The sequence below is a fragment of the Corvus cornix genome, chromosome 8, assembly GCF_000738735.6.
Source record: "Corvus cornix cornix isolate S_Up_H32 chromosome 8, ASM73873v5, whole genome shotgun sequence".
In the NCBI taxonomy this organism is placed as follows: domain Eukaryota; kingdom Metazoa; phylum Chordata; class Aves; order Passeriformes; family Corvidae; genus Corvus; species Corvus cornix.
Window position 1 is genome coordinate 17,538,733 of NC_046338.1, and position 240,325 is coordinate 17,779,057.

Below are 240,325 nucleotides of genomic sequence, written 5' to 3' on the forward strand. Positions count from 1 at the left end.
AGCAGACCCTGTAGGAAAGCAATGCTCTCTACCTGGGTTTGCCATCTGGAGCTCGTAGCGCGCTGTTGTGGCAAAGCACAGGCTGACAGGACTGCTCGAGAGTGACATCCAGTGGGAAATGCACGGGGCAGCCGCTCCTACTGCAGTCGCGGCACTTTGAAAGGCCGACAGTCCAAGCTGTCTCTTTGGATTCAACACGATTATTTTTCGCTGGCAAACACTCAGTAGCCAATTCCATTAATGTAAATTGTCCTTACAAGCATCTTGTGCTGGCAGAAAAGACTTCCCTCTAGTCCTTGTAATGATTATGCTGCTTATCTCAGTGTTGATAAAAACCACAATACTGTGGTCTCCACCCAGCTAATGAAAACATCTCATTGTTTTCATTCAGAACTAGACCCGACTCTGTAGGTCGCAGATGTTTCTCCAGATTTCATGTGGTCCAACTTGACTCCTTTTGCAACCCCGCTTGATTTGGGTTTATCCTAGGTTATTCCCTTCTCTTTGCTTCTCTCAAGAAAGTCTTCCATCCTTCCTCCTGTTTACACTATTTACAGAACAAGCCATCCTTCCCCAACCTTACAAATCCACAACTTACACTTTTCAATTCCTCTGAAACTCAAGCAGTTCCCTTCCCTGGCTTTTTGAGAGGATGCTGTGAAGAGCAATATTACTTGTCTGTTCTCTGTATTGAGATGCTCAGGTGTACTGGCACGTCTGCCCTTTGGACCAGAGAGGGACATAAACAGCCCTGAAGCACAGACATAGTTCCAGCTCAAGATCTTTCATCTTATACTACCCATGCCATTTACCAGTCAGAACCCTGAGTACATTGTAATTCTGATTTCCCACAAAGGTACAGCTGTAGTCTTGTCTGGCTGGGTAGGTAATGTACCGTATGATCCCGAAACATTGATCCTCTTGCTCTGTTCTAAAACCTTGAAATGAGTCACCTCTAAAGTTTATTATCAAGTTCAACTCAGCAAACACTTTCCTAGGGTCAGGCTGTGCTCCAGCTTGTGTACTGACGGGAATGAAAGGGCTCTTCATGCAGATCTCTGCATGCTTGTGTGGAAAGTGGAACAAATTAACTTTGTGGTATTATACTCTTTCCTTGAATGATTCATATGTTTGGTAAATCACAGGAGGAATGGTGGTTTGCAGCAGTAATCTAAAACTATAGAGGCAGTAAGATGTACACACTCCATTTTTCTAGACCCCTGGCTAAGCTACTCAATAATCATTATCCTGAAATAAAAACAGAGCTTCTCAATGCATTGGAGATATCCAGAAGAATTTGGTTAATTAATTTTGTTATTAATTTGTTAAATTCAAGTGAGAAGGCTGAGAAGTAGGCATCTCAAAAATCATCAAATTACTAGGAAAAAAAATATTGCTTATTTTATCTTTTGTGCATTTTCATCATTATATGTATAAAAGAGCATTTAAAGAGTCCAGCTGTAAATGTATGATGAGGTGGGGTTTTCTAGATGTGCAAACAGAAAAACTAACATGGAGCATCATAAAGAAACTAACTCAAGTCATCAGAAGGATTGGATTCTTTAGATACATAGGACAGACGTCAGCCAGTGGATCCAGTGGAGCAGTGACAGTACTAGCAGGCTGATCAGAAACTGGCAGGTTGTCAGCCAGGCCCAAGTCTGTCAGAGCACGCTCAGGTCAACACTGAGGACATTTGCTGACAGCAGAGGAAAGGTGATACACTGCTTGTGAAAGAGAGTGGTAGCAGACCCAGATCTTCTTTATCATTCCCCACGGTCTTAATCTTTTATGTACCTTCAGGACTTGTGCTATGCAGGCTTGTTTATGCCCATACAGCTTTCACAATCTGCCCTCTTCTTCCTTGGTCAGTTTTATGCCTCCCTATACTAGTTCTAGCCTCCCTTAGCTCTCAAGTTCCTACTTTTTTCAATCTTCTCCTTTTTTCAGCCATTTCCTCCTGTCTTTCAGTCTCATTCACATCCAGCCCCACCCTTCCCTCGAATCCTGCATGCTGTCCCTTGCATGCCAGTCCTCCCTCCACCTCCTCTCTCTGGCTGCCATTCCCCTACTGTCCTAGACTTACATTTTCCTTCTGTTTCTAATGTCTTTGCTGAGCCAGTCCTGGCTTTCAGTCTGTTACTGTAGCTCAACAGAGGCATAATGGCCTACTGTTTACAGCATTAGGTTAAATGCTTTCATTATACTCACCTTTTTGAATCCCTAATCCTCAGAGAGCTGCTAGGTTCTACTTTCCTTATCAGCCAAGGTATTCTTAATCAGCTCCAGGAATCTGTTTAGCAGCAATATCCATTTCTCCTTTTTCTTTACATTCATCTCAGGACAAGTCTTTGTCCATTGTGCCTGCTCTCCATCAGGACAATCACTGATGTGAAGGCAAAACAGTGGAAGTATGTGGCAGGTCACAAGCACATATCAGGGTTGCCCAGACTGTCTCTGTCAGGTCTGCAGTACACCATGCAGGCACAGTCTATAGATTCTTTAGCTATGAAGCTTGTCAAGTTGACTGAGCATACACTGTGATTTATCAAAGTGGTTTGGGTAAATATGGATGAAGTTTCTCAAATATGAGAAAAAGCAGAAAGCATTTCTTTCTCCTTGTCCATTAAAAATCTCTGATCCAAATAATGTGTAAGAATTTCTTTACTACTATCCAAGAAGGGATACCATATTGTCTGCTTCTTTAATTTCATTCTTAAAAGTGGCTAAATAATTTGTGCTGATGTTTTCCAAAACTCTTCAGCGCCTGCCATAAGAAATTTCAGGCTCAATGGTTCAAGTGAGATGAGGTCATAAACACCAGGTCTTAGAATGCAAACCTGACTAGCAGCTTGAACATAATAGGAGGCATTATGTTCAGTTTCTGGGTGTTACAGTTCAGGATATTCCAAGAAGCATAGCTACATACAGAGAACAGAGCCTGCCTGCTAAGCTATTGTATGTAAGCAAGACCATTTGAGAGTGATGGAAATTATGCTCAGCTGCACCTTCTCTAATTAGGCAGAAAATGTTTGCTTTTGAGTTGAGTTTCTCAGTTGCTGTGTCCTGTTATTAAAGTAATTGGTGTCTGTTCCTTGTCCTACCCAGAAGGGGATACAGATAGGGATAGTCATCTCACTTAACCAGTCTAGCAGGGAGCTGTCATGTTTTCATTTAGCATCTTCCTCTCCCAATCCACATTCCTACTCCAGTTTTAACCAGGTAGGTTTCTTGGTAAGAAAGTTGAGCCCTAAGTGCAGACAGCACCAGGATTCATTCTCAGTGAATAAACACTACACTCATAAGAAATAAGAACTTTTTGATTAAAGCTTGGAGTCAGGAAGCTTGGAGAGCCGTGGAGTCAGGAAGCTTAATTTCTTATTTGATTTTTTCTGTATATTCTGTGTGACTTCATGAAAAACAAAGAGTCGAAAAATGCCCATGAAGTTACACTGCTGCTCATCTCTCTTGCTGATGCTGATAAACATGTCTGAAGATGGTTAACATGAAAAACATCCTTTAAAAACTACTAGTCTTGGAAGCGTAAGTGTTAATCTCCCTTGTTGTGGTTCCCCCACTGCAACACACCAAGCAGGTTGAATGGTTAATGTCTTAAAACACAAATAAATCACTGTGAGTTCCTGGGTACTCCAAGATTGTAAATATTTTCTTTTCCTTTACAAGAAACATTACGTACTTGAAAGATCAGCGAAGATTTATAAGTGAATGTGGAGCCTCATCATACTAATCTCCCATGGAAGTGGCTGTAGCTGGATACAAGATTGAAATGAAGATATTTGTATTATAAAGTTGGCATCTTGTGCATGTAGACCAGGGGACTGAAACCAAAGGCTCCAATATGGGCTTCTCACCAGAGAGAGAGCACAAGCCAGTGGACACCTCTCTGGCCAAGTCATTAGTGCTCACATAAAAGGAAAAGTTCTCTAATAATACTCTTTTTCCAGAATTCATTTTCATCTCATTTCTATTTCAACACTACAAAATGTCACTTCTAAAATTCCCTGCTCCTCACCGAATGGTCGAATGACTCAGCTGCAGAACCAGGCTCTATCCTCTCAAAGCGGTAGGACAGAAAATTCAAACTCGATCTTTTGGGCAATTTTGGGCAGGATTGGACAAATAACAAGCGAGAGTTTTTGGTATTGCACTTTGGATGTGGATGTTTAAATCCTTTGGTCCGATCTCAGCCTTGCTTCCTGGTATTTTCTTCAGCTGTAGCATGTGGATCCTCGTTTGTGAATACTGGCTCACCATGGTCTGAGGCTCTGTGCATTCATCCCAAGTGCTGAGCTGGAGCTCGAAACTGGGAACCGAGCCCCACCTACTGACACATGATAAAAGTACTCAGCTGCTACTAAGTAGAATAAATGTTTTATTTGATCATGTTTGAAATTCAGGGGAAAAAAGTACTACAGTTAAAATATTTCATTTAAATTTCTTTTAAAAAAATCCTATTCTAATCTTGAGTTATTTTCTAGTATTTCTAAGATAATTTCTGCTAGGCTTGCTGAAGAAATGAAATAATTATGATTGATACTGCTCAGTACAAGCAGGCCTCTACTGCTGATTTCAGTGTTTTTACATGAACTTTGGTTACTTGGATTCTGGATTTTATTAAAAAACATTTGTTCCACTTGCTGTTTTCCTCTGTTCACAGTAAGAATGTAACACAAATCTTAAGGAGGATCATTCAAAAAGTGCCAGATCAACAGCAAAATATTAGCATGTGGTGACAGCAAGTCATCAGATTCTAATATAGGCCTTCATCACTGGTATTGTTGTTCAAGATGATTTTTCTTAATCAGATAATGATTCTGTCTCAGAAAACTCTTTGTGTCTAGGTTAAAGGTTATTAATAATTTTGGTTATTTTTCTTAATATAATAAAAGAATTGAACTTCTCTTATAAAAAAAAGGTTATGTTTCATGTGAAATTTCACATTTGTATTTCAAGGCAAAATGGCTTTTTCCACATATTTTTAAAGCGCAATAGCACAAAGTGAAGGAAAAGCTATTTTCTCTGTTAAGGTTTTATAAGCAAAAAACTACCCTTTCAGTTTTAGAATTTTATTCTAATTTTCACCCAGATTATGAAAACTCCCAAAGAATTGATGGATAATGAGCATTAAAAGACAGAATGCTGATAAAGACAAGAACTATGAGCTGGGTGGGAACTAAACAGTTTAATAAATCCTTTGTAAGACATAGAGTTTTTAGAAATCTTTCTTGCTGTGTTTCTTCAGAACCTCTTCTTGGGAAGGTGTGTATGTGTGTGTGTGTGTGTGTGTGTGTGAATTTAAATCAGAATTGTACCAAGTTCTGTCAAAACAGTAAGAATGTTAATTTTGGAGATATTGTATAACTTAAACTTTTGGAAAAATGTAGTTATTTCCAGTCAGCTTAGAAGGACTCTGAAATGCTCTGGGGCAGAGATGAATTCCTTTTTTTAAAAATCTGTTTCTGATATTACCTATTTACCTACGTTTGTCACCAAGGCTTTATGCTGCACTTTCTCCAGAGAACTGGAATATGTTGGGTTTGTTTTGCTTTTCTTCTCTAGACAAGGCTAGCCTAGTGCTGTGTCTCCTATACAGGATGGACCGATTCTTAAACAGTTTTGCAAAACACCTTTCATTTAATTAAATTTTATTGCAGTTGCAGATGTTGTGTTACTTCTTAAAGACGACATTTATTTGTTCCACTGACTGTCAGGAAGAGAACAAAACCATTCTTTTAATATTCTTTCAATTTGTAATTTTCTCTAAATTATTGAGCTGAATTTAGTGAACATAAAATTAAAAAGGCAACAGGGACAGCACAGAGAAAACATGTTATTAAAAGTGGCTGATAATTCCTGCATTCCTTGGTCATCTGAGTTACAAGGATTGACCTAATTTAGTGTTATTCCTGTTATTGCAGGCTATTCCTGCATGCAAAATTCCTATGAACCTAGACGAGAGGTATGTATCGCCTAAAACAGCACGTCAGCGTGATGTAACTGTACAAACAACAACCAAAGAGAAGCTGAAAAGGACCTATGACTGACTGTGTATTGATAATGCAGCCAGAACAGCCAAACGGCTATCAGCATCAAAGGGCTTTACAGGTAGGAACAGCCCCCATTTTGTGCTGGCAGTAACAAACCTTCAGTTACTCCCAGATATAAGCTCATGAAGGGTGAAACATAAACCTGCCACCCTGGCCGGGGGCCCTGTATAAACCTGAGGCTGTGGAGGAGCTGCCGGCGGCCCCGAGAGCGCGGGGCGAGGGCCGGCCCCGAGCGCTGCGGGCCCCGAGCGCCTCTCCCGGGAGCCGGGCTGCGGGAGTGAAGCGCCCCGGGGCAGCACTGCCGCTCCCTGCCGCCGGCGCAGCTGCCCCGGCGCTCCGGGGCACGGCCCGGCCGCCGCGGCGGGCGGAGCTGCTGGCGGTGCCACCGCCCGGCCGGGGCGCTCCGCCCGGCCCGGCCCCGCGGCCCTGGAGCCGAGCCCCGGCAGCGTCGCCCCGCCGAGTCGGCTGCGCCCCGGTCCCGCCCGCCGCCCCCGCGGAGCACGGCCCGGCCCGGCCCGGCCCGGCGAGCGCGGCCATGGAGCGGAACGGGGGCCGGCGGCAGGTGAGCTCCGGGCCGGAGCGTGCCCGGGACACCGGCGGGGGCGGGCAGAGAGAGCGGGGCGTGCGGGGGAGCAGCGCACCTCGCTGCGGCAGAGAGCTGCCAGGTGTTCGGCATTGAGAGTGCCAAGTTACGCGCTTACTGAAATCTCCGCAGTTTGGAACTTGATTTAATTTCACAGGAAGTTTATTCTGTTGTTTTCTGTTTAGGACTCTGGAGATAGTATTTCTGAACTACAGGAATGGAGACCAGTCGCTTACAGAAAGTGCACAGACACTCTCTGGCTGCTCTTCTTCTGTCTTTTCTGGGCTGGCTTGGTAAGCACGCTTGTTTGGTTGGTTTTTTCCTGGAAGGAAAAATCAGATCCAGTGTTAGTGGGATTGCCCAGGGACGTGTGTATGTCTGTCGCACTTCTGAGTTCTGCCCGCGTGCTTCAGATACCATGTATACAAAGGGCTGGGTTATTTAGAATTCGCTTTTTTGTAAATCAGTCCTGGCTCGGACTGGGCTCTTTATTCTACTTACTCATTGTGGCTTTAATATCTTGCAACGTGTGTCCATCTGATGCTACATTAAGTCACTATCTGCCCCGTGCTTACAACAGTGTGCAAGCTTTTGGGAACAGGCTTTGTCTTTCTGAAGTGTGGATAGGGTTTTTTATGATATGTCTGTGTCTACTCAGGATTCCCATAAATACACTTTTTAATTCCATGCATAGTAACTTTTTAAATGGAAGCTAATGCAGAATATTACCTACAGATTTTGAATACTGCATGAATGTATGGTGAACTTTTGTTTTTTACCTGCTGTCTAATGTTTAGTGCTTTGATCAGTGGAGGGAATGCCACAAATGAAACCTGTCAAATGGTAAGGATTTAGGATTTTTGTTTGGTTTCTCTCACTGTTTTTATTGCTCAGTTTCTGTGAAATAGCTTTTTGCATACATGTATCAGTTTTCTTGTGTTTGATCTTATTTTTAAAACATTCAAGAAAATGTAGTAACTCTAATTTGTTCACATAGTGAAAAAAATTGAAATCACATTAATAGCTCTGTGGAAATGGGTATCACAGCCATATATAGATATACCCCTGCAGCTATTACTCTGTTACTTAACAATATTTATGGCTTGTATCCAGGATTCTGCGCTTAAAACAAAAAGAACCACCTACACAGTGGACCTGTAATACCCACCTTTAGAAAGAATGCCAGAATTTTTCTGAAAGCCTGTTTCATTTGAGTTATAGTTCCAGCTCATTTCTTGCCTTCTGAGACCATTTTAATTATTAACAAATACTTGTTCTGTAAACAAACTGGATCTGGAAATATTTTGTTATTGTAGCAAATCACATCCACAAGTAGTATGTCAGCTTGAATTGAGGAGTCTTTACAAAGATGTCCATATTGAGACAGCATTAACATGCCATCATAATTTTTAAAAATTACTGAACTGGTTAAGACTGCAAAATAAGAGTCTATTATAAGCAAAAATGAGGACTAAAGAAGCACGTATGTACACATTTGTGTATTGAGACGTGTTTTTGCCCAGATCCAATCTTTAGTCACAAGCATTAAAAGTAGAAAAACAAATAAAGGCTCTAAAGCTTAAGTAAGAAAGCAGTTGTGCTGGATCTGACATGTGCAATCTGTCTCGAGCACAGCCAATATTCAGCCATATCCATTCAAAGTAGTAGTGGTTAATGTGGGACTGAGAAATTTTGCTGCTGCCAGCAGCTGGCACATAGCCACAGAACCTAGTGATTGTCCTTGGTGGATGTGAAATGGGACTTGCACCTCATGGGAAAGAGGAGAAGATTGGGTCACTGAGTTCTTCAATAGCTGGAGTGCTGTGGAGACAAGCCTTTGGGTAAAGTAGTACTCAGGACTTCACCAGTTTCAGAGAAGAATTGCTGCTTCTTGGCACTTGCAAAGGTACTTTCCAAGGGTTATTTTGGCTCTCACGAGGTACAGGAGGGTTTAAGCTGCATTCCTTGACAAGGTGTTTTATTTTGACTAAGGATTGCTGCTACTTGGCCAGCAGAGGTAGTTAGCAGCCTCTGTGGTTTACAGGAAGATGATCTACTGGAACTTTGATCTGACAGCAGAACAACTAAAAGGTCAGGGCAGTGTCACCTAAGTGTGCGGTGTAGCTTTCTCCAGGTTTTTCACATGTGTTAAGGAGTGCTCCTTCCGAAATTTCAGGTAATCTTCATATTAATTATACTTGGTGTTTAAAAATACCTCTGATTAAATTCACTAGCAGCTTCAAAGACCCATTATGGCAGCAGATCTATTGCCCAGGTGAGTCTTGAAGGTCACCCTGTAAAATGAGATGCAGTGAGTACATGAAAAATCACCATTTGAGTGATCTTGCCTAGTGACACACATGAACTTCGCTAGGGACAGTGTTCAGCATCTTACTAATGCTTTTATTTTAATCAGGACCTCTATCTTTCTTCTCCTGTGTTATTCTGCTTATTTTTTATACTTTCAACAATAGATGAAGGAAAGCTCTAAGGAAGCAATAGGGCTAAACTTATCCATATGACTTGCTCTGGCCTTGTGCAGGGGGGTAAATTTTAGATTTAACTGTTTGCAACTGCAAGACAAAAATGTATGACTTAAAAGGAATATTTATTAAATGGGAAGAAAAAGCTATCGTAGCAGGCTTTCACATTAAAAAAATATTTTAACAGATGTTTATAAGTGGCTATGCTGTGGTGGCTGGTGCTGCAGAAAGACTTGTGCTTGGATATGACAGCTTTGGGAACATATGTGGTCGGAAGAACACTCCTGTAGAAGGAGCAAATCTTTCTGGATTGGACATGACTAATAAAAAGTAAGTACATCAGATAATGTCTAAATAAATCAAATGTTTGAGAAGTTAGTAAAATGCATATCTTCTAGTTGTCAGTCATATACATCTGTGTATCTATACATCATTGTATTGAAAGGCAGCAAAGGTGGGAGTAGTGCAAAAGAGGAGTGAAATTAAAAAGTTAAAACAGAATTTGAAAATGTGCTGCATTGTTACGCTTTATGCAACTGCCTTCTTAAAGAGGGTCTTAAATGGGACTTCAACCAAACAGGCAGTCATTCTATATGGCAAATCTTTGTACTTAAGGAAGTTGCAGGCTGCAGTTCCCAGTCATTCTACTGACTCCTTCTGAAAAAGTTTCATTTGCTTTGTAGCACTTTAAAAAGATGGAAAGAAGGTTCAGAATTAAAACTTACAGCAAACCAAGAAAGCTTGTTTTTGAGAAGAGGATCTTTTTTTCTTTCTAGGTATGTGTTCTTTCTGAATTCATGCAGCCTGGAAATACAAAGCCTCAGAATCAGTTCACTTTCCTTGTGCGTGTCAAGTTGTCCACAAGAGCAGCTCAACTCTTTGGAAGATCTCCAGAGTTTTGCAAGGAATAATGGTGTGCCACAGGGAATATGAGTATCTTAGTGTATCTGTAGAACAGTTGAGCAGCTTCCACTTTGTTTTTTATGTTTCTTACACTAGGGAGTCATACCTTACCATTAATTTCCTGAACAGTTCATGGTAACGGAAAATAAAATGTCTTGTTTCTGCTTTATTTCAAAGCCATAGTTTCTAGCTCTCTTATGCTAATTAGAAAGTTGTTGATCAATTCCTCCACAGTGCTGAGGTTATGTAGCAGAAAACTGACTTCTGAGAATGAACTAGTGAAGTTTGGCAGGGGTGCCAGTAAGTGACCAGAGTTCATATGCTGTTTGAGAAACTTGTCCAATTGGTTCCTTTAAATTTAATTAAAATTATGGTGGAATTACTAATTCCAGGAAGACACAAGTGTTTTTATCCCTCTAGACATCAGATCCCAATGTTTGGTATTCCATTTTGTTGTAGTTTTGCTATTCCATTTTTGTTGCACCTAAGTACCACACAGCCTCTCACTTCCCAGCAAAACCAGGACACACCTAGAAATTTTATTTGATTCTGGTGTTCAAGATGAAAATGCTATCAGAAGTAGCTGTTGTGTGAAAGAGACTCCAGTTTATTCATGTCCAACATGTAAATAAAATAATCTGTAGCCTAAGCCTTATTTCATGGAGTTTGTAGAAACTTCAGACCATATGAATGTTAAAGGCCATTTTTGTTAGAGGTCAGTATCCCATTCTTTTTTTGTTTTGATGTTTTGCTTGGCAGGGATTGCTATTTAAATTGACAATATTTGTTTCCATTTAATTTCGAGGTAGTTTGACATCATTTGGTATGTACAGAAAGGTGTAAAAACCTGTGGTATTATACAAGTATTTTCAGTGTAACTAAACATAATTGTATCAAATTCCAGCTGCAGCTGCTTACATGTTTATGTCAAAACAGAGAGAAGTCTTGCATTTTGAATGGCTTGGGTGTATCCAGACTTTCTTTCCCAGAAGCGCTGTATAATGGAGCAGAGTATTATTAGCAGAGTACCTGGTAATATTTCACCAACATCCCAGCGCAAGTTAGGTTTCTGCATACATATATATTCTCTTCTAACTCATGATGGCCTAGCTCTATTGTGGCTTCCCCCGTTTTACATTTTTCTCTTATCCTTATGAGCAAGGATTAATGGCCAAGCACGGCACTGTGGAACAAACAGTGTGCCTGCCTGGAAGATAAGTGTAGTTAAATCGAGAAGGCAAAGGGTTCTGCAGAGCTTGCCTTCGATTTACTCAACTACCTAATTTGTTACTTGCATTCTCACTGGAATATCAGGGATGACAATGGCCTGCTAAGGGATCAAACCAGAAGTGCAAACAAAACTTAGTTCTTAATGTGTTTTTCTCTCAAATTTTTACTAATCTTCAGTTACTTTTTTCTTTTTTTACCTTTTAGGTTCTTTTCTTTGCATTTACAACCTGAATGTTTCCAATTACACACTAAATCCAAAGGCAGCTCAGCTCTGTCCCACACTGCCAGTTCCACCAAGGTAAGAATTACTGGGTATTTTGTAATATCCCTGAGTCTGAACAGCTTCTTATGGATTGTTACTTCCTCACATTTTGTGTTTGGCTTGATAGTTCACAGTCAGGATGGTTTTGTTTTGTTTATTTATTTTTGTCCGCGTATCCTTAAGAGTTCTTTTTTGTGACTGTGAACATGCCAGTGTCCTGTCCCACAGAATAAACAAGGACTGCATTCCCTTCATTCTTCTACCCTTTAGAGAGTTTTCCCTCTCCAAATTAGGAAAAAAGCACTCCATATGAGGAACAACTTCCCTCCTGCACAGACTTTTGCTCTCTCCCTCAATGCCAAGGATGTTATCTGGGGCTTTGCTTCTTACCCTGAGCCCAGAAATTTCCATCAGAATAACTTTATAGCCAGCTGGCTTGAAGCACGGATCTGTGGATATTGCTGTCTTTATAATCTGGCATTTGTGAGTCAAAATTCTTAAACCCATAATTTTAAGTTCCACTATGTCATGAAAATTCAGCAGAGAATTGGAATCTCTCTGCAGAGCTAAGTCATCTGGTCTGAACAGGAGAAAATGGAAGAGCAAGGTGAACAGAAGAGAGTAGGAGACACATAAAAACGTTACATACAGTGGATCAAGGGACAGCATGTAAATTGATGAAAAACTATGGCATGTTTCACTTATTTCCTCAACTTTCTAGGCTTTTTTTCTGGTTCTCAAGGAACTTAGCAAAGTTATTCATCTTGCACAGTAATATTTCACAGTAGAAGCAAAGCTAGTTAGAGGAATTTTTAACTGTTGATGACAAAACCTCTCCTTTTCAGGTAAGAATATGCCTTTGACTGTTGTAGTGCAGCACTGCCAAAGTGGGACAATAAATAAATGCAAGAAGCTTGGCTGGGAGTGCCAAATAATTTTGTATAAATATTTGGTGCCATTAATTGTACCTTGCACACATTGTTTTGGTGTGGCTTTTAGAATGCTTAAATATCATAAAAACAATGCAAACTGTTTGTGATCTAGAATTATCTACAACAGCATAGGTTACAGCTATGTTAGCATGAACTTCTTTTTTACATAAACACATGGGAGCAAAGCAGATAGAGCCTGACTAGAATGGGAATAGGAGCTGTGTGCTGATGGTGATAGTAGTTAATGAGAGAGTTGTTAAATTTTTTCCCCAGGCTGATCTTGAATGGATCTGTTCTGGTATAGTGAAACAGGCATGGCACCATTAGGAGTTTATTTTGCAGTTGATAGATAAAACTACCCTTTATAACAGAATGCTCTCTGTGGAGAATGGCAGGATGGATCTCTGTGGATTTTAAACTGTTTGTCCAGTAATTAATATTTTTTACTGCTTTTGTTTTTAACCTTTCAGTAAATCCTTTCCATTATTTAATCGATGTGTTCCACAAAATCCTGAATGCTATTCCAAGTATGCATCTGTCTTAATAAGTATGGTTAATGAAATGGATGTGTTTCACCGAATTCTGAGTGGAATATTGGCAGGAAGAGATACTGTGATAGGACTGAGTGTCCTTGCACTAGGTAAGGTTATAAGTAAAAAGTGAATAATGATATTCAATTAAAAGGTTAAAATGTTTCTTATAAGTCTATATGTTTATTTCAAAAGTGGATTTTTTTTCATATTCTCGGGGCATATTTTAATATTTTCTTTATTTTTAAGAAAGAGTGGTCAGGTTTTATGAGGAGGCATTTAATAGACTGGTGAAATGCAGACCTCTGAATTATCAGATTCTGTGTTTCATTACATGGTTCTATACCTCATTTTAGGGGACTGTAAGAAATTGTTGATAAAAAAAGGACATCAGCATGAGCACTTGAACTTAAATCTTGTATAAAGTGTTATTTTAAAAGCTAGTAATTCCTGTGGTGAAATATATCAGCTATAAGTTCCTTGTTATTTAAGTTACAGGTAACTGGGTGCTTTACATGTTAAGAAGGTTGCCAACTTTACTAAATGCTGTTGATTTTGAGACTACTGTTTAAAAATAAAAGCCAAAATTTTACAAGAGCCTTAAATTTATATTTAAAATCAAAAGGTTGTAACACTCAAACTTACTACATGTATTTTTCAGCCTTCTCTTTGATACTGGTTTTAGCCTTCAGATTCATTCAGACCCTCCTCATCCATACTCTGATTGCACTGGTTGTTTTTGGTTTGTTGTGTAAGTATATTTACTGTTTCACTGAATTGAAGGATTAGCAGCTGAACAAACAGTTATCCTTTTTTTCATGGCCATCCTCAGTAACCTTCAGCTTACCATAGTCATTTCCAAACTGAGGCCTGCTTGCCTTTTGGTGCCAAGGTCTGGCTGTGCTGTTCAGCTGCTGAGTGTTAGGATGAGCATGATGTTTATTGTTTTTATAGATGCCTAGAAAAAACATTTCTTTTGGCAGATGAATGCAGTTATGAAAATGCTACTGTTTCAAAGAATGTTTAGTGAACTCTTATACTGCCTGCTTTAGAAAGGGACAACCATAGGAATGTGTCTGGCTAAAGCTTGTCATTCCGTTAAATTTAGCTTTGTATCTCCACAATAAAATTACGTGCCTGAGCCTTAGAATAACTGCAAGAAATCCAAACATTCTGCTGTGGTTTTACCTCAGTCTGACTATTGGAACTTTCTCTGTGATCACTGATTCAGTGCCTCACTTTGCTAATTGGCAGTATTCCTGAGCCACGTGTGGGTTAGCGGGGAGGGCGGGAGACTGGGGAGGGAGGCCAGGCAGGCATCAGCCTGCCAGCAACAGCATGTACTGCCCACCCTCATGCTGCTCTGGTCTGCTCAGTCATCTCAGGTGTTCTCTGGTGGCTCCATTATGACTATAGGAATGATCCCAGCACTGAACTGGAAACAGAAAAGGAAAACGTAAAGTTCCTACTTGGATATGCCATCTTCTCAACAATAGTTACTGTAAGTAATGTTTTGCCCTAAGCAATGGCAGAGGCTGTAACTTGAACACTTGAACTACAGTGGTTCTGCAACAGTAAAAATAATTCCTAATTCTATTCACATTGGAAAATGAGAATAAAATCTGAGATCTTCTTACATGCATTTAAATATAATCATAAAATCATAGAATGGTTTGGGTTGGAAGGGACCCTAAAGATTCCGAAAAATCTAGTTCCAACTAGATTTTTAGGCCCCCATCAAAATGACAAAAATAACTTTGTAACTTCATTGTGAAACTTGTTTGTCAGCCCTGCCACACTTCAAACCTGTGCAAACAGTGTTAATGTTGTTGGTGTAAAAATGCAAGAATTTTTTTCCATCCCCATTTTGTTCTGCATCAGCTCACTGGACAATCATGTTGAACAAACACAGGGGTTTTGGCTGAGTGTGGACAGGAGATCTGTGGATTCATCCCGCCCTGTCAGTAGGAGAAAGGGGTGGCAGCTCTTTTAGACAATAAAAGGGGCAGTGAAACACAGGCAGCATTGTCTAGACCTCAAGTTCTGCGGTCAAATTCTGGTTTTCTCTCACTGATCTTGTTTTACAACAGAAAATCTGAGTGCCGCTTGCAACTTCTTAAGTGATTTTTTCACTCTGATGTTGCAATGTTAAAGGAGCCACTGCTCAATTTGAGGGTACAGTCAATTTGTGCTTCATGAGACATTTGTCAAAGTGATTGTCCTGTTTTCTTAGAGATGAGTAAGATCTATATGGAATTTGCCAGATATGAACAGTCTGACAGTTTACAGTGACAAATATTAATGTGTCACAGATAATTTTTTTATATCCTCCATAAGTCATGACCTTTTTACATCTGCTGATGCTAAAGAGGTAAGAAAAAGTTTCTTTGAATGCATGTGTGTTCCAGTACAACTGACTGTTGTTTGCAGAACTGTGGGAACATCCACTGCTGCAGGTTATGCTTCTCTTCAGAGCTGGTAGCCTCTTTCTAGAGCAGGCAAAAAAACTAGTGAAGCAACTGCCACTGGTTGTATTTATTGTTCTATATATTCCAACCTCCCTTTTAACTGCTGTTCATAGTTCCTTGTCACGTACAAAGAACTGGGGTTATTGTGGGGTTTTTGACTCAGGGTTTTGTTATTGGAGGGTTGGTTTCTTACTTTGGGAAGACAATAATTTATTTAGATAAGTTTTCATTTTATGTCTGCTTTGCTTCCATACATACATAGCTCTCAAACTAGTTTTGTTGTGGACTACAGGAAAGGACTGGTTCTCCTACCATTGTGAAAGTGAACAGTGGCAAGCTGACCTGAGTAGAAAGAAAGTTTAAAAGTTCATGACATGCAGGGTATGTGAAAGCAATGTGTAGTGTTTAATGTACATTTACGTTTGCTGTAAAGCAAAACAAACTGTTGCATTAGAAGAATTAAAGTTTTACAAAACCTATTTTGTTTAAAAATTCAGCAGCAATTATTGCAGAAAACGAGATATTAATCCACAGGCTCTTTGGGAACATAGGGAGTGTCTCAGGTGGATTTTCCAATGTGTAGTAAGATTATCTAAATTGCTTTGCTGTCATGTCTTTGTGAAGTCTGTATCCTCTGATCCCACATTTGACCACTCTGATAATTTTCTTGAGGTAAAACCCCCAATAATTTGTCTTTTTATTTCCTGTAACAGGTTGTTCTGCTCTCCCTTATCTTTGTACTAAGAAAGAGGCTTCAGTTTGCAGTACAGCTCTTTCGAATTGTTGATAAAATCATTGGCAGAATTCCTTTCCTCCTGTTCCAACCACTCTGGACCTTTCTGATTCTCACTGTGTTCTGGGTATTTTGGGTTGCTGTATTACTTAGCTTAGGAACTGCAGGTAAGTAAATGATTTTCATGTTTTTGACTGAATCCTATCCATTTCCTAAGTTCTCTTCTTACATGTGGGACCTCTTGGTGTTGGTGTATAAAATGTGGGCTAGCATTGTTACGTGGCAGAGTTACTTGTTCCCTTTATTTTATTTCCCACTTGTTGGAGTCTTCTACATTTCCCTTTTGCTTCCATATGTGGACTTGAGTTTGTTCTTTCTCATTTATTTGTTAATAGATTGTGGTGGGTACAGTATATGTTTGGTGACCTTAAATGAAGAAAGCAACAGGAAGGAGGAGACAGCTTTTAGTGCAATTGTTACAAAATGAGAATGTTTGTCTCCTCTAACTAAACAATATTAAATTGTCACAAAGGCAGAACATTGCTTCAGAGCAGTAGTTCAGTGGCAATTGCTATCACTTGGACCAGTGCAACAGTGTTTGGATTAATCCAGTGGTTCATGCAGTTGTAGAGGAGGTGCTCTGTGTAAAGTCAAGCACTATGAAAGATTTGGCAGAACAGATTTTTAGTATGGAAATGGTATTACTGAGGGATATAACTGTAAGATCTGTCACAGATTGAACCAGGGTAATTTGGATGCTGTCCCTTGGCCCAGCACCATGCCATCCAAGAGAGAGAGGTTGTCCTTCCCTGGAACATCACCCAAAGAAGTGAAGCTAAATGCTATGTAGCTCTGGGGATAACTCTTCATGTAGACATCAGCCTCTGTCCATGAAAAGTATTATGATTTGGGGGCTGGTATTTTTTTCACTTTCAATTTCTAGGGCCACTGTTAGGAGCTAATTGTTATCCTTTGGGTTGAAACGGATGTAGAATTGATGTGGACGGAGACCCTTGTTTATGGGTTTTCTCTTTTCTGAAACTTGGCAGTGATTTCTATGTGGAAAACCAAATGCAGTCTTATTCTTCAAGTGCTTGTGTGTTACCATTTTATTTTGGGTTTCCACCATCGCTTGAGACAGTGGCTGCAGTAACTCCTTAGTACAGACTTACAGTTTGCTGCTAGGCCAGGAAAGCCTCCAGCCTTTCCATAGCTGAGCCCATTTGGCAAAGCTGGCTGTATTCCCTACCTCCATGGATCAGGTACCTCACCCCTCTTAGTTCACAACTGCTTCCATCTCAGTTAATTCTGGCTCTTTACAAGACCAAATTCACTTCTAACAGAAGAAGCTGAGTCCATGCTGGCATTGCGAATCACACCCATTGCTTAGGCTAGATTGGGATCTGTTTCCCTCCAGCTTTCATTGGCCAGTCATCCAGATTTGCAAGTCTGTTTCTGCTGCTTTTTTCTGAATAGCTCATGTCTGTCAGGAGTGGCTCCTTGAAGCCGCTGATAACCTGCTTCTCCTGCAAAAGCGTCAGACCTAGCGTGGCCAAATGACTCGCCTGCTGTCTCTTTGTGAATGGTTCCTCAATAAATAGTCAAGCTGATGCCCTTTGCTTTAGATGTCATGGATATTCCTTCTCCACACTCCTTTGAGTTAGATTTTCCCAATACAGAAGCAGCATTGTTTGCTGGACACAGCTCTATACTGATGTTGTTAGCTTTTCTGCAAAATCTTTATACCATCTATGTATGGATCAGACAGATAGCAGTAATTCTGAAACTGGCCTTGTGGGATACCTTATCACTGCTTCAGACCAGGCTTTATAGAAAGGAGCATCTTCTGAGCTATCAACCAACTGTTCATTTCATGCACCTGCTTGGATCAGATACAATTTAAGATAAACATTTACTGTAGTAAATTTAGTAACAGGACAATAAAATTAATTATAACACACAGATTTTCTAAATGTATAATTAACAAGAACTATGAGAGGAAATATTACATCCTTGATGTTAAATCCAGCTGACTTAATATGTACACATAAGGATGTAAAGCTTGCCCTTGTTATATCTAAGTTTAGAAAATGCCAGCTGAGTCTGTTATATTCAAGAGCTTTTGGAAATGCAGCGGTCATTAGAAGAGTTGAAATATTTTATCTCACGTGACAGAAGAAGCTTGATTTTAAGGGCAGGATGGGAAATTATTTGGGTATTTAATGGATGCTTTTACAGACTTTGCAGGAAAATAGTGACTTGCACATTATATCCAAAAGCAAATTCCACATATATTCACAGGGGAGTAAAATCCAGTGAAAACTGCTTTTGAGAGGCTTTTTATGCTTTTTCCATGTTGTGCCATTCTCCTTCATCGGTTATATTCTGTTTCCTGCTAGGCATTTTCATTCAACTTTTTTTCTTTTTCCTCTGCCTTCTTGGAGAGTAGGATTCAGTTTATGACCTGCTGCTACATTCATAGTGCAGCACACAACTCCTGACTCAAAGGTATTTTAGGTTTTGTCTTCTCCCTAGCTGATGTTTCCAGCAAGTGATGCAAACAATATAGTACAGAGGGCAGCATAAGCTTGCTGCACAGCAGAGTGATGATAAAGTTTCAGTTTTAAAAGAATTGACTTTTCTCAGATTTTGCATAAGAAGGGAAGGTTATTTCCAATAAATTGCTTATATGAGCAACCTAGTAAAACATAGGTGCGGATGGAGGTATTGTGGCAGGATATTTTTAGTGTAGATGTCAGTCCTTATAAGATCTTCCTGTTAGAAGCATGTTCGTGTTTAGAAGAGCATGTGCGTTTGATAAATAACCCACATCACTTCTCGGTTAACACTGCAGTCTGAATGCAGATGGAAGATGCCGCTCTGTATCCGCTTGTGCCGCTGGGTGAGTTCGGCTCTGTGTCTGTCCCGGCTGTGTCGGTGGCGGCAGTTTCTGCCGCGCTGTCGGACCCTCGCTGTCCCTCGCTGTCCCTCGCTGCCCCTCGCTGCCCTCGCTGCCGGACCCTCGCTGCCCCTCGCGCCCCTCGCTGCCCCTCGCTGCCCCTCGCTGCCCCTCGCTGTCCCTCGCTGCCGACCCTCGCTGTCCCTCGCTGTCCCTCGCTGCCCTCGCTGCCCCTCGCTGTCCCTCGCTGCCGGACCCTCGCTGCCCCTCGCTGTCCCTCGCTGCCCTCGCTGCCCTCGCTGTCCCTCGCTGCCGGACCCTCGCTGCCCTCGCGGTCCCTCGCTGCCCCTCGCTGCCCCTCGCGCCCTCGCTGCCGGACCCTCGCTGTCCCTCGCTGCCGGACCCTCGCTGTCCCTCGCTGTCCCTCGCTGCCCCTCGCTGCCCCCGCGCCCGGCCCGGACCCCCGCAGCAGCGCCGCCAGGGGCGCCGCAGCCCGCGGGGAGTGCCTCACGGCAGCCCGGCCGCTCATGGCCGCGGGGTGGGCAACTCCTCCCGGAGAAACACGGGAACAAAGGCTGCCGCAGCCCCTCGGCGTTCCGCGGAAGGAGTAATGGATTGTTTGATTCAGCCCTCAGGCTGAGGAGAGCTGTACGGGTGTCAGGGGGTCCGCGTTAGCTGGATAGCTGTTTGGATTTCCAGTCCCTTACTCTATGTCAGATTTGTTCTGTGATTCAAAACTTGGATGATGAACAGTAAACGAGATTTGGTAATGAGAATATTCCGTTAGGTTGTACTTCAAATTTTCGACCCAAATATGAGTCCTCTGAAATGCTGGCTATTAAAGCAGCTCACCATAAGATAAGTTGGGGGTTGTTCTGCTGTTCTAGGATGACTCGTACTTACACATCCTGTAACGATAAATGCATACAGAACTGTATGGTTAATAATGCACTTTGTATTATTTAGTTTCCTACAATTGTCCTGTAAGTGGAAGATATTTCTTTTTATTTTGAGGTTTGGGGGCTTTTTGCACCACTTGAGAGTACTTCTCTGAAGACCTCCAAAGATACACTTTTTCTTACAGAGCAATTTCTTTTCTTCACGGACAAATAGTTGACTATCTAGGATTCAGCTTGTAAAATACAGGTGGTGATTTTCTTGGGTTTGAAATTTTGATGTTTTTGTCTCGCAAATATATTTTCTGGGGCTGTGTAGGCTGTATTTTAAAAGCAAGTATACCAAGAAAGCTGAAAAAATGAAATGTTTGCAAAGACACTAGTCTTTTGTCTAATACAGAGAGATGGTTTAAATGAAATTGGCTTGCTGCTGTGCTGCACCTGCTCTTAACATTTTCCTTGAATCTGCACTAGTTATATAATATTTATGGTGTCTCTGCATCTTAACGGTTCTGGAGCACTTGATCCTCTCTTCAGCTGTGGTGCACCTGATCATTATGCAACCATGCAGGCACCTTATTTACATCTCCTCCAAAAGTCAGTGTTAACTGTGAGAAAAAAATCTAACTTCTTGGGAACTACAGAAACCTATAGCCTGCACTTGAAAGGTACTTACGCACATGACTAATTTGAAACACATGGATAATCCTATTAAAATCAGTGGGACTACTTAGGCATTTTAAGGTAGGCACCTGCCTAAGTACCTTGGTAATTCAGAATCTGTAACAGCAGCAGAGACTGAGTGAATTCCAGACCTAGAAAACTAGGAGAAATGCCAAGACTTCATGAGACTTTAGGTAGCACAAGCAGTGGCACCAGTAAGAACCATTAGCTGGCTAAGAACGGAATTCAGCTGTTCTTTGGAAAAGCTGATATATCTTAGGGTTATTGAGTTTTATTGTTTCCTAATTTGTGAGTATTTCACAGCAGAACTGATGTGGCCATGTGGCACAACAGAGCATGTCTTTCAACCTTCCAACACACAGGAGCTGTGAGGTCCACATGGTGTAAATACTGTGCGTGTAGGATGAGAAGGTGGTGTGATTTTTTTGTGCAATGAAGTTGTATCCTACAGGCAAGTGTGCAGCAGAACTGCCACGTGAAGCTGTGCAGCAGCAAAATGAGCAATAAAAATATCTTTCCTGCAGGGGCCTTGACATTCCAATTACAATCAGGTAGTTTAGCTGTAAATACCTTTACATGAAAAAGCACTAAATAAGATAACACAATCAATTCTGTTGCAGGAAGCACTAAGATTCAGTGTATGATTCCAGAACCTTTCCTCACTTAGCAGTGGGAGGCGCACAACACATTTTCATGTTAACAGGAACTGATAAACAGGCTCTCAGTATTCTCGTCAGTGGCTCTTTGTTTGTGATAAGGAAATTGCTGGACTAGACTTCCCAGGAATTTTTGTCTCTTACAACAGCCTGTTGCTGTAGGCATCAGCAAAACCTCGCAGCAGCAGCTGCCGAGTAAGGACATCTGACCTAAGTCTGGAAGTCCCAGAATGTAGCTGAAGGTACTGCGTGCACCCACTGCTGACTGGTGCCTCACTGCTCTGCTGTGCTGGCTGCCAGAGCAGCCCTGAGCTGTGAGTCCCGTAGGGAAACTCTCCTGGGTTCTGCTGCAAACACTTGTGCCTGTTCGCATTGTTAACATCACTTCTTTTGAAGTACTGGCAGCAGATCAACATTTGTCCTGATCAAAGGCTTCCAGATTTGGTAATTCAGCTGTACGGACTTCAGTTCTTTACTGACTTGTTAATGTTATCACTAAGAGTGTATGGTACACTGGAAAGATTCATGATTGTGTAGTTGGAGAAAAATATTCTGCTGACAGATTAAACTGTGTTTCAGGACTTTGTTGTATGAACAGATACATCACGGCACAGTGATGGGGAAAATGGCATATACTTTTCTCAACAGGTTATCTAGAATAGCTTTAAAGTTTATCTGGGCTACTGATATAGAAAAATAGCATTGCATGTAGTTCTGTTGACAAAATCATGCATGTCTGGTAGGCCCAGAAGATGGGGAATCAGACACAGATGTTTATACTGGTAAACAGATTTTTGTGAAGTAACAAAAAAGTTTACCATCCCTGACCAGTAAAGTGATCAAAGGTGAGTTTGCAGGTGGCTCTGCCTGATTTCTGTGGAGCTGAGCACAGCACTGTGTACATGTACAAGTATAAGGTTGTCCAGGAAAGACAAAGCCATTACTGTTGTTACTGCAGGTGGTTATTTCATTAGGCTGGTAAAAAGCAAACAGAATTAGCTTGCCATATGTACATTTATCAGTCTTCATGCCAACACTACAGAAACAAATCCTGAAAAAGCCTATTTTGGAAAAAGAAATGTTCAGGTGGATTGTATGGTGGAAAATGTGCTTAATTCTGCTACCAAATGGCATAATGGCTTTGCATGCAAATGGAGAGGTAGGACACCTTGTATCTTATTGACAAATTGTTTGCTTAAGTTCTGTCAGTAAGGGCTGTAGGCTATGGATAATGAGCGTGTTTGGCACTGCAGAAAAAGGCAGTCTAGAGTTTCTGGAAGAAATATGGAAAACGAAAGATCTCTTGAATTCAGAATTATATAGTGCCTCACTTGTTTTAATGACCTAAGTAAATGATTATATCCTAAAAACTTCCCTTAAAAAAACCCACTACTTTTGCAAACTTAAAACCAGGGAGGCACAGGATGGGGAGGAATGACGGAGAATTTGCAAGAAGAGATCTGAGTAGTAGATTTTTTAAACTATCAAATATTTTGCACTTCACAGACTTAAAATACATTTGAGTATATAGGAAGCACAATAGTATTTCTGTGAATGACCAACTCTACAGCACTGGAGAGAGCTTACCTGTTCCGCCAATATTGTTAACCTCTAGGAAAAGAAAATATCTAGAACATATGTCTGAATTTATGCATCCATGTAGCACTTTTTGATCCTTCAAAGCACATTAAAATAATGTTGCAGTGTTACTATGGCGTAGATGAATATTTTTCTTAATTTACAGACAAATAGACCTTGGTTCTGAAAACTTAAGAAAAGCTTATCTAAACCTGATGGTATTGCCGAAACAAATCTTTACTGTTTCTACTTTTAGTGATTCTTGAATAAGAACTCTGTGGCTATAGAAAACAGGCCAGAAAGGAGCCATTTCCTAGATAGCTTTGTATGAGTGGCAGTTTTGAACTTGAAGGTGGTGTGTTGTCCTGGAGGAGAACACACGCTCATAGAATCATTTAGGTTGGAAAAAACCTTTAGCATCATCAAGTCCAGCTGTAAATCTAACACTGCCAAGTCCACCAAATGAATACATGTAGTATTAAAGCTTAAGTTTTATTGCTGTTCTAGCAGGAGTAGCCAGTTCTGTCTCACTTTGTTACTTCTTTCATGGAGTTGGAATAAGAAACTACTCACCTCCAGAGATTGTTTTGTTTGGTGAACATGTTTCTCTTTAAGGTTAATAGACTTAAGGCTTGGTAAAAAAAAAAAAAAAAAAGCATCTTAGAAACCTAGAGACCTTTTACTAGGATCAAATGGTCCTAATGCCATTATCCCTTGACTAGCCTTCAGAGTCAAGTGCCATAAATAGGATGGCACAAAGAAAGGTCTGATTGTTGAGGAATCTGAGTTGCCCCCACCTTTTGTGAAAAGCCATTTATGAATATGGAATAAATTCTTTGTGAGTAACAGAAGTGGAAGGAATGTTTTTAGCTTGAATAACTTAATTTGTCCATGTTCCTGGATACAGTACTAACATTGGAGCATATACTACCATACAGATGTCTACTTTTTTTTCCCCCCAGAGAACCTACATTTATGTGCCTGTATTTTGCACAAAGATTTCAAAGTATAGAGAACAGAAAACTAATGACTATGGTTCTGATTTGTAATTGCAATTAAAATATTTGTTTTGTTTTGTTGCAACAGTATGTTATGTATCCTTAATACTTTTCTGCAGTCTTTCTCTTCTGCTTCTTACAAAAAAAAAAAATCCCAAACCCTAAAGCATTTTATAACTGTGAATTTGTTTCAAATTTAAATAATGAAAATTAAGATTTCATTTACTTCTGAACTATTTGTCACTTAAGTCTTGAGTAATGTCTTCTCAGAAATCTTTACTAATATATAGCTTTCCTCTTTATTGGTAGCTGTGTCTCAATCCCAATTTAAACACAATCTTTTGCTTTTTGTGAGATTTTATTTTTCAAAATTCAATTTGAATTACAAAATGTTGTCTCTCTAACTTTGTTAGAATGGACAGAATTAAATAGCATTGGAATTTTTTTTTTGTAACTTTACTGTAGAGAAGTTAAGAGAATGTGCACAGAAGCACTTCTATGTACTTCTGTGTCCCTGTCCCCCCTTCCCCTTTCCCCCCTTGTCTGGCATGTTATAATAATACAATGGTGTAATCCCAACTTCAGGTACTGCAGAGTCCACTTCAGGAGGACAAGTAGAATACAGAGCTCTGTCTGGAATTTGCTACATGGCATGGTATCATTTCGTTGGCCTTATCTGGACTAGTGAATTCATTCTTGCCTGTCAGCAAATGGTGATTGCTGGGGCAGTGGTTACTTGTTATTTCAACAGGTGAGTGCAGAATTGCTGCTTGATAGTTTTGGGGATTTTCCAGCATTTATTTTCAATCTTTTTCTATGAAAAATAGTCTCAATTAGACTGCAATTATGTCAATATCTCGAATCCCATTTACTATAAAATTATGTTGCTTGTTGCAAGATCTTGAGTAAGATTTTACAATGTGTGTGATATTAATGTGACTCACCTCTACTGCTGGAGATGCTGGGCCAAACTGAGCTTTGATACAAGCTGTTAGAGCTCTGTTGACCCTGGGGGAATTACCATTCAGAAGGCATAGGCTGCATTTGACCCTTTTCCGGGAGACTGCATTAGCTCCAAATGAGAAGCAATATATTGTTCCTTGGTAATTTCATGTATTCATGAGCAGTTTGACCTCTTTGTAAGTGTTCATCCCTGCTCTGGGTTTCCATGTGTTCTGCCTGCATAACTGCCTGGTCTAAAACTTTTTTTTTTTTCATTCTGTGCAGATATTTTCAGTTAACTATAAACGCTTTAACACTGTTAAGTATTTAGACATGTGCAAACAAACTTCCTTGAATTTTATATGCCCAGAAATGTAAATGTGGAGGAAATGAGGAAAAGTGAAATGAAATTAAATTTGGCTTATGCACTCATTGCAGGAGAAGATTTAAATCTCACAATATGTTGTTGAGTTTTTTGCTGATGAAGAGAGCATTTTCCCGATAATATTTTTCCTCATAACTATTTTATGAGCTCTCTTGTCCTCAGTGCTCTATTCTTCTATGCCCAGTGATGACATTTTCTGATCTGTGAAAAACTCTGGCATTTTAAGGCATTTCTTCCTTTTGTATTAGAGGAATATCGTGATAATTTCAATTTGTTGAAAAATTAACCCTTGAGGAAGGTTATGTGAGATTGAGGTGAGGCGCCTGGCCAGAGAGAGCCTGGAGCCCTTGGAGCACTGGTGGCAGCTGCCCAGGGCCATATGGCTTGCGCAGCTGGGAAGGATGTCTTTGGGTTCTCCAAAACTTAGGAAGCAGGTTTCCATTGATGGTCTCCAGAATGTATCCTTGGGTGTTTCAGTCACTGATCCAGAGGCTACTGCTGGAAGGTCTCCAAATGATGTGTTCCCCACTGCCCAGCAGAGACACCAGCACAGGCTCTGCTTCCGGGACTGGCTCCATAAGGGTTTCCTGCAGCACCCGAGTGACCTGTGCTGCTCCAGCCAAAGCAGCAAGGCTGGAAGATCAAGGAACAGCCAGTGCCCACCCCTGGTTTAAGCAATATTTTATCATTCCATCCAAAAAGCCAGGGCAGGACAGTGTTTAACATGTGTATCAGGAGCTTGTCCCTAGCAGGATTCTCTACACAAACAACAGCTGTGCCACTGAACTGGTGCTTAGGTAAGAGCAAATAAAACCTAAAACTTTGCTTTTTTAAAGGTTGAAATCTTTTTGAAAGAGTGGCATAGCCTCACCTTTTTATTTTACATGTCATAATAGGACCTGAAAAGGGAGGAACTCTTACTTCTGATGTCATCTCTTTTTTTCCTGCTGAAGGTCTGGAACTCACATGGCTGTGCTGCTGTGGACAGTGAGCTGCCCTTCTCTGCTAAGCACATTGATTTAGCAGCTGAATGCTGAGGCACTAAAGGTTCGCTTTAACTGGTTTGAGAAAGCACAGGAAAGTAAAGTACTTCTGCTGAGTTCCTGGGCTCTGTGCTGCAGTGCATTTTGGTGCAATACACCAGATAAATCCCCAGGGCAAAGGCACTCTCCATATCTTGTTCATGTAAAGCAGGGAAGCACCTGTAGAAACTGCTGTGATGACATTTACTGCTCTGTTGGGGGCTTCCGCCTTCCAGCTATTTTTTACTGCTGCAGGAACTGTCTGCCAAGTACAGAAGGTTCCTGCTCCCAATTGTATTGGTATCATTTTGTGCAACTACCGTCAAGCTCTCCCCTTGCTTGCCAGATGACCTGTACTGTGTTGAGAGACTTGTGTTTGCAAGAGGAAATGCAACTTTTCTGTGGTGGTAATCCCTTGTCCTGGCCTTTAGGCTGTCAGCACAGATCCACAGAGATGCAGAGCAGTGTGGGAATGGGGAGAGGGTGCTTAGCTGCAGGAGCAGTCACACCAGCAAGGGCAAGGGTTATCTCAAGCTGTTCCAGCAATTCTGAGCTTGTCTGCTCTGTGTTTTTAATGTATTCCCTGAGGCAGCATCATAAGGCATGTCACAAGAGTTTGTTTATGGGATCTTACAGACAGGCTTTTTTCTTGGTCTGTAAGTGCTCCGAGGAAATAGCACAGCCTTTCCATGTGGAAATCTCCTTCCACAGCACACTCAGCAATGCGCTGCATGGCAAACAACCACAGCTGAGTTGCAAATGGGGTGGCCAGGGGGTCATTTTACCTGGATTAGCATTACAGGTTACATATATTTGGCCTGTAATACCATGACTGAAAATGGATTTTGCCTTCTTTTATTTTAGATGAAACATGAATACACAAAAGTTTTTTATTAATTTAATAAAAATAAATACAATTTTTTTGCTTAACAATTACATTTTACAACTTATGAAAAGGGCTCAGTCTTTTAAAAAACCTTCTTTGTTACAATTGCTGTTTACAACTGCTGAGGTTTATTCTCACTTTGATATTCTTAGGTGTTATGTATTTACCTTTGCAGGGAGATGAGCCTTTCCCTCTCTCTGGCAGTAAAGGAAGGTGATACGGTAACTTGATCCATGCCACAGGCATCACTATCCTGTCCATGTCTGAGCTTCTTTAGTAGCTCCAGTGCACGTATGTCAGTGCATGGATTTGAAATTAAGGATTGGGGTTATCTACCTGACTAAGGTGTTCAGTACCACAACTTCCGAGAGAAGTGAAGTGCATATCTCTCCCAGTAAGTAAAAAATGAAGGTTTATGGATGTGCACCAAGGTCACAGAGAGATGAACTAGAACCCACTTTTAAAGGCTTCCTGTTCAAATATATCTGCAATATTTATGGACATCCTTTGCCCTACTTACATACTTGACCTAAAAGAGCTACCAGCATATATGTAGTCAGACCCGTCCCATGTGGCTTTGAGATCAGGTCAAAGGGAGGTTGGAAGTATAGTCTGTGTGGTCTCTGTTAGTCTCATAATGTCTGTTTTATTAAAAATCTTGTAATTTATTGTTTTTTTTAAAATTGAGATTCATATTTACTTGAGGAATAGAAGATTCATTCCTTAACAGTTCTAAAGTATTTTATACTTAAGTTATTTTTAGACAGTCTTTGAAGTTGGTGAGGCATGAATGAAGAAAACCGTAAGCATAGCTCTTAAGAGGAGAGGATTTTAAAGAAATGAAGAAATACCCTTTCCCCCCATTCAAACGTCTATGTCTGTTGGGTGTGTCAAGATTACATTTTTTTCTTCTCACAAGAAATGGTTTTAAAATAAAAGCCAAGATGCATGTGTGACCATTTGAATCAAGGAACTTAGTGTTAAAAAAGATATTGAGTGTCACAGAGCTCACAAGTAAATGAAGGCAATTGACAGTACTGAAGAAATAAAATTATTAAAAGATAATGTGGTATTCAATGGAGATCCACAGGATTTTGGAATAGTAGTGTTGTATGTAAATCAAACAATCTCATGATAACATAAAATAGAAATACCAAAGAGGAAAAGCAAGTTGTGGCTCTACTCAATCTTATAATCAATCAGGCAGATGCCCAGTTTTCCCTGATACCTTGTGCACATGCAGTGGAGTTCACTTGCACAGAATCCACTGCATAATGATTGTATGCTTGTGCTAAAGTCACGTCAGGACTGTAGCCATATAATGTACAAAGGTGGGTGAAACTTCAGCCTTGAGAGTGATGGGAATAGGTGGACGATTGAGTCAATCTTGAGCTTGTTTACAGTCACAACCATCACCTGTTGCTGTGTTTAGCCTCTTTCCTATGTTTCCTACTCTGAACAATAATTACAAGGAAAATCTGTTCTTTTTGTAATCTTTTTGGAGACAAAGCAGAATCCCTGTCAGACCCTGTTCTTCAAAATTCCTTTGCTAGGAAAAGAAGGTGTGGAATAACCTCCAAATGTGTAAAAATTTATCTAAACTAAGCTTCAAATTTTGACATTCCTGCTCATTATTTAGTCATGTAAAAAATACCAAACCCTTCTTCATTTTTCTTTTCAGTAACAAGTATATTATTAACACAGGAATAAACTTTATCCTTTCTGTGTTTCTTATCACTAGTTAACCTTTAACTTGCAGAAACTTAACAATTTATATTCTGAGATCAAACTGACACTCATATGTAAGGTAGTGTATGGGGGAGAAAGAAACAATGGCTCAATCTGAATAGAATAATTCATCCACATTGTGATGCATGTGTTTCTAACACAGAAACCTGATGGCTTTAAAAAAACCCCCAAATTGCCTTATTCTGTATAAAATTCCACTATCCCCAGAGCTGTTCCACTGGTTTTAAAACAAAAATAATAAATGTAGCAACTGCTTTGCTGGAATTTCCTATTTCAAATAATGTGGTATATTCACATATTTAAATACAACTTCACCACTGCAAAAATTTTGTGTTTTGAATGAACTGCAGTGATACTTTCAGGATTCTTGCAGAACTGTAATCCCTCTCTGAAATATAGTGTGTACGATTTAAATCCTTTCTGAAGTGAGGCTTTAATAAAAATATATTTTTAGAGCTTCTTAGCCCAAACCAGTCACTCTCTTATTGGTGCCTTTTAATTTTTTTATTTCTTGTGAAAACTACTGATTTTTCAAGATAACAGAGGTTTTGAAGAAATCACTTCTGAAAACAGGGCTTCTTGTTTGTGATATTAGGTCTGATCTTTACTTAGCTACTTAGTCAAATGGCTGCTGGTTCTGTGCCTAACTAAATTTTTCAGGGTTGGGCCAGTTGCTTAAGAGTTACTTTATAGAAGGTCTAATTATGACTATTGATCAGTATGGAGTTTTTCAATCCTATAAAACATTTTTAAAGGTACTCAGAGTGTTAATTTAGTTGATTTTTTTTTTTTACAGCATTTGACAAGGGATGAGGGAGTGTCTTTAAGCTGATTTCCTGAGGTTTATATAAATTCTTGAGAGCTGTGTCATGCTACTGTCTGTAAATGACTGACATTAAACTGACCTTTATAAAGGAAGCAAAAAAATAAGACTTGTATTTAGGCCATATTTTTGTTTTTGCTCTTTGGCTTTTTGATTTTGACAGAGACATTATTTCTCTGAAACATTACACGTTAGTGTGTGCTAGAACTACAAGTTTTTTAGTTCAGGTTGTAATTCTAAACATATAGTATGATATTCCTTTTTTGCTGTATTCCATGATAAAAGAAAGCCTGTTCTGTGGGGGAAAAAAAAAAAAAAGCATTAATCATTTTAACAAAATTTAAAACCAAATTTGGCCAAATTGCAACTATAAAAGTAGATAGTAACTCTCAGTTTTACATGTGAAAACTTGCAATTTTATTTTCTAGTTTTAATTTTACCACTAAAGAAGAAATAGTGGATTAATTCCCTCAGACTAAAATCTTGAAGAACCAAGAGTGAAATAAAAGATTGCAGAGAATAAGAGAAGTGACAGAAACTGGAGAGATGTGTTCAAGGAGTATTCTCAGATATTGTTCACGTCTCCTATTTTCCATTTTAGTTTTTTCCTAGGTATTTTTCCATTCCAGAAAACAGTAATTTCTTAAGAATTAAACTAATCCAGAAGTTATAAATTTGGCTGCTTTTCTTGGGACTAAGGGACACTGAGATGAAGTCAGTAGAAAAACTGGAGTAGTTCAAGTAGGAAAGGAGATAAAAACTTAATTCTTAAAATTTCCAAATACTAAAAAGACACAATGTTTATCTTCTTAAATAAGTTTCTAAACCATTTTTAAATTGTTTGTTTTTCTTTCTAGAAATAAAAATAACCCATCGCCTCACCCAGTCTTGTCTTCCATATCAGTTCTTTTTTGCTACCACCTAGGAACTGCTGTAAAAGGCTCATTTCTAATCACAATACTGAGAATACCAAGGATTGTTCTCTTGTACCTTTACAATATCCTAAACCAAAAGGTAGGTATATACTTCTGTAACCCTATAAAAATAGTGATTTAAAGATGAGATCATGGGGCAAAAAAAGTGAAAAATATATTTCTTGCTTAAAATTAGATGATATTACATGGATTTTATGTTTCATCATGTTTTCTTCATTAGGAAAGCTTTTTTTCCCCTCTCAACTCAGACATCAATACTTCCTTTTTTATTCTCAACTCAGATATTTTTAAAAGCAGACAATACCAATATTAAACCCACCTTTTATTTAGTGTTTATAGATAAAGGTTTTTATGAAGGATAAAGATAAAAATTGGCAGACTGCTCTATTAAAAAATTTTGGATCATAAATATTTAAGAAGCAAAAGTAAGAATACTATTGTTAGATTTAAGATCTGTTACAGAAAATACTTCATCTGCCTTGTAATATGATTTTATAGAAAGGATATATGACATAAGAACTATTCCTGAGAGTTGTGTAGTATCCAAAACACATCTTTTAAGATACATTAAACAAAGAGCTGGGCTGTTTTGAATGGTTTTTTGCCTCCTTTTTACCTTTCATGCATCTCCACATCAATTCTCTTCTGCCGGAAATACACCACTGTAGGTAATTCTGGCACTTTTGCAAGGAGGGAGGTCTGGTATGAATGCATAGGCCTGACTTTAGGAGAAGATTTAAGAAAAGGTTTTAAATGTAGGCCTTTTCCTCTAGGGGTTTACCTTGGCCTTGAAGCATGTTATGTATAGTTATGACAGGATATTTACAGTGATCATACCTATGAGGCATGTGTTTGGTATAGGTTATGAATGCTTAAATAAAAACCTCTTGTAATAAAACACTTGAAATTTGTTGTCTGGGTTTATGTTGCTTTCATTTGAAAGTTTTGGTTATAAAACTTGGTGTGTTGTGTTAACTAAGAACATTCTATAACGACAGTTGATGGGACAACTTAGAATATTTTCTGCCTTTAGAGAAAGCAGGATAAGTGGACTTGCTCATTACATGGTTTTGTAATCTGAGTAACTGTAGATTTAATTAGCAAATAAAGATTATTTGTGTCTGCAGCACTGGGCCACAGGCTCCTTTTTGGTCCAGTTCCCAAGCATTCAATGATATGACCCATAGCTGTAACTGCTGCTAAAGAGGCTAGAAAGTGCTCTGGGCAGCTTGTGTCCTCAGTCCTTGGAAGGATCCTCCCAAGAGTAACCTTGCTCCTTTGCATGGCAGAAAGGACAGGCTATGGCCCCCCTTTCATTGAGGGCCAGAGTCGTGGTACTAAAGGATGAGAAGTGACGCTGCATTCTTGTAGGGCTCAGCCAGACTTCCCCACCCTTGCAAAAAATGTTGCTGTCCTCTATGAACAGAGAAAAAGTCAGGGGTCTGCAAGTTTGCAGGTAAATTTAAAGACATTTTCTACACAGAAGTCTCCAAGCAGAACCAGAGAGGAGATTGTACTGGAGATCCCTTGCTCTAGGCTTTTAACAAACAGTACTTACTGAGATAATACCGTTTTACTAAAATCATTTCTCCAGCAATACATAGCAAGAGTAAAGTATTCTCTGTCAGGAGTTTGCATGTATAGTCACCATTTTGAAGGAGTTATTCCTGGAATATTTTCATGAACCTTTCTGAAAAAAGTTCAGAGGCTTGTGGTTTCTGCTTGAAAAATGGTAGTTGTTTGGACCTGAGTTTTCAATAGTGACTGGAAGATCTCTGCTTTCCAAAACAAGATAAAAACATTCTGATCTCTGGAAAAATAAGATTAAAAAAACCAAGTATCCTTGAACTGAATTTCCTTTTGTTGAGAAAAACAGCCACTTAAATTTGGAAGGCTACTGTGGATACCAAGATGTCTTTTTCTTGTTTTGAATCATCTCTTTGATGAACTGTTCTGAGCTCATTATGTGATGGGGGTGTGGGGGCATGGAACAAACATTAAGGTTTACTGCTCAGTTTTTACTATGAAATTAATAGCTCAATGGTCTATGAATAACCTGTTCTAATATAAGATTTTTCTTCCTGTCCTGAAAAATGAATGTATGCTCTGAGTTAAAACCCATGTATGTTCATATAAGCCCTTCTACCCATTCTTTTGTTCGTGTTCATTAGGGTACCAGTCATTTCAGAACTGTGGAAGGGTTTTGATAAAGTTAAAAATCTGTCCCTGTACTCCCTGGTCACTGTGAAGTGCTATAAGGATTACTGGCTTGCCTGCCTGTTTTGCTCCCCAGGCAGCTGTTAGCTCACAAAGCTGCTCACAGCAGTTATTTTCTTTTCCCAGAGAAGAATCTTCCATCCACAGGAAGAAAAAAAAAAAAAAATGCACAGCTCTTCAATCATTACTATTGAAAGGCCTGAATTAAAAACAATTCCTAAAATCCTAATTGAAATATCTGCTGTCTAAGTGAAAATTTTATCAGAAGAGTCAGTCCCCTGTAAAGCAAGTTTGTTTCTAGAATGGTGGTTCTGTTTGAGGCTAATTATGTATCCAGTGACCAATAATTTTATTTTATTGCAGAAGAATGCAAAGTGCCTGTTCAGCTGCTGTTTCTGCTGTGTTTGCTGCCAGGAAAGTTGCTTAAGATACTTCAACCAGGTATGCTCTGTCATCTCTGTCCCTCAGCCTAGTCTGGATACTGCATGTGGGTGCCTGCCCCTTAGCATGGCTAAAATGCCACAGGGAGAGCATGCAGGCCAAAGTTTCCTGCTGGCCACCTGAATTAAACAAACAAAAGAACCTCCAAGTGCAGGTGAAACTTGTTGCGAAGAAACAGGGAATTGGCAAATGTGCAAGGTGCTAGATTTTAGAAAACTTGTTAATACAGCTTGAGATAGCCCTTTCAGAGGTCTACTTGCTCTTTCTGTAGGTTAGACTTAACATTTTGCTGAGTTGTGCCAGACAGAGTCCTGAAACACGGAGAGTTCAGGTAGGAGGAAGCAATGAAGAATTAGAAAACATACCTGGAGATGTGACATTAAACTAATTACAGTGTTTTCCACCTGAAAGTCCTGAATGAAGAAACTTGAATTCCTGGCTGATTGCCATTATCAGCAGATCTGGGAATATGAGCCATGATGTTAGCAGTCTTGTTGTAAAGGTGTTTTTATTGGAAATGGATGATTTCTGACATACAGCAGTTTTACAGATACTTGACACCTCTTTTTTCCTTCCCGATTCTTTTCTCTAAGTGTGTTCCAGATTTATATATATAATTGTAAATAGTTAATTTTTGTCTTTGTCATTGCCTTGTTTTTATCTCTGAGGACTGTGATATTCTTAATGTAAAAGGGAGTCATATTTTCGAATTGATTCCTCTCTCTCTGACTTCTGAGTTCTTTGTTCTCATTGCTGAAGGTAGTAGTGAAGTAAACAAGACAGTTCTGATAAAGGGTCTGACTTCTTCTCCTAAGAAGATACATAAATTAGGTTTAATCTTGGACAGTTATGAAGAGAAATTTTTAATTTATTGCACCCTAGATTAAAACTTGTGGAGTGAAATCTCTGAATTTTCCAGGCCTACATATTCTAGGTAGGTCTTATGGTCAGTGACTTGGTGAGGAATATCAATGTTCATTTTGACTCCAGGCTTTTCATTTGTAGTCACCCTTTCCCCTTGGCTTGGCTTCCTGCCTTTCAAAGAGATGTCCAGCATCCTAGTGTTTACTTTCTCCAGCTGTTGTGTGCTATGTGTTTTTTAAAAGAATTAATTACTGTAATGTTCTTCCTTTTGTTTCAGAGGGCTGTATTGTAGCTCTTGTTCCCTTAAAAGATTTCCTGTTTCCTAATCTATTGTTGGCAAATTTCTGTTTTTCTATGAGTTGTGGTTTTTAATCTAATGATCATAATACAGTGTTTGCTTTTGTTTTGTTTTTTGAACATCTTTTTAGCAAGGTGATGGTAGTCCATATGTTCCAAATCCAGGGCAATTTGGGCAACAGTTAGAGAAGAAAAAAAGCAAGAATAGGCCACAAGATTTTAATAGAACTTTTATCTGTATGAAAATGTAACATTGGTCTTGGGTTATTGCATCTCATAGAGTAATTAATGGATCTAATTATTTATTTACTTTTTTCCCCCTATAACTAATCTGTTCAAGCCTATTTCTTAAAAAAAATATATTTTGACTGCAATTGAAAATCTTAGTCTTTGATTCTGTAAAATCTGTGGCCAAATGTTAAATAGAAAAAAAAAAGAAGGAAAAAAGTCCACAGCTTTAAGCAGCTTTGACATATTGCTTGATTGACAGAAGTAGTGAAGTCTTAAGAGCTCCTACTGAGATTGATGAAACCTGCTGGGAGCAACCTAGAAATTTCCCATAGATGTTGAACATGGACTTGAGAGTAGGACTTGGGAGGGAATCGTTAAAAAATTGCTTGTACCTGTGTTTCTAACATTTTCAAAGTATTCTTTAAGTTTAGATTTTGATTTTTTTTGTACCTAAAATGTGGAACAGTTGTTGTAAAATTTGGTCCAAAGATCGTTGTGTACATTATCATTCCTTACTATTTACAATTTCTTTGCTTTTTATTTTAGTATTACTTTCACTATAGTGAAAAGCATATAATTACCTGAAACTCTAAAAAAACAAGATCCAATCACTTCTGCACTATTTTCTTCAACTTGTTGTTATGCTGCTTAGGTAATTTAAATTCTTTCTGTTCCTTCATTCACAAGTTTAATCAGGATTAAACAGAGTACTTTGTTTTCCCTCTGAGAACTTGCAGATGAGAAACAGGTGCTGGAGGAAGTAACCCTGGTGATAGAATGCAAGCTTCTTTCTTCCCATACAGAATCAACCAAGTGCTCTATTATGTTATCAAAGAGTACTTTTTGGGCTGGAGTACCATCCTGCATGTGGGATTTAATACTGACTTTAATAGTTGCATGCATCCCTGAAGTGACTCATTCTCTGCAAGCTCAGAGCTCTCCTGGAAGTTAACTGGAACAGGCCAAGGAGTTACCCTGTCATCTTCCCATCATGACACAGTGCTGTGCTAGATACTGGCAATTGTCGTATTTGCAGGGATAGTTTTGGAGGAGGGGTAATGTAAGCCCAGTGTTCTGTGCAGATTGCAATACAGACAATTGCATTCAGCCTTTCTAAATTTCTGTTGGATTTGCAACTGGATCCTGTGCTAAACTGTGGCGTAGTGTTGTTATGTGCTGTTAAACAGTTCACTCTTTAAGCTGTTCCACTTCAGTCATGGGCAAAGTGATTCATGTGTGTGTATAATCCATTAGTAACAATTGTGAAGCACTCTGGGTTCTGTGGCTGAAAAGTGCTTTCTGAATATAAAGTCATTATCCTTACTTGACAGTTCTGTTTGCCAACACTTGTCAGAATTACCACAGATTTTTCATCTGGCTCTGATGGTTTCAGTATGTTCCAGATAAACATATCCAATCATCTCAAGGAAAATCTAGGAGATTGAAAGTTTTCTTCTGTAAAAAATGTATACTGTTTTTTCATGTGGTTAGGGAATTACAAGGTCTGTGTCTCTCCTGCTTTCGTGGCAGTCTTAACTTTAGGTACATCAAAGTGTTCACATGTTCTTCCTTTACAGCCTTGTTGCAGTGACGTTTTTAAAAAACAATACAACTGGATAGTTTTGCTTTTCTGTGTCCACTTTGGGTCCATCTGCAGCCAGTTGGCAAAGCGACCTCTCCAAAGTGCAGTGCCTGGATTTCTAAAGGGGTTGCTGAGCAGGGTGTGGCTTCTCTGTGTTAATCAGCATGTTCGCTGCAGTGTAGCCTTCTGGGCTGTCAGTGAATGTCAGTGAATTCAGCAGTGTGTGAGCCTCATTTCCTACGACAGAGACCCTTCCCTGAGACTGAAAGCCGGCAACTGTCTAGTGTAATAAACCAGAAGCAAGTCTGTCCAATGGCTGTATATCCATGGCAGTCATTGTCTCTTAGGCTTCCATCCAAAGTTTATCAGGAGGTTTCAGGGGATTGTTCAAAATTCTCCACAGTGCCTCGTGGAGAATTCACCTAGATAAATCCAAAATTCATGCATACTACTGTAAAGCAAGTTCTTCTCTGCATGCCAAACACATTGTGCCTCACCCCATCAAGTAGTTCTTTTTCCTGCCAAAAGCAATACTACATTTTAACTTTACTGGCAAAATTGCTGCTAGATACAGAGCTAATTTTTCAATCCTCTTGAAAATACAAGGATAAAATGTTAATCTTCAGTGAAATCGTATTTTAAATATGCTTACTTTCCTTCTACAGACTTTATGTATGTAATAATAGCAAATAAAATTCCTCAGGTCTTTACTTGTTCTGTAGGATGAACCGTGTAGGGAACAGAGTTGAACAAAGCTGACTAATTCTTACTTTGATATCTTTCTCTTCCTCCCTATCCCATTAAGAAGAAACAAAAGGGGAAAGAGAGAGAGAAAATAAAAGGCATTCAAGCAAGTGACTGGTAATTCAGTGCTTTTAAGCAGAGAAATTTATGAACAGCTCTCTGGAAATCTTCAGTTTGATTTATTTCAGAAATCCCAAGCAAGAACATTTTCTCACTAAGTGCAGAAGCCACTGAAAGCAACCCCAGTAATGATGTCATTATGATGCAATGGGCACATAAAGCAGGATCCTTTTGATCCAACCCTGTCATTGAAATGGAGCCCATGTGTAACACTGTGATGCAGCAGGAAGGGACACCCAACTACCCTCTGAGGAGAAAGTTGTTTTGGTCCTACCCACTGGATGACAGCCATGGAGGGAGTAGATGACACAGAGAATAGGAAGCAAGGAAAGTTGGAAATTTTCTCCAGTAAGTCCAGACTGCAAATATAAGGTAGAATGGAAATAAATGAAAGTTGTGCTTTTTGGACTGCTTGGGAAGATTCAGGAGGTTGTTGAATGCTCCTTACAGATGGTAATTAGCCTAGGAACAAAAAATAACCATTTCTGTGTTAGCTGTGTGCTTATTGATTAGAAGTGGAGGAGGAGAATATTCTCCATTTGTTTGTTAGCCACAGCACAATAGCCTTTATTTAACAAGGCTGCAGGAAGCACAGAGTCAGTCCCAGAAGGTACAAGATTAAATACTTGCACTGGAAAGAGGGGGATAAATGCCATTGTACAAGTTGCTGGTTACGTGCTCAGTCTTATCTCACTGGGGGGACTGGAAAATCGTGTGACAAATGAAGGGTAAGAGCTAAGCCCGTTAGTCATCTATGAGACAGCAGGGAGGGATAAAAGCCAGACAAGATCAGCAGAAAAATCAGTAGATGTAAATTTTTCATGAATAAATGTTGTCTGGAAGTTGGAAGAAGGTTCCTAAGGACCAGAGGGACAACTGTCTGGAATAGCTCCAAATGTAAAGCCTCGGAGAGGGGAAGTCCTAAGTGATGTAAAGGGGGAGTTTTCCATTTAAGAGAAGTTTTGTATAATGTGCTAATCTGAAATAGCCAGGGACTGGAGTGGCTGAAAGTCCCTTCCAGTCTTGTATGTCCTCATCCCTTCAGTGGGGCCTCACAAGGCCTGCCTTGCTTTCATTTCCCACCACTGAGAGTCATGATACAACTTTCTCACCAGACCACTAACTGCTGCGCAGCAGCCACAGTCACTGCCTCTTGTTACCATCGGATTTCGTTTTCTGAGGGGCTTCCACTGGCAGCAGTGACACTTGCAGGCGAAGACACTTCACAGTCCAGCCTGAGCTGCACCACACTGCACTGGGGGTAGCTAACCACGACAGCCCCTAAGAGATTTGGCAGCAACAAGATCAGATCAGGCTGAAAATACCAGCAGAGCAGAAAAAGCTGAACTGGGATGAGAGACCAGCATGTCTCCTTCTTCTTTTTTAAGAAGATTCTGTTGCTATGGCAATTCTCTCTTCCCTAAGCTCATTTTATGAAAGCAAGCCTTAGAATGGAGGACTGAATTCAGCTGTTACACAAAGTAGCAATTATTCTCAACAATTGGGGAACTTACAGCCTGGATCTGAGCCATAGTGCCTTTCTCATGAAACTACCAGGTCACTTTTTCCAAGACCTTTGACATTCTGTGTTGTGAGGCACAGAAGGATATATTCTTTAAATAGGTTTTTTTGCATACTGTGGTATTTGGAAATATGTAAACATTCCCATTCCCTATTTATTCATCCTGACACTGAGAAATCAGTGTCTAGTTCCCAGGCCCCAAGCCAGAAGAGGCTTGTGTACTTCAGAGAGGTGGCAATACGAGATCAACTTGCTGGTGCAAGGATAAAGGCTGTTCCTGACCCACTGTCTCCCATGCTTTCTGACCAACCCTATCTATCAATGCAATCATTACTTGCTTGTCACCAGAGCAGAGACTACCATTGTAAAAGATCAATTCATTAAGCAAAGATAAAACTGTAAGAGCTATAACATGTACATAAGGATCAGACTGAGTCCCTTTCTAGGTCTAGTATCCCATCTTCAGCAGTGACAGTGAGTAAATGCTAAGGTTGAATGAGGATATTTCCCTGTCTCTGTGCTGTTTCTGAATCTGATTTCAGCCAAGGGACTTCTAGGGCTGAGTGTGTTTTCTGTGTGTTTAATAACTCTCACCTGATTCCTTTTCCCTGAAATTCCCTGTCTCCGTTGAATTCATGCAAACTTTTAGCAGCTAAAACATCCCTTGTCCAGCAGTTCACAGTTTACAGATTTATAGTGAGAAGAAATACCATCTGTTTTCAAATTTGGCTCCTACTACTTCATACTGTTCTGACCCTGTCTGGACGTTGTTCTGGAAGGAACATGAGCCATCTAACCCTATACAGCCTCTCTGCATTTCTCATGAGTCGGTAGCCCTCTTGCTGCATCCTCCTTCAGTCATCTCTTTTCCAGACAGAAGAGCCTGGTGTTCCCCAGACAGAAGACATTCCATACCTTTTGGATCATTCCTGCTGCCCTTCTCTCAAATATGTTCAAGTCCACTAAAGCTTTTGTGCATGGAAAAAGAATGTATTCTGTAGAAAAACATATTTAAATAACCTGTGTCTAAATGTTAGCAGGTTCTTAACTGACCATGGTCTACCACCTTAGCCTTCACAACTATCTTTAATTTGAAAGGCTTTGGATTATTGCACATATCCTGCAATTTCCAACTTAACGGGATATCTAACCTTTTTAGTCCAAAGTCCAAATGATTTGCAAATATAGGTAACAGCTTGTGTGTGTTAGGTGTTCCTTGATGAGTAAGGATGAGAAATCACTTGAGCTCATTTCAGTGCAATGCTGAGTTTCATGGAAACATGTTACCTTAAATGTTTGATGTGTTTTGTCAGTGACAACATGTAGATTTCTATGTGGCTGGATGGGATCAGGGCATGGGGTCTGTATGAGAAACTTGAGACTTGTTAGGCAAGTGTATGGAAAAAGATTCTAGGCTGAACAAGAGACCCTCCAAATATTTCATGTATTTTTTGCAAATATGTATTTTTTGCTAAAAATACAGACATGTATTTTTTGCTAAAAGGTAGAGATCACTTGGCTAAGTCTTCCAATTCTGCTCGTAATATTCCTGCTTTACATACGTCTGACTAGTTTTGTAGCCTTCAGCAGTTCATTAATTTCTGTCTCTCTCTTGTTCCTTCTATAACATTAGATTATTACCTGGCTGCCTTTGTTTCTTGAGTATTAGGTAATGCTTACATGATTTAAGTTATAACTGCTATAAATGCCATTTTTTATCAGCTGGTTTGTAACACAACAAATCCTTGTGCAGGTAGTGTGTACTGTCTCCAGCGTTATTTTCAGTCTTTCCAAGATAACTGTTCTAGTTAATAAATATTAGAAATTCTTTTCATTGTGCATTCTTTGAATACCAAAGTGGCTACTTCAAGAATGCAAACAAATGGGTATTTATTTTAAGTTTGGAAACAATGTTTGTACAAGCGCATGTGCATTTCCAACATTCTTTTTAATTTTTAAAACACTTTTTTTTCAATTTATAATGAATACCAAATCTCTGTTTAATTTATTGGCAAAATTTATACTGACCTCACCAGGTCAGGATCTACTCTGTGAATTTAGTTCTTAAGGGACAAAAACAAACTTAGAAAACACTTTTCCACTTTGTGTCTCTGTTCCCTCTCTGTTTAATGGGAATGATGAAACAGACTTAACTCACAGCACGTTATAAAGAGAAGTCTGTCCATGTCTGAAATACTCAGTGACTGCTACAGATGGAAGAGGGAGCAAGATGTGAGGCCATCTACCCTTTGCCTGTGTCCTCGGCCAGCAGGGCTGGCACTGGCAGCTCCACTGCTGCTGCATCCTGGGGTGTTCCGGTGTAACGGCATCCTGCTGGGGAGGGAACAGCATCGGAATAAATGAAAGTTAGCACTGAAAGCATTTTTTCCTGTTTAGAAATGAAGTGAACTTGCTTGTTTAAACATATTTTTATGCAGATACTCTTTGAGTTTCTGTAGAGTTCATTGGAGTCTCTGATTTTTCATAGAGTAGGCAATAAATCCATGGTCTTTATTTATACTCTTTCCATCTATGGATGTATTTGCTAATATGTAAGTACAATATTTACAGAAACTGGTTTTTTTTCTTTACTATCAGAGGAAAAATAACTCTTTCATATAAACAATATCCACAATAAAGAGACAAAAAGTCTTTGATTGCATTTAATCAATCTTTTTTCTTGCTTTCTTGCTTTCTTGCTTTGCTGCACTGCAGTACACTATACAAGTTGCTCAGGGGTAAACTGGACTCTCCAGAAATAAATTTTCTTCGCTTCAGATATCTGAAATTATTTTATATTTTGAATTTTAAGTAAGAAAAAACAGATTTTTGAACAGGAAGTGCCTTCAGTAGGCCAGTATAATTCACTTTCAGCAAACCCCTTATGGGCTGGTTTTTTTCACTTCCAGGTGAAGCAGAAAGAAATGTAAGCACCACGTACATGTCTGGGTTTATAAATTCCTTCAGAACAGTAATCCCTTGCACACTGTGGTTCTTACTGACCATACCAGATGTGACTAAAGTTTTTGTGGCATAATCTGCCTTCTAGTATTTTGAGTAAAGGGAAACTGCTCATAAGAATTGCTGGCAAAGCCCAGAAATGTTTCAGGTGTTGTAAGTGCTGCTTTTCTTAGCTGCTATTTTGGACATAGTTTCAAAACCTTGTTGAGTTCCATAAATGGGACATATATGTCAGTTTATGCATAAGTTCAAAAATAATCAAATCCATGAAGGTAAATATTCTATCCTCCCCACCTGTCCAGGCAAGTTTCCACAAAGGGGTATAATATATATCTATATAATGTAATGTATATATATAATGTAAAATTCTCAATACATTATCTGTTTTTCGGAGTGGGGTGGGGCATGTGACCTTACAGTCACTGGTTTAGTCCAGGATCCTTCATGAAAAGGTTTATTTTATGGCTATGACCACAAGCTTGAATTTCACTAGTATCTAAAGTGTTTGAAAGAGTCATGTGTAAACTTTTTTTAATCATCAACTTTTAATGACCCACTAAATACATAACTTCATTGTTCCACTTACATAGTTTGCCAGCAGTGTTGGAGATAGATACCCAGTAAGTTTGGAGAGTGTGACTCCAGGTGTTTTCTGGTAATTGTGTCAAATTCATTCACAAAAATTGGGGTAGAGAACTTCGGTGTTTCAAAATAAATTGGATAAATGTGGCTTCAGAAATTTATTTAGTCATTACTGTAACATTTGCCAATGGTAAAAATTATGTAGAAAAAGTCTTTGAATTTAGAAGTATAGTTATTATAATAATTTGAAATAAAATTGCCATACTGTGCAAAATAGCTCTTTATATTCATAAAGTCAGTATTTCCAAATAGAGTTTAAGGCTTTGCATTTTGCTGAAGTAAAATCTAGATTATGAGTCTTTCCACTCTCACTGCATTATTATTTTATGTCATTTCAGCATGCATACACAACTACAGCCATAAATGGGACAAATTTTTGTACATCAGCAAAGGATGCTGTCTGTATTTTGGCAAGGAACTCTGCTAAACTTGCATCCATTAGTTGTTTAGGAGATTTTCTCCTGTTTTTAGGAAAGGTAAGAGTAAATAAGATAACTGTTCTATAAAAATGAAGTGAAAAATCAGGTTTGATTGTCTTTCATTTACCTAAAGTAAATAAAGTTTATCTTTGTTAACAACACTTTGTTCAGTGTTGTTAATGCTACAAAATAAGTTTGGGAGAGAAGAATATTTAAGGCATTTAACTTTGCAGTGTTATTTAGTTGTATTATAGCAGCATCCTTGGTGCCACTCTGGCAGTTCCAATTGCAACAAGTCTTTGGTAAATACATGGCAAATGGTTTCCTCTGCTCTATGGAATTTACACATGGAATTGAACACAAAGTGTCACAACTGTGTGATGCTGGAAACTGCCTAGCTATCTCCCAGATGAGATGAGCTCTTTAAATACTGGCTGTGATGTATTTGCCTCAGGGTTTGGGCGGATTGTTTTTTTTATGAGAAACATTTCTATATGATTAATGAGGCTGCGCTGGTCTCTTGCTGCCCTTTACAGGTGTTTGTTGTATGCTTTACTTTTTTTGGAGGATTGATGGCATTTAACTACCACCGGGAGTTGCAAGCTTGGGTAGTTCCTTTGTTGCTGGTTGGATTTTTTGCCTACGTGATGTCCCATAGCTTTTTGTCTGTGTTTGAAGTCACAGCAGATGCCATGTTCCTTTGCTTTGCTATTGATATGGAAACAAATGACGGAACTGCAGAGAAGCCATACTTTGTGGATCAGGAGCTGCTGGTAAACCCCACTGATTACAGCAAAGATATTTGAGACATTCTAAGCTCTTAAGAACTTTTTCTTTCCCCAACCCCAACCCCTGAACCCACAACCCATGCTATTTCCTTTCCAACACCTTAGAACAGGATGGACTCAGGAATACAAGTACATGAATTTATAAACAGAAGTAAATGGCTCCCTCTGACTCCCGTGTGCTAGCTACAACCTGTTGCCTTCTTTTAGGTCATATTCTGTAAGTAATGGCTGACTAGGCCTAATTAGATATATTGTTGGTAATTTAAAAATATAAATAAATAGATGAGCCAGGTGCAGAAATTGATCCATGGAGGTGCCCTAAGATTAATGATTATATTTCTTGTGACTCACTGTACAGTGATGAGAAAAAATAAACAACAAGTAGCAGCTCAGGGATCTATTCCACATCCTACATCCTACTACAGATGCTGTAGTTCTGAACAAACTTCATGCATATCTGAGTTGCTCTGCTTCATACCTTTACAGATTCTTTTGCCAAAACACTGTCTTCTATCTCTTGATTAAACTCTTCTGCCTCTGGACAGGTTGTTCTGTGTCTTTACCCTTGTAATTACTGTATTATATTACCTTCAGTACTTAGCTAATAGTGATGTAGTGCTGTAACTAAAGCATTTGAATATATATGTGCCATCCCTTTCTAAACAAGAGAATATCTGAAGATGCAGATATTAGTTTCCTTTTGTGCTAGTTTTGACAATTCTGTCTGTTTCTTCACAAACCATGCAACAGAGAAAAGCCTAGTGATCCATGAAGACAAATACCCAGCAGCCAGAGTAGCTTATATGACACAAATGTTCTGGATGGATTTCTTCAGGACAATGTCAGAAGAACTGGTTTTGGGTTCTGGTTTTTATTTATTTTTTTAATGCTGCTGTTAGAGCTTCTGTAATATTCATAGAATTTTGTTGAGAACAACAACAAACAATAAAACAATGAAAAGGCAGCCTAAAGATAGGCTTAACCCTTTGTACAAAAGAAAGCAGATACATATTCTTTGGCTTTGGTTCAGAATAGTACTTAAGCACATTGCCTGGATAGGAATATGAAACCGAATGGAAAGCTCTGAAGCCTTGACCTCTGTTCTTCCCTCTCTGTTTTGCCAAATGCTAAAATACTTCTTAAGCCAATTTTCCTTCATGAAGCAGAGGCTTTCCTTCTCCACTTCCAAACTTTGTGGTAGTTTCTCTTTAACTCTGGTCTTAATTCTATGTAATTAGCCATGCCCTAGAGCTGTGGGTGAAGAGAGGATTTCCCACAGGGACAAGGAGTCTTCCAAGCAGGACAGGTTCTGTACCCTTGTATGGAAAAACCATGGGCAGCACATCCAAACTCCTCCTCATTGTAAGATCAAGAGTAAGTTTGCTCACACAGACAAGAATTTGGAGTTTCCCAACACATGAAGGCATTTGACTCGTCTGTGTTACAATAAGGTTACAAACATCCCTGGGGGTGGAAGGGAGGCTTTGTGGCCCTCAGGACAATATGCAGCAGTGGGCAGAGAGACATGGGAGGGATTTCATACAGCTGGAGTCCTCATTCCTGCAGTAGGAGATATAACAGAAATTCTTGATTCATCCCTCTCAGTTGCATTCATCACTTCTGTTGCCTCTGCAGTCCCTCCCGGTATCACTCAGTGTCATCCAGCCAGGAACCAGCACAGTTTCTTAGCCCTGGGCTAATTATCTTCCTCTACCAGGTATTTTTATTTGCATAATTGTTTCCTTTCACAAACGATCTTACCCTAGTTTTTGCTTGTAGACCTTTGTGAGTCAGAGTAACAAGTTAACAGAAGGGCAAAACCACAGAAGCACAACACCATTCCAGGATAATGAAGATGGGACAGAGCTCCAACCTATGGTGAGACAGAAGCATGGGATATGTATTTATCTGCCAGCTAATGTGTTTGCCTTTATGTTCCAAGAAGAAGGGATGGAGGTTATCAAGTATCTCCTGACATCTCACAGCTACCAGTATGCTGTACCCAGTATCCTATTTTTTTCTTCTATTGCTTTCCCTCCTCAGGAAACCCTCTGCTATTGCAAAATGGATAGGTCAAATATTTCTTCTTTCTTCACATTCCACATTTTGCCCAGCAGAGGAAGAGAAAGTTTGGCCTGTGGCAAGGGGGTGGAGGATAAATGCTATTCAGATAGTCTTTCACATGCCTGCTGTAGCAGTCAGAAGAGTGGTAGGCTGCTTAATTTCATGCCAGACCTGCTGAAGTTCCAGACCTCTAAGATCAGAGTTTAGAAGCCTTTCCTCTTCCCCCAGCCTCTCCTCTCCTCTCCCTCTCCTCTCCCTCTCCTCTCCCTCTCCTCTCCCTCCCTTCGCCTCCCCTCCCCTTTCTTATCAGTATATACATTTATTTACTCTGTTTTATGATGGGGTAACAAACCTGAGGTGCCAGAAGGGAGTGTTTCCCCACACCCAGGCTTGAGAAAGTCCTCAGGGTCAATACTCACTCACTGACATCTGAAAAAATACTGCAAATTGCCCAACCTGAGAAGCTGTCCCAGCAAGTTCAGAATAAGGACTGATTTTCCCCAAGCATTGTGGGGGCCAAGCTAGGCCTGCTAGAGGAAGATTCTGCAGGAACAGCTCCTCTGGCACCCACACTTGCTGGACACTACTCCACGTCCTCTGCTGTCTCAGCTACTTACACAAGTGTAACAGATGTCAGTGATTTTTCTTGATCTGCTTTCAAAAGGTACCAGGCTCTAGCAAGCTCTCACCCAATCCTGTGGGCATTCTGCTACAGGCAGAGCACTCCTCCAGTTTATTACTACAGTGAGGGATAGTTATACGAAATTTTTTCATTTTTGGGTCTGTTATTGCATTCTTCAGTAATTTTTTGCCAAGAACAGAAACCAGAAGCTGGGTGGGTATTATTCCCTGCAAGATTGTGAATTTGAGATACAAAAGAACCTTGATTGTTTTCCCAGTTTACTCTTATGACATTTAAATGCAGAAACAGAATGAGTGCTACACATTATTTGACTCTGTTTTTCTCTCTTTGTAGACTTGAATGTGGTGTACACCAGGAAGTGTGGAAGTAGAGCAGCAGTAGCAAAAATGGTCATAGAAGTAAAGGTTACCAATACCCCAAGACAAAGTATTAGTTCTCTAAATCTGTTGTATCTTCTGCACTGGTAAAATGACACACAATCTGTTTGTATGAGTAAAATATTTTGTGTGTCATCACATCTGATTTTTATTACTACACTTGTTATGATGGTCTGAAAGTTGTTAATAAACTCACTCTGTAATTTCTATGTTGTCAGACTAAAACTAGTAAGTCAAAAAGGTTATGGAGCTGTTCTTTTGGTGTGTCTGCTAACATGATTTTTTCAGGCTTCTCTGGGTATGCTGTGTCAGTCATCCCTAGATCAGTAAATACAGAAACATTTTTAGAGGAGGTACTCTGAGATGACTGTGTCCTGATTTATTCTGCATATCTGAACAGCCAATTAAGGAACAGACTGAGCTCACTGATGGAAATTACCCTTGATAGAAATTCTCTGTAGTCAAGATAATTAGCGGTTATGAGGTAGCTGTCTTTCTTTTAATTATACTCTTTTGGGAGTAGTTTTTACAAGTTCGTATCATAAACTGTCCAGGTCCTCTCCAAAAGGCAGATGAGGAACAGTCCTTCCTTCCTTCCCTCTGCAATTAAAAAGATGAAGCAGAAGAATTTGTATCTGGATTTAGAGCTTGACAAAGTAGCAGATGACAGAGATAGAAGAACAGGACAGACATGAGATAAAAGGATGTTATAAATAATACTATATAGAAATGTTACCTGTAACATGGGTGTGAAATACACCATGGAGGAATGTAGCGACTGTCAGGGCTCTAGGCAGAAGAGGAACATAAGTGCAGACACTTTTAAAAAAACTAACTTGGTAACAGTCTGCCAGCATTTTCTTGTGAGCAGTTTTAAAGCTTGTTTAAACTTTGTACCTGGATCCTGATTGTAATACGCTTTGGGGACTCCACCTTGTTCTGCGTATGGAGTAGTTTTAGATTTTACTTGGTGGCACATTTTATTCTCTTTGTTCAAACGCTCCTTTAAATTTTGTTTAAAATTTAAAAACAGGAGAGGTTTGAGGTGGGAAAATGATGCCAACCAGGGATTTCAGTAAATTATCTATACAGGAAGTGAGACATCACTGAGGGTAAGTGACTCAGAACTGTCTTAATGAATATATTGATAAACCCTTGATTAGTCACAGCTTGGAAATGACGTACAGAAAAGCTCATTGATGGCCTGAATAAGAAATCTGTTTCATTTAAATACTGTTTCTGGTCTCCTGCTGTTGAAAGGAGACTAGTAATCTGCTACGGAATGCTAAGAAATACTTGCTTTTTATCCATCATTTAATTAACTTCAGTCTACTTTAATATGAGCCACTTCAAGAAGTTGTGGAATATAGGATAAACGATGAAAAAGGGAAAGAAACAGATTAATTACTTTCTGCCTGGCAGGTGAAGCTGATAATGTACTGGCTGTGACTCACCGCCTCTCCTTAGCTAAATCTGTACCCTTGGATACTGTTGGTGCTCGGCTTGTGGATGCTTTGGGAACTTCTGAAAAGTCCTGAATAAGCAATAGCTCTCTAACCCTGAGGAAGTGTGCAGATACAGTACTTACAAAGGGGCAAAACTTTTCCTCTGCCATGGGTTTGCCAAGATTGCTTCAGAGCAGAAGTGTCTTCACAATGTAAACACAGTATTTACCAATTTACAAAGCATAAGAGGTTTGCTTTGAAGTTAAAAACCCCCCAGTTCTTATTACACATTCGGGGTTTTTTTTCCTGTTTGTATTTGATACTCACACTGCATGTTTTGGCCTTTGACTCGGGAACTTTGGTGGAAAAAAGGGAAGGAAATTTTTATCTAATCCCTAGATGACCTTCAGAGGTTCCTTCCAATCTCAACAACTCTATGGTTCTGCTCATTGCAATTATGATGCAGTGTCATTTGCCTTCACTGCAGCTCCAGAGTGGAGAAAGGACTCTTACAGACACTTCCTACAAATTCTGGGTTAACTTTCAAAGAAGGGAGGTACTGAAAAATGCTGGTTAAGCTGTATTTGAGTGTATTCTGTTTAAGGAATACTCTATTGTCACTAGTCCAGAAATTACATTATAAAATAAGTTTTGAGAACTGTGTGTATTTTTATAGAAGACTTCCAAACACATAGCTTTTCATTAAATTTGTACAGAAAGCATAGCATTATAGCTTTCAGTTACAACTCAAGACCTCCCAGTCTTACATACATTGCACTAGCAATTGTGTCAACAACCTCCAGCTGCAGTATTCCTGTGTGGCAGGAGTTCCTCACCTGACTCAGAGGGATAAGGCACGCCTACAGAAGCTGATGCTACTTAATGCTTGTTTCTCAGCGCTACCTTTTCCTGCAGAGTACTGTAGTCAGGCAGCTGCAAAGGAGGCTGTATGTAGGCACAGCTCTTGGGAATATGGTTCCTGCGGTTCTGAGGGTGGGCTAAGCCACTTCCAATAATTTGAGGTCTGCCCTGCAATGCAGCCCAGTAAGTGTGGACTTGTTTTTCCTGCAGCTATGGAAGATTAGATTCAGCAGAATGAAAGGTACTTTTATAACTATATTCCTTAAAAATAGGAGATAGGGACTACTGGTGTCTGTTTACCAGAAAATGGCTAATTATTGCAGCCTATGGTTTTAAGCAAGGCAGCTTGATTTTGGTCTTGCTTGGTGTCTACTTCAAACTCTCAATTCAGTTATGATTCCACTGGATACCTCTGTGGATGAAAGAAAACATGCATACTGACAACAGTTTGTGTGTTGTTTCTTCTGTTCAAGTACATAATAAGGGTGAGCAAGTAGTTTAAAGCCTAAGTTTTGGATTCAGAAGGAGTAGGAAGGAGGGCATGGTCAGGCTTCAGAAAAGAGATTGCTTTCACCCAAACTATAAAAACAACAAAGCTTTTGCTATTGATTTTAGAACTGCTTTTCAGCATTCAATACAACAGTTCTAAATAGTTAAATACTATTATTTTGAAGGGGGAGAAATAGTGTCACTCAGGAAAAGCAGGTCTTAACAGATGTGTTGCTAATAATTCTCTTGCCTCAGCTGCAGGGCTTGGACCAGTGACCTCTACAGAGCCTTTCTAATTTAAATTCTGTGAAATAAATAAGCTTAAGACTTACACAACAAATAGGTCAGCTGAAAGTCAGATCACCACATCACATTCAAAGATGATAGAAACTAATGTAGCACACACAAACAATTTCCAGTCTGGAAGGGAAGATCCTTCATAAACCCAGAACGTGCAAATATAAAACATTTCACATATGAATGTAGTATGTTTAAACTGCAGTGAACACTTTTAAGACAACCTTGAATTATTTTACAGAAGTCAGAAACTGCAACATTGCCCCCCCATTGATACATGCTCTTTTTTCTCTCCTTTTAAAAACAGTGCAGGTAAATTAGTATAGCCTCTCTGCACTCCATGGTGAGGAAGAAAGCATCCTCCATTTAGGAATAAAGCTCTACTATCAGTAACTGGGATTGCAGACCGGCAGGCACAAAGATTGGGTGTCTCTCTACATAATCTAAAGCAAGGGTGTTTTGAGTTCTCCGAGTGATGGTATAAAGGCAACAGGCTGAAGCAGAGGCAGCAATAAACATGTGTGATCCTTTTTTGCCTTGAGAAAACAGCAGGGATTTAGTGAACAGCTAAGGATCTCCGGTCATAACCTCAGAGTCATGAAGAAGGAAAGTGAACCTGGCTGTGAAGGACGTACATTCCTCCCCTCTTAAGTCAGTCACTCATTCCTGAGAGGTTTTTACAAAATTGTTAGATTAAATCCCATGGAAAAGAATGAACCTGAACTGCAACAGACCAGAGTTCTACATTACCCTTAACACAGGCAAAGGTGATGCTTATTTGGGAATAATTCTTGTGACATCTAATCTTTAAGACAGATAGCATAACAAATGAGACAAGATTGTCTACATACCTTTAAGAAAAAAATATTTATTTATAAAAATACAATGGGATCAGTTTGAGAAGTGTGGCAATAAATACAGTTCAAGGAAGAAAAAAAGCATTTCTACATGGATATATTATGGCACAATAAAAGGTAAATGCACCTTCAATCATGGAACTTCTGTTGGCTCAAGACTTTGTACAAGCTCCCTTTTTAGTAAGACAACTATTTCTAAGTTTGGTCAGTGTTGATAATGGAATGAATACACAATCACAAATGCAGGACTTACCATTAGCAAACAATACCTTAAGAAACATAACAATGATATTAAATCACTAATGAGATATCTTAAATTTAATTGGCAAAGACCACATGTAACTTTAAGCATGAGATTCTTTTATCTCCTCTGGAGAAAAGCTGTAAATATGTAAAATGAAGGCTTAACTTGGTATGTAAAGACCTACTTAAGTAGAGGTTGTGAGAATGCATAGCTCCTTATTAAACAACCTGGCTGTACGAGAGCACTTCCCCTTTCACAGTATTCCTTTTACTTCATATGCAGTTATTGTTTATGCTGTAGACTACAACTGTTACAGCACTAAAGGCAACTAGACAGGGAAAGGGCAGAGAAAGGAAAAAGGAATGTATGTAAGGCAGTATTTCTTTAGGTACATTAAGCATAGTGTAGGGAAGACAAGTAACAATTCCACAAGGCTAGTTTCGTTCTTACTGAATAAAATAATGGACTAATACTGAACTTTTGATGCAAAGCTAGTAATCAATGCCCTGGTCACTGTACTGACCATGGTAATCTCTTTGATAGTCATCTTGGTACTCTCCGTGATAGTCATCTGGGTATTCTGCCTGATAATCACTATCGCTGATTTCTGACCCATTAGTTCCTGTTCCTTGGCTGCCATTATGAATGACAGGTTCTGTGGGTGCAGCACAGTACTTGGGGTCATACACTTGCCGTCCAAGCCCGTACACACTCATTCCCTTCTGTGAAGCTACTTTGTTGGTACCCATTTGTAACGAAATAGTTGAGTTATCCACAGGTTGTAATATGTGCTTCTGATCGTAGATGTCTCTCCTGGTACCTGGTGCCAGCATACCAGCCTAATAAAACAGGATTGTAGAGGTTCAGTAAGAAGGTCAAGAGCTGTGATTACTGGATTTATGATTTCAACTAGTATGCCTCACTGAAAGTGCTGAAAATTAGGAATTAAAGTATAACAAAGCACAGCAGCATGTGTTCACTAGTAGGTAAGTCACAGATTAAAGTCCTTGCAAAAAGGTCCAATTTATGTTCCTCTTTGGAAAGAATATACGAGTACTCTGACTAAGATGGTGCCAGTAAGCAATTTCTTTTTTGCCTTTGTCTAGTTAATACTTAAAATGAAGTTACTGTTTTCTTCTGGCATAACACTGCCAGCAGGAAATTCTAGAAGAACCAGGTCAATTTTATGCCTTAAGACACTCAGCACAGACACACTGGTTAAGGTAAGAGATTCAAATTCCTCAATTACTGAATAAGAGCACAGCTGAACTATACCCACTCACTGCTGCCTGTTAGACTCTGCTACTGGGCACCACTCCAGGCTCTCCTGTCCCAGTAGGCTGAGAGCTGTGTCCACCCTGCACGTCACACACAGTCCTGCTTACCTGACTGGCTCCTTTGTTAGTGCCCATCTGTAGGCTAATCGTCGTCTGGTCAAATGGCTTATCAGTTTGCATTTTTGGATCATAGAGGTGTCTTCTAGTTCCATAAGCAGTCATGCCTGCCTGACTGGCACACTTGTTGGTGCCCATCTTTATTGGGGAAAGGAAGAGGTGGACAGAAGAAATTATTTTTATTTGTACATTAAGAACAGTCTAAGGAAACAAATATGGTTGGTAACTGCGATGGCTGATAAAAAGAAGTAATTTCAGTGCATGTTTCCCTCATGTAGTTTGACCACTACCTGTAATAAATTACCTGTTCTCCTTACTGAGTTTCAAAAGGAAAAATAAAGGCAACTGTCATCCTAAGGCATTTCAGTGACTGGCATTTGCCCAACTGCATTGCAATTGGAATGGATGTATGCCTCAAAATGTAATAAGTAACTTTTACCTTGGACAGTAATGAGTCATTTATACTGCCACGACTTCTCTACCACAGGAATTTTAAGACTTTATTTTGGCTTTTATGATTACTAAGGAAAGAGAAGAGAATAAAAAGTTTCTACCATACAAGGAACTTCAGCTATCCAAAGACAAGGATGATGCTGCTAATACTAGCTGTTCCTTTCCTCCTTATCACTCTTACAGAAGATTTAAAACAAACAAACCAACCTTCCAGGCAGTGACTTGAGCTTATAAAGCCAATCAACTGCTTACAAGAATTAAAACCTTATTCCTCCTTCCAAGATAAGAATATAGTGTTATTCTGCACCTGGTTTTGCATAAACAATGTATCAGTTAATCAAAGCAAGGAAGTTGTTCTCAAATGTAAAAAATTAACTGCAAACTTGAATTTCATACTTACCTGCAGGCCAATTACACTTTGACCAGCTTTTAGTTTTCCTGCATCAAAACTTCGTGCTTGTTTCTCTGCATATTTGACACCAATATCAATTGTAGTATGAAAACCTTTAGTTTTTGCCTATGTAGGGAGAGGGAAAATAGAATATTCAGTGTTTGAAGTGTATTTTCTGTCTCCACACCTTGAGCCTGGGCTCTCAAATGATGCCACAAGCAGGTCTATCTCCATGAGACTGTGTGTCAGGGCTGAGAGAAGGTACCAGTTTCCTATGCCACTTGAAGGTGGCACTCCAGAGCTACCTGAGTCAAAAGGATATTCTGCAGGGATTAGTGTTCTCCTGTGAGCCTCCTCTGTTCTGTGTAAGCACATGGAAGCAGTCAGGAACCCTCACTCTGAACTAAGCCTTCCCTGGGGCATGTGGGAGCACACAGCCCTCTGAAGTGCAACCTCTGCAGTATCTCAGACTCTCAGTACTGTCTGTCCTCTCCTGACAGGCTGGACACTCTTTTTTGTATTTACATGGGTTGGAAGGGTGCATCTGAACTGGCCTGTGGATTTGGGCCAACTGCAGGAATACAAATACTTACCAGACCTGCCAGTGCCACTAGAGTAGTCTGTACTTGAGTCATATTTCCATTTTCAAAAAGATCATTTGCTTCAAAAATATCATGTGGCTTCATGCCGTAGACTTGGATGGCTTTGATAAAATTCCCAATGTTCTCCAGCTAAACAGAAACAAAAAAGCCAGTTTTCTACACAGTGTTTCAAATCAGAAACTAAGTAATTTTAAGCCTTCTGGTGTTGGTTGGTTTGTTTGCTTGTTTTACTCAAGTTCTTTACCTTGTGCAAACTGGACAAAACAGTTGGCATGGTTAAGAGTGACTGGTGGGAAGTCTGGGATTATTTTTTGTTAGTTTTAATACTGATTTCAGAAATCAGACTAAAAGGTTATCCAGCCTGGCATTCCTCCATCAGTGAGTACCATATACTTTGTTAGAGTGGGCTTTGATAAGAAAACTTGTCTCAACTGTCTGTCCCTTCCAAGAGAAATTCTAATCTAAAACCTGCTTCAAAATTAGAAAATTTTACATAATGTCCATGCTATTTGACTTCAAGAACTGATAATTTTGAATAAAATAAAAACATAACTATGTGGATGGGGTCCTTCTATGGACTGAAGGCATTATCTTGCTCACCTACTGGGACAAATAAGCTTTGGGGTTTATTAGCACATTTTAGCACTATGTGCTGTAGAAATTGGGAGGCAATATGGAATACAAAGAGTAAGGACCAAATCTCGTCTTTCCTTCTGAAGTTTTAAGAGGTATTAAAACTTAAAAAAAAAATCCTCGCCCATATTTAGAAGTGTTCAATGCCAAGAAAACAAGGAGGCTGACATAACAGTATTAAGCTAGACCCAGCAACAGCAAAGGCAGCAACCCTAGGCAGCAACCCTTCCAATGCTTGTTCCAAGTGCATGTTGCATCCTCTCCAGACACATTCTGAAGAAGATGCTTCATACAGAGATGTCTGGGTACAGGCAAGCTGTTGACCTAATACCTTGCAGCACTGCCTGGATGGAAAACTCAGTTGCGAATTTAATAAAATGTAAACATCTTGGTTTTTTAACTGGGAAAAGGCCTTGCTATAGGGCTCTAAGTTGTTCTTCCATCTGACACTTCCCTGAGCAGCTAAAGTGCTGCTATTAAATACAGGTACTCAACTGCCATTGATGAACCACCTCAGCTGTAGCTGCATTCTGTTAAACACTGTTCATGTCTGCAGCATCCTCAACTCTTGGATATGTATCATATGTAAACTTGGTGCTACTAAGATTTAAGATGTACCGCTTTCACAGCAAATTTGTTAATACAGAACAAAATAATTGTTTGGGGGTTAAGGGGGTTAGAGGTGTAGTTCTGAGGTTGGGTTTTTTTTTGTTTTACCTGGTGCCAATTTAGTTTTGATTGATTAATTTTCTTCACTGATCCTGGCTGCAGCTTATTTATAAGCCTGGGGAGGTGAAAAAGAGGGAAATGCTTAAACAATAAATCTCATCCTTATACCATCTGTGCAGGCATTATATAATACTTTTACTCATGCTTTATTAGTTGCATTAGTTTCATCAAAATGGTCAATTTCTTGGTTCATACAGTGGATTAGCTCAGTTCTCAGGTCTCACAAGTCTAATAGAGTAACAATTTTTGTGTGCCATTTGATTACTATAGAAATGAGTTATGCCATTAAATTTAGAAACACTTAGAAATCTTAGCTGCAATATAAAGGAGATTTAAGTGTTCATTTTTCCAACAGTTTCAAAGAAGTTGTCTCCTGTCCTACAGTCAGCTATGTTTGACTGTTATTGTTGATGTCTTTTGAAAGGGAATCTTCAGAAAGTCCCTTCTTAGTTCCTTGAAAGTAGAAAGCTCCTAAAAATAAGGTTACTTAATAAATGCTTACTCGCATAAGATTATGCCATCTTTTAATCCCAGTTGAAAGTTTGCACCAATACTCAGCCCTGTAACCTCTTCTATCCAGTTACGCAGATCTTCTTCTATCTGGGGGTCATATTTCAGGGCAATCTGTAACACAAGCAGTTATAAAGTTACTTCAGGAGAGAAATCTCCAACTCTTCCCCACCCCAATTCCATTTCAGAGTATGCTATAGCTGTTATCCAATAATTTTACTGCTGGATTTTTAAACGGTATTTTATGCATCAGAGTACAGATGTAAGCACTTTATCCCTCTAACTATAATTTTCATGGCTTTACTAAAGGTCTGTTTGCAAAAAGCACTTTGAAGCATGTAGCAGTTTTTCCTAGGGTAAGAATTCCTGGAGATCCTGGAAAGTCTTTTGACAGCTGCAGAGGAATGATTTTTGAAAAAATATTTGATTCAAGCTGTACTTTGGCAGGAAGTAAGGAAGGGAAATAGTATATTATGAACACAAGTATTCTGAATTGCCATGCCATCAAGTACTACTGCTCACATGTAGATTTCACTACATGAAAAATTTTATGTAATAGATTTGAAGTTATTCACCTGAAGATTATAGTGGGTTTGCTTTTACAGCTAGTTTATGATTAATGGAGATGACCTAATAAATTTTCTCCTTGTTGCTACAACATTAAGAGTTATCTTGCTGGGGATTCTGGGGGCTGCGTGTGTGTCTTGGTTTATCATTAACCTTTAGTATCCCTGCTATTTCTTTTCTCTTCGATCTTCCTGGAAGACTCTTTTGGAATGAACTGTGATCTCATATTTTAATTGCAAAGAAAGAAAACCTGCAATAATCTTTGAAGTTAAAGGCATCAAGCAGAGACCCAGAGCTGTTAGCAAGATGACTTAAAAACTCATTTTCCAGATGTTCAGACTTCACTACTCTGTAAGTTTATGCTTCAGTCACTAGAAATCAATCCATGTGAAAGGAATGCTTAAAACCAGTGAACTTCAACAGCACCAGCTGTCAACAGCATCCGTGTTCCTTCACTCTGCCCTTTGTTCCCCTCCCCTGAAGGCACCAAAAAGCAGCTCCAACTTCCTTCAGGTTAAACCTGTCACCTTTGCAATCCTTTTCGCTATTGGCAAGTTGGACAAAATGGATTCTGTCACTTGAATCATCACTACTTTTTCTGCAAACAAAACAAGTTATCTGAGCACAAGATTGTGTGGGATAAATAACCTCCACTGGGGCAGAGGTTGGCAACACTTCCACCTTCATTAATTGTCCTGCATGGGTCAGTAAGCAAGGTGGGAAGTGAGGTTACCTTGAGAAACCTGACAGGCAAGCACAGAATGTACCTGCAGTATTTCTAACACGTAGAAAATCAGCTCAGCTACACCAGTTGCTTACAAACTCCTAACAAGAAACTCATGTACAGCCTATCACATTTAGATCAAAATGTACATTTGAGACTTTATACATATAGTTTTAAGACTTCAGCCAAGAAAAGCCAGCTATTAGCAGCTATATTTATACTGCAGGAGATTATAATTCCAACATATCTGAATTACTTGGATAGAGGCAATTGCTACATTTTGGCTAGCATTAGTAATCCCTGACTCCAAACTGACCAAACTACAAATTACAGTACTCTTTTCTCTATGTTTCTTCTAAGGGGAATGGAAAATTCCTGTATCTCTGGCTTTACTTCAAAAACTTGTCTGAGTAATACTTATTTTCCTTAGACTATTTGTAATAGTAGTGCTATGGTGCCTTAGTTACAGATGAGGATAATGGACTAACCCATTCCTACATTCAGATCTTGATTAAGGTGTAAAATTTTGGTCATTATTTTGTACAAGATGACAAGGAAAATTTCGTAACTTTATTTTTTAATCATACCTTTTGGATATTAGCTAAGACTAGAAGCAGACTAGGAAAGCTAACTGAAGGTCACAGCTTCAGACATGGCTGTGGTCTCCCCTCTTGAGTGGCAAATAGCCCCTCTTGCACTTCCCTTAAGTTTAGCACCAGCAGCAGCACAACCACATTCATATACAGTGATGGTAGTAATAGCAGGGGTGGGTAACATCTTGAAAATGGTGTATGAAGAAGTCAGCTGTCATCTTTCTCCTTCCTAACCTGGTGATTAGCTTACAAATGACTTTTCATGGATCTTTTTATTTCTTGTGGAAGCAAAGCTTATGTGATCACAGCCTTAATTTGTCTCCCCAGTAACTTCTGGCAGAACCCAACTGGCTTGTTCAAAATTATAGAAGAGAAGCAGTCTTGGACAGAATTGAGTCAATTTAGATTTTGTGTGAAAATAAATATATGTGCAAGAGAGAAAGATTCCAAAACATCCCCCCCCAAAAGACTGAAATGTAGCATTGTACTCTTCTTACAAATTAGAGACCTATTAAAATCTTGCAAAAGTGACCTCACCCACAAAACCTTAAGTTACGTGTACAGGCAAGACATATAGTGTATGATTTATTTCTGTACCCCACTTCAAATGAAGGAACAGGATTTATAGAAAAGCCAGAACTTTCTATTCTGATGCTCCAGTCAGAAGACAGCAGATAATTTGGGCTGGTCATTCATATGCTGACAGTTCATATTGTGATAAAATCACCATTCCAGCATACATGTGGGTACAAAACAGGGGTTGAGCTAATCTCCTCCACAATTCTTTAGTTACATATATAAAGAACATTGTGCTTTCTGAAAATTCAGGCAGTTTCAGTGTAGCTTAAAGACAGTGCTAGTCATCCTGCAGTTGAAATTTTCTGGAATAGAACTAGATTGTTTCTACCGCTTTTATTTTTAAACACTAGCAATATTTTTTTTTCCTTCAAAAAAAAAGGAAATTTAGTTTGTGATCATACCACCAAGACACACAGTTTGAAGATTAAACTTTTCTCTCCCAATATTAAAAAAAAAGTAAATATGGAAGCCAGTAGGAGTGAGAACCCTAAAGACTTCTGGAAGTGGGGCTATTTTAATCTTTCTTGGCAAGCATCTAAAAGAAAAAACATGGCAGAAATTTTCCTCATTTAATACTAAGTGCATTCCATATGTGAGATTACAACTGAACTGAATATTAAATTGCTGACCCCATTGCTTGGGAACCTTAGAAATAATCAGGTGGAATTTTATCACTTCTGAAAAACATATACTTTATGTTGGAGTACTTCTACCATGTGTTCAAATCTTGAGCTTTTCAAGAGGATTTGTTTTGGGATATCACTACAGTGGTTATCTAGAGATAGGAAGTAAAAAATGCTTATACACATGAGACTTTTCTTATTGCCACTAAAAGCGTTACTATTAAATCTCCTAGTTTTCAAAGTTGTCTTCACCTACTGCAGTGTTTGACTTAAATATGATAACATTTTTGTTCTGATTTTTGAGCTAGTGGGAAACTAAGTTACAAAAAGTAAAAATTGGTGTTATTTTCTCTGCAAATTATATTCAATCTACCTGAAAGCTAGTGATGTGAAATCTTTAGAATCAGGCTTTAAACATGTGAGAAGAAGGGATTAAACAGGGAGAGTGACAGGTCAGATACTACCAGAAGCAAGGCATTATGCTTACTCTAAATTCTTAGCTCTTCTATTCCCAATGGCACAACCAGAAGTTACGTAACACTCTTAGTGAATATTTCATATTTTCCATATGTGGATATCAGAGTTGTTCCAGTTTTCCTTTGATTGCTATCTATGAGGTGAAGACAGAGGCTTTGATATAAATGTAAAAAATTATGTCTTTTTCCATTACTACTCATCAACGTGCCAACATTTGATCCTTTATAAATACTTCATGGAAGATACTTAAATCTTACAAGTCTACAGCAAAAGAAACCATTGTCTACTGAAGATGAAAGCAGTAGCTAAGTAGCTTCATTCAAAGTACCATCAGTGCCATGAAAAAAAAAGCTACAGTTTCAGAATACTGTAGAAATTATTCAATTGTAGCAATGGATATAAGATTTTACAGAAGTTTAATATAAGATAGCAGGAAGCCAACTGTTAATTTTTTTCCTTTCTTCTGAAAAATATATAAAGTTGTAAATGTTGCTCTTTTTGTTGACACTTCAAAGATACAGGTTTAATAGAAATATCTTCGAAAGGAAACTAATGTTTATACAAGTGGTCAAAATTATAGGTGATCCAAGGTTGTGGAAGGAAAAGACTGGGTGTTACTTGCCTATTACAAACTGATATACATGTGTTTATGCCAATGTACGTATGCCTCAGGCTGGAATCCTTGGGTTAAACTTGATTCCTTTGGCAACTTCACACCTGATCCTCACACCTAGTTCTGTTCAGGTAGGACTTTCCGGTTTGGGACATGTTGGAGGGTAAAAGCCCTCCCTCAATGTGTAGTACAGGGACAGTAATAATCATCATTGTTTTTATCAAGCTCATGAATTCCTGGAAGCTAGCGAAGTTCTGCTGGCCAACTTTAATGATCTGTCTGTGTCCCTTGAAGTTACTCAGTGTGCCTGTAGCATGTTTAGTTTGAGTGATGATGTTAACCAGTACTTCACACCATAACTGATATCACATGGACTTTCAGTTGTCCTTTTATACTAATCTTTTCCAAATTACACAGTACACACTGTACGCTAAGGGCAAGGCGTCTGCCAAATCTCCAGTTTAAGAGTTCAGCTGGCTATATTGCTGCTACTCTGGAAAAATACTGTAACAGGATCTCAAGAAAGAGTTTAAGCACACTGCACTTCTTTTTACACTGGGACTAGCAAACACAAATCTTACTAAGTTAAAAAGCAGGCATAAAAGACAAAACTTTCAAAGTTAAACATCGTGTCATAACAGCTTGCACTTCTTTGTTCTGATGAAATTTTTGATTAAAGCTGCAGGCTTCCTGCCCTCCCCAGCAGGAGTCGAAGGTTTAATGTACAGCATGCTAAATTTAAAGTACTAGTAGGCATTTGAAAAAACTGCTCTCTAGTCATAAGTTTTGACAAGAAAAGCCTGTACTTGTCAAAGTGCATCAACAATTCTATCATAGGAACTGTGTTTGTCAATAAAACTTTAAGATGTATGTACATATAAAACTGCAGCAAAGTAGGTTGTACATTTTGGTTTTCCAAGGTAAATAAAGTACAGGGCCATGTACAGCAAGAGAAATAACCAGGACTTTACTCCAAGATAAGATAGCATTAGGAAGAGGTTACATATATGCTTTTTCACCAAAGTGAACAGAAAAATACATAGAGCCCTAAGTTTTGGATTTTAACGTTCTTCATAGGGCGAAGTTTGGTATGGCCCATATTCTTGCTTAAAGTAACACAAAATTACTATCTTTTTAATTAAAAAACAAGATTGAGTAGAGAAGGCTTACTGAATTTCTAATAAGTATAGGAGCATATTCATCTTGTACTGAATTTAATTAATGTCTAGCCAGGGGATTAATATTAATTTTACACATTTAGATCATAAACTACTGAAAGCAAATAAAAACAACAAATGGAAAACTCCAGGCTTTAAGGCCTAAGGTTGTACAGTTTCAGTTTTAAGTAGCAATTTGTTCCTGTATCAACTTTTCAATCCTTATTAATTTGGAACTATCTGAGTGAAACTGAATTGCTGTGGTTTCAGTGCTGCCTTTGCAAACATCCTTTGCATTGAAATAAGCACTACCTTCAGCAGTGATTTGTCCTGCTGAGGCCAAAGACAGCAATGATGATACTTCTTTTTTTCTTTGCTTGGCACTAGTTTGTGATGAAATCTTTTTCCTACCCCTTTTAAGGCTTTATGATGGGGTATGGGGAAAGATGAAAGCGAAATTCTCTCCTGGTATCAAGACAGAAATAACTCTTGAAAGTCCTTACTGCTCAGAAGTGGGGAGTCAGGCAGACCACAGCCAGTCCCAAGTTGTTATCCAGAATTCCTGTCGATCACCTGGTGTTCCAGAACACACTTTTGCATCACCTATCTAAAATTTACACAGCAAAATATCTGGGAGAAGAAAAGTGTTAAGAGCATACTGGCTATGTGAGTAACCAAGAAAAAGGCACAGAAGAGTAAACTCTTCTCATTAAAGGAGAGGGAGAATGACTTTCTAATTTTTTTCTTTTTAATTTTACAAGCAAGCTAAAACTTTCCTTTAAAATTCTATGGTGTGAATAGATTACTATACATATCTAATCTTCAGCTTCAGAGGTGACAGAGAGTGGCAAGGACATAATCATTGATTATTTAGTCATAGCGTAAATAAATAGCACACCCTGTAAGTTGAGACAGAGAACACAAGAGTGGAAAAATATAAAGTTTGATTTTTACTGAAAGTGGATAAGAAGAGGAAGTGACAGGGTACCAAGGTGATTGTCAAGGGGAGCTTCTTGCCATATCAACCCAATGCGCTTTCATCATAAGGACAAATTAAAATCCCCTGTTAATTTCATGTATGTTCACCTGGATTGCATGCAAAAGCAAACGTCAGAGGAGGCATATTTGTGCACTAGAAACCCAAATGTAAAGGGAATATGACAATCCAGATGAAAACCAAAGGGGAAAGTACTTCAAAAACTCAAAACCACCATTCAGTATGCCCTGGTATTTGAACATGCTTTTTTTTTCTGTCATTATGGACTATTGTACAGAAAGGCAGAGAACACTGCATTAACACTGAAAGATCTCACTATATCCCAATATGCTACTTAGAACAAAAACTTTACAGATGTATCCATTTTGGTTAATATTCAACAGTAATTTTTTTTTTTATGTGTAGCATAACTGATACCCTGCCAACATCTCACTGTTTTCTCTGTAAATCAAAATTTAGGCTACAATCTTTAAAGAAGAGAGGGATGAGCATTAATCCAAAATTCTTGGCACTCTTCTCATAGGCACAAGTTTAAACTCTGAAGTGAGAACAAACCATGCCTCAAAGTTTCCAAGTCATCTTACAAGTACAGATACCTGTAGTCATGCGTGGTGCTTGTTGCCAGATCTGCTGGCTGGAAGAACAGTGTTCTACCCCCTGGCTGTCCAGTAGGACTTCATGGCATTTTGCAAGCTATTCAAGAAGCCAGTGCTACCATCTCTTCCCCCAGAGTGCACCAACACTTGGGACACACACCTGCCCTTGGACTGAATGCTGGCTCCCTCTTGTTCTCAAGCAGCTATTGCAATGCCCTCACTTATTCAAACATGTTCTCAGTTTTTCTTGCACTTCTTGCTCTTATCATGTTTTGTCATAGTCACAATTTTCTGGCTTTTAACTCCAATCCTCCTTAGTCATCAGCTTCCACTGTCAACTGTAGCACCTTGTGGTCATGCCACCATACATTATACTTCTTGGTGTTGAGTTCCTTTGCTCTGTTTATTTAGTCTGTATATTGCTGAACTATTTATATTTCTTCACAGAACATGGTTCCAGTAGTATTCACTACCTATTATTCTGAATCACTGCTGGTTTTTTGTTTCAAAAAACCACTGGGATATGAAATTTCTTCTCAGCTAAAACACAGCTGGTCCAACCCAATGAACAAAAGCCTGTTAGTCCCTGATGGGAACTTAATTCTCCTTGCTCTGAAATCCACCACCAGTATGACTGATATGACACAGCAAATCTGGGCAGGCTCTGACATCACAAGCAGCACTGTCTCCTGAAACAACACACTGAGTGCTGCACGGAAAATCCTGGTAACCTGACAGACCTCAGTGATGCCTAGTTAATCTTCTTTTGTGGGGGAAAGGAAAAAAAATCATACAGAAAAATCTGGTGCATAAACAGAAAAAAACTCCAAAGCATCTGAAAACAATTTAGTTTTTCCAGTAGCAACCCTGGAAGCATCTCCTGAGACAATTGTTACTGTAACTCTGGTGGAACAGTAGTTCTCAAAGCCTAGATGGAACCTGCAAACAGAAACAGTAACATCAATCATCACTCAGTCTTTCTCAGAATACTTATTTAATCTATTGCTACTACAGAAACCCAGGAAATTATATATTCTTTCAAGCTTATTCACTTTTCTCCCCAGTAGAATGCCTTCTAAATATGTAATTTTATAAGTGAACTGTATTGTGACTTGGTAGCCCTTCCCCAAGGCCCAACTGTGCTGACAAGTCTTTCAAATTTACCTTCCAAATAGGACTACAGAATCTGATTATTTCAGTCTGAGTCTCTCTCCACACCTTTTTTTTTCTCTTCAAACCCTCTTCACTTACCAAAACCAGAGTAATTATGTTCTACAGCAGCAAGCAGGTAACTGGTAACTCAAACACACCTCTCAGAAAAGTTGGCTAAAGAAAGTGCTGTAAAATTTACTCAAAATGCACATTCCTTCTGCCTCTCAAGCTTAGGCACAGTCTGTGCTGCATTTTCTCAGCACTTTTTCCAAAGGTAAACCTCAAGACTCTGCTCTTATTGCTCTAATTTGCCTGCACCCAGTAAGCTCAGGTACTTGATTCCTTGCTGCCAGCTGTGATGCCAGGCATAGGCTTGACTGGGAAATGAACAGATGACACGGCAGGTCCTGAGGCAACAGGCATTTCCCACCCGACTGCAGTGACACTACTTGGTTGCCTGTCAGCCTGCACCAATTTAACTCTATGAACTCACATTAGCTGAACAGGCTCACTGAGGTGCCTGTGATAGGTATTCATACAGAAAACACAGTTTCCTCTCATTCTTACTGCCATTTCATCCTTGCACATAACAATTCAATTTTGTAATTTAGGTGAAAGACATGATTTCTTGAGAACTTCCTTTAGCTGCTTCTGGTAGTAAGAGCTGCCTAGATTTATCTTTCATAAAGGTAGTAGATCAAAATCTTTCAATTCATGCATAGCATGTTTTTCTGGTGGACATAATTTTCCCCATTGCTAGTTTTCTTAGCAGAAGCACAAAAAATGCAGGTTTCACACCCTAAGCTTTAGAAGACTTTGTCTATCAACAGCTTCATACTCTGGTTTTGTTTTACTGCCAGCAAAAATATTGCAAGAATGAACTTGGCACAAAGAATGAAAGACAATGATAATCTGCTGCTCCTGGTCTTCCACCTCACCCCTCCTGGGTATATCTCTGACCAATTTAAGTTCAGTAGGTGATGCATAAGGCTGATTATAATCCAGGAAACATTGAAAAATATTTTGGATTTGGCAACCCAGACAAGTTGTGCTTTAACCACATAAAAAGTGTTTTAATGATTTTTTTTTAAAAAAGGTTGATGGCCACAAACACGTTAGAAAATGTTTATTTAATTTTCTAATAATATACATCTTTAAGAAGAAAGTCTAAGAAAAATAAGACAAAGTGACAAAATTTATGATTACATGAACTTCTAGCTCAACTTTTTATTTAATGAAAATATAGTTTTAGTAACGTACAAATCAAGCCGTAAGCCCACTACACTGGAGTTTATGAGTAAAGAAGAAAGTACAAGTGTGAAAGCAGAAAAGACAGTCAAACTCCAAAGTAACAGGTTCTGATTCAATACCCTGTAGAAACTTTCAAAGCAGTGTTTTTCAGCAATTCAACACAAGCAGAAAGAACAGCTGGCACTGCTGGGGGTGGGTAGGAGATGCACATACACACTGCGTCCAAAACTCAGGATGCCACAAGGCAAGCTGTGGTGTCATTATGCTGCACACCTGAACTGACAGTAGGTTTGAAATACCCACCCAGCAGAATGGGGGCAATGCTGTGCTGCAAATGACTGCGAGATGTCTCAATCCTCAATTATTTAAGGTTCCATAATTGTTCTGTAGAAGAAAATGCTCAGGTGCACTGGCCAACTAACTTTGTTAGTTATGTTTTGTTCCCATACTGTTCCATTCATTCAAAGACCAGTGTTTTATCTCTGATACTTAATCTCACAATCTTTGTTTACTTTTTTATTAAAACCATCTAGATTCTTTCAAATAGAAGTAGCTTTCCATATCAAAGACATTTTCATACCATCATTTATTAATGATAAAGGCTGCTATCAAGACAGACCATAGTAAGAAGGCATTAGTCTTTTTTTTCTTCAACAGTTACTTGTACTTTTTACTTGTATAGGGCCTGATTAATACAACGTCAGCAAGGTAAGGGAACCTGCTAGGTAAGCTTCTTGCAAAATTAAGCAAAGAGCATTTAGTCTTAGCACACCAGATACGTGCCTGAACTACACATTCATGAACTACACCTTCATTGACTTAACACTGTATTGCCTTCCAATTACGATATATAATGGAACTTCTAATTGATTTCCCGCAGTGTTATGAAGTGAACCAAAGCAGTGGCAGCTCAGGCTGGTCACACAGCGGGAATCACAACAGGAGCTGCAGTACAGGTCCTGCTCCAACACATCCTTCTGCTTGGTGTGTACTGGCCTGAGCTCTGACTTTGTGTTCTGCCCATGCTCAACACAGAAGGAAAATACTCCGGTGGGGTCCATGTCAGCAGCAAGGCAGGAGCTGCTTTTCACCATGAACTCTTAACTATAACCAAATCCCTTCCCAAATGCATGTGTATTTTATGCCTCACCTTTTTCTGTGAAGACTTCTAGTATTTAGTCAACTGATTAGGGACAACAGAAAAATACTTTTTAATTAAATTATTCTTATTCAAGCAAAATCGGGGATACTAAGATAATGCTGTCTGTAAATAAGAGGCTGTAGCAGTGGAAATATCAGCAGGAAAGCAATATAACAGGACAGCTTTCTTAGCAGGAAAGCAAAGTAAGGTTTTTACAATAGTGACATCCAGTTTTATCCTGGGAAGAGCTATGGTACAAACATGCGAAGCAGGACAAGATTTGTTTAGAATCCATCTATAATTCAGCCAGCTAGGATTTTCAGGAGATCAGATTCCATCTTCATGCAAGCGTTTCAGAACAGCAAGAAAGCGCAGAAATATTTCGGTTTTGCCCAAACCTAGGAAACCACTTGGTGTTCAGATCCTGTGTGTATGCACAAGCTACATATTGTTTCACTTCACTGTACCTCTTAAGGATTACTTGGTATAAAGGTCTGCCTAAATAAAGTCCTCAAGAAAAATCCTGTGTTGACCCCAGAAGACAGGGTTGTGTCTTAGAAGGGAAGCAGCAAAGGCACTGAATGGTTAAAGTCTGGTTTCCATGAGTGAATGAGTATCAGTGACCAGGGCAAGCTCAGGCTCCCAAGGCTTAAAGCCTGCTTGGCCCAGCTGCTGGGACTGGGCAAGGTGCTGGGGAGAGTCCAAGCAGGGCACTAGACCGTGGCTGTGACAGCAGCACTTCATCCTCGCTTCAGTGGCCTCCCCATACTGCCAGCTCCTCCAGGGGCACCAGTGCCTGCCAGCCTTTGCCAGTTATACATCCAGAATAGCGTCCACTTCGGGTAAAAGAGATTGTATAAGCAGCAAGAAGTTTAATTAGGTTCCCCCTCTAAATATCTACTAAAATCTGAACAGGTTTGAGGAGGAGGAGGGGGAAAAAAGCGGGGGGAGGAGGGAAGGGTTACTGTGGCTTAAAAAAAAAAGTCCCAAACATGGAACCACCCACCTGAAGAAAGTCAAAACAGTTTTTGAGAAAAACACTGTAATTCAACCCCACTAAATAGAAACAATGATATAAGTTACTGTGAGACACTACTGCAGAACCAAATGTATTTACTCAAAAGAGAGTATTTGCTGCTGAACATAGCTATACAAGTTAACAGTTGTTTAGAATCAGATACTTGCAAAAAGCATTTTTAAGCAAAAGTCTCTCTTAAAGAAAAAAAGAAAGATTTTCACATGATCTCACTTAGAAAAAATCTGTTTCAAATTGCCCTACGTGTCCTGGCCTCAAGCCCATTTTTACTGAAGGCCTTTCCTGTACAGTTCCATAGGGGATGGGAATCTCTACAAAGTTTGCCTTAAAAGGACGTGTCAGATGCCCAGTGTATACCACGTTATGCAGCTACAGAAGCTAACAATTCTGAGTACAAAGAAGTGTCTATCCTTTATTCTCCAAGGCAAATTATAAACTATTTGCAGGCAAGAAAAAGCATCCAAATTAATGTTCTGTCAAAAAAAGACAAGGTGAGACAAAAATCAGTGATGTGCTGCTCTCCCACAAGAATGTGTGCATTCATCTGTTTTATGGGTATTGACTCAGCAACAGGACTATAATCAGTATTTTTCTCTAAATTTTAAGCTAAGTCTATCTCTGAAACCACATAAAGACCACATTCATTTGTAAATTTTAAACAAGCAAGCATTACTGTAATGCAAATCATAGTTTTTATTTTCTGAGGCCGCTAATCCCATTTAATTGTCGTGACTGTCAAGCTCTATTTGCTTTCTTCAGAAGTGTTCTAGTCATAAGAGGTACACTGTGAGCTTGCATTCAAAGGATGCACAATACTTATCTCCTTAAAAAATAACCTTAGCAAGTTTTATGATTTTCTACCACCAGTGTAAGATTTACTAGAAGGTTATTAATCCGCCATAAACAAGGTCACTGTAATACACTTTATACAGGCACAGAAAATGCTTTAAATTTTAAAGTGCAGACACAGTGTGCTTACTAAGGTTAAACATAACAAAAGTTTCAGCCAACATCCTCACTGTTCATTTACTTGTGCCCCATGCTGGTGCAGCACTGGCAGTTCTGTCTGTGCTGTCCCCACACACAGGAGCAGACCCGTATGGTGCTCCACCTCTGCCTTGAGGTTCATGAGGCAGCAGGAGCTAATCCTGGCTATGCCATGCCATTCATCACCTTCCTCCTAGAAAAAATGGTGTAAGATGAGAGGCAGAACTGGAAATTACACCCCTCACTCAGGGCTTAAGACGGGCAGTGACACCTGCCCTGCAGTTCAAGCACGGCCTGCGCTGCTCCATGCCTCAGGTCTGAGGACTCCAAAAGATAACTGCCAACTTTGCAATGAAGTGTCAAAATTTTCTGGGGATTTAAACCACTGGGCAAAGGAAGTTAACTCCTGTGTCAGTGGTTTACAGCAATAGATGTTCCCGGGGCAGCCTGGGGCTCCCGAGCTGTGACACTGGGTACAGGGCATATCTACCAGGCAGGGTTGTGCGAGGGCTCCCAAAGGCAAGTCTCGTTTGTGGGCTTGGGCAAGTGTGCAGAACAGGCATGAGTGCTAACATCCAAGCTGCTGGCAAGAGAAGTGTTTCCATGGCAAATCACTTGCTTCTGCTCATTGTAAAAAGAGATGTATCCCTGCTATGAACTCTCAACCCAATGCTACATAGGCTCCATCGCCATTAGTCTGTACCTCTTATTAGTGCTGTAGTATTAATACTTCTATTGAAGTAGCCACAGAATTGGAAACCTACACTTGATCATGCCTAAGAGAACAGACCTGTCCTGAGATTGTAATAGTGAAAGTGGAAAATGGATTAGACACATCAAGGTAGAGTAGACACACTGAGAGAGTAAAGGATGAAGATGAGTGGAAACATTGTAGGTAAGATTCTCCACTGCTGGCTTATCTTGCTTGTCTAAAAACAACAAAAAAATCTAATTAATCTGCATTAATACCAGTTCTCAGTCAGTATGAGAAGCCTTCACACACAGGATTTAACACCAGGAGATAGGTTACTACAGCTTAATAAAGCCAGTGTATAGATGCTGAAGAGGCAAGCAGGGGAATTTTCTACCTTTTACAGTCTCCTATGAAAGTCTCTGTTCTCGTGCGAACTAGCTGAGAGACGGTTTCCTATTTTGTAAACTACTTGCAGGTGCAGAGTGTTGTGAGAATGCAGTAGATATTGTTTTGGTTCATTGAGAATAATATTTTGAGAATGGGAACTGTTTCTCTCAACCAATCATTTTGGTGGGAGGTTAATCAATAGGCCAATCATGTAATTTCTCTATTGCGAATCATGCTATAAAAAGACGGGTTTTTGGCATTAAAGAGTCAGCCTTGACCATCTTCTCTGACCTGAATTTGTGTCGTTCTTCATGCCATGCCTGCGGACAACAGTGACACCAGTGATTCACTAGGTTTCAAAGAAAAAAAAATCCTCTGCAAAATTTCCAGCAAGAGACTAAACTCATGTTTCAGCAGCTGAGGTGCAAACACGTTCTCAGAAGTGCAAGAGGCATCTGCCCAGAAAAGGAACACAGCATGCTTTGGAAGTGGAGGGCAGCAGGACCATGCTCAAGTAAGTGTTGTTGAATGCAAGTAACTGAAATTTAACATTGTCAGTCAAAGTAAAACTAAGCATCAGAAACAAGTAACCAGCAGAGAAATTGTAAACAAATAGGAGATTTCTCATACATTTTTTTAATGTATCAACAACCAATTTATCTTAAGACTAACTGACAAATAGATGGTTTCATTTTTTCATTTTTTATATCACCAACATGTTTTTAGGCGATGCACGTAGTTATTGTGCCAAATATTGATTGATGGTAAGTTTAACTATGGAATTATTCTACTGTCATATTTATGTTTCATGGACAGTTTTGCTGTTGACTCAATTATCAAAACTGTACCATTAAGTACAAAGTTATGCAGTTTACTTGAACTGTAGATCTGTTACCAATGTCTGTATCTAGCTGGAAGAAAATCACAGTTCTTTGAAAAAAATACAAAAACTGGACACAAAGAGAAAAGTTCTAATGCTTTCCACAGTGAAACTGATATTTAGCTAGGAAATGTTAACTTCAAGAGCTATGATCTACTATCAGAAACCATGAATTAACCAGAGCAAACTGAAGTTTAATGCTTGCTCCTATAAAGTCTTCTGCCACTTTCTCTGAAATTCCATTTTCAGTATATATTTCTATTACAATATTTCTAAGAGCACTAAAATATTAGATTTTTTTATTTATTCCCCATGCAATAAAATGAAGATAATGCAGACGGTCATGCAGGCTGATTTTATTTTAAACTAAACATCTGAATTTAATTCAAAATTTGTAAATGAAATATATTACTTTAAAAGTTACATAGCTGTCTACGTGCAAGAGAGAAGGAATGCAGAGATCTTATACTGTCACTTATGATGACAGAAGCTATTGTCCTCTGCTCTCAAAGCTTAAATTTTCACTGCCTTTATCCACTACAGTATCAATATTTATTACATCATTTCAAACAACATTAATAGAAATTTTATCAGCAGCAAACATTCTTACCTAGGGTTCATAAAATTTGGTGAGCAAATCTAAAATTTTGTTAAAGGAAAATAGTCTAGAGGAAGTATGGCATGGTAAAGCAAATGTATAGTAGGAAGAGTTGCATTTTAAGAATGGAAAAGGATATTTTTCTGTTTTAAAAGGAGGGATGAGAAAGAGGAAGAAGAGGGCCTAACAGCTGAACCACAGACAGCCAAAACTTATCTCACTATTAAATCACTAATTAAAAAATCTGAAAGTTAATTATTTTAATCTGGTTCCCAGATAAAAATATTTATTAAAAGAAAAAAAAAGTAATTTCTGGAGGACGCAATTAAATCTGTTTATTTGGTGTGTAGCAGGTAAAATAGAGGACAAGAATTTTCTTCTCAGCAGTTTCAAGAGGAACACAATAATCATACTTAGGGCTGGTTTGCATTATTCACCATAGACTTCAATTATTTTTTGTTAATCTGTATTTGCCCTCAAGAAGGAAAGCAAGAAACACTACTGCCCTCCTGCACACTTGCAAAATAGGGAGATATTTTGTTTACAGGCTTCACTTGTCTAACAGCCTTCCCTTTAAAAAGTTTGTTTCCCTTCCTTTTCCATCTTGCTAGGGCTTGACCTTTCAGCGTGGCAGCTGCAGGGATGGGATAACTCACTTCAGTTATTCCGCTGTCTTTAAAAAGTTTGTAAAATGGTACTGCCCAGTGACAGCTTCCTAACACAGGCATGGCTCAGAAGGAAAGTCAGGGACATGCAATAAATGCTATGCAAAATTTAACTCCCCATACAAACCATACTCCTGCCCATCCTTACTTTCTTATGAAGATGAAACTGGCACTGCATCAAACATAAGAGGAGGGAGAAGATAAATGCCTGCCCCATACAAATAACATTTCCATGGGAAGGGTGGAGTCACTAGGAAGCAGCTGAATGAACTGGAACCTCTCCTCCTGCTGCCCAGTGTTCCTGTTTGTTCCACACCTTCTGCAGTGAGACAATGGAGCATAAATCAGAGACAAATATAAAAACGAGTTTGCAGCTTTATCTAATTGCATCATCATCTCATGCTATGTCAACCTCACATACTGCAGAAACTCCCCCATTGCTCAAGAAGAAAATTATTTCTTGCCTGCAGAAGAAACCATCCATTTCAATCAGTTTAAAGAGCTCCCCACTGAATATTTGTTTTGGATCAAATATCTTCTGTGATCTCAAGCAAACAGGGAATCAGCTTCAAAGGGATTACACTAGTTAAGACTACCTACACATTTCTCATGCAGACAAGTTTCCTTACAGCTGGGAACCAGTACACAAACTCCATGGTTTTTTTGTAGGAATGAGGAAAAGAGACCCCTAACAGAGACCAGACACCATATTGGTGTGAACTAAGGTAAGTAGCAAAACAAGAGAAGGGTGGAGCCTCAAAAGGAAAAGAAAAAAAAGGAAAAAAATCCCTAAACACCAAACTAGACATAGATTTTAAGCTTAGAGACTGAATCCTGAACCTCAATTAAATAAAATTCTTAAAAAGTATCAGGACATGTTATATTCATCTATTCAAATACCACAGCAAACAAAAGGTCTCTCTGAACACTAATACAATGTCAAATGAGAAAATAAAAACCAAAACCTAAGGATTTTTTTATCCAGCACAGCTGGACCCTCAGGCAGCATAGCTGTGAAGCTGTCTGTTTTCTGCAGAAAAACATTGCTTGGGATCAGCACTGAAAATTTCAAACAAGGGTATCTAACACTATAATTCAAGCAGGGAGGTACTACAGCTACTTACAAACATTACCCTAAGAGCACATTAAAAAACCCATAACACAATAGTTTGCACAAAGGCCAATATTTTAGAAAGCGTGATTATAATCAGTAGCAAAAACTGATCCTCCAGGAGTTGGAAACTAATTCTTCAAATCTTCATGAGACAGAAAAATCTGGAAAAAGGCATTTCTGATCTTTACAGAGACATTATCTGCTGATCCTCTAGAATTATACAGATGAACAGACAGACACACATCTAACCCACAAACACATGCAAGATACTAGATTGGAGGTACACAATATATCTGTATATAACACAACTGCTTTGAAATTTGATCTCTTACAGTGAGAACAACATTCTAAGAGCTCAAGGCTACATCTCTTCTGGAGTTTTTGCTGTTCATTGGTGGCTTTTTTGTTTGCTTGGGTTTTTTGAAGGGAGATGAGTTCATTCCTCTTTGGTGCACTTGAATTATTTTCTATGGCACTGCTGCAATGACATTTCCAAAGAACGCAACAGAAACCTGCAAACAAGTAAACTGGAGCTGCCCCCAAACATCCATCCCTCTGCAATATTTGCATTGAAGGCAGAGAATGTGAGTGAAACAAAACTCAGCAAAATGAAGTAGAAGGCCCTTTGCATAAAGGTGTGAAATACACCAGTTTCAAACCCTCTGCTAATGCATGGGCTTGGAACAGTTCCTCAGGAGGGCCTAAGGAAGCTGATGGCAATAAGAAACTGAAAGAAAGAACAAAGAACTAACTTCTTCCCATCTTGTCCCCATTAAGGGATCACTGTTAAGCCTACATAATTTTGGCAATAATTTTTAAAGTAGAAGAGCATCTACTTTCTTCCTAATTAACATGCAATAACACACTACGCGTTTTAGGCTTTTTTTTAGGTTTGGGTTGTTTTGGGTTTTTTTTCAGTGTGTAATGGTGTAGATAAATCACTAAGTTTAGATGCTGGAAGCAACCACTCTGGAAGACATTTGGTTACATGATGTCATCAAACTTTGCAGCAGAACCCACAACCATCCTGAGAAAGCCAATAAAGAAAAAAAAAAAAGCAAAATGTTATTTTGTAAAGCATAAATTACAATGTTTAAAGGAACGACTTTTCTCCCTACTCTCCTTTCTACTCAGCTATAAGTAAAACAGGATTTGGGGATGCTGAAGCCTGAAACCAGGCATGCGTCAGAAACAACCGGTTATTAAATAATACCAGGTTTAGATTTTAAGCCTGTGAATACAGACACTGAGCACCAACTTATCCCCACTTGTTTAGCGGTGTAACTTTTATTGCAAAGGTTTTTCCTCTTATCAGGTAATTGTTCGCTGCAACGTAGCAGCCACTATAACAGGACAACATGAGACACCTTTTGTTCCTAAGAATATGAGAAGAACCTCAGCAAAGCCGCGCACAACTGGCGCCCGCCGCTCCGGCCGCGGGGCCCGGCTGCTGTCAGCCCTGGCTTTTCTGCCGCTTTCAACCACAGCCCCTGGCACGGCGGCGGCCGCCGGGCTCTCCGTGCTGGCTGTCCCCACTGGCGGGGCTCCCCGCAGGGCGCGGGCCGCGGGACCCCCGCCCGCAGCCGCGCCGCCTTTGTGCGCCCCCGCGGGCGGGGCGGGGCGGGCGGACAATGCGCGTCTGTGCGGGCCCCGCGCCGATTGGCCGCGCGCCGCCCGTGCCCATGATGTCATGCGGCTGGAATGCGCCGCGCGGGGGGCCGCGAGCCGCGCAGCGCCCGCGCAGCGCCCGCACCCCCCCGCACCCTCCGCGCATCGCCCCGCTCGGCGGGACCGCCCGCGCCCTGCCCGGCTCTGCCCCGCCGGGGCACCCTGCCCGCCGCGCCGCGCCGCTGGCTGTGGGACTGCTGCGGCCCCCGCACCGCGCCCCGCCCTGCCCCGGCGGGAGGAGAAGGGACGAGCGGGATGTCCCGTGCCAGGGCTGCCGGCGCGGGCAGGTGCAGCCCGGGCGACCGCGCGAATCGCGACTCCGCACACGGGTCCGCTCGGCGCTGACAGCTCTCCGGTGCCCGCAAGTTTCCCGAGCGCTGCCGCGAAGGACAGCGCTATCCCAGGCCGGCGGCGGGCGCATCTTGCGCGCCTGCACCGCGCGGGGCGGGCGGGACCCCCGCCGGTAGCCGGAGGCAGCGGAGCCCCGCGTCGCGTCGCGCCTCGTCCCGTCCCGTCCCGCCCCGCCGTCCCGGCGCAGACAAAGCCCGGCGAACCCCGCGCTGCCCGTACCTTGTTCTTGACCTCGGCGGAGAGCCCGTAGGAGGGCCCCTTGTTGAAGTGGGTCATGTCGGCGGTCTCCCGCGGTCCGGGGGCGCTGATCGCAGGCGCTGGCGACTCCGGGCTGAGATGAGAGTCCGCCCGCGGCCGCGGAAAGTTCTAGTCCCTCCCCCCTGGCCCGGCCCCGCGGCTGCCGGAGCCGCCGAGCGCCAATCGGGGCGCGGGGCCGGGGCAGCCCCCCCGGCGGGCCGGGGAGGGGGCGCGGGGCCGCGGGGAGGGGCGCCCGCCCCGCCCGGGCCCGCCCCGCCCGCCGCCGCCGGGCGCCGCCCGGGGGTCCGGCCGGGGCGGGGAGCAGAGCGGAGCGGGGGGACGTCAGCGGGAAGGAATCCGCGGGCACCGAGGGCCGCCGCCGCGGAATGCGCCGCGCCGCGGATTGCTGCGGCACGCGGCGGACCCGGGGAAGTGGGGGGGGGGGCTGGGGAATCTCGGCGAGGGACCGGCGGCCGCGGTCCGGCGCTGCCCGGCCCTCACGGGGGCCTCCGAACTGCCGCATGCAGTGGGAAGCCCCCGCCGGACCGGGATGACGGCACTGAGGGCAGGGAAGCCGGGAGGACGGCGGTGGCTCTGCGTTCGGGGCGATGCTTGCCCTCGGGCCCTTCCCGGGCAGTGCGGGACCGCCGCCGGAGAGGAGGGGTCGGGGAGCCCGGGCAGAGTGGGACCGGCCGCGGGCAGGGCTGGATGCCGGGGAAACGCTCATGCACACCTCTGTCTTGCGCTGTGCCGTGGCCTGAGCTACTTGTGAAATTCCTTGAAAGGGTTACAGAATATCAGGAAACTTGGAACAACGCTGGGAGACGGAGCAAGACGGAGGAAAGACGTGCACAAGTCGTCGAAGTGAGATTGAAGTGTAGCAGGACGATGGGCTCATGCTCGTCTCGATCTCATAGTTCCTCTGCACCATGTGCTCCTGGGCACGGATCCTGCGGGAGCCAGCACCTCCGGAGTTTGGTGCGGGTCACCCCCTTCCCTACGGCGTTAAGGCACGGAAAGACAGCGCTGCGCTGTGTTAGTGGCCGCTGGGGAGCCGTGGGAGTCCCGTCCCTCTGTGGAAGGCACAGGGCACACACGTGCTGGGCATACCAGCGGGATTACACCAGATCCAGCCCAGGGAGCGCTCGTTCCTGCGAGCCAGCGATGGACCTGGCTTCGGCACTGAAACCACTCTGGAAAGCGAGTACACAGTGAACACTTGGTCCATGGAGTGAAGACCCGAAAATACAGCAGTGTGTTTCCTTCAGTGTTAAAGTAGCCTTTTGAATACGGTTAAATTTTAATAAATTTGAAAATAAATATCCTAAGATGATCCACTGGTAGGACTAGTTGGATAAGGCACAGCAGGCTGTAAGGCTGGCTGCTGGAGCTGTGGCCCACTTAGCCACCTACTTGGTATCCCACAGAGAGAACAGGTCTGTGCTTCAATTTCATAGCAAAATACCAGGGCTAAGTGGTCTAACTCCAGCTGAAACCAACACGCCTCTTTCAAAGGACTTGTGGTGGGGCTGTAACAGTCCTGAGGAACTTGCAGGGCAGCCCAGAGGTTGTTTCATTCGGTGGTGCTGTGGATCAGCTCAACTCAAACCGCTTCTCCACTGCACTGCCCCTAAGGAAAACAGCCAGGGCTGTTCCTAATTAAAGGAAGCAGAACTGCCTAAAGAACCCATTGGGAAAAGGAAACTGTGCAAGAGAGGCAGGAAACTGAAGAATGGGGTGAGGGAAATGGCAGTTCACATAAACATAATGAAAGTTCATTAGTTTTTAGACATTCATGTTGGGATAAACTCATCTTTCATGACCTCAGAGAACATGTGATTTAGGGCTAGATTCAACATCCTCCAAAGTCCTTGGAAATGTTTCCATTTACTTAAGTAATGTTGGATCAGGACACTTTGTTAATGCTCTCAGTCATTTTTGCTGCAATACACAGTGGCTTGGGAAGTTTGAGACATTTACAGTTGGTATGATTTTCTCAGCTCCATAAATTATACATTTCATCAATTTTGGAATAAAATGGTCCTGATTAGTAGCAGGCAAAAATATGGCCTGCCATTTTCTTGCTGTACAATTAAGTTTAAATTATCCTCAAATAAATCCTGTAGTTTGTGGGGGTTTTACCTCATCTGAGCAGGGCACAAATACCATTTGTTGTTTTTATGCTGATACTGAACATCTGATTAGGAAACTGCCAATCTGTTGGGGTCATTGTTGCCTTTTATTCTGTGGTCGGTAATATGCTCACACCTGGGGGAAGAGGTTGTACAATAAATATTTGAGTGTAGTTAAAAACACGTTCTCTTTTGCATCACTCTGACAACACAAAGCAAATTTAAGCCCATCAGTGCACTACAAAGCAGCTGGAGCATACTGGGCAATCTGGCTCATTATGGGTAAATCTCTTATCTTTGCCCTATTTTTCCACATTTCTTACTACTAAGGCTGTTTGTATGGAAAGAGGATTTGTACAAGAATTATTCCCCACCTGAAATCATAATCCTCTTTGTGACATTGTAATAACTTCTTCAGCCACCACATGTAATATCATAAACACGTGCTGATGACTTCAGTTGGAAATGAGAGAAAAAGAGCTCTGAAGAGACTAAGTCTGTTTTCTTGGAAACGTGGACCATAATCTTGCAAATATTCTTGCACATGAATTATTATAAGCATATGTGTAGTCCAGTTAAACTCCCTGAGTTTAAATTATCCCATGTGTAATTCCACCATAATCTATAGAATCAATGTGGCTCAATCAAACTTTCAGAAACACATTTGATTTCTGTGTTCTCCTCAATGGCTGAAGATGTGCAGGAGGGAGACTGTTGACTCCTGCTGGTAGAGTCGAGCCCAGCCATCTCAGAGGTGCAGCATCGTCTCCTTCTTACCCATCTGATCCTGATAAAGGGCCTTGGTTTAAGCAGCTGGCTCAGCTGAGGAGGAGTGGGATGATTTCCCTAAAGGATAAAGGAGTTAGTTTGGGAGAGCTAAACTCCGTACAGGAAGATAATTTGCTAGGATGAGCTGTGAAGGGTGATCTGTAGGGGAAGGAGGAATGCTTTGCCGAGTGGTGTGGCTCTTCTGAGGAAGAGGAATAGGGTTCTGAATGGGGGAGAATGGTGGTACCAGCCGTGGGGCTGGGTAGGAGCAGATGAAGAAATACACCACTGTGTGTGTTTGTGGTCGTGGGTGTGATTTTTGCCTGGAGCAGAGGAGTAGGTTCCTGGGTGGGAAGTGGGAGCTACAGAGCTTGGAAGTACTGGAGTGCAGGGAGAAATCAAAGCAGGAGTTGTGCTGCCTTGGTACAGGCAGGAGGTGACTCAGGGGAGGAGGGGTCCCACACTGCTCTGCTGTCGATGGAGCTCGCTGGCCTGCAGGTAACCGGGGGGAGCTGGCTTAAGACAGCACTGGCCAAGAGCCCGGTGCTTCAGGAAGGGGAAGGATACTCTAGGATTTCTGAGTTACAACTGTGTTGTCTCCTAAGGATTAAGAAAAAGGAATACTCCTGAGTGAGTGAGTGAGTGTACTGACTTGGTGAGGCCAAAGGAAGGCTGTACTGCTCACGCCCCCTTTGATGTGCCTCAGCTAAGAGGCAAGGAGCTAACTAAGCCCTTTTGCAATTCTCTTGAATTTGGGGGAGTTTTTCTCAGGCTGCCATGTCAGCGTGTTAACTGCTCCCAGTTGTGAAATGGCCCGTCCCAGGGTGGTGGTGACACCAACGCTCAGTAATGTTTTAGCCTAATTAACTTATGTGACTAAAGTTATTAAAATTGCTGTAGGATAAATACAACTTGTGACTCCAGTAAGACTTGAATCTTACTGATGGTTAGCATTAGCAACAGCATTGAAACTGCAAAATAAGAACTCTACAGAAGAGCTTTAGTACTACCCGAAGCTGTTCCTAATCTTTCATTTATTAGGATTCCTTTTCAAAATAATGCATGTCCTAGGTAAGCTGGTATAATGTTTATTCATATGTTACCTCAAATATCTACTTTACAACAATGCTGTGCTCACACTGCTAATTACTTTGGAACATTCTGGGGGTTTGCAGCATTGCCCTTGGTACTTTGATTAAACATGCCATGCTGTATGTGTGCTGTATTGCCTCTCAACTACTTTACCAGACCATTATCATCCCATGAGAGATCCTCTTGCCTTGTAGAACAATTACAGGCACTAAGAGGTGTTCATAGCCCACTCTCCTTTCCTCTGTACCAGACTGCAGAAGACAGCATTTTCTCGACAGTCATTAATTCTACCTAAAAGTAGCTTGCAAGTGTCTTAAAATCAACATCTGGAAAAACTAAGTACAGAGACTTCTTTCAAATACCACAAACTGAATCATGGGGCCAAATTCAGCCTTGATGGAATTATTATCTGATATCTGTGTTCTGTGTTTTCCCTATGTTGCTTGAGTAAATTCCCTTATATGGAGATGTTTTCTGAGATGCACATGAAGCCAAAATGCTCAGAGAATTGCATAGGACCAAACCTAAAATACTGAAGTAGAAAAAAAGAAAAGGAAATTCAAACACAGACTTTTCTTCAAAGTGTGTTGTGGTGGAAGTCCCTCATTTGAGAAGAGATTTTAAGCATCAGTTCTGACAGTTGCAATACTGGGAGCCCAGGTCTTAACGTTGGGAAAGATTCCACTTTGTGACTATTTTTTAAGGACATATATGTTACTCGTGTTTATGATAAAATAACTTGCTGAAGAGAAAGACTTATCTACATGTTTGTATTTTTAGAGATTAAGCTGTACTTAAACCAAAACAATATATTCAGTTTGTTAAAATATCTAAATGTTTGCTTCTTAGTCTATTACTTTTTCACTCATTCTAGCACTGATGTCATCTTCTGTCCCCCATACTTTTATGAGAATAGGGGGTTTTGTTACCTTGTGGTGCTAGCTGTTCATAAATAAGCTTAAGGAGACTTTTCTGCTTTTTTTATTTTTATTTGAGGTTCGTGACCGTCTCTTAAGCTGTGATAGCTGCATTCTTATCAGTGGGGGTATAGCTAGAAGAACAGTTGAATGCTGAAGTACATTCCGTGCTAATGTAGAAAAAAAAAAATCTAAAAATAATTTACCAGCAACCTGATTACTGTTGGGGGTCCTGTGTTGTCATGTGCCTCTCCCTGCCTCCTCCCTGACTGGGTGAAAGGCTTGCTGCTGGTGTTGGTTTTTAACTTGCTAAAACAAGCAGAAGGCAACAAAGGACTTCAGATTGCTTGCTGTGCAATCAAAATGCCTGACATATTTTACAATTCTGCTCCTCAAGCACGGGAACAGCAGTCTGCTGGCTTGCAGCAGGTGGATCAGAGGGCCCTTTCTCCCTCTTACTTGATGGCTCCACTTCTCCATCAGTAGGACCTAAACACTTGCAGCCAGACTGTCTCACCAGCACAGAGGTGCCGAAGTGTTTGACTCGGTGTTAACAGCCCTCAGTTTCATTTCACAGCGATGTTTGCCTACAACAGCAGTATAGCAATACACACAAAGGAAATGCCTGCAGGGACAGCATGTGCTACCAGAACTGCTCCTTGCAAGGAAGACAAGACTTGGTGTGTCTTTCTTCGCTGTTCTGTTTCACGTGTGTGAAGAAAAAACAACTCAGTTCTTGTATCTCTACTTAAGGCAGACTTTGGTAGGAAAATAACTTGGCACTGTCTCTTTGTGCTACTTGTAAACACTAGACCTGTTAAAAGGGTGGCCTTTTCCTTCTTAATTATTTTGCTTCTGATGGCTCTTCTTAAAACTTCCTACCAGTCACACTGTAGCTCCTGAAGTTCACCAGGCCACCTCCTTGGCAGCCCTGGATGAGCCAAAGCTGAGCCCAAACAGCCAGCACACACCAGAATTTGTCCTCCCTGTGGCAGAGGAATGAGCCACAAAGGATGAGCACACACACACCTACTGCCAAAACTGTTTTTGAACTGTAATTCTCTAATGACAGAGAGGAAGGCCAAGTGGTCTTCACATGAGCTGCTGCTGTTTGCAGCTTCACGGGAATTGCTGCTCTGGGAGCCGAAGGAACACCCCAGGCACAGGCACCTTTGCCCTGAGGAGAAGGGGGTGCTGCCTGACTGCCTCAAAATTATAAAGATGGAATATTAAGGAGGTGTTCCACTCTTAAACTCTGAATGCATGCAAAAGTTAATGATTATAACACATTAATTCTGATGTAGAATGACTTTAAAGCCTGAAAGATTCCTTATTTTTTAATGAAGCTTTGTAAGTCAGTTTTGCCCTCTCTTTTGGAGGGGATAGCTCTGTGAGGGAATCAGGGGAAGGGAGAAAACTGTAACTTTGTGGTATTTTGTGCTTCTGTAATTCTTGGCTTCTGGCTACCACTTTAACTTTCCATCTATACACATGAAATGTAAGTTTTCATGTATACATATTGAAGAAGCAATTTCTGTCTCTCCAGGATGCAGAAGAAGTTATTACATTTACTATTTGGCTGATGCCTGCTCAGCATGATCTGAGATTGATTTCAACACTTTATCTCCCTTTCTGAACCTCTAAAATTGATTTTTATGCCACTTGAGCATGTTCTCCTTGCTTTTATTTCAGTGCAGCTCTTAACAGGTCTGAACAAATTCACATCTTTCAAGGACTGGTGTGTTAACACCAATTTTTTTCTTCATTCTCCATTGTGTTCCCCAATAATAACATCACAAGATAATTGATTTAAAGTAGTATGTGGTAACTTTTTTCCATGCAACTTCATGCTGCATTATTCAAATTTATTTATTTGGATGCCAAACACAAAATAATTACAACAATTGACCTGTAACCAGATCAGTTATTTGATGGTTAAAGTCTTTGTGCTCACTTATTGGAACAAGACTATTCTTGAGCAGTGCTGATATTTTAAAAGGTTGGTTAATTATCCAGTAATAATAAACCTAATCCAGTCTTAATAATCAAAATCTTTACATAGAAAAAAAGGAATAAAACCCTTCTCCTTGCTGTCTAATTCCGTGACTTCTTCCAATTTTAATTATCTAGGCACTACTTTCTAAATGAGACTAATTCCTTGTCATAAATATTTTCCACCTCTGACATGGTATCCTTACAAGCTTGAGAAAATGTGCTGGTTTTTGCCTCTCTGTTAATTTTCGTTCATTATCCTTCTGTGAAATTTCATGAAAAAGCTATACTTAGAAATTAAGATAACTTCAAGAGCAAAACAATATTTGCAAAAAAAATAGCAAGTGATCATCAGAGTGCTTTATAGGGTTTTTTGGGACTGGAATGGTGCAAAGACTGCTGAATGTTGCACATGAATGACTGGCTGAGATACAGTGGCATTTAGCCAGACGCTGGCTACCATGGCATGGAAACTCAGTTATTACAATAGTTTGGATCCCAAATCTGTTTGAATAAGAGAGGTTTCAAATAATCCATGTCACTGTTAATGTACTTCAGTACATGTCAGAGGATGTGATTCAGACTTGGGGGAGAGAAGGGAATTAGGAATAGCTGATGCTCAGATAACTGAGACTGTACCAGAATACAGAATGCTGAGGTTTTTAGCCACTTTATCCCAGGTCATTAATCTTGTCCATTTTATGCTCACATTGCATCCCACAAAACTTCAGAATTTCCAGATGATGTTAAGTGTGGGGGTTTTTTGATGGTTTCAATTTTTTTTTTTTTTGCTTGTTTATTTTGTCTTTGTGTTTTTTTGGTGCTGTGGAGAAGTATTTTTTCCCCTTCTTTTTCTTTTTTTTCCCTCCCAAACTGAAACAAATATTTAATATTTAAAATAATTGTTTGCTTAAGTTTTAATGCAAGCAACACCTATTTTTTGAAACTCAGTGATATCAATCTGATGTACTTAGTGTGTGCTAGGTATGCTTGCTCAGTAATAAATGCAGTGTGGGGATGGTTCAGTTCTGTATCTGCAGTTCCTGCATGTGTTGACCCAGCTCCAAAAGGGGTTGTGGGATGGAGTAGAAGGTACTGGTAATGTTTACTTGTAAACACAGAGGAAAATTCTGGTCATGGAGGTTAAAACTCTAAGTAAACAGATACAAAATAAAGTTGTATCTGCAGTCTGTAACAAACTTTCTTCAGAGGAAAAGCTTGGCAAACGAGCATATAGAAATGTTCATTACATCATGGCACAGTGCTGAACTGTGTAAATTCAGTCTAACCAGTATAAAATCGTAACTGCTTTGTGATATATTCTGATTCTTCAATAAACCTGAAGGAACTTGAGGGGGGGAGCTGTGTTAGGGCAGCAAGGCAGCAGTAACAATTTCTTTCAGAATTACCTGTTCAATCTTTCCAAAGTAACACTTTACATGGAAGCAGCTCTGTCTGTATTTCCTCAGCCTTCCTATTCTACCCCTAGTGTTATTCAAATAAAAAGTTAGATGAAGATTTTAATGAATTCTCTCTAGTTTGGAGTTTAATGAAAAATATGTTTAGAATTGGGATGTGCTCTGAGATTTTCTTGTCAGTGGTCATCTTCTATCTGGAAGTGACAGAAGAGTGGAGATCCTTCCACCAATAACTTTTGAAGGTATTTATTTTTCCTCTAACTCCACTGAAAAATGTGACTTAGTGTACCCTGATATGAAGTTACTTTTTAAAGGAATTATTACAAGTATTAATGCAGAGCTGCTAAGATGTCACTTAAGTGCTTCTTTACAAATACAGCTACATTACTTTTAATATTCTGCTTTTCAGTGTGGGTATAAAAAGCACATTTAACTGTAATTCCCAGCTGTCATACTTGCTTTTTTACAAATGGGTGCCTGCAAAAACAGGCCCTGTTTACTGCTGCTGAATAATAATTTCTGGATTTCATCTTGGCAGTGAATGCTGGGGAGATATCCTTTAAGCCACTGAATTGGAGGTTAGGACATTCATTTCAGTGTCAGCTGACATCCCAAGCTGGATCACAAATGAAAAGCAGCAGAGTTCAATTGCAGTGTTTAACAATAAAGCAGGAAACTCTAATTGCCAAGCTACTGGCAGCTGAAAGTAGAATTTACAGTAATGCTAACTGAGCAGATCTGACTGTTGATATAGCATTACAAATATCCACTCTTTCTTAAACCAAGTAGAGGGTTTTTTTGATTTTAAGAACCTACTGTGCACTGATGCATAGAAGAGGTAGGATTATGCACAGCAACTTCACTGTAGGGTCTAAAATACTTCTTAAAGCTCATCTCAATATTAAAAAAATACTATAACTTTGTTATGGACTCCTTTAAAAATTATTTGCTACATAGTGCAAGGACAATTTAATCCATCTAAGAATACTGTCTTCCTCTGAAGTTCATACAAAATCTCTTTGAGCACTTGTCTCACCCCCAACACACTTCCTCGGGGAAAAAAAAGGCACTCCAAACTGCAAATGAAACATTCTGGGTGGAATAGTGGACTAGTGTCTGTGCTACTGTTCATTAATTCATCAATTTACAATATACTTGTTTAATATGCATAATAACTGATAAAGTGTTTTAAGTTTTTTGAAACATTAAACATTCCTCAGAGAGACCCTCATTTCCCCCATTTTTGTCTGTTAAATATTGGTACTTCTACTCTGTCTCTTGTTAGAGAATAACAAACACATCAAACATCTTGTTCAGCTTTGTTCCTCAGGTACATGCAAAGGTAACACAAGTTATGTGTAAAACTCACATTATCAATCAACAAATACATCTTTTTATAGATGCATGCATGGTTAAACCCTATCCCTGGCACAGCTAAATGTGAGATTGCTTATTTCTGTTGCATGCATATTTCTGTCTGACTAGTTAATGAATTGGATTATAAAACATGTTAAAAATTTTTGGGTGAGGAAGTAAAATAGATATAAGAAATTCTAAATAGGAAATGTTACGCTCTGAAGAATAGTGACCTGAGTGTAAAGCAGTATGTCAACAAAGGTCCATCTTCATGTATCATATGCCACTTTCATTTCCTTCTCCATTGCCATTGCAGCATGAAACAGCAATGCAGAGGAAAAATGTTGTCCAAAGCTGTTACTGTGAGAGCTACTGGTTTTCTTGAATTCTTGTGCAAAATTCTGGTTGTTACCAAGCAGCTTATGCAAGATGACCTCTGCCTCTGAGTACTTCCTATTGATTTCAACAATACTGGTCATGAGACTACCATTACACTATCAGGAAGTATGGTCATTGGAAAAAGTCAAATTCAAGTTTCAGAAAGGTCTAGAGCTCAGTTTGTGCTGCGAGCAACCTGAGGGTCTGTTAGAAGCCTTCATTTCCATTAAGAAGATGTAAGAGGCACAGTAGCTAGAAAGAAATGGTGTCAGTGAGTCTTTTGTGCTGTTTGCCAAGGACTGAAGTGTGGGGCAAAAATGTCTTCAGTTGGATGGTGCCACTTGGCACTAAACAAAGTAAAGATTTTTGTGCAAGTGCCACTAACTCCCTCTGAGCTATTCTTCCCTGTAGGCATCCTACTTTCTCTCCTGTCCCAGGGAAACTGGCTGCTGCTTGGATGCAGTCTGTGATTGCACATTGGCTAAGGCACACTGATAAGCTCATCTGGAGGTGAAAATGAGGTTGGAAAAGGTGTTCACTTTGGGTCTGGATATGCTCTAGAGTCCCTTGCACAGATTTAAGAGGATCTCTTTGCTTTACAAACATGACTTGCATTTGTATGTTTAAAATTATCTATGTGCTATTTGTATACAGCCTTTTATTTCAAGGTATTAACTGTCCTTTGTTATGACAGGATGTTTTTGCATAGAAAAACAGGTATCTAAAGAATTATGTGAGTACAACTTCAGAAGTTGTTCCTGAGACTTTGACTACTGTTCCCAGAAATCCTTAATGTCTTGCAAAATGAAACAGAACAGCATAACTTTATTGGAATGGCCATGGCTGAGTTGCAGCAACTTGAATCATTGGCTGAAAGTAGATCAGTCTGTTAAGCTTTCAGATCAGTCTGTTTAGCTTTCTTCTGGTACAACATAGAAATACTCTCTTAAGCTGTTTTTATCAAGAGTCAACCTTTTTCTTACATAGTTATTTTATTTCTAACTGGTGCTCCTCTTTTACCTTCTCTTCCTCCTCTTTAGAAATAAAATTAACCTGTCTTTAATGTACATTACATACTCTCCACTAGGAGACAACCAGGTCCAAAGAGAAGCAACTCTGAATATTTAATATTTGTCAGCTAATGCATATCTAGATAAAACAATCTGATAACTAAAACTCATTTAGAATTTGGCTTTCATGCTAGGACTCAGGGAAAGAATTTCTGGATGCCTTCTGTTCTCTTTGAAAATCTTTGCCAATTTTGATGATGATATTTCCATAAAGTCATATTTGCTTTCTTTAGGAATATACTTCTTCATTTTGCTTTAAATATAAGGTATTATGGTTTCCTCTTTTGGAAATGGAGAAAAAGAGGTAATGTATTTCATATCAAACATTCCTTGTATGTAATGCAAACGTGTTTGACATAATATTAATATTTAAGAGAAAAAATGAGACATAGCAAACCCCAAGAATCTAAACTTAAGGAATCCAGTCAGCGACCTTTAAGTCGATTGCTAGACACTGGGAGGGCTGTTTTCTGTTCTGTGCTGGGAGAGGAAGAATGCAGTTTTCCCCTAGAACAATAGACTGTTTGGTCGTACCCACCTTCTAAAAACAAAAGATAAGAAAGAGCTTCTCAATAACAAAATGCTAGTTTACTTCAGCTCCACTGTGCTTTTGGAGAGAACTAGCAGTTATTTGAGATAATCTCTTCAAGGAAAGGTCACTCTGGTTGATAACAAAACTTCCTTTAAGAGAATTTGAGCCAGAAGTCTTTTTTCTGAACTGTCTCCTAAGGCTGTCATGCAGTATTTTGTTGAGGGCTTTGGTCAGAGTTAGGCTGTGATCTTCCCATTTCTGAGCTCTCCAGAGCAGTTCTACCTGCTTCAACTTCACAGACTTCTGGGTCACTTCTAATCCAAGTTTTCACTTGCTAGAACTAATTATAAACAGCTGAAAAGTAAATGCCCTTAATTCAAGTAGGCACTTGAGCCAGTAAGGAAAATAGCAGTACCAGGGAATAGGTAGTGTCCCACACTCTCATAGCCAACAATCTGGATTTGAAACCACTTTGTATGTGCTATTTTAACCTGTGTTTCCCACGTTGACCAGAGCAAAGAATGTGCTGTTGGGGGAACACAGGCTGAGATACTCTTAGCTTTGTTCTCCCAGAAGGCTGGCAGTGAAGAGAAGTGGGAAAAGTCTTCCCAAATCCTTGAAAATGAGACTCTTCTACATCAGTTGGCCTGGAGCAATTCAGATTTTCAGGACAGCCTCTTGTAAAGAAATCTACTGTTACCTTCAGAGTGTTTATATGGGAGGTGACAAGTCTGAACAGGCAAGTTCTTTCTTTTAGCAGTAGTCATTGCCATGCAGGTGACAGGTGAAAGAAAATTCCTGGAACTCCACAGCGTTCAAAGGCAGACTCACAAAGTTTATGAACCCGCAGTTGGAAAGCACACCAAAACCCCAAATCCTGCCCTGGGCAGGGCTCTGAGGGAGTAACAGAGCAGCCAGAGATGCTTTCGCTGCGGTAGGAATCCCGAGCAGGGTGCGGGCGGGTGCCCCTGCCCTGCTCCGAGCAGGGGCAGCGCGGGCGGTGCTGGCGCCGAGGCGCGGCCGGGCCGGGCCGGGCTGCTGAGCGCGGGAGGCGCTGCGGGAGGAGCGGGAGCGCATCCCCCGCCCTGCTCCTCCCTGCTTCTCCCGGCCGCGGGGCACTGATCCTGCGCCGTCACCCCGCACCCGCAGCAGAGCAAGAGGCTGCCTCTGTCCTCTTCCCCTCTACTCTAGTTCCCTTGCAAAACAGAAAGCAAGATTCAGGAGAGAAAGCACTGATGTAAAACAAATTACCAGTCGCCATAATAAAGTCCAGTGTATCTCCAACTTATCAAGCTATCTGCAACTGTGCAGAAAGTCATAAGATAGTCCTCACTCTGATTCAGGGGGAAAAAAAGCCCTTGGACACATCAGATTTACTTCAACCAAGTCATTTTCAAGGACCTCAGTATGTGCTGCACAAAGTCCTTCTCACATAGCCTTAACCTATTAACGGCTCTCTAATTTCAGACATAATCTTGGTTAAAACCCACAAAAACTCCCTGTTCTGAACTCACATGTGACCACATCAAGGGCCTCTGCTTATGCTGAGGATTATTAAGCCTGTTGGACAGGTTATAACAGCTGGCTTCCCCACAGGCCCACACAGGGCCTTGCAATATCGGGACGGTAGTTTTCTGCACAATGTTTTCTGATGATTTAGAATGATTTTCTGCATAAAGCAGCCTATTCCTCCGGACTCTTGTTTCCTAACAGCAGGAACCATTGTTTCTGCTGAGCTAAATTCCATCCCCATTCCCTACCAGAATAGCTGCTGCAATGTTTTGACATCTGACGCTGAGGAAAAGGCTTCCGAGAGTCTCCTCCAGCGGCAGCGTGAGGAGCTGCTCTTGGCTTCACCAGTCAGGCTGTGCACTCTCGAGGGCGTTTCTACTCCTCTTTGAGCTTTTTTCTTTGTTTATGTTTCTGTAGCCAGCCACATAGCTCTGTGTGTGTACAGATGACAGATGTGTTTATATTGCTTTATAGGTGGGATAGTTGTAGAATTACATTTTGCCAGATGAATGTGAAATGCTGGAGTATGCTTTCACACACTTACTGCCAACAAAATACCTTTTAAAAGTTGTTCCAATGTACAGGATACCATTTTTCATGGCAAAGTCTTAAGTGTATATTGTACTGTTGAAAGTAAGGTCCTTGAAATGAGAAAACAGGATATACTGAAAGTCAAATTCACTGTATCAGAAAAAGAGGGAAACTCTGTTCCTTCCCTTATTACTGATTTTTTTTTCTCTATTTTAGAGCTTGAACCAATTCAATTTCTCCAGCTGACAGTTTTGCTCTGATGTAGATTTGGTATGGCTTTTTGTACATAAGCTTTGAAGAAACTACCTGCTAAATTGGTAAGTATTGTGCCTGTAGCATGACACTTGCCACTCTTTTATTTATCTTAAGAAGTGAGCAACAATTTTCAAAAGGTGCACAACAGATCATAAGGACAGCTTTGACAAGACCAGAGGAAAAATAATACCAGTTAAATGCTCTGCGGGTTTTGGAAGACTACAAAGTACAAACTGTCATGAAGCCAACTTAATATAACTGTTTCCTTTATACTCGAAGGATTCACAAGGGACTTCACTGCTAGCATAAAGGAAATAAAGCCTGTTGTGCTAGAAAAGACTTTGTTGCTTACAATTTTTTAAATGACACAAAGTTTCCTTACAGGAAATGCTACATTCATACAAATTCCCATATTTATTTGTAGACAAAAATTACCATTCATATAGCAGGAAAACTAGATGAAAACAGAGGCAGCATAGACTTAGAGCCACTATGGGTTATTGGTGAACACACCTACATGATAGCAATAAATACAACTACACAAAAATTTTACTGAAATGTAGAGAAATCTTTATTGTCTCATTTTTCAGTACCAGCCTAATTTTGTAACAGGAATTCTTGAAAATAAATTACTACAGGAATGTGAGTGAGGAGCTTACAGAGTCTATTTTAGGTAAAGCTTAGCTTTTCTTCTGTTGTTACACTATTCTACCAAGATACACTGACTTGGGATATTTTTTCTTTAGATCAGGCCACTGAACAATGAAATAATCTGAAAAGTAGTAAAGAATCTTTCCAGACAGGGATAAAGTTTCCACACGGCAGATGCTCTCTACATACACAATGATTGTTCTCTTTATTCGTAGAAGGCCAAGAAGAAAAGCAGATAAACAGACAGGAACACATGTTCCTGGTCCATTGCACAATATCTGAAAGAAATGAAACACATTACAAAAGTAAATAATGAGTATTTTCATAAAGTAAAAAATTAGAAGTGTGTATATTCATTTAAAATTACACAAAAAATATATTTCAAAAACGGCAATGGCAGGTGAATTTGAAAAAATGGGGGGGGGCCAAACAAAAGATATTATTTCAAAGTAGCTGTCAAAAATACCATATTTCTTTACATGTCATGAAGGAGGAAAAGAGCTCTGAGATGGCATGGTTATTTCTATGTTCCTTGACTCATGGTTATATAACCAAAACAACTTCCACTCTCAGTCACAGCTTTGTGTTGTATCAGTATCAGTCATGAAATCTGTGCACATAATAAAGCCAAAGAAATTGAATTAGGATTAAACCTGGGATCCACTTATAAACCTCTTAAACCTTGGCTTAAGTCAGCAAAACACTTCAGAGTTGATCAAAAATGGGCTGATGTATTAGGACCTTCACAAGAATCTATTAGCTGATAGGTGTGACTGGGTTTTATTTTTTATTTTTAATAAACACTAGGAGACAGTTACAAGCATACAGGAGGAAGGTGTTTTGGCAAAAACATGTCATGTCCTTGGAGCAGAGGATCTCAAATTCATGTATAAATGTTAACAACAAAACAATGTACTCTTTTAATTTTAGACATTGTTCAACTGAAAAACAGACTGCTTAAAAGTAAAAGATTTAAACCAGGGTATATTAGGCACTCCACTTGGTATCAAAATTAATTTCAGGCAAGAAATTTCTCACTAAACTTAAATACTACCATGTAATCAGTACTTTTCTGCACAGCTGGGGTTACATGGCAATAAAGAGTTCTTTTATAAAAGCATGGCCCTATACCCCTTTTTTTTTTTGTTCCAAGTTCACCAGCTTGTAAAAGATACACTGGTGAGGGAAAAAATCTGAGTTTCTGCTTCAGGGCTATAACAATCAGTTCAGAACATTTCCTTTCCTGCTTCATGGCAAGATCCCACTGATAAAGGGGAAGCCTCACTTAAAAGCAACAGCTTTGGAGCTACAGAGTTCCAAATTCTCTCACCCATGCTTTGCCTTGATCATAGCCCCAGAAATCAGGCTTGGGGATGTGATAATTGCAATGCTGTGTTTTCTTACCACAATCAACAGACTGTAATACTGTTTCTAAAAATGTTCTGATTTTATTGTTGATCTTAATTGAACTATTTATTAATGCACAACTTTGCTGATGTTTTCTCAAAGTCCCTTACAAGTAACATGCTGCATGCAGTTTTAATCTTGAAAGTTTAGGGTATCAACTTCACAGATACTTGAATTTGGAACTTGCAATGGTGTACTTATTTTGTATTATTTTTGTATTCTATAGCTCAGAAGCTGAACGCATCAACTTTGCATACCTGAATTTTGAAATCAGAGCAATATACTGTGGTTTCAAACCTCCTGCTGAACCTGAGTTCAAGCACATCCACACTGGGACTTTAAATCCTACTTTACAATCTACTGAGAATGAAGATCTGTTTTTTATATGTTTGGCTTGGTGAGTAAGGACATAAAACAACCACACATGCTGCCTTTTTGCATTTCAAAGAAACTTTTCCATATCTGTGAACTAAATGATGCATTTTGTCTTATTTTCTGGAAAGTTTAATTAATTTGCAGGAATGTTGACTGCAATACTGGTACACGACTACATGACATGTAACTTAAGGCATGTTTAGGTATGTCTATTTGTAATAACATTTGTTACTGTAGTGAAAATAAAGGCATAGGAAACAATGTGTTCTCCTGTGTCTGCAGGCAAAACCCACCAGCATCCCTGCAGAAGCTGGGCTGTTTCAGACAAGTGCATAAGAAGCACCTAAAGCCCCAATAAATTATTTACTACTTACTATTTTTGTGAGTTGAATGTACAGTATAACTACTGATCTCCTATTCAAAATCCAGCTTTAAGTGAACAGACAAAAATGTGCACCACTGCTGAACAGGAACTCCACTTCCCCTTTGCTTTAGTAGAGCTACCTGGAGTACACATACTGTCTTATCTTCACTGCTCCCTGAGCCCTTTCTCTTCTATTGCCACCTGTTCTATTGCCATTTCTGTTCTATTGCCATTTCTGTTCTATTGCCATCCTCTCTCCTGTCCTTTCCTCACTGCCATTGTTTTCCATCAATCTGTCTGCACTCTACCCAATCCTCCGAGATGTCTCCCACCCATCCTCTTCCCTAGTTTTCTTTGTGATCACTGGTGTTCATCTCTCTTTGCAACCCTCTTCTCAGGCACCCTTCCAGCTGTCTTCCTTCTTAAATGGCTCTGCATTCTTTTAGCCTCCATCTACTATGAAAGCTCAAGCATTGGTCCTTTACTTTCCACTGTCTGACACAAAAAACACCAGTTGTGGATATGATTTAGATCAGGTAGCCATCCTAACATTCTACTGAGCCCAGAAGTTGAGAATTGTATAACAGGTTTTATAAAAAGCTGAATTTTTACAATCATGGTCTCCCTCAAGCCATACACTTCATCGTACTTCTCCCCTTTATTAAGCCTGGCCAGCAGCTCCAGTCCTTTCAGTATTTGGTATCTTTGTGTCTAGATGCACACACAGAGGTAATTGCCACAACGAATTCCAAACTAAGTGTACTCACAAAACATCATGTAATGAAATAACACTAAATGGGTCTATTTGTGAACCTCTATGTAGCTCTAAACGCCACACTGAGCTGCTGTTACTACTTTGCTGAGGTACAAAACAGGCAACAATCAAAATCATAATAAAATACCTCTCCTATATTCAGGTTTTGATATGATGTACTCAGTTTATAGCTTCTACTGACTGTTTATCATTTGTAAGCTGCTTCTCAGATGCCCTTTGATCCATGGAAAAGCACTTGCATGCAGGAAAAAGGACCAGGAAAATTATAGACTTGGCATCTTTAAAAAAAACCATGATCTGATCATAACTCATGTCTTCTGCTCTTTCCCCTTTCACACATATGAATTCAAACAAGACAAAGCAGATGTGGCTCTATAGGATTTCTGTATGCAAAATCCTCATAATACTCTGACTATAGGTGTTCCTATCCCAAAATGCTTAGATTCAGGAACTGGCCCCTGAAAGAGACTGTTATAAACCTGCTGAAGCCCACAAACAAATAGATCACTATCTGAACTGGGGCCTGTGATCTGTAAATCAGAACTGAAGATTAACCTTCAGTTAATCTTCAGTGCGTGTCTGCAGACATGTCCTACCTAGAACTGGTGCAGTTGCAATTGCAGCGGCAATTCCCCTCCAAAAATCTGGTCTGACCAGTCCTACTTACTCCCTCTCACACTGCCAGCAGGAAGGGAGACCAGTGGTCCTTCTGCTTGGAGTCCAACATCATACACTCTTCAAGGAATACAGGGGAAACTTCTGAGAAAACAAATATGTACGTTATAAAGAAGAGGAATCATTTGGGAATGTGCAAACTAGAAATGCTGCTGTTCAGCTCCTGCCAGCACACAAACCAGAAAGGATGATGGAAAGGAACTGAATCATCTACAGCCTTCCTTAAAGATGAGAAGATGAGCACTCCTACTAGTGAATTTCAAAACACTATTCAAAAGTAAATTTTGGAGAATGATTGATGTCTTACACCTCAAAAAGACCAAGGCTTTTGCTTTTCCCCACCAGCAGAATACCAGTATCTCCTACTGAACCCCATGGCAATCATCAGTATGCTGTGGGAAGAGGCAGGAATCTATTGGACCAGAGGGGACCAGGGCCTCTACAAGGTCAAACAGCTATTGAGGGTGTTTCCCTCAAATATCTATTTACAATTATCTACTTCCCTCAGTATCTACTTACTTTAGCTACAAGGCTGCCTGTAGAATATACATCTCTGAAAATCTCTGAGTTCAGCCTTCCTTAATGAGGCAGCAGAAAGGGGGAAAGAGGCGGCAAAGACAATTTCTGTGTCACTTTTGTGACCTCTTGAGCTGCAATTGTCCAAGGTCTTTCCGGGTCACTGGGGGTTCCAACTTTGTTGCCAAGAAGCTGTAAGGGATTGTCCCAGAAGCCAGTGCTCCAGGTCTCTCTACACCATTTATATGCACCTCTAATGCAAAGAAATGCCCAGCTCACTGTTAAATTGGCTCACTGGCTGCCTGGGCTCGCAGTCAGGTCTATTACCTAAGTCCTACATACTAAAATTCACTTCCAATTCAATCAAACCAAACTTTAAACAGGACAATAAACTAATCAAGCTGTATATTACTGGAAGTTTAGAAGTAAAGGATCAGAATACAACATTTACCTTCAGCAACTCTATAAATCTAATTTCCTATTAATCACTTCTATATAAAAATGGAATAGTTCTTGCCTTTGTGTTTCAGATATTTTTCACAGCTGTTGAAAGGAAATAAGCTAAGCCAGCAGTCTGGGAACTGCTGGGAACACTGGCACATGGCACCACTGCTGATAAAAGCTACTTTAGAGTTGGTGAATGCAGCACTGTAGCAGAGTGACATTTACCAGTGAAAACACTGAAAGCAGAGCTTGCAGCTTCACTGGGATTAAATGTCACTGGTTACACCAAAAATGCTTTGCAGTTCTTCTTGTTAGTACATAAACATACAATTGCTGTGTATCTTTTAAAGAACAAGTGTTTAAGTACTACTTATGTTCTCAAATTATAACAATCAAAAGGAGCACAACATAAGTCCCCCTAAACTTAGTAGAAAGTGGAAAACTAATTTGTGTTTTGCTTTGCATAGGAAACTGGCAACACCTGCTGTTCTCCTTAATGTCTTCTGCAGAGATTGGCCTTTTGTCACCTGGTCAAGAGCAGAAAAATTGCCCTGCTCCCTGGGGCTGGTGGGAGTGTGGCAATGCTGTTTGCTGCTGGGATGTGCATGTGTGAACTGAAGACTGTGCTGCTTACCAGGCATGGAGTGACCTCCTGGAGGACCTTTAGGACACTGCTTGGACCTCCTTCATTCTGGCGTTGCTCCCTACTCCACAGTGCTGAACAACTGGAGATAGGACTAAGGGAATAGGAGGTGGTGCTGATAGACAACTACTAAGAGAGGCAAAGGCAAGTGGAGTGATACAAAACAGACCAAAGCTGAGTTAACTGAATGATATAGAAATATATATATCTATGCAAGTCCTACTTTTTAAACTGCTATGCAACATACCTACTTTTTAACAATGTAGGAAAAAAACCCCATTAGGTATTTCTATGTTATAGGAATAATGAATGTTTTCATTTGTGTGGTTTTTGTTTTAATGGGGGAGGTGGTTGTTTCTGTGGCACAAGAAGAGAATCTGCAATGAATTGATTTGTATTCTGCTGTGTAAATTACAGCATCTCATGAGCTCACCAGCACTTGCTTGGTTTTAATACTATATTACTGTCTAAAAAACTTCACACTCAAATACTTAAGCATGTTGAGAGGGAGTGTTGTTATTGAAGCTTTTGCTAGTCCTGCTCTTTAGTATGTCTGAAAATTCAAGTTTTGAACCTTAAGAAAAATTAACTTAGAACTGTTAATACTTTTTACGGTTTAAAAAAAGCAGGAACCTTTTTCAACAGTTCCTTATTATTGCTAATGATGGGGAGAAAGAAGAATTTCAGGTTCTGTTTCAACAATAGAAAGGTTGTTAAATACCTACTGGTTTATTCTTTCTGAAGAGTGAAGATCTTATCCAGTTCACTTTCCTCCACAACCTGCATATAAAACCAGCTAAAACTTCACACCCTATTTGCTGTTTGAACTTACCTGCAGAATGCAAGGTAGGACAAAAAAATGCCAAAAAACTAGCTGTGTAGTCTGATGTAAATCAGGCAATTAAGGTAGAACTGAATTATACCTGACTACACTTTTATCTTCTACTGTCTAAATCACTTGAATCATCAGGGGTGCAAGAAGGAAGTTACAGTGTCCTACAGCAACAGCTTGTGTTCGGGCTGGTCAGCAGCTGAGCTTGTAGCACTGCCATGAAAACCTTTCTTCTTCACCTCTGGATCTCACTGGTACAGTAGCTCTTGTTATTGTACAATACACCCAGTAAATGAGGTGCTCTTCAAAACAAGCAGAGACATGTGTGGTCCTACAGGCAGATTACCTAACCAGGATAAATAAGATTAGTGAATGCCAGAGTGGGGAAGTGGAAGAGCAAGGACTTAAATCAGTACACTACACAGCTGGAGTTCTATTTGTTTCTGAGTATTACTTTCATCATAGAATGAAATAGATTGGGAAGCATCATCTTTTATGCAGCTCTCACTTTCTAAAGGTTTGGGGAGAGAGAGAAAGGAAAATCCTACCTAGTGGATTTTTCTATAGGAGAAAAGGAGAGCTTCTGCAAAAGCACTAGGAACTAGATGTAAGGATTTAATCATAACAGCATTAGGCATTGTCACTTCTGCCTTCTAGGCCTGACCCAGAGTTACCAACCCATTGTCCTCAGGGGCAAGAGACAAGGGAAGAGGCTCAGCTGATGTGATTTGCATCAGCATCCACATACAAAGTAGTGAGGGAAGCTCCTGGATTCCAGCAGAGCACAGGAGCTTAGCTGTGCATGTGGCTATTTGACACTGTAAAGACTTAAAACAGCTCAGGTCTGCTTGTGGGTATGCCCAAGGGCTTTACTGATGAAAATAAAAGATATGACTGGGGTCATTAGGAGTGTCAGAAGTTAGGCAACGGCTTAGTGAGGAAGGTTTGAGAATCTTCATTTGGGTGTCTAAAGAAACATGCAAGCTTTAATTTTTTCTAAGGAGCCTAACCTTAGGCACCTTACCTAACTGCCCCTGTATGCCAGGTGACAGGTCTGTCATTGGGATTAAAAGGTCTTTGGAGTGGCAGTTTCCATCAGCATACTTCCCAGCCTAGCTGCCAAACGTAAAATGAGAAACACAGAATGTTCAATTAAAAATAATAATAAATGACAGCTGTGAGACTGGTACTAAGGCTCAAGTCTGTGAAAATGTTAGTGTTGGTTATCAAAACATTACAAGAAAACCCAGGCTGTCAGTGGGACCAACAAAACAACTACTGAGTCTTTTGAGAAACCATGGGAGATGGGTAGAAGGTTGGTTAAGAAAGAACAAGATTACCAAAGCAGATACAGGGTGGAGAATAAACTAACTCCCTGCCTATGTTACTATGGAGTGGGTATGTGGTTTATTGCTGCTGACAAATTAGTAGGAAGTAGAGGAAATTTGACTTAGTGTAGATGAAAAAGTTGGTCATCAAAGAATTCAGTAAAAGGCCTTTGCCAAGTAAATTAAATGGTAGCTACTAAACTACATCTCTAGCTACAACACTAGGTACTATCTGGCTTTCAGCAACATCACCTTGGCTGAATCTGAACCTGACTACATCATCTTGGTCACCATGAGAAATACCATCCAACCTTTTAGAGCCTCTTTACAAATAATTTTTACATACTGCTTATTCTAGTAGCCTGCTTCTACTTGAAAGGAGAAATTAAATCCAAGGACTTTCAAATATACTCATGTATGTTACTAATAGCAGCCTAAAATGAGCCTTTTATTGCAAAGCTCAGTGTGTCTTTCATTAATCGGGCATTCGTTTAACTTCAATTTGAAAGCAGTATTTTAGGTTAACTACACATGACATTTAAATGTACATAAAACATCTCCGAGCTACTGCCTAATCACTGAAGCTGGTATAGCAGGAATGTGCACCAAATACCTGCCTGAAATACCTTCTAAGTGTAAAACCTAGGGGTGTTGGCAGTCTGTATCTGCATACCAGTGGTTAGATTTAGCAAGACTGTTATGCTTTATAACATATGTGGAAGTGTGACCAGGGTGTTCATTAGGTTCATAATGAGCCTGATAGCTGATGAGTTAAGACTCTTTTAGGTCTAAAAATGCCTCCTTAAATCTAAGCTAAGATCTCAGTTCATCTTTACTGCTACTTCTGTCCTCCCTCTGAAAAGGAGTGTCTATAGGCACGTCTAATGAGCAGTCACAGAAAGGGCAGAGCTACAATTCGGCTTTGAACCAGCTGATTGGAATAGCTTTAGATGTTTATCTGTGCTCAGCACAGGGTAATTCTGCATTGTGGCTGCAGGGTAGCTGTACACAAGGTAGGAGGGGTGAATAAGACTCATTTTCATCAACACTGAGAAGTTAAACACAAATTTCGATGCTTTCACTTTGGTTTCTTCTTAGGTGAAACAATTTGTATCACTGGAGGTCTTAATCCAGTGTTCTTACTCTTGCTTATTTTGACTGTTTTGATCCTAGAAGCACAAGAGTAGATCAGACATACTGTCAATCTGGTCGAAAAGAATTATAAACACTGGGGAAAGCTTCAGCATACAAAAGAATGCAGCAGTTAGTCCTAATATTGCATTATACAAAGTTCACTTGTTATAAAATGAATAGAGAAAAAAACGCCACCACCCAGATTTTGTAGCTTTCCACAAAGTTCCAATTAGAACCGTGATATAAGGGACAATAACTTACTATTTGTCACAGTAATTTGTGAGAGTGTTATGAACTTAAGATATTTTGGGCAGGGCACAAAGAATGGAAAATCTTAGCTCAATGAAATAATGATCTCCTTTCATTTAGCTTACTGTGTGAACACTTCTGTAACCAGAAGCCGCCTCAGTCAGTTTAACCAGTCAGGGGACCAGGCATGTGTGATGTGCAGTCATAAAAGAATAGGTAGATTGCTACAAGCATGGTGAGCTGTGCAGCTTTCAGGCTTCTAGAAAGAAGTTTAAAAAGGAGAGATTCATTCAACTGACAGCTGGTGGGGAGGGAGCAACAGCAGAGCACGTACTTGCTGTGCAAAAGTAAACTTACTACAGACTTCCCACAGGAAGGAGGCCCTAATGTGGGAGGACCATCTTCTTAGCCTGATTTAACCCAGGTTTTTCCAAGTAGCAGTCATCTGAAAATATCTACTTATTTCAGGCTCTGTACTGCCCTGAGGCAGTAGGAACTGTTGAGAAGTGTCCCCAGAAAAGGAAAAAAAGTGTGGTCCTAAGGGTCTAGAATGTGCAATCTACTATGGAACTTTATGCAGCATTTCTGCACAATTCTAGGTGAAATTTAATTATATTAAAGGATAGCAAATCACTGACCCAGTTACATAACCCATCTATGGCTTGGATACATCTATAGCTATGGATAGAATATTTTGCAGCTTCTGCTGTGTGGCAGGTGCACATCCTTTGTTTTCAGTTTGGCTTTCAGGTATGCCAGAATGACCAGGATAATCATGACCCAGACAAAAGGCTAGATCACCTGAAAACCTAGCTTCAGGGTTGGCAAACTAGCCCAAGGACAATGGTTCAGTAAGCAGCAAGAGAAGAGAAGGCCAGCTTCCTTTGAACTTGTATCTACTGACTGACCTCAAGCGTATTATAGGAAAGATGTAACTTTAGTTTTGTCCTTCTTGTATATCAAACAATCTGTGTAAGATGCAGTAATTTTCTTTATCTTTGGAAAAAATATCTGTGCAGCTTGTCTAATTTTTCTGTAAATACGAAGGATTTGCATCCTTTCCTAGATAACAGATCTTATAACATCTTGTTCTGGTTTTATGTTTCTTCTTAGCCTTTCTCTCAACGAAGACAATAAAAGTCTCTTTTCTCTGACCAGCTGCCTGTTTTCATGGTAGGAATTTGCAATCTTTGAGACTGCATGTTAAGTCTGGCTGCAGCTGACAAATGCTTTTAAAAGCTTTTCTGGGGGAAGGTAGGTGTAGGCAATGTGTGCTGGCACAAGCCTTTCCTTCCCTGGAATTTTAGGTCTCTCTATAGGAAGCCTATCTAAGGCAGATAGATGGTAAAAACTGCCCACCACACATTCACCTGCAAAACACTCTGACACGTTATTTCTGTAACTCTTGGCTACAGAAGCCAAGTCATGTCAGATGACTTCTGACATCTTAATTGTTACTTGGCTTAATGTCTCTAAAGGGACTTAACTTTGCAGAGCGCAGATGCTTGTAACTCAGAAATGGGCCTCCTGAAGATGATCTCAAGCTGAACAACTAAGCTAACTTTTATATTTCTAAAACTCTCTGGAGGCCCACTTCAAGTGTGGGTCAAGTCCTGCAAGAAAGCAAAGATCTCCAGGAAGTCGTTCTGTTCTTTCTGAACTTACTGTCTTGAAGAAAGGTTAGATGGAACTGATTTCTCAGGGAAAGTAAACCAAGAAGCTTTGCCAGATCAGTGTGAGATACAAAAGTGCTCATCAAGTAAAGCATACATCAAGTAACTCCTGTGCAGCTGGGTTTGCTGTTTCCCTTTTGCAGCTATTTGCACTCCACAGATAGGCTTAGGTTGGCATAACTAGCATATCTGTTCCAAATCTTGCCTTTGTGCACCTAATGGTTTTGGGCTCCCTTTGCAGTACTTCTCTTTTCCTGCATTTCTTGACAACTGCCAACATTTCTGTGTTTCTCTAGATTTTGGGTACCTAGAGAAGACTTCAGTCATTCCTTTATAAACATACTTCTGACAAGCCTGAAATCACAGGTAAGGATTTGGGCATCACTCATACATACAAATGACTAAGAAGCAACTCAAAGTTGTCTTTGACTCCTGCAGTTAAATAAAACCAGTGTCTAGACTGAAAATGTACAGCACCCTCTGTAAGCTCTGCTGTTTAAAAATACAAAGCTCTCAGCATGATGTAATATGGTGCTTGTTTCTAAACTCGGTTGTTGATTTCCATGCCAAAAGTTATAGATGAGTCCTGTGAATGCCAGCATTTGTCCCAGCCTTTCTAGTTCTTTACATTACTAAGCATTGCATTTTGCCAAGAGTAGAGTGAGTTTCAATTCACTGCAAACATTTTTGTTGAAAGGCAATTAAATACTACCAGTTGCTTCACATACCATACAGTCTTTTCACTGGCAATGTGAGGCATTTTAATCCCTGAATCAGTCTCCTCAAATAAGCGTTTTAAAATCTTTGCAGCTCTCTGAGTTATTATATTTTACAGAACTCTTAAACTAAGATATGCACACAAGTAGTAGTATGTAAGCAGCTTTCAACTGGTACACGATTTGCCACAATGCCAGAGATGCTACTGCCAGCTGCTATTGTGGTTGATAATTGCACCTGACAAAAAGTAGTTGGGGTTGCCTTCCCCTGCAGCTCTTTAACTACGGATGAAGACTCTTTGGATCTCATTTTGAGACAGGGGTTACTTTAAACACTGCAAAGGGCTTAAAGACCTTGCTAAAATGTATCCTTAATTTTACAAGGGCAAGTGTTCTTCAAAAACGTTAGTCTTCTGATAGCTTGTCACAGTTCACAACTCCAATGCCATTTCTAATAATTCTATGTGTAAATCTCACTGTCACTTTAAATTCCTTTGGTAAACAGAGAAAATGTAGAATTAGATTAGTAACTTCCTGCTTCCTATAATAAGCTACACAGTGATATTTTTCCAGTCAATTTCTTTTGTAATAAGGAAAAAAATAAATATACATTAACCTAACACAATGGTGTAGCAAAGTGATTATTATGTTACTCACATTCTTCTGTTTGCTCATGTAAACAAACTTGACTATCACCTCTGCCCCAATCAAAATCACTGCAGAAAGAATATGCCACCTTCTCCCCTCTCCCAATTTTATCTCCAGTTTTCGAAATAGGCTTGAAAAGCAGTAACTGCAGAAAAAGCTACTTTTGTTGTTCTGCACACTAAACTGCTTTGAAAACTCCAGCAAGCAAGCAGCTTTTGATCTGACAGGAACTGACCAGTACTACTGAAGCAAATGAGATCAAATTACTCACAGCAGCCTCTCTCAACATTCAAAATATCACAAACATTAAAAAGCCTCTTTAGAATTAGTTACACAGTTCACAGAGGGATTTTTAAGAAGTGTCTTTACAAGTATCCTCTGTGCATGTATGGATGTGACTACTAAACTATGAAAAATACCTTGTAACTGCACTAGTTTTTACATGCTTCATTAAAATATTTTAAAACTCATAAAATATGAATTTGAAGTTCTGCTAACATAATGCTTTTTAAAAAGCCTTCAAGTTTAGATTACTAACTCCCTAAGATGACACCAACTCTAGCGAGAAGCCAGCTGTAACCAAATTTTTTCTTACAGAATTTTAAGACTTAAATCTAGGAGACCAGTGCACTACCTTTTATGTTAACACAAAACTTTATGGATTGAATCTCTCCATTGTAGTTCTACCATCTGACAATCCTGAATGCTTCTGCCTTGTTTAAATGTGTGGAATATTTTAAAATAAATGTAATTAGCATGAGAGTGCAGTTTTCTGAACAGCTTGAAAAAGCTACTAAAGTGCTGAGGAGTTGCTACTTCAGCAGTGATGCTTTTTGTCATTAGATGAGATAATTAATGTCAGTCAGCCAAAGACTAAATAAATATGCATTGTAGCTCAAAAGTCCATGTAAGCACAAGAACTGAATCTGTATATATTTGTGCTGGTCTGAACCTGTCTGTGCCAGACTGGTCATACCATTTTAGAAGCAAGTCCAGCCAACAGGATAACCAGGCTTTCAGGCATAGTTTGTGCTGCTGCAATCCTGAAGAGATATTATCAGGAAGGAGCAATCTTGTTTTTGCTAGCTCTACCAGCATAACAAGGGAGTGACTCTCTGATGTTACTTGCAAACTTCGAGAGGGAAAACTGGTATTTGCTATTCTAATTCATCAGCAGTGCAACCTGTTCTTTCTTGATGTATTGCTGCACTATTTAATTTAACATTAAAAATAGTTTTCCTGTGAATTGCAAATCTAAGCATACATATGAGATGCAGTCTGCAATGGGTTTGTTGATATTCCAAGTGTTTTTATGATGGGGATTAGCAAGTTCTCAATAAATTACAATTTTCTTTACCTACCAAATCTGGTTTCCGTTTGTAGGTCAGAGGAAGAGAGTAAAGTATGGAGTATAGTGTTGTTACCACAGAGGAGATCCAAGACTGTCTAACCTCACGGCTTCTGGGAATGCGATCAAGGGTGAACTGGAAAAGAGCACGAGGAGAGGAGCTGTTACTTTTCTGAGAATGCTGTGGCTCCTTCTTTCTAAATCTGTCTGTAGCAACCTTTTCTTAATTTTTTTTTTTACTCTAGTTTGGAGACGTTTGTGTATAAAAAGCATACAGTAAAGTATAAAAAGTACAGAGAAATACCAGAACTGTGTAGCTATTGTTTAGTCCCGTCTCAGGTTACTCCAAGCCACTGGCAAGTCCCCGCAGTTGTGCCGGGAGTGTTGGGCGAGTGCGGCACCTCGTGGGCACCAGCGGCGCTCGGAGCCGCACTGCGGCCTCCGGCCCCTGAAACTCCCGGGGAGCTGCGCTGCGGGAAATGCAGCGGCTTTTCCCAGCCGATGTCCGCGGAGTGCTATTAAAAACGGAAAAGCAACTCTCACCATCCTTTAAAGGAGTACTCAGTGAGTATTCAAAAGATATGCATGATGCATGTTCAAAACGCAAAATATTTGCCTAAAGAAACAGGAAAGAACATCTTATCATTAAAATAAAAAAGAGGTAAAGCAGTAACTTTCTTTGTTCTTTTCCTAAGTGAAGACGATTCACTGTGTGTAAAAAGTACCAAATTAATAAAGCAAGGATGTTGTCTTTTTGTCTTGAAACTCTGGGAGCAGGGAGCAGTTGTTGGGCTGCCTGCCCTCCTCGCAGGTGGCTTTACCTCGATGCAGAGGAGCTGCCCCTAGGAATTACTGCTATGTCAGAAGGCACTCCTCCTGACAGACACTGCTGACAGATTAAATGAAACAACTGTAGTGGCTGCAGTGCAGTGTTCAGTGATGCTGACATGTGGACAGTAGTTGTTATCTCAGTTCACATGGGACACCAGATCACTACTACTCAGGAAGAACTTACATTGGGTGTGAGAAACTCTAAATACTGAAAATTGCCCAGTTACTTCAAATGCACATTGCTAATTGTCAGAGCTTAGTCCTGGTGATTTGTGCTCCTGAGAGATGACAAAAGCTGTACAGTAAGTACAAACTGTAAGTACAAATCTGTTTTGAATAGCAATAACTGGGACTTTTTTTTAATATATAAGGTGGAAAGAATAAAAAAACTCCTAACACTTGTAAATGCAGAATGTTAATTTTCTTGACAGAAATGATCCTGTTTCACTGTGATATGTTTCTTTAATAGCTGGAAGGCATTAACAGGTGTTACAAACTGATTTTTTAATGTTTTATTTGTAGGTGTTGAAACTCTGATTGCATTACTCTGACAACAGAATATGGAAAAATAAACATCCCCCCTGCTCCCTATTCAACAGGTTTCTGGTTATCACTGCCCCTGTTTCTTAAAGCTTTGGAAGAGTTCAGGTAATAAAAAGAAATGCTGTAAGTGGAGTTTAGACCCTTGCGTAGTACTCAGCCCTGCAAGAAATATGGGTATGGTAAGGTGGTTTTAGGCAGATCACGGCTCAGTGGAACTATTCAGATGAACCTTCACTGTAAGAATGGTGTTAAAGAGTATTTGACAAAAAAACTGTACATTATTTTCTCCATCATTAAAAAACCCAAATAATTTCAGCAAAACTTGGCAGGAACTCCAAACAGTATCAAAGTAGAAATTTACTCATAGAATTCAAGTAAAAATCAGGCCGATTTTATCTATACTTTGCAAAAAACATGCTGAAAACTTTGCACATCAGTGTTTATGTCATGTTAGGACTTCAATCCACACATCAAACAACTCCTAAATAATAAGAAGAAAAAACAAAACGGGGGGGGGGGGGGGTGTTGTTGTTGTTTGTTTGTTTAAAAGCCACTGCCAGATGCTTCTGTAATCCCAGACTCTCACCTCATGAAGTCCTGTCAATGTTCCAGACAAAGGTACATCCTGTCTATTTTGCTGGAATACAGCATAATATGTCTGATACCAGAAAAAGATTTCTCCTCTATCTATTAAGGTGTCATATTGTTGCATTTTTTTTCTTTACATCTTTGTAAGTGATGAATTTTTTTTTTCTTTGAAAACAAATGTTCCAAACTGGCAAGTCCATAATGTAATTTCAAAACCAGTGATGTAGTCCTTTACCTAGTAAATATTGTTGTTTTGCAAGGATGCAAGGAAAAACTGGTGGGAAACTGCAACTGCTGTGAATTATTATAATATGCTTAGCTGAATATACTGCAAAGAAACTGGCTTTACTTAATTCTTTTTTATGCTGAGAAAAAATATTTCTTAGCATAGTACCTCTCATGAAACATAAAATGGAAAAGAACATATGGTCAGAAGAGGTTTATGTAAAGGTTAGTTAATCTGGTTGCTCATCTCAGACATGAGCAATGGGGGTATAGGAATTTGTGTTCTTCAGTCAACAAATCTAAGTTGTCTCTCTGCTGCTAGAGGATGTTGACAGCAGCGAAAACAGGTTCTGTAGGAGCACAGAAGGTTCCCTGAGTAACAGCTCTGGGGGCATCCATGTGGAATAGCTGTGGTTAAAGGTGGGGGGCAACAAAAAAGTCAGTGATAGCAGAACCAGAGACTTTTCATAGGAGGCATTTTTGATTTCTTTTTCAAGAGAGTGAGTGGGTCAAGGTGCAGCATTTTTCTTCTTGTAAGCAAGATGCCCATTCTGGCTTTCTTTCCTTCTCCCTGAATAGCTGTTAGAATGGAGCTAGACCACAGATGAAAAAGAAAAATACTTGGGGAGGTGTGTGTGTTTAATTTTCTCTTACATCACTGATTTTCTGTTACATCATCATTGTAATTTGTCTTCCATCTGGTCCTTAGTTCTGAAAAATTTTACTTCCTTAACAAGATGAGGAAGAGAATGACCATATGTTGAAGCATTCAGACTTCTCCCTTTCATTTATGCAAAGCTGTAAGAAGCTAAGACATAATTTTTAAATGTTTGGTGATCTCCGGTGTCCCCAATAACAAAACACACACGGTGTATGAGTGTGTGAAAGCACACTCTGAAAGTTAGCAAATATATGTTACAGGCATGTGATCTTTACTTTCCAAAATTTATCTTTCATTTTCACTCTAAAAAGTTTTTCTCAGTAGAAAGAGAATGGTCAAAGGATCATCAGCATCTGTTATCCAGACATCAAACCCACATGCAGCCAAAAGCGTTCCTCTGGCTTTCAATGCTGAGGGGAAATATAACTACAGGATCTGTTAGTAGTTGGAGGGTTTATAAAAGGGAAGCTGCTTAGCAAAAACAAGTGAACTATGAAAACCACATAACCTTTTAATATTGAAAATATGTATCTTCAAGAAATCTAATAATTTAGGGTTGGAAATTTTTCAGGTAAGCAAACATGACTGCGTGAATGGCTATTTACCCAGCAAGATTTCTCTGAACAGGAAATACCTCTGGTCACTTTATTAAGCATCCATCCTCGGTGCACAATGAGAGGTGAAAGCTGGGGTGAACAAACTTAAAAATGTCATTCCTAAGTGAGCCTGTTCTTCACCTTAGCAGCAGTTGCCTTACATTAAAAGGGTTTATTCTGAAAATCATTGGTACTGAGTCCGACAGTCTTTTGTCCCAATAGGGCTGCTGACGACAATGGAAGTGCACCATATGAAATCAACACCATGTAAATAATTAATTTACTGTGTGTTGTACTATTTGCTCAAAAGAACTTACGATTTCTGTAGTCACAACATTCATTTCCACTGTACTTATTCCACTAATACTCTCTACTAATCTCACTGGATGTCAGATCCCACTTTAGGTCAGCAGTTACGGTGCTGTCTGTTAATCATACAGCAAACTAGTTGAAAGCAAGCAAACATCTGAGAAAAAGATAAACAAGATATTTTAATGATTTTTTCAGGATTTTTAGGAGTTCAGCATTTGCTCAGGTTATCAGTCAGAAAGCTGACATTTAGAGGCCTTGCATCCCTTTTAAACACACGTTTAATAATTTATTTTAGAAATACAACCAAGACACAGTCTAGAAACACACAAAGCCAATACAATTTAAATTATGGTTTTCTTAGATAAAATATTTTTATATATAATTTCTTTCAAAAAAAATACTATGTGTCACTGAGGGAAATGCCAAATTTAAAAAAAATCCCCTCTGCCAGATTTTTGCCCCCAGTACTCTTATAGCTACAAGTAACACTTTAATGGCTAGCTGATTTACAAAATTATGAGACTTCTTTTCAGCATGTTTTTCTTGAGCAAGGGAGAGCCTTCCCTGTACAGTCACTTTCACTACAATTACATTCTCTCATCACTTTAAGTGGATTAACATGTTAAACAAGAGGTAAAGGCTATTAAGAGAAAGTAAGGAAGGTGGTAATGCAAACTAGGAGCAAGAATGGCATTTGCTGGTTTTAGGTATATTTACTTTGCATTTTCAGTGTCTCTTTAGTACAGCATTAATTAGTAGTGTTTATTTATTTTATTTCTAGAACCAGTTTGCATAGAATGGCACCCTTAGCTGAGCTTTAGTGCAAGTGATCATCAATACCTAGAAAATCAAACGCACTTGTTGATTATATAAATATCCTTCCAAAGAACCACTTCCAAACTGCCTTGAATTAGAATGTCATGTTAAGATTTTTCTTACATGAGTATATTTAACAAGTTACCTGGGAGTTGGAGTATGTTTCAGCTCTTTTTTGTTCAAAAGAACGTATTTTAGCTTCACTCATCTTATCTGAGTCCGCCAAAACATAATGTCTAGGAGAGTATGACTCTGACAAACAGCTAAGTAACCTCAGGATTTCTGTTGTGTGCCCACCTGTTAAACAAAAGCTGCAATTAGTATGTGAAAAATTTCGTAGCTTTCCATTTCTTCAGCTGAATCAGTCACTTTTCATTTTAAAGCATATTGGTACTACTGCTATCAGTGAAAGTATCTTCTGAGAGTAAAGGCTTCAGTCAGAGGATGGCTGAGACTGTTTAAGTAACATGGAAAGAACTCAGCTCCCACGGAAGTGGTATTGATGGACGTTTTCCAGTGAAATGGGATTGAATCAGGGTCACACAGGCATCTGACATTTGTGTTTAATCTCCTGTACACAGTGCAGAACACCGGGCAAAGAGTGACACTGTAATCTGTACTCAAAGGCCACCCCATGGTGCGATGGTCAAAATGAAGCTGGACGGGATCTGGCTCAGAGCTGCACCTTGGAAGCAGAACTGCCACTGACCCTGCCCTGTGCTGTGACCTGCCAGAGCAGGGGCTGCACTATCCCAGCTCATCACACCGAACCAGCCAGGCAGCAGCACCACCCTGCAGCCACAGCGGTGCCACCCTGCAGCCACAGCGGTGCAGCCGCAGCAGTGTAACCCTGCAGCCACAGCGGTGCAGCCACAGCGGTGCCACCCTGCAGCCGCAGTGGTGCCACCCTGCAGCCGCAGCGGTGTCACCCTGCAGCCACAGCGGTGTCACCCTGCAGCCACAGCGGTGCTGACAGAACAAGCTGTCCTTCTCCAGCCGCTGCTCTGACCACTGCCCTTGAACAGGCCTTCACAACCTTCTACTGCAGGGTCACTCTGTCCCGGAGCTAAACTGGCACTAAACCAGAGAGAAGGGGAGGGTGTACTTACTGTGCTTTTTGGGAGCTGGGTTAATTTTTTTTTTTTTTTTGGTCATTTGAGTTTCCTGAAAAGCAGTTAGAGATCAGACCAACATGAAACCGCACCCATAAGTGTTTACTGGATGTGTTACTTTTCTGCTGGAAGTTGCAGATCAAAACAGTAAACTAAATGTATTCCTACTACCTCCTGCTGTTCGGCATCTCTAGGCTCCCAAGAGACCTTTGCTGCACAGGTTAAGCACTTGGAGCTGGTGAAGAACTGACAAGCAAGGACAAGCAGCACAAGAACTGACAAGCAATGTTGCAGCATTGCACCAGACTTGGCCACCTTTCTGTACAATTTCATGACGGTATTTTTCAAATTCATTTGGAGATATTTTCTCCGGAGTGGTGTTTGTTAAAGGTTTCACAAATTTTAATGCAATTATCTGAGCACTCACAGAAGAGCAGGAGATTTCTACTTAAAAGTCTCACAGAATAAGCTTGAACATTACATGAATCTTAACTGACATGCATTATTTGACCTGGTAAGCTTATATATAGTGGAAGTATTCTTTTAATACAGACAAACTAGATTCCAAAGGACTGAAGGAAAGCACACACATTTCCAGCCCTAGTGGAAGTAAAGATGACCTCAAGAATTATAAAACTGCCAGTCAAACTCAGATTGCAGAAAGATTTTGGGATTATTACTCAGTTCATTGGTGTGCAAAAACCAAAGGGATACTGAGGTGCTGAAATCACAGCTGGCTTGTATTTGTCAACTGCAAATTTAAAAAAAATTTTTTGGGGGTAAATTAATTGCCCTTCAACTCTGGAGGGGTAACAAGGAGTAGTATACCCCCTTGTGAGCGTGGGGTGACATTCCTGCCTCTAATGGATTCACGTGTGACTCTTGTAAGTAAATCACAGCAAGGTGGTTTGGGTAAATTGCAAAATGCCACGTATGTAAGGGACGTGCCAATCTTTGGAAAGCCGTGCCCTCAGTAATCCATCACCATCAGTGATTTTCAGTCAGAAGACCGAGAAGCTGCACGTGTCAGTCCTGCACCAGTTTATCGATGCCTTCGCGCGTCACTTTGTGAAATGCACGTGCTGTTGGAGGGAAAGGTTCTGAAACTGAACTGCCGGACATAAACACGGACGAAAATGCCCAAGATGAGTATGTCGCATAACAATGACTCCAATCGAGAACCAAAACAAGCAAAGACAGGCGGCGGCCCCGAGGACACCCGGCCCGGCCGGACCGCGGGAGCTACCACGGCGGGGCCCCGGCCCGGCTGCTGACACGTGCCGCCGCGACTACAACTCCCGGCACACACCAAGGCACATCGGCGGCGGCACCGCACTGGCTGCGCGCCGCGCTGCATGCCGGGACTCGTAGTTCCCGCCACCTGGAGTGGCAGCTCTGCGCCGCCACCCGCTCCCGTCGGCGCCAACCCCCACTCACCAGAGCCGGCCACCACCAGGAGACTGAACGGAGGCGTCCGCCGGCCGCGGCGCCTCTTATCCAGGAGCACGAGGGGTACAAGCAGTAAGGAGAGGAGGAGGAGCAGGACGACGACGACAGGCAGCTCCTCCATCCGCCGCCAGGGCCACCCGCGCGGAAGCGACAGTGGCACCTCCCCGTACGGCGGCCGGCGCGGTTCAAGTCTCCCTTCAAAGCGCGCTGTGAGCGCGGTGGTGGCGCCGGGGGCGGTGGGGGCCGCGGGCGGGGCTCGGCGGGCGCGGTGATGCGGCGTGAGGGGCTCCCCGTGTGCCCGCCCTGGGTTCCCCGCACCTCCGAGCAGCGCTGGCACCCGCGCGTCCCGGGGCTCCGAAATACCCCTGTAAGCACGGGGGGAACGAGAGCCGGCGCTTTCAGGGCCCGCGGGCCGAGGCTGCCGCTGTGCGCGGGCTGCAGGAGCTGAGAGGGACCTGCCTGCTGTAGGACAGCGCAGCGGGGCTCCGCTGCCGCGCACAGGTACGGACCCAGGTACGTCTGCTCTGCGACTGAAAGGTTACACAGCCTGCAGGAATGCATAAAATAAAGAATATTAACATTTCACTCCTTGTCGTGGTTCTTGTTTTCATTCATGGTAGTACTTAAGCTTTTTATTTCAGTAAGAAGCGTGGAGCAACAGATCAGCACTCTTTCTGTCTCCGTCAGCATCCGGTCTTTGTTGGGAGATGGCGATGATTCAGCCATCGGACTAATCTCAGATGAGACGTGTGTTTGCTAGAAAGAGTAAGATATTGCATTTTATGATTAGGAAAGAGTTTGTTCATCATTGTCCTTAAATTATGTGCCAGGGAGCAAGGCGCTCCTCTTGGCCAGTGAATCAGGAGCGATGAACTCTGGAGCTTTATGGAGAGGTTTGACGCTACTGCTTTATGGGGTGAGTTGTCAAACATGAAACGTGACAGCTGTGCACTTGTACCTCAAGTGCACAAACACAATAGATCAAACACATTGCAATTCTGCATCTGTCTGCCATGGTTTCTCCGGCTGTTTTTTTTCCTCTTACTCATTCTAAACAAATTGGACTTTTTGTATCCCTACCAGCCGTGGAAGCTGAATGTTTCTTTCTCATTAACAAAAAAGTGCCAGTTGTGGATTCCAATGGTTATTGCATGTCATACAAGTAAAAGATACACACTCCAGCAATCCTTTGCCATCTTTGGCTCTGAAGTGAATCTTTCTGATTCATGCTCCACAGCTTTACAGATTATGTTTTTTTCTTTACATCAGTGTAACATATAATTCTGCAGTTGTTTTAAGCAGAGACTATTAAAAACAGTATTACCATGGTAAGCTCGTCTTCCACCCAAATGAGTAACCTCACAAAAAGTATCTTACTGACTGGTCATTGTTGACATTTGAAAGCAACAAGGTTTTAATTAAAAGTTCTGTTGATGATGCATGAATTTCAAAAATTCATTTTGATTTCCACTTAATTAGCTACATAAAACTAATAAGTAGGGAAAATAGAGATGCAAGTCAATGACAGAAGAAAGTACCACAGTACCTTTTCAGGACATTAACTACTAAGTCAAAACAAGACAGTAAATTATATAGACAATTTAAATACTAATTTTGTCTATGGTCATCTTCTCCCCGCTTGTATTCTCTTCAATGAAAATAATGTCATTGATGTAGAATTTATCCTGGTTGCCACAGTGGGTGTAGCTAGCAGTCGTTTTATTTAAGGTGTGTTTTTTCCAAGAGTTTTCAAGATCTTTCCCTTGCTCTTATTTTTTTTGTACTATAAGTGTTGAAGAACTGCTTTTTATTAGGCATTTTATTCCAAGAAACAGTCCTGGAAACTCAGCAATAGAGGGTGATATAAAAAGCTTCAACTCCTTTTCTCCTTTTCATGTTATTTATTCTGTACGTACATACTTCCCCCTCTAATACAGAATTCTTCTGTAAAGGTATTTGGTGAAATTAATGAGAAACTGACCTAAACCCAGGGAAGTTGGAAGGCATTTAAAAACAAGAGGAAAAGATAAGAGTGATGCAGACTGGGAAATACCTGTTCTTTGGAGCAGAGAGTTTATTGGATGCAAAGCAAAGTTTTTGACTTCCAAGGAGTCTAAAAAGCTAACCAATGAGTTTACCTCATAAACTCCTACAGCTAGTGCTTGAAGTCTGCTAATTCACTGTTAAATTTGCAAGAGTAAGGGATATAGTTTTCAAGTAGTATCCGCAGAAGATTGCAAGGCTTCAGGGAGGAGTCAGGGTTTGTTAAGGTTGGTTAGAATAACTAAAGACTGAAGCAACAGTCTGCTACCTAGTTGCAATAAAGTTTTGTGGATATTTTTTTCCTTTGTGAAAACTGAGCAGAGCTCATGAAGATCCTACTTGCAGTGTAACACTGCTAATTATGCCTTTTCTCAGCAGGACATAGGTGTCTTTGTGTTTTTATATCACGGCAACTCCCTGCTCTCTTGATACCACCTTCTGGGCCTGGGAGACTTCAGTGCAACAGCTGTAACAGTCCTGAAGAAAGCAGGTTGCTGTCTACTCCTCCAGCTGTGTGCTGAATGCTTGGCCATGATTCCAATGTGGGAAGTGTCTTGAGAATTCTTCATCTCAGCATCAGCTGTGCATATGAAAGCTAATATGAAAAGCAAGAACTCTCCCAAAATTTAGCACAACACGTGAGCTAAGTATGTGAAGCAGGTGAAGTATAGGATTTCCATGAGGAGGGCAGTGATTAGTGCTGGATACTGCCCTCCAGTCTGCAAAATCACTGATGCTGCAAGTGAGTGAGTGACCTGTGTGTCTGGGAGAAGCAGTGCACTTGGTCTGAAAAGTCATTTGACAGAAAGTGATGCAGGTGCAGAAGCTGCCTCTGACACCTCTGCTACTGATGCAGGAAGTTTGCTGTGAACTTCTTACTGAAAGAGACATGAACCACACTTGTTCTAAATAATCTGTCACTGTTTTGCAACTCTGAAACTCTTGAATAGGCAAAAATAGGTACAGGATTTTTCCATGTACTGCTTGTGAGACAATGTTCCAAAGAAAGACATGCTGCTCTCCTTTTTATATGTGAATATTCTCTGTGGAAGCCTACTGGTACATGGGGTGCATGTCTTCTTTGAAAATTACACTGCTGGGTATAAAGGCAACTGAGCAAAACTCGCTCTCTTTGTGTTTCAGTTTCTTTTGTCTCCAATAGGAAAGGCTGTATTTGAAATAGAATTTTTTTTTCCCCCCCTGAAATGAAATGTAGACAGCTTTGGCTATCAGTAATTCCCTTTCTAAGTTTCCACCTGTAAGTGATCTGACTCTTAACTGTTAAACAAGAGTCTTTGCATTCAACTGAAATACACCTTATATTCATGATTTCTTAAATGGCACTTTGAATAATTGTAATGTTTGGGGTTTTTTCCTTCTAATTACGGGTTCTAAAATTAGGCCTATGAACAAGAGTGAGTGTACTGTTGTTTTCTAAAATGAGGTCATTTTTTCTTGTTTTGGCTTAGAGTGCAGCTCCACAAACAGTTGCATCAGCACTACTGCTGAGTAAACTAGCAAAATGGTAGAAGCAGTTGAGTGAGAAAAGGGCAGGAATCACTTAGTCAGGCTTTGCTACTGGAAAAAGTTGTCATGTGGAACCATTTATCATGTTAAACCTCAGTAATTTATTTAAACATATCTCAATATTATTCTTAATTTCTGCATGATATTTTCATAGAAGGGAGTTGTAAAAACAGATATAGTCCATAAATAAATTTAATTTTTTTGCAGGAAGCAATTATTTCTTTTTATGTGCTTATGGTGTTTCTAGAAACACTAAGAGAAGTGATATGCTTTTTGATTAGACAAAACCTGAAGGCTTCTAACTGGGTTTCTCACAGTTTTTCTTTAATATTAGAAATGCAAACTGCATCTGGAATACTCTAGAAGAACAATAACATCCTAAGTATTGTAAAAAGATCTGTGGTTGGGAAGGAAAGGTGTTTTTAGTTTAATCAGTGGACTAGACCATTTGGGATCAGCTGGAGACAAGCTACTGGCCGATCTCCCTTGAAGGCAGAATTAGGATGTTATCAGAGCCAGTCTGTGGCAAAATTTGTCCCTTTAGGCAGCTGCTACTTTCAATTACTTTGGACCAAGTGCAGTTTCACTTTCTTATGAGTCATTAGAATTAAAGGAATGTAATCTTAGAAGTCCTGATTTGTATTTGCAATCAATAACAGCTGTAATATTTATGTTAACATTACAGTTAGTGCTGTGCGTCCTGGTATTAGGGCACTTCTCGTATATATTTGAGTCTCATTTGTTTAGATATAAAAATACAGCACTTGCAAACACTTAAACAGTGCTTGTGCTAAATAGCCAAAAAAGTGGAACCAAATTCCCCAAATAGTGAGACTTTTTCCATACTAAAAACTTTTTAAAATTTTTATTTTTTCCTTCGTTCACATTTGCTTCTCTTTACACTTTGATTTTCAGTAACAGACAGCAAAGTGGATGTGAGTTTACAAAAGCTCAATAAATAAGGTATCCTTCACTCCTACTATTTGAACATTTCCCCCTTGTTGGCAATATCAAGTTTTCTGAAAATAGTCTTTGGAAGAGGGAGAGGAGGTTATTTTTAGAAATTTGTTTGGGTCTAAATACCATGTACGTATTTAGAATCAGCGTAGCAATTTGTAAGGAAAATGTTTTTCTCTAACAGGCATGAGCCACACTGCCAGCAGATGTTTCTTTAACCTGCTACATCTGAGAGCATGTCTGGAGGGCTGGTATGTGTGGCTTTGATGACACAAGGCGTGGTAACCATTTGGGTGCATTCTCAGTGTGCTTTTATGAAGCAGGAACTTTTGTAGTAGACAGCACCGAAATTACATAATGCAACTTGTTGTAATGACTGGGTAGTGTGTTGAGGGAGCAGTCCCTGTAACATAATGTAAAATAATGCTCTTCTATCTGTTCAAAAGGCCAAGAGAAAGAGACTACTGTTTAAAAGTACTGAGTGTCCTGGAGGTCACTTGGGTGCCTCAGGCCACCTGGCCTGTGAAAATAGGGCCTTTTTTTAAAACACTCCTAAAAATAGATTTGAAGTCTGTTCTTAATCTCCTGGAAATGTGTCTTCTGATCTGTAATGTTAAATGAAATTTTCAGGATACTTGGGGGTTAGGATGTAGGATTCTCTACATATTCACTGCTGCATTTTGACTGGGGTTTTCCCCAGCTCTCCACGTAAGCACCTGTAAGGAGGGTGAGGAGAAATGCACATTGGTTTAGCCTTTCCTGGGTTCCTGCTGTCAGAAAACTGGCCATTGCTGGGGCAGGGAGATAGATGAGACCAGGCTATCAGCTCGTTTTGGGTGCACAGCTTTTCCTCTCTCAGACTGAAACCCAGGCAGTTCTGGGGCTGCTGCTGCTGTCATGGCCCTGGATTTCAGAGCTCAGCTCTCAGCAATCTTAGGCTTGAGGAACGGGCGTCTCATCCTTCTGCATTCTCACCCGCCTCTCCTTATGAGCATTCAAAATGCAGCAGAACTGAGACCCTACTCTGTAAGGAAAGGCTACTCAGTTGAAAGTGAGGATGGTTTTCTGACCTGTTTATGTTTCTAAAGGTCTAGCATTGAATTAATGCCATGCTGGAGCTGGAAATAACTGGTCATATTAAAGGAGAAGGGAAGATGTCTTCTGGTTTTGCTCTACACTGTCTTTCATTTTCTTTTCCTCCCATCTTTTCTTTAAGCAGTTGTGTTTAAAAATATGTCATTTATTGACTACTGTTTTAGGGATGTTGCCAGGTGTGGCCGTGGATTTGGGGATTTGATCAAGTAGTATTTAAGGCAATTGAATGTAATGACTCCACCAGCTCTTGTGGAGTTTCTCTCTTATGGAGATAAATTGAATTCTTTGCAGAGTTTGCAAGGGCTGCCAAAGGTATCTCAGTGTTTTAATTTCTGTATGTTTGTGTATAATTCTTGCAAGACAAAATATTAAAATTTCAAAATATGAAATTCTTTTTTTTCCTTCTGTTTAGTCAAAAATATGTAAGATGGCAAGCACAGCAAACCCCATCAAGAAAAAGATGTCACAGTGTAAAGTCCAGCTATTGCCAATATAATTTGCCTTCTGCACTGTACTTTAACAGTCTTTAATTATGTGATAATGTAAGATTTAAAACTAGATACCCCTCACATTTTTTTCATCAACCACAGGTGATGTGTAACACTGTTCTGTCTCTGTTTGACAGTACAAGAAAAGAATGTCCTTGCCTTTATTACAGTTTTAATGAATGCTAGGAAATTATAAACCATTTGCGTTAGTTACTGTGAATTTAATGCATTGTTAAGGTGTCAAGAGAGTTAGTTGGTCGACTCCAGTGCCTGTGAGTTAAACAGTGATAATGAGACAATTGCTTAGAGTTAAGTTATGGTATTAATTATTTTGCTGACTTGTGATTAATATATTACTGAAAAGAAAAAGCTTCACACATGTGAAACACAAGTTTTGTGTCACCTTCCAATGTCAGCTTCCAATTTACTAATACTGACTAAAACAAAGAAATAATAGAAATAATTTCCAAAAAGAAACCTTACATGTGATTTCATACTCTTTTTAGAATACTTTGAAGGAAAAATATATTGTCTTTTTGATTTTACCTTTGTGTTTGAGGACTGGTACAATTGTAAATACAAGCAATTGTTAAGTAGCTAATAGTCAAGCCAAGAGCTTGTATAAGTCTTGATGATGATGATGATTATCATTATTATCATTATTATTATTTAATTGATGAACTGTTTTTAAGGTATACTGCAATCACCTTTAAAGAGTACTGTACACACAAAAGAAAAAACAAGTTTGTTCCAAATGAAGAGTGGATATGTGTGGTGTACAGTGTGGCCGGAACTCACCTGACCTGGCACTGCAGAACGTGGCACTGGACTGGAATGTTTTGGTCTGTGTATGTGCAGGTACAGTTTTCCAACATACCTTGAATTGTAAAGATTCCACTTTCAGTGGTGAGATTCCTGTTTCCACTGGGGCAAAATTTCCACACAGAAAAAGAGGACATCGCCTGAGGCACTCCAGATGTGTGATGTCCCTTATTCAGCAAATCAGATGAGCAGGTGCTGAAATGTTGGCTCTTCAAGCAGTCCCAGTAGAGTTATTACAGAAAAATGTGTGTGTTTACTACAAAATAAAAGCAAATTTGCAACACTAAAAAGAACCCACAACCAAGATATTCTAATTTGTGTATATCACAATGCAATTTTTCTGCAATTTATCCAGTTAGACAATACATTTGGTGCAATTCACAAAATGACTTTTCAAATCCACTTCTAATGTTTGCATGATACACTTTCATGGTGAAACTCTTCCACCTTAGCATTTTTAATCTCTATCTATCTATCTATCTCTATCTCACATATAGAATTAGGATTATTTTTGTATTTTCTTTATTTTTAGGTATTCTTGGGTTTTATAGTCGATATTTTTCCAGTATTTGTCTAATCAGTAATGTATGGTATTGAATAGTGTCTCTGGAAGTAGAAGCCTAAACAAAATTCCTCACTTGATTTGAAAGGCAAGCTTTCTTTCTGAATTCTAGCACTGCTGTATTTAATGTAGTTTCTTGTCTTTTTGTATGTTCTTATCAGGACTGCTGTCTTAAATCTTAGATTTCAAAGTTAGCAGTATAGAGTATGATATCCTTCCTGTAACTAGAATTGTATAGAGGAACAGAAATATGTCTGTATGAATTAACATGCAGATCAAGGCCTTGGGGGTGTGGGGAAGCACTAGACCTCCTGATATCAAGAAAGACTAACAATTAAACCCTAGGTCAGAATCTGTAATAGTGCCAATGCAAAACTAGAAAAGAATTACAATATTAACAAGTAGCAGTGCTAAAAGCAGGGGCTTTGCTAGAGTTCATTATTAGCAAGAAAGGAGAAATGAATAGTACATTCTGGACCTCCTAAACTGACAAAATTAGGACATAAATTATATTTACTTTTGAAACAATGTATTACACCACTTTCATATCTATCCCCAAATATGAAATGAAAAAGTTTTAATATTTAAGAAATAGAAATTTTTAAATCATGTTCTCTGAAAAATATGTAATTATTACAAGTATTATTGAGTACTGCATTTGAGAACTATGTGGAAAACATTTCTCGCTTTCTTATTCAGTTTTTTTTAATGGATTTCAACAGTACTTAGACATACTTGAAGTGAGTGTGGACCAGGTCTTACTGTTTCCTTGTGTCATCAAGCAATTTTCCTTCCTTGTTTCCTCAAGGCTTTCACAGATCAACAGAGGATCAAAAAATCCCTAAATGTGATAGAAAGTTTTTGGAAAAATTGTAAAAATTGACAAAGCACTCAGAGGGAATTATATTGTCTGAAGAAGCTGTTTAACCTGTTCAGGCTAACACATCTGCCATTAAAATATCCTTGCAAACCATTCTTTCCACGCTGTGGTGTGTGCTGAAGGAGGCACAGTGACATGCAGTGCAGCTGCTGTGGCGTGTGCCAGAGTTTAGGCTGAGCTGAGCAAGGCTTGGAAGCCGTCTTTAGCATCATCCAAAGCACGTGCTCTGCCTTTTTACCTGAAAATCTGATGCTATCACATAAAACAAAATACCTCCTCTCAACAAGCACTGTTTTGTTCTCCACTTGAATTATGCTGATTTTAATTACCAGTTAAGAATGTTAAAACCCAGATTGCTTTCTGACCCTCTGTATGCTGAATTGTTGGGAAATATTTTGTTTGGTTGTAGCACTGTTTGGCACCAATTTTATTCTTTGCAATTGTGTGCCATTACAAAGTACATCTTCTTCCATTTTCTGCTGTTCTGACATCATCAAATTCTAGTCACTACCCTGTTCTACAGTGCTCTTGTTGCTAAGAGCCTCGACTCACAAAGCAAAAGGAAATATGTGCATGTGAAGAAAAGAATCTGGTATTATTTAAGATTCCTCCTGCTGTTTGTGATGTGCTTCATGTCAGAAATTAGGGAACCAAGAAGTTTTCTAAATCTCAGAGCTCTCTGGCTTAAGCCTTTGGGAATGAAATGCTTTCTCTAGACCTTTCTGGTTTACAGATCCTAAAGATGCACCCAGTTACAGCTTTGTTTACTAAAGAGCCAAAGACACATTTAACAAAGCTGCAGTACTGCCTTCATTATACTCCTTTGTGCAGGCACATCAGAGGGAAGAAAATGCATGGAGGAATGTGAGGTAGACAGTGAAGGAATCCAGGGGACGGTAACTGTGGGGAGGAAGAAAATAAAGTGACAGAAAAGGAAAAGGTGCTAGGAAAATAGATTATAAAGTGGAAGAGGGGTAAAAGAGGAGACAGAATGACCTGGAAAAGAAAAAGAGAGATGGCATTCCTGTGAGTTCTGTGGATCATGCTCAGCACATCTGTCTTAATGTGGTTTGATGTCTTGTTATAATGGTGACGTGGTGCATCAGTGTAGTGGTTTGTAGTGCAGCATGGTAAGCTCACAATGTGCTGTTTTACAGGTCCTCAGTAACTTCTGAACAGCTATAATCAGGACAATAATACCAGCGGAGGGGGTAATGCTGCAGGTGAGGTGTAAATAGATGGAAGAGACAGCCTGTGATGAAAGACATAAATGGAGAAGACAGAAAAACTGGAAAAAAACTGAAGAAGGGACAGGAAGAGGTTCATGAACAGACAGCTTTCCAGAAACAAGCTTTTGTTCTCTTATGGACAGTAAGTACTACTGGCAGAAGTGCTCTCTCAAGTGGGAGGTGACAGGAGCTGGGAAAGTTAAACTCACTGACCAGATGAAAAATGGAGCATGTGTTTACAGGGAGTGAACTAAAGCAGGGAAAGTGACGGCATATTACTACCTAAAAATGTGGTTGGATATGTTACAGTGACCTGTGCTGGAAAGGTGTGACACACGTTCTGTAGCACTCATCTGAGTAGGTGTAGCACAGTATGCATCAACTCACAAAATGGGTCTGCTGTTAGGAAAGCCAAGATAACACTTTCCCTTCAGGGAGGCATACAGCTCGGCAACTGTTAACTGGGTACCTGCAGGGTGTTAAAAAAAAGCCCAGAGCACACAGATTTGTTCTTTTGTCTATGCAAATTCTTTTTGGAGGGGGAGGATTTTTTAGAAATGGAGTATTTTTTTTTTCTTTTTCATTCACCATTTTCCAGGATTTTTTTTTTACTAAAACCAAATTCAGATCCTTTCTTTTCAGTCTCCTCTTTTCAATCTTGGGCTTTCTGAATTAAATGCTGCAATATTAGCTGCCTGCAGTTCCTGTGATTGGACTCCATGGGTGGTCCGAGTAATTTTCAGACAATGGAGCTGGTTCTTTTCTCACTCACACCACTGTAACTCATTGGCTTCAGTGAAGTTACTCTTGATTCACAGTGTTGTGAAGGAAGAGTTGTGCTTGCTCTTTCCTATGTTCTTTAATCTCCATTATATTTTTGCTTACATGTATAATTGATTTTCTGAGAATATCTCCTGCTGCTGACAGGTAGACCTAGGAACTTCCTAAGACAGAAATAAATGTAAGCATTTTTGGGTCACTGAATTCAATCCACTGCTTCTACAATATTATGTTATATAATCTCTTTCATAAACTGCTCAGACTTTAAACATTCATTAAGATCTGTTCTTACTACAATGGGTGAATTCAGACAGAAAGGTTAGTTACATCCTGTGTAAATTTAAAACCACAACTGAAATAATTTTCAAATGCTCTAAAAGTATTTTTCTTTCTCACCTATGTCTCACTTTTTAGTACAGCAACCATGATAAAGGCTTCATTCTTGGCAGAAGGGGGCTCAGTTCTGGGAAAGCATGATTCTGAAATTACAGGCATACTTTGGAAGGGTTACTGAGTATTTTTCTTTCATGGTCACATCCCTCTTGCAGATTTTAGTGGGAACAGTCATCTGACAAAAATTTTTGCCATACCTGAAGTGCCACTCTGAAAGTAATTCCAGAAGGAGAAGGGTATGGAACAGGTGTGTACAGCTTAGCTGAGGATAGATTACTGCAGACTTTGACTTACTTATGGTGGGCTGCCTTCCAGTTACTACCCTGTTGTAACAAATCCCATCCATTTTATACAAATTTGTTCTTCATTTATGGAATTAATGGGTCTAATTGACATGAAGCTGAAAATCATCAATATAATCAATAAGTTTTATTGTAATTAAAGGATAAATGAAAAGCACAGCCCCATTTTTCTCTTACATAGTGTAAATGATTCAGCTGAAGCCAACAGAATTATGCTGCTACATGCAAGTGCTACTGTGATACCTCCCTGTCCTCCCTACCTTTCCTATGCATATGTGTTGATGTGGAATATAATGTTCTTTTTTGCCTTGTTGTCATGGGTTAGCACAGCTATGGAAGTGACACTCAGCAAGCAGGGGTACACAGGTATTCCACATTACAGGTGGTTTTCACCCAACAATCAGATTTCCCTGCGGTACACAATGTGTTGTTCCATCTTTCTGAACATTCCATTGCACCGTTCCACTTTGCCTGCAGCTGGTGCATGGCAACAGATATGGTACACCCACTCAATGCCATACAGAAGGTAAATAAGTAAGTAATGAGTATTTTGGACCAAAACCACTACACTTGTGTTGCTAAATCTCTGTTCTGCAGCCCACCTTAGCAACAAGCCCATTGCCTGTACATCTGTTCTGAAGTTTGACTTCAGAAGTTGCAGTTGTTACTAAGGTCAGCTCTTGACCATTGCCATTTAGCAATGGCAGCTTGTGCTTTGCAGCAGCTGGGAAGGAAGGTGGTGGCTGCGTATCACAAGGGAGGGAGGAAGAGGTGTATTAGTTGTGAAAGCCAAACTGTGGTCACTGTACAGCAACCAGTTGGCTGTGATACTGCTCTGGTGCCTCTTGATCCCACCCTTTGGCTATTTCTGATGCACAAAAAGGTGCACCAGTTGCATCATGCAAGTACAGTAAGCCTAATACTTCTAGGACTTGCTGGAAATGCTCAAAGTAATTGTGTGGTATGTTCATGCAACGCTTTGTAGGAGTGGTAGAGCACTCCCTTAGTTTTGTTGGCATTACACTGCCTATGCAATATGGGCCTATGGTGTTTGCTCTGAGGGTCTCTGGGATTGCTGGACATGGGACATCCAAGGTGAGACTGCTGCATGTATGCAGTAACATGATGAGATTATTAGATACCAAGAATCCCAGACATACTCAGTTCTCAAAATCTCCCTAGAGAACAATTCTGGTTGGAAAAGAGGACAGACAACGAATCTAAGGCAACCTGAATATGATAGCCATATCTAACCAGGTCTATAGGTCTCCCTTCTAATGCAATGCCTTCATGCTTCCCATAGCCAGTTCTTTCTTATCGGCAAATTTTCTTTGTCAAAAGTGTGAGAGGTGCCCTGCTGTATGCTCATGTGGAGAGCAGTTGCTAGTCAGAAATCCTCAGTGCATCACCATTCTCAGCTTTACAGTCAGCAGCTCTGAACCAGCACATGTTATGCGGCTGTTGAAAGAGGGCATTGCCTCTGGTCACGATCTGCTGCGTGCTCAGCAACGTGCTGAGCGCAGGCCAAGGGGAGAGCAGCGAGGCAGGTCGAACTTGTTTCTTTCACCCACACAGCACACTGGGCCAAAGCAATTGTTTGGTAGGCTGCGTGCTACACAGGCCTGATACAAAGGTTTGGGGAGAGTCTGGTTTTTGTCTTCTCCTAGACGCTTCCTAACCTCTAAGTGCATAATGGTGATGGGTTGTTTTGAGGCTTAGAGCTCTGATAAGTGGTCTTTGGCAGAGTTACCCGTTCAGTTTAAGACATTACCACTCTCAAGTGTCTGTTTTTACTCTGTTAAAAAAATACCTACTTTCATTGTTGTACTCTCCTAGAATGATCACAACCTCAGGAAGTTGAGAGAAATCACATCTTAAAACACAGCAAGTAAATGTGCCAGAGCTTGTTGTTCAGAGCCTTTGGCCTTTGCTTCTTAGCCATGAGTGGAAAGAGTCCTTGCTAGTGCCTGCACGCCTGAGGACAACCATTCTTGTCTTTGCTGCCACTGCAGGTCCTCTGTCACCCCAGAAGTCCAGTGCTTGTCCATATGGAGTAGTGGTGTCACAGCTGTTACAACTTAGAAGAGCAAGGAGTATGTGTAAAGAAGCTTCAAAGTCACTGATATTGTATTAAGCAAAATTGAGGGCTGTTCTTTGGAAAGTAAATTAATGAAGAAAAAATTCTCATGGAATTTTTATGGTTTATGTCATCTTGAAAGTGGTTACCATGGACTTCTTAGGATTTAGTGGCTGTTCTGATTCACTAAAAATTGCAGATGTAGTAGAAAATAAGTTGAAATATTAATTTATATCAGGAATAAAATGATATGACATCAGACTAAAATACGAGGTTTTAATCTTAATTTCACTAAGCGATTGTGTTGAAATGGTATTGCTGTCTTTATTTGTCCATCTGTTTTTGAAATGGAAGGAGATTGGAAGCAGGAATGCGATCCCTTTCACTTGTCTGAGGAAGTCATGTGAGATTTTGTTAACAAAAATCAATGCAAAAGGTAGCCAATCATAAGACACAAGTCCACACGAAATCAAACTTCAGTAGTTCTGATGTTTACACAAGCACCTCGTAGTTGGTTCATGTCCAGCAATGGATTAAGCCAAACTGGCTGGAAACAGTTAGAGATGCTGGTGGTATGCCCTGCCCACCTCCCACAGGTTCCCACTTCTGCAGCAGGAGTGGCTCAATGCCTCCTTAATCAGCACCTGGGTTTCTGCGTTCTGCAGATTGGCGCATTAAGGCAAGCCAACATCAGTTTCTGTTCAGGCTTAAGCCAGAGCATTCCTGCAGTGGGAGATGTCTCTCAAGAGAGATCAATGTACCTAGTGGGGTAGATGACTCGTCAGCTGCACCTTAATCTATAGGGTGACATATATATTAATACCTTCATCATTATTTTGTTAGAGGAGAATTTTTAATATATTGATCTGAAAGATCACAAATCATTAATGGAAATGTAAAGTTGAGGGGGTATAAGATGTGGGTGATAGCAGAAGGATGCCAAGAGGAGCAGTCATGACCATTAAATTTTCTAGTTGGTGAAAGACTATGTCTGTCTATCATATTTAATTTTGTCAATGTAATTTTGCTTCTGTTTTTCAACACAACAGCTCAAAAATGTAAAATAAAAAAATAATTTGTTATAAATCACTGCACTGAATTTAGAAAAGAGCAAGTTTTGGCAGTACTCTGTGCTGTACAGTGCTCCCAAGGAGTGTATAAATGCATTCCTAAGGCACGAACGGTCACATCAGCATTTTTCCCGTGACACATTTCAGACAACCGGGCTGTGTATTTGAAAGACACTGACTAAAATGTTGTTGGAAGGTGAGGTGCTATGCCTGACTGGCCATTTTCCTGCCCCAACACGAACACCATGTACAGTCAGCAGCGCTCAGGGCCCCGTGAGCCCATGGTGGCAGCTCGCAGGGGCGGCGGTGGCAGCCGGGGTGGCCGGCGGGGCTCGCTGCCCGCGCGGGCGGTCCCGGCCGTGCGCTGTCACCGCGGCTGAGTCCGGGTCGCGCTGAGGAGCTGCGGAATGCTCCCGGGCGATTTCCGTGGGCTAGCGAGCCCCGCTCTGCGCGGCCCTTGGCGGGGGCGGCTGCGGAGAGGGGGCGGCTGCGGAGAGGGGGCGGCTGCGGAGAGGGGGCGGCTGCGGAGAGGGGGCGGCTGCGGAGAGGGGGCGGCTGCGGAGAGGGGGCGGCGGCCGCCAGCACGGGGCGGGCGGGAGGGAGGGAGGGAGGGAGGGAGGGTCCGGGGAAGCCGCGTCCCCTCGGAGGCGGCGAGCGGAGCCCGGCGGCAGGTGGCGGCGGCGGCTCGGCCCCTTTAAGGCTACGGCTGCCGTAACCCGATCCCCGCCGGAGCATCCTGCGCCCAGGAAGGGCTGTCCCGTCCCCGACACCGCGGGGAAGGCATGGAGGAGGAGGAGGCGGCGCCGCAGCCCCCGTAGCCCCGCTCCCAGGTGCGGCGGGTGGGGAATCAGGGCGGTGGGGCGCTGAGAGGCCGGGGCTGGCGGGGCGGGGGCGGCGCGGCCGCTTTCCCCCGCCCCGCGGGGCTGCGCGGAGCGGTCCGTTCCCTCCCTCGGCGCGGGGCCGTCCCCGGGGACCGAGGGCCGCAGCCGGCGGCGCGGGGCGCGCTGACAGCGCAGGGCTGCGCGGGGCCGCCTCCTCCCGCCGCCGCGGCAGCGCCTGCCCGCGGCCGGAACGAGCGCGGTGGGTGCGCGTTTCTGCCCGCTCCTGCCCGCTGCCTCCGCGCTCCTGCCCGCCCGCCCGGCGGCCGCTCGGGTCGGTGCAAACGGCGGGCGCCGCGGGTGACCGGGACGGCGAGGTAATGCCCGGCTCGGGGGCAGCGCCCCTCGGGGTCAGCCTGGGGGCCCTCCGCGCCCACCAAGTCTTGCGGGTTCCCTCTCGGGGGCTTTGCGACTCCAGACTGCTTGCGGGGTTTGAGGAAATTCGGTAAATGGTATCAGCGGGCACCTCACGTTGGCTACCCTGTCTTTATGAAAAGCGTACCTTATCTGCTGGTTTCTTTGGTGTTCTAAGAGCAGAAAGCTGAGTGGAGTTTAGGGTGTGAATAGCATTAAATAGAAAAGGGAATGGCTTAAGTGTGAGTAGCTTGAATTTTGTTGCGGTTCTCCTTAACGCTGCTTACTGAGGTAAGTAAGATATCAATAATAGGAACTACCATTCAGAACCAAGTGCACAGCAAAGCTCCAGCACTGCAGATGTTTTATTACTGGGCTTATTATCAAATGTGCAAACAGTCAGTAGTCCAATGTTGCTCTCTGCACATAGGTGTGACAAGTTTTACAGCTATTGGATTTGGCTTTCAGTTTTAAGCGGATCAGGAGAGCACAGTACTTCATGCGATGTCCTGGTATCACTATCAGCTTTACGGTGTAATCTTGTTTGGAGATTGATCCAACTCATCTTGAAATCTGGTCTCGAGCAAAGTAAGGGCTGTGGGCCTTAAACCTTCCACTGCACCTTCTTACCATGTCTTGTGGCTATACTGCTGCATTTCTTACTTTTGTGATGTGAAAAATTGGTGTGGAAACAGTAAGATGAGGAGAACATAAATGCTAAATGCTTTTGATGGTACAACACTTGATAAATCTTCTGCTCCTTTATACTCTTTCATTAAGTGCCAACTTGTTTCTATCAGGAGTTCATAGTGTTTTCATATTGGGATGAATGGATGTTGCATCTTAATATTGTTGAGTTTTTTTCTTCTAAATTTCAAGTAGAAACAGAACTGCAGGAAAACCACTGCATATTTGTTAATAGCAAATGAAAACCAACGTATTTTTAGCTCTTGTGGAGTATGATGAAAAACCCTTTGTTATTAACCTTTCCAGAGTTACTGGGTCAATAGAGTAGTTTGAAATTACACTAGGCATGTAAGCAATACCTTGCTGAAAAATGTTAGTTTCAAATATTTGGTAATATTTATTTACCTAAAGACTACATTGAAAAGCTGTAAGAGTGAAGTTCTGATCATATGTAGTTAACTTAATGGTTAAGACAGTAATTTTGAGTAAGCAAGGGAAATACTAATGGTGAAGAACCAACCTGTACACAGTACTGTTTTTTCTGAATTACAAAGTAGTTACACTAAACCTCCTCCCCACCCAGCCTCCCATTAACTCAAACCCTGTATCAGCTGACAGAACAGTAATCAATGACTATGCAGTTTGGGTGATAAAGTGTCTGCTCATGCATAATCCACGAAGTTCTGTATCTTGATCAGACTTTGCTGTACAGCTACAAGAAGATACTTGGAAAAAAACCCCACAGTGTATTTGAAGCTGCCTGGCTTACTGACTTTGGCCTCTGTCAAAGAAATTTGTAATCAGAAGCTTATTGTGCTTGTTTTAAGTCAACAAGCACAATGCAACAAACCATTTAGGTTCAGCAACGCACATAATTTTTCTGGTAAATGGAAAGAATATCTGGTAAACAACAGTTAATTTTCATGTTAAACAGGATACAGTTGAAAACAACCTAGAGATATGAGAAAATAACCTACAGATATGATAAAGTGTTTATAGCTGAACTGTTTTTCCGTCACATGTGAAATGCTATATTTACAGCTGGTCCTTGAATTGAATTAAAATATGACGCTCTTAATTGCTGAAGTAAAACATGAAATTATTCTGCACTTGGTAGTTAATATACTTAAACAGCATCTTGATAAGCATATATGAAATCAGACTTGCAAAAACTTGAGTGTCTGTGACACCAACCACAGAGGCTTAATGATTAATTTCTTCTCTGCCTTTCTTCATCTCTAAAACTATCATTGGTTTCTCCTTTGTGGACCTCATGGTTCTGCATTTGCTGAAAGTCAGATCATACGCTTTCCATGCAAGTACCTTTTTTAAAAATTAGTTCCCTCCACAGGCTCCTTAGGAGAAAGATTAGTCTTCTAATGCATTTCTTTCAAGGGATGGTTGGAAGGTTTGTTTAATTCCATAATCTGTACTAAAATGAACACCTGTCAAATGCTGAAGCATTACTTATCTAATAAAATCTTCTGGTACTAAGGAAACAAAACAAAGCATGGTTTTCTCTTGTCCAAGAGATTATGTCAATGTCTTTGAAACTCAGAGGTATTAGTACAGTCACTGCAGATGAATAAAATGTAGCATCATGAGAATTGCTGTATTTTATCAAAAGGATGAAGTAGGTGTGATTGATGCTCAGTGGTTTTGCCATTTTTCTGAAGAGAATTGTACTTAACCTGGATTTCAGCTTCCTTCATTAATTAAACCAACTGAATTTTTTTTCCTTACATGGTCCAAGAGAAGACTTGGTTGCTACAAATGAGATAATGTAATAACAAAGTTTTGTCCCTGGGGGTAGAATCTGGAATTGGACACTGTGCAGTGCTTCTCAGCAGCTTTAAATTGGTAGATACTAAATTGATTGTTTTATTCTTTAAATGGTAAGCTTCTAGAAAATTTAGCTGAACACCCATTGTCTCTGGTACTTTAAACTACGTGAAAAAGGTATAAAGTTTGGTTTGTATTTTGTATCTTCTTGGTCAGTGGAGGCAAAGGGAGAAATATGTGGAGAATCAAGAATAGTGAATATTCAGGATAGTAATTGAAATTGGAGGTGTTGATAGAGTAACATTAAAAAGTATGCAGGATTTATATGCTGCTGCATTAGAACAGGTCATCAGAAAACAACTGGAATCAATTGTGATACAGTGCACTGCAGCTTGTGTACATGAAGATTTTAGTTTGGATTAAAAATGCACTTACAAACTGTATCATCTGGTCACCCCCTTTGATTTGTGTTGCGTAGCTGTCCCAGAGCATGCAAGCTGGATTCCTTTTGGGTTCAACTGGGCAGGAAGATAGGCCCTAGGAGCACATCAAATATGTTCCAAGAGCTGTGGAGTCCCTAGGACAGAATTAAAGCTGGTCTGAAGTAAGCACTTGAAATCCGGATGATAGAGGCAGGTTTCACTCAGTAAATTCTGCTCTTACTTGTCCTGCATTCTGTTTTTATACATGTAGCTCTGTGGGTACTAGTCAGAGGAAGTTTTATTAACTTCAGTTCTGGGGAGAATAAATAGAAAAGAAAGAGGTTGAGGGGGAGAAATTTGAGACCATTGAACCTTCTGTTTCTAAATCTTTGAAGATGAAAGTATATTTTTTCTGATATATGTATTTCAATATACTCACCATTTACACCCCAAAGTGAGAACAGTGTACTTAATTTTTTAAAAAGTTGTTATTTTGTTATTATGGTGGACTTTTTTTCAATTTTTTTCTCCTGAAGTTCAAGTTTCTTACCATCGGCAATGCAGATAGAGTTGCGAAAATCTAAGGCATGTTCAGTCAATCTGTAATGCATGTGAAATAAAGGTGGACATAAATGTATTATATAATTGGATCACTTTTGTTGACCATTAGGTTTCTGTAGTAACATCAAATTATGCTATGCTATAAATCTTCATTTTATTTTTAGATATTTTCTTAAATAAAACTAAAATAAGCGACGGCAGGTTTTTACAGATATTAAAATAATTATTTAAATATTTGAAATGAAGCCATTTGGCTTTTTTCCCCCTTTTCTGTTCAATGTAATATAAATTGACATTTTTTTGAGTTTGTTACTTTTGCCAGTCTTGGAGTATAAACCACTTCACTGTCAAATTGGAGATGTATGTCAGAAGTTTGTGGCTTCTGGGAAAATATCATTCAGTGTTGCAAATACTGGTGACTCAGAAGAAATGGCTGAAGCATTTAGAGACTGACACTTATGTTTGGAATTGTTTTGGTATTTAGACCTCCTCATGAAATAGCTGAACAACCAGCAACTGAAAAGCCAATCAGCTGTGATGATAGGAAGCCTTTCAGTGTGTGTGAAATTGTGCGAAGTTTGGAATTTTGTGAAGGAAAAAAGCTCAAATGTGAGAGCCTGCAGAGTATCACAAGGACAAGCTCTCAACTGTGAACACAGTGTGAATTGGGAACTACTGCCTCTGGAAGTGTACAAACAGAGCTGCAGTGAGGATACTGCTTCTCTGAGCTGACCCAAAAACCTCTCTTCTATGCTTAGCAGATTTCATTGTTGCACTTTAAAATTGTGTTGGCAGCAGTCAATCTGGCAATAATGAAACAAGTTTTAACTTTAGAGCTTCTTGGGACAGGAGTGAAGGCTTCAGAGCTGGTGGTTGCGCTGGTCAGTGGTCTCCACTGCCCTTTCTGTGTAGATAAAACATATGCAATTTTAGGCCACAAAAATGTATAATACGCAAATGTTAAAAACAAAACCAAAATGCAACTTTTATTTTAAATGTTTGGGCCTACTTTATACTGTTAATACTTAAGTAGAAATATTGAACAGGTAGAAACTTTTAGTGAATAATATTTCTGTTGACAAGTTTGGTGTCAAAAACACTTTCTGTGTCTGCTTAAAATAGTTAAATGGAGAACAGAGTGAAATTACCTTCTGCTTCTCTTCACAGGCTGAAGAACAATGGCTTACTTCAGCAACCTGACTATTGGCATTGCTGTGGCCAGTTTTACTGCATTTCAGCTCCTGTTCCATGTTTTAAGTTCTTGGGTGTCAACACGAATAACACCTGGTTTTAACAATCTCAGCCAAAAAAGGAAGATCGAATGGAATTCAAGGTAGGATGTTCAAAACAACAGCAGCTACTGACCTACCTGAAATCATGGACACCTGAACCATCTGTGTGTGTATGTGTAAGACTGAAGAAAGCCCTATTAGTTAAATGTCTGTTAAGATCGGATGGCTGGCTCCAGGCACTGAACAAATTATGCATGTGAAAGGTTGAGGCCCTTTCATGGAAACACAGCATTACAAACACTCGTACATTAAATGCTTTTTTAGACAGTGATGCCCAAGTGAAGGTGAGTAAAAAAAGAAAACAGTGACTGGTGAGAGGTAATAAGGTGAAGGGATGCTCTGTGATGCTTCTAGTAAAAAGAGATATAAAATTCATATAAAATTCCTTTTCAAACATATATGAAAATCAAAATTATTGCAATTTATTCTAAATCCCAGTGTATCTCTGGTCATGCTTTTGGGAGCAAAACAATTTGCTCTCTGTTCTCTTGGTGTTACTACACTATAAACTGCTTTATATAAGTTAATGTTTTCCAAGGAATTTAATGAAGCTTTGGGTGCAGTATTGAAGAGAGTCAGGTACATGTGTGTGGTGTTGGGGAACGAGACTGCAAGAGGAAGAGGAGGGGGAAGCTGTAGCAGACACAGGGTGCACGTGCAGGAAGGAGTTGTGGAAACTCAGTCCAAAAACATTCCTCACTCCCTTTGTGTTTCTGCACTTCCATCAGTGGGATGGATCTACCTGCATTACACTTGTCTCTTCAGATACAGGACTTTTAGAAACTTGTTTGACCCAGTGAATCTTTTAAGCCGTAAAGGAAGCCTAAGATAGTAATTGAAAATGGGATGATGAATGAGGTTTTATTTGCAACATACTACTCTGAAAGGGTCTGTATAGTACACAAGGTTCTCCAGTTGGAATTAATTGGTACAGTATGACTTTGAGTAGCCTATTACAGCCTTAAAATATTTTTTCAGGTGTTCCCCTAATTTAAAGCGATTCTTCCTCAGTGCTGTTTAGTATCTGGTGGATACTTCTAAAGTGGTTTCCATTGTTCTAGGCAGCATTAACAACTCAAATAGCCTTGCCCTTCCATTTGGCAAATGTCCACTTGCAGTGTTCTTAAAGGCACCATTTTGATTTCAGTTCCATCTTCGAATAATTACCTATCTTCCAGAACAACTGTGTAGGATGCCAGTTCACAGTATCACTGCAGCTTAGGTTTATCTCTCTGTTACAATTAACAATAGAGGCAGACAGGGAAAGTAAACTAAACTGTTTCCATTTGAAGCTGAACTATTGTCTGTAAGCCACATCAAATAGCCCTTGAATTGCGTAATAGGCTTTATGAGAACTTACCCCATGCCTGGTAGCGCTATGCTGGTGTAGTGCTTTGCATAATAACATGAATTGTTTTACACATCCCAAGTGTGCTGGAAATAAGCTGCTCCATAATCTCTGGGCTACTTTCTAGTAAGGTGTTTAACTGCTCAACTTGATACAGTACCCCAGACTATGTCCTTTTTTTACCTCTTTGCACATTTTTTTTCCTTGGGGTTAATAGCAGGATGTGGATGTTAGGACACAGATGGGTCATGATCCCAGGCTTCATCCAGTTCTGGAGTTAGAAGGCATGAAACACAAAGCATGGTTCATCAACATCTTGTGGATGTTATAACTGAGGAGGGCATGAAGGGAAAGAAAGGCTAGCTGTGCTTGTGTTACTTCAGCTCTGCTAACCAAACACAGTGCTCTGTCAAACTGCCCTGTCACTCCAGTATTTCACCAAAATGAAGAGATACCTCAAGGAGTACCTTGCAAGTTCAGAGAATGTAGACGAGTATGTATTTATTCTGCAGACCTCTGCAGGTGGAGACAGTTACTATGTCCCAGTAAAATCCTTTGGTTTAATTTAAATTATTTAAAAGTAGATGGTTGCTATTTTGTCCTATATTGAACTGGTGCAGGGAGTGCACACACAAATGATTCTGTTGGCAGTGCTAAGGAAACTGGCACAGAGGATGGTTATGCATTTTTATCAGCTCAGCTGGGTCTGGAAGAGGGCATCTGCCTGAAATGAGCTGTAGCATTGAAAATACATTGTTACAGTTTGGAGGGCTTTGTAATCAAGCATTTGAGCTGCAGCTCTTGACTGTATTTTCCATGCTGTCAGTTTGTTCATTCTGACCTTCCAAGAATTATGAACCAATAAAGTAATTGCTTCTGGCATCTAAAGTATGCAGACACTCAAAGTGAGTTAAAAGCTATATTTTGTCCCAACTCTTCAAGTTGTTGTGCATATATTCCTGTCATCTCTCCTATAATACATGCTTGTGCTGCTATTAATTAGTTTTTAAAAAAATATGTATACTCAATAATAAAGGAGCAAATCTGCAGCTTAGCAGTGCAACTTTTTTTGTTTGCAGATAATGAGGGGTTAAAGGATGTAAACTTTGACAAAAATTTCAAGGAAATGTACAGAGCTTGATAGCTTGACCTAGATTCCATATTAAAATGGACTGTTGTACTATTTCCCTTCTGCCTTGTCTTCTACGGAGAAGCTTCAAAGTCCAGAGTTAAGGAGGAAATCTGTTGCTTTTTCTTTTCTTTTTTTATTTTTATTTTTATTTCACCCCCTTCAAGTGCTCTACTTGTGTATAGCTTGTATTCTAAACACTAAGGTTCAGATAAACAGCCTCTTCAGAGACAAATTGCAACTGTAAACTAATGAGCTATATTTTAGGACAAATTTTCCTTCTTGCAGCATTATCTTCTCCTCAAGTTCAAAAATTCCAGGTATTTCTCAGACACTAGTATTGCATGCTCTACTTTGTTTTCAAGAAGAAAGAAAAGTTCCTATCCTTTTAAATCCTGTGTTGCGAGAGTAGACCTTTTAATTAAACTATTAATTATCATTAAAATTCTGATAATTAAATTTTCTGTCTTTGTTAAAAGAAGAGAGAGCAGGAGGGCAGCCTGTGCTATAATGGTTATTAATTTTTCTCACCCAGCTTTTGACTACTCATATTATACTAATCATTCATTTTCTAGAACACTGTTGAAAATGCTGCTGAAAATAGCACAGGGACACTCTTGAAAAAAATTGTAAATACAGTCTCCTTTATGAAAAGTTACAGAATCTTCCATATTGCCAATAGATAACAATATAAATGGAGTAGGGATTATAACTTTCTCTTTCTTTGCAAAGTCTTCTGTAGGAAGTAAGATGTTTTCTTCAAATCTTGCATGGTAGAGCTTAGACTCCTGAGAGTGTCTTAAGGACATTTAAATTATTAATGACTTCCAAATACATGTATTCAATATGTACAAAGACAAGAATACAGCGTCTGTACATTTGTGTGTATATTGTTGGTGCTGTGAATATGGTGTGAAGTGTTTCCAATCACACAGCATTGAACTTAGTTCTCATCTTTCAAACAGTATCTGTGATTCAGTATGGATATTTTTTCACATAATTTTTTTTCTTTCTAGTTACACTTGGAAAGTGGGAAAGCAGACAGTAGTTACACAGTATTAGATGCAGCTTATAGCAGTGTTAAATCCATGGCTAGAGGAGGAAGGTTACACATTTTGGACTCATGCCTGTTGCATTGTTCTACCTTCCAAGAATACATGTGGACTCAATAGGGCAGGAGTGGCCCTGGCCTGTGTGCTGGCAGAAACCCTGCTGGGGCTTCTGTAAATAGATATTTCTCTATAAGTAAATGCTTGTTAACATGCAGAGTCTATCTACACTGTGCATGCAGCCTGTATACTGGAGACTGTTGTCTTCAGGGGAAAAAAGTGTCCAATACCCAGGTAGGGACAAGGCAACCTTGATTACTGTGAGTTTGATTTTGTACTTCTCTTGTCTGATACAAAGCTGTGAGCTACTAATTGATATAAACCTGTAGCTCTTATACCTCAGGTACTCAGCTACAACCTTTTGTTATACAAGTTTTCTCTTTGAAAACCAGAATCTACTTCAAATGCACTAGAAATTCTATCTGAAATTTAGGGTTTTTCATTTAATGCCACTTTCCAAACCCAAACTAGATTTATTATGGGTCTTTTAATTTGGTGCCTGAAAGGAGAAACCTGCTGTTGCAGGACTCTTGGGCTAATCTGAGTATGAAAAGCATACAAATTTTCCAGCAAATAGGACAATACAGAAAACATTTGTTAGAGAACTAGATGTCATACTGTATTTAAGGATTCATTAATATATGGAATAATTAGAGGAAAATTTGGATCTCAGTTTATTATATCTTAATATTTTATATTAAGATATAGTAGACTCTATTTTGTATCTAATATCACGAGTCCCACCCCATTTTAAGAGTCCTTCTTTTTGACTGTTTTTTCTCACCTGTCATTGTGTAAGTGATCAGATGTAGCATAGAGAACAGATGATTGTCTTCCACAGAAGTATCTGGGTGCAGTTGAGAATGCCTTTGGAAACATCCTGCCTTAAGCAGGGTGAGTTGTGAATGGCAGTACCTCCTTGTGACTGTGATCTCTTTTTCAGGACAGTGTCCACATTCCACGCCTTGGTGGTTGGAGGGTTTTGCCTATATATTTTATTGTACGATGATGCTGTTAATGCTGACCGTATCTGGTAAGGCATGTTACATATATGTTGTGTTTACACAGTAAAAATAACATAATTGAGAAGAAAAAAAAATCCTGCAATGTATTAAGTACTGAATGATTGTTTCATTTTCCATTAAAATATGCAGTTGTGATGTGTTCATTTTTATGTCTGTACTATGTGAAAATTTGATAATTATTTTGTGAGTATTAATGTCTTCAGTGTGTCTCTGTGAAGTGGAATAGATAAAATACAAGCAATTGATTTGAAATAGCATATAAAATTGCTAAAGAGTAAACTGTAACTAAGTCAGTATGACTGAAACTCTGCTATTTACAGTAATCATTTAAAAGTGAAATTGAAAAGCTGTAGCAGATCTGGATAGTGTCTATCTGTGTGAAAGTTCTCCATTGAACCCTGCAAAGGGTTTGGGCTCAGTGCAGAAAAAATGTGGTATTACTGTCAGGTAATGCCTGAAAATAGATACAGTAGACCATAACAAAGACTGGAGCAGTAAGCTGGACAGTAAGCTCCAGAGAAGCATCAGTGTTGTGTATGTATACATTTTTTGATGGTCTAGGACTTCTCATAAAACTTTTCCTTTTTTTCTGTATGTATTAGAGACTAGCTAACATAGATGGTGTAGAAATTGTTTTTGTGGTGGTGAGGATCACACGGTAGAAAATGTGGAGGTGGTAGAGATCAGATAAGGAGAGGGAGAAGATGTAAATAAGTGGATTAAGTTGTAGCTTCATAGGAGAACAAGCTCTTTCCTATTACTGTTCACAGTCATTACAGTTTTTCAAGTTTGGTGTTTGATTAGCATTTTATATGACTCTATCTGCAAAGAAGTTGGAAAAAAGTCAGTCATGTGGGCTTTCATTTGTTCTATCTGCTTGTGCATGTTTGCCACACATACCTCCTTAGCAATCACCAGAGAGCTCTTCCCATTTGCTTATTCAAGTCACTCCCTGTTTGTCATTCCACACTCTTGCTTGCATCAAAACTGGCCTGCAAACATCAGGGCCCATTAATTCCATTGCACTTTCTATTCAAGGAGATCGATCAAGAAATCTGGAAGATTTTAGACTAAATTCTGAGTTTTCCATTTATTGAGGTTAATTTGGGATTCTAACATGGACTCCTCTTGAAGGGGTGTGACAGATGGACAGTGCAGCCATATATGCTGTTGAAGTGTTGGTTTAGAAAGCCTAGAGAAGGTTTGTTGCAAAGTGACCATTCTCTGGGGGAAAAAAAGAAGGAAAGTGAACCATTCCCTGTCCCATCCAGTTAAGTCATGTCTACCATTATCACGGAACCAATTTCATATACTCAGTCCTTTGCATGTTCTCTGGAGAATATGAAGGCTCTTGAGCACAGGCTTAATCTTGGTGGTGATGTGCTAAACTGTGTTGGGACCACTTAAAAGTTTAGTTATGATGCTGCTGCAGCTGGGAGCTCTAACATGAGGGCTCTATGTAAAGAGTTTCTGCTAACGTTATGAGAACACATCTGTTTATGCTCTATGTCTAAACCTAAAGAAGCACTCAGCCCACAACCTATGTAGCTCATGAAATCAGGTTTTGAAACCATGGAAAAATGTTCCTATTTCAAGCAGTAGTTAAAAGAGCCTCTGTGGCCAGTCTTAATAGATGGAGTAAGCTCCAAACTCTCCTGGTAATGATTTTTCTTCACCTAGCAGCAGAATTCTGGTTTTGTGAGTCCTATTTTCCTGTAAACTATCCTCTCACTGAGGGAAACAGTTAGTTTTAGACACTAAGAAAGCCTTAAAATTTAGTGATCAGATTGTAATAATACAGGAAATCTCTTCCACCGCTCAATTCCAACAGGATTAAGAAAAAATAGTTAAGTAATAGCATTTTACTGTGTTCTGGCTGAGGCAGATTTTGTATTGGAGTTGGCTGTAAGCACAGTTAGGTTCCTTTTTTCTGGAAAGGTTTACAGCAACGCTTACTTTCACAGCTTGTCTTGAGCAGTCCACGTTTTATGAATCTGTTGACCTGTCACTTGAAGCTCAATTCATATTTACACAAAACCTAGCTAGATTAGTTGCACAATTTAATTAAAAAATTAAGTTCCAATCCTTATGCCAAGGAAAAAAGACTTGCTTACCAAACTCCTCAAAGTTGGAGTGCGCAGAGGACAGTGGAGGGAAGAACAAACATTGCTTGCTGTAATGTGGATGCTTCCCTTTCCTGAGCTGTATTCACAAGTTTGGGTTTGTTGAACATTCTGTAGAAACTGAAGTTGTGTGTGCTACCAAGAGCTTTGCCTGCTGAATGTTTGGCACCAAAAGGGAAGGGATAGAAGGTGTGGAAACTACTCTGAAAAGCATTTCTGCTCAAAGGTTCTTTGGCTCCAAAGAACTGGCAAATAATTCTTTTCCTGTGTCCTTCTACTCTGTTTATCCCTATGAATGAATATAAAAAGCACCAGCTGAGCAAGATATTTTTATCATCCTTACCAAAGTTTTAGCACTGGCAGAAGACAAAAATGGAGACACAGAGTGTCAGTTAAAGGGCTAAGAGGCACTGACTGCACTGTTCTCTTTTATCCTCAGTTTCCTGAGAAGCCAGCTCAGAGTGCTTGCTGGGTGTCAGTTCAAGTCTCTAGCAAGGCTCTTGGGGCAGTCTCTATGCCAAGGCAGGGGCTGATCGTGATGAGGGTGGTTAGTAGATATCTTTTATCTGGGTGGGAAAAGAATCCACTTTTATGATTAGAACCCTTCTTAACTAGATTGCATAATACCTTACTGATGAGCCAAGGATAATGTGTTCTGATGGGCATTGTGTTTGAGATGTGTATGTCTTTTGTAAATTAGGCTGTAACTATGTATTTTTGGTATCTTTGCAGGGGTGACCCTTCAATTGTGAAGCTGAATATTGCTATTACCACAGGCTACCTCATTTCTGGTAATTATGCAACATGTATATAACATGCACAACCTGTTTATTTCTATTGAGTCACTATACCTGTATGTTTATACTGAGCCACTATGGAGAAGATGTGATATGTGCATACAATACAATTTCTACTGTGGCTTTTCAAATCACTAATGGATTTGTGGGTTGTGGTGAAATCACAGGATCTTGCTAGTGGATATGAAAGATGGACTATCTCCTCAAGCACTGAGGAAATGCCACTGTGTGGCTTTGTGATGGTTTGATGTGCAACCACCAGCTCCAGCTCAGTTTTGTCCCTTGGCCAATTGAGAAGGTGTTAGAGCAGTGCCCTTCACTCTCTTCACAGTGCCTACAACTCCTAACTCTTCTATCATTGAGTTTCTTCCTGTGACCTCAGAATGCTGGCAGAAGAATTTTAGTAACCCTCGATACAAGCTGAGGCAAATGATACCATAGGATCCTGCCTGCCCATCTTTTAGTCTCATTTAAGTCAAAATTTATTCATGTATAAAACATGGTAACTTAATATTATTTACTTGGTATGTTATTTATTCCTCCATATGTTTTATGTTCTTAGTTTTGCTGTCAACTAACACTGGCATGGGAATTTTGCTACAAAAAATGGATTGGAGCTTTCTTTTTTGTTGTGTGGGGATAATACTGGCTTATCAAAGCAAAAACTTGTGACTTGGACTATTTTCAGTGAAAACTTCTCATGTTAGGATGAAGTCTCTGGTTAGAGACTGGGCCATGGACTTGGTTATCTCACACTAGATTTCTCAGCCCAGTGGAAGTGATAATCTGGTGATCAGCATACTCAGTTAAACTGTGCAGTAGTTTAAGTGTCTGGTTTTTTTCATAGCTTCATCTGCCATGTTAAAATTAATCAGTATCTATTTTTGAATAATTATACATTAAAGTTTCATTATGAATTAATGAATGCCTTTGAACAGGCATCTCAACCTGGCCACTCATTCTCTCTCACTTCCCTATATAGTTGATGTTTAATTATTAATAGGAAGTGAAGCAGCTATGTCAGATGATGTAGAGCCCTGCCTGAGGATAGCGAATATAAAAGAGATCAAGGCACAGGGGTAAAGTCTTCGATTTGGAACCTTGGTCAATAATATTCCAGTCCAAAGTACTCATTTGCAGGAAGTAGGGACAGAAATTGCTTGTTCCAGTACAGAAAAGAAAATCTTCTGAATTCTCAGACCATCATGGGAGAAGAAAGTTTTTGTTGTTGTTGTTTGTCTTGCTTTGTTTTATGTTAAAGCTTTCTTTATAACACTAACTTGGGTCTGCCATGTCATTTTTGAAGTAACTGGAAAATTTGGATTAAATAAAACCAATATGATTCTTACTCCAAATGCCTCTTGCAAAATATTTTTGGTAAGTGGTTCCCTATTTACTGGTATAATTACTTTTTGATTCAGAGGTTCTCTATAGTAGCATTTGTTGCACGTATTTGTATGCTTGCTATGCCCCCTGGTGACCCTCCTGCCTTTTTTTTTTTGTCATTTGTTCCAGATTTTTGGGGTCATAAGTGTGAAAAGTCACTATGAGATTCAGGATCCACCTTTTCCTTCCAAAATACTTTGGCTAAGGTTATTGCATCTGTAGTTCCATTGATGTGGAAAGTAACCATTTGTGGAAATTGTTGGGAGAATACTTCTGCTTAATGGTTTGACTGAAGTAAAGTCTTTAGGATAAAAATGTTCTCTTCAGAGATCATTAATTCAGAGGGTTTCTACTGATGCCGTATCTTGGTATATCTCTAAAACTTAGAAAAACTCTTCTGAGGTCAATGGTTGTATAATAAATTGTTCTTTATAGTTATTTCTGCTCTCTTGTAGATCTGTTGCTTATTATTTACTACTGGAAAGCAATTGGTGACAAATTTTTTGTAATACATCACTTGGCAGCTCTGTATGCTTACTATTTTGTACTGGTAAGTGCTGTATTTTCTTGTAACATAAGCAGATGAGATTACAGACATGGCTTTTATAGACCTCATTTGCTTAATGTTGAAAAAAAATTAATGAGAGGCATATTTATACTTTGAATCATTATTTTTAAATGTTTTTATCGGTTGTGGTAAGGGCATGCCTTTTCAATGTTACACTCCAACAAAAATGTGTAACTTCATTGAACTTAAAAACTTTTCTCAGTTTTTGCTGTAAAGAGACTTTGACAGAAGAGCTTTTCATATGGTTATAGAAAAGGGTTTTAAATAAAACCACAAGCTTGAATATTTGGAAAGTTAGAAGGAAATGGTTTCAAGTGCTTATGTTCTGCTTCTGTCTCCCAGGTAACAAGTGAGAGGATGAGGGGAAATGGCCACAGTTGTGCGAGGGAGGTTTAGTTTGGATAGTAGGAGAATTTCTACACTGAAAGGGTGGTCAGGCAAGTGTCCAGGGAAGTGGTGGAATCACCATCCTGGAAGTTTGAAAGGGGTGTGGATGCGGCACTTGGGGATATGCTTTAGTGGTGAGCACCGTTAATTATTGGACTCAATCTTGAAGGTCTTTTCCAACCATAATGATGTTTTCCCTGCCTACTGTGTGAATCCCAGGCTTATAATATTAAAAGTGTTGAGATGCCAGATTACTGTCAGATTTCCCATGTAATAGTTTAAAGGGGCTGAAGTACACTGACAAGTAAGTAAATACTCTGTTTCTGGTTGAAGATAATTACATCTATTAATATTATAATGGATGAAAGTGAATTAGAGCTGAATATTAGATAAATGAAAATACCACTACCAAGGCTAATCCCCGTTACAGAAAATTCATTAGTTGTTTCTGGAGGAAACAGAAAGCACAGTGCTAGTGTGAACTTCTTCTGAAGTGTTTATTACTATGTGGATATAGCTCTGCCCATGGATGTCAGTGTGTTGCTCCCAGTCTGTTGTCTTCAGAGAAAGTTACTCCTAAGTAAGTTATTTCCAAATTGACTTTTGAGGATAGGAAAGAATTTGGTTAAACACACAGATTTTCTGTTTGGTGTAGAGCAAACTGACATGAGAAGCTTGAAGTTGTGGGTATTTGCTTGCTTGATGGGGGAAGGAAGAATCATGACACACACTCCATAGGTTGATCAGGAAACCTATGGAAATTAAAACCCCCCAACCTTTTTATCTCTACATCTGCAAACTGCTGTTTACCCAGCCGTTGTGTAAGTGGATACTGTTTCCAGCACAACCAACTGATAAGGCAGATCCAAGGCTGTGCTGTGTCACTCGGAGGAAAGGGCTCAGCTGGAGGGGTGTGGTGTGAATGTGGCACAGGGAGGAGCTGTGCCCGGCTTCCGACCCACGGGCACGGCAGGGACCTGGCAGAGCTGCTGGAAAGGGCCGCCCCTGCCCTCTGCAGGAGGGAAGAAAGGGCTTCACGTGCCCTTCCTGCTGTCACATAAGAGCTGAGAATTCGTCTTCGCTTTCGCGAAATATGGTCCTAAAACAATGCAGGGAGATTTTTCTTCAGGATACAGTGTTTCTCTTTGGGCTTGTTTAAACATTGAAAAGTCAAAAATACTTATAATTCTTTTAGACAGTAATACTATGATGATAATTAATAATCTATGACTACTTGTGCAGGTCTTCTCTAGTTAGCTTTCCATGGCCGTTTAACTGTAGGTCTTATAAAGATTTATTTGAAGTAAGAAGCTACTGATTGGAAATACCTGAAGGACAATTGCAGCTTTTGTGATAAACCTTCTTTTGAAAGTGCAAGAAAGGTGGCCTCAGCTGGCAAACTCAGTTTGATTGAAGAAGTTGAGATAATGTATCATTCTGTGTACACTTAGAGACTCGATGACAATTTCACATCTACATTGTTGATTCTTGTATGTCTGTTTTGTTTTGCTAACCAGAGCAAAGGTCTCCTGGCTTACTTTGGAAACTTCCGTCTGCTTGCAGAGTTCTCCACTCCTTTTGTCAATCAGCGGTAAGTGGTCAGGGAGTTTTTCCATAGTTCTTTTAAAATTCAATCTGCATTATTATTTCTGTCACTTAGGAAGTCTTTTTATAGTTGTTGTATGTCTGCTGAGAGGGAATTTATATATATTGAACTAAGGATTACTATATGAAAGTCTTTTTTGCTATGAAAACATTTTGCTGCTATAGCTGCAACAGTGTAACTAATGTATTCATCCCTGACCTCCTTTTTAGGTTAGGCCAGGTTTTTTATGAAATGCCAGATTTTTATGAAAATGCCAAACAAAAAAGTTCACAAATAAAATATTGTTTACTAACTTTTGTATACTAATATAATTTTTATAATGAAGTCATCTTCAGTATGGATGTTTTTTCTTGGTATCGTGGACCAGGAAAAGAAGCAAGGTAATATTGTCATCAGGATCCTAGAATGGAATTGCATTGCCCTGTATAACTTGGAAGTCTATTTTCCAATATCCCACACATGTGGATCAATATTAATATATGCATATGAATGTCTAGAATAATATGAATGTATATTCTTTATTTGCTTTCAAAAATACTTCTGTATTTTGAGCACTTAAATATATCTTAAATAGTAAGTCTTCACACCTGTGATTAGAGAACAAAGGGGCAGAAGCTTTTCCTGCAGAGTCAGAGCCTGCCCTGGCTGCTGGTTCAAGTGTTTCTACCTGATTTGCTGCTGTATCAGACAAGGAGGATGATAATGCCACACATTGCAGCAAGGGGAAAGCTGTCATTGGAGTTTCATGGTGCTGTGGGGAGGGTGGCCTCTCTCTTTACTCTGTAGCCACCAGGATGCAGCTGGGGATAGGAATTTGCCCAGAAAGGCTTCACCTCAGGTGAGGGGCTTTGGTACAGAGCAGTGCTGCAGTCTTCTCCTCTTCCTCCAATTTTTTGCAATGTAGGATGAGAACTTTCAGTGTATCAGATGCCTTTTTCTTACCCATGCTTTTTGGAGTGCATTCCTGCTTTACTGATGCATGTGTGGCATCTGTTTTCTTTTCCAGATGTCTGTTAGAGAAAGGATAAGGCAAATAGAAACTGTATTCCTCCTGCAGACAGGCTATTGCCCATTACTGCATTGTGACTGTAATCTCTGAAGTGTTTTATGACACTGTAGCATTCCTCAGAGCTCTTACGAATAAAAAAGATTGTGCTGAGATCCCTTTTGAACATTAGTTTGGTAAACTCAGACATACAGGAGGAGAGGGTGAGATTATGGAGCTCTCCAAAGGCTGCTCTCCTCTGCCCCAGTGCAGCTGAGGAGTAGATTACAGCGTCGTAGCCTGTGCTCTGTGTGCAGAGAAACTAAAGACTAAATAAACGCTCCTTCAGACTTAATGAAGAAAAAAGGTTTTATATTGATACTCATGCCCTAGTGACTGGCTGTTGTCCCAGCTTCTACCAAAATAGGATGTCATGCTGGGTTCCTGTGGGTTCCTACACTGACGCTTACCTTTTGGACTGTGGCGTTAGGAGGTATTGTGGTACATCTGGCTCTTAAAAGTAATTTATGTTATACTTTCAAAATGCCTATGGTGAGATTATGGGTCTTTGAATACTGACATTTAACACTCTCTCAGAAAAGCAGAAATTGCTGCAGGAGATAATAAAGTCCCTTGCACTAAGGGATGTAATCTCATTAGTGCATGATTTTTTTTTCCATTACATTTGAAGTGAATCAGACCCTTAAGACAGTAAGAAGTGGATAATGATAACGACTTACGTTATGTTTCTTGTTTGCATTCTTAGTACTACCAAAAGAGCTCTTATTAAAATATAAAAAGATATTCTAATCTCAGAACTGTCTGTGTATTTCCTGTCTGTGTTGTTAGGGTTCTCTAATTGGAGGTTGTCTCCATGCCAAGCATTTAGATCATTTAATGTTAGTATCAGCATTTATATAATTAATTCTGAACTGTGTGGGTAAAACTGTAATGGTAACTGTTATTTACAGACTTTTTTTTTTTTTTTTTTTTTTTTTTAATTTGCTGGGAGAAGGAAGTTGCTCGATGTCCAATTACCTATACTGGCATATTGCAGTATGTTTGAAAACCATTTTTTACATTACTTTTTTTCTGCATTGTATATATCATTGAAAGTAAAGGCTTTGATTGTAAAAGTCTGACCAAACATATCAGGTTTTTCTCTTCATCATGCCAGTAAGTGTTTCTGTGGTGAGGCATCCTGCTTCTGAGCTGGACTGCCACCTCGAGTGCCTGTATTTTAGTTGTCCTAATTGCATGCTTAATGAATTTCTGGAATATTTCTGTTAGAACTGGATGTCTGGCAAATCTTTTTAGTGTATTTATAATTACCTGGGTTGTAATCTGTAGGTAATTAAATTAAACATTACTTTTAAAACCAGTTTTAGAACTGTTTTTTGTTAAATAATTTTAGCCTTGTATCTTACTGGAAAAAAACAGATTATTTCATTCTTTTCCCCATCCCTCATTAAGTTGTTTTGCTCTTGTTCTGCCTGCCATTGCTGCACAAATTTTACTTGTGTTTATTCTGGTTTAAGTGTGAATAACAAAGGATTAGAGGAGTCTCTTGTTCCTTTTTCAGCCCTCGGGTTCTGTGTGCTAGGCAATAGATAAATTATGCCTGGCTACTGAGGAATAAATTTGCAAGAATTCTTTTTAAAAAACCATTTATGACCCAGTAGTAGATGGAGAGGGAGATTTATCTTTTTAATTGCATAATATTCCAAGATGTGATATGATCAAGAGCTTACAATGTCTGGTTCTGAAAATGTTCTGGTTTTGGGCTGAACAGAAGCAGTCAGAAAATCCCAATTATGAGAAATTAGAGCTCACCTGGATTACCAAATCCAAATGCAATTTTAGAATTGCTTTCAGTGAAACAAAGAGAATTTTAGCTGCTGTTGGTATGAACTATAATAGCAAGTAATAAATATGTCTTTATGATTTTAAAAGATAATTTTATGAATGTATATTACACAATAGTCACTGAAATGCACATTGGTTGTCAACTGGTTTACAATTCATATCAGGATATTCTGTGTGTTATTCTGCAATATACTGGATATCATACACGGCTTAAGTGGTGGGTAAAAAGTGCAGCTAAGCAGAAGAATTTTTAACTAAGCCAAGACACAGTGCAATAATTTAGAAATAATAAAGGTAGAAAGAATTAATAAATGATGAATTAAAAAGAAACATGACGTAGAATAAGTTTTAATGAGATGGCTTCAAGTCTGCCTGGTATTTGTGAACACTTCTTTTGCAGGTGGTTTTTTGAAGTACTGGGATATCCCAGATCTTCAAAGGCCAACATCATCAATGGTGTGCTGATGACAGTTGTGTTCTTCGTGGTGAGGATTGCCGTCATGCCTGTATATTACAGCCATGTAATTTCTTCATTTGGAACAGAAGGTTTCCAGAGATTAGGATTTGCAGCCCAGAGCGCCTGGATTATCTCAAGTGTTGTCTTGGATATTATGAATGTGATGTGGATGGTCAAAATTGCAAAAGGATGCTACAAGGTCATTTGTCTTATTGGACAGGAGGAAGCGAAAACTCACAGAAATGGAAAATCTGCCTAGAAATCATACATAAAATGAAATTTCTGCTATGAAAATATTTTGGGTTCACTGAAACAGTGCACATTTCTGCCATGGAATGCTCCTATTATGGAAACAAGGTATTACCTCTGTACTGATCTTACTCTTTCCCTAGCCACACTGCCTGCACACCCAGGGCCACGCTTTGCGGATCCTGTCCAGTGAGGAATAAAAGCAAAAGCTCACACAGATGAGTTCCACATGCCTGATCTAAGCAGTTGCAAGCATCAGAAATTAGAAAGGAGGAGACTGATTACTTGCTTATTGTCCACCAGTGTGTTCAAAGTGTTTTTCTCAGGTTTCTCTGATTAAAATGTTTTATAAATCCAGTGAATACTGACATATCTGTTTTCTTAGAAAATGAAAAATTCCCCAAACTCCTGATTATGGTGCAATTTTCCAGGCACATTTCTATGGTTTCTTCTAGGAATAACAATCAAGATTTCATTCTTGACAACTTTTTAATTTTTGCAAGAAAAGCTAAAAATTTGGCTTTGATTCTGTGAAGTCTTTTACTGCTTTTTTTTCTGCCTTATATGAATGCAAACCATTTTGGGAAATTTATGAAATAATTTTATCTAAAATGCTGTATTATAAGACCATATGATTTCTTAAAAGTTGTTAGATTTCCCATTTTGATGGGAAGGATTACCATTTGCTGTGCTAGGTTACATGCAATAGTACATCTAAATTCCCCATGGAACTTTTTTTGTAAGTTAATATGGTAGATGATGCGTGGAAATGGCATAATTCTTACTGAAGCGCTTTTTCCTTTGCTGCTACTACCTTTGAGAAGGGCTGCAATTCTTCTCAGAGTATTTTTAACCATTGGCTATTTGGATTCAAAGTTTAATAGCAAAGAAATAAAAATCTTCTGTATATGTGATGTGTAACTTTCAGTAATACCTTTTTCTTTTATCACAGAAATGACCTATTTGATACGAAGTGTTCAGAATTTTGGTCACATTTTCCTTGTTAATCAAGTCAGAAATCTGAGGTGTTGACTAAAAACGCTCTTGTATCAACTGTGCCAAACTCCTCTAAAGCTGTATGGTAATTCTGCAGAAGGAACAGTTGACCTCTGTAGACACATATTTTTTTTTATACCGCACATTTGTCAATAGGTACTCAGTTCTTCCTTCTGTGAACTTGAAGGCTTGGATGTCATCAGAGAGGAATCCTGCCATCTAGGAATAGTCTTAAATCTCAATTATAATACAATTCGAGGAAATTCTGAGTTCTGTTTTATTTAAAATAATTTTGAGAGCTATATTTAAGTGTAAATTTGTTTTGTTTCACTTCTTTTAACTGGAATTGGGACTGATTAACTTCTGGTTTTTTTCCTTGGTGTAGGTTTGCTAAAAGTGTCTGTTTTCACTGAGACTTTAGCGCACATCCCAATTATTGTAGCAATCTGTTAAAGCAATTTCTTTTCAAAGAGAAAGATAGCATATTTGCCCTGTGTTGGGTGACTAGTCCTGCTCCAGCTGACAAAGCTGGGTGATGTGAGCTCTCCCCTCCCTAGTCAGAGGTGTGAGTGCCCCGTGCTGTCCTCCCTGGTGAGGGACTCAGCGTTCCCCGCTTACAGAAGCTGGATGTAAGACCCAAGAGGAATGCATAGGCTGAAATGCCTTTTTACCAAGGCAGCTGCAGTGAGTTTAGTTTCCCAGTTAAAATGCTGTCAGGGAGTATTGTTTGGACTTGTGTAAAATGCACTTTTAACAGCCTAGCTCCATTGCTCAGCTGGGCAGGCTTTTTTTCTAAAACAGTTTCCCAATCCTGCCTTTTTAAGGGAGATAGCAAGGATTGTTAGTACTTGTGTTTTTTGGACCCTGTGATTATTAGTACTTCACAGGCCTACAGACAAAAAAATCTATTTATGCCTTGGGAGAGTTAGCAATTAATCTGTTGAGCTGTATGATCTGAGTGAGCACAGTGCCTCGTTTGGGTACCAGTAAATCCACAGTCTGTGAGAGTTGATCCTGTGACTTGCTTTGCTCCAAGAAATAGACTCTCTTTTATGCTAATTTGCAGAACCTGGTATCTTTTAAAATGTGATTTCAGTGTACCTAATGCAAAATTGTGAAAAGGCTGTGTTTTTATCATCTTTATGATTTAAAGATGGATATGAAATACTCTTTTCTTTGCTTTTTAAATCACTAGATCCCTGTGATTTAATAATTTTGTAATAGCTTGTTCTTTTCTAAAATAAATTGAGTAAATTCAAGCATTTTGGAGAATTATGCTTGAAAGCAGAAGTCTGCTTTTCTTTTTAGGGAAGTAGGATGAGAAAATTGAGAAGATGATTTGGAGAAACTCTTGGGGTGATAACTCATGAAAAGTATCTGAAATTTATAATTTCTTAGCATTGATTTTAATATTTCAGTATTTTAAATATTTTGGTCTCAGTAGAGGCCATTCATTAAAATGGTCTACTTCTTCCACTTCTAGATAGACTTGTGTTTGATAGGGGAAAAAAAAAAAGTAAGTCAAGCTATAATAAAATGTTAAATTAATGTTAAAACTAGATTTAGAAACAAAAAACAATCCAAAACTCTGCATACTACACTTTGGCCAACAGTCCAGAATTGAAGAGCAGTAGGACAAATTCTTTCAGAACACCTAGTATTTTGGATTGCGGCACAAAATTAGTGTAATTAAAATTTTATTTTGCAATGCATTAGCTTCAAATTTTATCATTTTTTAAAAAGTTATTACAGTTATGTCCTGATGCATCAGAAGAAAATTTTCTTATGAAAAAACTATTAACAGTTGTGGTTTCAGCAAAGACTTTAGTAAACAGGCAGCAAAGTTGTGATGTACTGAATACAGTAGTATATAGGGCACTTTTTACCTGCCATTAAAAGCTTATAATACAGCAAATTAGATAGCTGAGGAACCCATTTTTAATTGCACTTTATTAATTTTAAAAATGTGATGAAATAATGAAATTTAATGTTGTAAGCTTGTGTCTTTGCTTTTTTATGCAAAAAAGTAAATGCATGATAATTAGCATTGTAACAAATGCTTTTGAATGTAATATCTTATTAGTGGCTTAAAACTTCTATTTTTAACAGATGCATTCTAAAAGCAGACTCTTGGCATGTCACCAAAAAGGTGTCTTTTCTGTGGGCATATCAAATGGAAGGAGTGACTCTTGTAAAAACTGCTGTTTATCTTTTCTTTTCCCTTCTTCAATACCAGGTGACATAAAATTAGCTCGCTGATCACGGGAGAGACTATTTGTACCGGTTAGGCTGTATGTAGAAATGCAAGTTAACCCTTTTTTATGGCTTTAATTTTTCATCAAAAGATGAGTAAATACCACATTCAGAACTCTACAGGAGAAGGGTAGGTCAGGCTTTCTGTAACTGATTTGTGGAATCAGTACTTGCAGAGAGGAATTATACTTCAAATACTCATTTTCTCAGTGAGTGTTTCAGTGGATTTCAGTGGAAAGTCTCACAAAACGAGATGCTGTATGGGTTATTTGTGTGAATTCTTCAGTGGTAAGAATTACATCTCTGAAGCCTACTCTACCTCTGTAAGTACTTGCTATCTTGACTGAGCTCAGTAATTTAATAACTTAATTGCATAAAAAATAATCAATTTAATAATGAAATATATGCACAGGAAAATGAGGAGAGCTGACTTAATATATAAATTCTTAACAATTCCAAATTTTGTACTAAAGTTTTTTAAAAGGTAAATTAGTTACGGTGTTTGGAAGAGAATTACTTCCATCTTTACTTAAAATATTGTGGGAGAAGATTACTTATATTGCAGAACTAACGTTACCCTAAGGATAAAAGCTTACATGAGTGAGCAAATGCATCAGTTTAGAGGCATAGAAAGGCACAAAGTTAATTCCTGGGCATAGGCCAGCGACATGGGATACACATCATAAAGTCACCCCAAGACATGCATTCAGGCAGGCTTAAAGAGGAGAGGAGGAGGAGGTTTTGAGTACACACACAGAGATCCAGATGTCTTCCTACTGCTGTAGCTGGGACAACAGCAGACTGATACGTAGCAGAAAGGTTTAGGTGTTTCTGTGTCTCTGTTGGCAATGGAAAATGAAACTTTATTCTTTAAAATTTTCAAGCTGTATAAAATGGAATACCAGTTGTTGATTACTGTATGAAGAGGACTTTTTCTCATGGCCTTGTGTGTGTTTAAGCATATGTACGTACAAGCTTTCTGTAAAAGACCATTTAATAGAGAAGTTTGAAAAATTTTGTGATGCTTCTGCTGAGCCATTCAGAGGAAAATAAAGGGCTGCTTGACAATTACTCCAGTTTAGGGTCTGGTGTGCTGTTGGCTGCTGCTGAAAACCATCGGTAAAGCAAACAGAAAGGGACTAGAATTTTCAGATGAAAAAGTGCAAGTGTAGAACACTTTGAAAAGTATCACAAGCCCCTTTGATATTTTTAATAGCCTACTGTACAACAGCATTATCTAGCTACAAGGAACTTCACGAGGGGAAGTTTGCTCCTGGTCAAATTTCTCTGTCTGTGGAATACAGCCAGAAAAAGAACAGTACTATCAGCAAGCATTGCTGATATTCTGATTGATAGCAGTCAAATGGAAATAGTGATAATATTTACGAACTTTTAACATTAATCCAAACCTGGATAAAATCTCTGTTAGACAGGTGAAGGTCTTAGGATTTTCTGAAAGCAACCTGAAAGTTGTTTTTATGGCAGAGAAGATGAAATATGTGCTGCCTGGGTTGTTTAGGGATCTGGGATTAAGCATCAAGTCATACTTTTAGATGGTAACACTTGGTAAGGTTTCTTATCCATTAAAAATTCCTACTAGCTACCTCCTTTGACATTCTTGTTCTATTTATAATAACCAAGCACTTTATAGCTCAGTGAAGAATGGAAGGTAGCTATGGAGAATAAATTTTATTGTTTGGTATAAGAAATATTTTGGCAAAATTTCTTCTGAGAACAGTTTCATTGTGTGATGTCCTGCACTGAGAGGGCATCTGTTTATTATGAAGTATATACATTTTTAACCTTCTTGTAAGTAAAAGAAGTGTCTTTAAGAGAGTAAAGTATGAAGAGTTCAGCATGGCTTGGTATCAACCATATAATGATTCAGTGTGCTATTTATAACTTCCTACTTACTGAAATTGAAAATATAAGAGCAAATAAAATATTCTGTATCTTTATTTTTAATCTATGTGTGGGATGTCAAACATTGTACTTGTCTTGTGGACAGGACATGCTTTTACGAGCCTAGAAGTATTTAAGTATATGAGAATCTGCACCCAAATGGAACACGTTGCATGTAAATTGTCTTCTAAGTTTTAAAATTTTGGTATTTTTAAAAATTTGCTAAGTTTGAAAGCAACATTTAAATATTTATACTAAGCTGTAATACCGAATACAAAATTTTAAATGCAATGTGGTTTTGTTTATAGTAATCCTATTCCAGTTTCACAAGAAAAATCCATCAAATCATAGGGGGAAGGGAGGAAAAGGGCTAATCATGAGCTCGGCTATATAATTTGCACACTTAATATGCACACATCCAAATATCCTGGATTTGCTTCTAGCATGCATTTACCAGTGTTTTCTTCAATATTGGCAGACACCTATATATGTAGAATAAGCACAGCTAACCTGTTATAAAATCAAATTACAAAACCTGTTTGGAACAAATGAGTTACAAGTTAGGCATAAGTAATGGAGCCTGTAATTCAAAAACGTTTATATAATCTTCTGTCTAAGAAGAAACTTGATGAGTTTATCTAACTGATGTGCAGAGCAAGGATGAAAACTGTAGATCCTGCTAGACTGATTTCTGGTAAATCTTGACAATCTGGTTTGCAGTAAATTCTAATACTGTCACAAAATGTCAGGATCACATTATTAAATTCAACTAGTAACGTGACCTGATTGTAGTAGCAATCCTTATCATGGCACAAGAACTTAAAAATGCAATATAACGATTCTGAAGACTGGTGATAAAAGTAATCTGTCATAGTAAGGTGAATGATTAAGTATTATAGGTTTAAATATACTTTTTATTATAAGAAAAAAATCCGAATTATTTGTTAGCATTTCAGTGATATTGTAAAGCATTTCTGTATTTTGTTTGAACAGTTTAGGAGCTTGCATAAAATGATATTGGCTGATTTTTTTTCCTTTGATATATGCAATAATGTCAATAAGCAATAAATTGCATGTTGTATGCAAGGTATTGGTACTTCATAATAAAGAAAAGGAACACAGTTTCTTATTTTGTGAATTTTTCTTTCTTAATATGACAAGAGCTTATGTATCTATAATGAGTGCATCATGAAAGAACAATTTTTGCGGGGTTCAATTCTGAAACAACTGGCTTTCATGGTATCTTGAGATTCCATGCTGTATCTTATTTATTTTAAAGAAGGTAAAGATGAATGTATGAGGTCTGAGCCACACTGTTGCTCAGGTGGGTGAACTTTTCAATGCTGAAATTCTGTGTAGGACATCAGTGGGGCCAGGAATGTAACTTACAGTTTAAGTTTTTGTTGTGTATTGAGGAAGAACTTTTGGATTGGATAGTATCATTATATTATATATATATATATTTTTTTTATATATATATATATATATATATAATGTATTACTCTCTTGTAATACCACATGTGTCAGGGCATAGGCTGGACAGTTGTCTGAAGGCTCTAAGGATAAAGAGCTGCTATTGTCAGTGCAGTATAAATGTGATGCACTACACACTCCCTTACTGAACACTAAGATGAGCAATTCAGTTCCTCAGTATGGCAGTTCCTAGGTTCTATATGTGCAGTCAACGTATGCATGGAAGCATGAATTGTGTGGTAAAGCCCAGAGGTTTCTTCGAGCATCCTTAGAGATTGCTGCTGTTTTATATCTTAACCACTGGCTTCCAAGCACAGGAATTACTCATGTTTCTTTGTGTTTTCTTTTGTGTTATGCAATGGTTAAGTTACTAGAAGAAAACATAAAGCAGTCCAGTGTTTTTACTTTTTTTCCTCTCATCTTTTGAAGGGTATTTGGTTGCATTTGTAAATTATATACTTAGGGTACTAATTTTACACTGCTAGTGTAGTAAACTACTCATTAACTAGTTGGTCTGCTAGAAAGTGAGTGGGAATTTCTGGAAACAGACATTCTTTGGGGTCAGATGCTATATAGGTCAGATTTCCAACTGCTTGAGGAAGGACAATGGGGCTTGGTAAGAGGCTTTCGAATTGGCACTAGGCAGCTTTTAACACTGAGTGGTGGAAAGGAAGGGCTGAGCATGGCTGGGAGCAAGGGATGCCTTTCAGTGAGCCATTCTTAAACTGATGCATTCAACAAGTCTTGCTTAAAGCATGAGAAACATTATCTCTCCCTAAGATGTAGGATATAGGAAGTATTTTGTATATCCACTTCTTTGTCATACTCAGGTGCAAAGTTGCTTTTCATTTTCTCCCCAGGATTTTTTTTATTAGTCTTCATGTTCTTGCTGAAAACTTTTGTTTCACTCCTTGTATTGGTGTGGTAATTTTGTGCTAAGATTTAAAGAAAAAAATTATTTAATCTTCGCAATGGATATCTGTAATTTTTTAGATGGTGGGCTACTGTGGTATCTTTTGCTCTGCTTTTCTGGAGTTCACAGGGCAATATACCTAAGGGTAGACGGTGTGCTTCATTGAGATTGGGACCTTGGTCTTCTTTGTAAAAAGTGCTTTATATTGCATAAAAAATATTTGCTACTTGGCGTATCTAGCAGAGGGTGAAAACGATTATGTATACAATGGCTCACAGTGCAGTTGTTGCTTCTGGTGGAGCGTGATGGCAGAAAGCAGGGAGATGGCACACTGACATCTACAGTATTATGTACTTTGAGAGGAAAGAGGAGAACCAATTTTCCATTTGAGAACATCAGAGAGAGAAAATCTATTTTACCGTAGAGTCCTTCTGTCACTGACTTGAAATACTTAGAAGCAGAGATTTCAGTTGCTCTGTGGGAGGATCTTATTAAACAGTATTGTTAAGTGAAGATAGGATGGGTGACTTGTGGTTGTTCAGCCTGGAGAAGAGAAGGGTCTGGGGACACCTTAGAGCCCCTTCCAGTATGTAAAGGGGATACAAGAGAGCTGGAGAAGGACTTTTTACAGAGGCAAGTAGTGATAGGATAAGAGGGAGTGGCTTTAATCTGAAAGAGGACAGGTTTAGATTGGATGTTAGGAAGAAGTATTTCCCTGTGATACCTGTGGTACTGGTTGCCCAGAGGAGCTGTGGATGCCCCTGTTCAAGGCCAGCTTGGATGAGGCTTTGAGCTATCTGGTGTCGGGGAAGGTGTCCCTGCCTATGGCAGAGGGGTTGGCAGAAGAGGATCTTTAAGGTCTCCTCTAACCCAAACTGTTCTGTGGTTCTGTATGTATAGCAAGTGAAGACTTAAAATGATTGTTTAGTGCTGCTTACACAGGAGTTACTGTGAGTGTAGTCTTAGATACTACAGAAAGGCCAAATATGCCTAAATTGGGAAATGATGGAGGCAATCAGAATGTTTTCTAGGGCATATAGTAGAGATTCAGTTACTGACATGATGCTACATTTCTGTCTTAAGGTTCTCAATATGGTAATAATTTCTGCATGCAGAAAGGGTAGAAAACAACTTCCTCTTAAGTAATCAGGACTATAAAAGGGCAAAAATGACTGAAAGGATGAATATTTGATATTGCTTTATACTTGTATTTTTATTTCATGTTCACACTGAATGGCAATGTCCTTGTTAATAAGAAAGATCCTACTTTGAAAGATGGGATGTGAAAATTATCTTAAAAGCACTCTTGAGAGGAATATATAAAAGTTTTTTAAATTCAGGTAGTTATATATTTTGAAATACTGCTGCTTAGAACTATTTCAGTGTGGTTTAGAATTTGTCTTTTTAAATCTTTGTGATCTTTTTTTTTGAAAGAAATGGGAGAGAATCACTCATTTCTGTATTTATGTGCACCCTTCTTTCAGATTTGAATTTGATTTTTCTTCATCCTAAGCTACTGTAGTAACTGTATCACTTGAAGACTAAATTCCTGTCTACTTTAGTTTTATTCTTAATTGTTGCAATGAAATAGAATATTTGGGGAAAAAGCTATGGTTGTTTTTTGATCAATTCTAACTGTTATACATTTATAATGAATGTTCCTCGTCTCCCCACCTGCTTTTTGTATTCGACAGCCCCTTGAGAGTCCATGTGGTGGGATGAACATTGAAATAGTCCGGTGGGGTTTGTACCTACTGTTACAGTGGTTACTACGTAGCCAGGTCTTATCACTTGTTGGTCAAAAAGGGATGGGATGAAGGCAGTATTCCATGCTCTGATGCACAGTGAGCTCCATCTTCTGTGCGTCATGCACGGTATTTCACACATATAGTTAAACTGCATCTTCTGGCTTGGAAATAAGGCAATATTCTTAGGACATCTTAAAAGAGAAGTGATACTTTTCTTGGTTAGTTGATGTTCAAAAATAATCTTAAAGAACCTTACTATCTCTGCACGTTTAATACTAAAAAGGATACACCTTTACGGTAACGATGCGTGCTGCTAGTACGTTGTGAGTCCCTTCTACACTTAAACAATTATTTATAAGGGATAACGATTTCGCAAACAAGCCCACAGCACGAGGTACAAGCACACGTAGCTCTCGCTAGCGCAGCTGCCCGGGCTTACCGCGAGCCTCGGTTCGCACAGCTCGCTGTCGCTGGCAAGCGTAGACCCAGCTCCTGTCCCCGGCGATGCTCCCCGCCGGCTCCCCCGCGCTGCGAGACCTCGGCACCTGCGCACCGGGCGAGGCCGCAGCCCCGGGGCGGGCGGGGCCCGGTCCCGTGCCCGCCCCTCGCCGGCGGGCGCAGGCGTGCAGCGGAGCCGCGTTCTCGCGAGGAGCTTGGGGCCGCCGCGGAGGCGCGGGCCGGGCCGGGCCGGGCGAGGTGAGGAGGAGGAGGAGGAGGATGCGGAGTGCGATGGGGCAGCGGCAGCTCCGGGGGCCGCGGCGCTGGGGGCGGGCGCTGAGGCGGGGGCGCCGCCGGGCCGCGCAGAGGGGCGGGCCTGCCCTGACCTTGCGGGTCGGTCACGGCGGGGGCCGGGGCGCTCCGGCGGGAGCCGCTGCCCTTCACGGGGTGTGCGGGCACAGCCCCCGCCAGTGACCGTGAGGAGCGGCTGGGGAGGAGCTCGGGGCAGCCCTGGTAGGCGCTTGGGTTTCTGTTTGGGCTAGAAGCTTGTTACTTAAATCGATTTTTCAGTTAATTTTTTAAATGTGGTGCAGCACTGTATCTGCACTTGCCGTTCACCTTAATAAATAACCAGTGTAGATTTATGTTACGAATGTTTGCTTTCTTTTTCTTCAGAAACTTGATCTAAAAAGGCCCGGTGTGCAGAGGCCATGGGTTTGTCCGCATCCTCCCCGGCTGCTGCAGAGCAGTCACCGAATGCATCCAGGCAATATCACACGGCGTCTCCGCCGTCAGAATGTCCCATGCATCAGGAAAAAATGAGCGGTAATCATTCTTGAAACCTAAATGAATTAAACTCTACATGGAAACCAGACTGAAAAATTTTGGGGGTAGGGGAGAAATTCTTCAAATAAACTTCAGTTTTTCGTTCTCAAGTAAACTTTCTTTAGGAAGAGTCACTTGTTCACCAGAATGCTGTGTAAGCTGCTTTGTTTGGAGAGACAGGAGGTGCTTGCTGTAGAACCTGTGGGTTACCCCCAGTTGTCCCATTTCACAGGGGCCATATAAATCTGTTCTGTGGTGCGGTACACCACAGAGGGTCAGGGAACCCCTACAGAGATGGTGACTGCTTGACTGGTTGTCACTAAAACCCGTGCATCTGGAAAAGGGCTGCAGAAGGGTGGTGAGATGAATGCCTGGAGAAGGACATCAGCTCTTCCGTTGACTTAGTCAACGCACTGGGTTAGCTTCCCTGAGGAAATCTTAAGTACAAACAATTCAGTATTGGGGCCAGCATGGGGTAGGAAATGAATATTCAAAGACTACACAGGAAACTCAGATCTTATAATGATTTTGGGTCCTGAGATGCAGGAAAGAGAGCAGTTAAAACTGTTGAAAAGCTCAGAAGAAAGAGTGAAATAGCCATTTGCATTTATGTGACCCTTCAGTGAACTTTTCCATTTCACGTCTTAGAGTTTTCATCTGGTAGCAGAATGTATACTACTCTTGTATTTAAGGTTGTCCAATGCACATGAAGACTGCTGATCATAGAACTGAGAATACAGATGATGTTCCTGCACATCAAGAAAGAGCTTATGAGTTTGTAGCATGTCCTGTGAAGTCTGGTGCTTCTCAAGTGAAAGATGACATAGATCCCAGCAATATGGTAACTTTTGCTTATTTCACATGTTTTGTTTAGTCTTGTTTCTTCTGAAGTATTATACCTGGAAATGTAAATAGTGTTACAATGTAAGCTGGAAACTCTGGGAAGTAACTTTTTTTTTTTTTTAAATGCTGCTTTTTCTCCTTTTGTGTGAAAATTTTTATTTCAAAACAAATTACATCTTATTTAACATTGTATTAAAATTTGCATCTCTGGTGGTTTTCCAGTTTTTAAATATCTCTTGCTCTCTACTTACTAGTTCCATATATGTTTTTTATGATACATTAGTGCATTTTAGGTTCTGCGTAATAGCAGTATGGTTGAGTTCTGATTAGTGTCTCTCCAGGATTTCCTCTGATTTACAAAAAGCATTGCTCTTTTGAAAGTTGAAGTTGAGGCAGAAAGCATTCCTTTAGTCTTCTGATGACAAACTTGAGCAGAGACTTCTGCTGCAAAAAAAGATAATTTCAGTGGATTTAAATAAAGGCTGAACTTCTTGATCTTTGTAGGAGCTGACTGATTATGCTTTGATTTTTCTTGAACACTGTAACTTAAAAAAATGTTAATACTCTAATTTGTTGTTGATTCTCCTTGTTCTCTAGATGCCTCCTCCCAATCAGCAGCCATCCCCAGGTCAACCATTTCCACTGTCAACTGTTAGAGAAGAATCTTCTATTCCTAGAGCACATTCTGACAAGAAATGGGTCTACCCTTCAGAGCAAATGTTCTGGAATGCTATGCTAAGAAAAGGGTAAATACACTGTGAATTATCAGATGGTGTCTATGAGCCTGGAATTCATGAACTAGTATCATTAGTTATTGTTCATTATTTTTTGAGAGTTTGTGGATTTTAGCCAGTAAATAATAAAGTAGCTCTTTTAAAAAATACTATTTTTATAAACCTCTTTCTTTTAAAGGGTGAGTTGGTCTCAAAGGCCATGTGTCTTCTAGTGATCAGGAAGATAGTAAGGAATGTCAAGCAACTGCTACTGGCTCAGAAAATTATCTTCAAAGTCCATGCACAGTCATAGACAAAGTTTCCATGATTGCCAGCTTTCAAACTCAGTTGGTTTCACGCTAATCATATAAAATGACAGCAGAAGTTCTATGTGAGAGCATCTAACTTTGCAGAATTGCTGAAAATGGGGAAATTTGCAAGTAGATATTTTCGGTATTTACAGGAATTTAGCGTAGACAAGAAATAACTGAATGATTAATGTCTCCTGTGGTCTAAAAACCCTCCTGTGCTGTGTTTCCTCATTCTTTTGTAATGATTTGTTTGTCATTCTCGAACAGGTGAACTTTACAGGTGGTTTACTTTAGGAACAAGTTAATTCTTTGTTCTGTGTGTTAATATGGTTCATAACACAGTATGACGTGAGCAGCCTGTATGAACATACAGGTTTTGGTCCTGTAAACATTGAAGTGTGTTAAATGTTATGCCAGTTGTAAAGGAAGCACACATACAGTCACAGTGCAGTGTCAAGAGAGATGAAAAGTGTTTCTAAGTGTTTGCAAAATGTATTGAATACAGGACTTCCGTGCATTAGGAATACAAGTGGGATTTTTCCTAAGTATTTTTATGAATACTGTGGATGTGGTGATGTTTGCACACTCTGATAACTTTCTGATCCAGTTAAGCTGTTAATTTAGCTATGTAGGATTTGTGGATCTCTCTGATGATAAGTTGGATAACTATGCTTCTGCACAGAAAATGAAGTGATTCTCAAGATGCTTAAGCAGATGAGCCAGAAGTTTGCATACTTGTTTTGTGTCTGGCATACAACCTTAAATCTCAATTCAAAAGTTCCTCAGATAAACTGAGGAAGGTGGAGTAGTTACGTTGTAATGTTTATAAACTGTTTTCAACTTCTTATTTTTTAGGTGGAGGTGGAAAGACGATGACATAACAAGTGAAGACATGACCAACATTATTAAGATTCATAACCAAAATAATGAGCAAGCTTGGAAGGAGATTTTGAAGTGGGAAGCTCTACATGCTATGTACGTACATATGAAATGTTGCATATGGAATATTTGTCATTATGTTATGACAAAGATATGAGTTGTAAACTTAGATTAGCATGACTGTTGTAAAGCAAACTGTCACTTTTTGTTTAGGTCAGCATAGTCCCTGTTCCTACAAGAGACAGACTAGTTAAGCATTTGGTATTATATATTTTTCTCTGAAATTTCATGATCATTGTTACACAGTAGTTTGGATTATGATTTTCTGTTCTTTAATCTATTAAATCTGTGGATTAGATTTGCAGAGAACTGCCTTGTTGACAAATTAGAACAATGGTGTGGAGCATATCCGAGATACTTTATTGTACCAGCAGTAAGTGCTGGCAGAAACTGGGTGGCTTTTCAAACCTTTAAAGAAAGAAAAAAAAGTTGGTTTATATCACGTGTAATTAATTTTTTACTGTTGCTTTTTCTTCTGCTCAGTTTCTGTGTTACTAAAACAAATTACCATAGTGGTTTAATCACTGAAAATAAGACTGTTTTAAAAGGTAAAAACTATTTTCCTTTTTAACTGTGTGCACAGGGAATGTCCATGTGGGCCGTCACTGATGCGGTTTGGAGGCAAAGCAAAGGAGTACTCACCAAGAGCCAGAATACGTTCATGGATGGGGTACGTGGGCAGGAAAGAAGGTCTTCCAGTGAGATGGGAGGCTAGAGACGTGTGTCTGAAACCATGGTGTAGAATTAATTTAAAGATGTTTCAGAACTGGTATTGCAAGTTAGAATTGCCAGAAAATAGCGGTACTAATGGGATCTTACGGACAAATAAACTTTGAATTGGGCTTCACTCCTTCTCCCAGGTTCATAACATCCATTAAAATATCTCCATGGCTTGTTACCTGTCCTTTCCAGGTACGAGCTGCCTTTTGATCGGCATGACTGGATAGTGGACCGCTGTGGGAAGGAAGTGCGCTATGTTATCGATTACTATGATGGCGGGGCAGTGGACAAGAACTACCAGTTCACCATCCTGGATGTGCGCCCTGCGCTGGACTCGCTCTCGGCCGTCTGGGACAGAGTGAAGGTGGCCTGGTGGCGCTGGACTTCCTAACTGCTCCTGTGGTGTGTACTCAAACAGTAACCACTTTCCTCCTAGACAAGGGACATGTGAATATCAGGACTTGAGAGAGAAGTTCACTGCAGCTGTCATTGCTTTCATCATCACCACTGTTCTTTGGGGGTGGGAAAATCTCTTGTTAAGTACACCAATGTGATGTGGTGTTTCAAATGGAATAATAAAGTTACAGTGGCAAAAACATGTATCTTAATTTTCTTAAAAACTGGGAAGCCTTTCTTACTTTGTCTCAGATTCTGCGTAAGCTCGCCTTCTTTTCATTTAATTGAGTGCTGCTCCAAATACATTACTATTCTGATTCTGACTGGAGTTCTGAGTATTAAAGTATTTGGATACCTCCATGATGAATAAAGGGTAAAAGATCTGGACTCTTTCAAATTACATGTTTTATTTACACTGTAGAACCATGTATTTGTTTTCACATTTTACCTATTCAAATACATACTTCCTCAGAAAACTTCAGTTAATCAGTTAAAGGAGGTGTAGTGTAGTATGAGTATTTTAAAGGTATGTTATGTAGAAAAGGAGAATATACTCCTGCCTTAATCTGCAATTTATCTTTGAGCAGAAGAACACCAGTTAGAAGCAGGAAATGAGTGTTACTTTTAAAACAGCATTTTTAAAAGGACAAAAAATTGATATTTAATGGCTATTTATTTGAATATTTAATATTGAATTTGAAGGTGGTTTTCTGATGTAAGAAAATGCATTATTTTAGTATTTTTATGTCCTTAATGTGTGTCATGTAATGAATTCAGGACAGAGCTAAGCCTTATTTAAAGAACCTCCTGCAGTGCATCTGTATTCAGCATCCTGGCTGTGTTAATGATATTACAGCTTGGGTTTTTATATCATGAGGAATTGCACAAGGGGGAGTGACTACACAGTCACACATGTGAGTATAGTGAGGTATATTCCAGGTGTGTATATAACTGGGCTAAAAGGGTATGAAAAGTGCCAGGGTTGATTGGAGTGTTTTCTAGGAGCGATGCACGGTGTAAAGATTTGATTATTGTTTGTGCTTAGTAAGGGAAACTTAACTTTTCTCTTTTAAGTCTTCCACTGTAATAGCTTTAAGTTTGCACAACTCATTAAGTTTCGGGTGCTGTGCAAAACACTTGAGAATGGAAAGGAGTAAGACAATATTACATTGTAGCTTCTCAGATAGGGGAAGCTGCCTTCTTGAAACTCCCCAGCCTTAACGGGGAACTAGCTGTACATTTCATTTTCTGAAAGTGGCCTATATTTAACTGACATTGGAAGCTTTTTTTTTTTTTTTTTTAATGGGAAGTTCCTCTCAATGTTTCAGGAAAGTCATTTCCCATTTAGGGAAAAACTAGTCAGGGAAGCTTTCCTACTTCAGAATTCTGATGGTCACAAATAGTTCCTACTTCAGAGGCAACTATTGTGCAAGGTAGAAATAAATATTATGCAGAATCCTAAGAGGAAAACCATGCTCTTGCCCATATCCACTTTGCTTATTCCTTTTTCACCTTCAGTGATTCAGATATAGATATATGCATGATAAACAGAAGAAATAATTCCATCTGAGTAGGCACTGTATGGATGATATAAATGAAAAGTGAGTTTGTATGAAGCATATCTGACAATGAAGGAACTGCTCTGTTCTAACAGTAAAGATTGAGGAGCACTCTTTTTGGGGTGGTGGGTTGTTTTTGGGATTTTTTTTTTTGTAGCTGTTGGTTTATGCATTTGGCAGCTTGATACACTGAGGATTCTGTATTTCTCATAACTAAATATGGAAAGGCTACACCACTGTAGGGAGTACTTCAGAAGCTTCAAAAGCACGAGTTTGCTTTGTTGATTTCAGCAGTATGATGTGGAGAGCATTATGGAAATTGGAATTGCTGCCAAATCTGGGGAAACTGTCACAAGCCACTTCATGTGTTTACTATCTCCTGTTACGTTCCATCTTCCACAGATTCAAAATTGTTCTTTTCTGTGCTACTGTTAATGAAATGTACTACTTTGTCATCAAACTAAAAGGAGAATCAAATAAATATACTTTTCTTAACTTTGGTATTTGGTGATCATACTTTTAGCTGTAAGAATTATTAAGATGAGCTTCTGCATGTGTCATATGAGATTATAGTCTGTTGCAACTACAATCTTGCTATGGAGGATATATTTGATATCGTTACTAGGTATTATTGTATATTACTACAACTTAAGTATTGTCACATCTTTAAATATATACTTACTCATTTTTCAGGTGAATATAGAACCAAAACCCAAGGCACTAAATTCAGATGTTTGCTAACTTAAAAGAGCAGTTCTGAGAATAAGAGCATATTACATATTATTACATATTATTACATATTATGTAATATTACATATTATGTAATATTACATATTATGACAAAAAATATATTCATCCTGAGTCTGGCTAACTTGAGAGGAATGCAAGGAAATTTAAAAAAAAGAGTAAATGAAAATAACTAATTTCTACAAGCAGTAAGACTTAAGGAAGTGAATGGAGTTTTCTTCTTTAGGCTTGGGTTTCTTGATGCATGATGTATGGATGTCAGAATTATTATAATTCCAATGTAAATTTGAAAAACAGTGATTTTAATTGATTTTTTTTTTTTAATCCTTAGGAAGGATGTTTTAACTGAAAAGCTATTGTTCAGGCTATATTAAAAGAAATCTGTGTATACGCATAAATAAATACATTTATATCCTTTCTTTGTAAGTATAGGAAGGTATGGAGAGTTCATGGAGCCCAAGAAAGTGAAGAAGTACCCTGATCCAGCCCTTTCAGGGAATTCTGCAGTGACATCAGGTTCCCAGTCCCGGTCAGGCTGAAACAGAATTTTGGAACCCAACATCTCAAACCAAGGTTAACCTTGTGCACATTCCAAAGGGAAAATGCAGACAGTCGCTAAAAAAAGGCTGCTTCTAAAATTAGTTCTGTATTTAGATATCTAAAGTTCACCCGTGTTCTGCTTTACTCTGTCAAAGCCCTGCTTGACCTATGGTGTTTGACTCTTGCAGCCGAAACAAGTTAGGGGTGCCCTCCTGGCCTGCCCTGGAGACGTGTTCTGAAGGATGTTGCAGTGCCCAGAAACTGCACTCTCTGGGACTGGTGGAAAAGGACTCCAGCATAACACTTCCAACTGTAATTAGGCCTTGGGTCATGCACATGCTGTCACATGCTGTCAGGAATGGTACTGACCTTTATTTCCTGGAGCAGGAAGCCATTCTGCGTTCAGGTATGGGTTTTGTCTACTTGCTGTTGGCGTTGCTTCAGGCTGCAGTGGCTCCCCTGCACTGGGGTGCCTGGCACTGCTGCACTACACGGGCACCAGACTGGGTGCTCTGCCTCCAACACCCTCCCTGCTCAGTCACGATGGACCAGCTCTCTGCTCTTCTGCAGTTTGTCCTGTGAGGATCTGGCCAACACGAGTGCTCTGTAATTGGGGAGTAATTCAGAGGCTTATCTTCCTGGGATGCCTGGAGTTCCTGACATCTGTTGAGCCTGCAACATTTTGCCTTTGCAGGCAGTTTGGAAGGGGGAGCTGTAGCTCTCCTGTTCATTTATTTTTCTTTCCCCTGTGCCCTAGAAACACCTTTGCTCCTTCCTTTCATACTATGCTGATGGTCCTAGCTTCAATTCCTCTAAGAATTTTAAGCTAAGCCTTAAAATTTTCTGTCCTGCTTTGCTGTAAAAGAAGGAGACTGTGTTGCTGTAAGAAGATAGTTGTGTCCCTTCTTGATTATTGCTACTTTCTACTCCCAAAGCAAAATGTTCTGAATTACCACTTTTGAATTATGAGGTGAAAGAGGCATGCTAGTTTAGTGTGAAATGCTGTCTAGTGTTTACATAATGTATTCACCATCAGGACTTTAATGTGCTCTGTAAATTTGAAGTCTCAAATGCGCTGATGAATACTGTTCTACTTTCAAAAGGTGTGAGTGTGGCAAAGGACCTCTCAGTGCTCTGAAAGTAGTCATAAATAGTCTGTCATCCTATGCACTCCCATTGTGTTTGTTCCACTCCTGTATCAAAGTGTGGGGGAAGAGTAGTTAATGTGCCTAATCGCAAAAGATGGAGGCACAGGCACATTGCTGTAGCTCAGCAGCTAAAAATGAACTGGTAGACTAAGAAGCACTGCCTAATATTTGGACTCCTACTGAAGTTTGGTTTTTATAGAGGGTAGAAATGCCTTTTTCAGAATCATCACATTTCAAAGACATCTGTTCCCAACACTTACTAAATTGAATGGCATGCTAATTCTCTGTCTCCCTTTGCTTACACCTGGAGGAGGATCCATGTAGTAAGGTTCCACAAGTCAATGTACTTGATGTGGAAGCTGAACGTTTTGAGGATAGGCTATACTACTTGATGCTAGATGTGCTTATGTCCTCAGTATCATACTCTTCCCTACCCACGAGTATTTTTACATATGTTCTTTTTAAAAATGCACAGGGTTGCTAGCTTTTTACAAATTTTTAGTGGGCAACTTCATGCATTTTTATTCTCACTGAAAGAAAATATGTTCTCTTTATTAGTCTATGTTTGTACAAGGTAAATTGCATGCAAAGATCTTTATGCAGTGAATCAAGTAAGTATTGATTCTCTCACCAATGTTAGTATTAGGAATCTGTGGTCATACTAGACATGTCATGTCATAAAAAGCATTAGATTTTTGCATTAGATGGCTAATCACTTTTAGGTGCTTCTCCTTCAAGAAAAAATGGCTTGTCAACCTCCTAGAAGAAGAATCTTATATTCTTTTATGAATGTGACAGTTACAGCTATTTGGTCTTAATACTTGCACATCACATTGCATAGAAACTTCTGGGCAGAGTACTTGGCTTCAAACCTAATTGTGGAGCCTTGAGCATGTGTGAAATGACACATTATTTACCAGGGAGCCACAGATTCCGATGGCAGCTCCTCATAATACGTGTCTGCATATTTGTGGCGTGGGTACATATTTTTGACTGGAGTCTGAATGAATCCAATTTTCAAAGGATTATGTAAATTTATTGGAAATATTGGGATAGTTATTAGGCTTCATTAAGAAAATTTAAAATATTAGATCATTTCTTTTGCTGATGTTCAGTTTGAACCATTGTGCCTCTCATAATATAGAAACCATTACATTTGTTTTCTACATAATATGGCAAAAAAAATCAACCTGTCATGTTTTTTGTTTTCCAATGTTTTGCCAATTTTGTGGTAACTACAGAAAGTTTTAGCTATTTTGCTAACATGCTGCTGTTCTTGCCTCCAGCTTCTGAAGACTATGACCCCATAAACCTCCTGTCTGCAGAGATAGCTAATGCTTTAATTGATCATTAGTACACTTTCAAAATGAGTTTCCATCTGCCAAAAGATTAAGTGTCTCAGGGAATTGACTTAGAGCAGTTTGATGCATGGAGGATAAATGCAAGTGCCTTTAAAAAGCACTGCTAGATCACAAATCCATGAAAAACTTGCTTCTAAAATACTTACAAAGAAAAATAATGGAAAAGTAGTAGAAAAGGTTTTTCCTCCGCTTTGCTTTTTCCTCAAATTAGAGATTTTTTTTAATATATCAGTGAGAATTTGTTATCTCATTTTCAAGAATTGAAAAGCAAAATCTCATGAAAATTTAACCTTACAGCAAACAATGCAACTTTTGGCAGCTTTAATTCGCAATGTAAACTTTTTGTTAAATGAGTTTATTTCAACTGTAAAAAAGACAGAGAAAAATGAAAAAGAAAATAAGAAAAGAAAAAAGAAAACTTTTGCACTAACTGTACTTGAGAATACTGGGGGAAAAATAATTCCATGTTTTATCATGTATTTACACAATTACTGGGATTGTTTATCCTTCTGTTTTCTTCAAGCTTTTGCCTCTTAGTTTATTTGGAGAGATTTTACAGGTTTCCTGTTGGTTTGTCTCTGCTATTTTTGTACAAGCCACTTTGGTTAAGACTTCTACCACTGCAATAACACTTACAGTTGTTATTAGAGAAATGGTAGCTTCTTTCTCAGGCCTCTGAAAAAGCAGTGCTATTTAACTCAGGTAAGAACAGTTCTGACTGGTAAGAATGCCATTTTGGCTGCATTAGAGCTGGCAGCACTGTTGTACCAGAAAATACGGGAACTGCAGCTGTCCTGCAGCAGTGCCAAAAGGCGGAGGTGGTTTGTGTTGCACTGGTCAGCCATCACCTTCGCTGTGGTTATGGGTTCCTCATTAGTGTCTGTCTCATGAGCGCAAAATGGGCAACTGCAGTGACATCTAGACTTCCTAGTGGTCCTTTAATGCCTTCTGGAATGTGTGTTTTTAGGACTGCCTGCAGCTGCGATCAATGAGATGGCAAAGGGGCTGGCATGGAAATGATGGTAAAAGGAATAAGATGGATGTTCCAAATTAACTCTTTTCCAAATGTCTGTCTACTCCTCTGATTTGCTTGTTAGGTTAGGGAAAAACCGGTCAAAACGCACCATTTTATATGTATTCACTGGTGGTTGTTGAAACAACACCTAATTAAGGCTGTAATTATAGTGAGTGGAAGGCAAAGGATACTGCTTTTGCAAATAACACTGGGAAGACTAATCTTACCTATGTATGAAAGGTTGCATTCTGTTTGCCTTGTCAGGCAAAGTGGAAGATTGTGGTGGCACAATCATTTTGTGACAGGATGTTGGAGCTGGTTTAATATAGGCTTACTCTAAAAAGCGAGACTTTTCTTTTTTAACTTTATTTGCCACATGTTGATGGGAAACTATCCATTTAGAGAATATGGCTAATATTCTATCAAACACTGCAATGCTTGAAGAAATAAAAAAAAGGAAGAGGGGAAATAAGATCTTGACTTTCAATTTCATAATAATAGACTCTGAAGGCCAGATTGTAACTGTAGAAGTTCGTTTCAAATTTAAATATTTAGCATTTTCAGTTGTCTGTGAATACAAGAAAAATTATTACATTAAGATGGAATTTAGATCTTTGACATGAAGCTGATCTTTTCATAGAGTGAAAAATATCAAGCTGACATTATACTGTCTCATTTGATGACTTCCAAATGTCAGAGTGCAGTAACTTATTCATAGGGACCTCCATGTCTAGTGATAGTGTCAATTCAAGACATTTACATCGACTTTTTTATTTAAACATGTAAAATGGAATATGCAAAGTAGCAGAGGAGAAGGAGGAAAGACCGGGGCAAGGAAGTTCTTAATAATAGAATGGAGACACTTCTAAGGCCAATTTCCACCAGAGCCTTCTCTCTGACAGCTGCTAAGTGTAGTGCTGCTCTCTCCCAGCATCTCCCTCCTCTCCTGCTAAGCCCCCTCATAGTTCTTGTTATTTCAACACAAGTTAGGGGCTTAAAAGTAGCAGGATATAATCTCCTGAAAAGTAACCCCCCCAGCCCTTGCTTTTTAAAGTGATTTTTGTAATAACAGAAGATACGGAATGATTTTGCCTGGGAGTTAATTGTACTGTTGGCAGTGCACAACCTCGGTATGAGCGCTTGTAACAGGATTGCGAAGTCACAGTAGTTGATTGTAAGAAACATAATTTTATATTCTAGTAACTCTTTGTGCAGGGGTGTGTGCGAATGCAACTCCGTGGGTCGTGTGCAGCCCGAGGCCGAGCCCGGCTCTTCCTCACTATGGGTCAGATCGTCGCACAACGCTCCGCACCCCGGGGCAGGGACAGAGGGACAGGGCGCGGGCTCCTCGGGACAGGGGCGGAGGGAGGGAGGGACAAAGAGACAGGGCGCGGGCTCCTCGGGACAGGGCCGGACGGATGGAGGGAGGGACAGGGCGCGGGCTCCTGGGGACAGGGACAGACAGAGGGACAGAGCGCGGGCCCCAGCCGCCGCAGAGCAGCCATTTTGTTCTCCTCCCTGTGGCGCGGGCCGGCGCGGCGGCGCCCCCTGGCGGCCATGGTGCGGGCCCTGCGGCCGGCAGGGGGCGCTGCGGCGCGCTGGCGGCCATGTCGGAGCTGGCGCGGGAGGAGCTGTCGGCGCTCGCCGCCATCTACTGCGAGCCGGGCGCCTGCGAGGTGCTGGCGGCCTCAGGTGACGCGGCCTCGCTCTCTGCCCCCAGCCCGGGCTCTCCCGCTGCCCCGCGCGGCGGCTCGGCCCGGCAGAGCCTCGGGAGGAAGCGCTCCGTGGCCGCTCACGGCGGGGCTCGGCCCCCGGGGCAGCACGGGCTCGGTCCCTCGCTGCTGCCGCTTGTCGCGTGTCCCTGCCCCGCCGCGTGTCTGTGCCGCCGGCCTCGCTTGGGACACGGAGCCCAGCGGGCCCTGCTCGGTTATAGTTAGGGACCTTCTCAGGGCCCTTGCACGCCCTGGGGGCAAGCGAGGGGCAGCCTGAGAATGGGCTGGCTACCCTCTAGGTAAACAAGCACGTGAATCTTGTACGCGTTAAGAAGACCAGGTGTTTATCCGGTAAGACTGACTAGGAGTACAGCTGTTGCAGTGCATGAGAAGCCTTGGGTCATCTCTGTATTTTTCTGGGGTAAGGTGACCACCGGGGCACTGTGACGTGCCAGATGTTCTCCTGCTTCAGCAAGATGTGTACGGCTGTAGGTTTTACGGGGTACCGAGGCTGATGTGTCTGCTGTAGGTGGAATGATCAGGTTGGTAGTACTTGCCCCCATCATCTGCTGGATGATGTAGGCAAGGAATGTTGGAAGCCTGGACGCCTCCATGGTTTTTGCAACAGTCTTGGTGGCCACTGATCAGAACGTAGTATTAAGAGATGGTTTTTATTAGTCTGCACTGTACACTGCTGTGAAGATGCCCCTTCAGCAAGGGAGAATGAATCTCAATAGTTCCAGTGTATAATAGCAGCTGCTGTCAGGCTGGATATGCAAGTGTTGGTGTCTGTTCAGATCCAGACAATTAGTAAATTTTGCTTAGTGCCTACCACAGATGTGACAACTCTTATGTATTTGTTGGGGAGAGATACACATGCACATATGCACACAGAATATGCCTATATTCTGTATCACAGGTCCCCAGTGTCCTGGGAGCTGTTGCAGAGGGCTGCTCCCCAGCAGAGTGATGGACAGGGAGAGCTTCCTGCAGGTTGGACTGCAGTGAAGTCCTGGGGAATGCTGCTAAAGATGGATGTAGTGGTCTGGTGTCAGATTTTGTCTGCACATGTATGTATCGAGCCCTAAAGAACTGGGATTGATAAGGAAACACGTTTTTACTGTGCGGGTAACTGAGTGCTGGAGGTTGCCAAGAGAGCCTGTGCAGTCTCCCTCACTGGAGATATTCAGAATATCTGGATATTGTCCTGGACAGTTGTTCCTGTTGTAGGTGACTGTGCTTGAGGGGAGAGGTTGGATGAAGACATTAGTGTCTGCAGGGAGCACAATTAATCACAGTAATCTAAAACCAGAATTTTGTATCTCAATATGCATGATGCACCGCCTGCTCCAGTGCAGGCATGCTATTCTGCCTTTTTTTTAAAAAAATTGGTATTTAGGGTTGTATCTTTAAAATATGATTGATGAAATGTTTCAACTGAGCTTTATTTTTGAGTGAAAAAGTTCAAGAATGTTAATTTTGGGCATAGTTTAAAAAAACAGTATCCAGGCTTATCAGATGTTAATTTTAAAAAATGTGAGCGTATCTGAACATTGCATATACACGTCTGTTCCTCCAAATCTGTTGAGAAATATAGGCACATTCTTCTCTGTGCTTCATATATGGAAAAATGATTTTGTGTTTATAAGTTGCCAGAATGTAAGAGGTTTAGAAACCTTCCTGTACATAAAATGAGGTGTCACAAGTCCACAATAGGAACAGGCTATTTTATTTATATTAATGTTATGTGACCTTGGAGGGCCTTTAACCACGCTGTGTTCATGATACGTTAGGATCAGGTATATTTGATTGATTTACGTAGTTTTCTGCTGGAATTGAAAAGATTCTTTACAACAATGATCATTGGTATTTTTCATCCTCTTGGAATTTACTTGTTGGAATTGCAGAATCCTCTAGTATACAATTAACTTTTGCTTCAGTCATTAGCTTACATTTCCTTTATCTCTTCAAACCATGTAAATTGTCATTGACAAATGGTGCACAGACATAACTTCCAGGAAGACTGTTATGTTATACAATCTCTAAGACATTAAGAGTAATTTGTGTGTAGATCCATGGGATCAAAAAGCAGGCCATTGGGGATTCATGGTGTTGAGGAATGTAAGAGAATGCTTTTACAGGTCTCTTGGTATGGTAAAAACTTTGGCTTTTTGGAATTCAACAGTGAAGTATTCAGAATGCAAAATGTGTTTTTATCAAAACCAATGTGTGGATGAATTTAAATAAACTAATTATAGCATATCTTTTTTACCTTACATATCTATTTGCAAAGATTAGTGTTACAGATAGAAATCCGTAATTTAGTTGTTAATCTGTTCTCTTTTGGTCTGTTCACCAAGCTTGCTATAAAAGTATATTTAGATATTCTAAGCTTGTACGTTAGTAGGTGCCATTTTCTGAATTTAAAAATAGACTGCATGTGTTGCATAAAATGCCTTTGGGCAGGAGAGGAGGGGGATATCTGTCTGGTTGACATGGAACATAAGAAAAAATCTGAAGTATGCTAGAGCTAAATATACTGATAAGCATGCAGCTATGGGGGAAAACGAGTTAAAATGTATTGAGTTTAGTCTGATTAGCACATTAAATGCCAGCAGAACAGTCATACCCAACCTTTTATTTCAGAAATAATTGCTGTGTTGCTGTGAAGACAACTCGGCCCTTGTAGCATGTGCAAACAAAGGAAATATTTCTTTGGAGCCAGGTTGCGCAGGGCGCCGGTGGTTTGCTCTTTGTTCTGCCAGTGTCTGCAGCGCTGGTGCAGAAAAGGGATGCTGCAAGGTTTAAATAAACTTTAGATGCTGTAGCCCTGCAAAGGTTTTGAACTGATTCTTCTTTTTAAAAGTAAGTCTGAAGCAGATGTAAATGAGCACGGCTGGGCTTTACCCGATGGCTCAGGGTGATACACCTTGGGATGCGAGGCTGTTTTGCTTCCTTCAGATTAGTTCATCACAAGGAAAGGTGTGAGATTTTTGCAGGCTTAAGATAAGATCACTGCAGCAGGAGGCTCTTGTCAAAGGGGCAGGGTTGGCCTCTCTATCCCTCTGTTACTTCTGAGCTGTGGTGAGATCTGTTGTGACAAGCTAGTGGAAAAATCTTAGGAGGATTATCAGAAAGGTAACATGTTTTTCTGTCACTGTAATTAAGCTGGCAATAGAGTAGTATTTTTCAATTTGTATAGGCTGTGCATTTTAAAATCTCTTGATGACATAGTTTAAAATAAAGTGATTCATGGGGAGAAGTACAATAATGCTAATCCCGTTCAGCCAGATGCCAGCTGGCTGTGTACCTGGTGGGGCTACCCTGAGAGGGGGCAGCTGAAGGGCATGGGGTAGCAGCACTTTGTCTGGTGCAATGCTTGTGTGTGCAGACACCTCTGTGGTGGCCACAGGGGTGACCGCGGCCCCAGGATGCACAGGACAGGCTTTTCTGCCCGTGTCTGTGGTTATGTGTGCTGAGCCTGGCGTAATGGCAGAGGAGCTACCGCTGCTGGGGCCCAGGAGGAGACATTTGTCAGGACAGCAGAAGACAGAGATTGAAATGGGAAGGTTTGAGGTCCTCCTCTGTAGCTACTGACCACTTGCAAGGGTCTCTTCCAAGGCTGGTGTTTTTCTGAGGAATGCATTTGCCCTAAAAGTAGTCTGGAGCCTTTGATAGGGTCTTGGAGGGTTGAAGACAAACTCCTGTTGACAGGAAGCGACTCTTTTAACATATGGTGCCCATAAGGACAGGCATGATTGGGTGTGATTTCATTGGATTCAATGGATCTGCATCTACTGCTTTCACCACTGGATTTGAGTCTTAGGTAGTGATGTAGATGTTTGAAGGTGGTGGTCTTCATGGTACTGCTAGATTTGATTATTGGGCTTGGAGGGTTTTCTGATTTTACTTTGTGGCTTCTCTGACCTTGAGAGTTCTTTGTATGACCCAGGAAGGAGGTTTGGAAACAAGCCCTTGGATAGCTCTCTAAAGTACTCCTGTCTGTCCAAGTCACTTTTAGGTTCTTTCACTTTTTTAGTAGATTTGAAATATAAAATCATAGAGGGCACTGTGAGAGGTTGGTTAGTGGGATCAGCAATACTAATCAAACATAATTCAACTGACTGCCGTGTAAAGGAAGGTAAGGTAAGGTATGGGGGGAAGAGCACAAGTCACTTCAAAAGACCTGCTCTGAAACTCAGCTCTGCTCTAATCTGCCTTTCAAATCTGGCTTCTCCTGCCCTCATAGAGTGAATCAACCTGACATTTTAGCAATTTTTGAAAGAAAAGGGGTGAAGTGTTTAGAATGCATCAAAGTGGTGAAGCAGAGAACATCTGAAGAAGATCATCTTTTATCTGATTGATACGCTCTTACTTCATGGCAGAGGAGCAAAAGTAGGTTAGGTCTTTGTCCCCGCTTTTCACTTTGTCAAGTTTTGTATTGTTTTTGTGTGACACTTTCAGTTAAGAAGGTTTTATGTCATGAATGACTGTACATAACTTTCATATTAAGCACCTTTGATTTTATGATTTATCAGGATGATGTTGCCTTTAGCTTTTCCTGCTGCATACTGTGTGTATCCTTTTCACTCTGAAAATAATTCTTAAGTAGACCTGCAATATATTTTGAGCAGATATGAAGATATATAAACATACATTAATATGAGTACATGCATATTTATATATGTGGTATCTAGGGTCAGGTGTCCAACAGAGATGTTTTCCTTATGTCAGTGCAACTGTTGTAGAGGAGTTGGCAGAAAAGATTTAAGCATATTTTTTCTGCAAGTTGTAGGGGACAAAGAATCTGACTTTTTTCTTTCCAAGTCTCTCCTAAGTGTGGAACTGCTTTTGAATGATTGTCTTAAAAAATACCCCGTGCAAGTCTGTTTGCCTTGCATTAGTATTGGTGTTAGAAGTCTTACAGATTTCTTTAGGAGCAAACTTAGAGCAGTGCTGAGTCCATCCAGCAGAGTCTCTATTTTCAGTTGTCCTTGCTTTTGCTGTTGAGTTGTAGAAGCTGAGTTATGTGTTTGAGAGAGACAATTCTTTATTACTGGCTTGTCTAGACTTTGAAAGAACCAAAAGGTGTGAATGCTTTTTAGAATGTGTTAATAACTTTCTTTCTACTATGCTACGGAAGTGTTTCATTTCAGGATTCCCTGCAGGTATAGCTTGAGCCATTGGTTGCAAGCCCCCACCCTGCAAAAAAAATCACCTCCTTTTATTTTAGAGGAAATGGCAGTTATTTGTGTTGAATTGTTAAAGAAAATAACATGATTTAGTGATATATATGTATTTCAACTTCAAGCAAACTATTAATGTTTATTTTTTTTTAATACTTTCCAGAAACACGTGGAATCTCATTTAGAATTCAAATCAGTGTGAAAGAAGTGTTGGATACAGATGTAGTTTTAAAGCTGTTATTTCATTTACCAGTCAATTACCCATCAACTCTACCGGATATTTCTGTTAACTCAGACCAGCTTACAAGGGCCCAATGCATGGACGTGAAAGATAAATTACTTGAACAAGCAAAGAAGCATCTTTCTGAACCCATGGTGCATGATCTGATTCTTTGGGTACAGCAGCATCTTAAAGATGTCATTAAGCAATCAGCAACAGTTTGCAATGAAAAAACTGCTTTGTCAAAAGGAACAGAAGATGGTATCTGGATGCTCCTTTTGCATTTAGATCACATGAGAGCAAAGGCAAAATATGTGAAAACTGTGGAAAAATGGGCTTCAAATCTAAGGCTGACTGGAAGACTGATGTTCATGGGCAAGATAATATTGATTCTTCTTCAGGGTGACAGGAGCAGCATTAAGGTGCAGGAGCAATGAATGTTGACTAGTTCTATTGATTTACCACTAAAACCTCCATGTCTGAATATTTTGTGTGTGTTTTTCTAAGATTAACAATTTTGGAAACAAATTGATCATTATCAGAGTAGGAAGGCCCAGCAACTTTATTCTGTATTTAAAAAAAAGAAGGTATTCTGTTCTGTCTACAGTGATACCTGTACACCTGTGGCCTGTATTGCATTGCTTCCCACTGTAATTATACCCTGTATCCCTTTTTTCCCTGACCTTAATATGCCTAGATTCAGTTTCCTGTATTTCCCAAATGCCCCAGAAAGTTGAAAAATTTTTGGTGAGAAGTTAATAACAGACATATTTCTAACTCATTGCTAACTGTCTCTTTCCTTGACTTAAAACCACATGGTGCTGCTACTGCATGCCTGGGCTTTGAAATTTTTGCCTGTACATTTGACCTCCCATTGCATTAGGTTGGTTTTGGTGGTGCTGTTGGAGGAGAATGTTTTGGCTTTTCTAATCATGTTCTCTAAATCAGTTAGGCATGCACTTAACTTAAAACTGATTAATAGAAGCAGTCATGCACTTTTTGGGATGGGCACTTTCAAAGTTTGATTGCTATGTTCTGAAAAAAAGTCTACGTTTTCAATGGGCTTTTTTATTTTACTAAACTTTGAAAATACTAGGTGGCATGTAATATTTTGGGATTTTTTTGTCTTTTAGGAGTACTTGATTCTTCAGAAAACTTCTAAGGTGGATGTGGACTCAGGTGGAAAGAAATGCAAAGAGAAAATGATGAGTGTACTGTGTGAGACAGAAATACAGTCACAGCATAAAAGGTATAATTTAGTACTGTTGTGGATAGAAAAGTAACAGAATTGATAATTACATTCTGACAAATCTAGGTATATTCATGTCTTCCTCTTTCACAATGTAGGTTTCAGACATTCGAAATCAAAGAATATTCAGCACTGGAGGAGCTACAAAAGGAATTTGAAGCTGCAGGACTTAAAACTCTTTTCTCTGAGTTTGTCCCTCCTCTCTTTAAATAAAATTAAAAGAAAACACTGGACCTTTGACCAAAGCAGTAGTTGACTGCAGATGCTGATGGAAGATGAAAGGACTTGTGGCAAACAATGTTGAAGCATTTCTGCAAAAAATACCAGTAGTAGTCATCCTTTTGCAAGAAGGGGGCACATTAAGAACTGATAATTTTTTGGCATTTATGTATTAATAGCTTTTTCCAACCAATGTGATGTTGATTGTGATAATTGCATGGCAAGCATGAGAGATTGGGAAGAAATAATGTTAAAAACATAGTCTTCTAGTCAGACTCTGTTTTGCAGTCCCTGTTTTTCAATGTTTTGTTCCTTCTCATGGTAGAGTTTATTGATAATGGCCTGCTGGAAAGCATGATTAATTTTGCTTTGTAAGATTATATGAAGATATTTCTATAAAGAAACATAGCAAACACAGATTTGAATACGTGAGGACAGCGTACACTTAATATCCCTTAAGAGTTCATCTGCTAATTTTTCATTCTCTCCATTTAATTGACTGTAAATGCTAGATGGTTGATTTGAAGAAAAAGCTCATGTCACTTGGGGCCTGAAAAAACTTAGAAGTGTCTTTTTGAATATTAGTTTTTATTTTAAAATGCATAAAAACACCCACATGGAGGATTTAAATTGATTAAAAGCTGAGTTAAAGCCAATTGTAATATTTTCTTTGATAGTTTACAGATGTCTTTTTACACTTTATCTGGTTTTACTGTCTGTGCAGCTTTAGATATCTTGATTCAATTAAACTGTTGGAGCAGTTTATATACAGACTTCAGTCTTCTGTCTTTCAAGACTTCTGCCAAGGTTTGTTTGGGTTTTTTGAATTGGTCACTGGCCTTGACCAACTTACATATTCTTTTTTTATCAGTAGTCTGTGTTTTACATCTGTATAGTGTTACCAATTATATGCATAATTTTATAAATTGTGCAAGTTGTGCAAGTTCTGTTTACCTAGGGAGAATTGGATACTTATTTCTTAGGATTATTAATGTGTATCCCTTGGTTTTTATTTTACCTGAAGCCATTCTGTAGCAAGACTAGATAAATTATCTAGCAATAAAAATCTTGCAGTCATGAGTTTCTTAGTAACTTAGCACTGCCATTTGCTACTTCAGTTGGTTTTAGCATGTAGCTAAACATGTGCTTTACTGCTCTCTAAAACTCAATCCCAGAAGCCAAATGTCTCATGTATTCTGTGTTAATTAAACAGATTTGATCAATTCAGTATAAACTAATTTATTTCCATTCTGCTGGGGGAAGACCAGTGCAATTTGTTTAGTTCCGAAAGTGCAGTTTGGCTAATCATTATGTAGGATCTGATTTCCTGTTTCATACTCAGACCATGAGATCATACCTCTTTCTTTGTATATTCTAGGTAAGCAACTAAAGCAGACTGGGAAGATTTTATGTTTCACTGTTTGAGATAACAGATGCATAAAGGGTTGTAGATTGTTTGAAAGTTTCTGAAGTTTTTCAGGAGTTTGGTAATTTTCCTAATAAAGAGTGTCTAAAATATGTATGCTGCATGCTATTTTAGGGACTGATGCTAATTTAATGAGATAGTAGCAAAGTTCTTCTTAATGAGTCTTTCATGTTTATCAGTACAATACTTCAGGCACAGTAGAAAACAGACTGGGTTGAACAGGTTTTACAAATCTGTTCTATATTATTTTGAAATGGCTTCCTGAGAGACAGGAAATCTAATTTTCTATCATTTTAAGTGTATGTGAAGATGAATTCTTGCTTTTATAAGGAAGAACAAAACACAAGTATCTTTAAAATATTAAAATAACATGTATTTTAAATTACAGTTTCCAGAATCAAACTGTTCTCAGGTAAAATATCTGTTGAAAAATTGTGTGTCAGTGCAGTATAAAGTTTTGAAAAGCTTCAGAGGCTCTCTCCTCATACTGTGTGACAGATCTGACAAGTATCAAACTCAAGAAAAGGCCTATGCATGTACAGCATAAGAAAACATAATCAGTATCTCTCTGCAAAACTAAATGTTGTCAGATTTTGCCAGATGCATTGTAAATCCACTGATTTTAGGAATCAGGTTGAATGGCATACCTACTCATGTGATCTCAAATTGCATGTGACTTCAAAAATAATTGAGGCGTAAGTTGTTGTGATCATCTTTCTTGCAAGATTAGATGCAGACTTACTAAAGTTTTCCTGCCTACTAGAAAAGCCATTTGTGGCCATCAGTGATTGCCAGTTGCGCTTGAATATAAACCCATATATTTTTTTGAGTTTTATTGCCTGATGCCTTCTTAGTCAACTATTTGGTCAGAGCTGGCATTCTGCAACAGCCAACTAAAAAGAAAAAGTGCCAGTTGGGTAAGTTGCAGCTCTCTCCTGATCATTTACTCATCATCCTGCCAAAATGAAGTTGTTGTAAGAAGCTAGATGATTTCTGTGTTTCAGGAGTTGGAAAATGCATTTTATACAATGGATTTTTACCATAGTTGGATTTGTTATTCACTAGCTTACAGTGGACAAATCCACAAGTTCAATGTAGGAAAGGACTACAGTTTTTTAGCTTGGTTTGATGTGCTTCAGGAGAATTACAAATCTGATCACCTTGGTACGGTTCAGACAGCAGAGTACATGAAAACTGATGTCAATCTGATTCTGTTAAAGCAAGTGCTTTTCCTCCCTATCAAACAGTCACTTACTTTGAAGGGTAGGAGGATATCTTCTGTTCAGACAAGTAAACAATATTTTTAAAGGCTGTTCTTTTGGAAGGATGTTGCAGCTGTCTGTTAACTGATGGTTTGTTTGCATTCATTGTAAAAAGAGATGAGCTAGCCTACAAGCCTCTGGGGCACAAAAGTCATCAAAATGGGTCCTGTGGTGCATGTTCTGCCTTCCAAGGGAATCGAAGCACACACAAGAACAAAATGCACAGATACAGAAGAATAAGATGCAGGGAAAAAAATGCATATCAGTGTCTAAAATGTTAGTGAAGTGTATGTAACTATCAGAATCTGACAATTCAGTTGAAAGGAAGAAGAAATCCACAAATTAAAGATGATTTAACAAATTAGAAGCTAGCTTTCTTGTAGATACTGTGTTATAAATAGTTCTTCAAACAGCATGGTTAGTAAAGCCTTGTTTCCTGTGGCCTTGCTAGTTTCTAAGCTATAGCACACATGAAGCCTTCCCTGCCAGAGATACGTTCCTGATGGTGTTCTCCCAGGTGGCTTTCCCAGTGCCTGGTATTGATTGTGCGTAAATTGATTATTGCTTGCATAAATCTTTAAAATATGAATAGCATTTTCCCACCTGTTAACTTTTTCATCAAAGTTGTAGGTACTTGGTTTCTTTCAGCTTGTTAATCTCTCATTTTAATTGAAGTGACTTAAATTCAAAAGTTCTAGGAAGACTTTGTAGTGTAAATAACGCTTACTTCTGTACGGACAGCACAGATTTATAACCATAGTTTCCTTTAAAAATCAGGCTAAAAGGAAAGATGTTGCCATAGGACTGACAACTTGAAGAATCAAGTTTTTTAGGACAAAACTGAGGTTTGATTGGTCTTTTTGAATACCTTGGCTTATTAAGTGTGAACAAAAGAAAAAATGGGTTAAGGAAACAAGAAAGATCCAGAGAAGGGAAAAAATGGGGGACATCAGTATTAGGGATTTACCTGTTTTTCATACTTATTCAGTCTCATTAATTCCTCCCCCTCTACTCCCGAATTTGTTATTTGGTGTTAGAGGGAGGAGAAGACACTGCAGGAAGTCATATATGAAAATCCTTGACATAATAAATTAAAAATAACTGAAAGTAGATTTGGTTGTTTTGTGAAAAAGGCTGATTTTTGTGGTTTTGTAGTTACATCTCATTTTCCTATAATAAGATCATTTGTCTCTTACTTCTGATGTGAATAACCCACCAAACCCACTGAGATTAGTATGAATTATATGCAGAAGTACTGTAATGAGCCTTAAGAAACTTCATAGTGGAAAAAATACTTTGTTTATGTTGTTTCTTTTAAAAATAGTTTAATAAACCCTGCATATGGATGATTTAAAGCCTAGTGTCCCTTGATTTTTTCAGCTGTATCTGTGAAAATATGAACCTAATCATGCTATAGTACATTTGAAATAAGATGATGAAATGTTGCACTCACTGTGTTTCTGCCAGAGTTTGAGACTGAAATTGCTTATATTATGAAATAGTGCAATTGCTGGAATCAACTTTAATATATCTTACAGTAGTACTAAGCATTATCATCCTGTCTTTTTGTGTGTAACACATGCAGCACTCTGTTACGGTTTTGTATTTTGTATGTATACTTAATTTTTTGTTATCTTATGCAAGAGTTATGATTGCTTATATTCTTAATTATAGACATAAATGGAACTTGGAATATAAATATGCTGATAGCATTTTGCAGCTGTTTGTTCATGTATTGGCTTTTATATTAGTTTATGTTGTCTAACTTCAAAGTATTAACCTTCAGTGAAGAGAACTCTTCAGGGTGACAGAAAAATTTGCCTAAAATACATTAATTTAAGGAATTCTTTGGACTCTAAAAATGAATCCCTTAATGTTTTGAGTTAATTATGCACTCAGATGCTTTAATTTTATGCTAATAAGGTAGCAACTGCTGCACTTTAAAATTTTCTTTGTGTTTCATGATGTGATACCAGTAATCTGTTTGTATCCTATTTTAGAACATAGCTGATCGTGGAATTTGGGTCAACATTTTATTAGTATTTCCCATTGTAAATATCTATGATTCTTTATATGTATACATTGTTATCTATTACACCTTGAATGCAAAGCGTTATTTTAGGATGAAACTTGTTACAAAAGGTCTCTGCATGAGAACAATAACTCTACTTTTCTGCTGCTTTTCCTGTTGTCACCTTTTACATTCCTGCGGCTATGGGAAGCTGTCAAATGATCAGAGTTTTCTGGAGCTGAACTTGACAAATCAAGCCAGTGTGTTATATCAGATCTTGATGCCAGCTGGGTGGAGGCAGGGTGCTCTCCAGGCCTTTATGGGACCACTTTTGACAACATCTAACTGCTCCACTGAAGGGATTAGCTGGATATTTCTTGAACTTTGTGTAGAGAATCGAGGGAGTGAATTCCACCAATGCAGAAGGTGAATGGTTGGCTGTTGCTTGATCCAACCTTTACATCAGGAAAACTCTCTGGTACTCCTTTTATGTTAATGTCATGGAGGGTAATATGCTGAAGTTTACACTTTTGATAGTCACTGGGAACACTGCACAGCAAAATCAGTGCCACAGTTTTAAGACTGAAGGTGGTAAATTCTGGTTTTCAGTTGTACTTTGGAAAAAGACCAACGGAAAATGATTTTGCTGGTCTCTGGTCAGTCACTCATCTGTAGTGGTATACAGAGGCAGGGTACATTTTTATAGGAGATGGTGCTATGACTACCTTTCAGTCAAGATACGATAAAATGCACTTCTTTTTTGAAGTAAAATAACTGACTTACTTGTGAGAACACTGTCCACGTGAGATGCTGAACAGAAGCTGAGCTGTATGAATTGAGCTGTGCCAGAGGCTGGTTTTTATTTGGTGGAAGTGGAGGTGTTAGAAAGGGACAGACAGCAATAAAAACACTGGTGATGTGGCTCTCAGAGAAGCCAGAAGGAGGGGGTGTTTGCGTTGATTTCTCTCTGGAAAGAAATTCGGGAGTATGAGCTACTAAAGAAGTTGCTACTGTATCCAAGCTTCAAGTAGAAATGTCTGAAATAAATATGCAGCTTCATTGTCATTTCTCTTTTTAGCAGAAGCGGCATGTAGAACTGAGAGCAAGTAGTGGAAGTTTTCATGAGTATAGGAATGACAAACCTCACTCAAGAGCTGTAGGCTGTCCATGAAGGAATTAATGCAATTCTTAGAAAGTGTCCTCAGATGACCCAGGAATGACAGAGACTTTGTTGAGGCAACAAACTCCAAAAGTCTCATCATTTGGAAACCAGGCTGTCATGGCTCCGAGCGATTGGGAACATTGATGGAAGAGGTGACTAGCAGCTCCCAGGACCAGATTTTCTACAAAATTTGGGCATTCTGGAAAGCAAGGGCTAAGGGGATTGACAAATCGCTTTTGGGGAAAAAAAATTCTGCTTATTTGTGGAATCGGAGAATTCAGGTAAGTGTTTAATTTTTACAAGACTTTTTCTGCATTGATACTATAGACACCTGGTATGGAGATGTTAGATGGTCCTTGCTAAAATAGCGTCTAGTGTCTTGGGAAGTTGATCTATTTCAGTTCCACATCAATTTCAAAGATCATTTTGGGTGATAATGGTGGTCAGTGGCATGAAAAGATTGAAGTACTGCAAACCTATTCTGGATCAAGGATTTGCAATGCAATTAAGAAACAGCTTTTAAGTATGAATTAGAAAGGCATATCTAATAAGAACAAAAACAGGAGGGAAAGAAAACACTCCACTGGAATAGCTACAAGAAATCCAGAAAATCATGTTTCTGAGGTATTCATGTGGCAAAGGAGAACTTCAGGGTTACCTTTGTATTGACAAGGAGCCAAATGCTGTAAACTCAGCTGGATGTGAGGGTGTCAGTCACAGTTCCTGAGCTGTACAGTGCTTGGCACAGTATGTGTATCTTCTGTTCCAGCATTGCACCAGATTTCTTTATTTTTCCTCCCCTTTTATTTTTTAATTTTTATTTTGAAAGCAGCTGCAGGAAAGGAGATAGCAGTTGCTTGCTATGAATTCTGTTCTTTACTTCTTACAATACTAATTACTAAAAGATGCTACAGGTTTCCTTCAGACTAATTTTGAAGAAGCAGGGGAATAATTTTTAAAACAAATAAAGGAACAGAGATAAAATCTCAGGAGAAGCTGTTAATTTACATATTGGAGCTGTGAAAAAAAAGATCTGTCAGACGAAGAAGAGTCATAAAGCAGCGTGGGAATAAAGACATGTCCCCTCAGTGGTCCAGAGTTACCATCTGTCTGAGCTCTGGCAGAAGATGATGTTAATGCTTAGCAGAGGAGAACAGGTATTTCCACACAGTAGTACCTGATGCTGGCACTAAAGAGCTTTTTGTGCTGGAAGACTGGGGACAGCTAAAGGTAAAACTTGGAAGCACAGGCAGCATGCTAACAATTTTTATGGTCTCAGCTTTTCAACAGCCATGAAAGCTGGGCTACTCACTGTGTAACACTGTTAGTAATAGCTACAGGAGCTCTGGTACTGGCTCTTATTTAACTGATCAAATCTATTGGAAAAGATAACAAAATAGAAGTTGTGTAATCAGTCCCAAAGGGAGGTGGTGACTGTAGAGGGTGAAGCTGTTCAGTACTGGAGAACACTGGTTTTTGAAAGCTGGATAGTTTTTGGCAGCTGGGACAATGAAAAGCTAATCCTTGGAATGAAAAAAAGGGGAAAAAATTGATTCTTGCTCATCTAATTATGGATTTTTTTCTAGAAATTAATTGCTAAGTTGAAACAAATGAGTTGTGGATAATTGTTTATCAGCAAAATTTTTCCTGCTTTAGGTAGAATGTGAGAGAGTTCTAAGAGAAGTTTTAACTGTTAGGTTTCTTATGGATCTGAAGTAGGAATGGCTTACAGCTCCCTAAAAATTTCTTATTAACAGCAAATCATTAAAGCAATGCAACAAGTGTTAGAAAATTCCAACTGCTGTGGAATAAACTACAGCAGAAAATTGTGAATATAAGTCCTGTTATTCAGTATTTTGTGGGACCCTTGGGAATAGCAGCAAGGGGGGTCAGAATTTTCTAAATAGCAATAAGGATTTAATTTTTTATTCTTAGCCAGCAGCAAGAGTTTCTATTTATGCCAACTTTCTGACAGCAGAAAGAAAAGGGATATACTTCTGGAATACCGTGAAGGGGTAACAGAACTTCTAACAAATTTGTAGGCCTCATTTGTAAGTTTCAAAACCAAACACAAGCAAACCCCAGAACAGTCTGGGAAAAGATTACTTTCATGGTAAAATACAGCTTGTGGCAACCTGAAGTGATAGCTCTTAGGTTGTGCACATGTATTTGAGAGATTGTTGTCTGCACAGGTGAGGGATGGTTTTTGGTTTGGTTTTGTTTTGTCCTTTTTTTTTTCCTGTTAAAGCCAGAGGGGGTGCTGGAATGTGCTGAAACATTTGAGCAAGAACGAGTATATGAACAAATAATCTGCAGTAAACCTCAGGTTGCCCCTCAAGGTCAAACATGATGAGAGTTGTTCCAAAGGTATGCTGAGGAATACATTCAGTGCAGGGAGCTCTGAGAGCAGCTGCAGGGTGAGCTCTGGGTGAGCCCAAGCCCCAGGAAAAGGGCCTGAACTGGCGACACTTGGCAGCACAAAGGGCCCTTGACCTGTGGCACAGTTGGGGACCGGACACTCGGGGATACGGCAGGAACCCAAACTTTCCTGCCCTTGGGCTGTGAGGGGATAAAAGCCCCGTCGCTCCTTTGTTCGGGGTCCTTCCTCAGAGGCACCAGCTCCAGCTGTTACTTTGTTATTTAGTTATTGCATGACGATTGAATTATTTTCAGAACAGGACGTCTGAGGCTCTGCCGTGGGACACCTGGGCTCGAGCTGGTAAGGAAGCATGGTGTGACCGAGTGTGGGATGTGCAGCTGGGAAGGGCCTCAGGCCCAGCTCCGGTGGTGCGAGAGGGACTGCAGGAATGGCTCCTGGATGGCCAGACAGGGAAGCTTCCTTAACAGGTACTCGTCATGGTTGGAGCCAAAGTAAGAAAGGTGAATGTTCCACTGATAAAATGAAGACTGAAGTTCTTCAGAGAATAGGAAACTTTGGCAATTCTGGAAGATCATTACACAATATGGTAAAAATCAGGAATGTGCAATGGGTTAATGTTGCTCTTTGGTCCATTTTGTTTCACAACCCCTTGTGTAGTGAAAGCAGACAGGAGGGTAATTAAAGGACTAATGATTATTAATAATAATTTAATTATTAATTATAATTAAAGGTGTAGTGATTGGCTTATGATGTTTTCAGTGATGAAGGGTCATTGCCCTGGAAAACTGTATCTGGCATGGTAAAGCCACTGCTTTCCATGGAGGGTGCTTGTGGTCAGGACAGGCCTGGTGTTACTTCAGTGTCTCCACTTGCCAATACTGACCTGGAGAAGAGAGTAAAGGTTTGCTTGTTCCAGGAGCAGGCACGTGCTGAGAGCAGCGTTCTCCCTGGCTTTCTCCTGCAATTTGTGTTGGTGCAGCTGCTGGCTGAAGGGGTGCCAGATGGGCAGGATTTCACTCTGGCTGCCCCCAGAGCTGAGAAAGTGGCTTTGGCATCTGGAACAAACAGGAAAGCAGTGTCCTTTCTGTCCAGGCAAAGGGGGCAGAGGCTGTTTGCAGCAGTGGCTGTTCCTGGCCACCTTGTGACAGGCACAAGGGGTTAGGTGGGTATCAAAGCTGGTTTTAGGCTGCATGAGAACTGGTACTGAGAGTGCCTGTGGGGATACCTGACTGTCACCCCACATACATTATATGCCACATTATCCCATCAACTGTCCAACTTACATGGGTGGTTTTGTATATATGGGCATTTTAACCCTGACAAAGGGACTATCTTGCTGTCATGAGGATGGGAAGACCTTAATTCCAGAGCTTTGTGCTATAGAACACCATCCTTTTGTCTTTTTACCATGAAATGTCTTTCCATTTGTAAGCAGTAAGAAAATAACTGAATGATGAAAGTCAACTACACAGCAAAACTACAGACAGTATGGGATGTCGACTGTCAATCTGTCACTTATATAAATGGAACAATAATTGTTGTTCCTCTTCAGAAATGTAGTTTATGCAGTCTATATAAAGGCAAATTATTTAGTGCAGTGCAAGGAAAATTCTTTTTGCCTATCTGAAACCAATTGAATATTAACTGATGAAACCATTAGAAGATACTGAGCCCAATATGAATCCCTTTGGTGGAATACATGATGTGGAGGAGTGGCTTATCTTACAAAAAGCCTACCTCCATTTTGGAAGTAATGGGTTTTTTATTTTTTCCATTTCTTAATAATAGAGGAAGAGAGAGGGATAGATCTGCTAGAATATTCTCCTTATCATCTTTGCAGCCTATGGTCTCATGGAGAGGAATAGCTGAGAGTTGAAAGGGGAAAAATCCTGACTATTGTGCTTTCCCTGAGATAAGGAATATTTTAGAATCCCTTGTCTCATGCATGAAGCCTAGTAAAAGGGTTCCATATTAACATATGGAAGAGTTTTCGGGGAAAAACTGATCTTAGCCTCAGGAGTCTGCTTTTGACTCTTGGTTTGTCTGAGTGTTTTATATGTCTTTGAAAATGAATGTTAAAAGGGAGACTATGAGCCACACAAGCTGAGTTTGCTGCATTGACCTCAAGAGGTGAAAGCACAATTGAAAAGGTCTGTTTTAAATGTTTAAGGAATTAATAATTGCTGAAAAGTGCAGATGCTAGAAGAACAAGCATCTTATATGCCATATTACAGACAGATCTGGCACTCATGGGAGGCATTTGTGACAACAGTCTTCCAGTGGGTGACATTTATGTACATGATAAAGAGACAAGACCTCTTTATGTAAAATTTACGATGAGCTTTCTAATGTCATCAGTTTTTTTTAGGCTTACAAAATTGCCTCTCTTATAAAATTAACTCCTCATGTTCGGCCATCAGCCTTTGGGAGCTGCGGAGAGCAGCCCCACGGGTGTGTGTGCCAGTGGGAGCACTGGGGGCTGTGGAGCTGGGAACCCACAGAGAGACAGGACAAGATGCTGCTGACCATGGGCACTTAGCAGTCAAAATGGCTCTGGGCAACAGCTACTGCTGTTGGACTGAACGTGGCAAAATCAATGTTCATCCTGGAGGAGACTAAGGTGAAACCTCATCGCAGTCTACAACTTCCTCACAGGGGGAGGAAGAGGGGCAGATCCTGATCTCTTCCCTGTAGTGACCAGTGACAGCATCCAAAATTGTTGGTTGGATATCAGGAAAAGGTTCTTCACCCAGAGGGTAGTCAGACACTGGAACAGGCTCCCTGCGGAAGTGGTCACAGCACCAAGCCTGACTGAGTTCAAGAAGAGTTTGGACAATGCTCTGAGGCACATGGTGAGACTCTTGGGGATGGTAGTGTGCAGGGACAGGAGTTGGACTTGATCCTTGTGGATCCTTTCCAACTCAGGATATTCTATGATTCTATGAAAGTGCATCATTACCCTTGTTTTTTTCTGAAACTGTATTTGAGAGTTGGGAAGAGGCTTTTTTTATCATTTTTTAGTGACAAGGGACTGGCAAAGAATTACAAAATAGAGAAGCAATAGAATCAAAATACTAAACAAGGGAGAAGGGAAAAGATGTTGGACTAGAAACTGATGCTAAAACCAGTGTGAGGGAGGGGAGCAGAGCGTGCCAGACAGAGCACAGTGTGTTAGAGCAGAAAGTGTGAGTGGAGACCACAGGCTGCAGCAAGGCTTCTCTGTCTCCCTGCAGCCTCCTCTGAGCAGTGCCACTCGTGTCACTTGGTCTCCCAGCCTCTGAAAACTCCAAGTGTAGCCACTGACTGCTTCGATCCCTTGTTGGAGCAGGTGGCTTCTACATGATGGAGATCAAGAGAAAACAGTGAGTACTGACTTCAATTAAACTGGGAATTGCCTCTTGTGGTGAGAGCCCTGGTGAGAGGTTTGTGGCATTGTTCACCCAGAATGCTTTCATGTTTTCAATGTAGGAATTGATAATCACTTTCAGTAGAAAGCCATAAGCATTGTGTCTCTTGAAAGCAGCAAGGTTCTTTCATCTCTCAAAACCTTTCAACAAATGAAACCCAGTAATAGCTAGAGCTGTCCAATCTAAATTAATTTTCTCAAGCGGAACTCTGTATGCTAAAATTTTTTGTTGGGTGATAAATGGACAAGGCTTTGGATTCAGCCATCACTTGACATTCTTACCTTCAAAAATAAGTATTTTGCTTTAGGATATTGTAAGTGACACCTTTGTAGGGGTTTGAAGGACATGCTGCTTCCATAGGATGCATGCGTTTGTCCAACCTTTCTGTATGGAGAAGATGATACGTGCGGGGAAGTTACATTTTGCTGAGCAATGCTCTGAAAGGACAATTTCAGCTTGAGAAATCCATGGAGGTGAGTGGGTGGCTCTGAAGAAGTGGTGGCCCCATAGGTGCTCTGATCACATGCTTTGGCTGGCTGTGATCTCTCTTTACTCCTTATATCCTGTTTAATATGGCAGTAGTATGTACAAGAGAAGGTTGATGGTGTGGATGTGTCCTCCCCCTTCTCTCACAAAACTTTGCCTTCTCGCTGAGCCTGCTGCATCCCTGGTTTAAAGCAGAATAAGCTGCATTTTGCTAAGAAGTTCACTAAACCATTCAGGTGCTGTCTTAGATCTGGCAGCCTCCAGTGCATCAGAGTATTTTGATAAGCATCATGTCTCCTTGGAAACTACTACTTAGCAGTAACTTCATGCTACATTTGGAGTGTTATGATTAATTTAAGCCTTTCTTCTGCAAAGACACATGGTATGGGCCTCCTCCCACAGAAGTGCAGTGTCTTGTTGAGCTTATCAGAACAGCTCGTGTGTTCCAAAGTGTCCCTGTGGGGTTTAGGAGTTCTTCTCTGAATCTCTTCAGGCTCTACTTTAAGCTTGTTGGTTATAAATCTCACTTGTTATTCTTAGGTATATTTTTAGGAGTCTGTTGTTTAATTTGATATTTTAAAAACATTTCTAAAAAGTCTACATCCACAGTTATGAATAAATATAAAGCTCCTTCTGAGGCCATTAAATAGTATTTTAATTAGGCTGGCAAAATTGCTTTTGGCTTGTCTTTAAAGTCTTTAGTATCTTATTTCTATTAACAAAATGGTAATCAAGATTAAATTCTAAAATGTAACCAAAGTAGGTCATATTTTTATTAACTGGAGATAGATAATGAATGTGCCCTATATAAAGATTTGGATTAAATCTTCTGAGATGCTGAGGAGAGTGTTTTAATTAAGGTAATCCTTATTGCATCTAGCCAACACTATTGCTGCTTAGGAATTTAAGATCTCAGTCATGCATATTAGTGCATTACCTCAACGAATCTAATAGAGATTTAATACTTGTATGTGAAGTAGCAATCTGTTATAAATTAAAAGCATTTGAATAATAAATTTAAATCATGTTATTCTTTGCAGAGTTTTGTATAATTAAGGAACACATTCAACATTAATGTTTTGTAATTTCCATAGTGCTAAGAAGGTGTGCTTTGTTGTTGCTCTTAAACCAGTTGTTGTTTTCACCTGCTTGTAATATAGAGAAGTCCAGCTATTGCAGCAGTGGTATGTATGTGTGCTAAGTGTTTCCCTAATCCCCCAGGGATTTGGGACGCTTGGCATAAAGGATGGGACTGTTGTACCATCCCACTGAATGCTAGACTGGGGTTTGCAAAATAATGCTTTGAAATGTTTTAAAATTAAAATAATAATAATAGTAATAAAACATTAATATAGAATAAAAATAAAACAATGCTTTAAAATGCTTTAAAATTTGATAGAAGGGTTACTGATTTGCAGTGTAAGATATTATGAGTGCAATGTTTGAAGATTTGGCCTGTGGTACTGGCAAAAGGACTGTGCTTGATGCAGTACATTGTAGTCTCCCAGTATATTATAGATGTGTATGCAAAGACAATACTCCTCTGATTTCAGTGAGAATTAGCTTAGAAGTCCAGGCAATTTTTATGTATTAAATAACATAACTGGAAACTTTTACACTGAATACATTCTGAGCATCTTTTTTCCATGAAGACATTACTGTTCCTGCGATTTCTAGGCTGCATTTCTGAACTCTGCTGCTGTATTAATCCGCAGGAGTAACAGCTCAAAGCGAAGCGGGCAGACACTTTCTCACACAGCGCTTTGCTCCCGGTGTGCACTGTGATGCCAGGGTTAGCTGGAGTTTGAGTAAAAGCTCTTATAATACCCTGCTCTGAGTTATGAGAAATGCTAATTTTTAAACTCAGCTTAGCCTGAGAAATACCAGTTGGAGTGTACTGAGGTCCTGTCTGTCTCAGCATTTGTTCCCTGTGAGCAGTTGATGGGATGCTTGTAGAGCAACAGCAAGGAATGGGCAGCAGGCTCTTCCCTGGTCCATGTTTTGGTTTTTACTCGCACTGGCTTCTCCTGAGGAGACCATCTATCACCTAAAATAGGTGATGTACAGGGACTTTCTGGCCATGTTACCCACAGAGCCCCACTCCCCACAGCAGGGGAAGAATGTGACAGCAAATCTGCCATCTTCTTCCATTAAAAACTCTCCTTATGCTGATGTTACTACCGTTGTGCCAGATCTTTCCGTTTTACATGGTGGGATGCGCAGAAGAGTCAAAGCAGTTTTGGATGTGCTTTGTTGAGTTCCTATATGGGTAGGGATTTCCTTACTTCTTTTAATTCTGCTCTTCCTCATAGGGGAAAACCATACTGATATTCAAACTTCAATTTTTTTTGCATAAATGTAACCCTGCTGCTCCTTTGGGAAGCATGCTGCACAATTTTCATCTCTTGGGCATTTATGGCCATCAGAAACAGTGTCTTTCTTGCTCACAAATGAAAAGCAAATCAATGGGAAGATCATAAAGATTATCTTCATTATCCTCCTCCCTGCATAACTCCACAACCATAAAATTATGTCCTATAAACTAACATTGTTCTATAAATTAACATAAAAGGATGTTCCTGTTAGGATTTTCCTGTTATATGCAGTCAAGTAATATTAAATACTTTATTTATTTCAAAGTCACTGAATATAACATGTTCTTGCTCTCTGTATATGACCACTACTAGAGTAGTCACGGATGAATCTGTCTTTCAGGATGGAAACTTTTGCTATCCTTGGTCTGATGTTCTGTTTTTTGGTATAGTGAAGAATATAAAGAGAAACCAGGACCACGCAGCACAACAGGACAATCTTGTTTAGGCTCTTCACTAACTGTTAATGTTCACTGTTTGTTACACATATTGTCCTTTAAATTGGTAATTGATATATAAACTTTACACTAATTTACACTGTTTGTTTTTGGCATCATTAGTTGGAAAATTACAACCTTTCCTGTTTGTTATACTTTGGATTCTGGTTGCAGTGATTCTGCCTCTCTCCTCTGTTTTAGCATTCCCTAGATTGATGCTGAAAATTGCATGTTATTTTTTCTTCCTTCATAAACCTGTGTCACAGAAGCAGAAAGACCTCAGCTACTGAGATCAAAGGTTGCTCAACTTTGCTGGATAGCATGGCATAAATTTCGGCCGTGATGAATGGTGCCAGGACTTGAAATAAGAGTAGCAAGTCTAAGAGCATGAGTCACTGTACTAGGTCTTCATGTCTGCAGAAAATTTGTGTGAACTGCTGGCTGAAAACACTGACAATTTTCCATTAGTAATGAATTACAGTAGTAATTTCATTAATTTCCTCACCTCAGTCAGGATATGTTAGTGTAAGTTGCTTAACCAAGCATCAGAGGAGCCATTGCCGTTAACCTTTAGTCCTTTGCTGTGTAACCAGGACCAGTTAAGAAGTAAATTAGCATAGCATCCCTTTTAAAAAAAATTACTTTAGATAAGCAATGGACATAATTTTTTCCTGTTTTTAATTTAATAGCAGGTTTATGGTTTTATGCAAAACCATTCACATTACAGCTGACCCTCTGGGAACTGGGTTTTTTCGTCTGTGTAATTTGGTGTCTTTAATAATCTGCTGTCTGTTAAATACAGCACAGGCTTGATTAATGAATTGTGATGAACCAATGCATTAATTTACAGGTTTGGTCTAATACCCTAAAAGGCTACATCAGTGCTTCCAGTTATTAATGTTAATAAACTTGAGAGAAAAAGCAATGTGAGGAGGCATAAGGGAAGGTAGCATGTGGCAAGTTTTGTCTTTATTCAAGCATTTATGTCTGCAGCTACTTTTCTTACAAGAGAACTGCAAAAGCCCTTGACAACAGACAACATCAAATGGAGAACAGATTAGTAGCGTTTAAAAAGACTGTAGAACTTCTGAAGCTGTGTTCCATAGTCAAATCTTTTTTTCTTTGCTGAAAGTCCATATTCAACACAGGTTTTCATGCTGTTTTTCTAAATACTGTGTAATAGTTTTGAACCCCTCTTCTGTTAAATCTGTGGCCGAAGCAAAATCTTGAATATGAATTTCTCTGAAAAGTCACTCCAGAACCCAGGCAGGTGATAGGTAGATGTGCATATAAGGAGGTGTATGCAGTAGAATGGTGGGTATTTGACGTTGACAAAATTGACTATGATGAGCAACTCATTTCTAAGATGATATTGAAGCTTTTAAGATGATCCTTTTGAAAAATTTAAATAAATCTACAAGCTAAATTGCAAAATTTTATTCTATTTCATTTTTTTAAAAAATCCTTCATATGTCTATTGCATGTAATGATTCCAAAGAGTAGAGTGTATTCTGTTCAGTCTCAAAAGAGCTGGTACATTGAGGAAAGGGAATAGTAATTGAGTTATTTATTTTTTTATTGAGAAAGTAGGGTTTGGGAATGGGATAGTAATATGGTATGAAGATTTTAGGGTGGTGTAAAAAAAGTATGAAATCTTGTATTTGATGCTGAGCCTTTAGATCTTGAAAACATCTTAAAACAGCACAGAAGTTCAAAGAAGGAGCTGTGTGTCCTCTCTCCTTGGATATTAGCTCACGGTACTGGAGCTCAGACTTCTACAAATTACAATTCCAGCCTTGCATTGTTCTGATAAATATAATCTAAGAATTATTATTTTAGACATTGATGTATCCATCTTTCTGTCTATTAAAATATAGCATGACGTTTAAAGCCCATTTTAGCAATCATGCCTCAGGCATTGTCTTTCTAGTGGGGCACAGGAATTTTCACTTGTCCTTGAGATAAATGACACTGGTATAGAATTGGCATCTCTTAAGTCTTGCTTCAGCATCCATGGCACCAAAGTATTGCTGGAAACATTGGAATGAAACAGAGAAATAACACTGTTTAGGCTGAACAAAATAAATTCCCCCTGTTTCTGTTGCATCTTTCACTTCCTTACTGGTAGGGAGAGAATAATTTCTGCTACATCTTGGCTATTTTAATAGGATTCAGAATGCATGATCACATTAGATACTGTACCTGAGGCAATCTGTGTTTAGACTGGTGATAATTACATGCAAAAGTCATTCAACAATGAGGCAATTAATGCTGATGAACTTTAATAAAGTCAGCTGTCAGCAATAGATATTGCTGGCAAGTTTCCTAATCCTATATTTATAATACTTTGAAATTCCCTTCTGTTCTATTCTATAATGCATTTCTGTTTAATGTGTTAAAAAAAACCCACCAGAAAATATTGCCAGCAACATATTTATATATGGCACAAATATGAACAAAGAGGTCAGAAGTCAGCCTGCTTACCAGATTTACTGCAGCGATTGGTATTTACCAAAGAAGATGATAGACAGAACAAGGCAAATCCTCTAACTCTCTCAGCAGAGGAAAGGGAAAGCATTAGATAAGGAACACAGGGCTTACATTTCCCCTCATTGTTGATTAACAAGCATTAAATTATGCTTAATGTCAGATGTAGGCAGGTCATTGTAACATGTCAGTGTAAATTAGAAGATCAAGCCAGTTAGTGAGTAGGATTTGCAAAATTCTGGAATCTTTGTCTTTTGCTGCAGAGACATACTTTTGTGAATTTCTTAGTTATCCTAATCGGTTATATGATCAGATGAATTTTTTCATTGGAAAATTCCACTATAAAACCATTATTCTTTGGAACGGAGAGCAGAAAGTGATTCCCAAGCTTTTTTGCCTTTCCGGCACAGGCAACTATGAAGTTGCAAGCAGTGGCTGATGGAGGAATGAAGTGTCCTCCTCACTAAACTTTATTGAACATTACAAAGGCAATGCAGATCTGTGTGCCTTTCCCTGGGGATCAGTTGCTTTGGTGGGCTACAGTTCAGGAACCACTGCTCTGACATGAGGAAAATGGAAAATATGGGAAAACCTGCTACAGATGAGACAGCTAACACAAGAGTATGGAGCCTTCTGTGAAACTATATAAAAAGTCTAAATATGGGAGTAGTTTTAAAACGGTAGAAATATAATTTGTCTCTTTCCTAATCCAGTAGAATTCATATAAATCATGTGCATTATAGAGCTGTTATGCATTAGGTTTAGGGCATGAGCTTGCTCCGGGTGTCCTGGAAGAGCTGTTCTAACAGGAGCACTGCAGACTGTCAGTTTGGGGAAGAACTGTTTTTTTCAGAAGCTTTCTCCCCCTTTTTCAGGAATGCAATGGGAAACAGCAGTGAGGTGTTCTTCCCTGTATATTTTCTTATTAATATAAAGGCATTATCTCTAAGGCCAGAGATAGCCAGAGGGAATATCCCTGTAGGTGTATGTGTTCTCCTCCTTTTCCCTGTTGGCCGTGGTGAGAGTCCTTGCCTGGATGCACTGGTGGTCTAAGCCAACGTGACTCTTCTCACACTCTTTCTTTATCTGCCTAGAGCAAAAGCAGCGTTGGCAGTCCCACAGGGCAGAAAGCAGCTGTTAAATACAGGTTCAGTAGCTGAAACTACATAGTATTTTCTATTTTAGCTGTATTATGTTAATCAGTAAAAACCGTACACAGCTGAGAAAAATCTATTTATGGTAGCTGAAAGTGTGTTGTGGTGAGTGTTAAGGTTACAGATGTTGGTTCATGTGTATAAGCCTTTGGTTTCAGTTAGAAAAACTCTGGTATTTGGGATGAGGTCAAGTTTCTAGGGTGAGGTTGGAGATGAATCACAGTTGGATTTTGGCTTTTGGCTTTAACATCTACAATCTTTTTTCAGCAGCTGACAGAAAAATCATATTGTACTAGATAAGCTGTACAAAATTCCTGCTGTTTTAACCTGAAATCATATGATAGAAAGGTTGAGAGCTGGAAATGGAAAATGGAATGGAAAATGTTTGCCATGAAATGTTGGAGGCAACCTGCAGCAAAGCCCCAGCAGGAGACAGGTGAGAGTCAGGAGAGGCTCACCTGGGTCTCTCTTACCATGGAAAATGTCTGTTTTGGCCTGACTAACTTTGGCTGCCTGTGTCCTTCAGGAGTGAAAGTAGAAAGGAGAGAAGAAACTGAGATAGGGGCTCTAGGGACAGTGGGGAGATGGGGCCTTGGCACAGGGAGACAGAAAGGCACAGGCAGTGGGGACTTGGAGGAGAGGCAGTACTGAAGAAAGAAGTTAATGATGTGAAAAAAAATGGGCTTGGGGTTCACATTTTCCCTGCTTGCACTGAAGCAGGTGACAGCAGCATGGAGTGGCTTTTACTTGCTTGTTAGATCTGTAAAGTATTGAAACATCTGTTATGCTCTGTAATGACTCCTTGAATTGCTCAGGCACTTATGGCATAAGGCAATGCTGCATAAACAAGCTTGTCTTTAAAGTCGAGTGTAGGACATTCCTGTGGTTTTCTTACTTCTCCAATCTTTGTTGTAATGGTCTTTGAGTAATGGTCTTTTCCAGTGATTGGGTTGCTTACTGCCTATGGAGGAGGTTTGTGCAGTGACATTTCTTTTTGTGTTACATCAGTACAAGAGAAAACACTTGTAAATAGGAGGAGGCTGGCAGGCACCCAGATTAGGATGCTAAAACCTGGATGGGTGGACAGCTATGAGGATATCAACCCAGGGTGGGTCTCAGATGTTGTGGGTCATGGGTCTTGCTCTGCATGTCACAAGTGTGGTAGCAGGGGTCTATTCTGGGACCTGTCCTCTTTGACATCCCGGTCAGTGACTTGGGGAGGTGACTTGGAAGCGTGCAGATGTCCCCAGCTGCAGCTTGGGGAGGGATACTGCTCAACATACTCCAGGGTTGGGCTGCTCTTTAGGGAGTATTAGCCAGGCTGGAGAAGTGAGCTGCCAGGGACCTCATGAAATTCAATAGCAACAAATGCAAAGTTGTGCCCTGGGGGAGGAGAAACCCCCAGGGTTCCCCTGGGATGGGCTGAAGACAAGTCTGTGGAAAAGTGAAGCAGAAACGAAGACCAATAGCATCCTGGGCTCTCTTAGCAGGAGTGAAGCCAGGAAGTTGAGGAAAGTGATTATCTACTCCTCAGGACTTGCTAGATCTTGTCTAGATATCCATCAAGTTTGTAGCTCCTATACAGTAAAGACATCCTTAAAGTGGATTTCAGTGAAGGGCCACCAACTTGCTCTGGGGCTGGAGCCCTGTGAGGGGAGGCTGAGGGAAGGGGACTTGCTCAGCCAGGGGAGGGCATGGATGGATGGATTGGGTCACCTACCAGCAGCCTGCTGGAGACACTTTCCCCATTGTGGGTGGGAGGCAGTGCAGCGAGGGTCCAGGGAGGCTGTGCAGCCTCCACCCTTGGAGGTTGTCAAGAACCTGACAAAGCCCGGAGTCACTTGGTCTGGTCTCCTGGCTCACCCTGTCCTAAGCACAGGCTGGATAGGATGGACTCCTGTCCTCCCTTCCAATTTGAGTTGCCTGATAATTCAGACAACTGAATATGAAAAAGGGGGAGGAAGTGGTGGGAGGGGAAGTGGGAAGAAAGAAGAGTTGATCAAAATATATTGCTCAAAAATTCAGTGGTAGACACCCTAATGTTGTGGCTCTTAAACACTTAGTTTTCTGTGGACTCCTCAGTCCAGAATCTGTTTGCCTAGTGCAGTCTGTTTAGATTAAATTTAATCATTCGTATTTGTTCTGGTTGGATAATTACTTGAAAATAATGCTGTGAGCTGATTTACCTGCTTTTATTCAGGTCAGCCTGGGCCCACTTACTTGTCCTAGTGCTTGAATGACCCTGGAGATATTTGTAACTTCAGATGGGGCTCTTAAAGGTAGGTATTTTTTTCCTTTCCCCCCCCCTTTTTTTTTTTTTCTTTTTGGGATTTTATTTTGTGATTTTTTTTTTATTAAGAGATTGATTTTGCCCACTTATTTTTTGAAAAATTGGTAGTCTAGGATGGGGTGTGTTTTAAGTACTATGCAGGCACAGTGAAGTAGACAACTTTCAGGAGCTGTCTGAAAAATGCAGGGCCCCACTTTTTTATATAGGAGGAAGCAAACAAAGCTGGAAAACTGGTTGTAAAATTCAGCTGCTGGTGCCACTTGAGCAAAAGCAATTCCTTTTCTAGGTGCAAGAATGAGTCATGCATTGTGCTAGAGTTTGTGATTTAGGCAGATGTGCTTCATCTCAGACTTCCAACCGGTACAGCAGTTCCTGCAATCAGTTCCCACAGCTCAGTGGCAGCACACAAGCTGCTGGTGCTGTCCTAACCCATGGATGGGTTTGTGCTTGCACAGCTCTGCCTGTAAAAAGGAGGCAGGATTAGGAGAAGAAATGGTAGTGGTGTGGTTTGGTTTGTCCTCATGAAGAGGTCATTGTGAGATTATGTCGGCCCAGGGTGTCATGGTGAAGTGGCCTGAGCTCCTGAGCAGGCACCCAGAACTGAGTGGTGGCTCCTGTACTTCATGCTCAGTGTGTCCAGACTGCTGCGTTTAGTGGATTACAAAGATGTAGAAGAGATTGTGTAGAGACCCCACGTGCAGGAGCCTGATGCCCCCATGCTTGGGGTTTAACATGAACCCCTCGAGTCACTGCACAGCAGCCCCGTCAGTGCCTGCAGAGCTCTGTCCCCAGGGCTCTCGAGAGGCCTTCGGATGTCAGGTAAGTAGCAATTATTAATCATTAGGGCTGAGATTATTCACACTGTTTGCTTTCCTCACATTCATTCCTCCCTTTCTTGTTCAAATAAAGTGACATTTAGTAGAAACTTACAGTGGAGCTTTTTATCCCCCCTTCAGTGATTTATTTGATTTCATTGATCTTTTTAACTCATAATCAAACTGATTTTTGTAACCAGAAACTGTCTGATCTTGCCCCTTTCATTTTCCTGCGTACTGAAGGAACAGTTCAGCCTTGCAGAGCTCAACAGTCTTTGTTAGAGCCAAGTTTGGGCCGGGGCTGTGGAGCAGTCTGAGCTTTCCGCACGTCCTGCTGCGGGACAGGAGTGGGGAGCCGGGGGCAGCTGCGCCTCCCCTGGGAGCCGGGATGGGGAGGTGGCCGCTGGCGGGGGTGGCCCTTGACACTCCGCGGCTCCTCCCGGGGTCTTCGTTATACGAGGGTTCGTTTCCTAAAGCTGGGGTCCGTATGCAACGCCAAATATCATAGGTGCCCTTTTAAACTCAGCAAAGGCCGCGATCGGAGGAAGTTTTTGAGAGGAAATTTTTGTAGAATTGCCAGCTTGTCTGGTAAATCACCTGTGTGAAGATAACGGCATTTTAACGAGACGAATCGACGTTTTTGAACATTCCCCACTGGTTTTTCCTCTCCCCGAGTGCCAGAAGGAGACAGACGGTGGGGAAGCACAGGCGAAGGGAGCGGTACGTGTCTGGGGGAGCCGGACCCGCGGGCCGGTGCGGGCGGAGCGGCGGCCGGGGCTGCCCCTTGGCCGGGCGGAGCGGCGGCAGCGCCTCCCCGGCTCCGCCAGGGGCTGCTCGAGCACCGCGGCCGGGCCGGCCCGGGCCCCGCTCCGCTCCGACCGCCCCGCTGCGCGCTCCCCTCGCCCCGCTCCCTGCGGCGTGCGGGGCGCTCCCCTGCCGCCCCCCGCCAGCCCCTCCATGCGGGCTGTAATTAATTAATTCCCCGCACGGGATTATTTTTTTTTTTTTTTTTTGCCCCAAGGCATGAGCGCGGCGATTTAAACTGGGTCCCGACCCGCCGGTACGCTGTGAAGGGCCGACTGTCGCTCAGCCCCAGCGATAATCAGAGAGGAATGTGTTCGCAGCGCAATTTTTATCTTGGCTATATGCCAAAGACGGTGTCGTGGTCCCTGCTTATTCCTCTTGCCGTGCTCTGGAGTTGTTGGCTTCTTTCTGCTCGATTTCTGTAAAATAATTATTTGTAAAGGTATTGTTTTAACAATGGAATTAATCTAAAACGCCCTAAAAATGTCTTTAGCAATATTACCATTCAAAAGGTTGATCTGTGGTGGAGACCAGCCCCACAGTAGTCTTTGCTTCAACACAGAAATGTGTAAGGTAATATGGCATTGAGTAATGCAATTTCTGTTTTCCCAAGGCTAATATCTCACTCGTAATAGTTAATGAGTTAATACCAGAGATACAATAGATTGAAGTAAGCAAAGGCAAGGCTTTACAGACTTCACTGGAATTTATGGAGAAAACCTGGTGTCAAGCAAAAACTCCATTTTGTATTTTCTGAAAATGAAGTCATGGTAATTAAAATGCTTTGATAAAGTGTTTCACCTACATAATTGGTATCCTTGGTCTGTTGTTCCTCAAGCTGTTTTTTTAAATTTTTGTTTGTTTGTTTGTTTTTTTGGTTTAATTTTGTTTTGTTTTAGTCTCCCAAACTTTTACAACAACTGCAGTAGAAGGACCACAGTCACAAAGCTTTAGGGGAAAAGGAGTTTGTTTGTCCTGGTTATGTTCTTCTTTTGAGTAGGTTTCAGGAGGTTTGTCAGTAACCATGCTGAAAGCCTGTTTGTAACTGTAATAGTTGTGTGGTCTGTTGCCAAAAACCTTAACAAATCTTTAAGTGAGTCTAGTTAAAGCAACCTTTGATAATGGCAATAATAAAAGATTGCTTTAATTTACACTGTAATGAAAGGATTGTGCCATTAAATGTTACTGGAAATAGTGGAACTGCTTTTCCAGGCTAGGTAGAAATTGCATGCTGTGCTTTTATGATCTCACTGAAGTCCCAGTGATTGTCTTTCCGGCCATCAGCCAGAACTTCAGAAATGAGGTAGTTCCTCCCTCTTCTGAGAGAGACATGTGTGTAGTCCAGTTATCCTGTTTGGTGTTTCCAGTGTGTGTCCCTCTTCTAATTCTTGTGCATCTACCCCCAAAGCCTGTCAGTTAAACGGAGATCAAGCCTGGCAGGTTTGGTGGTGTCTGAACAACAAGCTTTGGTCTGGAAGCATTATAAGTTTTTTTGGTTGGTTGGTTGATTTTTTTTTTTTCTCCTTGGAGTTCCTTTTGCATTATATTTTTTCTTGGTGTCTTGTCCTTTAAGCCAGGATAGTTCCAGAGACATGAAATGACAACTTCTTTTTTGGACCATGATTCTAGATACCCATTGGATTGCCCTTCTCAAGTAAACAGGTTGCCAGCCTGTAAAGAAAGGAGTGGTGCTGTAGACATGTCAGCAGGACATATGGCTTTACACTGCAGGTTAATCACCAGAGAGCCTCATGTCACTTCTCCACTTCTCTGCTGCAGGTTCTCATTTCATTTTTATTGTGTACTGAATTTTGTATGTATTTTTGTGGGACCCTGGGTGAAGCCTGAACTTTGTTTTTGAGAGGAGAATCCAAAAAAGAGAAGTAAGCAACTGTTACCCCAGGTTATTTCTTAAGGTAAATTAGAGCGTTGAAGTTAAGTTCTATTTCATTTTCTGAACTTTCAGAAGAAGTGTGTTGCAGTGAATGAGCAAATGAGGTTGCCGAAATATGACTAATTCACACATTGTAACAGTATTTACATGATAAGGTGTTGGAAGGACTAAAACCATATACCTTTAAATATTGAGAAACAAGAATAAGATGAGGCTCAGGAATCTTAGACCAGAATATAAAATGATGCTGCTGCAGCTGGAGTTCATGCTGATTCCGTGTATTGTACAGAAAACACCATCATAACAATAACAAAAAGAAGATAAGCAACTGAACTGTGAATTCCAGGTTCATTTTTCAGTTCTACCTAACTCTTTGTAACTTTACAATGAAAGATTCAGAAATTGGAGCCAATTACCATAATATGTGGTGGTTTGGTGGGAGCATGTTCTACATCAGACAGTTAAAAGGTTTTATTGCTATTAGGAGCTTGTTAATGCCCTTGATAATGTCTCTAGTTGCTTTGTAATGTCTCTTGTTAAAGTATAGAATTCTTTTATCTTCTTATTACATTATGCAGAAACTTGAATTGAAACGATATTTGCAGGAACATTTAAAGTAGTGCATCAATCAGTTTCAAAGAAGAGAAAATGTTCTCAGAATAGGTTATAAAAGGATAACTGTCAGTTTTATTTTGGATGAACAAAGAAACCAACGTAAAAAGCACTTTCTTGTAAAAGCACACTGTGCGATTCAATAAATATTCCATATAAATATAAAGGAAAAGAAAGTTCATAAGCATCTGATGACTTGAATATAATTTAAGTAATACTTCCAGAATACAGCAAGCAGTGAAGCACCTTCTTCTTTCTTGTGTATTCCTACCCCCATATCAAGTCCTCAGCAGGAGATAGTTTAAATCGACTTGTTACTGATTTGAACGGATAAAATATGGTTATAATTCAACATTATCTTCCAGGGATGTAAACCTCCTCACAAACCACCTTGCTGCATGAGAAAAATGGCAGTAGCACCTTCCCTCACTCTCCTTGTTTTTTGTTTTTTGGTTGGTTTTTTTCCTCAAACATGATTTCTTATTATTTGTTTTCCCTCTGGCATTTTTACCTGCTTTAACACGAGGTTAGAGTATTTATATATTTGGATTACAAACCTTCTATATGATTCGGTTATAAAACACTTGCATGTGGTGTTATTATCCAGGAAAACAGTTGCAAATACTATGCTCCCTGAACCAGTAGTAGCTTGCTAGACCACACAAAATATGGCATGTTGCAAATCTCATCTTGTAGCCTGTAAACCAGAAGCAGCTCTCTCCCCTTCCCCCCATCTTTATCTTCTAAAAAAAGAAAAAAAAAAAAAAGAAAAAAAAAGAAAAAAAGAAAAAACCAAAGACTGCACATAGAGAGTTGTAAATGCTCTGCTCACAGAGCAAATGTTTCCCAAAGAAATTTGAGTGTCTTGCCCTTTGGATCCATTGTCTTTTTAGAATCCAGTGTTCGCCCCTTGACTTCAACAGAATAGAGTATTTCAAGTTTAAGAAATGTATGTTTATTTCTGAAGAGTTTATTAAGGCAGAGAAGTAATTGACTGTGAATGCACTGATTTTATTTTATTTATTTATTTTAATCTATTTTGGCAATTAAATTCTATGCTCGAGGGATTTCTGACCTTTTTTGTTGGTCATTCTGAAAGGGTATACAGTATGTATCTGCATTATTAAACTGTTTCTTTTTCACTTCTAAAACTTTGAAAAGATAATTTATTTTTATTTAATAACCATACCACAATAAACTCACCTTGTTCATGCCCTGTTCTCAATTCTAAACTTCAACCTAGGTATGTTTTCAAACTTGCAGGTGGTTTTTAAAATTACAGGCTATTAAAAAAACTCCTGTGGGTTTTAGGAACTTACAAGAATGATTTCATTGAAGTCTGCTATAATTGATCAATCAATTCACAATATTCACAATGTATTTAAGATGAAATTTTATTTCTGTAACACATTTTTCTACATAGGAGTTCCCTCCTTTAACTGTGTCCCCGTGTTTCCAGGGCTGTGCAGTAACTCTGAAGGCAGCAGTGCCAGGTGGCCTTTCCCCCCCCAGCACCTCTGTCCCCCTGCCCTTCTCTCTCTGGCCAACACCTGCCTTTTGTGGCACAGGTGTCATTACAGTGCCCCAAAAAGAGTTTATTTAATAACACTTCAAGCAGCTTCTGAAGAAGCACCTCCATAAGTTACTGAACCCTTGAGAAAACAGTAATTTACTGTGAGCAACCTGGTGGGTTGCATGCATCTGCATGCTCTGCCTGGGAAAATAAGGTGGTTCCCATGGCAACTCCCCCATGCTGGGGATGTGACATCCTGTACGGGTGAGGCTGGGGTTTGGTGCGAGGTGAGCCCTCCTTGGCCCCGCACCATGGGGTCTGTGCCTGCTGCATGGGCGCAGCCTGTGTGCAGCTCCGTCCCTGCCTCACTCTCACAGTGCTCTTCCCAATGGGCAGGCTCCTTCCCTCAAAACATGGGAACATCAGCCCTGGGTTAGAGACCCCAAACACCCAAGGTAAGTAAACATCACACTTTAAAAAAATACTGCACAGAAATCATAACCAAGCCCATGATAATCTTGGGATCTTACCAGAAGGCACTGGTAAGGTATCACATAATCAGCTCTTTCGTTGTTTGGGAAGGAGTGTTTACTTGCCTTAGATTTATTTGACTTTTAAATTCAGTTATTAATAAAGCAGCCTTTGCTGACCTGAGGTGAGAGCAGGGGAACAGCAGTGCTTGCTCCAGAAGCACGCATCAGAAACCTGACTTGAGTAAGACATTGAAACTAGGCAGTAAAAGTAGTTTGCACTTTATCTAGCATCTGTTCCAAAATGTAGGTTACTGTGCCAAGTGTGATGACGATGGCTCTCATTTTGCAGGAGTTCCTACTAACTAGACCAATGCCATTTCAGAGGAGGACTTTGTTTTAGGGGGTGGCCAAGCTCTGCTTTCACCTAAAGGTGCAAAAGAGGTTAAACACAGGGCATCCTTGGGGAGATGGAGAACAAGGCTTCCTAATCCAGTATGGGTTAAACGTAAGAGACCTGTGGCATATAAGGAATTACACAAACATATGTAAAATTGTTGCTAGTTGAGCTGGAAAGCCTCTTGTAACATGTAATACTTTAAATAACTCTGAAGATAGGAGGAGGGGTCTGGCTTTCCTAGATAGAAGCATTTTTGGAGGAGGAGTAGAAGATGGTATGAATAGATGTGACAAAGGCAACAACAAGGCAGACTTTTGCATGAAGCACAGAAAGTTGATCTATAGGAGGAAATGTTGTGGCTTGCGTGACAATAGTGTGAACCATAAAGAACCTTAAAACTGATGGTGTTTCTTGTTTTACTATGATACGACAAAAAACCAAAACGAAGGGACTAGCAGCAGCACCTACAACACCCAGCCAAGAACAAGAGACATGAGACACTCTTCCTTAGTTTACCAATTTCTAAATCAAAATGGAGGGGAGGCTTTAGAAGGGAAAAACCCGCAGGCTGAGTAGTGGTGTTTTTTCTGGCTGCTAATAATGCTCCTACAGGTGTGACCTGACTTACAGAATGAAACCTCTGGCCCGGGGAGTAAGCATCACATCACTGTGACAGAACAGGGCTCAGTTCAGATTGCAGCACAGGAGAAGTGACGTCTTGGCAGAAGAATTGAGTGGGAAGTGACAGCTCTTGCTGTAAAAAAAGCAGAGAGTGTCTAAGAGTTAAAATAGATTCTTCTCTGAAATGCCCATGTAGCTTCAATAGCTCCACAGGAGTTTTAGGATTACAAATGACAGCAAAATTCGTGCCATTCTACATAATTGTATTCTCTACAAAGAAAGTTTCCTACATCTCCTAGCAAAGATGGTACTTTCATTAGAAGGAAAATAATTCCAAAATGACATCTCTTTGTGCCAAGGATTAAAAAGATCTAACAAGGAGTTCTAAAAAAATAATGAAGCATTTACATTGAATCCTTTGGTTTTACAGGTAGAATAATGACATGAAAATAAAAGAAAATTTTAATTGGTGAAGGGATAGGGAAACATCTTAGTTCCTGACTCGTCACTATGTTCATTCTCTCTTGTTGCTCCCACCATTTTCACTGACAATATACAGAGCTATATTTGTCTTTACTGAGGTTCAGCTCTGTTGAAAACAATCCGGTTCTACCTCTCTGCTAATGTAAGATTTCAGCCTTCCTTAACACGAGTCTCTGACGGACAAGGATGAACCAATGTCTTTGTTTGGCAATGGTTCAATCCCCCATAATTTTGTTAATTTAAATTTAGTCACAGGCTGCACACAGGAAATGCCATCTCTTTTGCCCTACCACAGCCTAGAAGGTCTCTGTGATCGCTCTGTTGTCATAGCTGGAGAGCACAAACCCTCTGTGCTCAGCTTGCAGTTCCGACTGCCATGTATGGACATTTCTAATTACTTTGGAGGCGCTCCATTTTGCACTGCATGCATAATTAGTTAGTTATTTACATTTTATTTCAGCATTTTTTCTAGCCGGTACACTAATGAAATCCCGGTGTGACATCAGAACCTTCCTGTTGAAGTGGGTCTTCCCTTCAGGGATCAGCCACCCTTTTAAATTAATGAGCCGCTTTACAGAAACAGCTTCATGATTTTATGTGCAGTGTTTGCAAGGAAATTTATAAATGGTCTGACTCCTTTCAGATCCAAAATCTGTTGAAATTAAAAGAAAATCTCCCACTAGTATTGCGTACTTTGGGTCATCTCTTATGCGGATTTTTTAATCTCATATATTTACTGTAACTCAGTTGGGAAAAGGGTCCTCCATCTTTTACATAGAGGAGTAGATGTACAGGTGGAAAGGAAAGAATGGATGTAAGGGAGCTGATTAGCTCTGGAGCCCCCAAAAGTATAAAATGGGATGTAGGTAAGAATTAGTAACATCATGTTATTAACAACCTTGTTTTTCATTTGAAGACTTCGTGTGAAGAATATAGGAAATGCAGTTAGTCTCCACAAAAGTGAGCTTCTTTTTGAGGCACTGTTTTCATAAAAAACATTAAAGATTTTTAATCTTATGTTGCTTTTCTCCTAAGTTCAATTCAACAAAAAAACCCAAACCAAAACAAAAAATCTCCCAAACGAACCAAACCAAACCCAAAAACAAACCAAAAGAGAAAGGAAAATGGTGTTGCTTAGCAACAGCCTCATTCAAATGGTCAGAAATTGGTGTATTTGCTGGAATTTGGGAGATATCTCAGGGAGCTTGCCAGGTGTATGGGATAAAGAAAGAAAAGAGTCGATGTCCAAAATGGAGAAGGGAACCATCAGATTAAGCATGTGCACTTGGCTTAATGTGGTTTGAAACACAGTTCTGGTTGCCTGGATTCAGCACATGTGGACCTCCTCCTGTGCCCTTGTTGTTTCGGTGGTGCAGGACTGTTCCTGTGGCAGGTAGACATGGACAGTTTCTTTGTGATGTTTGTGTGTTTATTTTCCTTCATTTTTAGGCATGCTTATCTTCTCCCTCCTCAGCCTGGTTTACTCAATAAGCAAGCTTGTCTTGAAGGCAGCACTTTCCCTTGGGTAGAGCGGGAGGGCACGCCAGCTGATGTGTTTGCAGCAGCCACCTCTGCCTTACGTTTTCTTGCCTGTTCCAGAGTCCAACCCAGTGTGGAAAAAGAGCAAAGCTGCCCAGTGACCATACCTGTCTGTCTGGGTGGAGAGGAGTGTCTGAAGAGGAGTGGGGGAAAGGAGGGCTTAAGACTGTTTATTCCTAAGTGAAGTCCTGCACATGCCATTTTCTCTTTCTCCTATGAGAGGCAATCCTTATGCTGGAGGCCTGGGAGAGCAACATCATTGCTGAGTAGGAAGCCCACGAGGCACAGTGGAAGGCTGTATCATGGTGTTTTGGCTGTGAGCTGCAGCCTTAGGTGTTTTTTTGTCTCCATGTAATGCTGTCTCTGCTTTGTGCACTGGTAGGTGACCATGCTGCTTTTGGGCTGCTATGTGATCATTGCTTTGTGACTTGGATTTTTTTTTTAACCTTTTGTGTTCCCTCCCTTTCTTTCTATGGTGTATGAGGAAGGAGATACAAGCGACTCAGTAATTCTATGTACTCTTGATTTGCCATTCATCAGCCTGGAGAGGGATCTCCAGCCTCCACATATCCTTAGGTCGGGCAGGATGAAGAGAATGTGGCACTGGCACTCCAGATACCTGGATTTCAGAAAAAGCTCCCTTGGGGGTGTGCATTATCCTGCATCCCTGTTGGGAGCTAATTAGACTTTTGCTTTCCCCAGTATTGCTAGGGTTTTCTTTAATATCACGGTAAAAACTATTTGAAAGTCTAGTTGTCCTCTTTAGACCCCATGACTGAAGTGTGTTGACTCTTTGTGGCAGCAAAGTATTTACACTCTTTGTACAATAGAGGGGAGGAACTGCAGGAAGGTGACTGAATCATCAGCTCTGTTTTGAAATGGACCATTGCTTTATTCCTGCCACTTCTGTGGCCTTTAAGGAATGGCTGCCTTTTCCACACAGCTCCAAGTAAGAAGATGTGCAGAAGAAAAGTTAGTAACTTTTGCCTTGCACAAAATGAGGAAAGAGCTCTGAGAGGCAGAAAGTGACCAGACCTCACGGGCAGTTAAAATTCTGTGGCTCATTCCCTTTGTAGGAGAAGAATCTCATTCCTATGTGGATTGACTTACCAACTCAGTTGCAGAAAGAATTATAAAATGCAAATATTTATGAATCACTGTATATGTTGTAATCTTATTTCTAAAACAAACATGGCTTTGTACTGTGGCTCCTATGTGCTGTGAGTTGAAAGATTTCCCAGCATTTATCCTATTTTGAGCAATATGCTGCAGGGAATAAATTCTGCTAGTCAGACTGGGATGCAGTGCCTCCTAGAGCATTTGTGCTCCTGGCAAGTTGTCATCTCCCTTCAACAAGTGTTTGTAAAAATATTCAAATTAGCTTTAAAACTAGGGTATTTTTTGATATTTAACGTTTGTTTAGGTAGATGTCATAGCCAAACAGGTAGTAGCATTCTTGTAAAATGGGGCTTGTAAGGTCTGGCTGGGGTATCTGTTTTGCAGGTAGGAGCTTCCCTCTTTGTGGCTTGCTGGGGTGGTTTTTCTGCTGCAGCTGGGTGTGGAGAACAGGCTGTGGGAGGCACAAGCCATGTCTGCTGTGTGCTGAGATGGCCTTAGGTAGAGACAGCTGAGAGGGGAAGGGAGAATGGGCAAAAGACCAAGGAGACCATGGAGGTGTAGGATTTAGGTTCCTGTGCAGTGAGCCTCCAGGACAGGGAAGGGAGTGCTTTGTGTTTTCAGGAAGGCATGGTCTTGTAGTCAGGATGGATGGGATCCCTGCTGGGCAGGTGATTGTGCCTGAGTGAGGTGGTACCTGGCTGAATGGTGACAGTGGCAGGGCAAGTCCCATGCCTCCACTGCTGCCCCTTGCAGCCCTCCCTGGAAAACCATCCTGCTGTGCAGCACTGGGCAGGGGACTCTCCTCCTCTTGTGTGTATAGGAAAACCTTCTGAGAAAAAAAATCAGTTGTACTGATTCTGAGAGAAAGGGACTTGTGATCCAATGTATTGGCAACTGGTAGGAAATAAGGCTGCTGCCATAAAATTATGCTTTTTAAAATGAATATCGCTTTGCAGCATGAATGCTGGTGCCTCGTCTTGATTATATTTCTCCTTATAAGAGGAAATATTGAGGCTATATAAAAGGGTAGCCTGGCTGCAAGGAGCTGCTTTCTGTCTGCAGCAATTGGTAATACAGTTGTATACAAGTACTAATGGTTTGCATGAAGCCTGAGGATTTCAGGAACTGGATTAGTTATGAAGATTAAGACCAGACCTGATGGATGGGTACAATGTCCTTTATCAAAATACAACACAGAAATAAGAGAGAGTAGATCAAAAGGTGTGGAGGAAGGAGATTCTTTCATTGTGGAAAATATCTTCAACATTAATCACTTCCTTTTGCTAGACAGATGCAAACATGAGAAAGGAGATGGTTTCCTTCCAAATCACAGTGCACAGTGGTTTTTAAGTAAGATATTAATCCCTGTGCAGAACAGTATGTGCTGGCCTCTGAGCTGAAAATTATTATGCACTTCTTAATTTGTCTCTATTTATGATTAAGCTCATATAAATCAGGGTATAAATGCATTATTAGAGTGAAGTTATATAATATGCATCTGCCTCTAATCCTAATATGTTATAAATGTCTGCTATATGCAGCTGCATGACACAGTGTATTTATTAAAAATCTAGCAATTGTACATTCCTGTAATTGCAGATTTTTGCTCAACTGCTTGTGAGCCTTATCATTGTACTCTGATGAAACCCTGATAAAAATGAAACTGCTGCAAACAAATGTGGACTTACAGTGGGAAGCTAAAATTTCAGGTGCTAATACACTTCTGCATCTCAAAAATTGACTAATGCCTTTGCTTATTTTCAAAGAGCTCCTTTATAAAATAGCAAAGAATATGTAGTGTCTGTATGCTCAGTAAGGCAGAGGTAGTAGAAATAGAAAATTTTAGAAAATGTCGAATTGAATATCATGTTATGTATTTAGGACGCTTCTCAGCCTGGTTTTGATTGCTCTCATGTGTTTCTCCAAGAAGTCAGACTGCTTAAAGAATAAATAAAATAAAAGTTTAAATTACAAGATCCAGCCATGGTCAGAGATGATGATGAGGAGCAATAAACTGGTGAAAGTCAGATCTTTTCAACTCTTTTTTTTTTCTGACAGGTGATAAATACTTCTTTTTTTTGGAAAAAAAAAGGTAAAAGTCTACTAAAAATTAAAATCTTTGCTGAAAGATTATTAAATGGACAGGAAAGATATTTTATTTGATTACATTTCTAACCATTTAGCTTTTAGGGGAAAGGACTAAACACAATAAAATTGTCTCTCTTTTGAGCAGACTTACAGGTAATAAGTAAACAGAAGAAGGCAACTGTCTTCCCACATAACAGTCACCAGGGTTTTTCTTGGAATATAGATAATGCAACAAGGAGCTTATTTGTGAGTTATTGGAGGGAATAATCCATAGGCAAAACAACATACATGTCCTTTCTGGAACAGGATGGCTGTTACTGCTTGCTGAGAGTGTGGTTTATTGTTAAACACTGTAGTACCTTTCCCTTTTATCAGGCCTGACAACTTCACAGGTATGGGTATGAAGAAGGACCTAAAACTGGTCAGTTATGGAATACAGAAAATGGAGCAATTTCTGTGGCACAATCCAAAATCTTTTTCTTCAGCCATCATGTGGTGTCTCTTTTTTTTCTTAAGTCAGACTGCTGAATGATGAGAGCGGGGTTTGTGCTTCATCATTTTCTCTCTCAGCAGCAGGGAAGCACAATGTGTTTTATTTCATGTTATTAGCTGGGCTATCACTGGGTTGCTTCATGATTGCATGTCTCTTCCTCTTGCCTCATTGTTTTCTGTTATAGTGGTAAAAGCATGGCGGTGATGGCAACCAGCCATCAGGCAGGGATGTGAAGACTGTAAATTACAGCAGGGCAGGAGGATCTGTAAACATCTCTCGCTCCCCTTTGCAAATACCTCTATAATTCTACTGGCCCTTGGAGCTGATATGAGAAGGCAGTAAAATTTTAGATAGAAATGACTGTTGGCAATAGCAACACATTACTGCACATGCATGCATGAGTGAGAATACTCCTATCTCCACAGCAGTATTCAATGTCGTGTATCATTCTGTCCTGCAAGCTCTTACATACCTGTGTAGGAGTGCTGGAGTAGACTGAACCTTCTGCAAGGAATGGAGGTTTCCAAGAACTGCTGTGGTGATCCATATGCTGCCAAAGGGACAGCTTGGAGTGAGCTTTGTTTGAAAATGCATATTCCTGGCAAAATACCTAGAAAGAATTAAAATCAGGATTGTAGTAAGGAATTAAATGGGAGAGTCACCTCCTTTGTATGTTTGAGATGGGAGGACATTGCACATCTGGAACCAGAAGTAGGTAATGTCCTTCTATCAGCATTTGCCCTCATCACTCCACAGTTGCAATGTTTTGTAAGGGCTGTTGAGCTTGTATTCTGCATTTGAAAACCAAAAGGCAAAAGTACAGATTATCCAAACCTTCAGAAGGCTGTTGATTCCTAAAAACGGCCCCAAATATTGGCTATGTTCAGGATAGCATCTCAGCAAGAGCCTGTTTTGAACTTGTCCATGACTGCTTTCCTGAACAGAGATGCTTCCACTGCCAAGGCAGTTGCACTGTCACAAATGTAGCTACTCAATGATTTGTTCTTTGTACTTTTTTTCCAGCTTAAAATACTTTATACAGCTAAAGCTTTTCTGAATTTCCCTCTTAAAACAGCCAACGTGTATCTTTTCAGGACTTTGACTGCTTGTGTATATCACTGTTTTAAAAGCTAATTTCCCTTGCAGAATGGGAATAATAGACTCAAAATTATTGTGCTGGTAATTAAGTCACAGTTCCTGACCTGTGCTGCTGTCTGTCCAGAGATGGGCGTAGTGGGTCATGGTGGAAGAGAAATCCTAACCAATAGTAGAGAAATAAAAATATTCTGGTCCAGAGGAACGTGTCCATAAACAAATATTTCCTAGTGGGTTCATAAAACAATTGGTTCTGAACTGGTGAAGGGTAAAATTGAGCCTTTATGCTTAGTTTTCCTGGGAGTAACTTGTCACAGCAATTAAGAATTGGAAACTGCACTCTTTGTAAAACCCCTCACTGGGATAAAACACCTGTTTGCATTAGGGTGTAATTGTGCTGTATGTACCTGGATATGCTGGCCTGTAGCACCATCAGTGAAAGGTGCTCTCTTGACTTTTGGGAAGTTACTAAGCTTCGGACACAAAGCTCAGGGATGGAAAAGTATTTTAAGAGGAGCAGCTCAGCCTAGTCTTTGGTGACTACCTCTTGACTCAAAGCAAAAGAGTGGAAGGTCAGTCCCTCTGGCAGGGCTTCAGAAATAATACTTAGGGACAATACCAAAAAAAGTAGTATTGCTGTATTGTGTTTAATGTGACTATTAAAAGATAAGTTGCTAAAGGATTGAGGATCCAAGAAACACCAAATCAAAAGGGAAAGAATTGGTCTATAACAACAACACATGATGAGCCATGGTACAACAGAGACAAGAACCAGTTTTAAATGAGCACTGAAAGCAAAAGTTGCCATTCCAAAAGCATATTATTGAAGGAGTTTGCTGGCAGCACACCATAGAGTTTTGCAGCGTTGTATAAGCTTTTAAAGAACAATGTTGTACCTTGGATCATAGACTAAACTACTTTTTTATTGTATCCTCTGGTGCTAACCTCTTTTGCACTTGACGTTTGAAACTCCTTGAAAGTAGCTTCTCAAGTTAATCTTTTGTCCTCTGAATTGCTGAAATTGACATCCCAGCCAACCAAAATATTATTTAATTCTTCTCTATGTTTTCCATTAATTCCCTGAAGAACACCAGAAGAAACTTTCATATTATCGCTGTATTTCTCTGTACTCAGTAGGCTTTAGTAAAGAACTGGCTGTTGCAACCAACCCCCAGTCTGTGGGTGGATGGGCAGCATCTAGCTAGTTTTTTAAGTTTTGGATTTTATATCTTTCCTGCACTGGCTGGAGCATCTTCTGGGGGAGGTTATGGATTTTCTCCTCATTAAACCAGTCCATAGCCTGTACATCTCTCTGTATCCTAATTGTCATTAATATCTGAGTAGCACCTGTTCTAGAATGACATACTGTGTTTAATTTTTCTGCCTCCTTTCAAATAGCAATGACTACATTTGCACATAATGTGGAAACTTGGACTCAATTATTTAAGAGGTTAGGATTGGGCTGAAGAAGGAAGTAGGACACTGATGCTTTAGAAGTGTTGAAAAACCAAATAATGATTTGGATCTTATAGTAAAAACATCTTCTTACTTGTAAGTAGGCAATGACTCTGATGGAGGATGGAGTGGTATCCATCAGGTTTGTAACAGATTTATGCTTAGATTGTCAGAAGGGACAAGAAGAAATGTCTGAAAAAATTGTGACTGAGCATGCCTAAAAAAATGAATCACTTATGTGTAAGAGCTAGAAGTCCCATTTAAGTATGGTTCTCTTCTGAAAAGCAGATATCATCTTCTAACAGCTTTCTAATAGTTGATCAGGACATAAAAACCATTCAATGTTAATATATACTATGCTCAGCTACTCAAATTTGATTTTTATTTTTTTTCTGAATGATGCAAAATCTATCAGTCATCCTTCAGTGGGCTGTTTTGTCAGAGGCTTGGAGGAGAGTTATTCCCCATGCTAGAGCACCACTAACACAATTTTCTTGAAAAAATGCTTTTAGGAAGTGCCAAAGATTTGAGTCTTAATTTTGTAAATGCCATTTCAGTCACATTTGTGCTTTTCCTACTGTCATTCAGGAGCTCCTTTGTGCTAGTTGTTAAGCATTCCATACATGTGGTTAGAGATTGAAGGATTTTGATGTTTGAGTTCTCTACATATTCTTTTTTTTATGGTCAAAGGCAAATGCATTCCTAGATTTAAAAAAGGAAGAAAGGATAGAGGCTGGGCCAGTGAGCAGCTGGGGAAACAGGAAATAGAAGGATATTATAGCACTACATATTTTTTAGCTTCCAAATGGAAATGCAATTCCTAATGCAACAAGCACGATGGTTTCCTGGTTTGGGCGAGCAACTACCTTGCTGTGGGCCAGGGTCACATCCCAGGACAGGATGTGATGGCCGGCGAGTTGCCCTGGCCAGGAGCCGAGGGCAGCCCCACTTTCCTCCTCACCCAGGCTTTTACCTCAGCACGTGCATTTGTCCCTGGTGTTTCTGCTTAAATGTGCTCAGCCAGGCAATAAAAATGGGATAGTGAGTGGAGCATTTGCAATGGATACTGAATGCATGAAGTGTTTCCTTGTGGGATGGTAGCCTGTGTGTCTGCAAGAACAGCACCTTGAAGAGGCAAAGTAAACTCATACTGATATATCCCTTTACATATTGAGGTCATGTCATAAGTACAGCTCAAAAGAAGCTTTTGATGGCCTTAGAAAAAGCAGTCTAAGAAAGAAGACTAACAGAGTTACAAACTACCCACAGCTGTAAATCTTGTTCTCAGTTTTGTTTCTTTTTTCTGATCAGCATTACCCACATACTGTAATATCTGGCAGACCTAATCTTTTCATAAAGCTGACCAATAGAAATATGTGTCACTGTAAGCCATTTAGATTGAAAGGAGAAAAAAATCCCCTTTGCGTTAAAATCATTCCTCAAAGTACAATCTTAAGAATTATGTATAGCCTCAAGCAAGTCTCATTGCTTGATCAGACTCAGCAAAGAGTGGCTGGGGCAGTTTTCCTGGCCCAGAAATGGAAAAATGATGCCGTGAGTGTTCAGAGTCTGTCTCCAGCAAAAGGAGGACATAATTCTGAAGGAATGGCATTTTCCTACCTCCATAAATACTTGTGCTTAATCTGAGGGTGCGAATTCAGAAAGTAGGTGTTATCCCTCTCTTCCCCCTAAAGGATGAGGAGGATGTTTGAAGAAGCAGAGACTTTAGGTGTGACAGTACAGTCAGTTATGCTAGGAATACTGAGGATTGATTTTATGAAAGTTAATTCTTCTTCCTTTCAAGGACTGAAGGTTGTATACAAGGGCATGAGAATATATTGACTGGCTGGGAATGACTGTAGGGTTTAAGGAGTCTGAGCTGCTTTGTGACACATGTCATTTCTGGAAAAATGAGCCATCCAGAAAAACAGTTTGTCTGCCCTGATGTGCCAAGGAACTTTTATGTATTGGCAACAGTGATGGAGTGAGAGTGCAGCAAAAGCTAAGCATTGTGAAAGACTTGAATTTTCATGAGGTACATAAGCAAAAGACAGAGCTGTCTGAAACCCAGACCATAGAAACTGTGCTAATTTAGTGAGTCTAAGCAACATGCTTGAGTAGGTACTGTACTGCAGCTATACCAATAACCAGATCAAGAACAGTTACAGCCCACTCAGTTACATAAATGACCATGAAGGAAGCTTAGGTACCTTAGGAAGATTTAGGTAGCTTAGGGGTTTTTTTTGTTGTTGTTTGTTCTGTTTTTAATTTCTATTCCTTTTGTTTGTTTGGGGTTTTTTTTGTAACTACTAATTTCCTACCAAAAGATGTTTTCCGCTAGAAAAAAATAGAATTTTAGCTGCCTGAGGTCTTACTTCTTAGTAGGAGTCTTTTGAAAATAATGCTTTTAGTTCTGTTATCCACAAGTTTGAGAACTATTTCCACCTGACGGTGGCTTGGGCTGCTTCCTATTTAAGGTTGCAAATCTTGCTCATCTTCTCAGCACTTTTAACATATAAGGAGAAAGTGACTTGCACTGGTCTCTACTTGCTCTGCAAACAATTATCTTCGATATGCTTAGACCGTATTTGATCTCATGTCCCGGAATGGGTCTGTCTTTCCTGTTCAGGAATCAAGCACCATGTATTTAGGCTCAGACTGGAAGATGGCCAGTGTGTCTATCTGCTTGGACACCTTTAAAAATACCTGCTTGCAAAGGAAGTTCTGTTGAGATTTCTTCTTCTGGCCTACAGACATAAGTCTGCCATTCTTGCCTTCCTTCTGGCAGCCTGGAGGGACGGAGGTGGGTGTAGCAGGCATGGAAATGTATGCATTCATTGAAGCAAAGAGTAGAACACAGAGAAAGAGAATACTGCAGGGGTTAGAATAAAGCTCAGGAAAAACTTAAATATCAAACAAAAAAATAGCAAATGCAGCAGTTACCATGGTCGGTTGTTTTCAGGGTTTTGGTTGGACTCCCATCCTTTATGCCTGCTAGTACAGTTTTTTTGCACCTGACTTAAACAACAGGGAATCTAATATCTGGGGTATTTTTTTTCTTTCCACTTAAGCAAAGACTTCTGCTTTTGAATCATGCTTTAATGTAAAACAGGTTAAAATTAAAAAAGAGAAAAAAGATGGGTACACTTCCCCTCTGTACTGGCACTGTAGGACTATTGAGATGTGGGAAATTTGGGAGCCACAACAGATGAAAACCTGATCTTAGAATTTTAATCCCTAAATATTTCTCCTTCATTTCATACTACACTATAAAACATCCACCTCTACTCAGGAAACAAAACATGCATGCAAACTTGGAATCTCAAAGTTAATGTTTTTGGCATTATTTCCCTAATACAGGAGCCAATAGCCCTTTTATTAAAAATGCACAGTGGCTATGCTTCTTTATTTTTTGAAGAACAGCACATTACTTGACTGAATACAGAGGTAATCAAAATTCAGTCAAGTGGGATGACTCTGTGAGTTCTGACATCAAAGGGCAATGTGTTTGATTGATATCAGTCAGATGGCAATATTGTTTGAAGAAATGTAGTCAGAAGACTGGCAATTTAAAGGCTGTAAAAAGTTAGGGGAGATGTGAGTGCAGTGTTCCATACTGATTTCCAGTGTACAAGACTGTGTATTAGAGAATTGGAAGTAACATGGCAATCTTGTCTCTCAGACACAGGCATCGTTTGAAAGGACAGAGAGGAAGAAAATCAGGCTCCTATTTTTCAGGCAAGACAGTCAGTGAGGCATTAAAGATACAGTAGTAAATAATTGTTTTGTCATGTGTTCCTCGCTGCATGAGACCAGGGTTTGCATTTTGCTTGAAATATATACAGCACATAGTATAACTGGGCATTAATAAGCAACGAGCAACCTTTCTTTTCTTTGTCATATATTTGTAGAGTAGTATTGACTCCACTGTCTGCACACAGAGAACAACAACTCTGTTTTGTCTTTCTGACAAATATCAAACATTGGGTGTACAGATACAGTTGTTTTTACTCTATTTCCCTGTCTTGTTTTTTGTGTTTTTTTCTTAATGTAAGTAATGGAACAATGTCCTTTTACAGTAAATGGTTCCTTTGCTGAATATGTCACACAGTCATTACTACCTGCAGGGTTAAAAACAATGCAGAAAACTACCTACGGGAGTAGAACACTGCCAGCAAAGCAAAGTGAAAAGGAATTATTACAATTACTAGAAAACATTTTCCACTGCTGGCAAAAGTACCAAAATTGCATCAAAATGATTATGAACAGTAAATTAGTTGCACAATAAAGCATCATGATAAAGAATTGTCAAAATAGTCACAGAATATCAGAAGAACTCGATGTTGAGATAAAAGGGCTAAAGGCTATCAAATAAAAGCTTGATACCATTTGATGTATAAATGCCAAACTAGACATAAACGATAACTTGAATTACACTGGTCTGGGAGGACGAAGCAAAGATATTATTCAAGAAATTCATATATCAAGTTTGTTCTTAGCATAAAGTAATTCTTACTGCTGATAAAGATATGCCTAGAAATCCTGGCCCTCAATATGGATCTCCCTATGCCAGGTATTGCTCAAATATGAGATAAAGCAGTGACCTAATTCCAAACCAAAATTTAGAATACGGGAGATAGGTGTAGTTGAGCCAGCATCAGTTCAGTATGGTCTCAGCATGGGTGGTTTCTTTCTTTTTTCTCTTTGAGGGAAGTAAATCAAAGCAGTTTTAAGGAAATTATAGATACTTATGGGCTGCTACCACTGGAGCATGAGGAACAGTTAGAAGGAAGCAGTATCTCTTTGGAAATGTAACAAGTGGAAGAGGTTACAAATACCTCCATTCTGTATTTTTACTTATCAGCTTTCTCTAACAATTTCTTTTTTTAAAAATTTATTTGTATCATGAAAGGTGAGATTTGGCACACTGTTAAGGTGATGCTAATTTACGTAATCACCAAATCATAGAGTGGTTGAGATAGGATGTCTGGAGTCTATCCAGTCCGGCCTCCTGCTCAGGACAGGGACAGCCACAGAAGGTTGCTCCAGACTGTGGCCAGCTGGGTTTTAAAGATCCCCAGGAATGGAGCCTCCACAACTTCTCTGGGCAACCTCTTCCTATGTTTGATCACTCCCACTGTAAAAATATAAAAACCAACCAACCAACCAATTTGTTTATGATTAAGTGAAATTCCTTGTATTTCAGCTTGTGCCTGCTCTTCCTTCCACGGGGCACTACTAAGGGTTTGGCTCAGTGGTTTTTGTTCCTTCCCATTGGGTATTTATGGCTACTGTCTTTGTGCCTAATTGTGTAAAAACTAAAGAGTTCTGTAGGGCCAGTCATCTTTATTTTCAGAGAATTTAGTTATTGTTGAAAACTGAAAAACTCAGGAGTTTTGTTCCTGTTGCCTTCTTCTTCCTTGCTGCAGAGAGCTGCAAACCTAAGAGTGGTTTCTGTTTCTCTTCCTGTGTCACTTTAACCCCTTTTCTCACCCGAGGTCTGCAGAGGGGGGCTGTTGTTATGAATGTCATCATATGCCACTGACGACAGTGGCACTTCGGGAGCACAGGCCTGACAGGGTCTGAGCCTGGACAACAGAGGAGGGTCTGGATGCAGCCTGGTTGCTGCAGTTTTTGAAGCTGGCTGGAAGGGTCTTGGCAAGTGACTGATGCTGGGTTTCTTTTGGGCAGTGCTGCCACTTGGGGTGAGATTTGGCAGCATGGAGGGAGCAGGGTCTTTGACAGAGCAGGAGCCAGCCAAGCATGGATGTTTCCAGCACCCCATGGTTGCTGGCTCATTCCAAGCGCAAAATGGACGGGAATAACTCTCATAGCTGCTTGCTGCCCAGGCCAGGCGCTAATCTGCTCCCACTGAGCAATTCAGGTCTTTACACTCAGAGTATGCGTCACTTTGGATAAAAGGCTCATTGCACCAAAGCTGTCAGTGGAACAAAAATGACCGTCATACACAATGAGTGACTTCTGAGGAAGGTTAGGGGTCACACAATATTTTGTTGCTGCTCAAGAAAAGAGAATCCTTCTTGGAGGTAACATTACCATTTCTGGCTCTTGCACAGTAAGCTATGCAATCTTGCCACTTGTGTAGTTTATGGATATTTCTTCATAAGTGAATGGAAATACCAAGGCAAAATGACTGGCATTGCTGTGAAGAGATTTGTTAGCATGTAAAAAACAGGAGCTGGTAACACTGTACACCTGATTAGTGTCCTGTCTTTCAATTCCAATTAAGTGCTAGCAAACCTGTTAACCTGAAGCTTTTGTTGTCTCTTTGTTTGTTTGTTTTTTAATCAAAAAAGAAAAAAAGGAAAAGAAAAAAGAGAAAAGGGAAAAAAAAAAAGGAGTTTGGAAACTCCTTTGGATCTCTAAGCATAGTTTCATTGCCAACAAGCTGGGGGATGTAGGCTGACATGCATCCTGTTTCTAATAGCACACACACTGTTTCTTTATTTAGAGCCTCTTTACCAGTATCAATTAAACCCCAGTTAAATTTGACACATCTTAACCTTGCGTTGGATCCAATTCATTGCTACAGCAGAACCCATATGGCACTGAGACAGTTGCAGGCATCAATTCATTGCTTATGTAGAGTTACTGGCTAAATGCCAAGCAGTAATCACTGCTTTTTGTTAATAGACATGTTTGCTTTTGCAGTCGTTTCTATACACAGTGCTCTAGATTAATTAGAACAAAATCTGTCATCCATCTAAGAAACAACCAGAACTCTTGGGATTTTTTTGCCTCAGATTTAAAGAGAAATGCGTACTGACTACCAAAGGTGGTGGTGGAAGAGAGTTTCTTTGTTTGTTCTAGAATAACCTGTTTTGTCTATTCAACACACAGGTATCTGCTATTTTCTTGCATTACTGGTGTTGCATTTTAGAGAAATTTTAACTTGTGATTATACAGTTTTGGCCTCCTGCCCCCAGCTTGATGCCTGAATAATTAACGTAGTTAGGTGAACTACTAGATATTGAAGTCTCCTGGTTAAATCATTAGCAATTTAAGATCAAATTACTTTATATCCCAATCTGTTGTTGTGGTGAATACATATGTGGTGCCCTGTGCTAAGCCTGAAATGCACTTGAGAGTATTTTACTGTGCTGAAATTGGGCAACACTTTTAAGCTACTGCATTACATGATAGAAATATAATCAATTCTTTCACTAGAAATTCTTATATTGGTGCCTAACGTCATCAAAGTAGTTTAGGAAACCATTTTGAGGTATGTTGTTTAATCATGTAGTTTTTTATCTCCATAAAGATTTTTTTTTTCTTTAGGTCCACTATTTTTGTTTGCATGCATTCACAGTAAATAGCTTTGGTTACACTGATTTGAAATTAAAGCTTTCTGATCCCCAGCTTTTCCATTCATAAATGTGTCACATAGGACCAGATTAAAAATCTGCTGTGACTTTCCATTGGATGTATTAAAGATTGGATAGTGTCCACTGTCCTGAGTAAAGACCTCAGACTACTGATTGTCCAACTACTGCTTGCTCGGCTGTTGCTTGCTAAAGGTTTGAAATGCCCCCCATGTTAAAAAGAAGAGACCTGATTGTGTTCAGGGACTAATGGCAATTCCAGCTTTCATTTAAAGTAGCAATGCTGTTTATAAACTTTGAGGTATTTCTGTTTACATAAGCGATTTAATGTGATTTATATCTTAGCAGAGGATCCCATTAACTGACTCCCTTACCTCTTCCTCAGTATTCCTGATTTATTTCCCATATATGTTACATACGAAAATGTGTGTAACAAATGATTTCTCTTTGCATGGAGGGGCAGTAAAAATACCTCTATTTTATGGAAGTTATAATCTCTTTCAAAACTTTTTCCTAATGTTGAGTTAATGTTTTAGTATTCCAGTGCTGTTGGTCCATTGTTCGGAAGTACAGCTTTATCAGCAGAATGTGTGGCAGATGGTTTACATTTGCATTAGCCTTCTGGAAAAGGAATCAGCTCCCACCAACATAAGCTTCATCTTTTCTTTTCAAAATTTACAACAAATTCGTCAGAATGGCATTTTTAGAGGAAAAAAACCCCAATCCAACTGTCTTTGAGTTTCCTTTTTGAAGAGGAAAAATGAGTCCTGTTCTAATGCCCTCATCTGCATATATATCTTCCGTCCCCTCCCCCAGTGTTTGTTAAAATGATTTAAGTATTTCATTATGCAAAATGACTTTTATAAAAAGACCTTCCTTTTTGCCCCACAGTCATTCTTAATTTCATTTGTCACTTGTTATAGAGTGGAATTATGTGAAGCTAGGATATATTATTTGTTCTAGTCTGTATTGGATAATTTATTACATTAAGAAACCAATAATTTTCAAATATAATCAGATTTAAGTTTTTAATAAGATTCATCCTCCCATTCACACTTTCTTAATTTAAGGATATTAAATCTGCTCAGGAATGAGCTGCCTCTCAAAGCCTCATGTGCCTATTAAAGGATTTTATTCCTGATGTGTTAATAGGATTTAATTACATTAGCCCTATAGTCCAGAGACACACCACAATTGTTAAACTTGGTAAACCAGGCAAATACATGCTAAAAGAGCGATGGCCAGCTCCTCAAAAAGAAAAAAATTACAAGGTGTTAATATTTTAATATCTCTGCTATGTAACTACAGGTTTGCATAATGCTGAAATTTTAAATACTGAATGTTTAACACATTGTAAATACTTTTTTTCTCACAAAAATCAAGGCTAATGCAGAAATTAATAAGGCTTTCTATTGAGTGTTTATATTTGTTTCTTATTTCTGATTCAAAGAGATTAATTTAGATAAACTTTCAGCTTTTCTTATGACATCCTCTTGTTGTGCACAGACAAAAGCTGCAGCAAATCATTCTGGAAATTCAGCATACTCAACACTGTCTTGATTTCTTGTTTCATATTGCTAATTAGGTTAATGTCACAGTGACAGAAACAGACAACAATGGCTTGAGACATTTTGTAGAGATGTGGTTGTGGAGAGGGAGAGAAAAGAAAGCACCGAGTCCTGTAGTGTGTAAATCTCATCAAGAGCTCCTTTGGCAGCACCAGCACCGATCAGGAGGGCTGGGTCCTGTCAGAGTGCCCGAATGCTCAGTGTACAGGAGGCAGTGCTGCTGATGGCTGTGGACATGCAGAGATGGAGGGAGGGATGGGGTCTGCAGGGAATCACAAGGAAGGAGAAAAAAATTAGCAATATGCCATCCGGTTGGACATTTTGCTTCCAAAATTAGATTGATGCGTGTTATGGCACGTTTCCATTGGTAATCACAGACACTCAACATGTATTTTGAGAAGATTTAGGCCCCGAGTTTTTCTCTCACTTGCACAGAGCTAGACTTTGGGCCTCTCAAAACATAGTGTAGGCTGCATTTGTTTGGAGGAGCTAAACATGTAAAGTAGGCTTTCATTTCAAAAAAAGGAACTTTCTGGCACTTTTCCTTGCCATGATAGCCTTGGAAATGTAAACTGATATAAACTGTTTTTTGGGTTAGAAGTAGAAGCAGGGTTGTGCCTTGCCCGGCAAGTGGTTGGTGTGAAAGCCTAAGGCTTCGTGCCGGCTTTCTACCCTGGCTTGCCTGGGCCTCTCAGCCTGAGCTGTGGGCTGGAGAGCTGGTGCTCTGCCCCGAGAGGGGGAAGGAGAGGAGCAGGCTGGCCCAGGCATGGACCCTGCAGGAAGAGGTATAGAGAGTGAGCATAGGGTCTGCACATAAGAGAACTCCATTCTCACCAGTCTTGTGGCTCTAAATAAAAGAGGCTTTTTGAAAATCCCGTTACTCTGGGGACTCCTGCTTGTGATTGAAAATACCCAGACCAATACCAGGGTGAGAGAGGGATGAGTGGAGCCACAGCTGAGGTCAGCTCTTGTTAAGGCTTAGGCTAGGCTGCCTTTTGACCACCTACCTCAGACTTTGGAGCTGTTTGACGTAGGAACTGACTGGAGTCTGCATGCAAACCTGCAGTGAGGAACTGAGACAACCTGTAACCCCTAGCTTCCAGACCTTGGTTTCCTGCAGAGAGTGCAGACAAATAAGCATCTATAAGAGAGCGTCTGAATAACAGACAAATAACTATGGTGGTCTTTTTATACCTAAGGTGGGTTCTGCTTTTTTGTTCCCTTGTAATGCCTTGGCTGTGTCATTCCTAATTTATGAATAGCTTTTTAAGCCAGCATTATGGCTTTCACATTTGTAGTTTGATAAACTGAAAAAAGTTCTCAGTCTTGGTATCTGCTCTTTGAGGAGGATTATTGTTTGCTTTGTTTGTCTGCATTGGCATATATAAAAAGCCGTGTGTGTTTATTAAAGACAAAAGGTATCTTGCTTAAAGATGAGTGCCTGTAAACATGCAGCTTGTCACCATTTAAACATATATTCAGTTTTTTCTGTCTACAATACTGTGCTAGGTCTTTCCTAATTTAACTTGGGATTTATGTCTCTATAGTGGTTTTTTCCAGTTAGGTGCTCATATTTCTTTTCACATGAATCTCCCAGGCATTTAAAGGGTATTAGCTGCCTTGTGTTGCCACTAGAAGCAGAAGCTGAAATGGTAGCTGCCAGCAGGGATTAGCTGAGTGTGCCTTTGTTGTATCAGATACCAGGACCATGAGCACAGCCGTCTGCCAGGTCTGGCAAGGTAGTCACCCCTCTCTGCCTCCCCAGTGCTCCTGAGTTTTGTTACTTGGTTTATAAATGATAAAAATTGAAATGACATAGGAATTGTGCTCCTGTGAAAAATATTGAGATTTTGAAATTCACCTTTGTTCCTCTTCCAAAGTTTCAGGACTCTCCACTGAATCAGGAAGGGTAGTCGCCCAGCGAGATTGCTGCTTGCAGGGATTATGGGGCTTGTCTGGGACGTTGGGACCATGCCTTGTCAAAAGCCAGAGAAATGCTCACATGGAAAAAGGGTCTGAAATCACATCTCAGGCTGTAAGCAATTCCAAGGAGCTAAAACATAAAAGTTTAATTGCAAAGGAAAAGCAGGAGACCTGAGAGTAGGAGGATGCATTTCACAAGGACTCCCAAAGGAGAACTGATATACAGTTTGAAAAATATTAGCAGGGCTGAAAAAATCAATGTTCTTGAGCAGATACAATGATAAAAATTAAGAGGCACTTTCAATAGAGACAAGGATTAGATTATTACATGAGCACAAATAGGTCGCTGTGCACACTGAAATATAGAGGTGGGATGAGTTTCATAGCATGAAGTGTGAGGTCCTCTGGTGCAGGCTGATAGGGGAAGAGAGAAACCTTTGTGGGGACATTTGTGATGAGAGATTCCAGCCCAAAAGGAGAGATTCTTGTAGGCTGAGGCAGGTGGAAAAGATACAACCCTCCCCACTCCCTCCAGATGTACGTCCCATCCTTCCAAAATGTAGCATGGCTTGGGAAAACCAGCAACTTGACATGCCCTCCTGGTAGAGTTTTGGTAAACGGTGCAGTCTTTAACACAGGTTTGAATTTACTCTGCATATCCTTTTCATACCCACAGATACTTCTCTCTAATGCCTCGTATGTTGGTGGGGAGGAGCATCTATTTGCACTTGAGATGCTATTGTTATTCTCATGGTCTGTACCACTCCCACTTTACCTCTCATATTATACTGACAAGATCATTTTACCTGTCTCTCATCCTTTCAGTGCTTCTTTTTAATTTACTTGCCAGGCTCCTGCCTGCATGTCCTGCATGTCTGGTGCTTTCTACGTCTCTTTGTTCAGGCTTCTAGTAGGACCTTACTGGAGTACAGTAGGAAATTCACATTTCAATTGCTTTTCTCTACATCCTTCCTTGCCATTCCCTGCACCCATCCAGCCTATCTGGCACGTTTTCCAGCTGATGTCCTCCTTTGCGATGCATTTATTTTTTTGTTTTTTCTTTTTCCCTGAATAACTTCAGCTGCTGTTTGGAATCCTTTCCACCTTTTTCTTCAAAGTGGGAACCATCTGGTGCTCTGTTTGGCACACCTCCCCCAGGATTTGGGCAAGAGCAGGAGCAAGGGCAGCTCCCTGCACCCTGTCCTGTTGGGTGCTGGATCAGGGTCGAGCAGCAGTTGCTGTTTCTGCCTCCTCCTCACACCATGCTTGTCGCTGGCAAGACTTGGCCTCTCTTGCAGTTACTCCTGAATTCCCATCCTTCTCCTTTTCTTGCAGACTTAAATTGAGGCTGAGGAAAAGGTCACATTAATAACAAAAGTATTAATTTCTAGGCGTCCAGAATAGTCCACTTCAGTGCTACCAGGCATTGTTTCGTCTTGCTTGTGTGGTTCATGAACTACATGCTAATTTTCTTTATATTTAATTACCATCAAATATCTCTTGTGCTTCAGGGTACAAGCCATCTTCTGACTAATTAGGGCTTTTTCTCTGAACAGGCTATTCCCTACAAGTCTACAAAGGGTTTCTTGTGCTTTCCTTTGAAGCATGTGGTAACCGGCCTCTGCCAGCAGTAAATGGATTGCTGGACACTGCTCCCAAAGTTCCTCTGTTATTAAATCCACAAATTTACACAAAGCAAACTTAATAAATGTAGCTGATTGAGCGGGCTTGGATCAAATCTTTGGCACGCAGATGTAATGGAGTGCACATTGGGCAAGCTACTGTGCTTAAAAGAAAATAAATATATTTTATCTTAAGACAGTTACACATTCTTTCATGATAAGAGTGAATTCTGTGTTAACTCCTTCTAGTCCAGGCTTTATCAGACAAGTCTCCTTTGACATTATGTAAAAGCTGTGCAGACATCAGAATTTCATCCTCTGTATGCTTGGTCAGTGATTAAATCAGTGCATGCTGCAAGCAAAAAGTGCTACAGCAATGTTAAATATTATTATTGATTATGTATATAGCAATCAATACCAACATATTGTGTTTCAACTACAAAAATGATCATTTTAATTAGCTAATGATTTTTAGTCTGATTTCTCAATGAAATGAGACATTATCCGGTTGCTCTTTCTATCTGACTGTTCTCCCTCTCCCCTGTCCCTGTCACTTCTGAAACTGTTGGGTTCAGACAATGTCAGTCTGGTTTGACTGAGGGTGGAGATTTCAAAGGCATCAAGTCCTCACGTGTTTAAATAGGGCATCTGGAAACCTTCCTGATACACCAATGAGGGCAGTGCTGTGTTAAACCGGATCAAACAGCAGAGCTGCCTGCAGGCACTCACCTTGGGAAGAGATGTGTGCAGGAGTAAGGCTTCACTGATGCTGTTAGTCACTCAACAATTTAGAGGTTTTTTAAAAACTTCAGCTTTTGATTTAAGAAGAGATGATGTGTCTTCTGCTCTCTCTTTAGTAACTGAAATGCTGAGATCATGTGAAAAACCGAGTCATGGTTACCACTTGCTCAAAAACAAAACTTCATATTACTTTTCTTTCCTTTGTAGATCAGATTATCCATTTCAATAAATGAACCAAACGTGCTAGGCTGTAGTCACTCTTTCAGAAAGTATAAGAGCCATTTAATGTGCCAAACAATTTGTGATGTAAATGACAGAAAGCTGCCTCCATGTGCCGGACTCCCCTTCTGGACAGGTTATGCCAGGCTTCCTTGCACAGCAGTCACTTTCTACTAGGAACTACATCTCCAAAGCCTTTGTACAGACATAAAACCATCTCATTTTCTGAAGTTGGGTCATGTCCAAGCATATGAGCTTCTTCAAGCATGAAATTCCACTTGACCCCATTAAGGTTTCCTTGGCATCAGATATGTACACCACAGAGTGGATAATGTTCATAACTCATTTCACATTACCCCCGGGTAGTGCCAGTGGAGAAATCCTGTCTAGTCTAATGCAATCAAAGCTGTGAATAAGAGGAAATTGAAACATCTGGCCAGGTTCCTCTGTTGTGCCCCCGGAGGTGTGATATGAGAGGTTCAGGTCAAAAAGAGGGGGGACAAAGGCATCTCTTTAGGGATGCATGTGCTGCAGAGAACAGACGTCCCAGCAGTGTCACCAGCAGCACCAAGGGGTGCCTTGGCTGTGCATGTCACCTCAGCTAATTTCTTATACCTACACTGAAGTTCAAAGGTGCAACTACAGTTCATGCATTCTTGTCTAAGCTAACCTGAGAGTACGGAGATAAGGAGATGCTGTGGGCAGGCAGAACTTTTCTGGACTAGCTGCATGGATATTGGAGTCCACTCAAACACTGTAGTAGTGTGGAGGGATGTAGCTCAAGGACTGGGGGGATACTGCATGCTGAGGTAGCCCAAAGGTAGGAGCTTATGACATGAAGGCATATTTAAATCCTCACAGAAACTATTTTCATTACACTTGAAAATTTGTTATGTTTTATTTAGTGCCCAAACTCTAAGCTTGGTCTTGGCCCCTCAACTTTGCAGTGCTGGATAAGAGGATCTCCAGGCTGGTTTCTTACTAAAGGGAACAGATATTTTGCTGGAAGTCTCCAGGACACACTGGTAATGCCTGTCAGGTATGTTTTTGCCTTGGTGTTTTTGCCTATGCTGAGCAATTTTCTTAATGCTTTTAGGGATTTTGTCCTTATGTTCACAAATATTTTTAGACTCTTTAATTAGAATTTTCCTATACAATATTTAGAGTATTACTCTTTCATTGCTTATTTTTAAAGGATGAGGCATTGTTCTCTGCCTGCAAGCACTGAAACCTAGAGCACTGCCATTTCCTTCTACAGAATTACATACTCTTGCCAGAGTTTCAACTATTGTGATAGACACAGCTCCTTCTGAAACTGCTGAAACTTACTGTGTGCCTTCAAAAAGAGAGGAGGGAGAGGGGAGAATGGTGATATCAGACTTCAGTTTTTAAAACCAGGACATTTTTTACTGGATGTCTCCTGAAGTGATGCTTTAACAGTGATTGATCACTAGATATTTCTAGTCTTTACATTTTCTAGCTCAGGGGGTTTCAGTACAGAAGAGACCACAAACTTGTTCTTGCACAAGAGTGATGATGGACAGACTAGCAAATAAATAGTTTGTAAAATTCTTCCTCATCCAAGTTTCAGGGAATAATACTTCTAACATTATTGTTCAGCAGAAGTCACATTTGCTTAGCTGGATGTGATGGCTTAGCTGTATTGCCTTAATTAAACTGTTTATTCACAAAGTGCCAGTGTGTCTGGGATATGTGTTTGGAAAGAATGAAAATCAACTTTCCACAGAGGATGCTTTCTTTTTGAAGGATGTTTACAGGCTGGTCCCCAGGTATTCTTCCTTTCTGAACACATCCAATTTTTTCAGTTATCACTGGCCATTCACCACGATGATTGATAACAGCACAAAAACAAATAGTTATTTAACCATTATAAAAAAAAAGCCTTTCAAAACAAGCCTTGAAGAATGGCTCACTTTATACAAGTAGGATTTTGCTGGGCTGTCTGAATCAAAATTAACCTGCTTCCTTCTGTGTCAGGGAGGATGTAATGGATGGCTCTCAGGGCTGGTAGGTTACTCCTGCCTGTCTGCCTGAAGTTACTCCTTCGAATGTGGGCCAAGTTGACACAACTTGAAATTTACCCTCAGGCAACATTCAGGACCATATCTGATGATTTTTGGGCTCAGTCCTACTCTCTCTGGGCATATGTTCTCACAATAAAAATATGCTCTCCTTCCCTGACTTGACACTAATTGCTCAGCCAAGAAGTGAAGGATTCTGACACTGATTTAAGCACGTACTCGAAGCCATCATTCTTCAGCACAAAAATCAGAGGCAGGTAACATATACTTAGCTACACTTCAAGTGCAGCAGTATACTTTAAACACATACTGAGGTGCTGTCCTGAGGAAGGACACTTCCTGGGTCCACTCTGTGACCTGTCATTTCTTACCTAGAGCTAACTTGTCAAAAATGATGAGACCACATGTGGGGACATCCAGGGCATCTACAATTTTTCCACAGCATCAGGAACAGTGAGAAGTCTATGGTCACCAGTGGGGAACTTTCTGGAACAAATAACATTCCCTTTTATCGTCTCTGCATCTCCTGGGGGATTTCTCTTGTTCCCCTTATGTAAGCTAGCTGGCGCCTTGGGACTGCCACATAATGTCTGGAACCTTTTCTTCAGTGCTTTTATTTAAAGCCTCCAAAATTTACAAACAGAAAACTAACTCTGCACAGACAGCTAGCCAGCCCCATGCTGCATGATTACTAGCTGCACCACAAGGAGGAGTGAATGTGGGAGCCAACGCCTGGAGAAATGTTTTTTAAATATCTTTAAATTAGTTTTCTTTCCTTTTGACTTTCACTCTTATTTTAGACTGTCTGTGGTTTTTGACATGTACGTTTGGCTGTTATGAAATGCATGTGACTCCTTGAATGCTCTATAGCAAAGATATGTCTTTGTTTCTGACCACCTCTCTAATCTTCAGCTCTATAGCCTTTCTCAGTGGGGAGGCTCCATTTTCTCTCAAGTCCCAAGGAGAAGTGTCAGCACTGTATGTCCGAGGCAAATCCTTGGGTCCTCCCTGTAAGTCCCTACTTTGTGATGACTTCTAACTATAACTAGTTACTTCAGGTTACTAAGAGGAAACCTGACTGCCCATTTTTTAACACATTAAGTGCTAACTCTGTTGACCCCATATAATTTGATCTCCTCTATCAGGACTAGCAAGTCAAATACACTACAGAAGGCTAAGTATATTGCCCTGCTCACTGAAACTTGTATTTTTCTTAAGAACTGCTTGAAAAGTTCTATCCTTCTCCATAAACCCACAGTTTGACATCACACCACCTTTTATCACTTTTTTTAGCTGCATTCTGTATCAAATGCTTCATTATTTTCCTCTGGTTTCAAGTAGGGCTGAGAAGTCTACAATTATCAGGATCATCTCATTTACCCCCATCAAATACTGACACTAAATATTTAATATTAAATATTGATAGTAATGGGTGAAGTGTAGAATTGATGACTGTAGATTCCTGGCCTTAATGCAGGCCAGGCAGGCTCTCAGCCCTCACTGTGGGGTCCTGGCAAAGAGCTGAGGGCCTCAGCACCTGAAGAAGACACAGCTTGAAAGACCTATCTCCAGTGTATAAACCCTCTCTGTCTACTGTTAGCTATTCCAAGTGCATGCTCACTTTTTGTTTTGACAGTGTCTGAAAACTATTTAGGAATCCTAACAATGGCATCATCCCTCCCAGGTGAGCCCTTGGTTGTCTGTGGAGTTTCATGGTTTTAGGCACTTTTACTGAAATCTGGAGCACGAGGCAGATTCCCTTCTGATCAACATCCCTGGGAGATAAATGTAGGGCTATTCATCAACAGTGTTAGGAGACACCTCGCAAGTGAAGCAGCTGTAGTTACATCTGTTTGGAAAGTGAAATCAGATCCCATAGGTACTGCGTGTGGATGAAAAATAGGCAAGAGTTTTGTTCTAAGGTTTCCTCCTTTTGTATTTCCCAGGATGTGTGTGTAAAGCATGCAGCATCACCAAACAGGTGCTCTTTGCATCCTTTCTATGTTTCTATTCATACATTTTTACTGTGATTGCTCTTTCAGGGGCTATCCTACTTGATAGCTGAACAAATTAAGGCAGTTCTGAATTGGAAGGTCTGCAATCACCAGGTTGACCTATAGCGGCCAGTTGTATTACTTTAATTTCTTTGCATGACCTCTGCCTCTTGCATGACAGCCTTCTAGTATATGGATGTTTTGTAGTGGAAAGCTGCTGAACGAGGAAGAAAAAACTGGCCACTCACCTAGAATATGAATCATGAAGAGCTTTCTCAGAGCTGTCTATTCTTAATTTCCTGTGGTCAGTCTGTTAGCAACATTGCTGGTGGAAAGCCAATATGATCTGTGTTGCTATTTCAAAACAAATGCCTCTTTATCTGGTAAGATTATGTGTTCTTTCAGCTTTCCAAGCAATTTCAACAGGAAATAAAAGAAAATAAAATGGCTTTCTTCTCTTTTTTTTTTTGCTTTCATATTATTTCCCCCATTGTTGGAAGCAGAAATGCTTAAAATAATACTTAACACATACAAAATAATAGTAGTAATAATATTATATAGAGATATCTTGTCTGTAAATCAGTGGTGACAGTCTACCTGCAGTCCAAGCAAAAAAATGTTCAAATGGCTTTATTGAAAATCAATGTGCATTTGTAACTGAGGATTGTTTTTTAAATCCTTTGTGTTCATTGCTGGCTTTGTAGTGATGACACTTGCAGGGAATGCTATGGCTTTGTTTCCAAGAGTTAAATTGGTGGAGCACATAACTGAATTTCCTCCCTGTTTTGTTTTTCCACCTGTCCTAACTGCCATCATTCTTGAGTGGAAGCTGGGTGGCAAATGCTTTTGTAGTTGACAACATTGCCTATGGCACAGGCAAGCTAGCAAATGCAAGTAGGATATAATTGCCTGTGAATGGCTGGCAGTCCCCTCCCCATCCACAGGGGACAACATAACATAAAGCAGGAGGATGAGAAGGACACTGGTCCTTGGCTGTGCTCCTCAGACACTTGCTTTATTGCCATCGATGTAACACTTCTGATATTTTGGTGGTGACAAATTTTCTAGCAACATGTAAGAAATTTGTGTCCCTGGTGCTTTTCTCTCTGCACAAAAGAACAAAACACTTGTGCCTCAGCCAGTCCAGGGAGTGTAGCTTAAACTGACGTCAAAGGCAGATTTCCATTAAAACACTGAGTTAGTGGTGGGGCAGCTGAGTGTTGGTGTATGTACTTTCCTCCGTCCCTTGCAGAGCCGGCAGCCCCCTGCAGAGGAGTGGGGCTGTGGTCAGCCACAGCAGCTGATCTGGGACACCAATGGGCTGAAGGTCCAATTGGCTCCAGGTGTGAGGAGAGCTATTTAGGGGTCCCTCAGCTGAGTGGGTTTGTAAAGGTTGCATCTCCTCAAGCTGGCTTGTCCAAGAAAAGTAGGTTGCTTAATTTTTTAAATTCCGTTTTATATTTGTGTATGTCAGCTGTTTGTTAGAGAACTGTTTTTCAGTAATTTCTACTTCTATCTGTGTTGGCTTTTGGCAACATTTTTAGTTTATGCAATCTGGTGGGTTTTCAAGGTTGTTTTTCCTCAATAGAGGTCTCTCCTGTATTGTTAGTCTATCCGTGCGCACACTATAAACTTAGGTGACCTTTTCTATGCACAGCTATCAGGTACACGTGGATCTCTGGAAATGCTAAATCACAAAACTGCTCTGATCAGGTCTATGTGCTCTGCACAGTCTCCAATGACTGGGCCAAACAAAGGTGCATTTTTAGACACTGAGTAATAGAAATTGAGTAAAAAGTGTTTTGTCTAGGGAGCCTGCTAATTGTTGAGAAAAAAGACTATTCTGACCTTTCTAAAGAATGCAAGAAGACTGTCCATCTTATGACCGAAGATTAAAACAGGGAATGCTGCTTTCATTTGACTTTTGCCTGATCATCTAAGCAGTTTCACATGTATGCCATATGCTTGCATTATTTACACTTTCACATTTCGTTATGTATATATTACTCCATCTGTGTTTTTTTCCTTTTAGTCTTTACTGTTCTACATTAGGATTGTATTTGAATAGAAATGTGTAAAATAAGTTAAAACACCTGTTTCACTACTTGAAGTGCAGCATGATGTATTTTTCAGACAGGAGTCCTAATTAATGTTTTTTCTGGTTTTCTTACAAGATACAAGATTATGTATTGGGCATAGAAATGGTATCTTAAGTTATGGCCTACTGGCTTGTCAAAACAAGACTGAATTAAAAAGAAAAGCCTGCTCTAGGCAAATCAACTTGGTTTATCCTTCATTGCTTTATTTGAATAATTTTGCATATTAAGTGGTAGCATTCTGGGCATAGAGAAGCCTTTTGGTAGAGTTTCTGAGGATGATGAAAACCATTACTTTTCACCTAGTATGTGCAGCAAATACCTTCTCAAAGCAGACTGTTGTTAATTATGTTCTGTGCACAGTGTGTTCCCTATCACCTGTGCTGCTGTATAAAGAAAGGGTTCTGTAAGATGCATCCTTTAGCTTCAGAAACCATTCTATCAGCAAAGGCAGTCTCTTTGAAAAGACAAAGGAAGGAGAGAGAGAAATAAAATAGGTACTACTTGATGTGTGTGAATCCTATTCTAGCTGCTTACAAAATATCAGTTTTCCAAAAGGAAGAGAGTTAGAAAAAGCTTTCATGCTCTGCTGTTAGAGATACCACAGCTCGTTACCACCTCCTCTCAAAGAGGAATGAGTTAAGGATAGCTGACTTGGATATCACAAGGATGAACATGGCACAGAAAACCAGGAAAGAAGAAACCTAAAATACGGTGAATTTGGTCTAAGAAGTTTTTCAGGGAATATACAAAATGTCGCATGTGTTTTTTCAGTGTGGAGGGAGGGAAAAGATGCCATTTTTTAGTTAATGTTACATTACTGGCATGAAGCAGTGCTAAGGGTTCATTTGAGTGTTCATAGCTGCTGCTTCACCAAACTATGAACCTTCTGAAAGTTGCTTTGTGGCTGAAATATTGAGTCCCATCTGATAAATCACCAAGATTTTACATATATCTGTTCTACATGATGTAATTACTTGAGCTAGCTGTAAATGGGGTAGATAAAATACCAGAAATAGTTGAAATGCTAAAATGTGGCATATGTGGAGAGCTACTTAATCCCACTGGGCAAACAAAATAATACTGCTGTTTTTATGCAAGTTAGCTGCTGTCTAGACATACCTGCAGCCTCCTAAATCTCTTAGTACTTTTGAAAGTTTTACCACTACACTCATCAGTCATTTTATATGCTTTAGAAAGCCATGAAATGGCTGTTTAATTATGCAAAGTGAAGGTATAATTAAATTTCACTGGAACTGTGGGGATTTGAATATGATGAAATAAAATGGGTTTAGTTTTACAGGCTCAGTGTGCCACAGAGTAATCACAAAGCCTTTTGATTTTCTTTTTTTTTTCATATCTGTAAATATGTCTGGGGGAATGAAGAGTTTGGGCCCAAGGTGGTTCTCTGCCTTTATGCCAGGCAATATGGAGGTACACTTACAAAAGTTAGATGCAGCCAAGCACAACTCAAAGATGGTATTTATTTTGCTCTAGAAAAGCTACCAGTGCTGTTAATATGTACATCTGGAACTTGTTGAAACCTGGTAATAGGAGCAGCCACAAAAGCCACATGAAAAGCCTAAATAAGCAGCTCTACAATAAAACTTCCAAATGTAGTAGCATGAAACTGGACACCCAGGCACGAAGACTGAGAGTACAGTACTGCCTGCTCACCAATGCGAGAGCTGCTAGTGCAGCTGTCCTGGATAATCGGGCTGCTTGCCTAAAAATGGATGTAAGAGATTGGCGTTTTCTTGATACTTGCAGCTTTAAATCTTCCTTCTTCAGCCTTTTAACATGCAGCTGGCTGTATGCTTCTGTGTACTGCTTACCATGTAGGATAGTGTGGTAGAGATTTGGTTTCACTTTCCTCTTTCTGATTTATGGTCCATTTTGGAGAGAACAAATTGAAACCAAAATGTGTTTAAAAATTATTTTAGGTGTTGTTGCTTTCCAACCAATGGAGTAGAGACTGAGGAGGAAAAAAATGGCTGAGAGAGAAGGAAAATGTGGTGGAAATGCAGCATTTCTTGTCTAGGTCAGGCTTTCCTGAAAGATGCTTAGTGATGGTGGGCTGGTACATGCTGGCTTTTCTCTCTCTTTGGCTACAATGCTATAATCAAAGAAAAACAGAGGAGGGGAGGTGCTTTGTACAGTTGTGAATAAAAGTCACAGCTCAAGGTCCCTCTAAGATGTGGTTGTCTATTATTGCAACTATATTGTACAGTGATATAAAATGTGCAACTGGCATTACATAAATGTTAAGGGCAGACGTATAGCTCACATCATGACTCTTATTTCTTATAGTGTTATCTGATTGTACCTGTTGAGTCTGAATTTTTCAATGAACTGTCTGACTTGAGCTGGACTCTTTTGTTCACTCCAAAAAAGTCTGAATGTAATTCAGCCATTTCCAAAGTGTGCCTATGTAGAAAATGGCTATTTTTTTTTTTTTCTGTTTCCCTCCTTTGTGGGCTCTCTTGTGTGTTTTTTTGGTTTTTACTTTTTTTTTTTCCTTTGGGATTGATATAATTGTTTTTCTCCTTCAGTCTCTAAATAATATGCCAAGAATTCAGTTTTGTTTGGATGTAGTCACACAGCCCACATAATTGCTTAATCAAATGTTTTGGAGATCTTGCACAACAAATAACTGGTGGGTGGGGAGTAAATGCAGATGTTGGGAAAGCCTTGTTGGCCTTGGCACCTCCTGTACCACTGCAAAGCCCTAAAGTGATGTGCAGCAAAAAGTTTCCCTCTGGATTATCTGTCAGCTGAGGAGGAAAGTGACCTTCAGCCTTTATTTCCTCGGTATTGCTTCCTGACCTCGCCTGTGGGCTTTTTGTATTTTTCTTCTTTCATAAAGCTACCTGAGCACTACTGTGTGGTGTTGGGCCAATCTCTGAGATAGCTGGCTCCTGAAGTCTGAGGAAGTTTTGACCAGCTTAAGTGATAGCTGTGGTATATAAACCATTTACTGACTTGCCTAGTTTGAGCTGTTTTCCCTTAAAAAAAGGATACCCAATGAGAGGTGAAATTGAAATACAATTGCAGAGGAAAAGAGGCTTTTTGAGACAAATCAACTGTTTCCCTACATTCTAAAGCTTTTGATGTAGATGACTGCCTCTTTAGGTCTCTCATAATCTTTCTAGACTACAAAGTAAGACAGAGGAAAGGCTGAAACAAGTGGTATGAAGTTACAAGCAAATCAAGTACTTTAAAAGATGTGCTAGATGTACTCAGCACACTCCTACCTAGACCTGAAATTATAACATTGAGAGGGAGGGACAATACCCATTGACGTCAACAGATGAAACAAAAAACCCCCCAACAAGACGAAATGGTTCCTTTCAGAAAACGCAGGTACTTCCTTATTCTAGATCTTTTTGTCAACATTCTTGCGATGGGGGAAGGAGGAAATCCTAATGCTTCATTTGAATTTAGTATTTGATATATTAGTCCTGCTCCTCTCTTTAGTGCTTAAACTTCTGAGCTTGCACACCTTCCTTCATAAGTTCTTTTTTTTTTTTCTCCTCTTTGTGAAAATATCCTGAATAGCTGCTGAATTGAACGTTTGAAATTATTTCTGTCACTTTGCCAGTGCTGTGCAGTTCCTTCACCTTTTCAGAAATGTGATGTTATGGGATAACTTGAGGTAGCACATACAGTGAATGGGTGATATTTTTCTGTCATATGATTAAACTGAACAAAAGTCTTTGGGGCTTGTATATGCATGAGCTGTAATTCCTGCAGGGAGCTTATGGCCAAGCTTGCAGATGACTAAATTGATTTGTTTGCAGAAGTGCTGAATAGGTAGATAGCAAGACTTCCCACTTGGCTCTTGCTTGTCTGATTTTTTTTTTTTTTTTTAAATTTTTTTCTTCCTTTCAAATATTATTTTTCTCTAGAACACAGAGCAGGACCTTGTTAATGTTTTCATCTCTATTTGGGCAAGCTCTCCAAGGGAGAAAAGAGCTTGTCTACTAAGGAAATCAGTTGGCTTGAAGACTTGTGATTGTATGTAACTGAGATCTACAGGAGAATGAAAAAAAAATTAAAAGAAGTACAAGCTATTCAGACTTAAAACAGTAATAAAAATAGGTTGTCAGCAACTGGTGTTCTTTTTATGCCACCAACTTTCTGTTTATTACACATTTGTCCATCTGTGTAGGTCTGTTGCTCTCGGACTTTCCTAGTAAAATGAACAGGATATTTTCCCTCCTGAAATCAGTATTCTGATGAAGTCTGCAGACCAGCATAGATGAGGGAGTTGATCTTACCTTGTCCCTTTTCCCGCAGGCATTGTTCCAGAGTCTGTGTTTTGCTTGCAGTGTGTAAGGGTTGTTGCAACACGAGAAAGGGGAAAGAGGGGTTGAGGTAGTGCTGGCTGTGGGGAAAGAGGAGAGGAACACTTTAGTACTGGAGGAGTGGGCCAGAGGGGAAAAGGACCTGAATGGGTTTTTTGTTAGAAATGTCTTACAGAGAGGAAGCCAAGATAATCTGTTAACAAGGTACCTCCCTTTTCTGAATTCTGAAGAAGGAGGAAAAGCAGTGATAAGCTCTGATACATGAGCTTTATAGTCTATGGACTAGGATGTACGGTGATGTGGAAGCACATCTTTATAAAGTCAGAGTGCATTTCTGGTTTGGTCTATGGCGACCACTAAAGGCTTTATATTAATGCTATTACTGGGGCCAGCTGCATTATAGCACTGCTCACTTATTTATTCACTGTAGTGACAGTTACATTTCATGTAGCAGCTGCTGAAGCCAGGACTATTCAGCAGGGACAAAGTGTGATAAAACTTCAAAGAGGTTTTCTTCTGCAGTATTAGTTATTTATATAGGAACAAATAGTTTTCTACTACTATTTTAAACTTTTCTCTTTAGTATTATCAAAGAAATTCATTAGATACTAGTTACGAGTGTCAAGTTCACTTTATACCATTCGACTTTCTTATATGTGTATCTGTTCTAGATTTATAAAACCTAAATGCAGTTTGGAAGTGTTTCTACTATGGTAGAAACAGCCCAACTCAAGAACGCTTTCAGATTTCCTTAATTTCTCTTAGTGCAAAGAGAGCTTAGCCTCTGGGCACGGGGAGGAGAAAATCCAAGTGTAGTATAGAAATGATTTAGAAAACTCTTGACACATGCAGAAAATGCTATCTGTTTTGGAAGGGTTATTGATTGCTTCTCCCTTTTAGCTAAGCTTTGATGGGGAAAGGGCAAACTCCATCTTGGACGATACCAATGAGATTCTCATGTTAGTGAGCAAGTATGACCAGAATGTCTGTGGCTTAAGGGTCTTTATTCTGCTGTCATTTTTCACTGTAGTCTTTTTTTGTTTTGCTGGAAACTGGATCAGACATATCTGTGGATTGTGTGGGGTTTTTGGGGTTTGTTTTTAGTTGGGTTTTTTCTTCTTTCTTGGCTTTATTCTTTTTTTTTGGTAGATGTGTTTTATTGATGGGTTTTGTTGTTGCTTGTGAGTTTTTACTTTGAGGCTGGAGGTAGTAACTTGTATGGCTGTAACAAAAAGTTCTGGGTTTGGTTCCTGCTGGCAGCCATGCTCTGATGAGTGGATCTGATACATTTGGTCACCAGTGTAAAAATGTCTTCACCTGGGATGCATTCAGCCTGGCTGGGGAGTTTGTAGTGAGGTGGCCAGGCATGTGCTTGCAGGATCTTATGGTGGCTGACTCCAGACAGACCTGCTCCCTGCCTGTGGCAAAGCTAATGGTGCAGTGGGCCAGTCTGCTTTTGGGAACTGGCTCCAGAGTAGAGCAGAGACAATTCATCATCTTTTCTCCATCTGCTTGAGAAGTTTGGCTACTGCCCAGCAAAGAATGACACTTACAGGAAAAGGTTGTTTAGCCTGTTTCTGTGAGTGATGTGTTGCATCCTTCACTTTAAAACTGATACTAACCACTTTATTATATACTTATTTCTCTCAGCTTTGAAGGAAAGTGTCTATAACTTCTGGTGAAGTACCCATACTAGACTCTGTAGACAGTAAAGACCCCTTCCAAGGTAATAGATGCTGTATGTATAATCAAATCCTGCCATAAGTTGCTACCAAAGGCTTTTCAGTCATTCTCACGGCTGAGTAATGGCAGCTCTGAGAAAATACCTTCGATTCAGGATTTGCTGCCCATGATAAAAAAGGCAGAATTGATACTTGCATTTTACATGCTGAAGGTCCATGAGAAGCAGCGATGTTTTTTCTTCAGTACATATACATAGGACACCAATAAAGTGACCAAAGTGAACATGAATGTGCTGTCTCAAGATGCTGCCCTCTTGCCTCTCATTTTTCATGAGTAATTACATACTGTAGTGATGGAAAACAAGCTATATTTAACTGTATTTTCAATATACGTCAGTAACTGACATGTGTTTCATATGTTTAGCTCTAATTAACAGGTTTCCGAATTTATATTATCTAGCTTTCTGTAAGTGTTTATTTTTGTGCAGCACATGTAATATTATATTCACAGCACCGGTCAGAAATTTTTCAACAAAACAAATGTCAGAAAGTTGTAACTTGCTGAAACTTTCTTGGGGAATGTGGAATTTTTCATGAAAAACTTTTTTTCTGAGAAGCTGTAACATGCCTTCAGTATGGGTTCTGATCTGAGCAAGGAAGAGACTGCTACCCTGGGGTGTAGGAAGCTGAAGGAGCTGGTATGGGATGCATTCCATCTGGCAGAGCAGGGAGCTGATCCTGGTGAATCTTATCTCTTTGGCTCATTTACATCCCAAGATGGAATGCAGCAATACTAAGTCTCAAACAGATCCCATGTGGATCTAATCACAGCAAAAATTAAGCTTCTGCAAGTCATAAAGGCCCTGTTTGAACTGTTGCCGTCTTTGTAGGACGGCTGACACTGAGCACTGCACGCAGAGCTCATGGGCAGCACTGGGCACTTGTAACCTGCCTCTGACTTCCCGTGATGGTCCTGGCTCCTCCTTCAGCCACATGCCAAGATGGTACAGGGATAGTTCTGTATGAGAGGGCTTCCTCCGGGCCACGAGTCAGGGGTGGAATAAACAGTGCAGTCTTTTACCAGTCTCTTTGAAGGTACCTGAGGGAAAAGCCATGCCCCAACTCCTCCCTGCCACACCCTCCCCTCTGCTCGCTCCCCTCCCAGCCCCCCCACCAAACATCATGCTCATTTAATTCCTTTTGAACTTTGGATATCAAACATAAAATGCTGGGCCTGGTTGTCCTCATTCACACTGGTCTCAAAGAACTTAAATTCACGGGGGCTGGTGAGAAGTTTGCCAAGCCCATTTATCTACCTAAAGGTTTAGAGGAGAAAGGGGCACAAAAAACTTTCTTTGCTTTTCAGGTCATGATCTGTAAAAGGCAGCTGCCTCTGCTGATTGCAGGCAGGTCCCAAGGAAGGGCTGCATTCAGGGGAGGGTGGGACAAACTGTTTGTGAGCCAAAATGCAAGTCTCCATCAAGTAAGGCATTCTTGCAGGGTGTTTGTGACAGAAATGGTCTAATTTGCCTGGAGTACATGTTTTTTCCCTCTTTATTTCTTAGAAGAAATAGCTGATAAGTTCTTTCCCTATAGAGAAATTTCTTAGAAATAAGTTTGCTGTGTCTCCTCTAACACCGAATGTTTCTGCACTGGGGTCCAGTGGAGCCAGAACTTGATATGGCTGTGCTGCCTGATGTGTTCAGAAAGGTATTTGTTGCCTCCACTAGGTTGTGGATGTGTCACTGCTGCTTCTCATGCTTGCTGAGCTTTCCTTTAGCACTGGAGCTGGTAGTTCTACTTTTCTGATACCCCAGGCGCATAAAATAACTTTGTTGTTTGGAACCCCATGTCTTGGCTGTGCTCTGAGCGGCTGCTCTCTCCTACATGATAAAGGTAAAGGAAGCATCAGCATCTCACCTCTGGCTCCCCTACTTGTTGCAGAAGTTTCAGTAAATCATTGCCATATTCTCTGCCTGTGTAGCATTTGGCTTTTTTTTTTTTTTTAATAACTGAGCTCTATATCTTTGAAATGTGATGCCACGGTTTCCATCATTACCTTCCCTACATAGGGTCTGATTTTGAAACACACATTTTCACTATGGTGAAACCATCTGCTACGTGTGGGGAATTAGCAGTACTAGGCATAATGTTTCCTTATACTATCTAGAAATGTGCCCAAATAGTGCAATATGATTGGGTATAATAAGATTTAAGTGCCTGTTCAGTGCATAGATCTGCAGTAAGGCTGTTTTCACATCATCTTGCATTGGCGTACATTATGTTTTATTGAATTTCATTTCAGGTTTTTTTGCTGGTGTCATACAGGACCTGCTGTTGTTATTACCTCAGATACATGTGTTTTTAATAATAGTGTTCTGAGATTCAGATATAGTTGAATTTACACGAACTGAACCATGAATGTGTTACAAGCTGCCTTATATTTACTGGACAGTAAAAGCATACATGTGGGTAGTTACTGTAGAGTAGTAAATGTGCTGTTAATTCATACTTAACCTCCCAGGTGGAACCTGTTTGTGGAGCCATATCTAAGGGTGGTCAGGAGTTAGAATAATATTATTCTCATTCTTTTCATAAATCCATAGCATTTATAGGGCTCTGAGCAACCTGTATACTTCTTTTCACAATTGCTATTTATCTTTAAAGGCTTCTATTTTCTTCTTTCCTTTTATTTCAACATGTCTCATATACAAACCTGGGTGCATTCATTCTTTTCATACAGTATTGAATTACGCTTTCATGGGCATCGTACAAAATGTTTTGTTTCCCCCCCCCCCCCCCCCCCCAATAGTTGGTGGCAATTTTCTGCTTTTTCAAGCCTTAGGTCCCTTTAAAATATTAACTAATCCCGAGCCCATAAATTTTAGGTAATTATAATCTGTAATTTGAAGAAGTTAAAACTGAGGCAGAGATGTTAACTTGCTGCAGATGTAGTGATACAGCAGTAAAGCATGAATTAATCATTGTGAGCATCCTTGTAGAACCACTAGTGCAGAATCTTGTCAGTCATCTAAAGAGTGTGTGGCTTCCCAGCTCCCAATCCCTGAACTGCACCACTAATCTTCAGAGCATCCCCTCTGTTTTTCTTGTGTCCCTGATGATGACTATTCATCAAGAATGATGTATGCTAAGCTATTAGTTACGTTTCCTTACTGTCAGAATATAAAAACTACTGATGTTGAAAGATGTGGGGACACCTTTTGTTCCCTGCCTCCTTCCTGTTCCTGCAAGCCTTTTGCAAATTATCGGTGTTGAAAGAAGTCATGAGGAAAGGAAGATGAAGGCATAACTGAAGAAAGCTTGAGATGCTAGAAACCTGATAAGCTTCTGATGTCCTTTAGCTTCCTGGCATGCTGTAAGGGACCAGAAATCTGTTTTTACTATTTCTAATTTTATGAAATGCTGTTGGCTGAGAAAAAGAATATTGAGGGGAAAAATATTGGTTATGAAACACTTTATCTCTCCTTTTGTTCAGACTGATAGTGTCCAGAAAAACCAAATGTTTCACATGGATCCTTGGTGTTCTATGCTGACTTATAGAGAAATGTGACTCCATTCTCAGCACACCAGAGCAGGAGTTCTCTCACACATTTTCTGTCACAGATCAGGCTCTCTCCATACCAGAAGATTGATGTGCTCTCTAATAATTTAATAGTAATAATTATTATCTAATAATATTAATTATATCATTTTTATTTGATTATACTTAAAATATAATCCAATAATATAAAATAATAATTATCTAATAATCTAAAAATTTTCTTTTGATTCTGACCCACTTTTCTTCAGTGAAATTATGCTCACAAGAAAAATCAAACCACGTTTTACTTCCTTTTAGAACACCTCCTTGCCTCTACTGCAAAACCACAACATCTAGCAGGAGTGGGATTTAGGCTGCGGTATATTACACTTGTTGCAAATATTCATCTTGACACCATTCCAAGTGGTTAGAGAACATTTCATCTCTACAAAGAGATGAAAGAAGTACAAAAATCTAATTGGAATTGGTGTTGTTGAGAGAAGTGGGAGGATTTAAGGCTAATATGTAATACCTAAAAGCTGTGTTCATCTGGTATTTGTGTAAGTGAAGTACTTGGAAAGAGCAAGATGGCTTCTGAAAGAGCCTTCACAATAATGTATAGAATACATGTTGAAAACATTTTTATTTCCAGAAGAAAGGCTTGAATCTACTTTGTGCTGTCTTTTATTTGAAATCAATAACAAAAAACTGGGTTTGCTTGGTAGATTTCCCCAAAAGAGGAGTACTGCTGGCTCTTGAAATGATAGATGTGTTTTTCTCCTCTCTCTTTCTCCAGACTCTTTAAATACATTTGGGTCTGTGTTGGACCTAAGCAGTGTGAAGCACTAAGCATTTCCAAGGGGTTTGTGACTTATGGGCAATGTTGGCTGGGTCACA

The 240,325-nt window shown here is 40.0% G+C and overlaps 6 protein-coding genes and 1 long non-coding RNA gene across 16 annotated transcripts; 5 read left to right on the forward strand and 2 right to left on the reverse strand.

The window, feature by feature from the left end:
• Window positions 1-5,960: 5,960 nt before the first annotated feature.
• Window positions 5,961-46,800, forward strand: SLC44A3 (solute carrier family 44 member 3). 7 transcript variants are annotated; one of them, XM_019291494.2, is made up of 16 exons: window positions 5,968-6,126; window positions 6,837-6,944; window positions 9,322-9,464; window positions 9,911-10,047; window positions 11,472-11,565; window positions 12,932-13,101; window positions 13,653-13,742; window positions 14,368-14,492; window positions 16,173-16,359; window positions 24,489-24,654; window positions 30,568-30,724; window positions 33,226-33,303; window positions 42,605-42,742; window positions 43,222-43,458; window positions 45,253-45,351; window positions 46,514-46,800. In XM_019291494.2, exons 1-16 carry the CDS (start codon window positions 6,058-6,060, stop codon window positions 46,517-46,519), a joined length of 2,004 nt encoding a protein of 667 aa, XP_019147039.1. In that variant the 5' UTR covers window positions 5,968-6,057; the 3' UTR covers window positions 46,520-46,800. The 7 variants fall into 7 exon arrangements, with proteins under 7 accessions (XP_019147042.1, XP_019147040.1, XP_019147041.1 ...); XM_039556317.1 differs by lacking the exon at window positions 5,968-6,126 and adding an exon at window positions 6,567-6,630; XM_010409161.3 differs by lacking the exon at window positions 5,968-6,126 and adding an exon at window positions 7,449-7,494 and having other exon boundaries at window positions 6,862-6,944.
• Window positions 46,801-50,497: 3,697 nt separating this feature from the next.
• Window positions 50,498-74,705, reverse strand: CNN3 (calponin 3). Of its 2 annotated transcripts, none has more exons than XM_039556318.1 (7): window positions 74,532-74,705; window positions 55,455-55,576; window positions 54,941-55,007; window positions 53,582-53,719; window positions 52,998-53,114; window positions 52,136-52,282; window positions 50,498-51,589 (listed from the first exon to the last, which is right to left on the reverse strand). In XM_039556318.1, the coding sequence occupies exons 1-7, from the start codon at window positions 74,586-74,588 to the stop codon at window positions 51,242-51,244; spliced, it is 996 nt and encodes a 331-aa protein (XP_039412252.1). In that variant the 5' UTR covers window positions 74,589-74,705; the 3' UTR covers window positions 50,498-51,241. The 2 variants fall into 2 exon arrangements, with proteins under 2 accessions (XP_039412252.1, XP_010407460.2); XM_010409158.4 differs by lacking the exon at window positions 74,532-74,705 and adding an exon at window positions 71,328-71,471.
• Window positions 74,706-88,901: 14,196 nt separating this feature from the next.
• ALG14 (ALG14 UDP-N-acetylglucosaminyltransferase subunit) lies at window positions 88,902-109,580 on the reverse strand. Its single transcript, XM_010409166.3, has 4 exons — window positions 109,402-109,580; window positions 106,998-107,149; window positions 102,294-102,416; window positions 88,902-89,431 (listed from the first exon to the last, which is right to left on the reverse strand). Exons 1-4 carry the CDS (start codon window positions 109,532-109,534, stop codon window positions 89,201-89,203), a joined length of 639 nt encoding a protein of 212 aa, XP_010407468.3. The 5' UTR covers window positions 109,535-109,580; the 3' UTR covers window positions 88,902-89,200.
• Window positions 109,505-123,597, forward strand: LOC120410390. Its single transcript, XR_005602507.1, has 4 exons — window positions 109,505-109,926; window positions 116,216-116,381; window positions 118,945-119,158; window positions 122,504-123,597. It is a non-coding gene; the product is annotated as an uncharacterized LOC120410390 (long non-coding RNA).
• A 675-nt stretch (window positions 123,598-124,272) lies between these two features.
• LOC104695358 (TLC domain-containing protein 4-B) lies at window positions 124,273-150,925 on the forward strand. 2 transcript variants are annotated; one of them, XM_039556126.1, is made up of 7 exons: window positions 124,273-124,468; window positions 129,490-129,655; window positions 134,144-134,233; window positions 137,081-137,139; window positions 138,987-139,081; window positions 141,004-141,077; window positions 144,344-150,925. In XM_039556126.1, the coding sequence occupies exons 2-7, from the start codon at window positions 129,501-129,503 to the stop codon at window positions 144,657-144,659; spliced, it is 789 nt and encodes a 262-aa protein (XP_039412060.1). In that variant the 5' UTR covers window positions 124,273-124,468; window positions 129,490-129,500; the 3' UTR covers window positions 144,660-150,925. The 2 variants fall into 2 exon arrangements, with proteins under 2 accessions (XP_039412060.1, XP_039412061.1); XM_039556127.1 differs by lacking the exon at window positions 124,273-124,468 and adding an exon at window positions 124,691-124,833.
• Window positions 150,926-154,524: 3,599 nt separating this feature from the next.
• Window positions 154,525-161,173, forward strand: LOC104695360 (cytochrome c-type heme lyase). 2 transcript variants are annotated; one of them, XM_039556125.1, is made up of 7 exons: window positions 154,525-154,630; window positions 155,048-155,197; window positions 155,890-156,038; window positions 156,638-156,786; window positions 157,920-158,039; window positions 158,587-158,673; window positions 158,916-161,173. In XM_039556125.1, exons 2-7 carry the CDS (start codon window positions 155,083-155,085, stop codon window positions 159,112-159,114), a joined length of 819 nt encoding a protein of 272 aa, XP_039412059.1. In that variant the 5' UTR covers window positions 154,525-154,630; window positions 155,048-155,082; the 3' UTR covers window positions 159,115-161,173. The 2 variants fall into 2 exon arrangements, with proteins under 2 accessions (XP_039412059.1, XP_010407469.1); XM_010409167.4 differs by lacking the exon at window positions 154,525-154,630 and adding an exon at window positions 154,793-154,885 and having other exon boundaries at window positions 158,916-159,286.
• A 5,898-nt stretch (window positions 161,174-167,071) lies between these two features.
• RWDD3 (RWD domain containing 3) lies at window positions 167,072-178,118 on the forward strand. Its single transcript, XM_039556034.1, has 4 exons — window positions 167,072-167,181; window positions 172,551-173,029; window positions 173,741-173,856; window positions 173,955-178,118. The coding sequence occupies exons 1-4, from the start codon at window positions 167,097-167,099 to the stop codon at window positions 174,067-174,069; spliced, it is 795 nt and encodes a 264-aa protein (XP_039411968.1). The 5' UTR covers window positions 167,072-167,096; the 3' UTR covers window positions 174,070-178,118.
• Window positions 178,119-240,325: the final 62,207 nt, after the last annotated feature.

Excerpts from the sequence above, each read along its gene's own strand:
- SLC44A3 (XM_019291494.2), top strand. The coding sequence starts at position 6,058 with ATGACTGACTGTGTATTGATAATGCAGCCAGAACAGCCAAACGGCTAT. Across the intron at positions 6,127-6,836 it reads AGCATCAAAGGGCTTTACAG|GACTCTGGAGATAGTATTTC; the intron begins GTAGGAACAGCC and ends TTTTCTGTTTAG. Across the intron at positions 14,493-16,172 it reads TCTTCTCAACAATAGTTACT|GTTGTTCTGCTCTCCCTTAT; the intron begins GTAAGTAATGTT and ends TTCCTGTAACAG.
- CNN3 (XM_010409158.4), bottom strand. The coding sequence starts at position 71,396 with ATGGGGCAGGCATTTATCTTCTCCCTCCTCTTATGTTTGATGCAGTGC. Across the intron at positions 55,008-55,454 it reads GATGGCATAATCTTATGCGA|GCTTATAAATAAGCTGCAGC; the intron begins GTAAGCATTTAT and ends TCACCTCCCCAG. Across the intron at positions 51,590-52,135 it reads CTAACAAAGGAGCCAGTCAG|GCTGGTATGCTGGCACCAGG; the intron begins GTAAGCAGGACT and ends CTGTTTTATTAG.
- ALG14 (XM_010409166.3), bottom strand. The coding sequence starts at position 109,534 with ATGGAGGAGCTGCCTGTCGTCGTCGTCCTGCTCCTCCTCCTCTCCTTA. Across the intron at positions 107,150-109,401 it reads CCTGGTGGTGGCCGGCTCTG|GTGGGCACACAACAGAAATC; the intron begins GTGAGTGGGGGT and ends TTTGTTTAACAG. Across the intron at positions 102,417-106,997 it reads AAACATACTCCAACTCCCAG|TTCACCCTTGATCGCATTCC; the intron begins GTAACTTGTTAA and ends GCTCTTTTCCAG.
- LOC104695358 (XM_039556126.1), top strand. The coding sequence starts at position 129,501 with ATGGCTTACTTCAGCAACCTGACTATTGGCATTGCTGTGGCCAGTTTT. Across the intron at positions 134,234-137,080 it reads GTTAATGCTGACCGTATCTG|GGGTGACCCTTCAATTGTGA; the intron begins GTAAGGCATGTT and ends GTATCTTTGCAG. Across the intron at positions 137,140-138,986 it reads CACAGGCTACCTCATTTCTG|ATCTGTTGCTTATTATTTAC; the intron begins GTAATTATGCAA and ends GCTCTCTTGTAG.
- LOC104695360 (XM_039556125.1), top strand. The coding sequence starts at position 155,083 with ATGGGTTTGTCCGCATCCTCCCCGGCTGCTGCAGAGCAGTCACCGAAT. Across the intron at positions 156,039-156,637 it reads ACATAGATCCCAGCAATATG|ATGCCTCCTCCCAATCAGCA; the intron begins GTAACTTTTGCT and ends CTTGTTCTCTAG. Across the intron at positions 158,040-158,586 it reads TGGGAAGCTCTACATGCTAT|GGAATGTCCATGTGGGCCGT; the intron begins GTACGTACATAT and ends CTGTGTGCACAG.
- RWDD3 (XM_039556034.1), top strand. The coding sequence starts at position 167,097 with ATGTCGGAGCTGGCGCGGGAGGAGCTGTCGGCGCTCGCCGCCATCTAC. Across the intron at positions 167,182-172,550 it reads CGAGGTGCTGGCGGCCTCAG|AAACACGTGGAATCTCATTT; the intron begins GTGACGCGGCCT and ends AATACTTTCCAG. Across the intron at positions 173,030-173,740 it reads GTGACAGGAGCAGCATTAAG|GAGTACTTGATTCTTCAGAA; the intron begins GTGCAGGAGCAA and ends TTTGTCTTTTAG.